Source organism: Maylandia zebra, linkage group LG17, assembly GCF_041146795.1.
Source record: "Maylandia zebra isolate NMK-2024a linkage group LG17, Mzebra_GT3a, whole genome shotgun sequence".
Taxonomy (NCBI): domain Eukaryota; kingdom Metazoa; phylum Chordata; class Actinopteri; order Cichliformes; family Cichlidae; genus Maylandia; species Maylandia zebra.
This window is the reverse complement of record NC_135183.1, coordinates 2,421,610-2,709,967: the sequence shown is the minus strand read 5'-3', so window position 1 is coordinate 2,709,967 and position 288,358 is coordinate 2,421,610. Positions and strand designations below refer to the sequence as shown.

The 288,358-nt window shown below is 41.8% G+C and overlaps 8 protein-coding genes across 28 annotated transcripts; 6 read left to right on the top strand and 2 right to left on the bottom strand.

The window, feature by feature from the left end:
* The first annotated feature begins 15,813 nt into the window (after window positions 1-15,813).
* LOC112430080 (fish-egg lectin) lies at window positions 15,814-18,418 on the top strand. Its single transcript, XM_024805683.2, has 5 exons — window positions 15,814-15,974; window positions 16,109-16,345; window positions 16,430-16,647; window positions 16,732-16,856; window positions 18,058-18,418. The coding sequence occupies exons 1-5, from the start codon at window positions 15,920-15,922 to the stop codon at window positions 18,197-18,199; spliced, it is 777 nt and encodes a 258-aa protein (XP_024661451.1). The 5' UTR covers window positions 15,814-15,919; the 3' UTR covers window positions 18,200-18,418.
* Window positions 18,419-48,081: 29,663 nt separating this feature from the next.
* On the top strand, window positions 48,082-57,786 carry e2f7 (E2F transcription factor 7). Of its 2 annotated transcripts, none has more exons than XM_012915989.3 (13): window positions 48,082-48,372; window positions 48,836-48,934; window positions 49,391-49,699; window positions 49,890-50,049; window positions 50,219-50,458; window positions 51,066-51,221; window positions 51,321-51,464; window positions 51,604-51,774; window positions 52,156-52,240; window positions 53,905-54,229; window positions 54,722-54,881; window positions 55,155-55,522; window positions 56,088-57,786. In XM_012915989.3, the coding sequence occupies exons 2-13, from the start codon at window positions 48,836-48,838 to the stop codon at window positions 56,241-56,243; spliced, it is 2,373 nt and encodes a 790-aa protein (XP_012771443.2). In that variant the 5' UTR covers window positions 48,082-48,372; the 3' UTR covers window positions 56,244-57,786. The 2 variants fall into 2 exon arrangements, with proteins under 2 accessions (XP_012771443.2, XP_012771444.2); XM_012915990.3 differs by having other exon boundaries at window positions 48,082-48,437.
* Window positions 57,787-63,648: 5,862 nt separating this feature from the next.
* csrp2 (cysteine and glycine-rich protein 2) lies at window positions 63,649-74,975 on the top strand. The gene is made up of 6 exons (XM_004575076.5): window positions 63,649-63,806; window positions 65,302-65,420; window positions 67,354-67,522; window positions 69,563-69,692; window positions 71,343-71,436; window positions 74,785-74,975. Exons 2-6 carry the CDS (start codon window positions 65,309-65,311, stop codon window positions 74,859-74,861), a joined length of 582 nt encoding a protein of 193 aa, XP_004575133.3. The 5' UTR covers window positions 63,649-63,806; window positions 65,302-65,308; the 3' UTR covers window positions 74,862-74,975.
* Window positions 74,976-74,979: 4 nt separating this feature from the next.
* On the bottom strand, window positions 74,980-108,760 carry zdhhc17 (zDHHC palmitoyltransferase 17). The gene is made up of 17 exons (XM_004575075.3): window positions 108,668-108,760; window positions 96,768-96,871; window positions 96,097-96,219; window positions 94,778-94,855; window positions 93,649-93,793; window positions 93,288-93,352; window positions 92,247-92,409; window positions 91,966-92,091; window positions 90,716-90,858; window positions 89,691-89,791; window positions 81,790-81,914; window positions 81,138-81,200; window positions 80,947-81,040; window positions 79,193-79,276; window positions 78,934-79,091; window positions 78,696-78,790; window positions 74,980-77,863 (listed from the first exon to the last, which is right to left on the bottom strand). Exons 1-17 carry the CDS (start codon window positions 108,728-108,730, stop codon window positions 77,725-77,727), a joined length of 1,869 nt encoding a protein of 622 aa, XP_004575132.1. The 5' UTR covers window positions 108,731-108,760; the 3' UTR covers window positions 74,980-77,724.
* Window positions 108,761-111,383: 2,623 nt separating this feature from the next.
* osbpl8 (oxysterol binding protein-like 8) lies at window positions 111,384-206,263 on the top strand. Of its 17 annotated transcripts, none has more exons than XM_076876123.1 (24): window positions 111,384-111,749; window positions 143,412-143,509; window positions 167,181-167,214; window positions 168,395-168,577; window positions 189,021-189,094; window positions 190,318-190,398; window positions 191,896-191,997; window positions 192,204-192,407; window positions 193,815-193,899; window positions 195,116-195,281; window positions 195,382-195,607; window positions 196,174-196,358; window positions 196,566-196,647; window positions 196,740-196,838; window positions 196,975-197,071; window positions 197,186-197,284; window positions 197,782-197,879; window positions 198,545-198,634; window positions 198,979-199,115; window positions 199,401-199,586; window positions 200,160-200,313; window positions 201,670-201,772; window positions 202,143-202,248; window positions 202,335-206,263. In XM_076876123.1, exons 2-24 carry the CDS (start codon window positions 143,465-143,467, stop codon window positions 202,462-202,464), a joined length of 2,766 nt encoding a protein of 921 aa, XP_076732238.1. In that variant the 5' UTR covers window positions 111,384-111,749; window positions 143,412-143,464; the 3' UTR covers window positions 202,465-206,263. The 17 variants fall into 17 exon arrangements, with proteins under 17 accessions (XP_076732238.1, XP_076732236.1, XP_076732244.1 ...); XM_076876121.1 differs by having other exon boundaries at window positions 167,178-167,214; XM_076876122.1 differs by lacking the exon at window positions 111,384-111,749 and adding an exon at window positions 135,000-135,102 and having other exon boundaries at window positions 167,178-167,214.
* Window positions 206,264-209,048: 2,785 nt separating this feature from the next.
* LOC101483086 (E3 ubiquitin-protein ligase TRIM39-like) lies at window positions 209,049-231,789 on the bottom strand. 3 transcript variants are annotated; one of them, XM_076875805.1, is made up of 4 exons: window positions 231,564-231,789; window positions 214,863-215,218; window positions 211,157-211,329; window positions 209,049-210,869 (listed from the first exon to the last, which is right to left on the bottom strand). In XM_076875805.1, exon 4 carries the CDS (start codon window positions 210,858-210,860, stop codon window positions 209,229-209,231), a length of 1,632 nt encoding a protein of 543 aa, XP_076731920.1. In that variant the 5' UTR covers window positions 210,861-210,869; window positions 211,157-211,329; window positions 214,863-215,218; window positions 231,564-231,789; the 3' UTR covers window positions 209,049-209,228. The 3 variants fall into 3 exon arrangements, with proteins under 3 accessions (XP_076731920.1, XP_024661519.2, XP_076731919.1); XM_024805751.2 differs by having other exon boundaries at window positions 211,229-211,329; XM_076875804.1 differs by having other exon boundaries at window positions 211,229-211,318.
* Window positions 231,790-253,976: 22,187 nt separating this feature from the next.
* On the top strand, window positions 253,977-277,405 carry nap1l1 (nucleosome assembly protein 1-like 1). Of its 2 annotated transcripts, XM_004575062.4 has the most exons (16): window positions 253,977-254,129; window positions 258,100-258,138; window positions 259,182-259,270; window positions 262,008-262,110; window positions 264,292-264,433; window positions 266,735-266,815; window positions 267,183-267,311; window positions 267,466-267,537; window positions 267,613-267,752; window positions 268,228-268,373; window positions 268,475-268,494; window positions 268,981-269,103; window positions 269,231-269,263; window positions 269,350-269,400; window positions 272,868-272,904; window positions 275,575-277,405. In XM_004575062.4, the coding sequence occupies exons 2-15, from the start codon at window positions 258,122-258,124 to the stop codon at window positions 272,871-272,873; spliced, it is 1,152 nt and encodes a 383-aa protein (XP_004575119.1). In that variant the 5' UTR covers window positions 253,977-254,129; window positions 258,100-258,121; the 3' UTR covers window positions 272,874-272,904; window positions 275,575-277,405. The 2 variants fall into 2 exon arrangements, with proteins under 2 accessions (XP_004575119.1, XP_004575118.1); XM_004575061.4 differs by lacking the exon at window positions 272,868-272,904.
* A 950-nt stretch (window positions 277,406-278,355) lies between these two features.
* On the top strand, window positions 278,356-282,743 carry phlda1 (pleckstrin homology-like domain, family A, member 1). The gene is made up of 2 exons (XM_004575059.3): window positions 278,356-279,235; window positions 280,376-282,743. Exon 1 carries the CDS (start codon window positions 278,744-278,746, stop codon window positions 279,194-279,196), a length of 453 nt encoding a protein of 150 aa, XP_004575116.1. The 5' UTR covers window positions 278,356-278,743; the 3' UTR covers window positions 279,197-279,235; window positions 280,376-282,743.
* Window positions 282,744-288,358: the final 5,615 nt, after the last annotated feature.

The window sequence follows — 288,358 nt, the reverse complement described above, 5'->3', positions numbered from 1 at the left end:
GAGACTGCTGCATCCCTCTGCAAGATATCTCACTATTTTTGACTTTTCTGAGCCTGTCAAGTCCTTCTTTTGACCCATATATATATATATACACGTGTGTGTGTGTGTGTGTGTGTGTGTGTGTGTGTGTGTGTGTGTGTGTGTGTGTGTGTGTGTGTGTGTGGTGTGTGTGTGTGTGTGTGTGTGTGTGTGTGTGTGTGTAGGACTGAAACTGAAGGAAATGAAGAAGTGAAAATGTTGTGAAAGCTAACAAAGCCCAAGAAATATCTGACTCAGGACATTGAGCAATGTGTTTGTGCCAGTTCTGCTTTTGTGCAGAGTATATTTTGTCCTTTTTTCTTCAGCGTTTTCATAAATTGATGTTCTGTAAGGATTTTGCTATGAATGCTAACAGCTATCTCGCTTGGAACGATGGCTGAACAAGGTTACTATCATATTTTGGTTTTGGTTATATGCCGAAGCTCCAAATGGAGCTACTTCCAGGTTGACGGACCTGCCTCCGGGGGAGCGCGGCTCCATCAAAATAAACTCAAACATAAATGATCAGGTCGCCCAGCAGGGCTGGTCAGACCATAACAATAACTAAGGGAGGATTCAGGGTCACCTGGTCCAGCCCTAACTATATGCTTTAGCAAAAAGGAAAGTTTTAAGCCTAATCTTGAAAGTAGAGATAGTGTCTGTCTCCTGAATCCAAACTGGAAGCTGGTTCCACAGAAGAGGGGCCTGAAAACTGAAGGCTCTGCCTCCCATTCTACTTTTAAATACTCTAGGAACAACAAGTAGGCCTGCAGAGCGAGAGCGAAGTGCTCTAATAGGGTGATATGGTACTACAAGGTCATTAAGATAAGATGGGGCCTGATTATTTAAAACCTTGTATGTGAGGAGCAGGATTTTGAATTCAATTCTGGATTTAACAGGGAGCCAATGAAGGGAAGCCAAAACAGGAGAAATCTGCTCTCTCTTTCTAGTCCCTGTCAGGACTCTTGCTGCAGCATTTTGGATTAGCTGAAGGCTTTTCAGCGAGTTGTTTGGACATCCTGATAATAATGGATTACAGTCGTCCAGCCTGGAAGTAATAAATGCATGAACTAGTTTTTCAGCGTCACTCTGAGACAGGATATTTCTAACTTTAGAGATGTTACGCAAATGGAAGAAAGCAGTCTTATATATTTGTTTAAATATAACTTCGGCTCTTTGCAAGCATGCTAACACTAAGCTAGCAAAGAACCCAGTGTGGCACTAAAGCTGAGTAAATGCTGACTCCAGCCAACTCAGCTAGACTCTAAACATCAACAGGTAATAAACTGATGAGCAGTCACACTTAGGGTTGCCAACCATCCCTTAAAAAACGGAATCGTCCCGTATTTAGAAACAAAAGTACACGTCCCGTATTGAGCTAAGGGACGCACTTTGTCCCGTAATACAGTGAGAATCAAAAGTAGTCTATAAATGTTTATGGAATTAACACTTTGTTTGAAAACATAATTCCCAGCCCCTCTCCTGCTTTGTGACCAATGAGCTGACAGCACACTTATGACAATTCGAGTATGACAATTCAGATTACCACTCATCTCATTGGTCGAGGAAAGGTCGCTTACGGAGAAAATACCGGAAGACAACAGATGACCACAACAAGAAGCATGGCCAACAGGGAAACAAACGCCGACACTGCGGTGCAAGTCTTGGACGACAGTACACCTAAAGCTGGGCAGATACTGTGCGATTTTTTTCAGTCACGCGATTCAGCTCCTGCTCAAACTGCACGATTGACTCGCAGGGGTTAGAAGTTGCAGGTCACGATGCAGGGTCTCACACTATACCGCCCGATGCTCTGATGCGACCTGAGTGCGCACACTGTGCCTCCATAAAATGAAGGTTATAACAGAAAATCTGCTGGTCGTGAGGTGTTAATTGCTTCTCGTTACCCCACGTATACTACACGATGCACGATGAAGGCCACAATCGGGCCGATCACCAAATCGGTCGCACGCCAAAAATGGCACAGTGTAAACCCAGCATTAGAGCAGCAATGTTTGTTGCTCAGAGAAAGAAAAGAAAAAAAGGCTGCAAAAGTACAGGGAGGAATGGGAAAAGGAAAACACCTGGCTGGGAAAGTGCACGATAACACCTTTAAAGCGCACTGCACTGTGTGCCGGCGCACTTTTTCCATAGGCATGCTTCTAGTGGTGGGCACAAGAAGAACATGAGGGGCGTGAAAGCTCGGGGAACCCGAACACCTGCAAAGCCAGGCTTCTACCTTTCTACCTATAAAACCCGAGAGCAGCCAAATGGCTGGTAGGCTTTTAGCTAAGCTTTAGCTTCAGCCAAGTGGAAGCTAAATTGGCTAGTCATTCATATGTATATTAGGTTGTTACCTGGGAATTCTGGAGGGAGGGGAGTGGGGGTGTGTGATTGAGGGCGTGGGGGAGCTGCTAAAAGCTGTGCACTTCCTTTTGTGTTTCATCTTGATGCATTCTCAATCATCCAGGGAAATAAATCTCCAAAAGTCACCAACTTGGAGTGTTTCAGTTTGCCATCTTAGGGAGAAATCAACACACATGGGTGTATGTCCTTTGTTGCTGAGATTTATTGATAAAAACAGTACAAAAAACCAACCATTTGTACACATATTTACAAATAATAATAAAAAGTGAGTGAGTACATTTCAACATTTTCAGCAATCACTCACAATCCTGGCACTGCCATGGTATCTGTAGTCTGCATTTACCACATGTGTATCTGTTGCAGTGAATACATCGCACAGTGGCATGATTGTTCTTGCATTTGTGTGTTTGTGTCCCAAACTTGTCAGGTTTACTTGCAATATACTGCAGGAAACAGCACCGAGTCTTTGATGGGAAAAGCTGTTCATCAACGGTGATATGTAAACCAGGGTTGTAGCACGTGATGCAGTTGGTGACAAATGATCCCCACACACTGGAAATTGCAGCGAACTTTGCTCGATCATTGCGGGTGGACTTGTCATCAAAGCGTAGGTGTTTCATGATGTCTTGGAAGCGGTTTCGTGCCATAGTTCCAATTATCTGTGGGTTTCCCAGGTTTGCTGACCAGCAGTCATTTAGAGATGGAACCCTGTTAACCCCCCGCAAGATGACAATTGCAATAAATGCCATTAGTTCAGGGAGGTCCATGAACCAATGAACATGCTCCGTTTGCTGTGCATGTTGAACAGTCCATTCTTGAATGCTATGAAGCATGTCAAGAGTGATGAAACACAGGAAGCTCTGAAGGCGACTCGAGATACTTCTCCTGGCCTTAGCCGTTGGCTCTCCATCTGCAGCATACGCTTCTATTGGGGTGAAAGGGAGACAGGTTCCCACCTGTTCTTCACGCCACACTGTGCCAGGTTTCGCTGTCTCAGTCCCCAAACAAGCTCTCTTTTTAGGTGCAGAAGCAGTCTCCTCATCTGCAGTGTGAACAAATTCAAATTGTGAGCAATGGGAAGGTCAAACAAAATCACAAATGCATGCATAGATACTAATTATAATTCCAGTATCTCCTCCTCTGTATCAGAATAATGTCTGAAATATCTTACTTACTAACTACATCCACTTACTTGTTTGAAATGAAATAGGAAATAACATGAAATGAAACTAACCGGAAGACTGATCAGACAGCTCTGAGTCCGAATCCGGCTGAACTTCTAGGTCTTCTCCATCCGAGTCACAAGGGTCGACTTCCCTCAGGATCATTTCCAAGGCCTGCTGAGTGGTGAGTCTTCTCTGCATTTTCTTTCCTTGGAGAGGAGGTCCGTACACCACAGAATTCTTCAGGGCAATGAAGGATTAGGCTAAGTGCAGTGAGATTGTATCATATATATAGGGCTTGGCTTCCTGATCAATGGTCCACTACCAAAAGGAAGCCAAGCCCTGTCACCCTTTACAACAAAACAAAATGTTGAAATGTACTCACTCACTTTTTATTATTATTTGTAAATATGTGTACAAATGGTTGGTTTTTTGTACTGTTTTTATCAATAAATCTCAGCAACAAAGGACATACACCCATGTGTGTTGATTTCTCCCTAAGATGGCAAACTGAAACACTCCAAGTTGGTGACTTTTGGAGATTTATTTCCCTGGATGATTGAGAATGCATCAAGATGAAACACAAAAGGAAGTGCACAGCTTTTAGCAGCTCCCCCACGCCCTCAATCACACACCCCCACTCCCCTCCCTCCAGAATTCCCAGGTAACAACCTAATATACATATGAATGACTAGCCAATTTAGCTTCCACTTGGCTGAAGCTAAAGCTTAGCTAAAAGCCTACCAGCCATTTGGCAGCTCTCCGGGTTTTATAAGTAGAAAAGCCAAATGGCTGCTCTCTACACATGAAGAACATGAGGGGCGTGAAAGCTCGGGGAACCCTTAACCAATTTCTTGTCCACCAGGCCACGGCAGAAGCAGATATGGTATGTAAACACTGGTTTGTTTTTTAAACCCTCTGGTTAAGGTTAATATGGGCATGTGCGGTGAATATCAGGGCTATGTGGCCAGAAGTGTGATAATATAATTTATTTTGTGTAATAAACAACTGCAAGGATAGATGATTACAACAAATAGATGACTAATACATAAAAGTAATACATAGATTAATAATGATGATGAGTTATGATGCGTAATCATGGGAACAAGTGGGTTTACAAACAGGAGCAGCTGATTAGCATTAGAAAAGCTGAAATAATACCTCAGCTGAAGCCAATTGTACTAAATGCACTGTATGTGCACTGTTACAAGAATGTTTTTCGTTCTATTGCTTTCTATTAATTTATATAATTTTAAGTTAAGCAGGACAGAGTTCTTTTAAAGAAAGACTTACTTATATTCTCAAAAGTTAAGCATGACAGGCTTCTGTTTAAGAAAGAGACCTGTTTTACTGTGTTAATGTTGTCATTTTGAGCTAAAAATAAATGGCTAAATGATCATTTGTTTCCCATATGGTCATATCACAAAGAATATGCATCTGCTTAAATCAAATTCAAGTCAAATGGTTAAAAAATAATTTCACACACCAAAAAAAAGAGCGACAAAATTCACCACACTGGGAAGGGTGAACTGGGTTGCCCGGCCCTGGCCACGAGGTGTCCCTTATTTATTTTTCAGGGAGTTGGCAACCCTAGTCACACTGCAGCTTTCATTTCTACCTGTTCAGGTGTGGACAAAGTCATCAGCATCCTTGTAACTACAACAAAAACTGCATTGTAGAATCAGATGCCATGGTTAAACAGTGAGGTGCATGCCCTGCTCAGACACACAATGATGCATTCAAGGCAGGCGATCAGCGGGCACCAGTGTTCCCTGCTGATGGGCATCAAAAGGGCCAAGGGTAAATACAAACAGTGCATCAAGGGGAATTTCAAGACCAACAACTCCACGGACATGCGGCCGGGCATCACAGGCTACGAGAACATCCCTCATCATCAGACTACTCAAACAGCACCCTAACTGAAACCCTGAACCTATTTTCTGTCTACTTTGATCAACACGACAGAGAGGCGCACACCTATCCTGTTTCTCTAGAGAGGTGTCCACCTCATCCAGGTGCAGCAAAATCTGTCAACCTGACAAAAGCCAGACGGAATTACAGGAAGGCTATTAAAGACGTGCAGAATGAATTATTATTGCACAGTTGCTTTAACTCTTATCATCACTAAATGCTTTGAGACTTATCCTGTCTTACATTAAGGTTGCTATTCCTGTAGACCTCAGTCTGCAACAGTTTACATATAGGGCAAACAGGTCAACAGAGGATGCCATAATCCTTCAATCAGCCCTCACACACTTTGACAACAGTAACACCGATGTGAGGATTCTGTCTGTGGGCTTTGGCTTAACTTTTATTAAAGTACAACTACAAAAACTGGTTTAGAAGCTAATCAACCTGGTCCTCAACCCCCTCCTCAATTCCTCCTTCTACATGACTCCTCTGCTATTCACACCAGTAACAGCACTGTCAACTCTGCAGATGACACCATTATTGTAGGAACTACAAAGAGGAGGTCTGGCATCTGTGGCAGTATGGCAGCATCAGCCTGGACCTAAATATAACCAAAACCAAAATATGCTAGTAACCTTGTTCAGCCATCTTTCCAAGCGAGATAGCTGTTAACATTCATAGCAAAATCCTTACAGAACACCAATTTCTGAAAACACTGAAGAGAAAAAAAAGGACAAAATATACTCTGCACAAAAGCAGAACTGGCACAAACACATCGCTCAATGTCCTGAGTCAGATATTTCTTGGGCTTTGTTAGCTTTCACAACATTTTCACTTCTTCATTTCCTTCAGTTTCAGTCCTACACACACACACACACACACACACACACACACACACACACACACACACACACACACACACACATATATATATACATAGTGTAACCCCGGCTTACGAAGAACCCATTTAACGAAAAATTCAAGCTACGAAGGCACTTAACGGCAATATTTCTGCCCGTGGTACGGCAAAATGCCCGCGTAACGAAATCCGCTGGCTTAGTCCAGAATGCCCACAATGCCTTCCGAATCATGTGATAACCCCTTGGCTTTCATACTTGCGTTTCGCTGTTCCACGTGAAAGACGTATTGTTGTTGCAGTGCGCTATTTTGTTTGCTTTTTGTTTGCAATTAGCCTATCGTTCATTCATAATGGGGCCAAAAAAACTTTCTGCAAGTAATTCGAGTGAAAAGAAGAAGCATAAAGTGCTCTCGATGGAAACAAAAAGAGAAATTATTGATAAATATGAGCGAGGTCCTCCTCCACCACGAACTTCATCTTCAGCCAGCATCGCCTCACTCAAAAGGTGATGGAAAAAGGTGCTTCGACTTACAAAAATTTTGACTTGCGAAAGACCCTCTGGAACGAATTTATTTCGTAAGTCGGGGTTCCACTGTATACACACACACACACACACACAAACACCCAGCACGCCCCTGCAGGCGGTTTATCCTTCAAGCTCGGGTCCTCTACCAGAGGCCTGGGAGCTTGAGGGTCCTGCGCAGTATCTTAGCTGTTCCCAGGACTGCGCTCTTCTGGACAGAGATCTCCGATGTTGTTCCCGGGATCTGCTGGAGCCACTCGCCTAGCTTGGGAGTCACCGCACCTAGTGCTCCGATTACCACGGGGACCACCGTTGCCTTCACCCTCCACATCCTCTCGAGCTCTTCTCTGAGCCCTTGGTATTTCTCCAGCTTCTCATGTTCCTTCTTCCTGATATTGCTGTCATTCGGAACCGCTACATTGATCACTACGGCCGTCTTCTTCTGTTTGTCTACCACCACTATGTCCGGTTGGTTAGCCACCACCATTTTGTCCGTCTGTATCTGGAAGTCCCACAGGATCTTAGCTCGGTCATTCTCCACCACCCTTGGGGGCATGTCCCATTTTGACCTCGGGACTTCCAGGTTATACTCGGCACAGATGTTCCTGTACACTATGCCGGCCACTTGGTTATGGCGTTCCATGTATGCCTTGCCTGCTAGCATCTTGCACCCTGCTGTTATGTGCTGGATTGTCTCTGGGGCATCTTTACACAGCCTGCACCTGGGGTCTTGCCTGGTGTGATAGACCCCAGCCTCTATGGATCTTGTGCTCAGAGCTTGTTCTTGTGCTGCCATGATTAGTGCCTCTGTGCTGTCTTTCAGTCTAGCTTTGTCCAGCCACTGGTAGGATTTCTGGATATCAGCCACCTCCTCTATCTGCCGGTGGTACATACCGTGCAGGGGCCTGTCCTTCCATGATGGTTCCTCGTCTCCCTCCTCTTTCTTGGGTTTCTGCTGCCTGAGGTATTCACTGAGCACTCGGTCAGTTGGGGCCATCTTCCCAATGTATTCTTGGATGTTCGTTGTCTCATCCTGGACTGTGGTGCTGACACTCACCAGTCCCCGGCCCCCTTCCTTCCGCTTAGCGTACAGCCTCAGGGTGCTGGACTTGGGGTGAAACCCTCCATGCATGGTAAGGAGCTTTCTTGTCTTTATGTCAGTGGCTTCTATCTCCTCCTTTGGCCAGCCTATTACCCCAGCAGGGTACCTGATCACGGGCAGGGCGTACGTGTTGATGGCCCGGATCTTGTTCTTACCATTCAGCTGACTCCTCAGGACTTGCCTGACCCTCTGCAGGTACTTGGTGGTTGCAGCTTTTCTAGCGGCCTCTTCATGGTTCCCATTCGCCTGCGGGATCCCCAGGTACTTGTAACTGTCCTCTACGTCTGCAATGTTGCCTTCTGGTAGTTCAATCCCCTCAGTTCTGACTACCTTCCCTCTCTTTGTTACCATCCGACTACACTTCTCCAGGCCGAACGACATTCCAATGTCATTGCTGTATAGCCTGGTAGTGTGGATCAGTGAATCGATGTCTCGTTCACTCTTGGCATACAGCTTGATGTCATCCATGTACAGGAGGTGGCTGACAACTGCTCCGTTCCGTAGTCGGTATCCGTAGCCAGTCTTGTTAATGATCTCACTGAGGGGGTTCAGGCCTATGCAGAACAGCAGTGGGGACAGAGCATCTCCTTGGTAGATCCCGCACTTGCTGGTGACTTGTGCTATGGGCTTGGAGTTGGCCTCCAGTGTTGTACGCCACATATATATACATACATATACATATACACATATACATATACACATATATATACATATACACATACACATACACATACACATATATATACATATACACATACACATACACATATATATACATATACACATACACATACACATACACATATATACATATATATATATATATATATATATATATATATATATATATATATATATATATATATATATATATTAGGGGTGCAACGATATTCGTATCGATATTGAACCGTTCGATACAGTGCTTTCGGTTCGGTACGCATATGTATCGAACAATACAACATTTGTAATTTATTTTATCAACTTTCCTTCTGACGATGCTGTCTGTGTTGAGCGCTCAGTGAATCTGTGTTCGACTACTCCGCCTAGGCTGCACTGTCCAGCGCAGATCCACTGAGCGCTCAACACAGACAGCATAGTCAGGAGGAAGAGCGCAGGGCAAGCTAGCGAGACAGAAGTTAAGCTCTCCTTGCAAGATGGACCTCCCCCACCCTCATTCAGATCTGGCGTTTGGAATTATTTTGGTTTTCATGTGACGTATGACCCTGAAGGTAAGCGAGTCATGGACTAAAGTAAAACAGTATGTTGGATGTGCCATGCAATGCTTAATTACATTGGTGTGAACTAGTGTGTTAGCGCAGTTAGCTCATTAACGTGTTGGCCGTCTAGCCCCATGCACGGGGCGATCGGCGGTAGCTCGTTAACGGAGATTTGCCGTGTTGTGGCGTTAAGGTCATTTCAACAAGATTAACCTGAAAGCACTAGTGGGAACACAACGAATATGACTGCACATTTACGCCGACATCATCCTAGTGCAAAGACAAAAACAACAAGCATGCTACTAACTTTAGCCGAGTCATTTAGACAGCTGTTAGCACGTGATTCTCCTTATGCTGCTGAGAATATAGCCCAGAAGAAGCGGATAGTATAGCTTTTATTTTGGAAAGAGACATTTCTCTGTAATAAACTCTCTTTTCCAAAGATGAGTGATTCCTCAATCAGATACAGGGCTTGCAAAATCGCTAGCCCGACGTCCCGGAGCTAGCGATCTTTCCAGTCGGGCTACAAAAATCTCTCTGCCCTGCCCGTCGGGCTATTATAGGAAAAATATATGTCAATGCTTTTGCATTCTTTCAGAAATGTAGCTGGGTAATTATGTCATTGGCATCGGTGAGCCACTGTCAATATGTGACATATTGAAATCGCGTTTGAATTTGCGCTTGTTTTCTTGCTTTCACTTTGCAATGACAGCACTGATCTGTGAGTGATGATAATTTGTGCACCAATTCCTCTGACATCGTCTTATTAATCGTTAGCTTACTATGCAAACATGACAAGTGAAATCTCCCGCAGCAAGCTTAAACATGTGAGAGGTTGATCGCGCAGAGAATCGCTGAGCTTATGTGAGTGCGTGTGTAAAAGCAGCAGGATATATATTTTAGTTCTGCTGAGCCAAATAAGACAGGTCGGGGTGAAGAAGTGACAGCCAAAGAAAAGCTTACCACAAAACGGAGAAGTTATGACAAATCAGACTATAAGGCAAAAAGAAAGTGCAGCTTTATGGTTTCATGGACAAAAGAATTTCTGTGGCTGCAATATGACGAGCTAAATAACCAGGGGTGCACATAAGGGGTCCGCAGGTGCGCATTCACTGTCAAAATAAAAAACGCGCACAAGGGTTAGGGTTAAATTTAAAAACTGTACTTTTGAGTTAAAATATATATTTATAATTTTAATAAATGACAAATTAAAAAGGCATGAACATTTTTTTGTATCGAAAAAATATCGAACCGTGACACCAAAGTATCGAACCGAACCGAACCGTGAATTTTGTGTATCGTTGCACCCCTAATATATATATATATACATATACATACATATACATATACATATATACATACACATACAGTGGGGCAAAAAAGTATTTAGTCAGCCACCGATTGTGCAAGTTCCCCCACCTAAAATGATGACAGAGGTCAGTAATTTGCACCAGAGGTACACTTCAACTGTGAGAGACAGAATGTGAAAAAAAAAATCCATGAATCCACATGGTAGGATTTGTAAAGAATTTATTCGTAAATCAGGGTGGAAAATAAGTATTTGGTCACCTCAAACAAGGAAAATCTCTGGCTCTCACAGACCTGTAATGTCTTCTGTAAGAAGCTTTTCTGTCCCCCACTCGTTACCTGTATGAATGGCACCTGTTTGAACTCATCATCTGTATAAAAGACACCTGTCCACAGCCTCAAACAGTCAGACTCCAAACTCCGCCATGGCCAAGACCAAAGAGCTTTCGAAGGACACCAGGAAAAGTATTGTAGACCTGCACCAGACTGGGAAGAGTGAATCTACAATAGGCAAGCAGCTTGGTGTGAAAAAATCAACTGTGGGAGCAATCATCAGAAAATGGAAGACATACAAGTCCACTGATAATCTCCCTCGATCTGGGGCTCCACGCAAGATCTCATCCCGTGGGGTCAAAATGATCATGAGAACGGTGAGCAAAGATCCCAGAACCACACGGGGGGACCTGGTGAATGACCTGCAGAGAGCTGGGACCAAAGTAACAAAGGTCACCATCAGTAACACACTACAACGGCAGGGAATCAAATCCCGCAGTGCCAGACGTGTTCCGCTGCTGAAGCCAGTGCATGTCCAGGCCCGTCTGAAGTTTGCCAGAGAGCACATGGATGATACAGCAGAGGATTGGGAGAATGTCATGTGGTCAGATGAAACCAAAGTAGAACTTTTTGGTATAAACTCAACTCGTCGTGTTTGGAGGAAGAAGAATACTGAGTTGCATCCCAAGAACACCATACCTACTGTGAAGCATGGGGGTGGAAACATCATGCTATGGGGCTGTTTTTCTGCCAAGGGGACAGGACGACTGATCCGTGTTAAGGACAGAATGAATGGGGCCATGTATCGAGAGATTTTGAGCCAAAACCTCCTTCCATCAGTGAGAACTTTGAAGATGAAACGAGGCTGGGTCTTCCAACATGACAATGATCCAAAACACACCGCCCGGGCAACAAAGGAGTGGCTCCGTAAGAAGCATTTGAAAGTCCTGGAGTGGCCTAGCCAGTCTCCAGACCTCAACCCCATAGAAAATCTGTGGCGGGAGTTGAAAGTCCGTGTTGCTCGGCGACAGCCCCAAAACATCACTGCTCTCGAGAAGATCTGCATGGAGGAATGGGCCAAAATACCAGCTACTGTGTGTGCAAACCTGGTAAAGACCTATAGTAAACGTTTGACCTCTGTTATTGCCAACAAAGGTTATGTTACAAAGTATTGAGTTGTATTTTTGTTATTGACCAAATACTTATTTTCCACCCTGATTTACGAATAAATTCTTTACAAATCCTACCATGTGGATTCATGGATTTTTTTTTCACATTCTGTCTCTCACAGTTGAAGTGTACCTCTGGTGCAAATTACTGACCTCTGTCATCATTTTAGGTGGGGGAACTTGCACAATCGGTGGCTGACTAAATACTTTTTTGCCCCACTGTGTGTGTGTGTGTGTGTGTGTGTGTGTGTGTGTGTGTGTGTGTATATATATATATATATATATATATATATATATATATATATATATATATTAGGGGTGCAACGATATTCGTATCGATATTGAACCGTTCGATACAGTGCTTTCGGTTCGGTACGCATATGTATCGAACAATACAATTTTTTTCAATTTTTTTTTTTTTTCAATTTTTTTTTTTTTTTTTTTTTTTTTTTGTGTCCCGTTTGGATCTATAGCCATCAGAATTGTTGTCTTGAGGCCAAGAAAGATGCCAAGAGGATTTATTTTAAGTGGATCATCATATTGGTCCATTTGATTGACCTTTATTATAATTATGAATTTATTTTATTTTCAGTTGCAAACGGGACAGACATGACTGTGGGATAGGACAGGGGGAAAGAATGAAAGAAAGAGGGGGAGAGAAAGAAAGAAAACCAAAGGGGAGAAAAAAAAAGAACAATACAAAATTTGTAATTTATTTTATCAACTTTCCTTCTGACGATGCTGTCTGTGTTGAGCGCTCAGTGAATCTGCATTTGACTACTCCGCCTAGGCTCGAGAGTGCAGCCTAGGCGGAGTAGTCGAACGCAGATTCACTGAGCACTTAACACAGACAGCATGGTAAGAAGGAAGAGCGCAGGGCAAGCTAGCGAGACAGAAGTGGACCTCCCCACCCTCATTCAGATCTGGCGTTTGGAATTATTTTGGTTTTCATGTGACGTATGACCCTGAAGGTAAGCGAGTCATGGACTAAAGTAAAACAGTATGTTGGATGTGCCATGCAATGCTCAATTACATGGGTGGGAGCTAGTGTGTTAGCGCAGTTAGCTCGTTAACGTGTTGGCCGTCTAGCCCCTCTGTATAGGGTAGCTCGTTAACGGAGATTTGCCGTGTTGTGGCGTTAAGGTTATTTCAACGAGATTAACCTGAAAGCACTAGTGGGAACACAACGAATATGACTGCACATTTACACTGACATCATCCTAGTGCAAAGACAAAAACAAGCATGCATGCTACAAACTTTAGCCGAGTCATTTAGACAGCTGTTAGCACAGGATTCTCCTTATGGAGACCTGATATGTTTAATATGCTGCTGAGAATATAGCCCAGAAGAAGCTATAGTATAGCTTTTATTTTGGAAAGAGACATTTCTCTGTAATAAACTCTCTTTTCCAAAGATGAGTGATTCCTCAATCAGATACAGGGCTCGCAATATCGCTAGCCCGACGTCCCGGGGCTATCTCTCCCCTGCCTGTCGGGCTATTGTAGGAAGGAAAAATATATGTCAATGCTTTTGCATTCTTTCAGAAATGTAGCTGGGTAATTATGTCATTGGGTGAGCCACTGTCAATATGTGACATATTGAAATCGTGTTTGAATTTGCGCTTGTTTTTTTGCTTTCACTTTGCAATCGCGCGAACTGTGTATAGAGAGCGACAGCACTGATCTGTGAGTGATGATAATTTGTGCACCAATTCCTCTGGCATCGTCTTATTAATTGTTAGCTTACTATGCAAACATGACAAGTGAAATCTCCCGCAGCTTAAACATGTGAGAGGTTGATCGCGCAGAGAATCGCTGAGCTTATGTGAGTGCGGCAGGATATATATTTCACTACGATGACCTGGATGATTGAGAACCTTCACAGACAGATATATATTTTAGTTCTGCTGAGCCAAATAAGACAGGTCAGGGTGAAGAAGTGACAGCCAAAGAAAAGCTTACCACAAAACGGAGAAGTTATGACAAATCAGACTATAAGGCAAAAAGAAAGTGCAGCTTTATGGTTTCATAGACAAAAGAATTTCTGTGGCTGCGATATGACGAGCTAAAAAACAACGCGCACAAGGGTTAGGGTTAAATTTAAAAACTGTACTTTTGTGTTAAAATATATATTTATAATTTTAATAAATGACAAATTAAAAAGGCATGAACATTATTTTTTTGTATCGAAAAAATACCGAACCGAACCGTGAATTTTGTGTATCGTTGCACCCCTAATATATATATATATATATATATATATATATATATATATATATATATATATATATACACACACATACATATATCTTCCTGGTGGGACATGCACGGAACACCTCACCAGGAGGCGCCCATCCTTGTCAGATGCCTGAACCACCTCAACTGGCTCCTTTCGATGTGGAGGAGCAGCAGCTCTACTCTGAGCCCCTCCCGGATGGCTGAACTTCTCACCCTATTTCTAAGTGAGAGTCCAGCCACCCTTCAGAGGAAACTCATTTCCTGTGCTTGTATCTGCGATCTCATTCTTTCGGTCTCTACCCACAGCTTAGGTGACCATAGGTGAGGGTAGGGATGTAGATCAACCGGCTAATTGAGAGTCTCACTTTTATACTCAGCTCCCTCTTCACCATGATGGATCGGTACAGGGTCCACATGACTGCAACCACAGCATGAATCTGTCTGTCGTTCTCCGGTCACTCATGAACAAGACCCCGAGATACTTAAACTCCTCCACTTGGGGCAGGAACTCGTCCCTGACCCAGAGTGGGCATTTTTTCCCCTTGATTATATCTTCAATAAAGTCTTTGATTCATTTCCTTTTATTCTTTACTTCTGTTTCATCTTTTGATTACAACACAAAGCAAAATGATCGTGATATGAGCTATTGTTCTAAACAGTTATTCATGGCTTTCATACTGATATTCTAGAAATCCAAATTTTTTCCACATCTGTGGCTTTCTCTTTTGGGATGTGCTATTCATTCGTGACAGCACTTTTGAACTATTTTTAAAAGTGTTTTGTAACCAGTGTTTTTCAGTCAGTCTTTGATGGTATACCTAGATTTTTAACTCATTACTCTGGATAACCCTCATCCTCAGTGAGCAGGGGCAAACTTCAGCCTTAGGGAGGAGGTCTCCGTCCACAAACTAGTATTGAAGATTATCATTATATTTACAAATAAAAATTAAAGTTAATAACATACATAATATACCAAAGCCTCTAAAAAGACAAACTAATGCATTTGTACAGCTTTTTAAAAGAAACTGTTTCCATCCTCTTTGAATTTTCTTTAGAGCAGCAGTTCATTTGGCAGAAGGAGACAAAACAGATATTGTTCTTTTTATTTTCTACAGAAGACAAACAAATTACACAGACTTCTTACATAATCAAAGACATTTACAGAATCAGCCATGATTTGGTTTGGATTTACAGAGTCTGGAATTGAGTCATAATCACAGCCTCAGCTATTGTTGTACTATTAACAACTTTACCTGCAGTAGTATGGTGGAACTCAGGATCTAAAGTAAGACCCCATGAAAGGAACAGAGATTAGAGTATATATTTCAAGAGAGCTGCACAAACAGGGTTTTCAATATATAAACAACCAAAAGATGATTATGAATCATGAGTAGCTTGGACCTAATACTAATTAATAAGATGGAATAACTTCAAAGTAAAGTTAAGTTGCCACTAGTAACTTTCCCCAACTAATAGAAATATGTCCCAGGAAGGTTTGTATGTTTTATGGAAATCATTTTATCTTGGAAGAATCCTCAGTCGTTGCTTTGTGGTTGTACTTGAAAAAAATCCCTGTTTCACAACTTCCTCCTTTGCCTAAATTGTGTAAAAAAAAAGAAAGAAAAAAAAAAGAAAGAAAATCTGTTTCATGTTTCACAATAATTGGTAAATTATAAAATGCACACTCACGCAAACGGTGCAGTGCAGTAGCTCAGCAAACATCCAGTAACACACCCAGAAGAGTCCTGCAGCAGACAGACTCAGAAACAAGATGAAAGCTATCGCAGCCTTGCTGCTAATGCTAAACTACCTGTCAGTCAGTCATGGTAAGTCCAGTTTTTCAAAATAAAACTACACTATCATTTACTATATTTGTTTAAACCAACCAAGAAGCAAATTATTTTTATCCTTAAAATAAATAAAGGTTCCATTCATATGACTGATGGTTTTCTCTTCACAGGCTGCACTTGCACGGAGGGTCCACAACAGTTTCCTGCTGTACAGATTGATGCTGGGCAGGGGAACGTTGTGATGACAGACAGCAACAATTATGCATACTTTCTGATTGGATCACAGTGGTACAAAATGGGCTCACTCACCCTGAAGCATGTCTCAGTGGGACCTGCAGGAATCTGGGGTGTTGACCTCGATGACAGGGTCTACAAATACGTAGCTGGCAGCTTTGTTTATGCGACTGGTGAGCTTTATCACAGACTTAAGACAGTAGAGTGTGCGCGGTAGCAGCTGTTTGAATGAATGATCTGTACCTCTGTGTCTTCAGGTGAGAGTTTACAGCAGGTGGATGCTGGAGGTGATGGTCAGGTGGTGGGAGTTACCTCCACCTCCACCATCCACTGTCTGAAAAGCACCATTGCCTCAGCCTACAGGGAACAGAGCACCCTGAACTGGACAACCCTGCCTGGGCTTTTAATGTATTTCAGTTGCAGCTCAAAATATGGATGCTGGGGAGTGAACTCAGGTCAAAACATCTACTTCACAGTAAATTATTTTTTTATTTTAATGATCATTTGTGTTGTTATTTGTATGATCAAGACATCTCACCATATTTGCTTTTCGTGACAGAAAGTAACACCGAGCACCTGTGGCATCAGTGGCTGGATACAAGTGGATGGTCTTGCAGTAATGGTTGAAATTGGGACTGATGGAAGCGTCTTTGTTGTAAATAGAGGAGGAGAAGTCTTCCAAAGGTAAACACTTAATCTAGTCTGAAAGCATTTTAACTAGCCCTGGCAGTATTTCTGTTCTTTCTTCTTTCTTTTTGCTTTGACTCTTTCAGTCTCTGTTTGAATCAGGTTATTGTGTTTTTGACTCCTCTGTTGTTATCCATGCAATGGATCAACCACTATTTTGCTCTTCAACCTTAGAATGACCTCTCCACAAATGAATAACAAATTGCTCACAAAGGCAATTTGTGCTTAAATCTTTCTAGAAGCGACTTTCATTGTAATGATCACTGAGCCATACAATGTTCATGTGTAGAATCACCAGTCAAATGCTACAAAAGAAAACTAGTAATGTTTACTTATAATCATCATAGTTTCTGTAACTCAGAAACTCAGTAACTAAGAATTTTCAGATTTCAGTTGTGGATTCTTTGAATGATCTGTCTCTCCTCTATAATACATTTAGGTGTTCACTTAAAAGAAATCATAGAAATCTCATTTTTCACATCTGTTAAACATATTTACCTCTTCCTGTCACGCCTGCTAAGGCAGACGGCGTGGAGAGAAGAGAATGCGGACCCAAATGCGGACAAATGAGGTGGATGTTAACAGAAAGAAAGCCTTTATTTAGGGCTGCAACAAATATTACAAAACAAATGGCAGAAAGGAATCTAACAAAACCTAAACTGGGAAAAGGTGAACATGAAACATTGAACTAGAAAACATGAAACCTGAAAATGTGGAGTGAAGAAGAGCAGAGGAAATGCAGACGACCCGACAAAGAACAAAGGAAAACACACAATAAGTACAGAAGAGAGACACAGCTTAACCTAATCTGACACACGAGACAGGAAGGAAGCAAAACAGAAAACTCTAACACAGGACATGAGACTACCAAAGTAAAACAGGAAATACACGAACATAGAAACCTAGATAACTAGATGTAACACAGAACATTAACAAAATCTAAAGTCTAGAAATCACCAACAATACTAAGGAATAACCAAAGGAGCTAGAAATGCAACAGACTAGACCACGAGAAACCCCCAAATCACAGAACATGAAGTAATCAAAAACATTATATTTGGGTCACCAGACCGAGCAACCATGAGACTTACAACTCTTAACTCAGGATAGATAATATGGCGAGGAGCTGAGGCCAAAACCTCAATTGCACAAATAAAACAGATCCAATGATTTAAGTATCAATGTCTTCTCTCTACAGACAAGGCATCGACAGCAGCACTCCACAAGGCACGAGCTGGACCAAAATACCAATGCCCTCTCGCATCAGCCATGTGAGCTATGATCGTGGCAATCTGTGGGTCGTGACTGACTATGGGATCATCCTGAAATGTTTATACTAGTGGTTGTAGTCTTTCCTCTTCTGTCGCATAAAACAATGTAAAAACTGATCAGCATTATGTCAACAATGAAAAATTCACGTGGGAAAATAATTGATTGTTTTATTGTGATTACATCTTAAGTGATTCAGCAACAACATGCATAACTACTAGAATGCTGTCAGATATTTACTTCTGTATCATTCACCTGCCATCCTTTCATAAACTCTTGATTCGCTGAGACTGTTTGGATTCAGTTTTTTATTTTTGCAAGTTTTATTCAGCACAGCTACTGGCTTTCCTGTCACTGTTTTGGCTCTTTGCTTTGTGATCATTGCACATAGTAGACAAGCTTACATGAGATTATGATGGTGTTATATATTCATCAGTTTAACAGGGTCCAGACCTCTGGTGTTCTTTTATTATAAATCCCACTATGGGAGATGCACAATGCAACAACACCTCCTCCTGTACAGCAGAGTAGCTGCACCCATTTTCCACCTCAGTTCAAACAGAAGTGCTTCACATTGACCCGTAAATGTCATAATTATGTCAAAGTCAAGAATTTGTTACTTTTGATGCTGAATTTATAGATGAACTAATGGTAATAGATGGTAGGCTAGTTTGAACCACAAGTCATTTACAGTTTGTTCATGTTCAAGCTTAACACTGAGGTTAATTATGGAGTTCCACAGGGTTCAGTGCTAGGACCAATTCTGTTTACATTATACATGCTTCCCTTAGGCAGCATCATTAGAAGACATAGCATACATTTTCACTGCTATGCTGATGACACCCAGCTCTATCTGTCCATGAAGCCAGATAACACACACCATTTAGTTAAACTGCAGGAATGTCTTAAAGACATAAAGACCTGGATGGATGCTAACTTTCTGCTCTTTAATTCAGATAAAACTGAGGTTATTTTACTCGGCCCTGAAAATCTTAGAAATATGGTATCTAAGCAGATTCTTACTCTGGATGGCATTACCTTGGCCTCCAGTAACGCTGTGAGGAACCTTGGAGTCATTTTTGACCAGGACATGTCCTTCAATGCACATATTAAACAAATATGTAAGACCACTTTCTTCCATTTGAGCAACATCTCTAAAGTTAGAAATATCCCGTCTCAGAGTGATGCTGAAAAACTAGTTCGTGCATTTATTACTTCCAGGCTGGACTACTGTAATTCATTATTATCAGGAAGTCCTAAAAACTCACTGAAAAGCCTTCAGCTAATCCAAAATGCTGCAGCAAGAGTCCTGACAGGGACTAGAAAGAGAGAGCATATTTCTCCTGTTTTGGCTTCCTGTTAAATCCAGAATTCAAAATCCTGCTCCTCACATACAAGGTCTTAAATAATCAGGCCCCATCTTATCTTAATGACCTTGTAGTACCATATCACCCTATTAGAGGACTTCGCTCTCACACTGCAGGCTTACTTCAGATTCAAGAGCTTTATTGTCAGTACAGTAGTATACACAGTATGCAGTGTACCGAAATGCTGTTTCACCCTAAGCCCCCCATGGTGCATTTATAAATATATAAAGGATATATCTTCAAGAGATGTATAACTAGGAATTACAAATAAATAACATGCTATGTTTCGGTAAAAATGAGCTGTATTGTGCAGTACAGTCATGTGTTAGCAGGGTGAACAGCAGTGGACCAAGCACACAGCCCTGCGGCGATCCTGTGCTCAGTCTGACGACTTTGGAGGTTTTATTTCCTATGAAGACAGACTATGGCCTGTCAGTTAGGAAGTCCAAGATCCAAATGCAGTGGGAGGTGTTTATTCCTTGTGAGTCCAACTTCTTTACCAGCTCCTGGGGAATGACTGTGTTGAATGCTGAGCTGAAGTCAATAAACAGCATTCTGACATAAGTGTCCTTTTGTCGAGATGGGAGAGAGAAAGGTGAAGAGCAGATGAGATGGCATCATCTGTGGAGCGGTTTTGGTGATGAGCAAACTGTAGCGGGTCCAGATTCAGTGGAAGCTGAGTTTTCATGTGCCTCAATACCAGCCTCTCAAAGCACTTAATGATGATGGGCGTAAGTGCCACCGGCCGGTAGTCATTGAGGCAGGACACAGTGGACTTCTTTGGCACTGGGATGATTTGTGGTTTTGAGGCATGCAGGTACCACAGCTGGGCTCAGTGATGTGTTTAGGATGTTCGTGAGGATGCCTGCGAGCTGGTCAGCACACTCCCGAAGCACCTGGCCAGGTATGTTGTCAGGTCCTGCAGCCCTTCGCAGGTTTACTCTGAAGTGTCATCCTGACATCTGCTGTGGACAGACAAAGTACTTGGTCATTGGGTGAGGGGGGCATCTTCCTTTCTGGCTCTTTGTTCTGTCTCAAAACGTGCAAAGAAGTCATTTAGTTGGTCTGGCAGAGAGGGATCACTGCTGCATGCTGGAGGTGTTGGCTTGTAGCCCGTGATTGTTTGGATGCCGTGCCACATGCGCCGAGTGTCCTTTGTACTTGTGAAATGTGTGTTGATCTTATGTGCATACTGCCGCTTTGAGTCTTTGATGGCCCATGATAGATCTGCTCTGGCTGTAGTGTAAGCTTCTCTATTTTTGGCCTTACAGGCAGAGTCTCTGACTTTCATCAGGTTGCGTAGCTTTGCAGAGAACCAGGGTTTATGGTTTGCATAGGTGATGACGGTCTTGGAGGCAGTGACATCCTCAATGCATTTGCTGATGTAGCTGGTCACTGAAGTTGTGTACTCCTCCAGGTCCACGGTGTCTGAGTATGTAGCAGCTTCTCTAAATATATCCCAGTCTGAGCATTCAAAGCAGTCTTGCAAAACAGGTATGGCCCCCTCTGGCCATGTTCTCACCTCTCTGAAGGCTGGTCTGATCCGTTTGTTGATGGGTCTCTAGACTGGAGTGAGAAGTATGGAGATGTGGTCTGATTGTCCGATGTGGGGGAGGGGTGAAGCCTGGTATGCATGCTGGATGTTTGTTAGTGGTGCAACGGATCAAAAATCTCACGGTTCGGATCGGATCACGGTTTTAAGTCAAGGATCGGATAAATTTTCGGATCAGCAAAAATAGAAAAAAAAAAAAGACAAAAATTCGACTCGCCATTTACTTATTTAAGTATTTTTTGCCTATTAAAAACATTCAACTGAAGACTCATTCCACACACTTATATAAAAACAAATTAAGGTGCAATATGGACATTGTGGACCATGCTGGGCAGCCTCTGCATCCTCTGCACACGGCTATAAACAACCAGAGGAGTCTGTTCAGTGACAGGTTGCTTCTCCTAAAGTCAAGGACCAGCAGACTTAAAAAGTCCTTTGTCCCACACACCATTAAACTGTTTAACTCCTCGCTGGAGGGGAGAGGGAGGGGAAACGGGAACAAAGGAGGGGGGAACAAGTAAGCTGTAGTGCCTTTTCACTGTGCAATCGTTTTTGTTAATATCCAATGGTGTAATAGACTCACTTGAAATGTGCCGTTCCCTTGTATTCTTATTCCTATTTATTCTATTTATCCCTTTTGTATACTCTGTATTTATATATGTGCATATGTGGTATATTTCTGCTCACATTCTGCAACTTCTGTCGGTGCTGTGCTACTGGAAACTGAATTTCCCGGAGGAACCCACCTGAGGGATAAATAAAGTTTCATCTGATCTAATGTAATCAGTGCAGGGCTTTGTATCTACCACTCCGCAACGAGCGGTCACGGTCACGTGGCTTTCCGTTGCCCTGGAGCTCCACCCATTTGTAGTCAGAGCAACAGAAGATGCCCGGGACAGTTTAGCCATAACTTTAAACTTTTCCTGCTCATACATGCTCGGAATGATCTTGTCACACTGAAGTGGACGCGCAACAAGATATCATAGCATGGCTCAAACACGTTCATCACAGTTTAAACCCCTTGTTTTGCACAACGGAATACGGCCTCCCGTCTGCAGCTAAACACCCCAATATGTTAGTAATAGCTTTAGCCCGGTCGGATTGGGCAACAAAGTGCTGCTTAAATGCCGCAAACTCCTCTGCTTCACCACTTGGACCGCTAGCGCTGACCATAACTATCGCTTGACAGACTGACCACCATACACATACTTTTTTTTTTTCCTTTTTCGAATCACGTGCGTACTGAACAGTGGAGTGGGATCGGTTCGGATTTTGGATCAACTGTGATCCGTTGCACCACTAATGTTTGTATAAACAAGGTCCAACATATTGTCTCCTCTTGTTGCAAAGTTAATGTTCTGGTGAAATTTGGGTACAACTGATTTAAGTGTGGTGTTGTTAAAATCCCCAGCGAAAATGAAGAAGCCATCAGGGTGGGCTGTTTGCAGATCACTGATAATCCTCTAGAGTTCATTGAGTGTTCCACTAGCTTTAGCATTTGTGCTAGCACTAGGTGGGATGTAAACAGCAACGATGATCATCACAGTAAACTCTCTTGGGATGTAAAACGGCCTGCATCTGATTGCCAAGACCTCCACAAGTTCTGAACAGTGCACAGATACAGTCGCTGCATTCTTTTAAGAGTGTCAGCCTTGAATGGGAAATTACTTGCCGAAGTGACTCACTGTACTCAGGAGATCCAATTGCTACTCTCCGGCAACCATGTTGAGAAGATCAGTCTGTTTTTATTCAAAGCCCCTGAAACACCTCTGGTATTAGGTTATCCGTGACTACAGCAGCACAACCCCCAAATAGACTGGTCTCACAGCTGCTTGACAGGATGGAGTGTTAAATGCCACGAGCAATGTTTAAAGTCGGCATTACCTAACATCACAGATAATATCCCAGCAGAGGTTTCCACGACCCCTGACCTCTCTAAAGTTCCCAGCGATTATCACGACCTTGCTCCAGTGTTTTGTAAGGACCGAGCACTGTCGCTCCCACCCCACCGCCCCTATGACTGCTGTATTGATCTTCTTCCTGGAGCGTCCCTACCTACCAGCCGTTTGTACAGTATTTCTAAGCCTGAAGGCGAGGCCATGGAGCGTTACATCACAGATTCCCTCGCATCAGGTATTGTTCGGCCCTCCACGTCTCCCCTCGGGGTGGGATTCTTCTTTGTTGAGAAGAAAGATAAGACCCTGCGCCCCTGCATTGACTTTCGGGGGTTAAATAACATAACTGTCAAGAACAAGTACCCTCTCCCACTGCTGGCGTCCGCGTTTGAGCTCCTGCAGGGTGCCGTTATTTTTTTCTAAACTCGACCTCCGCAACGCCTACATCTGGTCGGCATTCGGGAGGGGGATGAGTGGAAGACTGCGTTTAACACTCACCTGGGGCATTTTGAGTATCTCGTCATGCCATTTGGCCTCACCAAAGCTGCAGTCTATCTGGGTCAGATATGAACCAAGTTTAGCTGGAGTTTATTTTCGTTGTGCTGACTTTTTACAGTCAGTTACAATAACTCGTACTGCGTACTAGCTAGCATGACAGAGTTTCTATAAAGCTGGGTGGTTGCTATGATGTTACTGATAGTGAACTTTATTTTATTCATAAGGTTAGTTACTAGAGTTGCCAACCGTCCCGTACAAACGGAATCGTCTCGTATTCAGAGAAATTATTACACGTTTCGTGTTGAGCTGAGAAGGGACGCAGTTTGTCTGGGATGGAAAAAGACACAAAGCTGGAGTTATTCTGTCGTTACGCTGCACAGCTGCCTCTTCTTCTCTCATTCTCTCCCTCCCTCTCCTGTTGCTACTTCAATCATGAAACTAATCAATGATCAGCTGATCAGCTTTTCTCTCGTTTTTGTTTATAGCCCACTTTGCACCAGAAAGAGGAAACCGCCAGATGTCGCGCTAAACTGCAGCACGTCTAGGCTTGATCAGCTGTTGTTAGAATTTATTTAATATTAATTTCTAGTATCAGCTGAGGTTTGCTGGAGCCACAGCTGTAAAGCTGCTGGTCATGATGTCGGTTTGTATATCTGGTGAGAGGGAAACATGAAGATGAAACCAGGAGATGTCCTTACTGAATCATCAGAGCTGAACAGGTGATGGAGAAACAGGTTTACCTTTTAGGTGACATGGATGAGTTGAAGTTATGAACGGTTTCTGAGAGACAAATAACACCAGGATCCTTTTTTACATAGCTGACAGCTGGTAACTGTGCAGGGGTGGGTCTAGCAAAGTTTTGCCAGGGGGCCAAGGAGGGCATTAACAGGGAGAGGGGGGCACAAAGAAATACTTTCTTATTTTCATTTAAAATGTCTCGCTGTTATTAAATAATTATCTGAAGCTTACAACCAAAGTTTTTATCTGACGTAAAATGTATAGAAATCATACATATACCAACAAGACTGTACATAATTGTCACAGCAGCGTTTGTTTTCATTCAAAGGCTTTATGGCTTTAATACCTGGTGGGCCGGTCTCTAATTAAAACGATTTTGTGTCCCAGTCCAGCCCTGAGCACGACACGCAGTGAATTAATCTGAGAAGGTGCATCAAAAAAAATAAATGGCTGGGCCAGCGGTGCACATCGCAAATTAGCTCACATAGACACATTGTGTCGCTTCTTAATGACGGTATCTTAGCTAACAACCCCAACTACCAGATTCAACTTGTATTTGGCTAAAAATAACTTAGAGGGACGTTGTTAGCTTTCCACATTCCAACACTTCAAAAGCTTCAGGAGCTGTCCACTCAGCACAGCATCAGCACCATGGAAATACACGGATACATCCGTAGACTCGAGACACAATGCATTTTTGGGACTTTCAGGCGTTTGGACCAATGTTTTCTTTTCTGATCAAACCAGAAATCTTTAATGAGCAGCTGGATTTGTCTCGCATTAACTGGCTGAGTTAATGCCAGTTAATGCAACATCGAAGCAGCTGGAATCCACAGCTGTGCGTGTTCATGGAGCTGCATGTTCACCTGCTGGACATCACTACCTGACAAGTTTAACTGTCTTCAGAACATTGCAGAGGCCTTATTGACATTATTTAGAATAGATAGAAGAATAGAATAGAATAATCCTTTAATTGTCCCACAAGGGGAAATTTGGTTGTAACAGCAGCCAAAAAGACACATATACAAACAAACAGTACACAGGACACAGAACAGAAACATACAGAATTTCTTACATATTTACATTAAGGACAATGGTTACTATATACAGAGAGTATTGTACAGTTGTTAAATTAAATAAAAATAACTACAGATAAGAGGCAGAGCAGGTTGTAGTGCGAATCGGTTAATTAACTTATTGCAGTTACAGCGCTGATGTGAACATCTATGTTTGTTGGGAGCAGTTCTGGTAGTACAGTCTGACAGCTGCAGGGAGGAAGGACCTGCGGAAACGCTCCTTCATGCATCGAGGATGCATCAGTCTGTCACTGAAGGAGCTCTGCAGTTCAGCAGCATTTACATGCATGGGGTGGGAGACTGTCCATCAGAGATGTTATTTTGGCCAGAGTCCTTTTGTCTCCCACCACCTGCACCGGGTCCAGGGTGCATCCCAGAACAGAGCTGGCCTTCCTGATGACTTTGTCCAACCTCTTCCTCTCAGCTGCCGTTAAACCGCTGCTCCAACATACAACACTGTAAAAAATGACAGATGCCACCACAGAGTCATAGAAGGTCTTTAAAAGCGCTCCCTGGACTCCAAATGACCTGAGCTGCCTCAGCAGGTAGAGTCTGCTCTGACCCTTCCTGTAAAGAGCATCGGTGTTGTGGCCAGTTTATTATTCAGGTGAACTCCCAGTTACCTATGAGAGTCCACTATCTCAATGTCCACTCCCTGGATGTTCACTGGTGTCAGTGTGGTGGGTCTGCGTCTCCGGAAGTCCACCACCAACTCCTTGGTTTTCCCGGCGTTGATCAGCAGGTGGTTCTGCTGACACCAGTCCACAAAGTCCAGAGTCCACTGTCTGTACTCTGAGTCGTCCTCACCTGTGATGAGGCCGACTATGGCAGAGTCGTCAGAGAACTTCTGTAGGTGGCAGCGTGGGGAGTGGATGGAGAAGTCTGCAGTGTAGAGGGTGAAGAGGAACGGTGCCAGCACAGTTCCCTGTGGGGCCCCCGTACTGCAGACCAGCGTGTCAGAGACACAGCCCTGTGACCTCACATACTCTGGACGTTCTGTGAGGTAGTCCAGCATCCACTGGGACATGTGGTGGTCCACTCCCGATAACTCCAGCTTGTCTCTCAGAAGTCGTGGCTGGATGGTGTTGAAAGCACTGGAGAAATCAAAGAACATGATCCTCACAGTGCTTCCAGGCTTCTTCAGGTAAGTCAGAGCTCGGTGCAGGAGGTAGATGATGGCGTCCTCCACCCCGATGCCAGGCTGGTAAGCAAACTGCAGTGGATCCAATAAAGACCTCACCAGGGGGCGCAGATGGTTTAGAACCAACCTCTCGAGGGTCTTCATCAGGTGCAATGTCAGGGCTACCGGCCTGTAGCTGCTGAGGTCCTTGGGATGGGAGGTCTTTGGTACCGGTACCACACAGGAGGTCTTCCACAGCGGTGGTACTTTCCCCAGTGACGGGCTCAGGTTGATATCCTAGGATGCCACACAGTTCATCTGCGCAGCATCTCAGGAGCCTGGAGCTGACGCCATCTGGACCTGCAGCCTTCCACACCTTGATCTTGCGAAGCTTGTTCCTCACTTGAAGTGCTGAGATAGAAAGAGTGGATTTTGGGGGAGTGGTGTGTATGTTGGAGTACACAGAAGCCAGGGGTGGGTGTAATGACTGGGAGCTGGGAGGTGTGAAGCTGAGAGGTGTGAAGTCCTGAGATGAAGGACAGGCAGGCCCTGAAGATGAAGGAGATTGCAGCAGGGGGACGATGCTGTGGGAGGGGTGGGTGGTTGATCAAACCTATTAAAATATTTATTTAGGTCATTCACCCACCCCAAGTCTCCTGCAGCCTGGGGGGTCGGTTTTTGTCCTGAGATTGTCTTCAGGCTGTTCCAAACCCCTCTGATGTTGTCCTGTTGCAGCTGCTCTTCCATCTTCCTCCTGTAGTTTTCCTTTCCTTGCCTTATCTTCTATTTCAGCTTCTTCTGAACAACTCTCCGCTCCTGTTTGTCTCCAGATCTAAAGACTCTCTTCTTCTCCTTGAGGAGAGCCTTAATTTCAGGATTTATCCATGGCTTGTTGTTAGAAAAACACCGTACCTTTTTGATGGGTATGGTGTTGTCCACACAGAAGTTCATGTAATCCGTAATGCAGTCTGTGATGCTGTTGAGGTCATCCTCCAGGGGGCTGCAGAGGTTGTCCCACACAGTAGAACGGAAACAGTCCCTCAGGGCCTCTTCAGTCTCTGCCGACCATTTCCTTACTGTGCGTTTCACTACTGGTTCTCTGTGTACAAGAGGTTTATACACAGGCTGGAGATGAACCAGATTGTGACCTGAGCCCCCCAGGGGAGGAAGAGGTGATGAGCTGTATGCCTCCTTGGTGTTGGCATACAATAAGTCCAATGTTTTATTGTCTCTGGTGTGGCAGGTAACATACTGGGTGAAGGTGGGGAAAGTGGAGGACAGGGAGATGTGATTAAAGTCCCCAGAGATCAGGAAAAGGGCCTGAGGGTGCTGTGTTTGGAGTCTGCTGGTTACAGTGTGCAGGAACTCACATGCTGCTGCAGCGTATTTGTCTCTACATATCTGTGTGAGCAGATTTTCTCTCACATGAGTCCTCAGGTAGCCGTCTGAATGCTGGACACTCGCAGACCTGTGTCTCTGAGTGGGAGACCAGAGATCACATTAACATGTGTCTCTGTATTAACAAACATGCCATATTGGCTTAGTTTATTTTTCTTATCATTGTTGTGAGGAGACCATAAATAGCATTTGTATTTTCTGTTGTACAGTTCATTTGCTGTTATGGATTAAAAAGTGTCTTTTTTTGTTTCCAAATAGCTGATAACTATTCGCTGATAGCTGCCAACATCTGCAAACAAATATAATTCTATAAAGTGGTTCTATATATTGTGTAACTGTTAATATAGAGCGTTATTAAATTTATTGCTAATGCAATCATATGGCACACTGACTTCTGAGGAAATTTTAAATGACACTCGCCATCAGAAAGGTTGCCGACCCCTGGTCTATAAGAACATGGCAAAATAACTGATTTTGCCAAATTAAGTTGTAAATTATTTCTACAGATTTAATATTATGTGATAAATGACCCGCATAATGACAGATTAGTTTATGTGTATTTTTAGAGTCTGCAAAATAACAGATCAATTTCCTAATCTGTGTATTATTTGCAGCAAAACAGGGCCAAACATGAAAAGAGTTGCATTTTTGCTATCACTAGCCAAACACAGATCCAGTGACAATGTAATGTAATGCACGGTTTGCACAGTTTCCTTCTTAAGTGTTTGTGTGGACAGCTAAAAGAAAATATTTTCCTTCATCGCCCTTAGAGCAAACTGAAAATGAAAAGGATCTGTGAACATGTGGTGCTTAAACTGAAACCCTGCTCCAGAGTTACTGGTGACACTAACGTGAAACTAGACTGTAATTTTATTGATTTTGGCAGTAAAACACACGGCTCACAATCTTACCTTTGGTACACATGACCAGACGTACTCACTGCAAAGACACTCCCATCTGTTACAACTTCAACCATTTTTGCACGGATCCCAGACACATGAGTCCAGCTACTGGCGTAACAGCTGGTTGGCGAGAGACTCTGGCATTAAAACGGTGAAATGTCACAATTCGTGAAAAAGATACACAATCATGAATTCAGTCACAGAGACTGCAAAATATCATTAAAGTTCAATAAAAACAAAATTAAAAACGGGAAACATTTAGTTTACAGGGGGAAAAAAATGCTGATATGCTTTTGCACTTTTTAAATGATCAAGCTGGTCAGATTTGCCTGTAAAATAAGTACAAAGAAGCATCAAATGTTTGTGTTCGCATATGAAATAAATAATTAAATGTCTTAAAACTGCAACTGAAAAAAATTCCACCACACTAAACATTCTAAAAAAATCTCTGCATCTTTGCTGAACTACTGTACCAGGATGCATATGCCTATGTGCATGTCAAAGTATGTGAACCATGAGACCGAACTGGTTTTTCCGGCAGTTCTGAATAGCTAGAAGAGGAGGAAGTTGTTTTTTGTTCCCAGCAGATATAGAAGCTCTGTATTTTTTCCAAGCAGTGAGAGAATATTTAGTAACAGGGAAGTCTGTGATTGTATTTATAAGAAACAGTAATACATGCTTGTAACACACTCGAGTAGTTAGGTATCATACCTCACAGGCTCAAATGTCTGTTGTTCAACATTAATTAATTAAAACTATACTTTTTTAAGATAATAAATTCATTTTATGAAATTTTTTCTTTAAAATATAACTAAAATGTACCAGATTGGTTCACATATACGACCTATAGCACACATACAGACATACTGTACAACTACATGACAATATAAACCAAGAGAAAATTCAGACTTTTCATAACTCTTGATTTTGTTGAATTTGAAAAAGAAAAATAGGGAGAAATTGTCATACAAACGTTCTGGATTCTAGAGATGCTTTCAAATCGCATATTTTATTTAAAGGACTGTAATAAAGAAATGCAGATGCAGTGTTAAGTAATGGCTTTTTTACAGTGAAATTCATCTGTGAAATAGTTCAAACAGAATGGCACTAGATGTGAAGTCCCTGCAAGGGCTGTGTTCACTTTTGGTCAACATTCACAGGGCAACAACCCTGTGAACAGTGAAACTAACAAGCTGCTGCTTCTTTCTTTTTTTTGTGGAATTTGTGAAAACGTGCATGTGATCTTCCCCAGTATTTAAACTCCAATATCCATATCCCTCATCACAGCATCACAATGAAATCCAACAACCAAACGAGGATAAAGAAACGAGCAGAAGAGAATCCAGGCAGTGTGATCATTTATTTTACCAAGACACCTCCGCTCCCATCAAAGTCACCCTTATTCAAACATCATAACTCTGACACAGACTGACAAACTGCTTTTAGTGACTGACAAGTTTTGTTTTGTTTTTTAAATGAACTGAACTGTGGTGCCGCCAGCATGCCAGCATGCTCCCTGTAGGACTAGAACTTGTCCTACAAGTCTGACGACTTTCCCTAAATGTAGCTCGAGCTGAAGGGTTTGTATTTTCATACACGGAGGAGGGGGATCCAGCAGCACTGCAGGATCATAAGTACAAGTAGAACTTCAGGGGAGCAATCAAAAAAAAAAAAAAAAAAAAAAAAAGTATTTGGGGGGTTTTGTAGACATTTGAAATATAGTTTGTGTAGTAATATTCCCCTTCACAAAGAGATTTTGAAGAAAATATGTGCTTCATCTGCTTCCTTCAATTCAATTTATTTATATAGCACCAAATCACAACAAAGGTCGCCTCAAGGCGCTCCTTCCTTCCTGTGTGTGAGAGAGAAAACTGAACTAAAAAGTCTGATTAGTCTTAATATCTTTCTTTCACGGTCATTGAGCACAGCACTGCTTTTTCTCAGGAAAGACTAGCTTCAGCTTCCTCACAATTTAAATGTTTTTGATACCTGCAGATCACTGTGACACTTTGTGGAGTTTTCACCCTTTGTCTTGTGTAGTATCTACTTTAGTGCTGCCTGATCTAAGGTTTGTAAGCACATATTATCTTATTTGCTGCTTTAGATCATCATCATACTGCATTGGCCAGTTACACTCAAGCTCTAACACCTGACTTTCTACTCAGGGCAGCCTCACAGCTGCCACCTCTCTGCCCTCTTTGATGAGGCTCATCAAGAGATGTTTTAGCAAAGCTTTTAGATTTCCCCTTAGGGGCTCGTGCAGGGCATCTACCCAATCCAAAAGGTCAGTGGTTTACACGCTTTGAAGTATCCTCAGGAAAAATACTGAACTTCTCCTCCTGCTGTTTAGATGTCCTGCCAACAAGTTTTTTCAAAAAGGTCTCAAAGACTAGAGTCAGACCTGTTACAGATCGTCAACTTTTCTTTATCAGAATCAGAATCAGAATCAGAATACTTTATTGATCCCTGGGGGAAATTATTTTTTGTTACAGTGCTCCATTTTAAACCAACATTAAGACAAGACAGACAATATGCTAACTAAGAATAGTACAATATATACATATATATACATACATACATACATAAGTCACTTATAAATAAATAGTTGGAAAAGAAACATGTGTAGCTGTAGCAGTAACCAGTGTGTTAAGTGGATGCGTTGTACAGGGAGATGGCCACAGGCAGGAATGATTTCCTGTGTCGTTCAGTGGTGCTTTTCGGTAATCTCAGTCTCTCACTGAACGAGCTCCTGTGACTGACCAACATGTCATGGAGTGGGTGGGAGGTGTTATCCAACATTGTCTTTATCTTGGACAGCATCCGCCTCTCCGACACCACCTTGAGGGAGTCCAGCTCCATCCCCACAACATTGCTGGCCTTACGGATCAGTTTATTAAGTCTGTTGGCATCTGCGACCCTCAGCCTGCTCCCCCAGCATGCAACAGCATAGAGGATCGCACTGGCCACCACAGACTCATAGAAATCCTCAGCATTTTCTGGCAGATGTTGAAGGACCTCAGTCGCCTCAAAAAATAGAGACGACTCTGGCCCTTCCTGTAAAGTGCTGTGGTGTTTTTAGCCCAGTCCAGTTTATTGTCAATGTGTACTCCAAGGTATTTATAGTCCTCCACAATGTCAACACTGACCCCCTGGATTGAAACAGGGGTCAAGTGTTTCCTGGTCTTCCTGAAGTCCACGATCAGTTCCTTGGTCTTTGCCACGTTGAGCTGCAGATGATTCTGCTCACACCACGTGACAAAGGAGTCGACCACAGCCCGGTACTCTGTCTCATCATCCCTGCTGATGCATCCAACCACCGCAGAGTCATCAGAAAACTTCTGAAGATGGCAGGTCTCTGTGCAGTGGCTGAAGTCTGTGGTGTAGAGGGTGAAGAGGAAGGGGGAGAGGACAGTCCCCTGTGGTGCCCCTGTGTTGCTGATCACCTTGTCAGACACACACTGTGGGAGACGTACATATTGTGGTCTTCCTGTCAGGTAATCAACAATCCAGGACACCAGAGAAGCATCCACCTGCATCGCTGCTAACTTATCACCCAGGAGGGTCGGCCTGATGGTGTTGAAAGCACTGGAAAAGTCAAAAAACATGACCCTCACAGTGCTCGCCGGCTGGTCCAGATGGGTGTAGACACGATTGAGCAGGTAGATGATGGCGTCCTCTGTTCCGAGACGAGGCTGATAAGCGAACTGAAGGGGATCCAGATGTGGTCTTACTATGGGTCGCAGCTGGTCCAGGATGAGCCTTTCCAGGGTCTTCATGATGTGGGAGGTCAGTGCCACGGGCCTATAATCCTGGGGGCCACTGGGACGAGGCGTCTTTGGTACGGGGACGAGGCATGATGTCTTCCACATCACCGGGACCCTCTGCAGACTCAGACTCAGCATAAACAGTTTATGAAAGACTCCACACAGCTGGGGGGCACAGGTCTTGAGGACAAGGGGACTCACTCCGTCTGGTCCAGCAGACTTGCCTGAGTGAAGTCTCCTCATTTGCATCTCAACCTGGTATTGAGTGAAGGTGATGGGTGGGGGAGGGGTGTCAGGAATCTCACAGGAGGCAACATGTGAAGAGAGAGGCTGGCACAGTGGTGTGGCTCTGGATTCCAGGCTGACTGCAGGTGAGGTTGTGGGGGTGGGAGCAGACACTGTGGTGTCGAATCTATTGAAAAACAGATTCAACTCATTGGCTCTATTCTCACCTCCCTCAGCTCCCCTGCTGTTGGTTGGCCTGAATCCAGTGATGGTCTTCATGCCCCTCCACACCTCTCTCATGCTGTTCTGCTGGAGTTTCCACTCCAGCTTCCTCCTGTAATTGTCCTTAGCCTCTCTGATCTTGTCCTTTAGTAACACCTGGACCTTCCTCACCTCCTCTTTGTTGCCCCCTCTGAAAGCCCTCTTCTTGTTGTTGAGGAGGGCTTTGATGTCCTTAGTCACCCACGGCTTGTTATTTGGGTAACAATGAACAGTCTGAGCTGGAACAATGGAGTCGGTGCAGAAAGTTATGTAGTCTGTGATACACTCAGTAAGCCCATTGATGTCCTCGGCGTGAGGCTCACAGAGTGTTTCCCAGTCGGTCACCTCGAAACAGCCCTGTAGTTCCGCTATTGCCTCCTCTGACCACCTCCTAACAGTCCTGGTGGTCACAGGTTCCCTCCTCACAATTGGCACATAGCGGGGGGTGAGGTGAATCAGGTTATGATCTGACCTACCAGGCGTGTTTCCAGAACCACTAAAAACTGCTGTAATCAAACCTATACTGAAAAAGGACAATCTTGACAAGACACAAATGAACAACTACAGGCCGATCTCAAATCTCCCATTTTTAAGTAAGATCATTGAAAAAGCAGTTTCTCAACAGCTCAATTACTTCTTAAAACAGAATAATTGCTACGATGCCTTCCAGTCAGGTTTTAGACAGAACCACAGCACTGAAACCGCTCTGACCAAAGTGTTTAATGACATATGTCTGAACACAGACAGTGGAAAAATGTCAGTCCTAGTTTTACTGGATCTCAGTGCAGCATTTGATACAGTTGACCACAACATATTACTCAAACGACTGGAGAACTGGGCAGGTCTTTCAGGAACTGTACTAAACTGGTTCAAAACATACTTAGAAAACAGGAAATACTTTGTATCAATAGGTAACTTCACATCTGAGCAGACAAGTATCACATGTGGAGTTCCCCAAGGTTCCATCTTGGGACCCCCTTTGTTTAACATCTACATGCTCCCACTGGCACAGATTATAAAGAACAACAAAATAAACTACCACAGCTATGCAGATGACACACAAATATATATCACAATGTCACCAGGAGACCGAGGCCCTGTACAGGCTCTTGGTAAATGCATTGAGGAAATTAATGACTGGCTGTGCCACAATTTTCTCCAGCTAAACAAAAACAAAACTGAGGTAATAGTCTTTGGCGCCAAAGAAAAACGATTACAGGTCACCAGAGAACTTCAATCTATACATCTAAAAACCACAAACCAGGCGAGAAATTTGGGTGTAGTGATGGATGCAGACCTAAACTTAGAAAAACACATTAAGACAATAACAAAATCAGCTTACTATCACCTCAAGAATATTTCAAGGATAAAAGATCTGATGTCTCAACAGGACCTGGAAAAACTAGTCCATGCATTCATCTTTAGTAGGCTTGATTACTGTAACAGCATCTTTACAGGTCTACCTAAAAAAATCAGTCAGACAACTACAGCTCATTCAGAACTCTGCTGTTCGAGTCCTCACTAAGACCAAAAAAGTGGACCACATCAGTCCAGCTCTGAGGTCTTTACACTGGCAGCCTGTCCGTCAGAGGATAGACTTTAAAGTTCTGATGCTGGTCTATAAAGCTCTGAATGGTTTAGGACCAAAATACATCAATGACCTCCTGACCCAGTATGAACCTTCCAGATCCCTCAGGTCATCTGGATCCGGTCTTTTATCAGTTCCCAGAGTCAGAACCAGACACGGAGAAGCTGCATTCAGCTTTTATGCTCCTTATATCTGGAACAAACTCCCAGAAAGCCTCAGATCAGCTGAAACACTCAGTTTATTTAAATCCAGGTTGAAGACTCACCTGTTCTCAGCTGCATTTGAATAAAGCACCAAATCCACACTTTTAAGCTTAAATTTCAAAACTTACATTTAACTGATTTTATATACCGTTTTGTTTGTTTGTTAATTAGTTAATTTGCTTGTTTTAATCAATTTTAAATCATGCTTTTTATTTGTTCTTGTTTCTAATGTCTCTGTAAAGCACTTTGAATCACCTTGTTGTTGAATTGTGCTATACAAATAAACTTGCCTTGAACCCCGATTGCATACATGTGAGCGCTGACGTGAATGTTAGACAGATTGGTTAGGTATAGAAAAAGGTGATTTTGTGTAAATGAGGCTTGTAGTAAAATAGAGCTTTGAGTGATCAGAGTGGAAAAGCATTAAGTACCAGTCCTCACTCTCTGAAGGACTGAGGTGAGGCCTGCAGTGTCTTGTTTTCTCCTTTTTCACCTGCTGATCAGACATGGGTGTGTGAGGTGCAGTTAATACCGGTGTCATTTATTAGGTTTTACCAAGTACATGGGCTAATATTTTAATCACACAGTTGGAATAAACTTTTTGCTTCAGTACAAAAACACTTGCTTGGTGAGATGATGCTTCATTCCATTGGAACATTCTTTTCTTTTTTTACTGGCAGTTGCGACTTGTGTTTATCTACACTGAAGGGAGTGGTGCCACAAAGAATGCCGTCCAGCCACACAGAGCAGTCTATGGGAAACCCTGAGAGGTAAAGCTAACTGACACGATCCAAAAGAGAATCGACCCAATTAGACCCCAAATCAGGTCTCATTTTCCTTTCAAAAAGGTCAAATAAATCGAGGTACAAATCTATTCTTTATCGGAAAGGAAATGAGACATATTTACAATTTATAAATGCTTGTACATAAAATACAATGTACATTTGCACAGTTTATAAATCTAAAAAGCCATTTTCTTTTCTTTGTGCTTGCAAACAGTTTTAATTATGAAGCTGCAGATTTTTATAAATCTGTCACTTAACCAACAATATACCACGTTTAGCCTTTCATGTATTTCATAAAATAGAAAAATGGAAATATGTGGAAAATAGTGTGATGCCAAGTGTCAGTCACTTGAAAAAGGTAATTAGTTACTAATTATGGAATACTTCTCCAAGAAAATAATCCCATTATTTTCCTGATTACTTATTTTCAAATTACTTTATTACTTAGTTACTTTTAAAAAACATGATACACAACCTGAATACATAAAAAGCAACAGACCTTTTCTTTTCATCTTTTAACTTTATGCACAATGCATCAAGCAAAAATTTAATTGCACGCAACAGTCTTTGACTTGAAGTTCGTTTAACTCATTTTCTGCATATTCCAGCATATAAAATATGATAATCTTTTGTGTTTACACTCACTTTCAAATATATGCACGTAAAACACTCCCGTGGCTGTCTGCTCGGTGCTTGCTCAGATTCAGAGTTTAACAGAAAGAAGTTTTCTTCCCACGCAGAGTGTACCAGTGGATGCTAATGTTTTTGTCACTTTTTACAGAATCAAACTCAAAGTAAAATAAGTACTTCTACGCTGCATGGTTGTACTCTTTCCTGCACTCCATATTAGCCATTGTTGATCAACACACGTCTGTTGTTGCCACGGATGTTGCACGCTCGCACGTCACTGTCATGAGACAGTCTCACAAACAAAATCACGCTTTAGTAACTCAGTGCTACGGGAAAGTAACAGTAGTCTAATTACTTTTGGAAAAGTAATCCCTTACTTTACCCACTTGAAAAAAGTAATCGGATTACCTGTTACTTCCCATCTCTGTATATAACGCTTAAAACATGCATTGCCCAGTTGCACCATTGCCTGATGTTCTCTACTGTAAGAACTCTCAGAACAAAAGAATCTTTTTCTTAAATGCAAAATCTCTGTGACACTTTGTAAACAGTCAAGCATCCCTGCAACATGACACTGCCACCTTCCTCTTCACTCATACCAAAAGCTTTGTGGGTGGATTATCATCTGATGCGTTTTGATAAATCTAATATTTTAGTTCATGTTAGGTTCAGTTTTATGATCTGATTCACATTTGTACAAGTTATAGATCATAAGCGCAGTGAGAAAAAAGGCACTGAAGTAGTCAGACTCGAACGTCAAGGAAGCAGACTACGCAGACATTTCAGATTTCCAGAGGTGAGCAATTTATTTACAGTGAACTTAATTTAATGTTTAACTTAACAAAACTTCGCCCCAAATCAACTCAATTAACAAAAAACAGACCATGGATCTGGTAGCTCAGCTCAGCTCAGCTCAGCTCAGCTCAGCTCAGCTCAGCTCAGCTCAGCTCAGCTCAGCTCAGCTCAGCTCACTCCTCCTCCTTCTTCTTCTTCTCCTACAATTTAACAACAGTTGGCAAACAACTTTGAGGTGTATTTACCACCACCTTCTAGAAAGGGGTGTGGGTCAGAACAGTTTTCTCTCCTGCATCTGGTAGAGACTGGCGTTAAATAGGGCCATCAATTCCCCTCCAATTGCCCAGCCAGTACCACTCACTCAACTGAGGGATCTAAAATTCTACACAGATTATCTAAAAACACAAAACCTCTACACACTTCTAATATGCACATTTACACAACTAAATGGCAGTATTAACAAAAGGAAAATCATTCAACAAATCCCTTTAAACCTTAACACAAACAAAAGGAAGCATCTCTATGGAAAAAGAAACCCCTCCACTTGGTTTGACCTGATGATGTCATGTGTGACATCATCAGGACTTTAAAATGAGGAAATGCCAGGTGGGCGTTTCCCCACACCTGATCCTCATGAAGACTGAAAAGACAAACAAAGTAAGTATGAACAAATGACTTAATCTGTAACATAATAAAATATAAAGAAACATGTAACTAAGTATTTAGCGTAATTTGCAGAATGTTTGATTTCAAATCACTTTTATTGTCACATCACATGTGCAGGTATATTGTTACAGCACATGTGAGTGAAATTCTTGTGTGCGAGCTTCACAAGCAACAGAGTTGTGCAAAATACAATAATGTAAACAAGCAAAATACAATAATGGCTACATCTGAAACTAATAAATATATGTACAATATATAATAGTATATGCATTTCTGGATGTGTGTGTGTGTGTGTGTGTGTGTGTGTGTGTGTGTGTGTACACATATTTTACAAATTAAATAGAGTAAACAATAAATAAAATATATAAAAATATACAGAGTTGAGACATGTGCAAAACAGTGGCATTACTGTACAGTATGGAGTGCATAATGTTAAAGTTCTAGTAGTGAAGGTGAGGTGTCTATGAAGTGTTCAGCAGTCTGATGGCCTGGTGGAAGAAGTTGTCTCTCAGTCTGCTGGTACGGGACCGGATGCTGCAGAACCTCCTTCCTGATGGAAGCAGTCTGAACAGTTTATGGCTGGGGTGACTGGAGTCCTTGATGATCCTCCCCGCTTTCCTCAGGCACCGCTTCCTGTAGATGTCTTGGGAGGGAAGCTCACCTCCAATTATCCGTTCAGAGCACCACACTACTCGCTGGAGAGCTTTGCAGTTGTAGGCGGTGCTGTTGCCATACCAGGTGGTGATGCATCCAGTGAGGATGCTCTCAATGGCACAGTGATAGAAGGTCCTGAGGATGCGGGGGCTCATGCCGAATCTTTTCAGTCTCCTGAGAAAGAAGAGGCGCTGCTGCGCCTTCTTCACTGTTTTGTTTGTGTGTACTGACCACGTAAGATCCTCAGCCAGATGTACGCCAAGGAACCAGAAGCTGCTCACTCTCTCCACAGCAGCGCCGTTGATGGTGATGGGGGTGTGTACTTCTCTGCACCTCCGGAAGTCCACTATCAACTCCTTTGTCCTTGCGACGTTGAGGGTGAGATGGTTGTCTTGACACCAGTGGGTCAGGGCGCTGACCTCCTCCCTGTAAGCCGTCTCATCACCATTGGTGATAAGACCCACCACTGTAGTGTCGTCCGCAAACTTCACAATGATGTTGGATTTGCCGGCAACAAAACGCTTACACAAACAAACCCGGGATAGTGAGTGAAGCAATGTTACTTGACAAATAGCAAATCATAGCAAATACAGTGTGTGAATGTGAGTGAATGAATAGTGGCATTGTAAAGTAGTGATGGGCAGATGAAGCTTCATGAAGCACTGAAGCTTTTCATCCAATTGGCTCACTCCAGCACAAAGCGTCTTGAAGCTTCATTCGCTCTAGCAGGACACCTGGACGTAAAAATATTAGTTGGCATGAATTTGAAGAGCGTGGCCTTTTGCACACAGCCTGTAAATGTCAACAACAAAAGGAGTGTGTAAAACATGTATATTGTAGTGATGGCAGTATACTGTGTATATTTATACTGGCAGTATGAAAAATGATTATTTGGAAATGCTTGAAATGGAAATGATCATTTACTGTGAGGTGAGGTGTGGTTGGGGTGTGGACAGTGGTTGTGCTTTTTGTAACGTTGAGGTATGGACAGCTACACACTGAGGCCTCAGTCCTGCCTGTTCACATTTTATTCTGTAAAAACTAAATTTTCACTGCTTTTATGACCTTTTTACTGGGGAGAGCATAGCTAGGATTTAATGATTTAACAAATCTTTTAAATCCTTTGTCCTCCACAATGCTAAATGGCTGGGAGTCCTCAATCACCATGCTAACCAGGTCTTCATCTATTTGAGATTGTTCTCCTGAGGAAAGACAATAAAGACAAAGCACAAATATAAATATCACACACAGTGTAGCCCAGCATTAGCTGGCTCCATTCTCTCCTGACTTTCTCTCCTCACTCTCATAAATCTCCAAACTGTCTCCAAACTCTCACTAACCGCAACTCTCCATCAAACACGTACATCTTTGAATGAAGTCTGAGGGGTTTATATCTAGCTGTCATATCTCGCGGCAAAGTTCGAACCACTTCATGAACCAGTCGGGTACAGCCGGGCAGCGAGGCTTCGGACGTCATCATTTTCAGCTGCTCCCATAAATGAAGCAAGCCTCGATACGCCCCCTCAATTACTCGACACAAGCTTCGAAGCCTCGATACAGAACGTAATATCACTATTGTAATGGCCTGTATTTATATAGCGCTTTACTAGTCCCTAAGGACCCCAAAGCGCTTTACATATCCAGTCATCCACCCATTCACACACATATTCACACACTGGTGATGGCAGCTACATTGTAGCCACCGCCACCCTGGGGCGCACTGACAGAGGCGAGGCTGCCGGACACTGGCGCCACCGGGCCCTCTGATCACCACCAGTAGGCAACGGGTGAAGTGTCTTGCCCAAGGACACAACGACCGAGACTGTCCAAGCCGGGGCTCGAACCGGCAACCTTCCGATTATAGGCGAACTCCCAACTCTTGAGCCACGATCGCCCTATTGTAAAGCGCTTTGGGTGCCTTGAAAAGCGCTATATAAATCTAATCCATTATTATTATAGAAACAGAATAATGTGTACAGTGTGCAAAAAAAGGTAAACACATATGGGACAAATGGAGAGCATTGCAACTGCTCCACTTTGTCACAGGCACAGAAACTGCAACAACATCAGACGCTATTAGTTCCTCTTTCAAATGCGTCCACAGTGTTGACCTCTCAGGTTTATTTATTTTTTTTACCTCTTTACCACAGCATAAAGGCCATGCTTGTCATAGGTAGGTTTTGGGACATCAACAGCACCTTTTCATCTTGCAAACGTATTACAGAAATGTTAAAGCATGTAATATTTCATAAGATTATACTTGAATTGAATAATTTGCCTGGTGTGAATCGGCTACATTCCACAGGAACACTCATTAAAGTCTTTTATGACCTTTGGTTATGACTTGTGTTTCCGTGTATACAAGGAAGAGGTTTACGTGTGAATTACAAAGAGAAAGAATTCTGTTCAGACGGTGACATGAGAGACAAAAGCCAAGGAGCGGCACCAGGTTGAGAAAAAAAGAAAGGAGGAGCAGAGAAAAATGAGAAGTAACAAATGAAAGAGAAAACAGAGGAATGAGGAGAGAGAGCGACTGAGATGGCGGACAGAGACTCCTGTTGTGTAGTCCCCTCTCTCGGTTACTGTAATGGCCAAACCCACGGCCACAGTCTAAAGTCGGTAACTCCTGTGTATTTTTCATTTGAACACAATAACACACTTGAGTTTGGTGGCCAGGGCTTAAAGCTGTTAAATACAAAGAGGGATAATTGAACGCACCACCACTTCCTGCTGAATGGGGAGAATGTCTATTTTCTTTAATTAAAAAAAGCTTTTGTAATTAAATTAAATATTGGAGTTTAGGGTTTAGTGGTTTTTGATTTTCTTCTTCGGTGTTTAGTTTATTTAAAAAACTAGACTGTACTGCATCATTTTTGTGGTTTATGATTGTGTTTTGTAGTTAGCCCTCGTGTGTCGTAGTGGTCTGATCAGCCATTATAAAACCCTTTTGTGTAATTAGGTCAGTTATGTTTGTTGGGGCAGTCATTTGGTTGCTAAGTTCACAGTTCTTTGCCTGAGTCCAGTTTTGTTTCTTTGACCTCTTTTATGAGCTCAACATTTATTACTTTTGTAAATATAATTTTTAGGTTAAATAGAGTAGAATAGAATAATAGAATTAAATAAATAGAAATGGAATAGAATTAAATAAATGGAAACCCTATTTTTCTCATTCCTGAGATGACTCCTGCTTTTTTCAACTCGGTCCATCACAGTTACCCAACCCTTCTCCCCTCACCTCCCACCCCCACTTCTCCTGCCAACATACAAAGTGTGTGAATGAAGCACAGAAGGAGAAAGTAACTTGGACTCCAACCCTCATCTACCTTTCTACCTTACCCACTCCTCCTTTAATCTGCACCGGCCCCTTAACTACCATCGCTAAGCTCTTATGCTCTTTTTATGCCAGCTGTTGCCATGGAAGTTGCCACATCAGATCTCTGGCTCCACCTATACTTGGCATCCTCTTCTGTCACACAAACCCATAGTTTCCATTGGCACCATGCTGACCAATGGCACTTTTGGGAATTAATCAAAAATAAGGCAGTACTTCCTATTTTAACAACTATTGACAAAAACCTCCATATGTTGTTAATGCTGCAAAATTCATATATTTTAGATAGTAAAAGAAGTTACTGTATATGTGAAAGAATTTGACTGAGCTGTCTAGATGAGTAGAGCAAGACTTAGGTGGCTCTTCAGAAGAACAAAATAACAAGAAATACCAACAATTGCCGTCTCCTTTTTCAGCTACAGAATGGTCCAGTTGCTCCACAGTTGCTTTAGAGCATAGATATCAAACTCTGGCCCACGGGCCAAATTTGGCCCGCAGCCTAATTACATTTGGCCCGCAAAGCCATACCAAATTACTATCAGAGCTGGCCTACTGGTATTATACAGCTAATATATATATATATATATTGTTTAGTATTAAGCTTTGCTTGTTCCATATTCAGTTTTTCAGCTAAACGTGTTTGAGTCCATAAGAAAAGATTCATTCTTATATCTGGAGGAATAAATATATTTCAATAAATATTAACGTTAGCCTGCGACTTTGTTCCAGTTTTGAATTTTGGCCCACTGTGTATTTGAGTTTGACACCCCTGCTTTAGAGTTTGAAAGTTTTTGAAAATAATGAGTGATTTTAATTTTAAAAAAAAATATCAAAAGTGATGTTAAAAAATATTTTTATTTTAAACTCAGCATCTTTTGAATTAATTTTTGGTTTGGCCAAAACAAAACACATAAACGAAGTAGTCTTATTTCATTTAGACACAAACTTTCTCCAGGTTGTAACTGCTGGCAGTGGCAGTAAACCCCCAGGACCACCCCCAGATACCCACACACACACATATGCACATAAGCACCCAGTGCTTTAAAAGCCTGACAGCATATGGTAGGAGTACAAATTACTTTAAATTACTCAGATAATATAAATAATGTAAAACATAGGCAGTGAAGACAGATCACTTTTCAGCACCTGCTAACATTTGGAATTCAGTGGTGACCCTGCTGAGGCAATGTGTTGAGAAATCGAGCCCTCGTGCGACGATCTGTTTCACTGCAGAGTTGTGCTGAATCCACTGAGCTCAGCCCCCTGCAGACGTCCGACGTTCTCCATTACCCATACATCACACACACATATGAACCCTAACGAGCATCTGGCCAGTCGACACTACATCAAACTGCAGCAGATTGTTTTCCTCTAATGCTGCTTTTGTCCTGCTTGCCAGGTAGAATCGGATCACGTCCCTCTGCAGATGTGAGCATCAAACACTACCATTTACACTAAAGGCGCTCATGATAGAGAATACCTCTCTCAGATGTGGTTTATTTTCTATCCACGCCATTCATCTATTATTATTCATGTTGTGTAATGTATCATCTGTCTGTAAATCGGCCTCTGGCCTCCTCGTGTTTTAGTTTTTACAGACAGTTGAAATGGAACTAATGCAATAAAGACTGTAACATCTGTGGCCTCTGATGACTTTCCATTATTTTTGTATAACTGCATGTCTACTCTAAGATTTTGGGATGCAACAGTCATCCCAATGCCCCGACTGGTTAATTCAAATGTCCAGTGTGTCTGGAGATATCTGTTTAATTTTTCTTTCAGATGCATAAAATTTCCATAGAATTTGTTATGCGTAGTTATTTATGGGTCCTTGTTAAGACAATACAACAATGTCAATGTCAAGTCTTGGATTACTCCTTTATGCTGTGCCCGACTCTGCTCCGATCAGCTGGTTGTTGTATTTGTAGTCCAAACAGGTGCATTGCCAACAGGGAAGCTGCAGAGTGCCCTCTGGTGGACAAACTACTTTAAACTCTCAAACTTGAACTTTAAACAAAAGGGGGGGATGTCAGCCGTTTTACCTATAATATAGAAACAATGATATCCTAATATTCATGAAAAGGGAAACTAAAACCCCTGACCTCAAATCCAAATTTCCCAGTTCCGTTTTGGAGAAATTCAGCATGGTAAACTGCACTGTGAGCCTTATCATAGAGATCGGCGAAGGCAAATGGAGAGAGAAACGCTGGGCCGCTACAGACCCAACAAACTCAACTGACGACAGCCTAATACGGACAAATCACAGCCTGCTCAGCTGAAAACACAAACACAGAAGGATCCAACTCCTTAAACACACATTTTCTCAGTATATTGTAACAATAGCACTGAAATGTTGAAACGAAGAAAGTGCAAAGTTTCTTTGTTCTAAATTTGATGCTATCAAGTGTTTCAAAAAAAAGTTAGTGTTGCCATGACGATTTGTAAGGATAAATTAAGTGTACTACTACATTTTATGTTCTTTGAGTTTATTCCTAATTCCATATTCTTATTTAACACTTTGGGGATTTTTGTTGGCATCTTAGAAAAATGTAAGCAGTGAATGAAATATACGTTGTTTTTTTTTTTTAAATGTTTAAAAATGCGGTTTCCATTTCCTAAGACATCGGGAATTTCAACATTTGCATGTACTGCATGGAGTAAAGCACTTCTTAATTTGTTTGCATTGCTCTTGAATTCAGCTAACCAAATACTGATGAATGCCAGATTTGTGTGTGTAAGGAACAATTTGTGAGAATTCGACAGAAAGGTTTGAGAAACATCACGTTCTGGCTAAAGACCAATTTTTCCTTCCCACTGTCGCCAAAGTGCTCATAGGGGGTCATGTGATTGTTGGGTTTTTCTCTGTATGTATTGTGAGGCGACTGTTGCTGAGATTTGGTGCTGTATAAATTGAATTGAATTGAATTGAAATAAAATGTGCTCTTTGTTGGGGTCCATGGGTGAAATGTTCTTCATTAATGTAAAGAATACATCTTAGCAGTATCTCATTGCCATTTCAGGCAATGATGATTAATGATTTATCTAGTCAGTCATCAGTTAATGAGAGTGTCAGAAAATAATGTGTTACATGGGTGTTGTGGTTCATTTTAGTTTGCAGGCTGCTTTTAAAAAGCTCGCTGCCAACACAACACACAACAATGTTAGAGTTATGACAGTACAATTAGAAAAAGACTGGTTTGTATATAGCACGTTTTTCTATGCCTAAGTGCTTTCTATCTAACATTAACACCCTGTTAGATTGCAACACACTGGAGAGCAACTTGGGTTTGCTCAAGATTAATTTGGTATACATACTGGAGCAACCAACGATCAAATCACCAACTTTCAATTAAATTTTATTTATATAGCACAAATCACAACAACTGTTACCTCCACGCACCTTATATTGTGAGGTATAGACACTACCATAATACAGAGAAAATAGAGAAAACCCCAATCATCTGATGGGCAAGCACTGGTGAGAGTGGGAAGAGAAAACTCCCTTATAAAAAGAAGAAACCTCTGGGAGAACCAGGCTCAGGGAGGGGCGGCCATCTGCCACAACCAGCTGGGGTTGAGGTGAGAAAGACAGGAAAGAGACATGCTGTGGAAGACAGCCAGAGATTAATAATAACTAATGAATGAATGCAGAGTGGTGTATAAAAACAGTGTGTGAAAAAAGGTGAGTGAAGAAGAAACACTCGTCATGCATCATGGGAACAGCAGCTTAGACCTATAGTAGCATAACTAAGGGAGGATTCAGGCTTGTTTTACAGCCACAGGAACAGGACACTGTGAAGTCATTACATCAATCGCAAACTGCTCTTTATTAAAAAGTATTCTAGAGTCAAATGTGAAGCCAAAGCTTGGCTGAAACTGGGTCATGCTGCGGGACAATGACTCCAAGCATAGCAGCAAACCTAAAACAGAATGTCAGAAAAAGAAAAGAATTAAGGGGAAGCAATAATCCAGTCAAAGTCTAAGAGAGCTGAACACAAACGGACACCTACAAACCTCGTTGAAGAGACCGATAGAGTCATACAGAAAACAGTTACTTCAGGTTATTGCTGCTAAATGTGTACGAGCTATTAAATAACAAGATGTACTTAGTTTATCACAGGACTGCAGAATGCTGTGAAAACATTTTTTTCACATGACTGTATGTTGTTCCTGTCATGTCAGGTTGTGATTCCCTCCATTATTAGTAACATTCTCCAAAATTATTTCTTGTGTGTTTACTGGTGATGCTTTTTTAGGATTATGTCTGAAACCTTTCCTAAATGCCAGTGTCAGATGTCTTTACTGAGATCAGTGTGAACTGTAACAAGTTTTCCAGGGGAGTAGTTTAATAAAAGGTCAGAGCAGCAAAGCTGGGACAAGAAAACAAGTCTGTCAGAGTGACAACAAGTCAGAGGAAGGTAATAAAGGGCAGAAACAGATAGAAGTGGAGGGAGTCCGACAGAACGGATTTTACCTTTGAGCTTTAAAGGAAATCTCCACCACTAGCCTGTTGTTTACTCTCAGTCTAATGGTTACTGTGTTCCCATAGTAAATGTATATGCTGTCCTGAGTGGGGCTGTTTCGTTTACTGAATTTAAACAATTCTCTGACTATATTGCATTAACAACCACCACAGAACATGCCTGAACTTGCTGACCTCAAATCAAGCCAAACACCAGCAGAACAAAAGGCTTGAATGCAACTGGATCAGTTAGAAACACTGGTTGCTTTTTTTACTGTTGGCCTTCAATTCATTGCTACAGTCAAAATGAGGGAATAGGTTTATCAGAGTAGCACCAGGATAAATAAAGGTAATCATCGTTGTGTCATTTTGCAAAGAAAATGATTAACAGAGTGTGCAGTAGTCATTTTGTCACAAGTAACTATCCATCCGTCCATTATCTGAAGTTTACCCAGGTCCCTGTGATAGGAGTTAGCAGTCTAAGCAGAAACACCCAGACCTCCCTCTCCCCAGCCACTTCATCCAGCTTTTTAGGGGGAACACCAGTGTGTTAACAAGCCAACCCAAGAGATATAATCTCTGCCCTAGAGCCTCTCGGGGGAGGAAAAGCGAGTTTTTATGCATGAATGACGTGAATTTGAATGACAGCAAGATTTTCTTCTTTGTTTTTTGGTGACAGCATGCTGTCTGTGAGTGACAGTGAAAGTAGTAACTAACAACTATTTGAGAAACCACAGAATGCCTGAGATCGATATGTTACATTCATTTGAATTGTTACCTGGTTTATGTTTTCCCTTAAAAAGCGAGAAAACAAATTGTAAATTGATGCATAAAAAGCACAAATTCTTGCACTGCACTAGAAATCCAGCAAAATTATTGGACACTGACATTTTTGTCCCCAGATGTACCATGTAGTTTAGTAATTAAATTATTTGTTTTATCTCTTCATCTCTTCAAACTTGAGAAAAGCAGTCTGCTACAGTCATTATTTGCAAGCCACTGTCATTGACCTTTTCTGTGATAGACATAACTCAAATTTAGCAACCCTACAGTCTTGAAATACAGGCACGTTTCCTGCGCTTTGACATAAACACCTTTGAGGTTACACGTTTTCTGCTGTAGCTCACATCTGACTGGGAGCTGGCGGCATGCTGTGTGTATTGGGGGCTATTATGCAAGCATTTGGGGTTCGTGACTGAGAGCTCGTCCTCTGCCAGTTTGCATACCAGTTTGCATACAGGGCGGGATCCCGGCTGCTAGAAAGTGAGCCCACTTTCCCACCGCCGCTTTTCCCGCTATGGCCCAGGTACTGTTAGCGCCACTCGCGCTCCTCCCCCTTCCGCCGCCTCCCATCTGTCTGTTTCAGCAGCTGATCAGCTAATTACAGCCGTCCACAGAGACTAGCGCCGGAGTGATTAAGCTGAACATATTAAAAGCGCCTTTGTAGGCGCAAAAAAAGTTCTACTTGCCGCTGCTAGGACCGTGGGAGAAGACGCAGACAAGCCAAACTTCTCAGCTGAGAAACGAAGATCGTCTATAGAAGTAACTCCTTGACCTCTCAAGTGTCGGCTACTCACAGTATGCCTAAAAGGAACAGGCTCTGAAATAAATGTCAGTTTTTATTTTAAATAAATTTTAGGTATTACCAAATACTTACTAAAGAAATCGCAAACCATGAGCACAGGGTACCCACGAATTTCCACACTGTAGTGAGAAGGCTGGGCTTTTTATTGTTATTATTATTATTGTTGTTGTTCTTTTGTACTTTCCCCATCAAATTTACTCGCTGTCTAGACTTCGAGTCGTGTAAATTCTTTTAATTAAAAACCTAACAAAAACTTTTAGAATACATCAAACACCTTCAAATTTAATCAGCCAGAACTTCAGGTTCCATGTAGGAAAATAAAATCACTAGAGTGAGACATCTTCTTATGACCATCTTCGTGAACATAAACGCGCCGGTTGCCCCGCCAACACAGATCTGGAGGCGTGGACGTCCGGTCCCTCATTGGTATTATCTGAGGCGCGCACCCGAGTACAATAGCACTGAGTGGCTGGAGCCGTATGACGGAGTCAGTCAGCTGACCGCTGATTGGCTGAGTGACCCAGCTGTAGGAGAGCGCCAGAAAACAAGCTTGAGCGGGTGATGTTGGATTCTCCAAGGAGTAGTATAGCTGAACAGGAGTCTGAAGAAAGGATTTGAGAAGGACTGCCTGCTTCTTTCTGAAGAGGGAAATAAACTGCTATGTCGGTCTGAAGGAGCGGCGCCCTGACAAGTGTGTAAAACGGGGACGCAGAGCCACACTTGACGATTTCATTCATTCAACAGCGAAGGTAAAGAGTGGTGATTTCCCTCCGGAGGGTTTCTGCAACACAGCTATAACAGTGTCCCTGGCTAGGTAACTAATTAATGCTAAGTCTTACTGACTTATAACATCCATCAGAAACGCATTTACCTCTATTCACAGGCTCAGCAACGGCTAAAGCTGTGGACCATTTGCATAAAATAATTTACGGCCGCAACTCGTGTTGCAACTTAGAAATAACATTCTACTAACGTTGTATATTAATACCTGTAGCTGTAAACTAATTACTGTCAGCTAAAAAGTTAATGCGGCACTTCAGCTGTAAAGTTACAGGGTTGAGGAAGAGCAGCGCAGTTAGCTTTATGAAGGCTAGTTAGCCGATGCTCTTTGCGCCAAATTCAGCTGACCACGGATCTGGGTTTACTTTTAAGTGTAACTTTACAATTCCCATTCTCAATATTTGTCTTTACTTTGGAACGCATTTTTCCCAGATGGAGGTTCAATGCCTCGCACTGAAAGACCTCTCAAGTCCAAGGAAGAGTTCAACGGTGGTGCCGGAGGAGGAGGATGGGGCTCGCGGGGAACAAAAGGTAGGCTAAGGTGGCACCCTGCTTTAAATCAGGTGAGGCAGGTTTTATAAGATTCATCTGAAAGAAAGCTTTGAAATCAGCGCAATCAGAGCGCTGTGTTCAGTCACGTGAGAGCTTATTGCTTTTGGCTTTCAGCAGCAAGGGCTGTGGGCTACAGTGCTAAATAAGATCTTGAGGGTTGTACAAATCAGTGTGAGTTGCTTGATTCCTCCAGATTCAGGAGCAGGCCTCCGGTCTCAGATTCAGCATATGGATGGCTTATTCGGATCTTTGGAGATGTGTGTTTATATAGTGGATGAGTTGGTATGAATAAATTCAACCAGGATTACATGTTTTTCTTTCATCATTCTTTGCTATAAAATGACCCCTTTGCAATTCATTCTGTATGAGAGGATATTTGAGCCTTTATTAAGGCAAACCTGCACTAATTCGATCACATAACTGTCTCCATCACAGGAGAACATGTGTGCAGAGAAGAGAAAATCAACACCGCTAAAATCTGCAGAGTCCACCCTTCCTACTTTGCTGATCAACAGAAAAGGTGCTCCCTCTGAGCTCGCCCACATTACCCCCATCAAACACACGTCTCTGACCGAACCCTGGACACCAACGGCTAACCTGAAGATGCTGATCAGCGCGGCGAGCCCAGACATCCGGGACAGAGAGATGAAAAAGGTGCTGTTTAGACCAATAGAGAATGATAAAGACCAGCCAGCGAGCCCAGATAATGTGGTGGAGGATCCAGAGGTGGAAGATTCTTGTCAGGTGTGGTGTTTTGTTTGTTTGTTTTAAAAGGACATTTTAACACAGATTGGATTTATTGTGTTGTAGTTTAAATTAATATTCTCCGAAAAATATATTTTATTGAAGTCCTGTTTAAAGACTAGTCATTTAAGCTGTGGATTGTTGGATTGGTTGACTAATCCAAAAGACAACGGCATTGATCTCTGTCCAGTTTGAAGCCGCTGATGAAGAGGACGATGCAGAGAAAAAGCCGAGCAGAAAGCAGAAAAGTCTGGGTCTGCTTTGCCAGAAGTTCCTTGCCCTTTATCCTGATTACCCACCGCTTCACAGCCCCATCTGGATCTCGCTGGATGAAGTGGCAGCCAATCTGGGTAAGAACCAGTAATTTGAGAGCAGTTGGACACAGGAGAAGGAGATGACTACAATTTGTCTCACTGTAAACTCTTCATGGGGCCAGGAAAACACTGCTATTGAATTTGGGAATGACTGCTGCTCAAATCGTGCACATGTTTTAGAGAAATGTTGCTGTAATCCTGTCAGGGGTGGAACGGCGGCGGATCTACGACATCGTGAATGTGTTGGAGTCCCTGACGATTGTGGGGCGGATAGCCAAAAACAGCTACACCTGGTACGGTCGTCAGCGGCTGGAAGCCACCCTGGAGGAGCTGCAGTGTGAGGGCCGACAGCAGGGCTACCACCTCCAGATGGAGCAGGCCAACGAGGCCAGGGAGACCGGACCGGGCCGAGAGGATGACGGGGGGGAAGGAGATGCTGGAAGCGGTAATAAACTGAAAAATAAGACTGGAGATGAAGAGTTTTGAGTGTTTAAAATGAACACTATAAGGAGAGTGTGCCTTTTCTTCCATATTGGCTCCAAATAAAGATTAGACGTTAACCGTAGTCTTCATTAGACTAAGTATCACTTCAGTTGCCTGCATGTAACAGTTTAGGTGTAGGCTTATTTTCACGGGCAAATGCTTAACACTAAAGCTGAATAAGGCCTTAAACCCACAGGAATGGATTCAAGCCTGGTTACCGTAGCGACGCTGCCTCTGTCTGCTCACAGCTTGTCATTAAGAGGTTGTACGTTTGCAGACTTATAATGTGGCTGGATTCTAATAAAGATCTAGTTTGTAAAAGTTGTACTGAGGTTTCAGGTTTGATTTCACGTCTCTGAAATGTTTTCATTCAGACTGAGGATGTACAGAAGAAACAAGTTTATGTTGACAAGTACTTTGAATTTCTGTTTGGAGTTTTGGTGCCTGTTATTAATGAATAAAATGTAATTAAACATACGGTTCACTGGTTTTTAGTGGGCTGATTTTCACTGCTAATTAAGAAAGCAGTAGCTTTTTACACTGTCCGTTTCTTCTGCTTGTCTTTGCAGCCAGTAGCAACAGGAAAGACAAATCTCTGCGCATCATGAGCCAGAAGTTTGTCATGCTTTTCCTGGTGTCCAAAACTCAGACTGTTACCCTGGATGCAGCAGCAAAGGTCCTCATCGAGGAGAGTCAGGACTCATCAAGTCACAGCAAGTACAAAAGTAAGAAATCCAGAAGTGCTGCAACGTGTATAGTGACGTGTATAGATTCCAGGAAACAGTATTTCACCAAACTAAACACTGTGTCTGTGTGATCTCCAGCTAAGGTGCGGCGTCTGTATGATATTGCCAACGTGCTGACCAGCCTCAGCCTCATAAAGAAGGTTCATGTCAGAGAGGAGAGGGGCAGAAAGCCGGCCTTCAAGTGGCTCGGCCCGGTTGAATTCAGCAGCTCTGTGAATGCTGGTGAGAGTTAAAGATGACTTCAGTGAACTCTGCTAGAGTAACTTGAAAATATAAGACAGTCCAGACCTTTGTCAATCTAAGAACTGCGTTTGTCATCATTGCTCTTACCCTAAATCAGTCGTCATCCATCTACCTGTAGGAAACACTTTGAATGTAGCAGCCATCGCTTCATCTGAGTCTGCACAGCCAGGACAGGAGCTCAGAAAAGCAAAAATGGCACGTCATGCCTCCTTCAGCATCACGCCAACATCTGTTGCAGTCCAGCGGCAGGTCAGCTCCGCACCCAGCAGCCCGAGACGTGAAGTAACCGGTAAGAGATTTTATTTTTGGGGGAGTTGTTTGTTTCCAATCGGGTGGCGGGAGACGGCCAAGCGTCCCCGAGCCTTTTTTTAAATCTGCAAGTCGTGCGCTTTGACTCTGCGGAACAGCATAGAGCAGTGGTTCTTAACCTGGGTTCGATCGAACCCTAGGGGTTCGGTGAGTCGGTCTCAGGGGTTCGGCAGAGCCTTCGCCATGACATGCATGGCTCATTTTGTGCACCAGTAAAAAAATCACATTTTATTTTTCACTAAAGAGGGGTTCAGTGAATGCGCATATGAAGCTGGTGGGGTTCGGTACCTCCAACAAGGTTAAGAACCACTGGCATAGAGCTTTTTCAATATCCTGTCTGTTTGTTGTCTCTATGCTGCAGCCCTGCAAAACCAGCCTGTGGATTATTCCAGAAGGACTACAAGCAACAGTGCAGCGTGTCAGCTGCAGTTTGGAAGTAATGCTGAGTGAGTAAACGCTAACACACAGATACTTGGGTCATCTCAAAGATCAGCTTTCTCCATCTGAAGTGTTACTATTAAACCAAAAGTTTTTTGTTTGAGTTTTATACATGACACATTCAAAGTCATCTCTGTTGTCAGGTTAAAAGATGCTGCCCTCTCCCTTACAGAGTCTATTTTGCAACCTTCTCTTATTCGTTATGTTTTACATTCAGTGCCAGTGTTTGATTTGGCTGATGTGTTTCGCTCAAGGCTACATGTAACAGGAGCTGACTCTGTGGACATTAATAGTTTTTGTCTCCTATGAGTGTATAAGTTGGCGGCATACATGGAGTACACAGTAGTTCATGTTGTTTCCTATTATTAACTAAACTACTCGTGGCCAAACCACAGCTGCCTCAAGGCTGTGGCTGTTAAGTGTTTTGTGGGGGAGTAAGATAATAAGACATGGAAGTGTGTGTTGAAAAGGAATATTTTAAAAATGAAGTTAGGCAAAAGTGCACCGGGGGCAGTGGTAGCCCACAGGATGAGAGCTAGAAGTTTATGCCTGTGGCCAGTTTCAAGTCTGCGTTTCAGCTGAGATATTGTAGGGGCACACAGACCCAGCTCTAACACAGTAACCTTTTGATCAGGTCAGGAATTTTTTTACCTGCATTTCAAACCATGGAAAGCAGGATTCAGGACCATAAAGCTTGTGCTTAAAAAACTGCACAGTTTGTACAGTTTGCTGAAACCTGCTTATTTGTCATTTACTCGCTCATTGCCACTGGAGGCTTTGTTATGGCCAGGACCCTGTAATGTTATGCTATTTAACAAAAAAAAGTGTTCTGATGCGAGAGCAAAGTTTTAAGAAAAAAACTTTATTTCATCTTGTTATGTCTGCATCCTGCACACTTTACCCTTTAACTTCAAATATCTAGTCATGTGCGTAAAGCTCATGCTCCATTACAAATATGCCTTCACCTTCAATTTAAGTTACTTTTATTTATATAGCGTCAAATCAGAACAGTTGCCTCAAGGCGCTTAATATCGGTAAAGACCTCACAATAATGGAGAGAAACCCCAATAGTCAGACAACCCACTTTGAGCAAGCTCATGGTGACAGTGGGAAGGAAAAACTCCCTTTTAACAAGAAGAAACCAGCAGAACCAGCGAGGGGCAGCCAACCGCTGTGAGCACTTGAGGGTGATGGCAGGAAGATGGGACCAAAACAAAACACATTGATCATAACCAACACATCTTCCCATGGGCTTCCCATAATACACATCAGTGCATCATGGGAAGTCCACAGCAGCCTAGGCCTATTGCAGGGTCACTAAGGGAGGATTCGGGGTCACCTGATCCAGCTTAACTATATGCTTTATCTAAAAGGAAAGTTTTAAGCCTAAGCACATGTAAGCCTGCTATCTGAGATAGATAGGGGGCTACTGACGTGTGCAAGAGACTGATTTGTGACTTAACTTTCTGTGGTTCCTCTGTATCAGGAACAATTTGGTCAAAATGTTTAGAAGCTAAGGCTTGAGAAGCAGTGTTCCACTTTAGTCGAACACTGCAGTATCTAATGCTTGTAGTCATAAACAAATGTTTCTCAATCAGATTCTTGGCAAAAACTCAGTCTACAAGTAGCAGGAGAAATATAGCTTACTTTTCTTCCCCCCCCCCCTTTTCAGCAACCGACCCGGCACACCACCGCAGACTCGGCTCATGCACAACAGCAGTACTGCCCTTTCCCCGTCCTCCACCCTTCTGGCACCACTCCCCCACCCGGAGCACCTGTTTGTTGCTTCCCCGTCTTCCCATTGCTTGGCCTACTTGCCCAGCCTGTCCCAACCCTCCGTGGTCATGCTGTACAGACCGCCAGAAACGCCAAACCAGATGCTTGAAGGTCACACCTCACCCAGGTTGGAGGCAACGAAGAGGAAGAAGGAAGAAAGAGAGGAGGAGGAGATGGTACTTAAAAAGAAGGGAAATTCTGCGTTAGAGAAATGTGAAAAGGTGAGATGGTATTCTGTGGCGATGTGGATTTTAATTTCTGCTGCTAATTGCTATTCTTGTTCCAGTTAAAAACTAACTCCAAGCTAATTATTCGGTTCGGTGCCGTAATTCTGACAGTCAGAAAATCCTGTTAGTAATTCACCACGGCAGACAGTTAAACTGAAAATGGAAAATGTGCCATGCTCACTGATCAGGATAAGTCTTGTGTGGTGTAATTAAAGACTTCTCATCTCAGTAGAGTATAAGATAATTGATCATTTGAAAACCTGGTGCAGTTAATCAGGATACATAAAATCAAAGTAACTGGATGGTTCGGTGTCACATGCTAGGTTGGTCTTTTTAAAAGGTTGCCTGAGAAAATAAACCGTAAGCCAGGAACATGACTTGACTTTGTTACTAGAAGGGGAGACGTGTTATAGTCTGAGTTTTAAGGACTGTAACAAATGCAGATCATAAGGCTGTAACATCAGATGTCATTCCTGCTCTTTCCAGACTCGAGCTGAAGCTTGCAGGGAAACAGCAGAGTGCTCGCAAGCTGGTGCAGCAGCAGCAGGCCTCTGCAGAGAGCAGGTGATCGGCGAGAGTGGGGGTGGCAACACCAGCAGTGAGCACGCTCAGCCGTCGCACTACCTTTATGTCCCCAACAATGCAGGTAATGCACTGTTTTAGCAGCACGCAGAGCAAGATGTTAACTATGATTTGTTGTGATAGTAGAGGGACACTATGATTTGCACCCTTTCACTCTTTTACTGAGAATATTCCCTGCAGCAGGTCCTTTCAGTGCTGGAAATCCAGAGCGCTTTATTCCCAGGATTTGGGAACTGAATTTTATTTATCTTTGCTTTGTAAAAAAAAAAAAAAAGAAGAAGAAGAAGAAAAAGAAATCCTTCAAACCTTTTAATCGGTCTCCTGTCCTCTTTTCTAGGATTAAATGGCCTCAACTTCCTGCTCTCAGCTGGACAACCAGCGGCCAGTCTAGCACTTCCTCCCAGCAGTGTTCCCACCTTGGCACTGCCCTATGTCCTGGTACCATCTGCTGCCCTCTCCCATTACCCCCTGGTGGCCGGCAGTCTACAGCAGCAAGGCTCTGATGCTCACACAAAACTGAGCTTTGGTCTGCCTGCCATGATGTCACCTGCCCACTTCATGGTGGGGGGGGCGCCGTATAGTGTGGTGCCGGTTCCACCGCCGTCCACTCCAGAACAGAGCGGGCTTTACAGGTCGTCAGCTGGCACGCCACATTCTCCCTCGAGACCACGACAGACCATCAGCATCAACACGCCAGAACCACTGGTAAGAACTGACTGTACTGCTGTAACCCTGCTCTCTCTCACACACAGCTGTCTGCCCTAAAATACATCAATGTAATTAGCCTTCATAATGAAACATGACCTTTCTCGTATCAGGCACTGGAAAATGTCACAACACAGCTTGACACGAGAGCAAGTGCAGCATCTGTTTTGTGGAAGGTTTACCCTCATTTACTCATCTGGACACTTTGTGTCACAGCAGTTAAGACTGATTAATCTCCAGCTTGTTAAATGGGAATGAACTTTACTGCCTGCAAAGACCAGTGTAGTGATGCTGGTTTAGCTCTGATAGAGTTACTGGGCAGCAAATTCACGCGACGTTATAAACAATAGGACAAGTTAATGACCACGTTGTAATGATGCATTAATCCCACTCTCACTTTCAGTGTGTAGAGTCACGTCTACCCACCCATTTTCTTAGATAATATTCAGTCTACTGACTTCCACTGACCTTTCAGCAAGTGAGCTTGCATCTACTGCTGGCAGTGGCTGCTGTTTATGCGTTGGGTTGTCTAAATGTTCCCTAAATGCATTCTGTCTCTTTACAGACTCCACATACGCCCAAGGAAACCCCAGCATCTTCTTCAAAGGCTTTCTTTCAGACCCCGGGCACTCTGGGAAGTGTAGTCAGTGCTGCGCCAGCTGTCCGAAAAAGGGGATCAGCACAGAGGAGACTCGACATTGGCCACCATCCAACCAGCTGAAGAGACGGGAGCTTGTGTTGAACGCGCCGTCTTAAAAATTGAGGGCGGTGAACCGAAAATGAAACAAAGAATATGGTTTTAAACCTTTGGTGCTATGTTTCTAAAGATAAATTAAGAACTTTCCAAGAGTATCGAATGTTTTCTTGTAAATCCTGGAGAGTCTCATATTTTGCTAATTGACTGAGTTTTATGAAAGGGGTGTCACACTGTGAAATCAGACACTCAAAACTATCGAGACGTCCTCAAGGTTAGGTTTAAGAGTAAGGCAGTATTACCAATGCAACAGTGCCCTCCTGTGATGGGAGCCGGTCACAGCTGCATTTTATGTTTCCTCCTAGAATGATCAAGCTACCTATTTACAAGGGCTGTAACGATTATCCAAAAGCACATTTCATTTTATGCTTTTCATACATACATACATACATAATATTATTTTAAAGGGGACAAATAACCAGAAACAGTCTTTTAATGTTACAGCTTTCACCACACTGCCACACTTCAGGCATTAACTTCTCTGCATGGGTATCACAGCACAGGAAAACGGGCATGCAACACGGCATCGCCGATGATTCGATCACTGTTTCGAGTTTTGCTTTGTAATCGTTACACCCTTGCTAATTCTTCACCCTCTGTTGTAGCCCAGTTGCTATTTATATCTTAGTGAAAATATGTCGATTACAGGGTCTGTAATGAAACATTAAGTTTTTAGCACTAAGTATTTGAAGAATGTACCCGTAATTTTGTAGTAATCGGCCCATTCAGATTTAGATACACGAAAACAGGTGTAAAAGGACACGTGTGAGCTGCTGAACGCCGGTTTACAATGACGGTGGTTGGACAATCCTTCCATTCTAGACATTAAGAAAATGATCACTAAAGCCTTAAACGTTTACAGCCAGACAAGTATCTGAAGGAACAGTTGTTATATTTCTCGATGCTTACGGGTGGTTTCGTGTTCTCGTCAGGAAGACGTACCCGGCTGGTGCTATGTGCATTCTTATGTGTAACCACTGTTACTGAGTGCTGAAAGACAATGTGGCAATTCTCTCAGGTACTTGAATACTAGTGACTGTGCTACAGTTGGATTGGGAAAAGTATCAGAGTACTGTAAAGTGTTTTTCCTCCTTTGTTTATACAGGGAAACTAGTGCCTTAGTTAACGGGGCATGTTGCTAAGAGAACATCGTTGTTGCCTCAAAACAGATTTTCTCAGGTTGTCAGTGAACGAGGCCCAGACAACCCAATAGTAGGAGTTATTCAGGAGAGCTTAGCTATGTCACGCCAAAGGCTGTACAGATAATCCACTCTAACCAGTGGGTGTGTCGTTTATGTCAATATTTTTAATGACTTATCCATAGTGTCATTTACAGTGTTTGTCTTTGTCCTGATTTTAAAAATAATGGTTATTGCACGGTTCTTTTAGGAGCTGCAACAGCTGGAAACTCATTGCTGTTCTTTCATTGTAACTCTGCACACACGATGTAGTTCAGAGCCAAACATTTCTGTGTGACTTGAAACAAAATAAATGATTCAGACCAGCTTTACAGTCTTTGTCTGTATTTCTAACAGCTCCATTTTATCGTGAGGATGTCAAAGAAGAAAAAAAATGATTTAAACGCTTTGTTTTTCTAATCTACAATCAAAAGGGGCAGGAAATAAACTAACACAAGAATCCCAATGTTAATACAATTACAGATGGCTTCAGTTTACCAATTTGGGAATGTGCAGATGCCACTAATAATTCAAATTCATAGTGGCCCAGCAGATGGAAACAAGCGATGCTAGTGTAGACAGATGACGCTTCATCTGTAACACAACTCCTGTTGGTGCAAACTGTACTGATTTGTGTATTAAACAGTCACATATGATCCATGTGATAATCAGTATGATAAAGCCAAATATATGTAATGGTTCACATGTCTAGCAGAGGCAGTGCAGACTTAACATTCAGGCTGCACATGTAGGAAAAAAAAAACCTGGCGTTTCGATTCTTATCTGCGATGAATTGGAGTTTCAATGCTGGACAACACATTTAACACATCAAGTGTGATCTCAGGGTCAGATCGGGCTGAGTGCGTAGCAATTAGAAAACATACCATCTGTGGATACAAACATGTAGCTATCAAAGCCTTTTTATATCAGCAGTAAAAGTGAGCCGAGTGAGCGCTCGATGGATCTCTTTGGCCCCTGTGAGGCATTTATGACACTAAAACTCAGCAGATGGAACAATTAACTTTAAATAGACAGACAGTTTAGCCAAGTGTCTGCTTTGACCAAAAACACCGGAAACAGAGGGAAAAGCAAGAAATTGGCATTTAAATATGCATTACTGTTAGTACCACCCGACCATTACCACTACAAAAAAGAGAAATTATTACTTCCACTCGAAGAGGTAATATTGTTACACTCACATGACTCTTTATTCAGTACACCTGCTCAACTGCTCATTAACACAAATATCCAGCAGCTAATCACACAGCAGCAACTTATTGCATTTATCTACAACCTCAATGTAGGATCAGGATGGGGCAGAAAGATCTGGAAGACTCTGAATGTAGCATGGTTATTGGAGTATTTCAGAAACTGCTGAGCTACTGGGATTGTCCCACACAACCATCCCAAGGGTTTATTACATAGAATGGTCTGGAAAAGGGGAAATATCTAATGAGTGGTGGTCGTCAAGATAAAAAATGCCTTGTTGATACCAGAAATCAGGAGAATAGCCAGATTACTTCAACCTGATCAGAAGGCAACAGTCAGTCGGTGAGAGGAACATCTCTGAAAGCACAAATGTCAAAGCTTGCAGCAGAGTGGGTGCCATTTCTGTCAGCTAAGAACAGGAAATCTGAGGCTTCAGTTCTCACAGGCTGACCACAATTAGATGATGCAAGACTGAAATGACATTTCCTGCTCTGATGAGTCTTAATGAGTCCAGACTGCTTTGAAGTTGTAGCATGACACTAGTAACTAAAATAACTACTTGCTAAGTCATGGGATGCAGAAGAGCATCTATGAATGAACAACAGGTCAAACCTTGCAGCAGATGGGCTGCAGCAGCAGAAGACCACACCAGGTGCCCCGCATAAGAACTGAATATCGAGGCTACAATCACACCCACTGTTAAATATCCCAATTCTTTGATCTTTGGGCTGAAGGAAGAACAACACTCGGTGTATAAATGCTCAATCAACAACCTCTTTAATCAATACAATTCTCTTTATTCCATACAACACTCAGCATTACCAACGTCCGGACGGGAGATGTGAACGGGAGGGTGTCCGGCAAAATCTCGAAGTGTCTGACCGTTTCTCACATTCTTATAGCTTCAGCCCCCTCAGAACTAAGCATTCACATTCTTTCTCTCTCAGTGAGCCTAGGTTACGGCCTTGGCTTCTTGTGCAGTATGTTTTGTTCTTTCTACAATCAGAAAAGCACGGCCATGATTCTCTGCAAACAGTATTCTCTTTATAAATCAGCAGTATGAAGTACCATAGAACAGTGTGATTCATTCACAGTAAATCAGCAGTTTAATGTAATACAAATCAGCCTAAGCAATCTAATAATTTCACCTTCTAACTCAGGAGTATAATGCAACCTAAAACTACATAATGATTTCATAAGCTTAAATCAGAGGTATAATGTAACATAAGACAGTGTAATAATCTCACAACACTCACACGGGCCGGACATTAGAAGATTGGAATCTGCCTGGTCTGATGACTCGGATGGTGGGGGTCAGAATTTGGGGTAAACAACATGAAAGCATGGAGCTATCCTGCCTTTTGTCAACGGTTCAAGTTGCTGGTGGTGGGATGGTTAGGGGGATTTTTCTTTTACACTTTAAGCCCCTTGGTACTAAATGAGCATTACTTAAAGACCAAAACCTACCTGAGTACTCTTGCTGACCATCTCCCTACAGTACAGTGTACCCATCTTCTGATGGCTGATCATCTGAGATCTTCTCAGATCATCTGAGAACTTCTCGCAGGATCCCCCACAGAACATAGTCAAAAAAATACACGTAGACTAGTTGGGTAATCTCCCACACCCCTCCTATTCTTACTTTTGTTCTTCTTGTGAGCTTAGAAGCCTCTGAGGTGAGGTACCCCCACAGCACTGCACCCAGTAACTCCAAGAAGGCTGGGCACCCTGAACTGTCATTTGGCACATACGTATAAACAACATCAGGACTCAATCCACAATGTGAAGGTACAAGGAAGCAACGTTCTTGTCTACTGGGAAAAAAACAACATACAGGCAGCAAGATGATACAAGCATACCCGCTCTGCCCACCGCCAGGGCCTCCTTAAGTGCTACCTGACACACATTGCAGCCAACCACTTCACCACCTCCTGCGGGTGGTGGACCCAAACAAAGGCAGGCCCATGTTGCCAGGTTGGGGCACTCAAGCTCGCTCCCCAGGCTGGCTTCAGGGTGGGGCCCAGGCAGGGGACACTGGACCCTTGATTTTTTCTTTTTCAAAGAGGTCGTCTGAATTGCTCTTTGTCTGGATGCTATCAGGGGGCAAAATCTAATAAGAACGTACCCCCTGGATCCCATCTTAATGCCAGGTTCCATTCACAGTACATGAGCACATTAAATATTAAAAGATGAAAGCGCCAAACAGTTGAATGCTTCTTGAACATTTTTAACAGGAAATTGCTACACAGTAACATCAGCATTGGTTTTTATTGATTTGTATTTATGGATTTAACTCTTGCATTTTTCTTAAAATCAGAAACATATAGTTTTATTCCTGAACCTGTTTTATTCTGTCTCTGGAAGTATAGCCACCAAAAAAGTGTAGTAATACATTACTATAGTATTGACTTTAAAGTACTTGTCCAGCTTAAGCTTAATGGCCAGTTATTTGTTTTTTCCACTCCACTCCAGAGAGGGTTAGGGGGTTAGGGTTAGGCAAGTTTCTCTGCTTCTTCTCTGAATGCTCAACATTTAACGCTGTGAAAAACACATTTCATTTCCGTTTATGAGGGCATGGCTTTTCTCCTCTCAAATACTTGTGACCATATTAGCAGCAGCTCTACCTGCCTAAATCTGTTCTTTATTATTGCGCCTTAGTTTCTGCTTTTAGAAATTCTTTCTGAACACGAGGCTTATTAAACCCAGGTGTGCTGCCACATTCCTAAAACTGTCACAAAACAACAGAGAGCTCTTTATTGAATTCATTTTTTAAACTAACGTTGCTACTTTTTGTAGTTTTACATCAGGTGTTTACATCATTCATACTCCATGTACACTTTCCTCCAGCTCACTAAGTTTGTTGTTGTTGTTTTTTAACAATATAGTCTATAATATCAATGCATTTCTTTCTTTTGTGTATATTCTGGGTCTTGATTTTTCTCCTATCACTATATGCAATCATGGAAAATTGTCCCAGAAGCCTCGGGGAGCACATCCTGTTAGTTCCTTTGGTTACTCATAGTTCCAGCCTTCCTCTTTCTAACTAATTTTATTTTTACCCAGAATGTTTCTTATAGTGGAGCAAGGTACCCTGACCTTATAGCTAAAGCTTGAGATTCCTGAATACTTTCTGAAAATTCATTTAGTTATTACAGCATGCCCCGAGTAGTTCTGTCCAGCTTTCAGAAATGCCTTTTTAATGAGATACAACAGTTTTTCCCATTTACTTTAAATTTTAATGGAGGGATTTTTTTATTTGTAGCAAGTTTGTGGTGGGCTAATGGTAAGGTATAGCTGGAAGCAATCAAGCTGGAATTTATCTCGTCGGTTTGTAAGCTTTTCTGCATTTACCTTATCTGCAGGCTCTACCAGAATGTTCTCTTTACTGTAGTAGTGATGTTTCATTAACGACACAGGGAAATGTCACAGAATAGCGATTAGCTAACATTCATGTCAAACTCCTCACTTTGCTCAGTGCTCAGCTGTTTGTTAGCCAGTTGTAACCAAGTTTCACAAAAACTACTCGGTGCCTAAAGGGCAACATCAGCAGTAAAATGTATTTTTGTGTTGAAACTGTAGCTTTGACTATACCTTTTTATTTTCACACAATCGACAGTATAACTTGGAACATAAATGAAATGTGAAAATAGCAACTTTATAATTATAACTGATTTCTGTTTTCAGGTGTCCCAGTACGCACTTCATTTATAACACGCCATAAAAAATTCCAGTTCCCCCTCCTTGCTTTGTTTCAGATGCTGGTTGTGAGCACAGTCCCGCTTACCTGCAGTTCAAATCTTCAGTTTGCATGAGGCAGCCAATCACAAGGATGCTATAAGGGAATGGGAAGGCAGATAAGACTGCATCAAGATAAATGAGGATTATTTTGAACTGAGTCATGCAAAGCCACTGTATAAGGATGAAAAAAATACAGAACAGGAAACGATAACAGGTCCTCTTTGAAGAGCATAACTCAAGTCCACTCATTTCAAGAGCGATTCTTTCTGTGATTTGACTTTTTAATTAATTACTGTTGTGTGTCTTATTGAACTGTGCTGAAGTCAATCTTTCACTTAGAATACGGCTTTGTATCAGTTTTAGCTTTCATATATAGTTTGGTATCTATTTATAAGAATCGTCGGTCCTTTATGTTTGAGGTTTATGATGTAGTCATCGAAGAGTGTTGTACTGGCGAGTGCCGCATCACTGCCATTGTCTCCAGAGCTGTAGTGTCTGATATAACGGATTTCTTTCTTTATCTTGCCTGAGTGATACAAAACAAAAACAACAACAACAATTTTCTGGTAGTGGTTTTTACATTCTGTGTCCAGCAGGGTGCAAGATTACAGCAAATTTTACAGCAGTGGTGATTTAAGCCCTGACAAATTTTCTGGGATACTGCAAATGATTTCCCTGTAAATGGATGCATGCGCAAATGCAGAGATATAATATTGTCTATTGTACTAAAGTCTATTGTCTCTGTCTCCTTTCCTGTAATCCTAACAGGAAGACCAGCTTCCTTTTTCCTGCACAAATCCATGAGTTTTAAGACAGACTGCACTCAGGCACACAGCTGGTGGTTCTGCATGCTCTCTGTAGTAATATATTCAACCACATGATCCAGTATAAATGGATAAGACAATAATTCTATATTTGAAATCCGAGCCACTGGTACGTGACATGACATAAAATAAAACAATAAGTCTTTTGGGGTTTTGTTATAGGAATAATCCACCATCATTATACAATCCTACTGCCACCATAATTATCCCACACAAAAGACAAATTAAACACTTTTCACAACCTCTTCCAACTTGGTTACTCGAAGGGAAACTATTATCAGCTGGCTTGTCACTGAACCCACGTTTTGTTTGTTTGTTTGTTTTAATCAGTCTACCTTCAGTGTCAACATAAATCTTTACTCTTCCGACCGCACGGGAAAGCAGCAGTGCTGAGTTCACGCCCCTGGGTGAAACCCCTCCTCTCTCTGTAAATGTGCGGAGCAGAGCGCTGTGTGGAAGTACGGCGTGTGTGTGCTGGAGGTACCACGGAGGTTTCTGGATATACCATTCAGACTCTGAGGTCGAGCTCAACCAGTTTTGGATATTGGCTGTTTTTTCTTCTTTTTAAAAAATATTTTAAGGTAATTTTTTGTTTAACCGGTTTGGGTTCGCGGTGTGAATTACTCACTGTTCCAGTGACAAGATAAGATAAAAAGATTACTTTTGAATTACAGAAATTATTGAATTAATCTTGTTGGTCTTTGGTGCAAAATGTTTGTAGACTAGTTATCGGGCAACTTTTGCGCAGACTGTTTTGTGCGTTTCACTGATAACTTAGATATACTTAAGAAACGAGGTTCAATGCCAGAAACAGCAGTGAGCTAACGTTAATACAAAACTCTTTGCTCGGTGTTCAGCTGTTCATTAGCCAGTTGTAATCAAGTATCGCACAAACTGGTCAAACTGTGCCTTAAGGGCAAAGCCAGCAGACAAATGCATCTTTGTGATTTTAACTTTAACTTTAACTGCAGCTTTTTTGTAAGGGTGACAATATTATTAATAATATAAATTCACTGTAAAAATGAAAACAAAAACGTTACAGCTCGTGGCTGACAGAATGAGAATTTAACTCCTGTCTTTTTTCAATATGTTCATATTCCAGAATAATATAAAATAAGGTCATTACCATTCACTGATATGTTATGGAGTCGCCTTATTGTTTCAGTTGTCCCAATGCAGTCTGTAGTCTATGCGAGAAATGGCAGGAAAAAACACTTAATTTCTTATTTTATAATAAGTTTCAGATTTCCTCTCTTGAAAAGGGTTCAGTGAATCTTTCTTGAGGAGCTCCATGCAGCTTCATTAGTCTTGCTTCACTGGAAGATTTCGTGTCCAGCCATGATCTCAAAGCTCAGACTCTTTCTCAGATAGACTGGAATACACTTCCACAGCCAGTACCAGCAGACTTGTTGGCCTGTGCACTTCCACACCGACTTTCTCATCAGCTGCTGAAGTATAGCATTAGTGGGCTTTGATCCCTTCTCATGCTGGGGGCCTGTGCTGCAGTCTCTAATCCAACAGGGAGGAGACCTGTGACAGAAAAGATTAATAGTCTCGAGTGTAATGAACAATCACAGCCATTTTCAAGTTTAATTTCCAAACTATGATATCATAGCAGGTTTGTTTTGTGCTGACATGTGAGGGGAAACTTAAAATGTTGCATTTGTATTTAGTGGGATTTAATCTGTAATTACAGGCAAATGGACAAACGTTAGGGAGACGCATGGTGTGACAAGACACTGTTTATTTCTCACTTCTTCTGTGCAGTTAATGTTTGCATCCTTCAGCCACAGCTCATCAGGAAACAAAAGCTCTGAGGCATGGCGCCCGCAAGCATTCCTCTGGGTATTAGTCTGCCCTTTTGTCAAGGCTGACTTTGTTTATGCAGTTGGGATAGACGTTGTGGCCTGTAGCTGTAATTTTCAGTCGAATCATTGCTATTGTGATATAAATCCTGCAGTGCTTTAATATGACAGAAAACACAGCTGTCCTTTTTTTTACTCACTCGTGTTTGGAAGTTCAGAGGAGGAACAGACGAGATGTTTAACCTTTCTCATCATCTCTGTGTCTTGTCAGAAACACCATGCCAAACTGGGGCGGAGGCAACAAGTGTGCAGCATGCCACGGGACGGTTTACCACGCGGAGGAAGTGCAGTGTGATGGCAAGAGCTTCCATAAATGCTGTTTTCTCTGCAGTAAGTACATCAAATGCATCAAAATGCAAATATAACTTTATCTGGAATAAGACTGAGCAACGTTCCTGTCATCAGCGTAGACCCCGCCGAAGCAGGACGGCGCTTGAACTCTGTTTCGCCTCCTCGGGTCACCTAAGAAAGCTTGCTCTGACATTTCGCTCACTAATCCTCACCCCAAACCAGCCTCAAAATGTCAGTGAAAATGTTCCAGTGAAGACCTCGCGAAGACATCAGGATATTTCTCCATAGAGCTGCTGTCAAGAAAAGAGCAAAACAGTGTGAGCCACAAAAGGCGGGTTTCTTCTTTTTGAGCAGCTCTATTACAAAGACAGCTTTGTCTGACCCAGGAGGTGATGAGCAAGGGCACTTTTTTGTCCAAATTCTCTGTTTTCCGACATTCACTGATTTTTAAGAAAGATAGCTTTATGCTGACAGAGAAGTCACACAGCCTCATATGACTCTGTGTACACTATCTGTGTCTTTGTCTCACCTATTTATTCACAGTCAGTGCCTGTGGCAACACATGGGGAATACTAGTGTACATGTAGTTGAAGCAAAGAGGAAGTACTGTCAAAAAACCTAAAAGTGCATCACAAACTGAGGAGGGCAAGTCAGGATTTAGGTGCCATTCAATGGGACATGCAAGTCTTGTTTTGACAGTGTTGGCTGGGAGACGTGCAGACGTGAATGGAGACATTTTTCCTGCCGGTTGTGTGAAATCTGAAACCAGATTCAGACAGTCTCGTAGCGAAGGCCATTGTGTAAAGAATTCAGCTAATCCCAGCAGCCAGCGTGGGCACAAGCGTGCAGCCTAAAGCACCCGTGGAGCCTTTGTTTTTACAGACGCTGCTTTCTCTGCTAAGACAAACCTGCCAAGATGCTGTCAATTTTTCCAACACCTTTGGTATACAGCCAGACTCAAGCTGGAATTGATTTTCTTTAACCTCTTACTTTATGTTATTTAAATACCTGCAGTTGCAATCAAAATGGTGTTAAAGTCATAAGAGAAAACACTGGAATTTGAAGAATCTGTTCTTGTTTTGTTGATTATTGTAGATGTGAACTTTAAATGCCAGAGGTCTTTGAACCTCTCATTCTTAGCAGCTGGTTCACATTCTTGAACTGGCTCTTCAGACCTTTGTGGCTATCAGATATTTTACTTTCCCCCCTTGGACACCTACTAGGAGTAACCCTTGTTTCTGTCATATCGTTCATCTGGACGTAGCGTTTTCAGTGGGAGAGATATTCTAATGTTCGTCAAGCCGCGTCTTTATTGATGTATACTGAGGTGTCAAAACTGGTCATTAAAGTTACACGGGAGGATAAAACAGAAACTACAAACAATCTTCTTTTCATTCCCACAGTTGTTGTTGACAGAAAGTGGACTGCTTTCAGCTGACACTGTAAATTACCCTTCCAGGTACATTATGTCAATTTAGCCATTCAGAACAAAGTTAGTTACGAGGGGAGCTGGAGGGCCATGTTTCGGACACTGGGTGGAGTACTCAAAAAATGAATTTGAGCCCTGCATGGCTAATTTAGGAAATCCCAAAGAATACAGAGTTAGAAGTTAGCATAATAGGTGACCACAGACACACAACTCACCTGCACTTTGTGTGCTGCTTGTGAGAGGGACGCAGTTTTTAGAACACTGACTTTAAGGGAAGAATGACTGTAAAGGGAAAGAAACAAGGAGGAGGAACTGAGGGGCCGCACTAAAAGCCAGTAAAAGATTGAATATGGATGGATCTGTGCTACTCTAAAGGAGTCTAATAATAAATATTAGAATTTCATCTAGTACTTAAAATCTTTATAGTATTTCAGACATGTCATGTGCTACATTTAGGCAGTAAATACATGTAAATGTAACCAAGTGAAAAGAATTTAGAAGACCTTTCCTCTCACTTAACTGCTGCTGTGTGTGTGTCCACAGTGGTCTGCAGGAAGGGTTTGGACAGCACCACTCTGGCCAGTCATGACCAGGAGATCTACTGCAAATCGTGCTATGGAAAAAAATACGGTCCTAAAGGCTATGGCTATGGACAGGGAGCAGGAACACTCAACATGGATCGGGGAGAACGGCTGGGAATCAAGCCTGAAGAGTAAGCTGGACTTCAATGAATGTTTCATTCATAGAGTGCCAAATCACAGCAACAGTCACCTCAAGGTGCTTTATATTGTAAGGTAGACCCTACAATAATGCATACAGAGAAAAACCCAACAATCAAATGACCCCATGAGCAAGCACTTTGGCGACAGTCAGGGAAACACTCCCTTTACATAATGATTAAAGCGTAACTCTGACTAACTGTGATCACAATGGTTATTGCAGTTAACATGTGCACATGGTATTTCATGACATCACTACTGTATGCAGTGATGTAACTTTGCTGTATACTGGCTCTCGTCTGAGTTCTGGTGATGTTTATTGTTTCTGTGGGAGTTTAAAAAGTGTTAACTTTGTGTAAATTCCCAACAGTGTTGCCAGTAACTATGAAACTATAATATCTTAACAAAGCATCATTCATCAGTTATAATTGCACAGATGTAATGCTGCGGTGTGGTTGTCGAGGCCACTGTGTAGTGTTGCATTATTTGTAATGATCTTTATAAGCTGTGGCTGCTGACTGTCACAGTGCCATTGTCAGCACGTACTTATGGAACTGAGGTTGAAGCTGATCCCAAATACACAAACTACTTCACACAAAAACCAGAAATAGAGGTTATTATGTAGCTATGTAGGTGAGCGCTGTCCTGTAAAATGAATCTTTGCCTGATTTGAAAATATCACCAGATGCAATTTAAATGCGTACAAATGGCAATAACAAGACAATCTGTATGTTTGCATACAGATCAGCTTGCCCGAGTAGTGTCGTTCAGAGTAAAGATTTCATAACCATGAACAAGCCTCTGCGCTTCACAGTCCCGGCCCTTTTCTGCAAGAACCACAGCGCTTTGAGAGAGGAAAGAAACCTTACAGGAATACTGGCAAAACTCCACTTCTTTATCAAATCCAGCTTGGCTAAGTCAATTCCCAGATGTAGATCCACAAGATTCCTACACAGTATGGAAGGAGTAGTATAGAATTTGGATCTGGATAAAGAGACAAAAAAAGAGTATGGAAACATCTTTTTGTTTTTACACTAATGCGAATATTGTCTTTAAAAATGAGAATTTCTGGAAATAGATTCTATAACCAGTGTTTACCTCCAATAATAATCATTTGATTCAACAGGTTTTGGTGCAGAGCTGGGTTGCTTTAAAACTGTGAGACTGGGACCTGTCTTTGAAGAGGATACAGGCTTCTCACTGTCGACCATTAGCTACAGTAAAATGCCATGCACTAACCTTTTTGGGTTATAATGTTAGTACAGTTTGCATGTACAGTAACTCACAACACAGTACATTGTAACAGTGGGTTTAAATCCATTCCTTTACATGAGAAACATGTTTGTCCTTTGAGGTCTGATAAGATCTGATTCATCTGCCATGAAGTCTGCAGATATGAATCTTGGAAATGGTGTCATTTTAAAAGGGACCCAGAGTACAAGATGAGGCAAGTCTGAAATTCAAAGTAAAGATCTAAGAGTGAAAAACATCATCTAACCGAACAGGATCGTTGCTTTCCATCAAGCTTCCAGCCTGCAGCCCGGGAATGGGTTGGGGATATTTTCTGGACGCTCCTAAGGCAAAATTGCATCCGAGGTTTTGTTACACTGCATAATTATTACCCTGCCTCAGACGTCAGGTGATTCGATTATGAAAGAGTTATTATGCAACCAGAAGGATCTCGCTCACCCTGCTGTATCCTCCATCACAAAGACCTTCATTCAGGGGCCACTGAGGCTGGCAGTCACCCTTCGATAAGCATTGCTCCGGGCCCCATGGTGCCCTGCTCATTTTCCCACCATTGGCAGAGAACAGACAGCAGAGCAGTCAGGTTGTTTTCTGGATCTTAATGTTTTGGATCCTACTTTGTTCAATACTAGCACCACAAATAGTCTGATATGTTGATTTTAGGACTCTTTGAATTTACAGGCCAATGTCAGTCTGACTGAAATGAGAGTTGAACATGTGAACAATAAATTAACTTTTCCTCTGAAATAATTTGCCGTATATTTATTTGCCCTTTCCCACCCAAGGACCCAGACTCACAGACCCACGACCAACCCCAACCCATCCAAATTTGCTCAGAAGTTTGGCGGTTCGGAGAAATGCGCCCGGTGTGGAGACTCGGTTTACGCAGCCGAGAAGATCATGGGGGCAGGCAAGGTGAGAGTTTTACCTGAAGTGTGTTTAAAGATCACACCACAGACCTTCAGTCTCTCTGCTTTTCAGGCTTTAGTGAAACTGGCACACAGTGTCCACTTTGTAGGGCTTCACCAAAATCACACAAATGCTTCATGTCAAGGACACGTTTGTCGTTCTCAGTAGTGACGAGAACTAAAGTTTTGTGTGGTTTGATGGATCGTGACCCCCATGAGCTGGCACATCACTGAATGCTGATCGATCCAGTCTTGGACATAAAAACACAACAGCAGGGACGTGTTACTTTGCGTCATTTATAGTTGGTTGCTCAAGGTTCACAATACTGAAGTCACAAGCAATCCAGTGAATCAAAAGCTTCGGCTTCAGCTGACATTGGATATGCCTAATATGGTCGTGTCAGGCACTAAACTCTGGTTTGTGATAGGCAGCCAATCAGAGAGTGCTTACGGCAGATCTGCAACAAGGATTACTGTGGCTCATGCAAAGCTACAGTCGAAGTGTCTGAGATGACAACAAACAGAGTTGAAATCAGCATATTAGCTGCCCTTTAAACGAGAAAGATGCATCTCTGAATATGAATCCAATATGAACTTTGAATTGAGGCATCTGCTCAAGACATTGTCCAAGTCAGCTATTTAACTTTCACTAGTTCAGCCAAGTTTCAAAAATTATTACCCTTGGCACAAAATGTTATGAATTTATTATTACGTTAATGTGGACTTGCTTCAAGAACACACAACTGCACCTTTGTGCTGTTTTTGTTCTGTTTGCACTGTAGACACCTTTAAATCAGTTTGATCGATGGCAATCTGCAGTGTGATTTAATGTTATTCAGAAAACACTTTTCTAGTGTGCAGACTCCACTCAGCGCTACACAACTCTCATCAAACACAGCTTTAGCATGAACAGTCCCAGCACAAATGAGGTCCTTGAACTCCACTGGATCACAGTCTGCAAACCACAGGGGTGAGACTGGTTTGACTGGATTGAACACACATGGTCTTGCCTGTGCTGAACCACACGCTGGAGGTTTGCTGCGGTTTCTCCTAATGAGAGAACGCGAATGCTGTTTTTCTGATTGAAGCCGTTCCACAGAGTCTGGATGGGAGCTTCCGGACAGCTGGTGTTAATCGGACTAAGCCTGCTATTGTCAGTGCTCTGATTTACGTCTAGGGACGTATCGGCAGGATGTTTTCAGAAATCAATAACTCTCAGAGCAGTTGCTCATATGAAAAGCTGTCCATGGAGGACAAACGATTTGTGTGCTGGATTTCTGTTGCCTCTCAAAGTGGGAGGAGTGGATCATTTCCTGTCAGTGATCACTTGTGGCTTCATGCATGAGCTGAGTAACAGCTGGTGACGTTATCAGAGCTGTTAATGTGTTTCCTAATGGAAGGAGAGGCTCTTCTCATTGGCTAAGACATGACCTGTAATTTTCTGTGTAATGAAAACGCCCCAGGCCGTGGGAAAGCCAAGTTGCTTTAATTGGATTTAATAAAAGCACTGATGATACATGATCCAAGAAGCCTGTGCAGGTATCAGCTGTTATAGAATTGACCTGACATTGTACGAGCCTTGCAGTTTAATCTAGCTGTGGCATAAAAGCATAATAGCTGATCAAATGAGATGAAATCTTCCTGCTTTTCGTTGCAGCCATGGCATAAGAACTGTTTCCGCTGTGCAAAATGTGGCAAGAGCCTGGAGTCGACCACCCAGACTGAGAAAGATGGAGAAATCTACTGCAAAGGTGAGACAAATCTAAATAATTTGCAATGCTTCATTCCAGCATTACAACAGAGTGCTTCAGACACAATTTAGATTTCCTGAAAAGGTTTCCAGAAACGTCTCCGCTACCATAATAACTCCACCCAGGAATTAAGAGAGATTACTTACAGCTTCTACAAAGCAATCCCAGCACCAGCGCATTTTCCCACTGGATAGATCGACACTCCATTAATCAGTCAATGAATAATATTCAATTCAATTTTAACTGAGTTCAGTTTTAATTCAGTAATTCAGTTCAGTTGCCCAGACCTTACAATGATACAGAGAAAGCCCCACCAATCAGACGACCCTCTATGAACAAGCGCTTGGCAACAGTGGGAAGGAAAAACTCCCTTTTAACAGGAAGAAACCTCTCACAGGATCAGGGAGGGGCGGGGCCATCTGCCACGACCAGTTGGGGTGAGAGAAGGAAATGTGTGGCATACCACACTTCATGGCTCGAAAGTCAGATTGAAAATGTATGTTGGAGAACACTGCTGTTCAAACCTGTTTGTGTGAGGGAACCGGTCAGATTAAAGTTTGCTTAAAAGGACCTCCTCGTAATCCAAAAGGAGGAGAACTAAAACTGTTTTTATTTTCCACACAGCTGCACCAAGGCTCCGTGTTAAGTAAATAACACAGAGTAAAGTTGAGTAAAGTCCAGGAATAACAATAAAAATATGGAGCTGGAAATGATTGTGGTAGATTTGCTTTAATGCAGAAACTGGAGTCAGGTTTGTTTGGACTCCCCATGTCCTCAAATATCTAACCAGGAAGACTGACAAGTGGTATTGGAGTGCAATGACATTTGGTACAGGGTTTCAGAGCCTCTTTGGGGTAAATGTGTGTGTTCCTTTAACTTTCTGCTGCCATCAGCATTATTGAAACAGTACAGCTTGTGACCAAATACCTGCAAAGCAAATAACATTCCATCTGTCTCTGATGTACATTTGGTTAAACGCTTTTTAGCATGCTAGTATGTTAGCATGTTCATTGGCAGCATGCTAATGCCATTGCATTTACATACATCAGTCTCAGGACTGAGCCAGGGGAACATTTAAAGCTGCTCACTTTTAAGATTGTGCTGTGTGTCCTGTTAGTCTTGTGACTTGCACAAGGGATGATGCCTTCGCATAAAAGAGACAGAACGGTTGACTTGTTACTCACAAACACAAAGTCAGCTAATTAGATCAGTAACGGCATTATGCAAATTATTCTCTGCTCCTGTGCCAGTGAATGTGACCATATCAGCAAAAAGTCAAATGGGATGGACTTTCTGAAGTGAAACATGCTGTAGCTGGTGTTGTGTCGCATGTTTTCTGTGGGTTTGGCTCTGTCATATTAACAGAGCCTCACCAATTTGACCTCCACAACAAGCTCTCTCCTCTCAGCACAATGGGATGCTTTGCTTGAACAGAAGAGTGATACACGCTGGCAGAAACAGTCGTAAACACAACTGTCAGCAGATCTTGTTTGCTGTACGTCACAAGGAAACCGTGCACTGATGGGCAGGAATGTTGCAACTCGGCTCTAAAGACAAACACCCTCAGCTCTGCTGCCGCTATCAATCAATCTGACAGCTCGCTGTCCTCTAACAGACATGTCCGCTCTCTGTTTCAGCAACATCTGGATGTTGTTACGGTGCCCCGCCTGAGTGTTTCAAAGACAGATGTGGACAGCAGATCCGATGTTTGTAGACAGAGCTCAAGGAAACGCTGCGGTTTATTGAATGAAATCTAGGAATGCTACACAGAGAATGGAAATTCTGCAGGTCTTTGTTTTACCACAATCCAAAGAGCGGGGGTATTGAACCTTAACACGTGCATGTTAAATAAACAGCTAAAGCTGGGAAAGCAGGCGCTGCTGCTACTGAAAGGACTGGAAACACGTACACACAGGAGGTTTCTGTTGCAGTGATTAGATCTGCTCAGTCACTGGGTCATAGAGGTCAAAACTGTAAGTGCAAGCGACAGGAAAACAAACTGCTTTCACAGCAGACATCTTGACACAGTTGTGTTAATGGTTAAATCCACCTACGGAGGTCCTGTTGGTTCATGATATTGGTTGGTTAATGGACCAAACGAATGATGAAGAAAGGCGATTTTAAGTGAGTTTGAACGTTGCATTGTTGTTGGTGCCAGACAGGCTGGTCTGAGCATTTCAGAAACTGCTGATCTGCTTGGATTTTCCCCACACAGCCATCTCTAGAGTTCATCAGAGAAGGGTCCAAAAAGAAGAGAATAGCCCGACTGCTTTAAGCTGATAGGAAGGCAACAGCAACTCAAATAACAACTCATTACAGCCAAGGTATGCAGAAGCATCATGTACCACTCCTGTCAGCTGACAACAGGAGTCTGAGGCTACAGTTTCGTCGTGATGCGTGCTCAATCATCCAGGTAAGTAAATCTCCAACAGTTGATTCTGTTCATCTGGACGTAGCGTTTTCAGTGGGAGACACGTTTCATGAGAATTTGCATAATCATGATGAAGGAACTGACCTCCCAGCTGTTTGTTCCTTCAGTGGGCTGGTTTCAGTCATTATGCAAATGTACTGTTTATAAGATTGGAAACCTGCAGTCAGCTGAGATGAGTGATGAAACGTTTCTCCCACAAAACGCTACGTCCTGATGAACAGACACAACTTTTGGAGATGAGGCTACAGTTGTCATGAGCTCACCAAAATTGAGCAACGGAAGCGTGGAAAAACATTCCCTGGTCTGATAATCTTGATTTCTGCACAGTAGGCTCTGCGCTTGGCATAAGCACCATGAAAACATGGATCCAGCCTGCTTTTTATCCCCGCTTCATGCTGGTCATAGTGGGGTAATAGTTTGGATTTTCTTGGCACATTAGTATCAAATGAGCTTTGTTCACCGCGACCCTGCCTATGTGAATACAGTGGATGGCTGCTTCCAGCAGGATGACACACCATCTCCAAATAGTTTCTTGAATATGAATAATTTCATTGCATGTAACAGCCTTGACAGTCACTAGATCTCAACCCAGTAGAGCACCTCTGAGATGTAGTGCAATGGGAGATTCACAACCTGGATGTGCAACCAAGCAAACTGTGATGCTGTGAAACAATATGGATCAACGTTCGGAGGAAAGTTTCCAGCACTTTGTTGAACCTGTGCCACCAAGAATCAAGTTGTGCAAGGAAAAGCAGCTCCAACCTAACATGACACAGTGTTGTTAGCTTGTGTTGTGTGTCATTTCAGGTTTACACAACAATAAATAATTTACTGGTAGCAGTGATTTAAGAAGCTTTCAAATAGAATGACAATTAGAAGTAGAGAGGTTTGTTGATGTTTCTTCTTTCCCTCCACAGCATGTTATGCCAAGAACTTTGGCCCCAAAGGGTTCGGTTATGGCCAAGGAGCCGGTGCTCTGGTTCACGCTCAGTGATGGCTCGGTGGGACCACAGTCACTCTGCCCAACATGAACACATTTCATCCTCTATGCTTTGATGCTTAAAAGGTGCTGTTGATACAAATAAAATAAAAAACATGAACAAACCAACGGGTCACATTTGACTGTATTTTATTATTAAAGCCATTAAAACTGAACCATGCCCATATGTTTACATCTGAAGCGGAGTAACAGTGATGTCTGGAGGTGGGCAGAGAGGCACTGGATATGATTATGTGCTTTCTTTTTTTCTGCTTTTACTATCCCACATGGTGAAGGTGAGAGAGGCGGGGGAGGGGGGAGACAGAAGAGACTTTTTAGGCTGCTGGAAGAACTAGTGAGGACTGAGATGGCTTTGAATTCATGTCCTGTGTGAGCCTGAAGTGGTGAACCGCCCTAAAGAAAAACAAAAAACAAAACTAGCCTGCATATATCTATGTTCACTTAAAAGGCATTATTAGAACACAAGAGGCTAGTTACTGATATGAAATGTACAGCTGGGTCAGGGCCTTCTGACCATTAAAGCACACAAAACAAAGCTGCTGTGTGTCATGTTCTTAGGGCAGCAGTGACATCAGTGGTTAGTAAAGATGGAGGCTTGAAACATGTAATGATGACATAACCGTCCCCTTCTGATGATGCAAACACTAGGCTCAAAAGTTTCGGAGGCCTTTTATATAATATAACCTCCCTCTATCCTTAAAACTATTGCATGATCACATTTCAGCTTTTAAAAAACAGAACCAAAATAAAACAAAAATGGCATCTGCCTTAGTTCTCTAGTGTCTTTGCTTTACAATTTGTACATCCAGTGGTAATAACAAACCCAGCGGTATATAAGGTAGAAATAAAACAAACAAAAAATGGAACATTCAAATATATTACACGCTTGCACAGGGAGGGTCCCACTGGAAAGCTGGCGACCTGAAGGACAACTTTCACTAAATACACTGGATTTGAGAGAAAGAAACCTAAAAAAGGACAAATGAACAAAATGCAGAAAAGTACTTGCAAATACTTAACATTCACTATATACAGATACAGGGCTCGCTTGGCTGCCACCATGAAGAAGACGACGACGACAGGGGCGGCGACAGCCCGGCTGTCCCAAGCATCATACATGCAGTGGAGCTTCGTAAGAGTTAAAACGCCTATAGACAGCAGTGACGGACATCACTAAAAGCTACAGTCATACACTTGGAGTATAGTCACTCGAGTTTCTCCTTTTTCGGCTTGTTTGGAAGAAATCCCCCAAACGCGAGAAAAGAAAAAAAAGGTCCAGGAGCACTGTTGGGCTAACACTGATGAAAAGAAAAAGCAGAGGGAGATGATGTTTATGTACAGATGCACATTCTTGACATCTCAGGTCATCCTCCTGCTGCTGTGGAGCAGGCTGCGTGTGCGGGGGTCCGGACAGAAAGCGATGTGAGGCGGCCCGTCCTTTTCCTTCTGTGTAAACAATGGAAGCGTCGGCGTGAAGCTCTGCTTCTGTTCAGTAATGGCCAAAATTAAAAAAAAATTCAAACTTGAAAAAAAAAAATATCAGTGCAATAATGTAGGCAGACAAATGACACGACAAACAAATAAGACTGTACAGCTTCTGAAGAAAAACACGGAATGAAACCCTTGTAAACTCATCTGTCCTCCCGCTGCCTTCTCTTAAACTCTGCAGGTAATAAATACACTTGCTGTAGCCGCCTACAGGGGTTTGCAGGCAAGCTTCTCTGCCCTCCATCTTCTACAGCTACACGTACGCACGCCTTTTTTAACTCATAAAACCTACTCAGCTAAGTTGATCTGAAATGTAAAGATGATGTTGCTAGAACATAGTTACTTTCTCTATAAATAGCTTGAAAATAAATATACCTCACATAGTATCACATTGTCTGTAGGATCGTTTCTGTCACGTTTCTAGAGCGGTCGCCGCTGAAGGAGTCGTTCTCCGTGCGCTCCCAATCCTGCGTTCTTACTGCACAGCAACTACTCTGGGGTTAAACCCCTCCTATTCGCACTAAGCCTGTGTCTCGAGAGGAAAGCAGCTTTAACTCGAGCAGGTGAGAAGTGGGACTTCTGCAGCGGCTCCCTCTAACCAAACTCTCTCCTATGACAAGTTCAGCACTGGTTGGCAAATCATCAGCTGCGCTGGAAACTCATCACGGTGCAGAATAAAAACAAAAAACAAGACCTTAAAAGACATTCCCTTATTTCTATCATACTTTAAAACGATTTCTTGCTTTTTTTCATATACACGTATATATTTAAAAAAACAACAACTTTCTTTTATCTTTCACCACAGTTAGTTGTGACAGGAACGGCAGAGCGCCCGGACCAATCAGAAACAGACATGTACGGGGCACACGGACAGGGACACCATAAATAAGATATCGAGTGGGGGACAGGGAAAGAACAGCGTCGCCTCTTCGTGGCTCTACTTTTTCTGCAGTGTCGAGTCTCCGGATAGAAGAGCTTTTAAGTTTTGTAATTCCTCTCTCCTCAGCATTTGTGCCTGGCAGCAACGCACCGTCCAAAGAGCTCAGGAGAAGAGAGGAAGAGAGTTGGTCAGCGGCAAAGGTAGAGTAATAGTAGTAGTAATAGTAGTAAAGGTGGTGGTGGTGAAGGCCAGGGGGAGGGGGTGGGTGTGGTGTTGCCCCGTAACAGCATGCTAGTCCTGGCTGATTCTTTTTGTTGTTGTTTGATCGGTGAGGGAGAGATGGTCCAAAAAGCAGGTGCTCACAAGAACGCCATCACTCAGATATGCTCGCCAGAGGAGGGGTGGAGAGGGAGAGTGAGGGTCGTCCATTTAGCCATCCACGCTCTGCTCACACTCCCCTTCCCTCTTCATCCTCTTACTCCTCCTCCTCTACACCAGCTGGTAGCCCGAGCCAGACGTCTGGTCGTATTCTATTGTGTACTGTGTGGTCCAGTCCACCGTGACGGGCCGGATCAGGCCGCAGCAGCGGATTTCAAAGAAATCTATGAGGTTTCTGATGCAGCCGTGACTACAGAGAGACATGAGAGGGGAATTAATGCTGCAAGCTTAAGCATTCTATACATACACATATAGCAGCCTGTTATCTGCCCTCTATTTATTCATTAATTTATTCAAACGTCTTTGCACTCTGCACCATTGCACGTATAAAAATGCTATACTGCTGTGTTAAGTACACTGAGACAAAAACAGAGCTTAATTCTTTCTCTGTGTACAAATACAGGCCAAAGAAATCTATACATCAGAAATTCAACCCTCCGAATTTAATACAATGATACATCTGAGTGAAATTACCTGCACTATCTAGTACTAATATCTAGTGTTCGACTATATGCCAGTACTGTTTAGAAATGTTTTTCCCCCTAAACTTAATCAGTTCAGTAAAGGTCCTGAATCTATTTAGCCTTATTTCAAATTGATGCATTTTCCTGTTATGGTACCAACTAACAACCAAAAATCTTTCACTTTTTTGAGGAAATTCAAAGCCGAGAAACTGACCTGAACAGCTGCTAATATTCCATTTTAGAAAGAAATCACTAAATAGAAAAAACCTGCTTCTGTTTTCTTGTTTTTCACTTTTTGACTTAAAAATTTTTGTGTTTCTCACCCTCAATAGTTTCTTTGGAAATAATATTTAAAATGATGCTTACACTGAAGTGAGTTTAAAAAAGACAACACCGCTGGGAGAAGTTGGTGTCGTTAAACTTTTAAGAATGTAAGAAAACCACAAACTCCCTTTTCCCCTCACTGTGCAGAAGCATCCTCTGCTCCAAAGCTGGATGAGACAATGGTTTAACCTCAGCTGCAGCTTCAGTGAGCTGGTGAGAATGAAGGTCGCTTACTTAAAGGGGCTCTCGATGGAGGTGGCTGTGACTTTAAAGTGCTTGTATCTCCGAGCGTTCATCCTCTCGTTGGTGGTGATTCCGAGAGCGGCGATCTACAAGATGTCAGAGCAAAGAGGTGAGCCGCAATGTAGCACGTAACTCGCTACTGAGAGTCAAAGCGATTACAGCTGTTCTCACTTATATCACAACAACACCTCTCTGCTTTTTCCGATGTAAACTTGGCGTAAACTCGTACCTGATAGAGCTGACACATGATGAGCACGGCCACCCACATGAAGTGGAAGACACTGTTGAGGAACATCCAGAACATCCAAGGGGAGCAGGAGGCGATCTGTGTCAGATAGAGCCAGAAACCATCCTTGGCGTAACTGGTGGCGCAGTGGATCCTCCAGTCTGATTGGGGGAGGAGCGAGGGAGAATCAAAGGCGTTAGCAGAGAAACAGGAGCGGCGTGAGAAATGAGCAACATTTTTAAAAGCGGTATGTTCTGCTTACAGGAGATACAGCCGTACATCATCCAGCAGATCATGCAGAGCAGGAAGAAGAGGTAACCCATGAAGTAGCGGTGATTCCCACTTCCTGTACACAAGAAGCAAGTGTCCTAATGTCACAGCGATACACGTCCAGTTCTCAGTTTAACTGTTTGAACAGAACTGAAGGTTAGACAACAGAGAAATGCAGAAGTAATTCCCATCATTCATTAATGCAGTGCTTCAAGTTAAGAACATGATTACTTGATTTGAGCTTCTCCCTTAAAACTCTGCCCTGTCACTCGAATAATCGCTGCTCATGCACACGTGGCTCTGTTCTTCCCCAAACCTGCACCTTTACTTTCACCCGCACTTCCTGTGCTCCAGGTTAAGCTCTCTTTCTTCTCCGAGCATCAAGTTCCTGGTTGGACTCGTGCTGTGCTGGACAATAAAGAGCATTCTGATCCACTTGACTCTCTCTGAAATGAAGATGGACTGTATCTCTGTAGATAACAGTCTTGACATCAACTCTAACCCAGACTTTTGCCAAATACTGGACTCTGACTCTCTACAGAGATCAAGGAAACTTTGGCATGTGCTACACAAAAAATATCAGCTGTTCATCCTTTTCTCTTGAAGTTCAGCTACATTTTTACTGAAGGTTTTGCACACATATCTGCAGGTTTTAACAAGTTAAATGTTGTTAAAATACTTCTTAACAACTTTAAAATGTGGATGGATGGACCAGCAGAGACACGGTGCATCATCTGATTGCTTTTATACATTTTCAACCTACATGTATACCATCCTGAGTGTCTGTGCATGAAATGTCCATGAGAATCACATATTTGAGTAGGACAGGCTTTAAAATAACCTTAAATAACTATTCCAGTGTTCAGAGAGATGGGGCCAAAAGCAGAGCTTGACATTACTGGTTACATTTGTTTAATCAAAAAATTGAATTCTTTCACTTCAGGATTTAAGGACCCAGTTTTATTGTGCAGGAAAACATTCATTTACTTGGGGGTATGCAGGCATGTTGTATGATTTGTTACGCTACAGTTGCGCAGCAGTTTCTGGGTAAAAATACAATATTTTAATATTAGTAATATTCAGTTCAGTGTATATAATTGTATTGACTGGGTTTATGAGCTCTGTGGTGCCAGCAGGCTGAGAGGACTGTCAGGAGGAGGGACCTGCTGTTTGTTCAGACTGTTTCCTCACTTTCAAAGCTTCATTCTGACCGCATGCTTTCAAAGTGTTACAAGCCCTCTGCCACGCCTTCCTTCCCCTATTATCTACACACTGCTTTCACACCACAATCCTCAGCACACATACTTCCCATTAGCACTTCATTTTAAGGCTGGTTTGCTTTGTGCTCCTCTTCATTTCCTGCACCCTGTCATTAAACCATTCGTCATTGTTGCCTCGACTCTTTGTTTTTACAGGTTCTTTACTTTCTATGACAAATTATTACCTGCTTGTTTATTTGTCTTAGTGGCTGTGCATTAACTCTAACCTTAAGGCGATCTACACTACGGCCCTGCTAGTGTTCCCCGACGTGGCAGTAAAAACCTATATACACTAATTTGCCTCTCTGTTGTGCGGCAGCAGAGTAAATTGAAAGCAGAGCCTTCAGTCAGAACAGCTTCGCTGTAGCTTTTATAAAACACAATGAAAAAAGACAGCTGTGAATGTGGGGAGGAAAAACATGAGCTCTTTGGAAGTGCGTGTGCTGTTGTGATCCTCGTAAATCTGCAGTGCTGGTTCTTAACGTACCCACACAGTTCCCCACCCAGGGACAGTGGTGGTCAAACTTGGCAATGCAGCGGTTGCACACGGCGCAGTGTTTGGACCGAATGGGCTTCCGTATCTGCGGGGAAAAACAAATGATACGTCTTTAGCGTTATCTGTTTTGCTGGAAGTTACAGCTGCTTGGGGGCAAAAACAAACAAACAAAAGAGTTTTACCAAACAGGTGCTGCAGAATATGCTCAGATCCAGGCTGCCTGTCTCTGCAAGCTCCACAATTGTCTGGGGAGGTAAAAAAAAAAAAAAGAGAAAGAGAGAGAGAATGAAAACCCTAGAAATTCATCTTTGGCATTGCAACACAAGACCAAGCTGAGGCTGAAAGCTCACACTGGAAGCTTGGCTGACTCACAGTGAATTGGGACAAAGGCTTGTATGAATTGAAGATCTCAATTCAATTTCAATGCCTTTCTTTTTACGGCCCAGTTCCTGCGTTAGCTAATGTTGTTCCTCTTGTGTTTTATCAGCTTGCTTTAACAACAAATCTCAAAGTAAATAAATCCAAAATTCGACATCAAAGGACAGCAAGAGTTGGACGGGGATCCTCCACAGGGAACAGAGGGCTCCGTAGCCTTTGTTCTGAGGTGACTGCCCAGCCGCTGCACTGTGCTAACAATGCAGGGTAAATTTAGCTCTCATCAATCACAGGATGGGGATGTGGGGCCCGATAACAAGAAGAGCCTCTGTTGTCTCCTATTAGTGTGTGATAATGAGAGGAAGAGAGACATTAGCCCTCATGCCAGCATACACCAACACGTCAAAACAAGAACAGCCTCTCTGTGAAATACACCCCCGAAAAATTAACAGGTTTTACCTTTTTCTTCTGCTCCTCGGATGCTTTGATGATTCCTGGATCAGACTTCCAGGATTTACCAAAGTTGTAGAACAGAGCCAGGGTGTTAATGAGGAAGGGCACGTGGACGGTGGCAAAGGGGAGATGTGCATGAGGTCAAGGAAGAAGACAGGATTCCATTTGTTACTTTAACGGTGAGCTCCTCGGTTTAAACCAGTGTAACAGCCCCGGTGGCCGATGCAAGGCGATAAGAAACAGCATCGTGCTTCAGCCACGTCTAGACACATTTATCTTGTTGGAGATGTAACACTTTATCAGCAAACTGTTTGAAACCCATTCTAAGCTGGGAATGTTTCACATTCCTGAGTTATAAGAGAAGCAGCGTGGAATTTACTTTCCCTGGAAACTACTGCATTATTGTGCAAGAGAATAGAAACACCCGGCCCGATCTGTTGCTTCAGGAAGTGTTACTACACTGACGGCAGCTTGAGTTAGACTTTCTCTCGTCACAGCAGCTTGACTACGAGGTGAACTGTGACGCAGGGAGCAGCTCTGTCTCATCTCCACCCACCCAAGCTAAAGAGGGAGCGTCAGCCTGTCAAAGCAGCTCGTAGCAGCTTCTGATTTAAACAGTTAATGTATTTCACAGAGAATCAGAGTTATTACATAACTGAGTTAACACATCCATCTAAGAGCATGTAAGGCCAGTTCATCATAACAGAGATGCTCTATTCCTCGGCGAATACGCAAATCAGCAGCCTGTTTCACGGTCCTGTGTTTACCCGTAGACAGTGTGCGCTGTGCCAGCTTTTGGCTGCAGTCTAAGTCAGCTTTGCAGGTGTGCATGACTCAGCTGAATCCCAGAGAAAACAGCAGAGTCACACTGTGAAGTCCAAACTGCCAAATACTCACCTCTGTGTCTGAGAAAAACCTGGAGTGACATGCAGATGTGAAAAAGTACCAGAAAATTCAGACCAACACTAAAGCATGAAGCAGAAAGTGATTCAACAAACTACAGCCACGTGATTTTCAGTCTATAGATATAAACACTCTTTCATAGCAGCTGGTTTAATTGGTGTAACTGGCCTCACACTAGTGACTGTGATGCCCATCAACAGCACATTAACTGTGCTCAACATCACGGTGATCCTTCTAAAAGGTGGCAAATGTGTTGCATTTATGTGCTGAGATCATATTCGGGAAATTGAAACATCTGAACTGATTCTAACTCAAGTGTACTATAATCCAAACGTACAGGGATCCTAGATTTGGTATTTAGCTGATTTCCACAATAAAGTATCAGTCTGTTAAGGCATCCAGAAAGAAGAGATTCTATAACCAATAACATAGTTTTGCTAACTATTTGTTCAACATCTTAGTTTACAGTAACTGCTGACTAGAAAGAAAGCTTCTTTTGGCTGTTCCTTTATTCACAGGGGGTCACCACAGAGGGTGGACCACCGTGTTTGATTTGGCAGATGCCCTTCCTGCCATAACCTCCAAGAGATCTGTCACCACCCGGGACCAAACACAGGATCGTTTGGTTGTTGGGTTAAGGTGTATACTACTATATGATGGCGCCACTAATATCTGGTAAAATTAGTTAACTTCATGACCACAGCTGCACTGAGGCTGATGGGAACACTTGGAGTTGTGCAGGTATGTAGCCATCTACCAAGATCTGAACCTGAAAATGAGCAGAGAGGAGCCTGAACGCCTGAAGGATATTTAATATGTATCAAGGATTTCATGTGAGCCTCACACTGATGCCCGGAAAAGTCAAAGCATCAGCAAAGTCGCCAGGATACATCACAGAACTATTGCACTTTCAAAAGTGCCTACATTCTTTCTAGAGGCCAGCAGGGGGCGACTCTTCTGGCTGTAAAAACATACCTAAGTGCAGAGAATGACCTTATGACCTTAATAAAGATTTTCCTAAATAGTTTATGGTCCAAATCATTTTCTGTTTACACTAAAGCAATAAAGTAGCGGTGAATTTTCAGCTGACATGCTGTGGGTGAAAATTCACCGCTGTGCGAGCATTGCTCAGTTTCTCAGTCAGAACTACCCCCTGGCTTGGTCAGAATCCCCTATTTCAAAATCTCAAACTTGACTGAAAAACAATAATTTAATTTGCAATTGATCCAAAAGTTGGTACATGAAATATGGACCGAACAGAGAACAGCAGTTCTAGCCACAAGCTAGGCCTTTTAACCAGAAGAGAGAGCTTGGCCTTTTTACTGGCCTTCAAAGAAAGCACATGTTTATTGTAACCATCTAAGCTGTATCATCTTCTGACTCAAATAGTGGCTACAGTTGCACAACCTGATCCTTTTTTTAAAAAATTAAGTGTTGGACACAGAGGATGCACACAAACATTTCATGCTTAACTCTGGAATCTTCTGTCAAAAAATGCTGCATGTAAAAAAGAGACGTGACAGGTTACACCAAACCTCCTAACTGACAACACTGAAGCGGCAATAAGGGTTCAGGATAACAGAGATCAGCAGCAAATCACTATTGTAAGCAGCTATGAAGAAGCACTATGACCACTGTGGTTTTTGTTGGTGAGAAAAACCCTCCAGCACCTTCATGACTGCACTGACTAAGTGATAGAGGCCTATACATCCCTTAGAGCGCATTGATCTTCATAAGTGTCTCTGTAAAGACCTGGGTGCTGATACTGCGCCCGCTCAGATGACCCGCTAAGTTAAACACTCTCTGAACCACATAATTGGTCTACTAACTCAATGACTAGTGGAGATGCTGAAGAGGGGCCGGTGATCAATGCCAATCCTCAGACAAATGGGTCTCAATGCTTCCTTGGGGAGTGATGGTCAGCATGTCCCCACAGCAGCCATTTTTCTTTAGAAGGCCTCGGCGGTGGAAAGGCAGCTGACACAGAGTCATACATGTCACTAATGACAGCATGCAGAGGATGTATAATTAAGCAAGTGCAGGATAAATGGTGCATAGTCATACTGATTATAAACAAAAATCTGCATGAAGTCTCTATACTCTCCTTCCATTTCAATGCCATATTTGAACCATTTTCAGACATTCACCTGCTTGAAACCCACTTAGGAGAAACGTCTTCCCTTCTTTTCCTTCTTAGTACTGAGGGAAATATGATCCAAGTCTGGAAAAGACTTAAACGTGCTCTTACAGAGCTCCACCCACGTCACTTGATCCCATTTCAACAGCAGGCCTGAGGACAATAATGGACTCACAACGGCAGAAAGTGGGTCAGAACTCTTAGTTTAAACCTGGGAGGAAGAAGAAAGGTGTGCAACGTGTCTGTCAAACTCTTTCTGTCCAATTCTGTGCATTAATATTTTGACTGCCTGCTTATTACAAGTCTGTGTGAATCTGTGGATTTCCCCACAGCATCAGGTGGGTGGGGGTGGTGGGACGTCAAAGTTCAAAACAAGTCCATCTGAGCTGCAGGCATGCATGAAGCTGGGGAGTCGTCCAACCTCCAGTGCAGGGCCTCAGTGCGCAATTTGTTTAACCGGGCCCTGCAGGGTCAGAGAGGGTAAGCCAATGCCTCCCCTGACAGCACAGTCTGGAGAATACAAAGAGGACATTCGAGTATGCCTTAAACAAAGTGCTAGATAGAGCTGGAACAACTTTCTGACAAGCATATGGGTGAGGGACGAGATGAGTCACCCATCGATGTTAAACTCATTTTTTGGAAAATCTGAATTGATCTCCGTCCACCACAGTTGCATAAATAACAGGAATAAGAGCTGGGTGAAGCAAGACATGCAGTCAGTGGAGTGAAGACATGATGAAAATATGACATTTTCACATTGATATACTGTATATCAGCTGCTATTTTCTGCCTCTAGTAACACAAAAATGTCACACTAAATGGACTTTATGGTTGATCTGGTTTATTTTGAAGCCTGCTTTCATTAAACTTTCTTCCTCAAATATGGAGATGAATGTCTACTTGTACCCCTTTTTGTGCATTAAAAAGACTGAACACAATGAAATTGTTAGAAAGTCCAGGAAAGAGTGGCTAAAACTGTGGCTGTTAGTCTCTTATAGCAGCAAGCGCTTATGGCAAGCTTTAGAGAAAACATTCGAGAGATGCTTTGAGTAGCTTTAAACACTTTTACACATGTGGGCAAACAATACATCCAGCTCATCCTTAATCTTAATTTTCTTTTAGCTAACAGCATCAGAGAAATGCTTACTTAAAACCTTTCTGTGTCTCCTGCTGTTGCTATGCAGGAGTGTAAACAGTGACATTACATTTATCATTAAGTTCTAGTTATAAATGATGGTAAATGGACTTGTTCTTATATAGCGCTCATCTACTCTGAGCACTCAAAGCGCTTCATACAACTTTATACAATTCCTTCACCCAATCACACCCATTCACACAAGCACTTTTTCTAAACTGTTAAGTGCTTACTGTCTAACATTCATACACAGAGCAACATGGGGTTAGTATCTTGCCCAAGGATATTTGGGATCGAACCACCAGCCTTCCGGTTAGTAGCTGATCTGCTCTACCACCTGAGCTACAGCCACCCAGTGTTGTCGAGAGCACACCACTTCATTTCCATAAATGAGATTAGAAACATTCTGAGTACTAATGTATAAAACAAGCAGTCGACTTGACAACTGGGTGACAGGCTGACCGGTTTCCAGCAGACATGCCACACTCTGCAGCGCTGCACAAGAAAAGCTGACCTGCCTACACACTCTGGGACATGAATCAGCATGCCCTTCAACTGAATAAGCAGAAGAGACCTCTCACTGCATGCAGATTTATGGTTAAATCTGAAATCTTTCAAAGGGCTTATTTTGGTAAATGATTCATGTGCAAACACAATGTATCACCAGCAAACCTTTGCTCTTTTTCAAGATGAATGCACACATGCTAAGCTGGCAGCTCAAGAGCTTGTCTGCTGCTCTAATAGAGCTGTCTCAGCAATATATGGTCAATGCAATCGAAGTGCACCAAACATGCGTGAGAAATCTGCCGAGGACACCAGCAGCATTTAAAAAAAATAACCAAAACGATCTTCAGAGCAGCGTTATCTTTTTCAACAAACTCAGGCCAAAGGTATCCTGCTCTCGCTTCCCATTAGGGGAGCAACGAGGCAGAAAATTAAATGCCGTCCACAAACGAGACCTCTGCTTTCATTTCCTGTAATTAGCAGCTTCGGAACAGAAAGCCAATTCTTTCACTGATTAAAAAAAAAAAAGCAGCAGTGCTGGGAGCAACAGGCACTCGCTCTGTTAGCCTTCACCTACCAGCTGCTACACTACACGCTCTCACAAATATTAACACAGCTGCAGAAAACTAAAGAGCTCCTTCATTTAGACACGCTCGAGCTTTATGGTTCCACTTGTTTCATGTATTTTCAATCAGCTCCTTCTGCTCTTTGCATAAACATCTCTCTCCTCTGACCGCACCTTTATTCCAACTTACTGCTCTGTAACCTGCTCACACAAGCAATTTTCCTGCTAATCTTTAGTTAGCGTCTGCCAAAAGTATAAGCTTTATTCTACAGGGTGGGCCATTTATATGGATACACCGTAATAACATGGGAATGGTTGGTGATATTAAAGTCCTGTTTGTGGCACATTAGTATATGTGAGGGGGCAAACTCCTCAAGATGGGTGGTGACCATGGTGGCCATTTAGAAGTCGGCCATCTTGGATACAACTTTTGTTTTTTCAATAGGAAGAGGGCCATGTGACACATCAAACTTATTGGTAATGTCACAAGAAAAACAATGGTGTGCTTGATTTCAACGTAACTTTATTCTTTCATGATTTATTTACAGGTTACTCTTTGTTCACAGCCATTGACATGTCGAAGAGGTTAACACGTGAGGAGCGGACCGAAATCGTGTTGATATCTGGTGAACGCAGTAACCGGGTCATTGCAGCAGATTTCAATGCAAGACACCCTACGAGACCACCCACCTCCCATGCTACAGTCAGCAAACTGCTTGCTAAGTTTCGTGAAACTGGTTCAGTGTTGGATTTGCCAAAATGTGGACGCAAGAAAACTGTCACTAATGAAGAAACATCAGATTTTGTTCAGTGATGAGGCAAACTTTTATGTGAATGGTGAAGTTAACAAACAAAACCACCGCTATTGGTCTGACACTAACCCACATTGGATGGATCCCTCCAAGACTGTTGGAACAACAAAAGTGATGGTTTGGTGTGGTATATGGGGAACAACGATAGTGGGTCCATTCTTCATCAATGGAAACCTCAAGGCCACTGGATGTTTGAAATTGCTACATGATGATGTGTTTCCCTCTTTCTGCACTGAAGCTGGCACGTTCCCTGAGTTTTTCCAGCAAGATGGTCCACCACCACATTATGGGTGCAGGTCCGAGCATTCCTAGATAAACAGTTTCCTGGAAAGTGGATTGGTCGTCGTGGGCCAGTTGAATGGCCCCAAGGTCTCCAGATCTGACCCACTTAGACTTTTATCTTTGGGGTCAGCTGAAGGCAATTGTCTATGGTGTGAAGATACGAGATGTGCAGCACCTGAAACTACGGATACTGGATGCCTGTGCTGGCATTTCTCCTGCAGTGTTGCTATCAGTGTGTGAAGAGTGGGAGAAGAGGGTTGCATTGACAATCCAACACAATGGGCAGCACATTGAACACATTTTATAAGTGGTAAGAAACTTGTAAATAACTCATGAAAGAATAAAGTTACGTTGAAAGCAAGCACACCATTGTTTTTCTTCTGACATTACCATTAAGTTTGATGTGTCACATGGTCCTCTTCCTATTGAAAAACAAAAGTTGTATCCAAGATGGCCGACTTCTAAATGGCCACCATGGTCACCGCCCATCTTGAGGAGTTTGCCCCCTCACATATACTAATGTGCCACAAACAGGACTTTAATATCACCAACCATTCCCATTTTATTACGGTGTATCCATACAAATGGCCCACCCTGTACAAGATTCTCCACACCCAGCAATCACATTTACAAAACATGTACTCGTATTTATGACTGATTCATGAAAGGGTCTTTGTAGCATGACTTATCCGTAAATCAAGATTAAAGATACTGCTTTAACATATAAGTGAACTAACCCCAAAAATGTGGACAATAATTTTTACAGTTAAATGATGTGTCACACACACAAGTCCAAGAAAAATATGACAGCGGTGGGCTGAAAAGAGCTTCACAAGAAGCTAACTGATCGCCTTTTTTAACAAATAGATCAGCAGTTGATGCTGAGGAATTCGTCAAGCTGAATCCTCAGAGACAATTTTTTAAATCTTTTAGTGCTTGTTCAAAGCAGCAGCCACAGTGCTGATAATAAAGCAGAGTCAAACACTGAATCCCCACATTGCAAGTCTCTCTCTCTGCAAAAGACTCTTAAATCAGCTAAAGTCCAAAACTACACACGAGTATTCAACATAACCGTTCATGGAAAGTTTTCTGTTTGAGACCATCTCCAAATAATATCACAGCTTTCTGCTCCGAAAACAGTTTTTACACTTTTTTTGCACGGATATTGTGAGTGATACTAAATTTTCCTCAGAGAGAGTAAAGACTGATGTCCTCGCACAGCGGCTCATCACAGAAAGTGTTTCTAGAAGTGTTTTTAACTCCAGACCATGAAAGCATCGACATTATTTTATTACATTTCTGTTTTTTGGCTTTAGACAGCTGTTTGAATCACTCCCATTTACTCCTCTTTTGTCACTGTCAACAATGTCACAGTGATGACCTATCAGGTTTCCAGTTTTACTGAGCTTTGTTTTTACCCTTCTTACAAAAATTGCTAATTTCATCTTCCTGAATATGTTCTCAGTGAGCATGACCTGTAAAGGCAGGCTGTCTTGGTGCTCTAATTTCAGTTCCTTTGATATTTTGTGCATTGGGTAGTGTGGAGTCCACGAAAAACCAAAAGGATATCATTCCAGAACCAATAAAACCAGGTGGTGTACATCCAAAACTTGGTCGCCAGGTAGATTCCCAGAGGGAGAGCGCTGTGCATGGAGTGGTCAAAAAAAGCCCTACAGAGAGAGAAGAGAAGCTGTTTAGCAGTAGGCGGCACTACCTCACTACACTTTCCATGAATGCTATTTGTGCAAACTTTTAACACATCAGCGTGATGCATTCACTGTTGCTAGACTGAATGACACATTTAACCCTGCTCTTTTGACCACATATGGACTCAAGGAAGTATGACGCTTCATCTCTCTGTGCTGCAGTCAAACAGCTGCAAAAATACACGAAGCCATTAGCTGATGACAAACTGCAGCTTGACTCAACAGCATTTACTCACACAACTATTTGTTAAACCAAGTAAGAATTCCAAGATTGTCAGTAAATATGAAGCTGACACCATGGATGATGAATGTTATTGTAGCCAGAGAGCTAACTGCAAGGCACAGTGAATCCTACCAACAGGCCCAGATGGTGGTGGTAATGGGGATCAAACAATGAGTAACATAGTGTCTGTGTGTACGGAGAAGGGGCCGAGCGTTTGAAAAAGGATGAGACAGAGATGAATCTGTGTCAAGTTGTGATTCTGTTCTGTTCATGTGCAGTGTGACGACACTTGGGTGTGCGCGATGGTCACACTAAACTCTACAGACAGATTTTTCCTCATCCTAGTGCAACACACATTTCTATCTGATTATTAAAAATGACACATCCTTGTCAGGTGTTTGACTGAGTGCGAATCTTTTGGCAGCTAACAATGTTTCCTGTGGTGTGAAAAACTAAAAGCACAACAGAAACATTTATGAGCAAAAAAAAAACCAGTTAGACTTTTTCTCTTAAATCCACCTCATGTGAACTCCAGTTCAACTGCTACACTTGAGATCTAATCAACCAACATTTAAATGCACAAAATTACCTAATGATAACAAATGTGCTAAATATGATGTAATAATCTCTTTAGTAATCTCTGTACTGTTGTGATTGAGACATACTTGGAGAGGAACTGCACTGCAACCCAGACACCGGCGTACATGACGCCCTTTATCAGCCAGGAGTCGATGTCCAGGTCAGCGATGAAACCAACTAACCAGATGACCACGAAGGGCGTTCCCAGCATCACCTTCTGCCTGAACTCCTGGAGGAGCAGAGACACGTGGACAGGACAATGAGGGGGAGGGAGAAATGGTAAGTTTGACTTTTCTGACAGATGCCATGATTTCAAAGTGTATTTTTCAATTAACTGTCTGTTTATACCACTCAAAGCTGTAAGTCCTTTGACCCTCTCCTTGATAGTTGATGTTGACAAAAATGCACAAGACCTTTTGATCCTGGGTTGCGTAATGAATCCATATTGATAGCCTGACCAGATTTTTTTAATCTCCATTGATATTTTCCATAACTTTAAAGCTTTTTAGACCAGAAGGTAAAAAAAAAAAAGGTTTCCATGGCAAATATCTCAATTTCAAGCAGCAATTTAATCAATTTAGCTGCATTCCACAACTAAACCTACAACTAAAGCTCACTACAGCACACAGCCTGAAACTAAAGGCTGCACTAATGTGGACACCCCAAAATGGGATGGTGAGTTTATCTTCTACTTCTCAAATCTATAAACATATTCAGTTTGTTTGTGTTCTAGATTTCTGTCTAATTTACCTTAATTAGCTAAGAGTATCCAGGGAGACAGACAGAAAGATGGAAACAGAAAAATGAAAGCAGAGTTCAAACAGAATTTTAAGCACTGTTAATAACTACTGTTCTAAAAAATCTCTTGAGAGAAAGGGGAAAAAAGTCTGTATCTTCTATGAGAGTGGGAATTATTAACCACAGACATAGGTCACTCTGGCTTTAACGCCCACTTAACACATCCCACATTCAAGCATTCAGGCTCAGTCAAGCTCAGACTTTGATCAGAAAAAGGTTCTTTATCACGATGGAAGTGAATGACCATGATGACGCATCATAACAGATCTGACTCTCTGGCAACTGCAGACATGCTGTGGCAGTGCAGAAAGAGGCTAAGCCTGAGCAGGCTGGTCTGAGCATGTCTGTTGGAAATGAAAAGATGAAAGAGCTTTAATGGCAAAGTTTAGACAGCTGGACCTGATTTTATTCTTCAAATGCGACTTGGACTGCTACATAATGATAATCGTTTTTTGTGTAGCATTGATGTTGTGCCTTTCACTTATTTACAAAGCCTCTGCGCTTGGTTTCTGGCTAGCGTAACCATGTCTGTTTCTACCTTGTCCATCTTCAGTCTCTTCAGGTAGGACGGGCTGTCGTAGCCTTTGGCCTGCCGTGCTTCCTGTAAGTGATTGATCATCCAAACGTTCTTCCTTTGCTTGGCAAGATCCAGTGGTGTTTCGCCCTGAAAAATAATAAAAAGAACAGCTGCTGCATACATTTAAAAGACATATTTTAGCTGTGTGCGCACTGAAAGAAGATCCAGAAGAGGCTGCCATTCTGGCTAACAGCCTGGCATGCTTACAGGGAGACGCTGGTTCACAGAGAACCGTGGCTTACCTTGATGTTCTGTGCATCGACGTTAGCGTTGGCGTCCAGCAGCAGGCTGATGACGGTGGTGTTGCCGGCCAGCACGGCCCAGTGCAGTGCCGTGTTCTTGTGATATTTGTCACCCAGGTTGACAGACACGTTGAAGGTGAGTAGCAGCCTGGTGGGATCCACACTGTCACACAGAGGAGGAGATCCAGGCAAGATGAGTCAAACTAAAGTAAAGGGCATCTTACAAACAGGCTCTTCATAAAAAATGGTTTTATTTACACACTTCCTAATCGTGAAAGCTTCGCGCTGTTACATTGCGACCATTTCCTTCTATATGAACCACGAAGTTAAAATGCAAAATCCCAGAAAAACAGCTGATTAGGGAATATTCATATGAAGCTGAGTAGCAACATGAAGAACCTGCCTGTGTGTGACCAGTGTGTATATAATTATTAAATACTATAACTAACTCTAAGTTCTACTATAGAATTAACATATCTTGTCAGTGGTAAATTACAGCGGTAAGGGAAAGTATGCAATCCCAATGGAATTTCCTGTTTTTTTCCTCAATTGATTGGTTGTAAAACGGGACCTGATCTTAATATAAGCCACAAGTACACAAGAAAACACAGAAACAATTAGAATCTTCTGTGGTTTTACTGAACTTTATTGCATTGCTGGTGGAAAGTCTTGGATTTAATAACTCTGCAGACCTCCTTCAGCAGCAATAACAGCACACTAGCATCTCTGGGAGCGAATTCTAAGGAAGTCTGATGTCAACAGCTCTCCGAGATGACTCTCTTCCTAATGGGGCCCTCTCCAAAAGACACATTTTCTCAGTCTGGATTCATTCTGTGGTGGATTTAGTTTGATGTTTAGGGCCATTGTCCTGCTACAGAGCTTCCCTGACATCATCTTGTAAAAGACCTCAATAAATTTGGGAATACAAACCAGTGAAGTGTTGCCAGTTAAAATAAACTGTTTGGACATAATTGTGGATTAAATAACGATGGGACAAATTTAAAGATGCAAAGTAAAAACAGACATTTAAAACAAACACACCTGTGTGTCCTGTAAGCCGCCCACATTAGTGGAGTCATGCCATTCTGATCCATCATGTCCACATCCTGTTACAGAGGGAAGACAAATGACCACATCTGAAGAAGCTGAAAAAGCCATGGAGAGGCAAAAGAGAGGCAATAAGGCTCCCCCTGATGGAGAGAACTGGCATTATTAAAATACAGACTACTCTCAGAGTGGCTTTAAAACAAACAAACAAACAAACAACCAGAAAGCAAACCAGCGGAGGGATATATGTTACTGTATCTCACACTGGCAGCAACAAGACTTTTAAACATATGCCAGAAAAATCCACATAAGCACATTCGCTCTTGTGAAAATACTGAGCTGCAGCGTTCTCTACCTGTCCTTTGGCAATGAGGTAGGCCACGATGGAAGTGTGGCCGAACTGGGCGGCCAAATGGACGCAGCTGCAGCCCTCGCCATCGATCAAAGACGGGTCAGCACCATATTTCATGAGCTGCACCACCATAGATAGATGGCCTTGTCTAGAAAAGATAAACACACAATAAAGGGATCATTTAAAAGACGCACAAACTGATCTTGAAGTTTTACTCCACAGCTAGAGAAAGTAACAAATAAAAACAGCTGTTAGCATGCACAAGATAAAACGATGTGTCTTTTAGAGGCCCCGGCTTCCTTACTTGCTTTGAATGGTGACCAAGGTAAACATCTACAGTCTCAAATGGCCCTCACATGATTGATGAAGCCTTGAGGCTGACTGCCTGGCTCTTCTTATCATTTTATTTCTATGGTGGCTGCATGCTTTTACTGCATACAGTATATTGGATCTTAAAACTGGCTTTTTATGACCAACACTGTCTACGATATAAACGTCCCAGAAAGGGCAATAAAGATTTGAGAAACTACAGGTGAAAAAGACAGAAATTCACAGCTTCAGTTTAACTTTATTGCCTGAGAGAGTTAAAGTGTGTATCGGTTTCCCTGCACAAAAGCGTGACTGTTATTTGCTTATTATTCTGAGGTCATCCAGATTGAGGAGGCTGGGGGCTTTTTAAGGTTACTGGGCGCTGGAGAGGAGGCTATGGGGGTGGTTTGGGGGTCAAAGCAGAGGGTGACACACGACTCCTTGGTGTCAGTGTATCAGTGACGGTGCAGATGCCTGTCGTTAAATGTATCAATAATTCATGAGGAGACAGCTTCAGCCCCCTGTCTACATGCGAAAAGGAGGTGTGGATGTCATGTGAGCTCTTCCCTGTTATTAGTGGTCATTACAAAGGAAATCGATATTTAACTGTCAAACACTAAGGTTTAAAAAGAAAAAAGAATAAACAATAGATTTGGCTCAAGTTTGTTCGAGTGAAGCTCTAGCATTGTTGAACGTAACACAGAGAAGCTAAAATGTGTCTGTCAGATTTAGTCACTTTCTAATTAAAACATAATGACGAAACATAAAAACACTGATCTGTGGACGATTTCAGGCCACTGAGTAGCATATATCAGCGTGTCACCTGGTAGCCCAGTGCAGAGGTGTGGAGTTGAGGTCTCCTCCCAGTTGGTCAACTATAGCGCCCTTTGATATGTAGTACCTGCACACACAAACACAATCACCAGGTGAAGCATTACACTTTGTATACCTGTGATATGGACCTCCTATTAATAGGTGTGGCTGTATAAGAAATATAAATCCCCTCTTCAGTCTTTTATGGTTGCTCAACACAGTTCTTTCACTATTTTTATTTACAACCTGGCACTCGAAATGCTCGACCAACTTGGCAAGATTTGGCATCTTGACAATTTCTCCATTATTAAGAATCAAGTTGAAACATGTTTTTGTGAGGTTTTAAACTGAACGTAAACTTTTAAATTGTGTCACTTAAACGAAAAGATTGAAAAAGAAACAATTTTCATAAGAAACAAGCTAATTTATAAGGCTGTTCAACCACATTTTAAAGCTTCAAAAAATAAAATCAGATTTTAATATCAGATTTATATTCATTTAGGAAAAGGTCATTCTTTAAATATTTAAGTCTATAAGCTACATAGCCTGCTAGATATGCAGGTATTTCACATTGTTGTAAGCAGAAATGCTGCATTTAATCTGATTACACTGTAAGTTTGTCAGTGTAGTATAATCAAAAAGATTTTTCTTAGTTGAAAGTTTGGTTACTGGTGTAACCTGGGTTCTCTGAAAACCAGGTGAGCCAAGTTTGAAAGAGACCTGCTGTTCACAACCACAAACACAGCCACCGAGTCAAGAGCAGTTACATTAAACCCAACATCTGTGCCTCATCTGTCCATGGAAGTGCACCAGTACAATTCCCTGTCATTTTAATGCCAGTTTACCTAAAAAGGAAGACTCATAAAGCAGCTGACAAATAAGCGTAGAAGTATATTACAGAGGTCAATGGCAATGTGATGGGATATACTGTGAAAGGCTGCCTCCATACCTGAAACTAATTATAGTTGTAGTTTATAATCCTGTAAATGGCACCGCAGGTAATGAATATCCACATATTTTACTGCATCAACATAAACTATTAAAAAGGAAGTGGAAGTCAATAAAATGAAAAGCAAGATGAAAACGTAAATGAACGAATGGAGATCAACACAAATAGAAACAATGCCATTGTTTGACTCACTGGGTGCGAAGTATTACAGTTTTACAAAAATATTGAAATGTGTAAGACTAACTTGGTTTTGGTTTCTTCAATTCAGTTCTTTATATGAAACCAGAAGATGTCTTGTACATTTTGTTGAGTTGACCAAAGAGCTACACTGTAATCTCTGACTACCTGACAACCTCAACACATGATCTGAATTAACTCACTTGACCAAGTCTATCCTGTTGTTGATGGCGGCCCAGTGAAGGAGCGTTACGTTTTCTTTGTCTGGCTGCCGAACATCGAAACCTGCCTCCACCAACTCCCTGCAGCGCTCGAAGATGCCGTACCTAAGGCAGAGGGGGGAGGATTAAAGTATGTACAAATGCCAGATATACAAATGCACAAACATAAACAAACACAGCGTGAAATACATAAAACTAAGAGATGCTGAGAAAATCTGCACACAAAACTGGAAAATAAAAAAAAGCAAACACCCAAACAAGACACCCACACTGTGGCATAAAATGGCAAGTGAATAATCTCAACCTCAAATCAAAATAACATAAATCTAGTATCCAGTGTTACAGCCACTCAGAGCTATATATATCTTTTTTTCCATCAGGAACATATTTTCAAGCTTCGTCTCTTCCCAACAATAAGTCATCTCATGTCCTGACCTTGCAAATGACTTTCTTTACATACAGTGAATCAGAAAACCACAGATGAAAACATGGTGGGCTTCAGATTTAAAACCTGCGGTATGTTGACAACACAAAAACACAGAAACAAACACGCAAAGATGCGGGCTCCTATTAGACCAGCTGGTAACTAGACAACAATGTCACCTTCATAAGTCACACTGGTGTGATAACAGTAACACACACAATCCACTTACTGTGTGGCTTTGACAATGTCCCAGGTGCTGTAGTCATCCACGTGGTTTTTACGGCTGACATTCTCACTGTAGCCGTGATTGTAATGACTCTGGGGTTTGATTTCCTACAAGTAAACAGGGAGGACAAAAGACAGTTAAGTTCCTGCCTATGTTTGAGGTGACATCACAGGATTTTTGTACTAAAATTGTAAATTTCCAATTAATAAAAAAAAGCAAGTCCAGGGAACAGAGCTCACATCACGATACTGACAATTTTATAGCAAAAAGCTGAAGAGTTTAGAATCTCTGGGAGTAAAACAATGCTATTAAGCAAGGCTGCAGAATAACATGTGACTCTTCTTATCATGCTAAAAAGGAGCTAAAGACCGTAAGCACCGTCAATACAGTAGCAATAAAAGAATCTGACAAAAATCAATGACTACAGACAGATCGTCTTGAACTTGTTTGCTCAAACTGGTAAATGGACTGATTCTTACATAGTGCTTTTCTAATCTCCGGAGTACTCAAAGCGCTCATACCACCCATCACCTACTCACACAAGCACTGTCTTCTATGCTTTTAAGTTTTACTAACTACCATTCAGACATATTCATACTTCGATGGATGCACTGGACAGCAACTTGAGGTTAATACTTTGCCCAAGGATATTTGGCATGCAGACTAGGGGGAGCCAGGGATCGAACCACCAACCCTCCGAACAGTAGACGACCTGCTCTCCAGAGCCACAGCCACCCGTTTCTCAATCTCGTGGGGCTGAGCGCCATTTGTCCCTCTAAGAAGTTGGACTTGGACAGCATGGAGTCGAGTAACTAGGTAGCATGATGGTATTTGTAAAGGCGAAAAAGACTTGTAAATATCAGAAATCAGAGGGCAGAGCAGGCCAGACTTCTTTGAGCCAATAGGACGGCAACAGTAACTCAAAAAAAACCACTTGTTAAACCAAGGAATGGAGAAGTGCATCTCTGAATGAACAACAGGATGAACCTTGAAGCAGATGAAGACACATCAGGTGCTACTCCTAAGATCAGTAAACTGAGACTACATTCGGAGAACAACATTTGGAGAGCAGGAGCAGAATTAGCTGTAAAGAGTGTGAAAGCATGGATCCATTTTGCCTCATGTTATTGTTTGTGCACAGACTTGTTTGACGAAAGTTGACAACAAACTGTGTCAAATTCAAAACTGTCAAAAGATGAGAGGACACAGGCCATCAAGTGTACTGCAACCCTGACAATATTATCTAGAATTACTACCAGACTTGCCTTTTTTGGAAATGAAATGACATCACTTCACTGTATTTTCTTTGGACATTTGTTTGAAATGTGGTCATAACGACCAAAAAGGTGATCTGCCAGTCACACCAAACTTCTGTTCATGTTTGAGTCCAAGTAAGTCCAGATATTGCCACCAACAACGTAAAGGCAAAAAAAGAAGAAGAAAATATCCCCACTGGGTTGGAATACTGGGAAAACGTTCAAGATACCACACCACACATAAACAGTTGTTTACTGATTCTTAGATGCAGTTTTGGTTTGGCTTGGTTCAAGCTGCAAAAACATAAACAGATGGTCATTATCCGACAACAGCAGGGTCAACAAGGGCACAAGTGACAAAATACATATTAGAACAAAACTTGCAGTGGAGTAAAAACTTGGACGGGGAATTAGATGACTATAACCAAATGCTATGAAGTAAGCATGTAAGATCAGCGAGGACAACAACTGTTCTGTAGACATTTGCAACAGAACTACATGATAAAGACGTCAGTCAAGATTCATTTCATAAATTTGTTTCAACAAGAGATGAAAACAGATGACTTAAGGAGAAAATGTGTCTGCATGGGCCTTCATTTGAACACATTTTCTAAACTTACTTGCACCCTTCAGCACTGACACTGAGGAGCTGCAGCAATGTCACTGATTGCATGCACCGTGACCAATGCAGCAAGCATATCTGGCCCATAAAGGCCAAAAAGGCTTTGAAAAGACCACTGTGACAGAAACAAGTTTAGGACGCAGTGCACTGCAGGGGACAGGCTCCTGGAAATGCAGACACACAGTGTAGTGCTCCAGAACACTTCAGCTTTTATATAAATAGCTAATCACAGTATTCAATTATAAAAAGAGAATAAAAGCAGCAGGAGACCAGCTTGTTGTGTCCTGCAGCTGCTGAGGATCTCTTCTGTCACATGGATGTGGTGACTGTGCTACTCACATTCAATTAGCCTCCATGGTAACGCCTCAGAAACCACAATTAGCCTCGATCACCCGGAAATGAGAGCTGCATCTGGTAAACACAGAGGCTTCCACTCTGCCTTTAGCCAGTGAGACTCGTAACTTTGAGAGTGGGCACTGAGCCCAATGTTAAACTGGGGTAAGCTGCTTCTTCTTCATTGCTTTTAAGACCTTTTAAAATGAAAAAGGACATAAACACAAGGCAGAGAGAGAAACAAATTATGTATGAAATTTAGAGTCTAAACTGCGATCATGTCTCAGGAAGAGATACCAACCTTACAGTATTCCAGCAACATTACCACCTTAAAATCCCATGGTTTGACTTTTACACAGCCTTTCATGTCTTTTTGGCTGTGCTGCTGCTGCCACGCACTTAAGATTGAGAAATAATGAGGCATCCTCTGGGGAGGTGGCTGAGGATACGACAGACCTGTGTAGAGCTGCTAGGTAGCTTGAGGTGAGATCTCAGTGGCCACAGGGACTACAAGCTCATGATTATGTTCAGTGTTTAGCTTTAACTTCCCTACAGAGTCACAGGGATCTATCTGTGGAACCCGTGTGTCTCCCACCTTCGGGAAAAGGAGAAAAGTGCACAGGAAAAAGCAATACAGACAGGTTTGTTTAACAAGAATATAAGAACTTCACTAGTTTATAACAATTTAAAAAAGAATACACAGCTCAGTGAGATGCTTCTTTTCCCATAGAGCCATCTGTACAAACAGTAGCATGCTGAGCTACAAGACAAAAATCACAATTTACTTTATTTTGATTAGCCCACAGAGTTAGATGCATCAGAGCTGAGTAAATCTGCCAGTGACAGCTGTGACTGCAGCCTGCCAGCGGTCGCCCTAAACACTACTGAGCAGCGACGTATAATTAATACAAAAAATATGTACAAAGTGTCCACACGTGATCGTCTTTTGAACAGCATTCTCTGAATCTTTTTGTTGAACTGCATGAGCAATAAACATATTTTCCTGTGTTAGCACTCAGTGCTATCTATTTATTTATATCTTCCAGACATTTATGAAACATATGGTGGGATAGTCTTATAAAACCAATCAACCAGAGCACTTGGTTGAGTGATCACTGTGTCCATCCTTTAAAGCCCAAAGAGCTCAGATGACTGTTTGACAAAGTAGAGTTGATGGTAATGGCATTTTTATGAAGCGCACTACAACACATGACCTCAACATGGCATCTTCACATCTGTTTAATAAAATAAGAAGCACTTGTGTTTAGGGTTGCCACGATTAGTCGACTAGACACGATTACGTCGACTATCAAAATCGTCGTCGACGAATTTAATAGTCGACGCGTCGTTTGAAGCTTTGAGATCCCAAAAGACGCAGGAATAAGTAGTAGGGTTTAAGAGTGTAATAACGGACTGAAACAGAAGATGGCAGCACTGCATGTACAAGGATGCCAGCTGCCGTTAAACCCCGAAGAAGAAGAAACTGTGTCCCAGAATTCATAGCGCAGCCCTGCTCAGTTTCCAACAATGGCGGCAGCTAGTTAGTTGTAATATTACTCTTATTATTCTTTCTGGGTCACAAAATAAACATTTAACATATTTTCAGGCAAGAATGTAGCTGTGTAAACCTCAAATATCTGCTCAGTTTATCAAGACACCGCATATTTTCAAAAGCGCTCCGACGTTTTCGGAGACGTCTGTTACCCACTAGCTCGATAGCTAGCCGGGGTTCAAGGCTCACTAGAGCCGGTGAGAACACCAGACTCCCGGCAAATCGTTTTCAAACCCACCGCCGTCTTTCGCTACTCAGGTTAAACATGATACATAAGTCACTTAGAGCAGCGGTCTCCAACCTTTTTTGCACCACGGACCGGTTTATGCCCGACAATATTTTCACGGACCGGCCTTTAAGGTGTCGCGGATAAATACAACAAAATAAAACTAGTACCGGTACCGAAAAAAAGAAGATTTATTCATAACACACGTGAAAAGACCAGAGTTAACGATAAAAACGATAACAAAATGACGCTGAATACCGATAAAGACCCTGAAAACCATACATTTCACACCTGAGCCTCAACTCTCGCGGCCCGGTACCAAACGACTCACGGACCGGTACCGGTCCGAGGCCCAGGGGTTGGGGACCACTGACTTAGATAACTTAAAAATGTTATTGTTTGGCTTTTTTTGAGATGCTCGAGAATTTACTCCGGTGTCCTGTTATATTTTAGATGGCAAGAGTTTATTAAACTTCACCGAAACAATCTGCAAATGTCATTAAAATTCAATAAACTATCATCTTGTCTTTATTTTTAGTTAGCACAGACCTTAAACACTTAAAGCTGTAAGCTAATGATAGTTATATAAGAGCAGATGCTGCTGGTGCAATAAGCTGTACGTTTTACAGCTTATTGTAAAACGTACAGCTTATTGCTGGATGATGATCTGATTAGTCGACTAATCGCAAAAATAATCGGTGACTAGTCGACTATCAAAATAATCGTTTGTGGCAGCCCTACTTGTGTTTTTTGATGGTATTAAAAACTTTACCATCAAAATTTCTAAATACCCTGGTATACCATAGTAGTATCCAAGCCTACTTATGGCTTTCAGAAAATAAAGCATAAATGCAACCATCCAACCTCTTTGCTTTTTATCTAGTTCATGGTAGCAGGGGCGCCTGGAGTCTAGCCCAGCTGTCACAGGGTGAGAGGTGGGGTACACACTGGATAGGTCAACAGTCCATCACAGGGCTAACACAAAGAGGCAGATCATCATTCTCACTCACATTTGTAATCAGCAATTAACCAAACACATGTGCCTCTGGACTGTGGCAGGAAACTAGGACGAGTAAATGTAAACTCCAAACACTCGGAACCTTCTTCTTCTAGCCCTGTTACAGTAAATGGTATTATTTACTTTGTCTGGCTTAACATACAGCAATATGGCATTGTCTGCTTTTCGAACCAGGCCTCAAAAACCAGTATTAGCAATATTAACATCAGCCATACGTATCAAGTGCAAAAAACGTAGCACTAAAAACAAATACAACTAAGTCTAGGGTTTCGGAAAGGAAATCATGTTGCTTTCTTTAGATTGAGGCAGTTCTCTATGGTTCCTAAATCTCAGGCACTGCAAATCATCAGAGAGACCACCATTCAAACAGTGATGAGGGAAGGAAAAACAAGCTACAACCTATAACTTTGTTTTACATGGTAAATCAGGTTGAGGGAGAGGATAGAAGACGAGGGTGGAGCAGAGATATGAAGGTGACTACTTGCTGCTTTTTTCTTTCTATTTTAGGAGCATCAAAGCTGCCAAAATTCATTTGTACTTTCACTGCCAAGGTTTAGTCATTTGACAAATCCACATAACCCCATGTGTTCCTCAGTTTAGTCCAACTGCCAAGGGGAGGAAATAAAAAAGTGGGAGTAAAGAGCTGCTGAAAATGATTTAAATATGATCATGACTGCACTGAACTTTTTTTTTTCTGTTTGGCTGACAAACAGAAGCCGGATACTAAATGTGAAACTCAAAGCCTGAATATTCAGTTGTGTGCAATTCTGTTAAGGAATCTGCTTTCCTGTTAGCGGAGGGAAGCGGGAAGAGCGGGCTCATCTATAGACTCACAGACACCAGATGTTACATCACTTTCTCCAGCACCATCTCTTTCTTTGTGAGTAACCTTTGACCCCTCGCATGTCTCTGTGGCCACCCCCACCATCTCTGTCTCTCCTGGCATCAGAAAAAAAAAAGCCGAGGATGACATTTGTGACTCTAGTGATAATTGCAGCCTGTGCCTCTTTAAGCTTCCTCATTGTGTACCTGCTGACTTGTGATGAATACAACAGTTAGGTAGGAGGAAGGCGGGATAACATTACCAGTTAAACAGCATCTACTTCACTAATGCCATTGATTTAAGGTTGAAACCTTATCCTTTGAGGGCGGACACTTGGCTTCTGTTAGTGGAGCTGGTTGGTAGGACATATGGCAACAGTTCTACAGGGGGTGGTGGTGATCATGTGCCTTGGACAGTATCACTATTAAAAATAAGCAGGTATTATGACAGTAGAATCAACAAAATCAGTTGACATAACTGTAGTAATACTTCAATAAAGGGAATCAAATCAAAGTATGAGGCCAGCAATTTGATTTTAATCTGAAGTGCATTAGGCAAAAATTGTATCGCATCTGCAACGCCTAGTTTGCCAAGACCGGAGTTCTGTCTGGCTATAGCCATAGATCACAATTGGGTTTCGTCTGCAATTAGAGCTATTTCAAGGAGTTAATTTAATATTCAAGACACAGTTTGAATGCATGGATCAGGAAGCGGGGCAGAGGAGAAACACCATTTTTATGAGAGAAATAATAAGAAGGCTCCAAGCATTTTCCAAGTTACCACTGCAAGTAGCTGAGCATGTCATCAACCTTTATGAGTGCTTTATGGACAAAACAACACTAATTTGAATTTCCAAATAAGATAACCCTTTATTGTTTACATTCCTCAAGAGAGGAAATTTCCAAGTGGCAGGCTGAGCTGGTTCAAAGCAAAATAAAAGCAAAATAGAGGACTTTCTAAGTATACAACTAAACTTGATGCTTGATTTCAGGTGTCTCACACATTTAGACTTGCTCGGCTCTTCATGATCTACAGAATGACTCAGATTGTGCTAAAGAGAGGAGCAAATTCAAGCCAAGCCTACTTATGTATACAGGAAAAACACAGTTTATGATGAGTTACTACTGGTGACATGTAGATGTGAAGCCAAAGGTCATTTTGTGACAGCTCCTGAGCAATGATGCAGCAGGAAACAACACAGAATTCATGGCACACAGAATTGAGAAAGACCACGTTTAGACAAAGAGAGACCCAGCTGTGTTCTTGCCTTAATTATTGAATGGAAAACTTTATCAGCTTTAATATATAAAAGTAATGAGCACATTTTTACCTATCACAATCTCTTCTATTGGTTGGTTTGAACTTTAGCTGGCCTTCTCTTCCTGCATATAATAAAAGTGCTAGCTTACTTGCAGTGAGCACAGAATGATTATTCACTAAGTTAGTCTGAAAGTGGCAACTCCACACAAACACGCAGGAAGGACTGTGTTAGGGGAGAAAATAAGACGAGGGTTCTCCTCATTTCATTTCCATTAATGAGGAGAGTCTTTAATTTTTTAAATCTTATCTTTACCAAGTATAATCTGCAATAATAGTAACAGCAAGCTCATTATGGCATTGTACAGCTCACTGTTACACCATCACAGAGAGGAAGCATTCAATCTATCACACAAGAAAGGAAAAGAGGAGAAAAGCAGTACTCTGTTTATGTATTTAAATGGAGGAACCAGTGGGTGTGGATGCACATAATCCTGACAACACAGAAAGACCACCTGCTTTGTGTGAGAAAACCACTTGCCCTTCACCTTTTCAAGGGATGTTTTTGTCTATTATCACTTAAATGTCTATAAATGCAGTCTCCAGACTGCAAATTATGAGTTGGAGGCTCATACTTGAGTCAGTTTAGTGAGTTTTAAAATAAACTCTCCAGTCCATACAGCTTTCATACACAATGAATGCATCTGATAGGGTCTGACAGAACAGTGAAAGAACACTGAGATATTAAACATCCAGATGAGTTTCAGTACTGTCAAATATACTTATGCTTTGCTTTGCTTCCAATTAAATTCAAAATAATCTTTATTTATCTTATACTGGTCCTTTGTGCCACCACTCAAACCAAGCCAATTTAATTTCTCTTCCCCACCTGTGTGCCTGAGAGCGGTATATTAAAGATATCTGGACTTGATGGCAACATACAGATCCAGCGTTAACAAGCTGTCTGAAATGCAACATTTAGAGCACGGAAAGCATCCATGATTGGCCACTGTGACATCACCTATCAGTTCTGGGCTCAGCATTAATGTTGTTGGTTTTTTTTAAGCCAAAAGTAACCATACTTGGACAAAAAGATGGAATGTTGACTTATGAGGAAATGCTAGCTTGCTTAGCAAGCTGTATCCATAAAGTGTAATGCACGGCTAATTACTGTTAATTATCAGACAAGTAAAACATGAGAATTTCACACACAGAAACACAGGGGTGAAGTCCAGCTCAGTGACTCACCCAAATTCAAGCAGAGATAAAGCCTAGCAGAAAGTGATAGAGCTACCTGTGTCTGGGCAGCTGTCAGTCCAAACAGCTCAAAGAGGGGAACTATCCTTAAGGCAAAAGCATTTTTGCAACAAGCAGTAAACATGCTTTTTACTGCTCTAAAGTTGGGTATTTTAAATGACTTCCTTTTGGAGACAGTAGAAGAACTTAAACACTTAAAGCTGTAAGCTAATGATAGTTATATAAGAGCAGATGCTGCTGGTGCAATAAGCTGTACGTTTTACGTTCAGTGGACGATGATCTGATTAGTCGACTAATCGCAAAAATAATCGGTGACTAGTCGACTATCAAAATAATCGTTTGTGGCAGCCCTAGTAGATTTTGAGCAGTTTTTAGGGTTGTTGTCTTGGTGAAATATCCAACCCCGGCACAATTTCAACTTCGTCACTGATTCTTGAACATTGTTTTCAAGAATCTGCTGGTATTGACTGGAATCCATGTGACCATCAACTTTAACAAGATTCCCAGTACCTGCACTGGACACAGAGCCCCACAGCATGATGGACTGCCACCAAATTTTACTGTGGGTAGCAAGTGTTTCTCTTGGAATGCTGTGTTATGTTTCCACAATGCACACCGCCTCTTCTTATGTCCAAATAACTCAATTTTAGTTTCATCAGTCCACACAGCACCTTATTCCAAAATGAAAGTGGCTAGTCCAAATGTGCTCTAGCATACTTCAAACGACTGTGTTTGTGGCATGTGCGCAGTAAAGGCTTCTTCTGCATTACTCTCCCACACAGCATCTCCTTGTGCAAATTGCGCTGAATAGTTGAACTTTTTTTTCAGGTCATTTGAGAGTTGTTTTGAGACTCCCATGTTGCCACTCTTCAGAGAAGATTCAAAGAGGAGGAAAACTTGCAATTGGTTACCTTAAATACTCTTTGACTGATCATGATTGGATTCACCTGTGTATGTAGGTCAAGGGTCAATGAGTTTACTAAACAAATGTTGTGTTCCAATAATTAGTGCTAAAAGCATTCAAATCAATAAAATGGCAGGGGTGCCCAAATTTTTGCACCTGCCTAATTTTGTTTAAGTAACAATTGCACACTTTCTGTAAATCCTACAAACTTCATTTCACTTCTCAAATATCATTGTGTTTGTCTGCTATATGATATATTTAACTGAAATTGCTGATCCAAACAACCAATGATTTCTGAAGAAAAATCATGGAAATTATCAGGGGTGCCCAAACTTTTGCATACTACTGTATGATAGGGCCCTTATAGGTCAATCTCTACTATTGAAACAGGCAGGACAGCTGAGAAAGACAGCAACCGCAGCTGCTGGGGACAATGTGATGGGACTAGTACACCAGAAAACTGTCTCTGCCCCAGTTTGGGATTATGTTCCAATGATAAAGATGAACTAGACCACTGTTGAACTCTTCAAGCTCCAAAAGCAGTTTATTAACCACATGGTTTTATTAAACTGCAAGTCTGCCATCATTCCTGCTCTTACTACTGAAAGTGGTATTATAGTTCACTGCTGGGTGTACGGCAAAATAGTCTTTAATATTGTAAAGAACCTAGGATCAGTCAAAAGACAGCAGAACACTGACTCCTTCATGCAAACCCATTCAAAAGTGGCCACTTGCCTGTTCATGCAATATTACTATTTGAGCTCTAACTGGCCCAATATCTGAAGAAGATTGGTAAATTCAGAGCTTGAATTTTACTATTTGGATCACCAGCCCAAGTACATCAACTCATCCTGCCAGCATCTTGGAGACATTTAAGATATGAAGTCTTTTCACTGCCAGCTTTAACAGTTACTGAGCATGGTTGAGGGTAAACAAGCCTGCTTGACCTGCTGGCCAGCAAAAAAAGGAAAAAAGAACTGTTGAGAGTGAAAAGCAAGCCATCCGTCACTGAAGCATTACCAGACTGCATTACATTCAAACAAAACTCTCCCTGATGATTAGATTACCTGCCAAGCACAGATGGCAACTAATGACAGGCTGTGTTCAATAGCTAACCTAACAAAATATACCACTACCCTGAGGTATGAAATGTTAAATTGTTATATAGCACTCCTTAAACGTGACTTTCTACAATGCTAAATAATGGTAAGCTGGTCACCTTGGCCTTGAATAGATTTGCAACTTAAAGATCTAGGTAAATGGACAAACTTTCTACAAATATGCTGCATTCAGGCTAGCTAATTAGTTAACACTTTAATACTTCTTCAGTTAGACAAGTATGTCACAAATTATCCTCTATTATTAACAAAAATAATAATAATTAGTTCATCTTGATATATTACAAAAATACATAGGCGGATGAAGTATTCAGATTCTTTAAGTAAAAGGACAAATTTAATAGTTCTGTGCTTGTAAATGTAAGCATTAACCAAAAAAACAGCTTACAAAGAGCAACAATTACTCAATGCAGACTATATATATCTTTTTAATAATTTTAAGTGTTTTTAATTGCTTTCTGCATTAGCTGACTGTTCAGTTCAAAAACTGACATTCGACTACAACTTTTGAACATGACAGCTGGAACCAGCAAATGTTTGGAACCAGCTGTTTGACTAGTCAAATAATTGTTTTGGCTCTGGATACAATAGCTCCTAAAAACTAATCAATGCACAACTTATGTGACACAATAAACACTGACCAACAGGGCAACACCAGTGTTTGCCTCACATATTAGGACATCTCTAGTTAATAAAACAACAACAAGTCTTAATATGTTCTGTGTAAAGAAAACTCGTCCATTAGAAAAGCTGTCAGATAAATGTAGTGAAGTGAAACGTGCCATTTCCCTCTGAATTGTTGTGGAATATTAACAGAAAGGAAACACTGGAACACCTCACATCTCTACTGAGGTACAGTATTTACGGTAATATAGGGAGTTACAACCAGCCCAGTAATAACTTACCATGTCTAATGATATTAGGTGACAGAAAGCATTGTGACCCGGGTGGTCCGCTCCTACACAAACACCATTACTGACAACTGTTACCTCTGTGTTAGCTAACTGGTTGTATGCACAGAGTGCAGTTTTTAAATCTCCATTTTTAGCTGTTCACACTTTATTAATATTAATATTATTATTATAACAACCGACAGTACACAACAGCTTCATACCCACCTATACTACATATACATCACAGCAGCTAGCGTGAGTCCTGTCAGTTTAGCTACAAAGCTAACGTCGTACAAGATTAATCAGTAACCTTACTTCTTCCCACATGAACTGAAACGGAGACTACAGGCTTGTTTACTCGCTGTACGATCACTTCCAGGGAAAACACAACCTGGCTTGTTACCAATGACACGAACATCTGCCCAGCGTTAAAGGCTATGCAGCAGCGAGAGGGGGCTAGCGCTAGCACCTTTAGCATCGTTAGCTGGCTGCCACCCCCCCACCGGTGGTTTTGCAGGGGGCATCGGGTTTTCCAAAAAAAGAAAGAAAGGGGAAAACACAGAGCCACCGGCACGCAGGGCGAGGTGACGCCTTTACTTTGCGTTCATGTGTTCGTCCGAAGGCGTGAACCCAAGTGACCATACCTCAGGATGGAGAATAGGGACGCAGCCAGCTTCTTTCTCATATTCCTCCATAGCGTCGGCCATCTTGGTGGTGATGCTCGCTGAGCATTGTGGGAAACAGGAGGCAGTGCAGGGGGGAACAGTCGAGGAGGAGGGGAGGAAGAGAAGAGAGGATCTGTCAGAAACACTGGTGATGTACAGGTCACAGCACATAATAGAAAGGATGTCTAAAGTTGTACAGCAAAAATATATTTACTGTGATTTATTATGTTTCCTATAAAATTATTCGGGGGTTTTTGTGTTAGTACCCCGTTCTGGGGGTGGGAAGTGTAAGGATGATGGTTTGTTTTCCATCCATCCATCCTCTCATCTTTTTCAGGGTTGCTGGAAAAACCAGCAGCAGTACCTGCAGCAGAGTAGCACGTGATTGACTGCCACATTGATTTTGTATGTTTTAGTTACTATTTTTTCTGAGATAGGTTTACAATGTAAAATATATATTTGTATAGTAGGATAAAAATTTATTAAATTGGATTTTTTTTTGTGGGCTACTAAAATTATACAAGCAGCCAGTAAAATGTCTAATGTACTGGTCTGGTGGCCCAACAGGGGGAAGGATGTTAAACAGTGGTGACACTGCAGTCCTTTTACTTTTATGTGGTTTCTTTTTACATAACAGTAACATTTGAACTTACTGTTAACTGTTGTCATCTGTACCCATCAACTGGCACAGGTCTTTGTGATCCCCAGGTTTCTGTAATGCTTGCAAATGACGGAGACATTTCCGTAGCATGTGGGACATCTGGTTGCCCTTCATTCTGATCAGCAGTGCTCCACTCATCATGTTCCTCCATGCACTGGAGCAGTGCATGGAGGAACATGATGAGCACTCCCAGAGTGACCTCTACAAAATGACCTCCAGCAAGTCACTGGTGTGAATGTCTCTGAACAAACCATCAGGAACAGACTTCGTGAGGGTGGCCTGAGGCCCAGTGACCTTTAGTGGGCTGTGTGCTCACCAGGCAGTCAGACTGGTGTTTGCTATAGGATACTGGCAGTCCAACGCTGGCGCCCAGTGCGCTCTGTTTTCAAAGTGTCACATTCATTTTTTTGAGCAGTGTATATTGAAGTGAAAGTTAGCTTTTCAAATTTGAAAACAGGTTTTAGGATATACAGTCTTTATTTTTGGCATTTGTAATTACACACTAGTGTAAATAAGCCATCCTCCGGAAAGGTGAGTTCAAATACAAGGAACTCCCTGGGGGTTTCCTTCTAGGGCAAAATCTGATTTTGCAGACTCAGCTAATTAAATAGAAAACTCTTTCTAGTTCCACTTATTTGATTTGCAGTTTGATTAATTCAGTTTTTGCCATTACAATATTACCAACAATGTAACATCTTATTAGTTTTGAATCAGATCTAAAATCTGAGCAACTGTATGAGTTAAGTATATATATCCACCCAGCTGGTATACTCACAGTATCTCATGAGCATTGTAGTTTTCAGCATTTTTATAACATAACAGTCGTATAAAGAGAGAGAGATAGTTATTTATTAATTTCATTTTTTTAATGAATCCTTTGCTTATCCTGGTAAAAATGTCACCGAGATTAAAAATCTAATTTCCAAGAGAGATCTGGCATCATGCCAGCAAAGGTGATTTATTAAGAATACATAATTCTTAATAAATCGAGATAAAAAAATTTCCGGGTTGTAAATGGTCCAGTACTATTTGGTTTAGGGGAAAATCCATGATGACAAAACTGATTGATGGTCGAATTTTTATGTGAAACCATCGATGACACTACCGTTATACCGCTTTGCGCCTGTAGATGTTACCTGTCACGTGCACCTTTACCGAACCCAAAACTCCAACCACCACTAGATGTCACCGCACACCCAGGCATGGATACTTGCGGCTCCTCAATTGCAGCAGCTGCAATAATCATTGTAGTTATTACTGGGGGCAGAAAAATGATCAGCTACATTAAAAATAAGGTCGACCAAAAACACACAGGGGTGCTCATGGTAGTTGTGACTCACGAAAACCCGGCAGAGGTAAAGTTTGAATTGATCACAATTAATTAATGTGCACGTCTCCTTAACAAATTTAATCTCAGCAAAAAAGCATGACTATATAATAATAACCTGATGAGTTATATATACGAATTCCAATAAGTAGTGTTACCAGAGGCACCTGTAACTGTCAGCTGTTTGAAAGTGCACCAAAGCGATTACACGTTTGACACGTTTGCAAGGGGAAATCAGACGTTACCCGAGCAGAGGGGAATTTTCGAGCTGACGGGTCAAGTTATCCAGTAACAACCCGTACACGGGATATTAGCTGTTGGCTCTTCAAAATAAAGTCCCAAAGAGAGCCAGGGCAAACGTAAAACGATCAACTCTTGATGAAAATAAATTATAACTGTTTTATAAAAAAATTATATTTTATTCACATATAAAACATTATAGGAGAAGGTGATTTAGAAAGAAAAACTGGACAAATACGATAAAGACAAGACATAAACTTTTATTTGCCATGTGAAAGTTAAAAAAATTGAAGCAAAGCCCACACTGAAGTAGATTTCATGAATTAAATCAAACAGATAGGAGACCCCAAACTGTCTTATTTGGATAATTTTGACTGAAATACGTAATACATAAATACATAACGCGGACGTCTTAAAAATTTTAAATACCTTTTAGTTTGAAATCAGCGTCCGGAAGTCGTGCATTTTCCGGTTACATTACTTCATTTACCACAAAAACAGTCCTGATAGAATCGTGCAGGCACGCTGGTGGCTAACAAATAGACCGCGGACTGCTGGTAAATAAATATTAGAAAGTGTGTTAGCATTGTCAAAGTTGATTTTAAACATTTCAGACATTAAAACTGGACCTACGTGAAGCCAGCGGGCTGAGGAAACCGCGAGTCATCACTCGCTGACGCTGCCCAAAGACGAGTACCACCCGTAAACATTAACACATCTAAAGCTAACTGTTAGCAGACCGACACACGCCCCGGAGGACTGCTTTTAAATATTTACAGACAGCCTTTTCCTTTCGTGGCACAGCATAACAGGAGACCTCCGGTGGAGCCAAGGTAAGCTCAAACAAGCAAAGAAAAACACCGAAATGAAAGCTAACCCCACTGCCTGCTGTTGATTACAGGCGGCTAGCATAATTGCTAATTGTGTTTGTGGTTGACTGACAGCCGTGACTACAGACGGTTTGTGCGTATTATTGTGTAATAAATCAGGATTAGAGGTAGGGACCGTAGCAGCTCCCGCATCTTCATGCGCTGCACTTGTGCCCCCGGCATCTGTCCCAAATAAAACTCCACATTTAGCCTGTTGGTGTTAGTTAATTCAACGCGAATGCACCCCAGGGCAACGCGCTGAGTGATGAGGCTGGCTAAATTTGGATTTCCTGCCGCCCGCTGTATCCGGGTGATGTATGGGAGAAGCTGTGGATTATAAACCACACCAGCCTTTGCCACTTCAGCGGGTCTAGTGCTGATAATGTTGTTGCTTTTCTAACCCCCACCCCACCCCACCCATGCTGCCTTTCAGTCATATCTCGCTGCAGTGTTGGATGTCTGCAGCTCTGTTTCCACTTTCACTTGACAGGAGACAAGCACTGAAACAGGAGAATCACAGGGTAGCAGCAGCTCTTGCTAACTGTGTCAGACAAGCAATGCATCCGGTGGATCCTGGCGTGGTGTCTGATATCTGATATTACCATGTCATGGTGTCCACCTGCGATTTAACAGTGTTTTCTATGCCATACTCCTTTTTTTCTTGCTACTCAAAATATGCAGTGAGATGGTGAAATTATGTTGGGAACTAAATCTTGGGACCAGACTTGGCATCTGGCACTCATAAATTTATATTTGCAATATTTCCATATTTCCGTCCTGTGCCAGTGTGCATGTAAATAAGGGCAATCCCACACTTTCCATGGCAAACCTTTATTGAGGTGTGCAGTCCAAGGTCACGGGAGTAACCAGCTCATTTGCCAGTCAAAAGGAGTTTCCACTCAGACCTTTTTTGAAGCACTGCTTGTTCCCTGCACACATATGGCTTTCAGTTTGAATGCTAGTTCTACTTTGAGAGCGCAGGCATGATATTAATGCTGACATGCAGAGGAAAAAATAGAGAACTCATTTCACTTTTGTTTGTTTGTACGGTGATATAAGCGTCAGCAGTGCCTGGAAAAAAGGAAGCCGAGATGATTTCCCACAGGTGTATTTCCGTGTGTGAAAAAATAAGTGGTTGTTTCTTCCTCAATAAGTCAGACATGTCAAAAATGAAGCCTAGAAGCCAGAATCGGCCAGGCAAGGATTCCAGCCCAGTGGACAGCCTTAGAAATTGTGAACAAGTACATAGATTTGTAACCATATATTCTTTTAGAAGTTTTACAGCTTTTCCTATTGATAAAGACCATCTCGCCCCAACACACACACACACACACACACACACACACACACACACCACTCCATTACCATTCACACTACACCAAAGTAATTAAGTAATAGGTAAACATGACAAAAAGTTCCTGTTTTTCCATTATGATATAGATTATTTTTTTACAGGACATTATTGATATTATGGGACAGTTTGGGCATTGAACTACCAAAAGTGACTGTAATTTTACACATTTATCACATAGGTTCAGTGGTCTGGTGAACTTAAGAGCCAAGTGTAGGGCTGTATGTACCACGGTGTAAAATGACTTTGACATCCCTGCAATAAGTCGACCTCACAGTTTGTTTTTTAACTTAAAAAGTGTATCTGTCAGTTATCGCAGCCTTCATTTATTTTTGATTTGACTAATTTATTACATTTCAGTGTATATTTGTGGTCTCAAGTCAGAGCATGTAGTTTTTTGTCTGGTGTGATTCTGACCCATGTTGTTCTGGGGTGGAGACCAGGAAGCAGGTTCAGCAAACTCTGTGAGTCTAATAATAAATGCCGGGTTGATTTTTCTTGTTCTGGGAAGACTGATCAGAGTTATTTCAATCAGCTCTTGAGTTTGCTCACCTTGAGTTAAGTGTGTACGTAAAGTAGCGAAAGCAAGCGATCTTCAGTGGAATCTGCTACCACGACTCACCATGGCAACGGGCAGATAAAGAACAGAATCTCCTTTTTTTTTTTTTTTTAATCCAGCGGAGCGAGTAAATGAACACATGCCCGACCATGATACTTATCTCAAAAATTTGGGGGGGGGAGTTATTTTATTAGCTTTGTCCACACTGTCATCATCTGTGAGAGTATAAAAATTTGTTATAAAGCATCTAATTTGGGGTCATTATTTACTCAACCTGAATTTTCATTAGATTAGGCTTGAATCTTGATTTGACATTTAATTTTCAAAGCTCCAGATCTGCCCCCAAGCAAGTTTTTTTTTATTAAATAAAAAGTGTTTTTTTTCCCAGTAATTTAACTTTGTAAAAAAAAAAAAATTTCGCTGGATAAAAATGAGTAATGACATTTACAGAAAAAACTTTGCTTTAATGTTCCTGACATTAACCATGTGTAATTGCTAATATTAGACTTCACTGACTAATATTAGTCAATATGGCTGTTTTAAAGCCACAGTAGAGATGTTTTACTGAGTTACTGTTAATACTAAGAGTTGAGCAATTGTAACTGTTTAACATCTAACTTAAAAAAAAATAGAGGGCAGCTTTCCAAATCTAATGAAGGTAAAGTTTCATCCATAAAGGGAAAAAGTGTTATAGCTAAGCTTACATAAATTGAAATATTTCAGTGTAGTTTGGAAGGGTTAGGCATTAAATGGTGTTTTAAAAATGGGGAACATAACCTGTTCCTGACAGTTTTAGTTTTGATTCTCTCACTGCAGACTCGGTGCTGTTTAAGGGTTTGGAAGTAAAGATAAAATCTAAACTCACAATTTTAACATAAGCTTAGTTTAGGGTAGATGTTCTGTAGAGAATATACTGGTCAGTAGTGATTTCACGTCTGTTAATCTCTAATCTGGAACCTAAACATCTACGGCATAAGTTACCATGGCGATGTAATTTTAAATTTAATAGCTTTTTTTTTTTTTTTTTTTGGATACATGCGGGCTGTAGTTAAACATTCACCTTGTGTTACTGCAGCTGGTTAATTATTTTGAGCTCTGCAATGAGAGAGGCTTTTTTGCATATTATTTACCAAGGTGGTTATCTGGTTGTATGTTTATGCTCCACACTAGGGCTGCCACAAACGATTATTTTGATAGTCGATTAGTCACCCATTATTTTTGCGATTAGTCGACTAATCAGATCATCCATTGGACGTACAGCTTATTGCACCAGCAGCATCTGCTCTTATATAACTATCATTAGCTTACAGCTTTAAGTGTTTAAGGTCTGTGCTAACTAAAAATAAAGACAAGATGATAGTTTATTAATTTTTAATGAAATTTGCAGATTGTTTCGGTGAAGTTTAATAAACTCCTTGCTTTCAAAAATATAACAGGACACCGGAGTATATTCTCCAGCGTCTCACACTTCTGATAATCAGCTGTCTGCTTGAAGTTTATTTAGCTGTGCAAAAACTATAACTTTAATCTCAGCCAAACCGATTTACTCAGGAACAAATAAAATACTAAAGAAAGCCAAACAATAACATTTTTAAGTTATCTAAGTGACTTATATATGTTTAACCTGACTAGCAAAAGACGGCAGTGGGTTTGAAAACGATTTGCCGGGAGTCCGGTGTTCTCACGGCTCTAGTTAGCCTAGCCCCCGCCTAGCTAACGAGCTAGTGGGTAACAGACGTCTCCGAAAACGTCGGAGCGCTTTTGAAAATATGTGGTGTCTTGATAAACTGAGCAGATATTTGAGGTTTACACAGCTACATTCCTGCCTGAAAATATGTTAAACGTTTATTTTGTGACCCAGAAAGAATAATAAGAGTAAAGTTAAAACTAACTAGCTGCCGCCATTGTTGACAACTGCGCTGGGCTGCGCTATGAATTCTGGGACACAGCTTCTTCTTCTTCGGGGTTTAACGGCAGCTGGCATCCTTGTACATGCAGTGCTGCCATCTTCTGTTTCAGTCCGTTATTACACTCTTAAATCCTACTACGCATTCCTGCGTCCTTTGTGATCTTACAAAGCTTCAAACGATGCGTCGACTATTAAATTAGTCGTCGACGATTTTAATAGTCGACATAATCGTGACTAGTCGACTAATCGTGGCAGCCCTACTCCACACAATTCAAATACATAGGTAAATTAGCTATGCTTAAAATTCTAAGCAAATCAGCCTTTATTTGTGGGACAGGGCGCCTGTACAGCTGTTCTCTGTGGAGCTGTGAAGTGTAGGCTCATAATTTTGTCACCTATTGTTATTTCATTTCTACAGTCTCCATAGGAAACGGAGGAAACTGTCAGTGGTTCTGCTGTATATTTGACTTGATGCTGACATTGTCATTGTCACCCACAGAATAGTAGTACCAATAGCCAGCTGCCAACTCTATGGATGCACTAAAATTATTATTTTTTTCAGACGTTTCATCTGCTACAAACATTCTGTAGTTGTTATTAGTGTTTGCTGTTGAAGCACTTCTCTGAAAAGCATATTGCTTTCCAGTTAAATAATGACACTCATAGCATGTTTGCTTCCCACCCGTCATATCTCCTAAATTATACTGCTGTGCAGTGCTAACATTTTCTAGACAAATGCCCTGTGACAGACTGGTGACCTGTCCAGGGTGTACCCTGCCTCTCATGCTATGATAGCAGGGATAGACATCAAGCCCCTGACCCTGAAGCGGATAAGGAAGGAAATCAGTGAACACATGAATGAGTGAAATGTACAGCTTGAAACTTTGAAATTGAAATAGTTAAAAATTGCTGCTATGTGTGTTTGTAACGTAGACCGAGAACAGGTGGTGCTTATCTCAGCTGATACCGGATATAAGCCTAGAGCCTGGGGAAATAAAGTATGCTTTTATAGGCTCTAATCATATTTACTGTCTTTAAAGGGAATCACAGCAACAACATCACCGACAGCCTCCCCTGCTCACAGGCACAGACTCACCTGAAAACAAGTAGGGATGCACTCATCTGACTTTCAGTCCTGATACAGATACCTTGGCTTTGGGTGTTGGCCGGTACCAAAGACTCATTGGATACTAGTATTGAATTAATAAACGTGGTTCCACACTGTGCGGAAGAGACTGTGCAGTTTTTCTAGCTCAGAAAGCTCCTTTGGGAATGAATACACAAGTAACCACAATATGTATATGAAATCTAGATTTCCTTATTTCTGACCATTTGATAGACAAAAGTGTCTGTTATGTGTGAGCAAAGAAACCCAAATAAACAAAAGTCAAAATAATTCAGCTAATAGTGATATTACTTTGTCCCAGGCTTACTTTTCTTTAGATTTCATTTCAGTGCTTTGTTTCTCCTCTCTTCCTGTGCTCGTTGTTTCACCGTGTGAGCATGCAGAGTGCGGCAGACAGAAGATGCAAATCAAAATAACAAAAACATTTAAATGCAATAAGAGTTTTCCAACAGTTTTGCAAACTAGCCAGCAAAATTAAAAAAGTGAGAATGTGGTCATGAAAAGCACCACCCATGGCAATTTTTTCATCATCGGCCTATTTGACTGGTGTTTGTAATTAAATAGCTGTAATGTTACAAACTACTGACCTGATCAGTTTCATAAAAGAATTGAATAAGGTCACTGTGGCTATCAAAGGATGAATGTCTAATATAAATATGTGATTGTTGCATCACTATTTGAACAGTGTTAGGAGCTCTAACTAATGATGCTTTGATTCTCAAGTTATTGAAATGCCAGGATAAGTGCATCAGAGCGGAGTAATCTCCCCAGCTGGGATGTCCGGGCAACTGGATGCGGTTTGGCTGATTCGATGCATTGGCTCTGACAAATACCAGATGTGCTCAGAGTGAGATAGTGGGCCCTCATTTTTTTGTCGTGGATTTATCCATCAGCGGTACAAAAATAAGATTACATTCTGGCATACTTCTCCCTAGGGTGTAGCTCAGCAGCCTTTATTGCCATCTGTAAGAAGGTTATCTGAGGCTCACCAATAAAAAAAAAAAAACATGAACAAACAGCTGTTTTAATTCCAGTGAAACCACATAACTGTGTGGACCTTTCATTGTTGCCTGACTGCCATTGGGCTCAGACATCAAACAGAAGTGAACAAACGCACCTTCAATTTGTTTAATTTGTGCTGTCTCTGGTAGGGCTGTTCGATATAACGATATATATCGGATGACGATATAAAAACATCTATCGTTTCATTTTACGCTATCGTTTGTTTCGTGGTGTCGCAAAATAAACTGTTTACAGCAATATTTTTTCATCGTTTTGATGGTCACTGTAGTGGCTATATTAATTTCTTAAAGTTCTCTCTTTCTCTTATATTTAATATAACCACACTACGGACGGACAAGGGCCTGTTTTTGTGCGTTGTCGTTAGCAACAACGACGGTAACACCATCGCCTGTCCGCTTGTTTTCCACATAAACCTTTCACAATAAAGCTCAAGATCCTGTTGAGACTTTTCAAAATAAACTGAATCACGTGAAAGAGTATGCAGTGTTTATGGATGAGAAGCAAAAAAGAGCCGTCAGGTGCTAAAAAATAAACCTTAGACTCAAACGTTAGAACAGGCTTTTCACCGCAGCACGCCGTGTAATAAATACTCACAAAGAAAACGGCGCCGTTACAACTTATGTCTAAAAATGTATCGTTTCATGCATCGGCTAAAACACTCGACTCAGCTACACGACGTCCAGCTGGAAACACTTGTTACATTTTTGTGATTTATATCGTTATCAGGACGATAGAATTCTTATATCGGGATATGGGATTTTGGTCATATCGCACAGCCCTAGTCTCTGGTGATGAAAGGATTCAGATCTGTGTGGTTTCTTGTATCAGCCTTGCTTCAAGTCCAATGCCAAGCCAGATTTGTCATTTGACCAAAAGAGAGCGGGACTGTGGAGATCTTTTTAAGTGTCCCAGCCAATTAAATTCAGTGTCCACCCTCACTGGGGCTTTGAGCAGAGCTTTGGAAGTAGGGAGACCTCATAAATGTCCACCTGATTGTGTTGCTGGGGAGATCGTGGCTCAAGAGTTGGGAGTTCGCCTTGTAATCGGAAGGTTGCCGGTTCGAGTCCCGGGTTGGACAGTCTCAGTTGTTGTGTCCTTGGGCAAGACACTTCACCCGTTGCCTACTGGTGGGGGTCAGAGTGCCCGGTGGCGCCAGTGTCCGGCAGCCTCGCCTCTGTCAGTGGCTGTGGCTATAATGTCGCTTGTGTGAATGTGTGTGTGTGTGTGTGTGAATGGGTGGATGACTGGTTGTGTAAAGCGCTTTGGGGTCCTTAGGGACTAGTTAAGCGCTATACAAATACAGGCCATTTACCATAAAGATTTGCTTCTTGTTTTGTTAGACACGTGATGGGTGAAGCCTTGTGCATAGTTTAAATTGAGTTAGTTTTTTCTTGCAAAACATGAGAAACATCATTAAAAAGGGTACAGTTGGAACTTCCACGTAGGGGTGGGTGATATAAACGATATACGATAGAAATTATATAAATTTGGCCAACGATAGAGATTTTGACTGTATCGCTCTTTCGCGATAGCGCATGTTGATGATGTCATCAAGCTGCGCCTGTTTTGGTTGAAAGCATCGCAGCGGCTAAAACAATTATCATCTGCAAATTATGGCAGGCGACAGTCATAGCAAGGAGATGAAGCACTGTTGAAATATGGGGAAAGCCGAAAACTGCATTTCCTCCACTTCCATAACGTTGATTCATTAATGTTGAATTCTCTCGCAGCTGTTCTGTTCCCATGTTGTTGCAGTATATTAATAACTAACCTCGTATTGTGGATGAATGATCTCAGTTGTTCTCCTGACTGACGTTTGGCCCGTGTACAGCATCCTGCTATGCGACTGCATTTGTCCCTGACCACCAGAATCCCTCACGTTAACTTTTATCGAGTAGAAAAAAAGTTGGCGTTCATCCTCCAGCTTCACTGTGCTAATGTTATGCTAACATAGCTGTGTCGCTAGCAATCACGTAGCACATCATTATATACCAGGTAGCCCAACTTCAGTAACCCTGCAAACGCCACTGCTGTTTAGTTTTCTGTCTTCATTTATGTTGGAAGTGGTAGCAGAGCTGTACGTTTGAATTAGTTTCAAAAATCTCTGTCAGAACATGGTATGAAATGTTTAGGTGGAAACTAGCGAGCTAACTTCCTGCTAACTTCTAACTCCGTTAAATTTAATAAATTCTGTTTTCATGGATGCATGGATGTAAAACTTAATTGTTACACCCGATAAAGCAGCAACGCTGATGATTTTATTAAAGATGAAAGAATTTGGACCGTTTTTAACTCTCAGTATTCGTTTGACTTTGGGACCTGAAGTTGACGGAGTTTTGGACCCAGATTACTCCGCGAAGCTCCTCACTACGGCAGCCGTAATGCTCTGACAATCCATCAAGCTGTGCGGCTTACCAAAGTTGTACTAAAACATTTTTTAACAGATTTCCGCAGAAATCGGTTCGAGGTCAGTAAGCACAATCAGAATTCATACATAAGTCACACTGTCGATTTTGAGAAAATTAAAGGATTTTTAGTGTGGAAAATATGTTATACAGAAGAAAAGAATATATCATGATATATATCGTTACCGCACGTGCTTCAAATTATATCGCGATATGAATTTTTTAAGCCATATCGCCCAGCCCTACTTCCACGTGTTCGACAATAAAGCGTCATTTCAAAATTGTTAGTTAAATTATTATTAAAGTGAGTGAGACTGTGATCACCGTGGAACCTTGATGTCCTTCAGAACTGTCACTACCAGCTTCTTGGCATCTACAAGTTAGTGCTTCAAATCTTCCTCCAAAAAACATGCCCTGTCTGAGCTCATAGGTTGACTCATGAATGGCATAAAGCTCGTCTTAGCACAGGGAGTGGAGCTGTAGGTGTGTGTAACCAGTGACCACACCTGACATTATACAGACAATGTTTTAGCTGTGTTTAAAAAAAAAACGTTCAGGATAAAACAGTTGACAGGAGGCACATGTGATTACCTGTGAATCCTGTTTTTAACATTCAGCTTGAATGACAGCGATCCTCTGGTAAAGCTGTAAGAAGGGATCTGTGTTATATGTCAGTAACGTGTTATATAATTGACCTCTGCTACTGCTATGGGTGTATTGTTCTTATACTCTTTGGGCAAAATGTTTGGAACATTTTTCACGTGTAGTGGCTAACAAAGAGAAAAATGATTTTATCAGATCTTGCATCCATTGGGCGTACAGCTTATTGCACCAGCAGCATCTGCTCTTATATAACTATCATTAGCTTACAGCTTTAAGTGTTTAAGGTATGTGCTAACTAAAAATAAAGACAAGATGATAGTTTATTAAATTTAAATGACATTTGCAAATTGTTTCGGTGAAGTTTAATAAACTCCTTGCTATTGTTGGGAAATCAGTTTTACCCCGGTTCTTTTTATTCCTCGAACATCCAGAGATGGCACCGGACTCAGTAGTCATTTTCACAAAATCTTTATTCATCTTCATTTAAGCATGCACTTCTAGAAGGGAAGACGAGGCCGGTGTCCCTCTCTAAATCTTCACCCCTTTGTTAGTTACAGCCAGCTTTATAGAGGTGACCCCATCATAAACCCCCCCACGGTGTGCTGCAAACTATGTCTATGTGCACGAGCACATGAATGCCTACATGTGCTCGTTCCCTTGTGTCTATGTGAGTGCTCGTGTGTGACTGTGTACGCATACCTGTGTGTATGTGTGAGTGCACATGAGTGAGTGTGCGTGTGGATGTGTGTGTTTTGATCGGTGTAGGTAACTCCCTAGAGGTCATAAAACCCCTCTCCCTTCCAGACCAGTTATCCAGTTACAAATGTTGAGACCCCCACCCTAAAACATCCTCTGGGGAATTTCCACTCAGTGGGGGAGAGGCCTCCTACACTCTACTCCTAAGTTCACGACACAGTGAGGCCTTTATTACTTTAAGGGCAGTATCAATGTCTCTACAATAGTTCTACATTCTATGATAACACATTTCTAAACTCTAAAATAAGCTAAACATTCTACACTAAAATATAACAGGACACTGGAGTACATTCTCGAGCATCTCACACTTCTGATAATCTGCTTGATGTTTATTCAGCTGTGTAAAAACTATAACTTTAATCTCAGCCAAACCGATTTACTCAGGAACAAATAAAATACTAAAAAAAAAGCCAAACAATAACATTTTTAAGTTATCTAAGTGACTTATATATGTTTAACCTGAGTAGCGAAAGACGGCGATGGTTTGCCGGGAGTCCGGTGTTCTCACGGCTCTAGTTAGCCTAGCCCCCGGCTCGCTATCGAGCTAGTGGGTAACAGACGTCTCCGAAAACGTCGGAGCGCTTTTGAAAATATGCGGTGTCTTGATAAACGGAGCAGATATTTGAGGTTTACACAGCTACATTCTCGCATGAAAAAATGTTAAATGTTTATTTTGTGACCCAGAAAGAATAATAAGAGTAATATTCAAACTAACTAGCTGCCGCCATTGTTGAAAACTGAGCAGGGCTGCGCTATGAATTCTGGGACACAGCTTCTTCTTCGGGGTTTAATGGCAACTGGTATCCTTGTGCACTGCAGTGCTGCCATCTTCTGTTTCAGTCCGTTATTACACTCTTAAATCCTACTACTTATTCCTGCGTCTTTTGGGGTCTTACAAAGCTTCAAACGACGCGTCGACTATTAAATTTTTGATAGTTGAAGTAATCGTGACTAGTCGACTAATTGTGGCAGCCCTAGTTCCCAGTGTTCTTCATGTTTTACTTACAACCCCACCGGGAAGCTAAATTCCATGTTGTTTCTTCATATTTTCTGGTGTTTCTTCTTTTCCATTCTTCTATTTTAAAATGTGATGCAGCTATGATGTGTTTTTAAAATACCAAGGCAAAAAAGAAGGCCAAAATTGCCTTGTTCTTATTAGCAAAAACAAAAGTCATGATTTTTCATCAAGGATCTGTTAGATGGATGCATATGAGCAGTCCTTGATGACGTTGAATTTTTCTGTCCTCAACTGAAAGCATGACATTTCATCTGTAGCATACACAGACATCCACACCTCTGAAGTCTCCAGCGTCTCACAGCTCAGTTGCAAGGCTCTTCATCCAACTTAGCAGACACTAGTGTTAGACTGCTGGGATTTACCAGAATAGGAAAATTATAGCAAGAATTATGAAAAAAGATGCATATAGCTATATGTTCTTATTGCCTTTACCACAATTTTTCATGATATAAAAAAAGAAAGAGAAACTGGTGCCGACCGAAGAGGTTCTGGTCTTTCAACAATTGAAAATCACCAGGACTGTGATTTCTTTATTTACTTATTGTAAGTAGGGTTTAATGTATTCAAGTTGGAAATGTTTTTCCCCTGTCGAATGTGTGAAAATATTATTGGCTTTTGTTATGTTATTGTTAACAGAGTCTTTGTCTTAATTATATGCAGATCAATCATGCATATGTAATCAGCCCAAAAGCTTATTTTGAACCAGGAAAACCCTGCAATTGGTACACACTGATATTACAAATAGTACTTAAAAATATAGTGATTCATAATCAGTGTTCATTTTTACAGCAGTCACAGTCTTTTGACCAAAACGTCAGTTACTTTTAGTCATCATTTAGGCAGCTAAGCTTTCAGTTTTAGCTGAGAAAATATCATAAGATTATAACAGACTAATGATTCAGTTGAGTAAAATATAACGTGTACATTTTTTTCCGCATTTCTACCGATGAGAGTTACTCCACATGGTTTACAAAGTGTTTTATTTTCCTTGACATTAAACATGAAATATGTCCATACATCTTCTCTTCTCTTTCTTCCAAGTGTTGACACTGTGTCTCGTTTTCATGAGAAACAGAGAGCATGGAAGTTGGCGGTTCTGTTTCCAGGGTCAGATCAAACCTGTGTGACTGAGCTCACCCCACAAGGAGATTCCTTCTCATTGAATCTCCAAAGGTTGATTCTGTTCATCTGGACGTAGCGTTTTGTGGGAGAAACGTTTCGTCACTCATCCAAGTGACTTCTTCAGTCTCAGCTGACTGCAGATTTCCCCAATCTTATAAACAGTACATTTGCATAATGACTGAAACCAGCCCACTGAAGGGACAATGGGCTGGGAGGTCAGTTCTGAATCATAATTATTCCTCCCAGCCCATTGTCCCTTCAGTGGGCTGGTTTCACAATTTACAACCCAGTCATGATCTATTGGTGCACACAGTTATAGTCTGCTCAGTTGAATCTCTCTTACTGAGCTGAAGGAGTTACAGGTGTTGTGCATGCTCTGCTTTCCGGTGTCCTGCTTCACACATTCCGAACTCTTGAGTCCTGCAGACAGCTGCAGCTCTTTGAGGGATGCACAATGCATCGCTTTTGATGTTGCTGTTTGATACAGCAGGACGGGAAGGCATTGTTTTGCTGAGCTCATGTTCACAGAGAGTGTACAATGTTCACCAAATATCAAATTTTATATTACACCAGAATCCTGGAACCCATTATTGTAGTCAACAAAATCTTACCTATTTTAAGCTTTTGCCAAACATTTATATCAATCACTGAGTCCTCTGCATCTCCTTCGTGCTGTTGGCAGAAGCACTTCGGAAATCTCCACAAGTCCGGCTGCAGTAATCCGTCCGGGCTAAGCCGTGACCTGAGAGAAAAAGGTTGTGGCTGTGACGTAAACTCACATACAAATACATCACATGGATTTTCCACTTGGAGTGTCACATCTATAAGCTTTTTCTTACTAATGTTTCGCGGCACCAGTGATCACAGCTATTCATGATAGGCCAGTGAGGAAGAAAGGAGCTAAACTTAGCTGATACTGTCATCCAGAGCAACTTATTAAGAGGTCATTCATCTGCACTGGATCCCCAGTGTGTCATAATCATCATAATGTAGCTGTAATAAAGATGCACTGACTTCCCTGAAATGCAGTGATGACAAAAGAAAAAAACAGGCCTTAACAAAGAAACTTAATAAAGTCAGTATTTTTACATGTCAAGTTTGTTATTTATTGTCAATATTTTGTTGTGCAGCTTGTCTGTCTTCTCAACAGTCCTTTAACTGCTGCTTTGTGGGGGCATCGTCCACCTTTGTTCCAGATTAGGCAGCCTTTACTGAGTCTCTTTTCAAGGCTTTGGGGGGACGATTGTAGTTATTTCTTCAACAATGAATAGAATAGAATAGAATAGAATTCAACTTTATTGTCATTGCACATGCACAGGTACAGGGCAACGAAATGCAGTTTGCATCCATCCAGAAGTGCTTTAGTGATATAGGTATATTACAATATATATTAGCAATAGTATAGATATGTAAGTATATTACAGAAATGGGTCTATTATGGTATGTTATAATGTACACGGTATGAAGTATGTTGTGAATATTCTATAACTAAGTATGTACAGGCTGTAGTGAGTACAAGCTATGAACAGGATATAAATATGAAAAACTATACAGAATATGAAATAAATAACTTTACAGAAATCTGAGATATACAGCTATACAGAAATGGGAACTATGCAAGTTGTAAACAGTTGTAGGATTAAAGATTATTGAATGTACAGAATGATTATTTACACAGAGCTATACAGTAGTGCAGTTAAGATAAGTGAGGGTGTAGATAGTTTCTACAGAGGCTATATAAAGTGCTAGTGGTTGTGAGTGGTGGTTCACTCCATGTTATTATTGTGTGTTTGAGGGTACAGTTGTCCATTGTGTGTGTGTGTATGTGCAGTCCATGAGTTTAACGTGGGTCAGATGTCAGGAGGCAGAGTTCAGGAGTCTGACAGCTGTGGGGAAGAAGCTGTTCCGGTACCTGGTGGTCTCCTGTAGCGCCTCCCAGAGGGCAGGAGGGTGAAGAGTCCATGTGATGGGTGACTGGGGTCTTTGATGATTTTCCCAGCCCTTTTCAGACACCGCTTCCTGTAGATGTCTTTTATGGCAGGAAGTGGTGCTCCGGCGATGCGCTGGGCAGTTTTCACGACCCTCTGCAACGCCTTCCGGTCCGAGGCAGAGCAGTTCCCGTACCAGACTGTTATACAGTTGGTCAGGATGCTCTCGATGGTGCAACGATAGAAGTTCACCAGGATGTCTGAGGACAGGTGGTTCTTCCTCAGAGTCCTCAAGAAGAAGAGGCGCTGGTGAGCCTTCTTGACCAGCTTGGAGCAGTTGGTCGTCCAGGTGAGATCCTCGGAGATGTGGACTCCCAGGAACTTGAAGCTGCTCACACGCTCCACAGCCGTCCCCTTAATGTGGATGGGTGGATGTGGGTCAGCATTCCTCCTGTAGTCCACGATGAGCTCCTTGGTCTTCTCGGTGTTAAGCAGCAGGTTGTTTGTGTCGCACCACTCAGCCAGACGATCCACCTCCTCCCTGTAGGCGGCCTCATCGTTGTCACTGATGAGGCCAATCACCGTGGTGTCATCTGCAAACTTAATGATGGTGTTGGAACCATCAGCAGGTCTGCAGTCGTGGGTGAAGAGGGAGTAGAGGAAAGGGCTCATCACACAGCCTTGTGGTACACCGGTGTTCATTGTGATGGTAGATGAGCAGTGGTTATCCAGCCGGACATGTTGGGGGCGGTTGGTCAGGAAGTCCAGTAACCATTTGCAGATGAGGGAACTGATGCCCAGGTCTGTCAGTTTCCTGATGAGTTGTGAGGGGTGGATTGTATTGAATGCTGAACTGAAGTCTATAAACAGCATTCTGGCGTAGGTGTGAGAGGACAGAGTGCAGTGCGATGGAGACTGCATCCTCTGTGCTCCTGTTCTGGCGGTATGCGAATTGGTGGGGGTCCAGGGTGGGGGGGAGACAGGATTTGAAGTGTGCTAGGACCAGCTGCTCTAAGCACTTAGTGATGATGGGGGTGAGTGCTACTGGGCGGTAGTCATTGAGGCAAGATGGGTTGGAGTTTTTGGGTATCGGGACGATGGAGGTGGATTTGAAGCAGGCCGGTACCACAGCGTGGGCCAAGGACAGATTGAATATGTCTGTGAGCACTCCTGCAAGCTCCCCAGAACACGCTCTGAGAACACGCCCGGGGATGCCATCAGGACCTGCAGCCTTGTGGACATTGATCCTGCTCAGCACCGCTCCTACATCGGTGGGGGAGAGAGTCAGAGGTTGGTGGTCTGGCGTCATGTCTGCTTTGGTTGTGGGGTTCCCTCGCTCAAAACGAGCATAAAAGTTGTTGAGCTCGTTGAGGAAGGAGACATCAGAGGATGCGGGGGAGGGTTTGGTGGTCCTGTAGTCTGTAATGGTCTGGAGTCCTTGCCACATTCGTCGGGGGTTGGAGTTGGAGAAGTGTTCTTCTACCTTCTTTTTGTAATGGTGTTTGGCTTTTTTGATGCCCTTCTTTAGATTAGCCCTGGCTGTGCTGTAGGCGTGTGCATCTCCTGACCTAAAGGCAGTGTTGCGGGCCTTCAGGAGGAGACGAACATCCCGGTTCATCCAAGGCTTCTGGTTGGGGTACATGGTGATCCGTTTCTGGGTGGTGACACTGTCTGTGGTTTCGGAGATGTAATCCAGTACAGATGAGGCGTACTGGTCCAGGTCTGTGTGGGTGAACATATTCCAGTCTGTGTTTTTAAATCTGTCCTGGAGCACTGCCTCTGTCCCCTCTGGCCACACTTTAATTGTCCTCACAGCAGGTTTCACACGTTGGATGAGTGGTGAATACCTAGGTGTAAGGAACAGGGAGAGATGGTCCGATTGTCCAATGTGGGGGAGGGGTGTGGCTTTGTAGGCTCCAGCCAGGTTGGAATACACATGGTCTAAAGTCTTGTCTCCTCTGGTGTGGCAGGAGACATGTTGGTGGAATCTGGGGAGGAGTGACTTTAAGTTGATGTGGTTGAAGTCGCCAGCAACAATAACAATGAGAAGTTGAACTGAGGTATGGTTGGATGGTTAAGCCTTTGACTGTGCTCTGTTCTTGATTAGACTTTGGTTACAGTGTTCTAGCTGAGCTTAAAGGGAGGAAAACCGACTCTGCTTTATACATTTTTTGTTCTTTCTTAAAATGCCTGCATTCTTATTAACACCCTTCAAAGGCTTTCTATTACAGTGGTGTAATCTTCTTACATGGCTATGACTTTTGCACCATCCACCAAGGTCAGATGTATTCAGATAGCCTCTCATTGCAAAGCTTATTTAGCAAAGATTTAGGGAAGTGTTGAGGGAGAACTTGACTGTAGTGGTCTTCTAATTAATGCAGTCAGGTCACCCTTGACAATGAGACCTACTTTTAATGGATGCCACGAGTAATAGATTATCAGGTTATAGACTGCAAGTATAAAATCTGAAGTGTTTCCTACAGGTTTAGATTCAATCTGTGGAAAAGGTGTGGGGGGGGGGGGGGTGTGCGACTGCATGCATGCATCCTGGGCCGGGTCGCGGGGGCAGGAGCCCAAGCAGAGAAGCCCAATCCTCCATCTCCCCAGCCGCCTCCTCTAGCTTGTCCGGGGGAACACCAAGCCGTTTCCAGGCCAGCCGAGAGATATAATCTCTCCAGCGCGTCCTGGGTCTGCCCCGGGGTCTCCTCCTGGTGGGACACGCCTGGAAAACCTCACCCAGGAGGCGCCCAGGGGGCATCCTTGTCAGATGCCCAAACCACCTCAACTGGCTCCTTTCAATGTGGAGGAGCAGCGGCTCTACTCTGAGCCCCTCCTGAATGGCTGAACTTCTCGCCCTATCTCTAAGGGAGAGGCCAGCCACCCTTCGGAGGAAGCCCATTTCCGCCGCTTGTATTCGTGCTATATAAATAAAATTGAATTGAATTCGCGATCTCATTCTTTCAGTCACTACCCACTGTGCGTGGCCATAGGTTAGGGTAGGGGTGTAGATCGACTGGTAAATTTAGAGCTTCGCTTTTACACTCAGCTCTCTCTTCACCACAACAGACCGGTGCAGCGTCTGCATCACTGCGGCCGCTGCACCAATCTGTCTGTCGATCCCCCGCTCTCTTCTCCCATCACTCGTGAACAAGACCCTAAGATTCTTAAACTCCTCCACTTGGGGCATGAACTTGTCCCTGACCTGGAGTGGGCACTCCACCCTTTTCCGGCTGAGGACCATGGCCTCAGATTTGGAGGTGCTGATTCTCATTCCCACCGCTTCACACTCAGCTGCGAACCGTTCCAAGCAAACTCCCATGCACCCTCAAGTATCCTCGAGAGGATAAAGAGCTGATCCAGTGCTCCACGACCAGGACAAAAACCGCATTGTTTCTCCTGCATCTGAGGTTTCTTAAAGATGGGGAGCACCACCCTGGTCTGCCAGTCCAGGGGTACTGCCCCTGATCTCCACGCAACATTGTAGAGACGTGTTAACCAAGACAGCCTTACAACATCCAGAGCCTTCAGGATCTCGGGGCGGACCTCATCAACCCCAGGGGCTCTGCCACCAAGGAGTTGTTTAACTGCCTCAGTGACTTCGCCCACAGAGATTGGCGGGTCATCCCCTTCGTCCCCAGACTCTGCTTCTGCCACAGAAGACGTGCCAGTGGGATTAAGGTCCTCGAAGTATTCCTTCGACCGCCCGCCAATTTTCTCAGTCAAAGTCGGCAGCACTCCAGGTAGAGCACCGCTTTCCCCTCCTGAGTCGCCTCAAACTGTGGTTTGCACAGAAGTCCAATAACAAAACACCACTCGGGTTCAGATCTGGGAGGCTGTTCCTCCCAATCACGCCTTTCCAGGTCTCGCTGTCATTGCCCACGTGAGCACTGAAGTCTCCCAATAGGACAACAGAGTCCTCAGGAGGAGCACCCTCCAGTGCCCCCACCCAGAGACTCAAAGAAGGCTGGGTACGCTGAACTGCCGCTTGGCGCATAAGCGCAGACAACGGTCAAGACCCGTTCCTTGACCCAAAGGCGAAGGGAACAAACCGTCTCGTCCACTGGGAGAAACCCCAACATACCGTAGCCCGCCGCCTTTCACCAGGGGCAACTCCAGACTGTTGCTCCTCTGCCGATACTTTTAAGAATCAAGTTTCTGAACTCTGACCCTCTAAAGAGGGGTTCATAGTAGGGCTGCAACGATTAGTCGACTAGTCACGATTACGTCGACTATCAAAATCGTCAACGACTGGTTTAATAGTTGACGCGTCGTTTGAAGCTTTCTAAGATCCCAAAAAACGCAGGAATAAGTAGCAGGATGTAAGAGTGTAATAACGGACTGAAACAGAAGATGGCAGCACTGCATGTACAAGGATGCCAGCTGCCGATAAACCCCGAAGAAGAAGAAGTAGCTCTGTCCCAGAATTCATAGGCAGCCCAGCTCAGTTTCCAACAATGGGGGCAGCTAGTTAGTTTTAATATTACTCCTGTTATCTTTCTGGGTCACAAAATAAACATTTAACATATTTTCAGGCAGGAATGTAGCTGTGTAAACCTCAAATATCTGCTCAGTTTATCAAGTCGTTTTCAAACCCACCGCCGTCTTTCACTACTCAGATTAAACATGATATATAAGTCACTTAGATAACTTAAAAATGTTATTGTTTGGCTTTTTTTAGTATTTTATTTGTTCGGTTTGGCTGAGATTAAAGTTATAGTTTTTACACAGCTGAATAAACGTCAAGCAGACAGCTGATTATCAGAAGTGTGAGATGCTCCAGAATTTACTCCGGTGTCCTGTTATATTTTAGATAGCAAGGAGTTTATTAAACTTCACCAAAACAATCTGAAAATTTCATTAAAATTTAATAAACTATCATCTTGTCTTTATTTTTAGTTAGCACCTTAAACACTAATAGGCTGTAAGCTAATGATAGTTATATAAGAGCAGATGCTGCTGGTGCAATAAGCTGTACGCTGTACGTCCAATGGATGATGATCTGATTAGTCGACTAATCGCAAAAATAATCTGACTAGTCGACTATCAAAATAATCGTTTGTGGCAGCCCTAGTTCATAGTTGTGTTTGTGTTTGTTTACACATGGTAGATTTTTGGTGTGAATTAAACACAAAGGGTGCAGATTGCTGAATGATTGAAAGTGGACAGGAAAGAAAGCAATGGAAGCGGTTCAAGAATGGGAAGAAGTAAACATCAAAGATTAAAAAAAAAAAAAAAAAGCAGCATGAGAAACATACACAGTGGCTGTATTGGACAGAGTATGAGTTTTTACTGACACTCAGGTCCGTATGTTATAGCTTTGGTTGGAATAGCTCACTAAATGTAGTCCCACATATTTTGACACTTCACCCTGGTGAGCGTAACAGTTACAACATGTGAAAGACATTCTGCAAAACAGTGTGCAGCACGAGTGCACAACCATGCTATTCCCTTTAGACTGGTTAACTCAGCAGATCTCACAGCCGACCTCTGGAGTAGACCAAGAACTGTAGCTGGAGTTTGATTTGGTTTGGCTGTGAAATAAAAAAAGACTCACTGATATCGAGGGCCCTTGCAACAGCGACCCGCCCACTGTGTCAATAGGGAAACACAAGACTGGAAAGGCTGGGTAAATGTGATTGGTAATAGCTAAGCTGTCAAGGTAGTGTTCATTTTCCTTTGTTCAGTCTCCCTCCCCTCACCCCCAGTCAGTCGCAGAAGATGGCTGCCACCCCCTGAACCTCTGATGGAGGTCTTTTTCCTGTTAAAGGGTGTTTTTCTTTCCCACTATCGCCAAGTGGTTGGTCATATAGGGTTGTTTCAATATTGGGCTTTTCTCTTTTGTTATTATAGGGTCCTTATAATATAAAGCGCATTGAAGGGACTGTTGTAATTTGGCACCATATTAAAAAAATGAATTAAAACGAGTCACTGAATGGAGTTGAGTGACCATTATCTGGACCCAGTGAAAGTGTCTGTGTAGGAAAAGACGTGATTGTCATATGCTTTTATGTTTTTAATTTTTACATCCTTTCAGAATGAGAGTTAATTGTGTGTTAAGATTTTAATACATCAGGAAATTGTTCAGGTTAATTTCATTTTGAACTTTTGTGGAATATTTAGTTGTGAATCTGATAAAAGTATTTGTGCGTCAAATCAGGTCCTGAAGATTCCCTCGAATTTCTGTTACTGTTGCTCCACACAGTTGTGTAATTCAGCTCATTAATTCCTCCTATTTAAGGAGGTTTTAATTTTTTTTCTTAATTTATTTTTTGTAATAACTGAGGAAAATTCTGGCCCTTTAGTGGTATTTGATAAAGTTTCCAGAGAATTTGTGTAATCTTATAGAAGCCAGACTGTTTACCCCTTCAGGGAAACAACACTCAGACAAGCATAAGAACAATACAGGTCATGAAGTTGCTCCGACTTAATTATGTAAATTCACTGAAAAATGTGTCACAGGGCTACAGAGGTCAACAATGCTGAATGGCTCTGTTTGCTAAAAATAGCTGGTGCCCTCAGGATGCTCTCAGGTGCTATGGATAAAATAATCAAATTTCCTCTTACAGTTTACCATTTGATCAGCGTGTCTGTTGACATTTCATCTACAGGGCTGAGGTATGGTTTGTGTGTGCTCACTTTTTGCACATGTAGAATCGTCATGACCTCAGCTCTGACCTGACTGTTCTTCCCTCAGGAAGCACACAGCTGGGTGCTTTTGTGAGCAGCTTGTTCCCCCCACAGCTGGACCAGTACACACAAACACTCACTAATATAGGAACACACACATCCTGCATGCTGTGCATACTCTTTTAGTACCCAGAGCACTGAGACGTTAATCTTAAAATATCCAAACCAACTGTGTTATTTCTCTGTGTCCACGAGATTCCCACAGAATTCTTCCAAAATTAGCAAACACCAGGGCAGAGCTTTTGGGGTTCAGACATATGGAAGGCTGGTGTATAAACACAACATAAGGGCAAGACTGGGAAGATTTATTTTAATGCGATGAGACACAAGATTGTATTACCTGTGAGGGGCTTCTGGGTGAAAGCTGAATCCACTTAGCCAGGAAATTAGAAGAACAATTGTGAAGTCATTATAGCCAGCTCTGGTGATCCGTGTGGGTCTTTTGTAGTGTAGTTTTGCTCTGGAAATACCCAGTCAAATATGAATGAGTGTTTATTGTTAACCATAATGCTCTTTTTTTTTTATTTCCAAAGGGTGTTATCAATTGCTAAAGACAAAAATGCATCTAGCACATGAGTACAACTAAAGAACATGAACACCAATGTTGTTTCTCCATTCGACAAATGGCATGTTCAAAAATGACCTGACACCCAAAGTATCAACGTGAAGATGAGACTGGTGTCAAAATGCAGGTAAAAAGTAGCCACATATAACACAGGGGGACAGGAGAAACCTGAACGTTTACCCAAAGTGTAGTTTTCTTTTAAAGTTTAAAATATTGAAATATCTGGTAACAAAAGAAAGATGTTAGATGTTGAATTAATGCATTTTTCCTATTATTGTTGTCACACATACACTCTACCAAAGCTGAACAATATCAGCTCAAAATAAATGCAACTGTGAATCTTTTCGTCTAAAGATCAAGCTCAACTTGAACAACTAATGGTGAATATTACTGACATCTTTCATCACTATGACACTCACCTATTTCAGTGTTGTGGTAAAATGAAAGGATATTAGAATGAAATTCTGGCTTGTGTACACCAGTCACTTGATATTACTAAGTTAATCACCCCTGTCAACATGTCCTTCACGGTGGCTGTTGGTAACATTAGATTACACAGTGGAGTTGTTGACTTACCTCAACACTGCTTACCCAAAGTGAAAGGCTTGGTAATAGGAGTATCACTTTACCGGAGGTTTGAGCTTCTCTTGTCACTCACACATGGGGCAGCAGATGTTGATGTGGATAACGAAAAATATTTTCAACCACTATGATTTGTTAACTGCTGGGTTTCTTTTTATTCGTAAGTATAGAACTATGAAACCTATAAAATGATTTCTTGGCATCTTCCCCAAGAGGAACATTTTTTAAAATGCTTCTGTCCGGGTCCTTTTCCTTTGCTGTTTGTAGGTGACTTTCTTTTTTCAGAATTTGCTATTTTCAATAACACAGCTGTAATAACACCAATACAAGTTATTATAAATAATGTCACTCGTGGCTTCAGGAACAGGGAGAAATTACTGAACAATTTGAAGCTGCATCTTCTTCTAATTCTAGCATTTGTTGCTTTAGATAATTTCCTTAGTGATGAATACAATATTCTGATTCTGTTGACTTTTTCACTTGGCAGCTTTACTGTAGGGGTACATGGTGCTATCTAATGTGTGTAGCAAGGTTTTTCATATGAAGAGCATATATAATAATAATGATAATGAGGGCTGTGCGATATGACCAAAATCTCATCTCCTGATATATCGTCCCAATAAATCACAAAAATGTAACATTTTCTGTAAATTCTGTGAATCTCGGGCAGCTCGACTTGATGAAGTGTTTCCAGCTGGACGTCGTGTAGCTGGAGTCGAGTGTTTCAACCGATCCATAAAACGATGCATTTTTAGACATAAGTTGTAACGGACGCCGTTTTCTTTGTGAGTATTTATTACACAGCGTGCTGCGGGGAGAAGCCTGTTCTAACGTTTGAGTCTAAGGTTTATTTTTTAGCACCTGACTGCTCTTTTTTGCTTCTCATCCATAAACACTGCATACTCTTTCACGTGATTCAGTTTATTTTGAAAAGTCTCAACAGGATCTTGAGCTTTATTGTGAAAGGTTTATGTGGAAATTAAACAAGCGGACAGGCGATGGTGTTACCGTCGTTGTTGCTAACGACAACGCATAAAAACAGGCGCTTGTCTGTCCGCTTAATATAGTGTGGTTATATTAAATATAAGAGAAAGAGAGAACTTTAAGAAATTAATATAGCCACTACAGTGACCATCAAAACCATGATTGCCGTAAACAGTTTATTTTATGACACCACGAAACAAATGATAGCGTAAAATGATACGATAGATGTTTTTATATCGTTATATCGAACGGCCCTAATAATAATAATAATAATAATAATAATAAACGTAGAAGCCACCTGCTGGATAGTGAATGTTCATGAGTCAGACTGGGTGTACCTGTGATTTTGTGTATTTGCTTTTCAGTTGATTCAGATGCACTTCTTACACAGGTATTTTTAATACTTTGGTATTAAGTATTGTGACCCTTGAGTATATTTAAGTCACATGCAGCAGTCGTAGCTTCCGTAGAGCGGACTCTTCTTCTCTGTCATTGCACTCGCACGCACAGAGGAAGCTCTCACTGCTGCTCTGCTGCTGACACCGGCAGCCCTGCAGCACTAGCCTACATTTCAGAGCAAGACGGAGAGAAATATGGTGATGTCACCTCCATGTCTCTCTCTCTCTGCCTCTCTCTCTCCGTCTCTGAGAAGCTGTGTTGTGAATGCGATGGTGCTTTCTGCTGCGCGAGCCGCATGAGGTAGGTCCTCCATTCAGCTCCGCTGTTGTCGTGTAGCACACGTGCATGCTGCATCGGTGTGGTTCCCTGTGTGCTTGTTCAGAATTCAGATTCAGAACAAGCACACCGATTGTCCGTTTCAGTTTACCTGCATGTCACGAGGATAAATGTATTCTGTTATGTTCCTGCGTGTATTAACCTCATCTCGTTATCTCTGTATATGTAGAATGGCTCTGTTAAAATCAGATTCTGATGTACTGAGGTCACATCTCACTACAGCTTGATGACGTGGTCTGATACCAGCTAGTTTCTCAGAATTTGTCCAGTTTCAGAATAGAGGTAGCTGATGATTTTCCACGTTTAGATGAAGCTGCTGATAGCAGCGATCGTGCAGAAACAATGATTAGGATCTTCAGGTTGCACTTTTTTTTTCTTCTTTAAAGGTTATTCTAGGGTCACAAGGTTATCACTCATCTCTGTAGCCTCTGCACTTCCCCAGTGATGTCTGTTCCCTAGTGATCCTTCCATATATACTGTAGAATGATTGCAACCTTAAGCTGAATGTGCCGGCATCTCTGCCTCATATCATCTCTCCTGTTTCTGTTATGCAAGAGGTATCGCACACAAACAGACACACATTATTTGACTGAAGCTGCATGCGTCATACACATTTTTTGTGCAGCTCAGTAGTGGATTCGTGGCTCTGTTCTCTCTGTGATTTTTCTCCCTGTCTCTGTAGCAGGGATGGTTTATTCTGCCTATTATGAGCCAGACTGAGGCAGCCGCAGTGTTTCTCCCATAATCACACTTAACGCTGTGAGGTCACCACAGTCTCCTTGACACTCTAGGAGCATTCTTTAGCATTCCCATCCACATGCTGCTGTTACAGAGCAGATAAATCTATACTACTGATGCTGAGTCTCCTTGTTGTATCCAGAAGCCTTTTATTCATGCAAGGACACACACTTGATGATGGTGCTTCACGTTTTTCTCCCACGAGTAATTGCGATGATTATAGAAAGAAAAAAAGTCTGGAGTGAAGTTACAGCTCTGGATGCTCTGAATACTAGCTGTGATGGAGTGGCTGGTATTTTCACCTCATGAGTCTGTGTGTGTGAGGCACTTTGGCATAAATCGGATTATGTCTGTTCATCTATTGAAAGATTCAGGTTGGCTTTAAAGATATTTATTTTAACAATCTAGAGAGCATCCTCTCTTTGCACATTTGTCTGTCCTAACATGCAACCCACTGCACCCATGGTATCACAGACTACTATCTTAACATAAAGGTAAAGCAAATGCAAATTAACTTAATGGACCTTATAACTCAGTAGTGCTGCTACTGCAAACTCAGAACTTGTCCTTTTGAGGGACAAACGCAGACTGTGTCAGACAAATGGGTATTAAAGTTGACATCGGTGACACAAACTGTTTAACAGAAACTGAAAGTGCATACCGAGACTCTTTAAAGACAAGTAGTTACTCGACACGCATCATATTATTTTGAGCTGTCTGAGGGGAGGGTGATCTAAAATCTGAAATAAACTGAAGAATATTTTTAGCCAGGTCTTCCTAGTGAGTCAACCTGAGGTGTAAACACCATTTTCCTGTCTTTTTCTTCGTTGTTAGATCAGCTTGCGCATCCTTTAGAGTCGAACCTTTAAAAGAGTTTAAGCTACTCAAATGTGGACACAGAGGTGCTATTTAAAGGCTTCTTATATTTATAAGATTGGTTTTGTTTATGGATAAGATTTAATCTGTGCTACAGGAAAGGCTGACAGATATTTATTGGTGCAAAGTTACTATTAGTTTCATAGCCCAATACAGATGCTGCTTTTTATCTTTCATTCTCTGTATTTTCACAGGTACACTGTCAGAATTTTAAGTATTTCTGTTCTCACTAAGGGGAAGAACAATGACAGAGTGAAGTGCTGGATTCTCATTTGCCTGTGCCTACATGTTTAATGTTAGTCACTCTTTGGCCTACATGATTTTATTCTCTTTCAGTCTGACACAGACTTGGGCTATTTTAGCTTTAAAAAGCTGATGTGTGCAGAGTTCAACATGTCTGTACTGAATGATTTCTCAGTAGTGTGGAGTCCTTCTACTACTGTGAAGCAGCAATTAGTGTGTAATATTGTAATAAAGGGTGCATTCAAATTTATATAGTATAATATAATAATATAGGTTCACTGAGATTAAGACACTGGATCCAATAACAGTTGAGCAGCTGGATGACTTTTATTAGCAATTGCTGGTTGTTTGGATGCCTTAGCCAAATGATGTACATGGCACCTGTGGAGTCGGTGCAGGTGCCAGTAGTTTATTTAGATGAATCGGTGATTTCGGTGCATACACAGGATTCGTACAGGAAACATCTAAACAATAAGAAATTGTACTTTACTCAAAGCTGGTAGCCTGCTAGAGGTTTCATTTCTTATCAACCTATGATACTAAGACTCGCGCTATTGCAGTCTAACCGATATAGGGTTTTTAATCCCGATACCGATATTTGGTGGTTTAACAGTATATTTGCAGATATCTTTTTTCCCTTCCATATTCAAGAAATGTAAACTCCCCTGACATTTATTGTGCGCCATTCTTTACTTACTTATTTAGTCTTTGCCCAACTCTGTTGTTGTGTTTGTAGAGTTTCGAGCATAGGTCTCGTCTACAGGAGACCTACAGACCAAACTGTGTATCAACACTGTTTTTGCTGTCAGTAATGTAGTTTTCCGATTTTCATTTACTGGTTGATAAATTCCAATACCGACAGACTGGTTTAATATTGGTGGATTGTGCGGGTAAATTGGACTCTCCTAAATCGTTGCCCCCCCCCCACCCTCTCCATTTCACAATTATACCATTTTGTTGGCAATAACAGTATTGTAGTAAAAGATTTTAATTATTTACCCCTATTCGTAATGTTAGACTAATTTGTATTTTATTGTTGTATTTCTGCTAAATTAGGCTTTATTGTAAAGCTGAAATATGTTTTGCAGCTCGATATCGATTTGTTTGCTCAGTTATTGCTCAAAAATGTCTTTCTTAAAAATAAAGGTTGACAGCCTCCCCAGTCTGGTCCAGAAATACTATAACTGGTTTAATTATTCAGATTTATTATTGTGCAATATGAGTTAACAGCTGAGTCTACGATGTTACACAGGCCTCATCACTTTCTGGGATGGCAGATGACAATATTTGCCATCCCAGAAATGACATCTGCCATTTTTCTTATTTTCCTCCTCCTTTTTTCATGGATTAGTATTTTTCCTTTTTATATGTATTTTATATTCTGAATAATTAAATCTTTGAGCATTTAAATAATAAGGTTTTGATAAAGCATTACTATCATGAACAAACGGTGAATCCAATTTTTTTTTTTAAATAATGGAGCGATTAAACCCATCATCAAAAAACTGAATATACCATACCATACCATACCACCTTTATTTATAAAGCACTTTAACATAAAACCAGAGTTCACAAAGTGCTGTACATGCTAAAAGCATAAGTAAAGAAAATTAAAATATGAAAACTTTTTGTTCTGTGGTTTGCTGTTTGAATTCTGAAATATCAGCACCCAACTTATGACATAGTCACATGGTTTCTCTCAGCTAGCATGGTAGACTTGTATGAGTCACTTAACCATTGGCATTCATTTTCCAAGTATTCAGCAGTGACAGCAGTGTAAATGTGCCTCCCCAGATGTCAGAGAGCTGTCTCACCTTTGGACAGTGGACAGCAACATCAATACAACCAGCTTAGCTTTGGGACATTGGGATTGGAAATTTACACCAAAGGTCACACGGTGCAATGTTTAGAAATTAAAGAAGCAAAAGAAGCGGTAGTGAAAAATATGACTTGTTTGGAAGAACTGCTAGACGAAAGCCTCTGCTCTCTAAAACGAAGATGGCAGCACTGCTTAGGTTTGCAAGGTTGAATCTGGACAACCAGACGAGATGAGTAGAGATGTTTTGCCACCACAGCAAAAACTGAACACAGCACATCAGCACAAATGTCTGATGCCAACTGCCTAGCATGTTGACCACGGGTAATGATTGGGATTTGTTTTGCAGCCACAGGACCAGGGCACCTTGCAGTTATTGAGTTTACCATGAACTCTAGTATTCTAGAGTCAAATGAGACTATCATGCAAACACAGCAGCATATCTACAAGATAAGAACTAGGAAAGAAACGATTCAAGAACAGGACTGCATAGTCTTTTGAAAATGTTCTTTTTCCCATGACTGTACCGTCATATCAACTGTATGAGGGACACATCCAACTATGAAGGACATCAGTGGTATTTCATCCTAGTGATTTTCTTTAAGAACCTCATCATATTGGAAGTACCTTGTAAAACCAACAGTTAGCCTCTGTAGTGTTTGAAAATATGCAACACTATCATTTTTGGGGGGTCTGTGGGGAAAAAAAGCCCAACCCTGCTTGTATTTCTGGCTTTGTTTTGGGGCCCGCTGCCAAGCCACAATTTTAGGATTCCCTCTGTGTTTGCCCTCTATCTTTGGCAATGATGCATAGCTCCTTGCTCACAGACTGCTGTGGTCCAACTGAAACAAGTGCCAGCAAACGATATGACGAAGTCCAGAAAATAGAAGCAGAAGATTAAGTTCCTGTCATTGGCGTGCCTTCTGTTTTATTAATTGACTCTAATAAATCTGCAATTTGACATGCTGTTAACTGAAGATAATAATAATTATCAGGCAGTAAGTAATACTGTTAACAAGTATTGTTAGCAGAAAGAATACTAATGCAAAGTTGAAATTGGATGGGGATTCTTTATAGTGCCAGCTTTTACATAGCCATGAGTAGCCATGCACTGAGTGCCACAGTGCAAAGTCTCCCGTTGTCCACTTTCACCAGGTTACTCTAGGTACAGGGACTTGCTCATATTTAACAATATGGCTTCCTTATTCCAGCAAACTCACCATATAAAAAAACAAAACAAAAAGTAGTTAGTATAATGATGTATTACGTGGCCCAACATGAACAAATCTAGGGCAAATAAAAAGCTATTGTTTATTTAATAATCCCAAGATGGGCTAGGCGTATGTTGAATTGAGAATGTATCAACTGAAAATGTAAGTCAGTGTCAAAATGCCAACTGTATTTGACATTTTATGTACCCCAGAGGGAAATTCTGTCACCATTCCTGTTACTGCTTCAGACTATGTAATAGCAGTAAGTGTTAGCAATCATCACAATAGAGAAAAAACCCTCCTACACACTGCTATAGAACATTCTGATATTTCTAATAATTCTTCCTACCTCAGCTGCTGCTCCCAGCTGAGTCATGTGCTGATTTCTAAAGCTGACTTTGACAACGAGTGGAAAGCATCTGTCTCAGCTTGATGGGTCCTTGAGAATTGAGGCCACATGAAGTGTGTGTGCTGGCTGGAACTGAGGCTGTCGAAGCATTGGAGCGTCTCATTGGTTGAACGACTGGTGGTGGGATTTAATGACCGTGTTGTACTCTGGCTGTTTTCTTGTCCTCGGTCTGATATTGGGTACTATTTGCGTTTCCTTGACTCCTTCCTTCCTGGTACTTTTTTCATCTCTCCTCTTGGCACCTTCATAAGGAAACGTGGTTTAAAATTGGCAGCCGCTCACTTGACTTTGCCAAAATGTTAGTAGGAAAAAGCACTTTTTTTAGTCTGTGATTATTTATCTAAAACTGCTGGCTTATGTGGGGAAGTGGTTAATTGGGTCAAATAAAATTGTATTCTATGCTTATGATATTACCTGTAATGAAGCAGTGCACCACCTTTTGAAAGCCTTTGGGATTTCCTGAACATTTCCTACACACAATTCTGTTTCTCACTAATCTGGCTCACTAACATTGGGCTTGAAACTGTCCTTTTATGTCCTCAGAAGGCATTTGTTCCACACTTTTGAGCTTTGATTGTTCTTGATGAATGGTCTGATTACTGTTCTCAGGCAGGGACACATCAAATTGTAATCTTTAACCTTTATATATCCAGTTAAGAATGTGATCAGACAGTTTTCTCAATAAATAAATAAAGCACTCACAGACTGTATAACTGGTTGTAACTATGGATGATGTCACCCACTGGCTATTGGAACAATATAAAACCCAGAATTGTAAGAGATGGTTGGTGCTGTCTGTCCTGGGACATTCTGAATAGCGGGTGTGTGCGATGACGTTTCATGTGCTGCTGCTAAAAATCTGCAGTACATCCTGTACAAAATGGATTTGACTGCAGATGTCCACATATGGAGATTTAATTAAAAATTCTGTCATATGTCATTTTGGGGGGAAATTTTATGAATAAAATATATTTGAGTCTTTTCCCCCTATATTTTGATGACCTCTTCCCTATATACTGATACCTCAGTATATATCAATAAAATGTGGTTTGATAATCATTAAAATAGTTTTGGCATCTTTCCATAGGTTGCTGCATAGGCAGAGACCACCCTCACTAACCTCTGATACAAACTCAGTCATTTTGTTCTGTATTCTGGTCTGAAATATGCCAAAAAGTAAACAGATAATGAAGCAAACTTTGTGAAAACTCTATCAGTTCTTATTAACGAAGGAATTATTTCTAAAATGACCATCAGCCTATAAAGAGGGCTATGCTTCAGAAAAACGTGTGTCCCACTGGCCATAGTGTGTTCAGGTGTTCTTTCAGGTGGGGCCAACAGATTCATAACATTAACATATCAACATAAAACGGCAATCGGTGTAAGTGACTGATATTTTAAAAAAAAGAAAAAAAAATCATCTCCCCAAAAGCGTGGTGTAATTAACCAGATGGTCTCGCTTGTTCAGGAACTGATGTTCAGGATTTAACGAACAGTAGCATCACAGCTGAATACAATGGAGCAAGACTTTATTATTATTGTTTTTAAATATTTTGCATGGATACAGTGACAAAGTGGAAAGCAAACCGATATCAAGGTTTTCCATTTAGGGATGAATTGCAGATAAGAGTTAGTTAGACAAGTCCATATTAATTACATTTGTTTTATTAATGTCATTAAAAATGTCAGTGTTGCATCTAGTCATGTGATCTACTACAACAATTTCTGAAAAATATTTCACTGCTACAGCAGTTGTTGACCTCATCAATCGCATATTTATTTTGGGTGGATAAGTATAGATACTTATTGTTGATACTTTTTACCTCTAAATGAGTTAAATGCTAAAAAAAATATTAAAAAAAATAAAACCACCCACACAAACACTTTAACCCACTCCCACCACTTTAAATATCAGGATTGGGTGTCATAGAAATCAATGATAACAATGTTGTCATGATACTACTATTCTGCAATGTGCAATACAAAGCAAGTCAATCATGCACGATGCAGTACACTAATTGTGGAATGAACAAGAATAAATAACCCTACAAATAAACAACAGAATCATACATTATTCACACAGTTTGATATCAGTTTTTTTTACGTAAATAATGTCTGTGCAAGTTAGCTAACTTCTATTCACATCCTCATTAATTTCATAAGAAGGGTTGATGTAGAGACGTGGTCTAGAAATTTAGAAACACTCATACGTTCCAGCAAATCTATTCAAATCATGTGCCACTGTTATTTGTAACATTTCACAATATTTTGCCAAATCAATATTTTGCCCCACTCCTTGACAAATATATAAGCAGTAGCAAGTTTCTGTAAATCCAAAGAGTACATTACAACACTTACTCTACTGATGTACCCTTGAGTAAATCCCCATCTGGTCCAGTGGAGCAGCTAAGTGGTAACCAGCACAACCTTCCCCTGGATAGATTAAGATTAAAAACAATGCCACGCTCCAACACTTCTATAGGGAAAACAAGCTCAAGGCAGACAGAAAAAGACGTATTGAAAGGATGAATTTTTCAGGGCTCTCTGGGGAAGGGAACTGAAAGAAAAGCTAATCCTCCATCCTCCCCCACATGCGTTGGAAACGGGCTGTTTATTGAAGGCCTGGAGATATAGCACCCTTGTTTGGGTGGAAAGGGCAATGGTGGATGGTGAGGAGGTTTCTGATTCATTAGAATACAATGGCAAAAATAAGAGAGAGCCTTTGTTCTGCTTCTATATGGCCATCACAACCAGGTTTTTCTCACTTGTAAAAAAATGAGTAGGCATAATGCGGAAAATAAGTCCAATCTTGAAACTAGACTTCCCACATAAGGTGAAAGGACACTTTGAGAAACATGCAAATGAAGGAAAGAAATAACTGCTTTCAAAATAGTCCGTTTTTTTTTTAAACTCCCAAATGAATTTTAGTCACATGTCCACATTAGTCCTCCTGTCTCTGATCTCATCTTCTTCTTCACAGATATGCAGTCTTCAGAGCAGCACTGACAGGCCTAACTCTGGTTTGACACAACCATGGAGTCCTCCTCTGAGTCCCAGCAGGAACCTGAGAAAACTTTGGTAAGTCATAATGCATAAGTGGGTACTTTTCTGGGTAGGCATGTGTTTTTAACATTTTAAGCGAAATTTCTAATGTGATTTATTATCCAAAAATATAAATAAGGACAATAAAGTATGTAAAAGTGCTATATTTTCAGACATTGTGGCAAGCAACTGACACACCCAAGATTACAAATCTGGCAAGTGACCTTAACTTTAAGCTTCACTGTTTTCTTGGCCTATGTGACAGAAAGTACAATTTACACTTAGCGTAAGGTGCTAATATTACCAGCCTGCCACAGACTTTTCAGGCTCAACAAAACTGACACTTGATTAAAGGTCACACAGATATGAGTCATTAAAATGTCCTCAACAAACAGAAATCATGATTTCAGCTACTGAAAAGGAAAAGGGTACGGTCATCTGCAGTTCTTGTTCTTTGTTGTGTGCTGCAATGTAAAGCTGTTGCAACTTCCTGTTGGGCGTTCCTTGTTGAAAGTAGCAAAGTAAAAATCCAGCTTTAAAGTTGAGAAGAAAAGATGTTTATGTCTATAGTTTCATTTGTTCTACTCCTAACAGAGCACACAGCGGGTCTACATTCAGAAATGTAGTTAATAAAATAAAAAGCTGGAAAGCAGTGGCAGCGTGTAACATATAAACTTCAAGTTAGATGTTCTTTGGAGGAGAGATTTTAGGACATTAGAAAAGTACTACGAGCCACACATCATCAGGTTCATCTAAACATTAGATGTTAAAGTATAAATGCATCCAGGGAGACGTTAAGTTTAAGTTCTTTGTAAAATGTGTGTGGTTCAAAGCACATGAAAGCCAGCACTGTGTTTGCTTGTCAAGTGCCAAAGGATTTAAGCTGTTTGGTTGGCAAACAGCTGTTTTTTTTAGATATTTTTCCCCCAAAGATGTTGCGCACTAAGCAGTAATTCTATTATATTTTATATGTTACACAGTAATTGTGTTATTTATGGTGAGCTGCATGAAATTGAATCCAGTTCCAATAGTTTCTGAAATGTTTAAGATGAGGCAAGTTCTTTTGTACTGTGGGAAGCTGTGACAGCCACACTCTGTTATTGCAGTGTGAAACTCAATTCATATACAATCGTGTCAAAGGGGAACCCCAGTCCATTTGTTCTTGATGATTGGACTCAAATATGGCAAGGGTGACAAGGCATGGAGTGCTGACACGCTTTCATTATAAAAAAAACAGAGCCTACAGGTGGTGTGCTGGGTGCAGATGTTGAAGATCAAACGTGCTCTCATCTGAGGATACAGTCATGAAGCGCTCAGAACACATCATCGTCCACGATATGTTGTGTGTATATTAATGCATGTGTGCCTTGAAACATTATCATGCTATTTGCTGGGCCTTTTAAAACTGCAGCTTTAGTTAACGGACAGATGTTAGATCATCACAGTCCGGTAATCTAGTAACTTCCTAGTAACTATTTTGAAAGCAGGGTGAAATCCAGTCACAGCCTGAAGAAATATATGCATATACATTTGTGTCATATGCATAAACATATTTTTGTTTGGTGTATTAGGATAAGATCATTGTTGATAGAGACAGTAAAAATCAATGAAAATTGTATCTCCATAATAGTGTCAGGTAGCTAGCGTCCCCCCCCCCGCTCTCATAAAACACCCCTTCTATCTTCTGTTCTCATTCTGCCCTTTCATTTCACCTTAGTCATAATCCTGAGCAGCCATTTTTGCAGCCAGTAGGAGGGCAATTATGATTGCAGATAACTGGGGTGACAAGAGTGGAGGCTATCTCTCCCACAGGCCTCCACATACAGTGAAACACAATGCCACTGAATGGGAGCGGAGCTAAAAGCCCTGCCTTACTTCTCTGATTCTTGCAAAGAGTGGGAGTGAGCTCTGATAACCTTCAGTCGCTGTTAGTAGCCCAAGCTAATTTCTCACAGCCTGTTTTAGGGACTGCATAATAAAACTGCTGATGCATAAATTAGTTTGAAAGCCATGTTTTAATATTGACTTTGAACTGCTGTTCTTTAAAAAGTGAATTTAATTTAATGAATCTGTACTACTCTGGGATTTAGGCATAAACTTGCTTTGTTGAGCTTCTGGGGCTGCGTGTTATCACTTCATCACACATTATAAGTGACTACAGTGCCAGAATGGTGTGAGACTTAAACTGTGGGATGTACTTTGCTGCAGGCTCATCCCGCTGTTGCCTGAAAAGGGTGCCTCCCAACCCCAGATGAAAGGCTCTGGGAAGCATGCCGGGTGTCTGCCGCTTCTCCCTTAACTCTGACATCCTCACAGTCAGGAGACACTTCAGGAATGTTTATGGCAGCCCACCCCCTCCTGTTTCAAACATCCACCGTCATCCAGTCTGCTGTCATTTACATTGTACATACTGAAATGAAAGCACTGGTGACCTGCTGGTCATAATAGGCAGCAGTGAAAAGGCACAACAACCATTATGCAGTTGAACAATGGGTTTGAGGTAGCTCAGAGGTAGAAGAAGAGAGTCTGTGGCTCAGAGATCATCAGCTAAGGTATTTGAAATGAATGAGAAAAAGCTCATTTATTTCATGGCCTTTTGCATGGCACCACTCCCCAATCCTCCCCCACAACTGAGCCTCTTAGTTGCCAATGAGAATGCACAATTTAGAAGTTTAGGCCAACTCCAACATGAATGTTTAAAGAAAAAACCATCTCACCATTTTGTACGGTAATAAGCAAAGATGTTTGAATTATGAACAATTAAATTTTGGAGACTCTCTTTAACTGACACTGGGTAAGGGGCAGTGTACCCCCTGGACTCATCTTTTCAGTCACCATCAGTGGTTTACACGGGGAGAGAGTAACATTAACCCTTTACAGCGCAGTTACAAAAGTGTCTGCTCCTCTTCTCTACATAAATAGTAAATTGCCTGTATCAACGTGAATATGTATGGATATAACTGCGGTCAAAATTGCTTCCACCCTGTTTCTTACTTTGATAATAAAAATCTGCAGATGCTGTAAGCCCTTAGTGAACTCTTCTCATGCATGTCAGGAAGCCCTGCACAGTCGCTGAACCACTTTGATCTACTTTTGAGGGAGCAGGGTGTTCAGGGGAGAACTTGGTTAACATAGCACTAGCGCTGTCACATATACTGTGTGGCACATTATGTTGCACCAGCAAGTATGCGTCTCTTATCATGAACAGATAGTAACTGACTGCAATTAGTGAACATTAGTGTACCGATACTAGCTGCACAATGGAAACACTTTCCAGCTGTTTCTATATGTATGTATACGTTCAGATTTCCAGTTCTAGGTTATCCTGAAGCTTTTGACTGATTAAATTTCCTACCAGTCGAAAAAAAAACAAGCCTTTTGGTAAGTTAAGGGAATGAGCACCTATGTAAACAGCACCTTCAGTTGTTTAAACTTTCAGCTGTGAAAGTTGCCCACCACAGCCCTGACTTCAAATGCAAGTTCAAAGTCAGATTATGCTTCGTTCAGAACACTGTTCAGACTAATAGTCAGGAATATTTATTTTGCCCCAGGTATCGGCAAAATAAACAGAGCGGCTCTGATGAAAAGATTTCAACTAGCAGAGCTTATAGAGACTCTTTGTACCGAAATCCAAAATGCCACATAATGTCACAGGAGGAAGAAGCAACAGGAGGCTTCAAGGAACCAGAGGTGAAAATTGGCTTCAGGCTCCTCTTGGGGAGTGAGGAACTGAGGCCGCCTTACTTTGTAAGCATCACTGTGTAGATGAGGGTGGTGTTGACAGAGCAGAGGTGACAGCGTGGGCTGATTAAACACATTGTCACCACTAAAACAAACTGGTTAAAGTAAACAGGAAAAGCAAGCTCATCTTTCACAGCGTTGACCTCAGAAACTGAAACTGAAAGCTAGAAAAAAACAGTAACTTTGAAAAGATGATGTGGCAGCTGTAGCTGATTTCTAAACTGATAAAGCTTCCCTTCCTCTTTGCTGGTGTGCACACTGACAAACAGGTGAACACCACTGTTGGAGTATCGACTTCCTCAACTTGATTGTCTGCTCATGAGCTGTAGTTATGATGCTAGAAGAGTGGCAGCTGTCCTCGGAGTCCTGTGTAGTGTCACATATGATACATGGCACTTTTACAGATCGTTGTTGTTATGACCACTGAAGTGCAAATTATAGCCTTTGTTTTCAACAGACAAAGAACAAGTGAAGTGGAAAAACAATCAGAGGAACTGAAGGTTACTTATAAATAAGTGGTCTGCTACTGGTATAGCAGCCTTCTACTCAATTCTGAGCACTCAAAGTGCATATATATTTATATATATACATAAGCACTTTTATCTAACATTCACACACACTCACACTCCAATGGATGCATCAGGGCAAATCGTATAAGGGCCGTTGATCGATCTGCCGACCTTCCCATTGGTAGACGACCCATGCAAAGAAAAAATATCTCCCTATTGAGTATTCTAGATGCTGAATCAATGCTTGGGCTTAAAATTTGTTAGCAGTAGATTCACAGAGTTCATTAGAGTTAAATGAATACATTATTTTTGGGTCTGTGTTTCCACAAGCCCCGCTAATGCTAGTGACTTATTCATCATGAAGAAAACAAGACAGTCGATCGATCGATTACTTGCGCAAGGGAGGCCTCGTCTGTGTCCACCACGAAAATGACCCCGACGGCGGCCTTCTCTCACTGCCTTTTATTGAGAGACAGTTCACACAAAACACATCACAGCAAAGCAACGGCCGCATGGTTCTAAGACGAGGCATTGTATGTATATGTGTGAACTTCTGTACGAATGTGTGTGTGTGTGTGTGTGTGTGTGTGTGTTATGTGAGAATGTGTGTGTGCTTGTGTGTGTGTGTAAGAATGTGTGTGTGTTACCTCCTGCTGACCAAAGGGTCATAAAAGCAGGAGCAACATCACAAGAAGCAGATCTTCCAGATAGGATGCATCTGCAATAAAACATTACAGCCCCCCCCACCCAGAACCTCGAGAATCTGGGGGGAAGGACAGTGGAATTCCTTTCATCAGAGTTGGCAAGCATAAAATGACAACATTTAACAATTCACTCTAACAATTATACCCTTTTTTTCAGTTTCTCGTGTGTCATATCGGTGTTTGAAGACATTTTTTTCGCATAGTTTTATGTGAAGCATTAACCAGTCTGTTTTTATACTGAGTTGAGTATTTTTCACTATGTCAGGCCTTCTTACGCAGTTTGCTGACAAACAGAGCTTTTCAGCAGAGTTTAGCAGTAAGTAGTAAGTTGTACTGAGGGCTGTTATTTCCTATATAGTCATTTCCTGAGTTCTTTAGCGAGTGGTTTGTGTCTGTGTTTGTCTAAGATCTGAATTTTGATAACACCGCTGAACATATACCACAGACTGCATGTAGTTTTGGAGCTACTATTACTCCTTAATCCTGTTCAAACGTTTTCTATTTTTGATGCAAACTGTCAGGTAAGAAGTAGCTTTGTTAGCATGAAGTAATGTAGTGTTCTGACAGGTTACAGAAAATCCCCCCCCCCCCCCCCCCCCAAAAAAAAACAACAACAAAAAAACAAAAAACAAAAAACAAAAACAAGTAATAATTACAGGCTTGCTTGCATTTCATGTTAAGGAGTAGACTGAAACAGTAAAGCTAACTTCACAGTTTCACTGTGGGAAAAACCCAAACATTTAATATTTGAATTGTCACTACTATTTACAATAAAGGCTCCATAAAGAAGTTTCGCTAAGAGAAACATTGAAATGTTTGATTTCTACAAGTGCCACATATAGAGTCATCACCAATGGGAAACCTGATTTACATTCAAACCGATAACAATCGTGTCTTTACCCATAAAACTAATGTGTGTGAGTTTTTAAAAAAAGTTTTTAAAATTGTCATTAGAAAGCTCTGCTTCTTTTAAAAACGATCTCTGAACATTTCTTAAGAAAAAAAAAAGAGTAAAAAAACCCTGTAAAACCAGATTTCTTAAATGATATTAATGGGTTAACAGTGCAGCTCGTGTCTCTAGTATAAAGAGTGCTTTGTTTCTTCTTTGAGAAAACGCTGTCTGCAGATGAACTTTTTGGTCTAATTTTAATGGCCAGTGCAGCAAATGAGTTTTACGTGTCTGAGTGTGTTCGATAGAGCTGGTTGACTTTGTTCATGCTCTTTGCGTAAGACTCTGGTTGCTTCCACTATTTGAACTGCAAAGTGAGAGAAACAGGCGTTTTTTGTGAAGCTGAAAATAACTTTGAACCCTGACTTATGAATCACAGTCATCTCTCCCAGCAGGCTACATGCTGACTGCCTCCTTAAGACTACCAACATATACAATCAGCTACCTCTGTTATGACAGAGCTTTTTTTTAAATTTTTTTTTATTCATGTGCACCACTTTTCTTTGAAAGGTTATTTCCAGATTTCGGAGCAGATGTATTCTTACTCTAATTTAGTCTTTTTCAGTTCCTCACATCTTTGGGTTAATAAGTTGCACGTCTCTCTCTCCTGGAAGACATTCACAGTGTGGCATCTGGTCTTTCACATAGAATGTGCCCTAAATAGTGCTGTATCAAATGTGAAGAAAAAGTTCAGTCCTTGGTTGCTTTTCAGTTCCACGTAGGTGACCGATCACCGTATTGGGCTGGTGTTAATTCAGAAATGCTTAGACACAGACTCACTTATCTTCCCTCAGAGAGGTATGTGGAGGAATGGGGAGAATTTCAACCACCGATCCAACCAGTCTTTGAGAGTTGGGTCCTGACAGGCTGGTAGTTATTGATACTATCTTAACACTAGTAAGCAACGCTGTCTTTTATTCTAAAAGCACAAGAATGATGCTCTGCACACTGTGTTAACATGTGTATGTAGCATCCATGCATTAAGTTTGTAGAGGTACAGAGAGTACAGAAAAAGGAAGAAGCCATCTTTTTTCTTTAATTGTACAGCGACCTCCATCGATTTGCGGTTCAGTATTCGTGAATTCACCTATTCCTGGATTTTTCTGTGGAACATAACTCGGATAATTCGCCTATTTGCTGATTTTTTTTTTTTTTTTTTTTTTAAATTTTCATAGAGCTAAAATGTTTGATAATTATTTTCATTAGGATGATCGTTTAAGATATATTTGGTGTTTGAACTGTTAAAATAGAAAGTTATAAACGTTTTTAGAGGGGGGAGTGGACTGTACTGATGACTGTAAAGTAGTAGTACCTGGGGTTGTAACACAAGTACTCTGAAGTCCTGTTAACTTAATTTGTAAATAATTAATAATAAATTCAAGATAATCAAAAGTAATTCAATTTTATGTTATTTTTAATATATTTAAGTAAACAGAAATTAGGTTTATTCAGCATATTATACAGTATGTATTATATTATATGTAACAGATACATTGTGCCTGTGAGCACTGTGACTTGCCAAAGAGAAGAGGGTGGGGAAAAACTGTTGGCACATCTAAGTTTCCACCCACATTAAGTTTGTTTTTTCCCATGTTATATTGTCCTGTCACCAGTAAGGTTTACATGCTAGCTAGCAACAGATTAGATGAGAACCACAACAGGCTCTGTTCAGCAGCTACTGCTGACTGTACTTGCCCCCCCCCCCCCCATCGCTCAACCTTTGAAACCTTCTTCTAGGCTACTTGCAAAGATGTCGAAGTATTTATAAAGTAAACGCTGCAGACCTCATGAGACACTGGACAAGTCTAAATGCGTTGGCTGAGTCTTGTTTTGCAGATTATTTGCGCTTACTGAAGATGCCACAGCAATCAGACTGAAACTGGAGTGTGCGCGTGCGTGCGTGCGTGCGTGCGTGCGTGCGCGTGTGCGTCCTCCTTTGGGGTTATTTTCCACGATGGCTTCGGAAATCGGCACTTTGGTTTATTGGTACAGAAGAGCCGTGTGGTTACAGTAGCCACGCTCGAGGGGATGCATGCCTTTCTGCAATAACTGCTTCAGCGCACTACGTTTTAATTGTGGCTGCCAGTTCAGTCCTTTATAAACAGAAGACAGCCTACTTCCTTGTTTTTGCAGTTGTGCGGGTGCTTTGCTGCTTTGCGTGTCAGTCAGATGATGTTGGGCTGAAAAACATGTTTGCGTTGTTGTAAAACGGAGAGTAAAAACATTGTTTCATGTTTTTTTGTGAAGATGGAAGGTGAGATATCAAGAGAGACAGTCATGAGTGCTTTTGAGGATAGATAAAAGCACTCATGACACAGTAAATAAATGCCTGCGATGTAATGCTTGAGTGGGACAATAAGAATTTTACTGAAGGCTGTGAGTGATGAGAAGAGGAAGAAAAGGACTGGCCAAGAGAGGAAACGGCGTTCATCATAGAGAGGCTTAAATTCTCTTGCATGCTTGTTCTCGGTGCTGCCTTGTCTCCTCCCTTTAGTGTTTGGTTTGTGTGTGTGTGTGTGTGGGAGACAGAGACGGGCTGTGCTCAGTGGCTTGTTGTACCAGGTTTAGTCCGATCAAGACGTGGTAGCAGCGACAAGCTCACATCCCTCTGCTGACTGACACATGGTACGCATTTCCTTTGTTTCTGTAAGTGAACCTTAACACTGCATGTGTGTCTGCTGGGTTGGTTGCAGTTACAGTTGATCACAGTGTCGCTTTAGAAGAGCTTTGATCTAGAAGATGCTTTGTTTCTTTGAACTACTGCTGCAGTAAGAGTAAGTAATTTGAAGCTCTACATGTAACTGTTTGTGATAAGGTTTCACACAAAAACACAGAGCCTGCCTTGTTGTTTCCACTCTGTTTGTTTACTTAGTGTGTTGTCACTGAATGAAGGCCAACTCTCACTGCGTGCTTTGCTCAAGGGCTGTGGGTACAGCCAACTCAGATTGTATTGCTTCTGTTGGAGCTGTAATGAAGAGTTAGATGGCTCAGTATGTGTCTTCACAGATTTCTTCTCAAGTGTAAGAATAAGGAAGGCTGCTGCAGCTGAAGCATGGATCCACTCAAGCCTAATGATGGGAGGGGGGCTGACTCTAGTTGCTTGCAAGCAAGCCACAGGCAGGAATACAACTACATTATAACAGCATAATAGCTCCTTAATGCAACCCTCTCAAGTCCAATTAAAACCCTAATGAGGCCTACAATGAGATCACAATGAAGCATTTTTTTCTTTAAGTCAGATCAATTAACAGCAGAAACGGCAGACCAGATTCTTAATTGTCTGACCATGTGTGTGTCTCATTTAAAGGCAAATTACCCAATTATGTATTGGTGCACTAGAGTTATGTAACAGCAGTGTTTTCCAGGAATGATTGTGTTTCTGTTTAATTATATTCCCCTCCTGCAAAAGAAACCCTGCGGGAGTCTTGGAGCTATCCAAGGGCTGCAGGCAGCTAGGACTGGAGTGAGTGTAATCAGATTGACAGTACTGGCCAAGCCCTGAGCTTGTTCATTCTGAACAGCTGCTGGCGTCTGGAGCCAGATCTTAGAATAAAGAAACAGGATAAAGAATGAATTGTGAACGCGCATTTAGCGAGTATTACACAGAGGTCTTAAGTGACTTTCCAATTCCAAAATCACTCAAATTCTAGCGTTATCAGATAAATACACTGATCAAAAAAATTAAAGAAACTCTTGGAAAACGCTGATTTTTTCCCCCCCATTCTCAATGGGACAGTGTAATGTTTGAGGAACTAAAGGATGCCACATCGTTTGATGGGAATGAAAATTCAGTGGGCCACAACAACAAATAGTACTCACTAGTTTGTATGGCTCCCACGTGCTTGTATGCATGCCTGACAAAATTTGGGGATGCTCCTAATGAGTCGATGGATGGTGTCTGGTGGGATCTCCTTCCAGATCTGGACCAGGGCTGAACTCCTGAACAGTCTGAGGTAGGGCTGTGCGATTTGACCAAAATCTCATATCCCGATATAAGACATCTATCGTCCGATAACGATATAAATCACAACAATGTTACATTTTCTGTAAAATCTGTGAATCTCAGGCAGCTCGACTTGCGTGAAGTGTTTCCAGCTGGACGTCGTGTACCTGGAGTCGAGTGTTTTAGCCGATGCATGAAACGATACATTTTTAGACATAAGTTGTAACGGCGCCGTTTTCTTTGTGAGTATTTATTACACGGCGTGCTGCGGGGAAAAGCCTGTTCTAACGTTTGAGTCTAAGGTTTATTTTTTTAGCACCTGGCGGCTCTTTTTTACTTCTCATCCGTAAATAATCTGCTCTTTCACATGATTCAGTTTATTTTGAAAAGTCTCAACAGGATCTTGAGCTTTATTGTGAAAGGTTTATGTGGAACATAAACAAGCGGACACGCGATGGTTTTACCGTCGTTGTTGCTAACGACAACGCATAAAAACAGGCGCTTGTCCATCTGTAGTGTGGTTATATTAAATATAAGAGAAAGAGAGAACTTTAACTAATTAATATAGCCACTACAGTGTCCATCAGAACCATGAAAAAATATCGCCGTAAACAGTTTATTTTGCGACACCACGAAACAAACGATAGCGTAAAATGAAACGATAGATGTTTTTATATCGTCATCCGATATATATCGTTATATCGAACAGCCCTAGTCTGAGGTGCAGCCTTGCAGCATCAGATGGACTGAAACATAACGTCCCGGTGTTCTGTTGGATTTAGGTCAGGCATTAATGGGGGCCAGTCAGTAGTATCAATTCCATCATTCTCCAGGAACTGCCAGGAACTCTAGCCACATGAGGTCAGGCATTGTCCAGGAGTAACTCAGAACACACTGCCCAGTGTATTGTGTGACAGTGCGTTCAAGATTTCATCCCGATAGCTGCAGTCAGGGTGCTGTCCCTCCATGGATATGCTGCTAATTCTAGTATTATATGGCTAATGCCAGTTGGGCTCCATGGTGCCTGATACAGTAACATAAATATTGATATTTACATTGTTCACATTGTAAGGCGCTTTACCAAACTGTATTTACATTTTTGTCCTGGGGCGTTTTCATTTTACAAAGAAGCAGGTAGTGTTAGTGGTTGCTAGTAGAAATGTGCTGGACGTTTGTTGTGACGAAGGGGAACTGGGTCAATTTCAGAAATGCAGTTTACCTAAGTCAACTTTCAACAGGCCTATGAAGTTATGTCCGCCTCACCCTCCTTCAGGTTTGTGATGTGCTGTTTTTTTTAATAACTTCAATAATTTACCCTGTGTCTGGAACAACTGATTTTTAAGATGCTGAGGTAGTGAAGAACTAGGTGTTCCATGACAGGACTTAACTAATCAATTGGTGCTGGTTATGTCGGTCTATCATAAGAACTCCCTTTCACCTCCCTGCTGCTCTGGGCTTGATAAAACTGAGATTCCATTCTGTGTGAAATCCACCCAGTCACCCCCACTTTCCCAGTTTTAAAGACTTGCGTGATGAAATGCTACAATTTCATGAAATGCTGTTGATCACCTGTATCAGGTTTCACATTTCTCCCCCATCTCCCAACATGATTGTATAAACTCCTTTATATTGTAAAACCGATATTTTTTTTAATCTACTTACTTCTGCGACACCTACAAGGGGTTGTTATCAGACTTAGAGTTAGGAATGGAGAGACAGGATGATGAACAGAAACGCACTGGGATTCTTCCTGTTTGCTCCAGTGTTTCTGCTTAGAATTATCTCTGTATGGATTTCCTGTCTGACCCTGCATTGCTTCCAATTTCCATGTCACACACTACTTCAGTTTATCTCGAGTAGAAGTTAAAGCTTACATTTAATTGCAATTGAGCATCTTCCAAGGCATGCTATTTTGTGTGGAAATCGAATTTTGACCCTAAAAAAATGTTGAAAATCCAGTGGTGTGCTGAATATATTCAGCAGTCTACACTGTAAACTCTGCTTTATCATAAACAACATTTAGAGTGAAGCAGCACTTAAAGCTATGTTGATCAGCCAGTTGTTGTTTTCTGCCCATTTGGAAATTACTGTCTATCAAGTAATATTTAAAGCCATTGCCTGCTAAGTATCAATTTAAGTGTTTTAAATGGAATATTGAGAAAATACTAAAAATGGCAAACATTTAAGAGACTCGTTCTGCAACACTGTCACTACTTAAACTACGTAAAGCTGTCAGGTTTGCACTGATCCAAGCATTTGTTTGGCGTACAATTGTTATTTTACATCACTGAGTTCATATAATATGAGGCAGTAACTGTAGCTTGTAAGTGGATGGAAAGATTTTGAGGCGAGGGGAAGACTGAGTCAAAAGTCAGACTCATTCTGAATCATAACACAGTCACATCTTAAGACACGGACTTAATGATGTTTTTAGAATCAGAATAACTCAAGTCTCAAAATTGAACTTCCTGCAGTGGTTCTCTCTATATTCATGGAGCCATTGCAAAGAGGAACTGCTAGTAGCTAATTTGAATACTTTCAGTAGCATCAATAGAAAATCAAAACGTGAGTTCCAGTGTTCCTCACTGTATCTACAGTGGGGCAAAAAAGTATTTAGTCAGCCACCGATTGTGCAAGTTCCCCCACCTAAAATGATGACAGAGGTCAGTAATTTGCACCAGAGGTACACTTCAACTGTGAGAGACAGAATGTGAAAAAAAAATCCATGAATCCACATGGTAGGATTTGTAAAGAATTTATTCGTAAATCAGGGTGGAAAATAAGTATTTGGTCAATAACAAAAATACAACTCAATACTTTGTAACATAACCTTTGTTGGCAATAACAGAGGTCAAACGTTTACTATAGGTCTTTACCAGGTTTGCACACACAGTAGCTGGTATTTTGGTCCATTCCTCCATGCAGATCTTCTCGAGAGCAGTGATGTTTTGGGGCTGTCACCGAGCAACACGGACTTTCAACTCCCGCCACAGATTTTCTATGGGGTTGAGGTCTGGAGACTGGCTAGGCCACTCCAGGACTTTCAAATGCTTCTTACGGAGCCACTCCTTTGTTGCCCGGGCGGTGTGTTTTGGATCATTGTCATGTTGGAAGACCCAGCCTCATTTCATCTTCAAAGTTCTCACTGATGGAAGGAGGTTTTGGCTCAAAATCTCACGATACATGGCCCCATTCATTCTGTCCTTAACACGGATCAGTCGTCCTGTCCCCTTGGCAGAAAAACAGCCCCATAGCATGATGTTTCCACCCCCATGCTTCACAGTAGGTATGGTGTTCTTGGGATGCAACTCAGTATTCTTCTTCCTCCAAACACGACGAGTTGAGTTTATACCAAAAAGTTCTACTTTGGTTTCATCTGACCACATGACATTCTCCCAATCCTCTGCTGTATCATCCATGTGCTCTCTGGCAAACTTCAGACGGGCCTGGACATGCACTGGCTTCAGCAGCGGAACACGTCTGGCACTGCGGGATTTGATTCCCTGCCGTTGTAGTGTGTTACTGATGGTGACCTTTGTTACTTTGGTCCCAGCTCTCTGCAGGTCATTCACCAGGTCCCCCCGTGTGGTTCTGGGATCTTTGCTCACCGTTCTCATGATCATTTTGACCCCACGGGATGAGATCTTGCGTGGAGCCCCAGATTGAGGGAGATCATCAGTGGTCTTGTATGTCTTCCATTTTCTGATGATTGCTCCCACAGTTGATTTTTTCACACCAAGCTGCTTGCCTATTGTAGATTCACTCTTCCCAGTCTGGTGCAGGTCTACAATACTTTTCCTGGTGTCCTTCGAAAGCTCTTTGGTCTTGGCCATGGCGGAGTTTGGAGTCTGACTGTTTGAGGCTGTGGACAGGTGTCTTTTATACAGATGATGAGTTCAAACAGGTGCCATTCATACAGGTAACGAGTAGGGGACAGAAAAGCTTCTTACAGAAGACGTTACAGGTCTGTGAGAGACCAAATACTTATTTTCCACCCTAATTTACGAATAAATTCTTTACAAATCCTACCATGTGAATTCATGGATTTTTTTTTTCACATTCTGTCTCTCACAGTTGAAGTGTACCTCTGGTGCAAATTACTGACCTCTGTCATCATTTTAAGTAGGGGAACTTGCACAATCGGTAGCTGACTAAATACTTTTTTGCCCCACTGTATAGCAGTATTGTGCTTAATATTTACATTCCTCAAAGTGCCAAATGCAAAGAACTTTTATCCCCAGTTTTGTTTTTTGGGTCTCTTTTACACACCGTCTGCTGTAGTCCACAGTTTCAGACTTTAACAACAGCCATTCTAAGCAGCTTCTGTTACATCTGTCTGAAAGCTTGGCTCCACTACATGATTAGCATCAGGCAAGGCATTACAGGAGCATGTATTTCATTCTGAGCTATATCAGAATTTCCAGGGCACAGAGATGTACTTAAAGACGGCATAATGACACGGCTTGGTTTCAACAGGGTAATTAACAGGAGCAGCCTCACTGTCAGGCAGCCCTGTGGGTCTCCACACCTGCTCCCTATCACAGGGTTGAAAAGCTACCGACTTAAACAGGTTTCAAACTGCATTGGTACTGTATCCCAGCACGCAGTGTTCATCATTTTGTCCACACCTTTCTTTCTAGTATGTAAGCCTAACACCTACAGCTCTCCCAAAACATTAAACAGAAGGATTATACACCTGTGTTTGAGCATGTGGAAATCAAGTGCAGTAAACAAAAACGGACTAGTTTTAGCAGCGATGTTCCAATTACATCATTGACCAGGAAGGAAATTCTGCACGGTCATCATTCACTCTGCCCGATTGCTTTTGGTTATTCTGTGGAATTGACACAGATGAAACAATAAAACATTTGCCATTCACTTTTTAACAGACTTGCATGATGGTTGCTCCCTCTTTACTGAAATAAATACCTTGGCTCACCCTGTAAATTCAGGTTATGGGCTTGGCTCTTGCCTTACTTTGGCAGTATCTTGGCCAGTGCATACAGATCTCTGTGAGCCCATACCATTAGACGTTTCATTTGTGATGCCTGCTGTAGTTCCACTCCAGTTGTAAATAAGCCACCCTTTGGTCAGCACCCATGAGCACCATCCCATACTGCAGCTCTCTACCTCTGAAGTCGGCCTTTAGCCAGGGACTTTCTGACGGATGTGCCAGACTTTGAAGATACTCTGACAGGACTGCGTGCTGGCCTGCAGTGGTTTCACACTAAGACTGCTGCAGAAGGGATATTTGAGTTTCATTAGATTGCAGCTTAGAATATTTTACATGATTAAACAGTGTATTGCACAAATGAGATGTGAAGTACTCTGTTATGATGTAACATTTTATTGTACTGCTCCTCTTTATGCAGATATTTCTTCCATCAATCACTTGAGGCAGCCCAGAAACCTCTTTATTGTAAACGAGGAGCAAACTAAGTGTAAGCAGATCTAATGAACGCACTTTCTAACTTTGTAACTATCCAGTGAAATTGGCTTTGCATTCTGAAAAAAAAGTCACTTTTGAAATCATTTTATGAGACAAAACAAACCTGTTATTAGAATAAGTGCTTCTGTGTTGCTTTGATGTTTAATGTAACAGGACTCTTTCTACCGTCCATCAGGACGTCTACTAGAAAACCCCTGAACCTGTTAGGTTGTTCCCTTCAGGGAGTTTTACTTTAGAGCAGTTAATTAATTCATTAAAAAAATATAATTTGCTAATCAACAAATTGGTCATTTGTTAAGCAAAATACAGTTGGAGTGTTTTTCTACTTTCCCAGAACCTGAAGTCTAAATGGCTCCAGTGCTGTTCCTGCTGTCCTCTGTGTTTGAACGTCAGGAGGTTTCAGTTAGTGCTTATCACGTCAGGAATTAGGTTTTAATTGAATTTACATTCTTTCATACAGCAGTCTATGATGGATAGGACTTGGCACGAACCAGCTTGTATGAGGTTAATCTTTTAAAAATGCATATCTTAATGTCATTATGTAAAAACTGGTTTGCATGCTGTCTGTGTGGAGAGCAGAAATTTTGAAACCACTGCCTATTGTCTGGTGATGACTTAGCATTTTATTGGTAAAGTTTATCTATGATGACTGGCACATTGCAACAAAATTTGAACTGTTCGCTCTGCTGATATACTGCATCCATCCATCTTTACTTATAAAGCACATTAAAACAACCACAGGTGACACAAAGTGCTGTTACATTGGAATAAAAATCGAATCATTTTAAGACTTGGTTCTTACTGGCTAAAGAAACTAACCAGTGAACTAAGAACCACTGGGTTCCCAGACTGTTTAGTTTTGTTCAGTTGCAGAGTCTACAAATAAGAAATGTGATAACCATACAGTGGTTTTCCTGATAATAAATGATGAGTTTTATTTGCAGTTTATTGGCTGAGGGAGGGTTTTTATAGACAGCACAGTTCTGGGAAAAGAGGGTGAGGTGTTTTTTATGAGGAACTCTTCAGTTAGTAAACTATTTGAATTGCTGAAAGCACATTAGCACATGCATTTCGAAACTCCTTTGCTGATATACACTATGGGTAGTATAAGTGTGAACGCGACCATTAGTTTGATACACAGCTGGCAAAGCTTCTAATCTAACAGTAGTGATTAAGCCAGAGTCACAACAGCTGCTGTTCCATATTAGCTGTGATGGCTAATATGAAAGGTTTTTCTTCACTTCATGTCTTAAGCATGCAGTGGTTTTCCTGAAAATTAAATAATGAGTTTTGTTTGCAGCTCTTCAGGTTTGGCGTGCTTAGTAATTATTTAGTAATCAGTTGTTTTGATGTCTTTCAGCTTGTTGTTTTGCTTTTACAGCCCACAGGTTTACTGTTTGGGTTTGAGGATATGAGGCAGCTGGTGAGTGGAGAGCAGTGGACAGCAAAAAGGAGCTAGAAGGACAGTCTCTGCTCGGTCCTGCTATCGGGGTTAGAGAAATCCTATCTGTGTGGGAGTGTGTGCGTGTGTGCACTGCAATAGCATGCACAATGCTGTTGGAAAAAACAAAAGCATAACATTCAAATGGAGAAACTCTCAGTTTCGATTGCTAAGCTCGTTCTTAATTGAATAAAATGTGTATGTATGTTAATGGTGCAATTGAATTTATGAAACGCTCAGAGATGTTTTAGTTTTAGTAATCTCCAGTACTTTTAAAATCGTAACAATATTATTCCTGCTGACACAATTATAAATCAGTGCTGTGCTGTTTAATTCTAAGCCTCTGTCTGATAACATATTAGCTGAATCAAGAGGAATAGAATTCTGGATTGTGTTATTGAGCTAAACCAGCATATTTGTATAAAGAGGAATTGTTAAGTATAGTATGAACGGGACAAGTTTATGTAAATACCCTGCCATGGCCTCATATCACAACTATATCACAACACAGTGGAACATAAGAGATTTTAGAGCCACACGTTACACTTGCAATATAAATATATATTACATAAATGCAATATAAAGGCTACACATCGACAGACATGAGTTGTGCATGTGACATTTCAAAATATCAGCTTTTATACAAAATAAACAAAGTTTCATACAGTAACAGTGGCTATGTGGAGCTTTAAAAATAGCTGCCAGTGATGACTCAGCCATCCAGCAGCAGTCTAGCACCTGGAAACCTGCAGCTCTGTCTCTGTCGCTCCCTATTGAGATTTTTAGCCTCTGTAATTGTGTCTTTCTTCAGTGACAAACACCTTTGTGGCGTCTAACATACAGGCTGTGGATTTTTTTCATTATATAGATTATATAGAAGAGTTTTAGGCTGTATTTTGATTCTAGTAACTAAAGGTGCCTTTCAGATATAGGGGAAAAAACTGTTGGTATTTTTTTCTCCTTGCTGCTAAAAAGAAACTGGGTCAGAACTTGCTGCGAGTCATGTTTTAACATTATGTAATATGCCATGGCATTTTATCCTGAATTAGCACTCCATCCTTTCACAGGCAGAGACGGGGTTTGGGGCCATGTTTCCTGTCTAGGTTTGGAAGGTTTGGTGCGTTCTGATTGGGTGGAATCTGTTTAGGTAGTTACATCATCACCTTTTATAGCTGTATGAATATGGATGAGCATTTGTTTCCCAGCGTTGTGTAGATAAGCCTGAGTGTTCTTAATGCACTGCCTCCGTTTATGTAGGAGTTGGGTTTGTTCTGAATAAATGTGGAAATGGACAAAATTAGGGTTGTCTCTAAGTTTGTGCCTCTTCCCCAGACGCAAGGCCTTAAATGTTGGATATTTGGCTATACAGACTTTAACCACATACTGTTACTGTTATCTGAAAGTTGATTTAATTTATTAAAGACTAATAATCTCAAAATCGTTTCTTGCTAAGTGTAAAAAGCCCAGATGCTTTGCTCTGTGTCTGTGGTTAAAATGTATTTCAGTTTTCTCTCACAGCATCTGCTGCAGTGTCCTTGTTTGTCATGTCATCGGCACAGCAAGCTGCTGGCTTTGAAATGAAAACGAGATGAAAAGAGTCAGACAGTAAAATGTCACCTTGCTTTTCACCCCCTCTAAAAGGGAGCTGGACACCTTGAACGTTGCCCCCGTCTTTGTTTCCTTCATTAATTCAAACAAGGTTGTCTGGTGTCATCCAGTTATGTCGGCGGCTGAGGTTGAAGTACAGGCTTGACTTGCACATCTATTGTGTTTGAGCCTGCAGGTCTGAACAGACCACAGTGGGATCAAACTAGGTGAGCTGTCACAGGGAGTTTACCTTTTTATTTGCATCTGCCTTAATCAAACACAGTAAGCTGTTGCAGCAATAGCTGCCAATGTTTTCTTTATTTTCAGACTGTGAGAACTCTTCAGATTCTTACAGTATTACATGTGCGTCTGCGATCGTGCACACAAAATTGTGATTGCTCAACTCATCTGAGATCTGTTTTGATTAACCTGTCAGTGGAAACTGAAACACTACCTGCATGAAAATATTATGATGATGATTTTTCTCTTGCAATATAAGGCTGATGGGTTCGAAACTTTTATTCTCTCTAATGATGGGAAATATCACTGACAGTAAAATGTACACATATCTATGTCCATGCTTTTAAGATCCATCTACTTTAGTGAAGGATTTTAGACATCTTATGATGCACATGTTAATGCATACATTAATACACCAGCACAGGCTCATTGCAGATCTTGTTGTCAGTGGATATGCAGTACGTTCCTCCTCAGGCCTGTGAGTAGAGTCACTGCAGTGGAGGTGCAGCAGACATTGCTTGGTTTGCTCATCAGAGAGCTCTTACTGGAGCTCCTGTAAATAGCTGGATAGTATGCATTGTTTTATTATATATTTTTTTACATTAATGTAAGTTTATGTTGAGGAAATATTGCTGGCTATATATGATATGGTATGATATATATCCGGCATACAAATGTAGATATCTGTATGAGCTTCAAAAATCCAATGTGCATTAGAGCAGAGGTCCCCAACCCCCGGGCCACGGATCGGTACAGGTCCGTGAGTCGTTTGGTACCGGACCGCGAGAGTTGAGGCTTGGGTGTGAAATTTAGGGTTTTTATCGTTTTTTTAGCGTTATTTTTTTAATCGTTAACTCCATTTCCCTGGGTCTTTTCCCGTGTGTTATGAATAAATCTTCTTTTTTTGATACCGGTATTGGTTTTATTTTCTTGTATTAATCTGCAACTCCTTAAAGGCCGGTCTGTGAAAATATTGTCGGACACACGGTCCGTGGTGCAAAAAAAAGGTTGGGGGTCGCTGCATTAGAGCACAGTACGTGTACGAGACTGGGAATGGAATTTAGTATCAAAAGTTTCCAAACCAAACATGGTTGTCAGCTGCTAGCTTTCCCAAAGTCTAATACAAGTTGTGCGTGTGTGTGTGTGTGTGTGTGTGTGTTTCAGCAACTACAGTCACTCATAGCTTCACTGAAGGTGATTTTTAGGTTGCTAATATACACTGTAGAAAAAAAAAAAGCTGCTTTGTGGTGTTAAAGAAATGAACAGCAGGGGCACTAGAGGAGCAACAACGAGATTACTCCCAAAGCACTAACGGTTTCACAGGTGGAGGACATTTTTCCCTCCTCATCAGTTTTGCATTTGGATCATATCAGTGTTACTACTGGCAGCATGAGGTGATACCTGGACTCCAGCACAGGTAGTCCAACTCCTCCAGGCACATCAGAATGTGCCATGGCTGGAGGATTTGTTGCTTCTCACCGTAGTCTCAAGATTACTCACATTACTCAGTCCAAATCAGTATTCAGCACGTCGCCATTGAGATCTGATGTGGTTTTAACGTGTCCCTTTAGTTTTGGGATGTTTTTTGAGCAGTGTAATAGTGTAATATTAATTATGATGATTGTGAGAATATTATTTTACAGAGGATTATCTGTAAAATAATTGCAGTGCACTGCAAAATACAGACAAATGCTAAAAATCCTGCTGGCTTTAAAACTGCAAGTTTTCAGAATGGGCTCATGTGTGGTGAAATCCCCTCCATCCTTTATCTCTCTGAACTTGAGTCAGTGCTCCTCCATCTCTACCTCACTTTGTTTTCCATGTAGAAACCCCAAAAAGATGAACGTGTTAGATTATTCATGACACTAAAAGTTCAGCTGTGAGGATGTGGGTTGTACACTGTTGATTCTCATTCTCCACACAAATGTTTGTGCTGGGAAAACAGCAGACTGTACAAATCTCACAGACAACTTGACAACAGACATTATTTTTGAGGATTTATAGAATATTAAAACCTGGTCACAAAAAGTTTGAGTTTGAATGATTCATGCTTTAGGTCAGCTTAGTGCATGCAAACCTCCCACCACCCTTTTTTTGATGATCAATTTATAGTGACAAAAGCTTTTCAAATGCTAATGTGCTCTTGCCACTTGCTGTGGTCCAGCAAGTGCGCTTTTATTCAACTGTATTGTTAAAACTCTTTCTCGGGCTGCCTGTCGCAGTTTCTGTTTTCTATTAGTATCACTTGGAGATTGTTGCTGGCCCTTCACTTTGTGTCTCTGTCAGCCTCTTCACCACCACCCACACTCTCATCTGCATAATTAATCAGCACTAATCACCAGGTGAGGTTGTTATAAACAGCATTCACCCCGGGTTCACAAAGACTGTCAGTCACGGAAGCTGCTGACAGTTGCTGTGAGTTTATTGAACAGACAGTTTGAGGAAAAGTGGTTTATTTTGGGATCAGACTGTGTGCTGTATTTAGAGAAAACTACCAGCCTTCCAGGAACAAATTCCTCTGACCTCTTTGCCCCAATGACTGAGGGTCATCTGTTTGCAACTTGGTGGGAGTGGCCTCAGTGTAATGGTAAGACAGCACACTGAGCCAAGATTAAATTAGGAAAGCACTCTGTTGGTGCCTCTTCACAAAGCCTCGTTAATAGATCTCTGGCGTTCAGTGACAGTTTGCTAATCCCTTATTGTTGTGAGCAGCTCTCAGTATCGTCTGCCCTCTCAGCCAGTAGGTCTCTGGGTTCTAACCAATCAGAACTTTGTGATTTGATTTCATCTGTAGGATTATCTGAGCAATAACCAATCAGTGGCCCTGTTTTCCCCGTCTTCCTTCTCACTGAGCTGCCTATGGTTGTTTTGTCTGACTAGAGATTATATAGGATCCTGCTTCACTCCGGCGGTGACCATGACACCAGATCTATTCACTGCAGCTGCCTGGACTAATATGATGGGTTTCTGTAAACCTGAGCCAGACGGTATCTTGGAGGTAGTGAAATTAAGAATCTTCTGCAGTCGTGTTGATATTTGCTGTGTCAGAGTTATGACTGAACAGAAACAGCGCCCTTACTGTTGCAGAGCTGTTACTTTTAAGATAAAGAGAGGCCATGGTGAGCAAACCTAATCAGAGCCTGTTTGTTGCTTTTGGTCAGCTGTTAAATGCTTCCACTCTCCGCTGTGCACAGGTGGAGGGAGTCATGTGGGTGAGTGTCTGTTGTTTGTGGTCAGAGCTGCTTACCAATTACACTGTAATGTTTATTGCTCTGCGGATAGGACTTAATAAGAAATATAAACCAATGGTTGAAATATTTAAGTTGATTGTAATGATTAACTTCCTGTTTATGAGACATTACATTAATAACTACCTGCAAAGTAAATGGTGTACTGTACTGAAAATATAAAACACTTGAGTAACAAAGTGGTTGTGCTGTTACATGGATATTTATTGTACCCAGAGGATGCATCCACAAATCATTAATATTTTTCTCCTGTGCTATTCTGAGGCTGATGCTGCAGGGATGACATGTCATGCAACCAGTGAATAATCCCGAAAGTTTCATTTGGCCAAAGTTCTTTTAAAAGTGATTCTTGTCACTTGGCAGGAACCTTTGAAACTACTCCAGCACTTATTTAGACGTTCCTGCTTAATTAAATAATTTGTGGCTTTTAATGATTTCTTTGAAGAATTGGGTGCACAAGTTTGAATTAATTTTGGAGTTTGGAGTTTGTCCCTTAAAAGACATCGAAGAACCTTCAGCACCACTTATTAAAGTTGTATGGTGCTAAATCAATCATTCAACCCTGGAAAAAGAGCAGCTCAAAGCTCAAATTACCATAACATGCTCATGATAAGTGTATGTAAACATCTGATCACAGCTCTATACTTCTACTATGCATGCGCAATGTTTGCTAACATAGCTTCTTTGGCTGTTGTTTGGCTCTTTGGGGAGCTTAGACATGACAGTTGTCTTCTTTGCCCCATCTCCTATAGATTTCTGCTCAGGAGTCAGGTCTCCTCCTTATATGATGTGTGGTTTAGTCATATAGCTAGCCAGCTAGCATATCCTAGCAATGACAGAAGCTGCTAACTATAATCTGTAAGAATAAGCTGGTGCATAATATTTCTAAGAGCAGGTTAGCATGAGGACATTATCACATTGCACAAAGCAGCGTTGGGTTTATTAAAATCATGTTTTTTTTTAATTTTACATTTGATTTTTAAGTTTTCAAAATGAATGTGCACTCACTCGGTTTGCTGAAGATTTCTAAACTCATCTTGTAAAACCAGTTTCATTCATCATTAATCAAAATCAGTTCCCACTGTCACGTTGCCTTGAGGTATATAGTCAATATCAGATGTGACACTAACTGAAACCCAGATGATCAATAAAACTGTGTCTTTTGAGTTTGACTAATTGGTAGACACGACCTCTGGGAAATGTTAAAGAGCTACAACCGTTCAGTGACATTTTAAATGCAAAGCAGTTGTTAGTTGCAGTGTGGGATCAACCACTGAGATGGCCCTTAATTATTATTTTGGGATTCTCCGGCAGCAGCTGTTGTAATTAATGGGCCGCTGATTGGTAGTCATTGGGAATGTGACCATTTATTCTCCATCATGTTTGTGTGTGCGCTGTAACTTTATCCATTGCTGTGTATCACCAAGTCTCCCTCCCACTGCCTCCATCACCCAACAGATTTATGTTAAGTTGTCTTCCATCCACATTTTGGTTAAACTAATGTGTTTTTTTTCTGTCTCTTGTCTCCTCTGTTTTTTGGTGTGTGTGTGTGTGTGTGTGTGTGTGTGTGTGTGTGTGTGTGTGTGTGTGTGTGTGTGTGTGTGTTTGTCTGTTGTCGTCCTGTGCGGCTGCGGCTTCACCTGCTGCTGTTGCTGCTGATGCTGCTGCTGATGCTGATGCTGCCCACTATACACCAACCCCACTGCCCGCAAACCCACCACTGCCAACATCTGGTGAACAACACATGGCGGACACCCCTTCGTCCCCTTTAATCTCTATCCAAAATCCTCTGACACATTTTCCAATCCCTTTCATTTTCTGTCTTTCCCTCTGTTTTTATCTGCTATCACTGTCTTGCCCTTCCCCCTCATCTCCACCCTTTCGCCCTGCTAGCAGCACGCAGAGTTGAGAGAGCAGCATGCCACCTCCGGTAAGCCAGTGACCTTTCAGACGAAGGGCTAAGGCCAGTGTACCCAGTCAGCAAACTGGCCAGGACTGATATTTAGGCTGAAATTGATTAGAAAAGAATGCATGTGCTCTTGCTTTTCCCAAGTATTGAGCATTTAAAGTCAGTTTTAGTGGTTAGTTAATTATGTATTTTGGGAAAGTGTGTCACTGTCCACTTCATATATGGCTTCACAACAAAATGTATCTGCATTTGGAAAAGCAAACAAAGTCCATTCTTTTGAACAGAGTGCAAAGATGAACTTTTTCTATGTAGTATATAAACTGATATTAAGAACGCTCACCCTTAACTTCAGATGTTAAAGCAAAACGATGTGATTGTGTTGCTCTTTCCTTTGTCTAATATGTAAATTCCACTTTCAAATATAGCACAGAGCCATATGGACTGTTTCACATATTGTGCTTTTCTACTCTTCTTGAGAACTCGAAGAGCTTTATACAAAATGTCCCATAAAGCACTTTTGTCTACACCCAGGTGCTTTCTGTGTAACATTCCCACACCTTCCTACTCTGATGAATGAATTGTGGAGCCATTAGGTGTTTAATATCTTGCCCAAGACTGGCAACTGAAACCATTTTAACTAAAACAATAACTTCTGCTGTTGCAAGATGGTGTGTGTAAAGATAAACGAGTAAACACATTATTTAAATAGAGATGGGATAACAAGAGACATTTAGCTGCTGACCCCAGTAAGACCAGAGCAGTTGTTGTTTTTTCTTGTTACAAATATTTTTAGAACCATAAATGGTAGAAGTGTTTTCATACTTATGCATGAGTCCTGTTTTGTTTTTTTAATGCAATGGGATTGGTCACACTTCATCCGAGATGGGCTCCCATTGCTAAGCAATAACTTGCCTGCCTGCTTCATTAGGGCTCAGTAAACAAGGTGGAGTAATAGGGGAGAGGCTCACATCTTCAGGTTATCAGCTCTCATGAAAACCGTCATGATGATAATGTTGAAAACAAATATTATGTAAGTTATCAAAATAGGTTATGAAACAGAAGGCTGCAGCTATCAGATGCTCCACAAGAGGGTTGTGTGTGGATGTGCTCTGATTTCAAGAAAGGTGGCAACATGTCAGATTTTTCTTCTGATGTCTTCCCTTTTCATCTCTCACCTCTTCTTCCTTCTCCTTTTATGTAGCTGCCATAGTGTGCGGTGATGACACCGTCCTTCTGACACAGACCCCGAGCAGGATGAGCCAGCGCCAGGTGAAGGAGCGGGACAAGGAGAGGGAGAAGGAGAAGGAAGTAGGCCTCCAAACACCCAACAGGGAGCAGCTTGCCAGCCCCTCTACCCTCAGCCCAGGAGTCAGCTACAGCCACGGTAAGATCTGCTTTCCAAAACACTGGTTTGTTATTATTGTCATTAGTTTGCACTTTGTTCTTGTTCGAGAGCTGAGTGCACAGTGAGCGAGAGAGAGAGGGTTATGGCACGCAGCTGAAATGAAATCATGTCCATCATGGTTATTATAGATCAGCGCGTTCGGTCATGATTTAGCGTGTCTCCATTACTGTACGTTATGTCATAGTAGTAACGCATTCTCCCAAAAAGTGCTTTATGACGTGCTCTCAGATCACATTCACACTAAAAAATTAGTCAGGATATTTTAGTTGGTTCAAATGTTGTAAAAGTGCAGAAACGTGTACTTTTCAAACCCTAACCCCTTCATGCTGCTCACTGTTTATGCAAACGTTTGACCTCCTCCTTATTTTTTGGCTGCTATGGTAATGACAGGATAAAGTAAATTACTAACACCACCCCCACTCCACACCCCCTCACATCACTACATGTCCTCAATCATAATAAAAGCAACCTGTGCTGCCTATTTGAACAAGTCATGATTTTTTTTCCCATTCAGCCTCTCAGAGTCATCATGCAGCACTTTCCTGATTATTGCTGTTGTACTTAATGCTAGTGCAGTAAATATCTGTATAATACTGAATTTAAACTCTGAGCAGATTGTTGATGCATTGCTACATGTACTTTCTAAGCAGATGTGTTATGCCAAGAAATTTGATAACGACTGGCAGACAGTTAATCCTGCACAAACATGTTCTGCTTTGTGCTTCTAAATGTTTTTTTTTTTATATAAATTTGTTTTTCAGCCATCACAGGAATCCACAGTAACTTTACATCAGTTTCTAAAATCAGTGCTTCCTCCAGTCTTTGTGGGATTTCTGTAGTGAAATTCTGTCTTAGACCTCCTGTAGCCTGTAGCATAAAATACATGGCTCTTGAAGTACCACCCTTATGACCGACATTAAAGTACAGTAGTATAGGCCTATTTAACACTACACACAGTTTACATGAGGCACTCTTATTAATTTTAACTGTCATAAACAGGATGTGACGAGTGATAATAATAACAACTGTTCTGCATTAAAACATTCACAGCAGGTGGGATATCCAATCTTTAACTGATTACATATGAAAAAAACTACTCTGCATTTAATAAGGCTTTTGTGTTTTTAACATGTTTTAATGTTTTGTATCTTCTCTGAGTTCATTTTAAAGCTTACGATGTAACTACAGCCCAGCCCAGTCATGTAGCACATCATTATATACCAGCTAGCCCAACTTCAGTAACCCTGCAAAAGTCACTGCTGTTTAGTTTTCTGTCTTCATTTATGTTGGAAGTGATAACAGAGCTGTACGTTTTAATTTTTCAGAAATCCCTCAGTCAGAACATGGTATATTATTTAATCTTAAAAACATTTTTGGAGACTCCCGCGGTCTCCAAGGGGGAGAACAGCCATCATAACAAATGCTGAACTGCACGCTCACCTGGAAAAAAGAAGCAAGCGAACTTACAAACTCGAAACTAACTAAAGACTGACTCAAACAGAAGATTCTTTACCCTCAATAATCACATTAAGCAACAGTTCTGAGAGAAATACAACTGAAATATATGAATTCAAAGGTGTGCATTATATAAACTGAAACTATACCAATCAAGTCATTTTCATTTAAATAGATTACGTCAAATGTTACATCCACTGCCAAGTTAAAAACAGCAGTTATCTTAGTGTGCCTGTAAGCACTGCGTCACTGTACCACCCTAATAAGTACATTTTAAAGTCTGGTGTATGTGTTCAAGTATATTATCATTTTCCTACATGTGTTTTTACTGCAGGAAAGAACCAATAAGAGAAGTTTAATTCCAAAAATAAGAGATCCATCACAGGAAAGATGGTAACTCCTACTGACTAACCAGTATATTGAGCAGGTTTTTAGTCATATCTGTTTATAGCAGACCTTTTCATTTGTGTGTCTTTGGTTTAAGTTATTCAGATTTGTTTGGAAGTACATGTTTATAATTGGAAAAATCAGCTCTCTGTTTCCTTTAAATGAAAAGTTATACTAATCAGACGCATTCCTCTCTCTCCAGTATTTTTAGAAATCGTGTCTATAAGGGATAAAATATGCTCTTCAGTACAACCAGGACTTTTGTGCTCCTGACATGACATATTGCCTGTGATAATATTAGCAAAGTAGCAAACATTGTGTCGTGGTTTTGACTGTGCGGTGGCGCTCGTGATTGCCGTCTGATGCGCCTGTTTAACAGATGGAGCAAAGAATTTCTTTGAAAATCAACCAGCAAGTCAAAGAGAGGAGGTTTGTTTCTGGGCAGCATCACATGGCATGAAATGATAAGATGTCTTTCATGTGATTCCTCAAATTTGACCATTTTCTTCACTAACCAGCTCTGTGTAATGAGGCTGAATGCAGAACTGAGCTCCTCTGCAGCAGTTGCTCTGATAAAGCACACGACTATTAATTGTTTGTTAGATATCCAGAATGGCTGTCCCAGACGGGAGCGTTAAAATATCACCGGCTCAATCGCTACACAACATGCTTGAAAAACACCATATACTTCATATACTGTACACTATAGGTCCAAACACACACACACACACACACACACACACACACACACACACACACACACACACACACACACACACACACTCTCTGACCATTACAATCATTGTAGTTGCTGTTGAGTTCTAAATAGAGCTGCATACTGTACACGCTGAGCCTCTTAACTCTTATAATCCTGTTTCCTTTGTCTTCTTTTATTCTGTTGCGTGTTATGTTGACACTTTAAGACATTGAAGCAATGGCCATTTGTAGCCTCAGGATAGCTATCAGGGTTTTGCTTAGTCTCTCTCTTTTTTCTCTCCAGCCAACTGCAGACCTTTTTAGGAGATCCCAACTTCAAACCTGCTCATCCTGTTCCACTCGAGATTTGAGCTTCCTTTCTGGAAACCATCTCATTCAGGACTGTTGATGGGCTCAGGGATGGAAGTTCCCATGCAGCAGAATAGGAACAAATCAAAGAGGGGGTTCTATAGCTTTGAGGAAATTGGTCTTACATCATTGCTCATGCCTTATTCTTGTATTACAGCGCCCTCTTGTGGACACCTTACTGTGATTAGAAAATTACTAGAGTGTTGTTAGATTTCCTTGTTCTCAGTGTGTGTTCTTAGTATCAGAAAATTTAGTTTGATTCCTCTTAAGATCACAGAGAGCATGAAGGACAAAGAAGCGGAGGCTGATAGTTTTGATTTTGAGACTGTAAACTGTGACAGATCCTTTGTTTTTATTGCTGTGAGTGAAAAATGTTCCAATGTGGGATTTTTATTTTTAAATGAAAAATATTTTCTGGCAAATCTTGCTTATAGTATACAAGAAAAACTGAATCTCTGTGTCAGTGTTTCCTACATTATTCTAGGGTGGAACTCACTTTCTTACCACAAGAGAGAGCAAGCGGTACAGAGAATCTAATGACTGTGTTGTTATTGCAGAAACGCTCTCTGTGTCAGGCTTATCAGCCTAGGTGTATGCAGTGATCGCTGAAGAGTGTGATCTGTGTGTTGCTGTGTGGATATAGGCTCAACACATCAGCAGCCTTTTGGGATCGGTCCATTAAAATCTTTGTCAGACGTTCAATGAGATACATGTTTTGTGTTTATGGTATAGCTGAAATGTATTAGTATACATACTGGAGTAAGAAGTGCTTAGTCAGCCCTTGGCTAATATTTCTCATTTCCTGGTGTAAGCATACAGAATAAAAGCAGTCAACTTACTTCACATTCTAGTCCTCACTGCTTCAGAGAAACAAGAGTCTGTAAGAATATATACCCAATATGACCCTCAAGTCCCTGCAGTCCAGAATGGGTATCCATGGCAACCGATTTGACTTCAACGTCTAGCCGATGGTCTTGTGTCAAAGTGATGACAGTGTTTGCTTTGACGTGTTTTCTCTTGACCAGTGTTAACATAGATTCTGCCTGATGTCCTTGGGTTAAAATAGGCAGTTTCTTAATATTGGAGTTCACGAATGAATCCACCCCATACACGAGGGCACGACTGCTGCTGTGGTACAGATCTTTCTGGAAGAATATTCTGCAGGAGTTGTGAGAACATTCACATCTAAGGTGTGAAGATGGAATGTGATTTTGAATTGCTGTGTTGGTGTGTCGCTGCTGCAGAGCAGGATTTCTGGAGGATAACAACTTGTGTTGAAACATAATCACATTTGATTGTACCCCAGCTGCGATGTGCTGACTAACCCTCGTGATACATTTGCATACATAGTAATCGTTTTAAAAGGCTAGAGCTTAAAGCTCCATGTTTACATGTTCATGATGGATGAAATCCCTCTTATCCTCCTCATAGCAGATTCTGACCTCATTAGCAACCATTTGATTGTTTTTATAAAGAAATGTGCACAAAAGCACCTCCTTGCATACTCCTGGAAGTTTCAGCGTTTCAGTGTGGCTTCTAGTTTTTAGTTGAAGTCCCCTCTGTTGTCGAAAGCTTATGTGCTTGATCTCCTGATGTGATGCACCACTTTCAGATCTCTGGTATGGAGCTTGAGGCTTGATTTTCATCACTGGTGAAGATCCTGAAAACAATTGGGTCAGTTTGACACTGAAGTTGATTTCCTTACTAAAACTGTAGATATACAGCACTGAAAGCAGTCCATGCATATCCACATTATCTGAAAGCAGAGAATGTCTAGATTAAATTGGTCCTCATACGTTGCTTAGATGCTACAACCTAGTCAATAATCTTCTTCTACATCTTCTTTGCTGTCTTCTGCTCCTCCTCCTCATTGCTTTTGTCAACCTTTCATCATTGAAGTTAATTAAGTGTATTATATTGTAATTGATCACGCAGTTCTGCATTTCTGTCCTGCCTGGGACAGATGCTGGACACACTGGAGGGATTATATCTGGGAACATAATGGTGTCCCCATGGAGGTGTTGGAGCGGGTGGCTGGGGAGATCAGTGCTTAAACTGCTATCCCCACATTTAGTTGTAGATGCATGAATTGATCCAAATATATGCGTGAGCATGTAGTGTATTTACATTTCTACACAAAGGGAATCCAATTTGACTGCAAAATTGACTTTTTGGAAATCTAATTACTGCTAGAACGGTTGGAGGTAACCAGATTACTGCAGCATCTGCAGAAAAAGTGACTAGATGTTTGATTTACCACCTAGAGTATGTATTTCCTATCACTGATTGGATAGTTTCAGCTCACTTTGAAAGTGGGATTTTCCCATAAACTATCATGTGTGCTCTCTAAATATGAATTCTAAAATTTTGAATTTTCAAAGGATGATTTTTGACTTTATAGATTGTAATGTACTGTAATAATCTTTCAAGTCAGTTCAGTTCAATTTTATTTACACAGCACCAAATCACAACAACAGTCGCCTTAAGACACTTTATATTGTGATGTAGACCCTACAACACTACAAATAGAGAAAAACCCAACAATCATATGACCCCCTATGAGCAAGCACTTTGGCGACAGTGGGAAGGAAAAACTCCCTTTTAACAGGAAGAAACCTCCAGCAGAACCAGGCTCAGGGAGGGGCGGGGCCATCTGCTGTGATTGGTTGGGGTGAGAGAAGGAACACAGGATAAAGACATGCTGTGGAAGAGAGACAGAGGTTAATAACAAGTGTGATTCAGTGCAGAGGTCTCTTAACACATAGTGAGTGAGAAAGGTGACTGAAGAAGAAACACTCAATGCATCATGGGAATCCCTCAGCAGCCTACACCTATTGCAGCATAACTAAGGGAGGATTCAGGGTCACCTCAACAATCTTGTTGATCGAAGAAAGATGGACAAAAAATCCAACTATACCTGCAAGTTTTAATTTTGTGTTTAGTTCAGATTGCTTTCATGACTCTGTGTGCTGTTTGGATTATTTAGTTTAATTAGTGAGAGACAGAGCATAAAAACAGGCGCACAAACTCGGTGTGTTCCCTAAAGAAATAAACTCATCACTAAAGGAAACTTCACACAGCCACTTTCACTTGCTCCTCTTGCCAGACTGCTACTGGGAAAGTTTGAAAGAGATGCATGTGTGAATCATACGAGGGGGCGGATAATGAAGAGGATAAGATGGTGAGAGAATTTGATAAAGATTTGATAAAGAAATGAAGAGGAATTGTAGAAGAAGGAAAAAAGAGGAAAGGCAGGAAGTTAAGCTACAGTGCCAGAGCAGGTGGAGTCGGTGCGGATTTAAGCTCAGCCACAGGGATTATGGCGTCAGACAGGGTTAACAGCCACTGCCAATCCAGTGTCCCTTCTTCCGCCTACGCTCTCATCCAATGAGTGCCTGACCCTGAAAGGCAAGAGCACTGAGCGAGTTTGACCAAGGTTTGTCTGTAGAGAGCTGGAGGACACGAAGACATGATGGAGAATATGTCTGCTTGCAGCCTGAGCTCTGCTCGGACGGCTGAAGGCTTGTCTGGACTGACATGACTTGGGTGTAAAGCATGATTTGGGATCTTAAACTGCCGGCAGTACTTAACGTTGGAACATTTTCTTTTAAGACTTAACCTTAAGGAGTCCAAGGTATAGTATTAAGTAGTACAAGCTGTCACAGCAGTTGAAGTAGTGCTTGGTGGAATTGGAGACAGTGAAGGCAGAAGAGTAACGTAGTTTGAAGCCGCTCACCTGACTTCCAGCGCTAGCCTGTTTAGTGATTTGTGCTGTCTTGTGTGCTTTTGTGCTTATATACTCCATGTAAGGTTGCTCTCACGAGGACAGAAGGGAGCTCACACCAACATAAAACCACTTTTACTCATCAGAGTATGAATGTGGACTGAAACAAGAGATATGCATGTTGTTTGATTTACTGTAGGAAGGAGGAGTACAGCAGAAGAATGATTTAAAAAGCCTCCGTGCTCCACAGCTAATCTCAGGCTTACAGGGTCTAAGACTATAGACGTTTTACTGCGTGTGACTCTTGAAGGTGTTTGAGTCTTACTATTCTATCAATAGGTTTTTGTTCACTTTTGTGATTGACTACAAAACATGATAATAACTTCTGACTTTTATTTTTTCAATAACTCAACAAACAGCTGTATTTATTGCAAACATAGTGAAGAATAACAGGAGAGTTAATGAACTTTGCTTTGTTTTGAACCGTGACACCATGTAAAGCATCAACAGTGGTCAGATCAACTTAATGTAATAGCAACTTTGCTCTGGACAAATAAGACTAAGAGTCTTAGTGGCTCTTTGAGGCCGTATTTAGCCATAGGAACATCTCGAGCTGACATGCCAACAGTGGTGTGCTATTGCTATCATCACAATGCAGAATATTCACCATCTTCAGCTGAAGTTCATGTGCAGCTAATAGAAACAGTATTGATCAAATGTAAAGTTGTGCCTCAATGATGGCCTATCATAACGTGCCAAGTAATCATCAAAAACATCCCAGAGCGTGACAAGAATATCTTTTCTGTTTTTTTTTAAGTAAATGTCACATACATGGTTGTATTGGTTGCACTGGATCCTTATCTCCAAATTTAAAGCAGCATTCAGTGGCTTTCAAGACGGTTTATGTTCAGTTCTCCTGATGACGAAACAGAACAAGGACATCATACCGATTTTACGTTGTGGGCCACGTACAGTGTCATGAACACTTTGATCTTCATTCAATTCAGTGTCACTTGTATAGCACTAACTCAAAAGCAGCTGTCACCTCAGTGCAAAAGTGTGAGTAGGCCTTACCAGTGAAACTCCTCTTTGTCAGTGTAAAGAAGTTTAGAAGACAAAACGCCAAAACACAAACTTAACAATGTGGTGTATGCTGTACAGTGCAGTGAGGAATGCTCAGACCTCTACATTGGAGAGACCAAACAGCCACTTCACAAGCGCATGGCTCAACACAGAAGAGCCACCTCCACAGGACAAGACTCAGCAGTCCATCTGCATCTTAAGGATAAAGGTCACTCTTTCGAGGATGCCAATGTTCACATTTTGGACAGAGAGGACAGATGGTTTGAAAGAGGAGTGAAAGAAGCATCTATGTCCACTGTGAGCAACCATCTTTGAACAGAGGCGGTGGTTTACGACACCAACTGTCTGCCATGTATAATCCAGTTTTGAGATCCCTCCCCAGACGCCTTAACGCCCACTCACATCCTGGGCCATCTGACCTCAGGAATTCACATGATAAGGTGGGGCCAGGTTTCACAATGAACACACCCGAAACTCTGGCTGATTGGGACCCACACCCAGTTTCACACCTTGGCTCAGGCGATTAGAGGATCATCAGGGGGTCCTTTTGTCCCTCTGTGGGGGGCCACTCCCACTAGGTTTATATCTGGGACTCTCCACCATTTGACCTTAGAACTGAAGAAGCTTCTCGGATGAGAGGTGAAACGTCTTCAAGCAACTTAAAGAAGTCTTTGCAAGCTCCTTTGACTACGATGACCTGGATGACTGAGAACCTTCACAGACATAAAGAAGTTTAAATACACATTTAATCCGTTAGATATTTAAGGAAACAGAAGTGTAGTGTCAGGCTTAAATTATAAGAAACAAATGTGTAAAATTACTGAAAAGCTTCTGTTAGCTAATAGCCCAGGCTGTCATGTGATTATAAAACAGAAACATCTTGTTAATTAAAGGTGGGGCTTTTGTTCTTTTCTTTTGAATGTATGAAGAGTCCGCCCTGGGTAGCCTGGATATAGTTGGGAAAATGACCCAGATGATGACTAAATTTAGAAAAAGACTATCATGTGACTCAGAATGCCTTTGGAGTAACCAAAATAGGCATTTCCTCCTCTGCAAGCAGGTTAATGAGGTCTAGGATGTGAATTATACACGCAGACCATCTAATTAGCTGTATTAATTAAAGCACGGTTGAGGCAGGCAGCGCTCACATTTATCAGCTGTAAATTGATTAGCTACGTTGGGGACAGATGTTTTGGAAGGGATTACACTCACAAGTACTTCACAAGTTATCTCGGCTGAAATGTCCATGGACAGCTGGCAGGCAAGGCTTTGCGAGATGCCAGCAGATTTCTAGATTCCTTGCAAAGGTCTAGAATGAAAGAATGAATAGGACGGGTGAGATTAAAGGTGGCAGAAGACTGCAAGGAACAAGAGCTGATAATGTTCTTCAGTGTTGGGTTTCAAATCTAAGACTCAGGCCAAATGTGTTCCTTCGCTCTTACATAAATAAACGAGTTATCAGTGACTGTGTTTATATGAACCATACTGATGACACTTATCTTTCATTGGCCTTCAGCTTTGAACCTAAAAAGTTTATCCTTTAAAAAATCCTGAACACATTCACTGCGTGTATAAGAGAACTAAATCTAAAATAATCCACATGTATCAGCTTCTGTCGGATTTCAGACGAGACCAGAGGTCAGCTAGATTCATGGTGCAGAGGTACCATTTATAGAAAGTGCTCAGTGTGTCACAGATGTGTGCCAACAAAGCACTTCACAGTCAGTGTCACCTACAGGCACAGACAATGCACCTGGTTTTAGCTCTATTTACTGTACCTGTGTCCAGGAGAAGCACATGTTTCAATGCGGCATTCAGTGGCCGCGCTGCAGCCCGGAGCCTTCTGTGCCTTTGAACACTAAAGCTTAACCCGGCAGTGCTGACAGGCTTTCTTATTTCCCTGTGCAATGTGGGAATAAAAGGGTGGTCTGAGCAGTGGTGTGACAACAAACTTCCTTCTGTCCTCAGAGCATCTGGTGTGTGTGTGTGTGTGTGTGTGTGTGTGTGTGTGTGTGTGTGTGTGTGTGTGTGTGTGTGTGTGTGTGTGTGTGTGCATATTTGCAATCTGATGACTCGTTATAGCATAGCAGGTATGGTTTACAAGCTGTAGTTATTTGTGTTGTCAGACAGAATAGGGAATGAAAAAGGGACATTTCACTGCAAATTAATTTGGCCATTTAAAGCAGCAGCAGCCAGCGAGGAAGCTTTTCTGACTCAGTCATACTAAACAAATCCGGACAACACGGTGTACATCGACTGTACAGACATGCTCTTATTAACCCTGCCTGCTTACTGCTGTGAATGCTTCGAGTAATTTGAAGTCATTAGCTCGATGCTGGACTGAATTATCACCGTTCCCATCTTCAGTCTAACACTGCCTCTTCTCTGATGGCTATGGAGAAGGGAATTGAATATTCTTTTACTAATCTTTGAAGACCAGCATAGCGGAGCATTCAAAGAATGGTTCAGCATGTGTCTCCATCAAAACAACCAAGAACTGAGTGATTAAAACATCACTGTTGTACCCTGAGTGACTTAGTAATCGTTAGCCCCCCCCATGGATCGGGGGGGGGGGAACACAGCTAGGTCAGCTGAATATGAGTCCTATGTTTATACCCTAATTTTCTAAATTACTGTTAAATGTTTTAATGCAGCTTTGACCTTCTCAGAATTTGGCAAACATAAACACTCAACAGTTTAAATATTTTCCCAACCCTGCCTCAGTGCTGGCAGAGTAGATGAATCAAACTATTATCTGGCAATCCCACCTTTTCATTCGCAGTGGCTGTCATGCTGGCTAACAGCAGTGATGCCACAGCTGCTTCCACAGCAAGACTTTCTACTTTGCTGTGTTAGCCAGGAGTATTGGTAAGAGGTTGAGCTTATCATCTGGCATCTGTGCCTTATAAAAGTCTATTATTTGCCATGTTAACTACATTTATTTTTAATCCCTTTAATTTGTTTCTGTGTCTTCCTTAGTTGTTGTGAGGGCATGAAGGGATCCTTATCCTCATATTTCTTCCTGTAATTTACCATCATCTGCCGATGTCAAAGGATTGAACGACGACACTAAATTCAGCTGGAGAAATATTTTGACAATAATAAGTATGGTAGACGTCAGAGACATGCCACCCCAGTGACTAATCCAGAGTAAGGTTGAAAAGCGGTGAAGTGTCCCTTTGAATCTGAAATAATGACTAAGAGACGCAGCAAGAGATTGAGCTGAAGTGAAAGATGAGATGCGGAACATAAGGGCTGTTTTCAAGCTAAGATGCGGCTCCCCTACCCATCCCGAGGAGAGGGAGTGGGAGGGGCTCAGCTTATTCGTTATTAAGTACTTACAGGCTGCTGCTTTCATACACACTCACAGGGCACAGATTGAGTGAGAGAGAGGGAGGCAGAGAGAGAGAGGGAGGAAGAAAGCAGTCGGCTGAAGGAAGCGTAAAGGAAAGCAGCGACTGCACCGGTCCAATGCCTGCTATCTGAACCGCTCTGTGTTTCTGTTTGTGTGTGTATGTGTTGCTGGTTGGGATATTCGCTTGCACACTAGCTGTGTGGGGAAGATCGGATTGTATCCCGATACCCTTCGACCTTCCACCTTTAAGTTTTCCTTACCCACCCCTCACTCCTCCCCTCCCGTCGGGGGAGCTCCTGCCGGCCCCATGATGAAGGAAGAAGGCCTGCTTAGTCGTCGCCGTTTCTCCACGTGCGGCGGGACGGCATCGCTTCGACCTCCACACCCGGACGGACGCAAACTCATCCGCAATGCCTCGTTCGGGGGCTATAACGAGCTGTCACCCATCTCGCTGCCAGGTGGGTGCACAATGGCGTGGAACGTCTTGCAAAGCTCAACGCTGGGAAGTGATGCAGGCTTATTAGTAGGTTTGCAGATGATTGACTTCTGACCTCTGCTACTTTTTGGCCTTGTGTCCTAAATACAGTAGTTGTACTGTTGGTATTGGTTTCCTGTGGTCCTGAGAGTTTCGAGAATCACCTTAAATTCTGTGCAATGGGATGTATTCATGAAAGGAACCGATTCTGTCGACTGCATCATAGAAGGATTTGTTTGTAGGTGTTTCGAAGGGATACGTGTGAAGGCAGAGACAAGCTTTTGGATGGGGTAAAACACCAGAATTCTTAAAATGGGTACATTATTTGATGCTTTTAGGTTTTCCTCAAAGGCATTTATAGTGTCGACTGCTTTTATTCTCACACCCAGACAATCACTGCATAAGTGTGTCAGTTGACTCAGTGAAAAAGTCATTTTTAACATTCAGCAAATACATGAATTGAAACATATGAAGACTCAAATCATTCTGCTTCATGTTCAAAGCAGGGGATTACAAAGTTGAAAGATAAGTCATTATCAAACACCATGCCACTCACTTTGATTGGTTGTAACTTAAACTTGCCTCAGCTCTGAGGCACATTGAATCAACTAGCAACGAGAGCAGAGGACACTGTTGCTGTCAACAACAGAGCTGTCAAAAGATTAGAGGCAACGCAACAGGCATTGTTTCTCTTTGAAGAGTGCAGCACTGGGCTTTATCCTACGTATGCATTTCTTTTTTGCTTGGTCATTGTTGAGAGATGATGCTTGTCTTAGAGGACTTTTCCTGCTCTCCCCTCTTTCAGAGCCACACACACAACCATTTACAGAGTCAGGAGATAGCCTTCCCTTCAACTGGTTTAGCTTTACGCGGGTTCCTGTGATACCTCTATTAGAGTGCAGTGATAATCCTTATTTTTGAAAGTACACTTAATCCCAGAGAACATTTAGGATTAAATCAGTTTTGTGTTCACTTCCTTTTGTTTATCCTGCTGAAAATGATGTAAACCTGGAGGCAGACAGCTGGCAGGCGCAAGAGCTTTCAGAGAGTGAACGTCCTCTGTTCCACTTTCACAAGTAACCGTTTTAACCTTTATGAATCCAGGAAAGGCTGACTGTGCACTAGAGCAGGGCGATATGACCAAAAATATTTATCACTATATACATTTGAAAATTTGCGATGACGATATAACTGATGATATAATTGACGCTAGACAAAATACTTTACAACTCCACAACTTTATTAGTGCAAAAAACCCCATCAATGTATTTTCACTGAAACAAGCAGCTGTTTTTTATGTGCATTAAAGTTATATAAAAATGTAACAGTGCAAATGCAAATTCCTCGCTGACAGTTTAACCAAAAGGCATTTCCAGTGGAAACTGGCCGACATATCCTCAGCATAACCTTGTATAATATCCACAAAACTTAAAAAGAGGTTCTACACACACAATACGGTAACATTATGTTGAAGCACAGTACGTATCACTCCGCGAGGCTCCGCCTATGATAGCCGTAATGCTCCAACAATCCATCAAGCGGTGCGGCTTCGTAGCTTAGCAAAGTCGTACTGAAACATTTGACAGATTTTCGAGCGCCGTGTACATAAAATCATTTCGAGGTCAGTAAACACAACCAGAGTTCATACATAAGGCACACGGGATTATAAGGGGCTCTGTCGACTTTCAGAAAAATCAAAGGATTGATTTGAAGTGTGCTGTATTTTCCAAACAACACGGTAATAACGACGGCCCGCTAGCATGCGCTACCAAAAATAGTGCTTTGTTGTGTATCTGATGGACGAAAGCTAAACCAGTTCCACACCACTGAAGCTGCAGCATTTTTACAAACCAGTTCTGGTTCATCCGTTTCATTCAACGATCCGCTTTCGCTCTTCTCAGTCGCCGCCATGTGCGTATGTAAACATAGGCACTGCACATATTCTATCGCGATATTTCATTTTCCTATCGTTGCCCAAAATTACACCGGTATTACCGTGAACGGTACGATATAGCCCGGCCCTACTGTGCACAAACTCTTTTCAGCATCATACTGTGATTCAGACTTTCACAACGACCTCAGTCCTCTACTGTTTTCTTAGTGTGCAGCTCTCCCAGTTCAGCACTTTGAGCCATGTCAGTACCATGGTCACAGTGGTGGTCTTGCTCTCCTCGGGTGGCTCTGCGTCTGCTTCTTTCCCCTTTAAAACAGCAGCTTCTGCAGCTACGTGTATATTTGGAGCTACGAGACATCGTCTGAGTCATACTCTGTTTCTCACAGTCAGCTCCCAGCCTTAGCTCCATTCATCTTTATTTTAGACATTCTGCTGCAGGAGACATGTGGTGCAGACGGGTAGACTCATTCATTTTCTGTGTTTTTGACAATCTCTTAATATATCTACATGTTTTTTTTGTTTTGTTTTTTACACCCACATTCCTCCAGTTGCCAGTTGACATGACCCTCTGAGACACTTTTCCTTGTTGTGTGTTATTCCTTGTACACTGAAATACATGCTTGCCAGCTGACTTGGTGTTTTTAGTCTTTTCACTTCCTTTTGAGGTTGGGGCTCTGTATTTTCATTACTAGGAGCAGCCGTACCACTTCAATGACAAACACTTTGTTTAACAAAACCGATAAGGGCGAAATTACTAATGAATATTCTTTCTTTGTTTCAATCTGTCAAATAGAAGATTTTTCTTCTCTGCTTTGTCTTTACACTTGTGTTTGTGAGACACAACAGGTGCTAAAACAAATAGTTAGCTGCTGTCCCAAAACTCTGAAGGCAATCAGTGCTGATGAAGGCAGAGTCACCAAGCAGCAGTTATAAGTGGAGGTGTCCACAGTGCCTGAGGCGAGGACGAAGATCCGGAGAATACTTGTAATTTTGTGTCCTCTTCCACTAATTGAAACAAAATGAAAGAGGCAGACTGGGAGGAACCCAGCATGCATGGCAAGCATAAAAACACTCTGGAAGTTTCCTAGAAGCAGAAAAGAACACGACCTTAAAAAGGGGCGATAGATTCATTGAAACTGAAGGTAAACTCTCTGAATAGTGACTAAGAGAAAACCTTCAACTTTTCTTATCTTCCTTAATGTATCTCTATTTGTAAACGATGGCTAGTGGGTGGAACAGGAAATCTTGGGTCAGATATCCACTGGTTGTTTTGGAAGCCTCGAAAAAAACCCCAAAAATAAATAAAATAAAAAAGTAAAAATAAAACTAGAAGTCGTGACACCATCCTGAGTTCCACATTTGGATCTGCCTAAACCTTCCTCCCACTTTATCAGCTGACGAGCCAAAATGTCATTACCTGCGGTCTGGGGAACAGTACCAGCATCTGCCAGTGTACATAAGCTCAGGTGAAATATAAATAGACCAAGACAAAAAACAGCAGCTGTGGTAATACAACCAGCCTAATGCCCTCTCTGTCATCCATACACATCCTGTTTGAAATACCAACCTTTTTTAAAAGATAATATGCTGTTGTCTCCTCACATCAGGATAAAAGTACAGCACTGTGGATCAGAGGTTTATGTGCCTGCTTTTGCAGTGGTAAGCTAAGGCTGCATAATAAGCAGGTTTGAAGGCCACCAACCAGGCCTGGAGATTTAAAAGAAACCTGGGCTCAGCTGCACCTAATGCTCTAACCTTGTATTGAAACGTTGTATTGTTCATCAGCCCATCACTAAGTGAGAGAGCACGCCCTTAGTTCCTCGGTAGTCAGAGATTGAGTGCAGCGGAAATTGATTTAGAGGTTGAAACTTGGCTTTGGCAAAACTAATAAGAGAGTGGAAAAAGCTGGATGCCTGCGGTCCATAATTAGATAGTCCCTGCTCATCTTCAGGTCAGCATGACCTAGCACATTGTATGGTGGATAGGATACTCTTTTTAGATTATCAAGAGGAAGTGGCACATTACAGTGTCTATGCATAGTTATGCCGATTTGTTTTAGTTTAAACGGGAGTTCCTTTCGAAACATGAAGGGATTAGTTCAGTTGTCACGGGAAAGATGACCTGGCCTAAGAAAACATTTGAACAATGTCATCTGTGGTCCAGTAACTGTGGGAATAAAACAGTTTCTGTCAACATCAAACACAACCTGAATGAATGCACGCATCGAGTGATTCAAATCCACGCTAGCTGGTTCTGCATATCATCCTCACCTCTCCTCGCAAAGCAATTGCAGCTACATGCAGCAAAAACGTCTTTGTGGAGGAACAGAGAGCATTTGAAATTAAATTTGTAGTGGTTAACACATTTGCCTTACATGTCTAAGATCAGGAAAGAAATCAAGAGGTCACAACCTTAGTGTGCTCCTAGTCCCAGTCCCAAGCTCGGACAAATGGGAGTGTTGCGTCAGGAAGTAAAATCTGTGCCAAATCAAAGTTGTGCATCCATCTGCTGTGGTGACCCCTTGGGAAATAAGGGAGCAGCTGAAAGCACCTTGCCAGTTACGTGAATTCATGCACTGCTTTGAGCTACTCTACAGATTTGTCCACGCATACTAAATTACACTAAAACAGTATCCATGACTTTTTCCAGCTGGTGTTTCTTTCCCTTTCAGTGAACCAGACGTCTTTCAATTTTTATGATGTGTCACCAGTACCATAGAGATGCTGTTGCTATGGCAGGTTTCCCACAGTAGCAAACACTCAGGCAGTTTGCTTCCCTGAAATTGAAAAATCACTCTGCTCACAGGCTCTCCCCCCCCCCCCCCTCGATTTGTTGTTCTTAGCTCACCTGTTGCCATGGCTGCGTTCATATTTCCTACCAGAATAATAGAGCAGCATCATAGAAAGCTGCGCGTAAGCCGATTTTGACGAAACCTAGAGACTGCATTGATTAACTCCCTGGATCAATCTGGTTTTATGAGCTTTAAATGAACTTGATTTAATGAATGTGACGTTGTAGGAATCCAAGTGCTTGCAATAAAAACATCTTCTGGTGGGAGAAGCAGCTTCAGGGTTGCATTAAACAGAGGTGTAGCTCCAAGTTGAGGTGCTGAATACCAACACTGCAGATGATTCTTAGAAGTGAAGGGACCTTTCAGGGCCAGACCTGTATCTCTATGGATGTAAGTTGAAAATGAGTGGTTTGCTTATGTCAAATTCCTAGTGACTTTTTATAGGTTGGAGGATATCAAAGAATGCTGACGTAACGCCTCATTTAAGCAGCAAACTACAAAACCAGGGAGGTTAAAGTACTGTGTTTTTGTCGTGCTCACCCTTTACTAATGCGTCTGCTGTCTGACGTACACTGTGCTTCTAATGATGCAGTCTCATTTCATTCAGTGAGGGATTTTAGAAAAGTGTAAAGGCTTTGGATTTAGCAGGATGCAGCTCTTTCTGTCTCTTTGCTGTTTAATTCCCTTTTCTCTCACTCGCTCTGTCTCTTTATCTCTTCAGTCTATGATGTTTGATGCACACTGAGATCTTTGGAGCTCCTTTCAGTCTGCAGTGGTGTGTTAGTCTCCAACACTCTCAGCCAGACACACAAACACACAGTCACTGATTTCCAGCCACATACATAACAGGGATTCCCATGTTATTGTCTTTGCATCTCACTTCTGTAATCAATTCTACATGTTTCTCATTTGTAGTCGTTTTGTTTATGAGCTCTTTTGAAGCAATCTGCTTGAAAAAGTTTTGACTATCATGAGGTTTTTCTTCTTGCAGTGTCTTATATTAAAATAAAGCTCATCTGAGTTTATTTTAAAAAGGCTAAAACCTTTCCCCCAAGGGTGAATTTCTATTTCTGAGATTGTCTAGATTAAAAGCAGAGGACATGTCACAGACAACGCTCCGTGCCTTCATGATATGACATTAATGAAGAAACACACAAACACTGGAAGGTGTTGATTTTACATGAGCTCATTAGCAGATGGGCAGTCTCTCAGGTCTCTGCCTGGAAGAGGAACTCTAACCTTAGTCATTAGACAGTGACTGTCAGCAGTGTCACTGTCACATTTGTGACATGGTAACAAGCATGTCAACTGTTTTCCGGCTGATCTTTGCTTTTTTAACTCAAAGTGTCAAGTTTCAAAAATGAAAGTCTGATTTTCAGGTAAAAATGGAGTAAACTTCACACATTTCCCTCTAATATTTAATTTGTCTTTAGTCACAATCGTTAAATAAGCTGCCGTAATACAATGAAATCATCCTCTCTGCTTTCTGTTTGCTGCTGCTCCATGGTGACGCAGTTGTGTGAGTGGAGAAGTGGCACATTAAGGTGTCTTAAATTGAAATTAGGCACTTCATCCCAGTGGCCCACGGTGATTCTGTTCATCAGTGATTGCAAATTGAGTGACTAACATCCTCATTCAAACTTCACTGTTTGAATCCCTTTTATCATTCTTTCATCATCTTCCACTTTCCTCTCAGCCGCATCTTCTGCTGGTACTGCACCGATCGAAACAAATAAGCTAAAAGATTTATGTTTGTAGTTTAGTTTTCAGTTCATGTCCGCAGGCTGAGAGAGAAGGCAAGTACAACCTGTCATGTTTGCAGGTTCTCAGTCTGGATGTCTAATGCAGGAGAAAACTGGAGATCAAGTTGAATGGATATGATTTATGCAGGGAAATTTTGCTTGTGATTGCTGATTCTGAATTAATCTTACACAAGCAGCATGCTTGTTGACCTGTGGATGTACCCTTTTCCGTACCCTGAATGTATTGTTTGAGAAAAAGCCTTCCAAGCCATACATTTCTAAGTAGACCCCCCTTCCCCACCCCCAAGACACAAAGGCACTCCTGCACGTTCCATCTCAAGGTACATGCTGGTTTGGAGTTTGCCTGCTGCTGCTGTCATGAGTATTCTATGTCCACGTAAAAGCACCAGCAGCATGGAAGCAGCTGCTAAAAAGCTTTACTGGAAATGGAAGACACAGAGCAAATAAAGCTGGCTGATAAAAAGTAGGTTTGACAAAAACCTTATGAGGCATGCAGTAAGAATACAGTCCTGTTTCGCTGCAGCAAGACACACGCCCACTTTTTTTTTTATTAAAGGGAATGGATGCTCAAATAGAATCTGACTTCTGTTCACATGATGAATGTCTCACTTAGAAATGAAGCTCTGCAGTTGTTCCTTCTCACAGCTGAATACTGATGACCTGAAGATAGGAAAGCATAAAATATTTACAGGCTCACTGTCACCTTGAGACCTCGTGTGCCACACACTGCAGTGATCTTAGTGGGGAATCTGTTGATGAGGTTTGGCTTATTGTTTAGAAGCTGGCTCAGTAATTAGGATTAGAAATGCTAAAGCAGAGCTGAAATAAAAAACAGAAAATTTCCTTCTGCGTAGGTTTAAGACACACTAGCTCTGTAGTGAACTCACATTCCTTTCAACAACTTACTACTTTTTCTGTGTCCACTTTTCAAAGCTACACTGTCTGAGACTGAAACGGGGAACCTCCTTTTAGCTCCTTTCAGCAACTAATTTATTGCAGATTTGAGCTCAGTTCAGATTAAGCTCTTGTCACCGGTGCTAGCTTGTTGCCATCCAGCTTCTCTGGCTTTCCTCCAGTGGCTTCAAAGGACAGTGTGCTCCTGTGACATTATGTAATGGGATTCCAGTTAGGAAGGCAGACATTTGGACTTGAAATCGTCACCATGTCACAAAACTGGAAAAGAGAGCAAAAAGAGCTGCAACTCATAATTATTAGCTAAGACAAGTTTGTTGGTTAGTTAGGATTTCTAAAACAAGCAGTGTAACAAATACTTTAAACGTCTGTTTTTGAATAAGAAGCACATTCTGGATAGAGGATAAAGATTAATGCCTCTTATTGTGATACGTCATTAACACACTCGATATCAGTACTTTGTCTGAACATACAGGCTCTAAATTGATTCGTCCAGCGATTAGTTGAACCAAACTTATTTCTATCAGTGTATTTAGAGATTTGTGTTACTCACAGTGTTTTACGACAGCTTGTTTAGCTTATTTTCACTGTTAGCGTTTTGTCTGCTGTCATGTTGTTTCTTTGGAGCCAGTAGTGACCATACTGGGATGAGAGGGCTGAGTGCCAGGTTATAATCATCCGTAAACTGTAGACATGCAGTGTGAGACACAAACAACTGTTAATTTGTACTAAGTAGAGTCCAACACATTTATCAGCGGGCTGATATTATAGACTTATTATTTGCTGGTAAATGAAGAGGATGGGAGAATCAGCCTTCCATGTTATCAATGTTGACGTTGCATAGTTTGTCCACCAGAGTGCAGCTTGTCCTGTTGTCGTGACATCTTTTGAATGCCATAATCCACCAGCTGATGGATAACTACACATAAACAGATTTCCAAAATTTTGGAATTTTAGGCAAATCGCGGTCAGTACTGTCAAACTCTAATATTATACACATAAAACACTAAAACTGCACTCAGCAGAACTGAAGCACAGACTTATTGAACACACTGTTAGAATATTAACCACTAAGAAAGTGATATTATTTGTTAGATAGCTGCACCAACAATGCTCCGAAAGAACCAGCACAACATACATGACAGATTTGGAAAATGCCATACAGAGTGAAGCCAACTGGAACTGGACGTATTGTTGATGACTGACTGCAAGTCTGTGACAGAATTTCTGTATCACAACATCATCATGGCTATAATTCTGACTTTGTCATTTTGATATCATGTGTATGAAAGTGATTTGATAGGCATTGGTAGTATTTACTATTAGATTGGTTCTTTTTTGGGAATCAGAAGCCCCTTATAAGATTTGGAGAAGTCTTCAGTATTCATTCATATGACAGCAATCAAGCATACCTGCCCACGGTTCGTGCACCTGGATAGTGTTTTAAAATAACAGGAATAGAGAATAAGGAGGTGCTGCTGGAACCAGATGAACTTAGGACTTTCTTTATGGTTACAGGTTTTGAGAGAGGGAAGGAGGACCTCTTGCCACTGCCTTTGAAAGAGGACTCTCATTCCATATCTAAGAGCAAGGTAAGAAAACTCACTCCACTGAGCTGATGCACCGTAAAGGCTAAGAAGGAATGATGGGTTGCTTCAGTGTGTAATGAGACCAGAGAATAAGGGAATTACTGCACATCTCCTTTCCTTTTCCGAGTCTAGCCTAAGGCGTGAGAGAGCCTACATTGAGATGAATCATACATCGCATACGCTGCTAAACATCAAACATTTATCAACTAAAATTCGGACTCGACCCGTCTTTCAAGCGAGCTCAGCGTGGAGGCTCGTCTAGTTTATCTGTCGAGGTCCTCATCAAATATGTCAGTGCAAACGTGGGTGTCTCGAGACTTCCTCTGAGTCACTGCACAGACACTATGAAATTGTTTTCATGAAGTATGAAGAGATGATGATCCATGCATGATGGTTAATTTAGAGATTAAAAGAATCTCTCACAGAGGCTTGCCAGGAGGAAAACAAGAGTTAAAATAATGTGTGTGTGTATTAAAAACATCCAGATGACATCTTAGATGACTAGTTCAGATGCAGAATCAAGCCCAAGCTGTGGTTTACAGCAGTCCTCACAGGAGTCGTACTCTCAGCAAAAAAAATCTGAACGTTTGTGAAAAGTACAAAAGATTTGGAAGGAGGGTTTTAGCTTTGTTGCTTACTATCACGTAACCTCCATCCTGTCACCTACACTGCTTGTGTGTGTGTTTACAGCTTTAAATAGCTCACACACACACACCTATGTGGCCACTATAGGTCGCTCCGGCTGGCATGTGACGGGATCTGGCAGAGACACACCAGCAATTTTAAGCTTTGTCCTAGTAGCAGAGCTAAGTTGGGTTCTACCATGGAAACGCATGAGCTTGGTCGGAAAAAGATCTGCTAACCTCAAATAATGTCCCCGTGTTTTAGTAGACTGTGTTGGTTGTGTGATTTCAGGTAACCAATTTGTCATTAAGAGGCAAAACTTTGCTGACATTTACGTTTGCACTTTACAGACTACATTAGGCATTTACCGATTTTTCTTTTAGTTGCCTGGAACAGAAATTCCCAGATTACCAGCATTAGTATTACTAAGGGTCTTTAAGGTGACCCCTTTGAAGTCTCCAACCTTTCAAGGGTGTGTTAACCGTTAGAATGAACAAACATGTGGCTTAAGAACAGATTTTTCTCATTTGAGTATAAAAATGAAGAATAAAGATCTTGATGTGACATCTCCAAGATCTGCCTTTTCTCTCCTGTGTTCTCAGTCTGAAACAAAGCTGTACAATGGTTCAGACAAGGATGTGTCGGCGTCTGGGGGGAAGCTCACCAAAAAGGAGTCCCTCAAGGTAAGTGAGCTCAAAGCGGCTTAAGTCTTGCGTATCCAGACGCTTAATTCTAAGGGCAGGCATAACGAGTCTTAATGAGGCTCTTTCATGGAGAGTGTTACGTATAGCTCAATCACTGATGCTTGTCAACATGACAACGCAGTTTGTATTCAAACTGCGTGCCATTAGAGGTCATGTTTTTCGTTAAAAGCTCATACTTTTCTTCATGTAACAAATGTTAGAGTGAGTAGGACACAGTGTAGTCAAACATGTTGAAAAAAACTCAGAGGTGATGATTTTGTCCTTCAAACTTTACTTTAGTCCACCTGCCGCAGGCACAGTCTTGCAGACCTCCGAATATAAATGCGTTTCAGCTCCCACAGCTTGCATTAATTTGATGTGCGCTTTTTCCACACTTTAACCTCCTAAGACCCGAACTCTTCCACGGCATGCATTTTTAATTTCTCTTTGATATTTGGGCTGATTGGGACCTGATGAATGTAAAAATAAAGATTTACCAGATTTTTTATTTAGTTATTTTTTTTACCTAATTTTTGTTTCTAACAATAATGAGAGCCACATATTCGTTTGAAATTTCAATAGAACAGTAGCAGCATAATGTCCTCGTGAGTGGATATCAGGCCCTTGTAGAGCAAAATTGAGTATTTTGGTCTAAATAACCCAAAAATGTGATGTCCACATATGTGGACGCCAGGTCCTAGGAGGTTACAGCTGTACTCACAACAGGCCAATACGGTTGAGATCAGCTGACTGTTCTGGCACACAGAATATCAGTTATCCACAGGATTATAGCACAACACTGGAAAATGGAGTGGATGCAACTCAAACTCTACCTTTAAAGACCTGTAGTAGCTTTCATTTCTGGAAACGGATTACTTCCCTGTAAGCTGAGCTGTAGACATTAGTCAGACGGATTGCTTCTTTAATCATAAAAACATTGCTTTTGCAAAAGTGCTTTAGGAATTATTGCTTGGAACTGAATTTTGTGAGAACATATTGCAAAGTATGTGTGCTTGGTCTTTTTTTCTTTACTCAGTAGTGTACTGCAGCACTAATTTAATTGGAAAAATACAGTCTAATTAGAATCAGTCTTTTAAGATGATGCTTTAGATCCTAATAATTGATTTCTTTCCGACGAATATTTCTAATCAATTTCATTTTTGGGGGGTTTGTTTGTTTTAATCAAAATCCAGTCGGTACAAATGTTTTCTTTCGGGAAGTTGTGTATGTTGGGCCACACTCTACCTGATGATGTATAGAAAACACAGATTTTTAAACCTGTGGTGCACTGGTGTCATGCACATGTGCAGGCTTAAAGGGAGCCATTAAATGTAAAAGAGTGTACTCGACAGTCGAACAGCACCCTGGTGTTAATGTGACAGGGACACAGAGGAGTGTGATTTCACTCATAGTTTTTGTTGCCAAATGGAATTCAGTGGGAAGCCATGTCCACATAATGATGTCTTTGCATTGTCCCGCCCTCTGCGTTCCCTGTAGGTGCAGAAGAAGAACTACAGGGAAGAAAAGAAGAGGGCAACCAAGGAGCTGCTCAGCACCATCACTGATCCTTCTGTCATCGTCATGGCCGACTGGCTAAAGGTGGCGCATCCCACATTCAGTGTCTGCCTTGTGCTCTATATATTTGCATTGACAACTTGCCCTTAGGCCGGCATAAAATATAACATTACTTTTGCATTAGGAAAAATAGTGTTCCCAGCTGTAACAGTAAGACAAAGAATAAAAGAATCCCTTCAGGTTTTGGTAGCGTTTTTGAGTACCTGACTTTTTCCTGCAACTGTCTGCAGATCCGTGGCACTCTGAAAAGCTGGACCAAGCTGTGGTGTGTGCTGAAGCCGGGCGTCCTGCTCATCTACAAAACTCACAAAAACGGGCAGTGGGTGGGAACGGTGCTGCTCAATGCCTGCGAGCTCATCGAGAGGCCCTCCAAGAAAGACGGCTTCTGCTTCAAACTCTTTCACCCCCTGGAGCAGTCCATCTGGGCTGTCAAGGTCAGAGTGGACCTTTAAAAAGCATTAAGTCAGTTATGTAAATGATCCTAATGTAGCATCTTTTTAATTAAATTATGATTTTCAGACAGCTTTTTAGAAAACTAACAAATAACTAAGAGAGCAACATAATAAACGCAACACCATCACAATAATCTAGCTAAGTGTAAATAATAGTAAACACTAAATATTGAATGTTATTGTGCAGCAGGCAAGACTGACAGCGCATGTTCACTGTTAAACACATTGTAACAATTAGTTTAAAGTATGCAGCAAGTGCACAGTTAACAAAAACGCTACAAAACAGTTATTTGCTCAAAAATGGCTCCGTTTGGAATCATCTCTTAGACTGCATTCTACTTCATATGGAGGTCTACAGGGATTCGTGTACTCAATGAAAAAATCACCATGAAAACAGTTGACATATAGCATTTGATTATGACATGATTTTTCTCAATATATATTTTTACATAGAAGCCTGCATGTGTTTGTTTGCTAGTCATCAATTGCTGGTATTTTCAGGCATCTAGCGAGTTCATAAGCTACTTTCTATCATGTCAAACAGCAGGCGTATGATCATTTTACCTTAGAAAGTGGTACCACAGCAGTGCCACTACAGCACACTTGTGTTTTTAAACCAGTGTCTGCTGGTTTTGGCTTAATTTTCTTAGAAATTGTTTCGCATTGTTTATAACAGTGTAATCATGAATGCAAAGCCAGACTGGTTCATTATGCAGAGTTTTGCTTGCTGTCCATCGATGAGCAAAGCAGAATAAACTCTTACACATAATTAGGACTGAAAGGGCCCTTCAGTTAAAAACACTCATTTGTCCCCTGCAGTTACAATAGCGAAGCAGATGTGGATGTTAACTGTATAATGAAAGCCATGTCTTTGTTTCATTTAGGACACACACAGAGAAAATTATACCTCCAGCCAGCCTATTTCAGTTTTGGCAGTTCTCATTTTCCATTGTCCCCGTTTTCAGCTCGCCCTGCTTTCGGTCCACTCCAGTAATTTAGTATTCATCGCTGACCTTGCATTTCAAGCCTCATTTTTCGTTTGTTTGTATTATAAAAAAACAAAACCTTGAATCAAAATTACCAGTTTGTTTTGCATTACAGCGTTCCTGCTCTCCACTATTGAAATAAGCACTTCACCGGCTCTGTTTCTGTGCCCTCTATGCTCTCACATTTGCATAATTACATATCTGTAATGCTGGATTGTTTCTGTTTGCGCATGAAATGATGTAAAACGAAAAGAGAAAATATAAAAAACTTGAGATAAAATAAAGAAATCACAATGAAAGACTTTTTAAAAGAAGAAGTAAAACACAGATCAAGAAACTGAGTAACTAGGTGAATGTTTTTAACGTGCATTCCCGTCCTTTCTTTGTGTCTTATTGTTATCAGGGTCCTAAAGGAGAAGCAGTCGGCTCCATCACGCAGCCGTTACCCAGCAGCCACCTCATTTTCCGTGCTGCCTCTGAGTCTGATGGTAGGAGACAGGCTGTCATTTAAAGCCATTTCTCTGACTTTTGTCAGCAGCCGCTTACACTGACTGATTGAGATAAACTATCAATTTGCATAATATTGGCATTAACAAAGCTGTATTAGTATCAGATGAATAGCAGATGATCTGACAGTGAGTGGCCTTCATTGGAAGAGGCACTGATCATCTTTGTTTTATAAACCATCTGCTATGTTTTGTCTCCGGCACGCTGATAAAGGAGACCTGTTCTGCTCATTTCCAGCCTCATATTTCTTTTTGTCTTAACTACAGTAGATGTGTATGACTCACAGTGCAAATGAATCATTATTTATCTTATATTGGGTCAAGGTGCCTCTGTCTGAAACAAGCATCTGTAGCTGTTTGCCTTCGAGTCCTGTGATCTTTCGTCATTGTTTTGTTCTTAAAAGGTGGGAAAGGCTTATGTGCTGGTAGACAGAATTTTATTCCTTTTACTCTTTTCAGCTTACAGTGATTTCTTGTACATACACTCACTTTGTTATTTAAAAAGTTTAACATAAAACAACATTTAAATGTGTGTACATGTGACAGAAAGGAAAAGCATAATGGGCCCACTTTAAACAGGAACTGGGCAATCGTGGCCTAACAACGTTAGCGTTTCTGGCCACAATCTAATCAAAGGTACATTAACCTTTATTATCTGAATCAGGCTGTTAGAATAATTTGTAATGTAGTTTCCAGGTAGTGATAAAGAAGCAATAAGAAATATGGTTAAATGCTCTGTTTGCTTTAATGCCAACATAGGAGACTTTAACTGCGGGTTGAATGTTGAATAAGGTGGGATGTGGAAAGGCTTGAATGGCTGTTTGTTATGAGGGCGGATGTGTGTATATGTGAATCTCAGTTTATGTCTGTGTAAATGTGAGAAAATGAAACAAAAGGAGACTTTGTGATAAATCGAAGGCTGTTCGGAGACACAGCAAGCGTGTCCTCTGTGTCTCTGTCCGTGGTGCTGAAACATCCATTCCAGCCTCTCCATCATCCACTCGGTCCCTCTCCATGGTGCTGAAATAACTCCTGTTTTAGGAAGACTTCCAAAGTGAAAAAGCTTTTTAACTCACCCAGAGTTGATTCTGATGTGTGGTGAGGGGCTGTTGTGATTCACCATGAATAGATTTCATGAAAACAATAATTCACAAAATGGTTTCTGCGTCTTGTTTATCAGCTTAATTCCTGTTTCCAGGCCGATGCTGGATGGATGCCTTGGAGCTGGCCCTGAAGTGCTCCAGCCTGCTGAAGAGGACCATGATCCGTGAGGGGAAGGATGACATGAGCACTGTAGGCACTGGTGGGGAACACTCCATTAATTTCTACAGCCTCCTCAGAGCCCACAACATACACGGTTTCCAGTGAGTAGGAAATGTCATTTACATTAGATTGTAGAGCTCAGCTATTACTGATTTTATGGATTTAAAAATTCTTTCTATGATATTCCCCTGCTTCTTACAGGTTCAATGACAGCGACCATTTGAAAGACCCGGACCTGTACTCAGACAAGTCAGATCGGGAAGGAGAGCAGGACCACGAGGAGTCAGATCCAGAGGGGCTGGAGAAAAGTGAGGAGAGTGACAGCGACACATCAGAGCGTCAGGACGACTCGTACATTGACCTGGACCCAAATGAGCATCTGCGTGAAACCCCATACCTGGAACAGTCCCAGGAAGAGTTAGGAGAGGTATGGAACAGGGGGTGGGGGTGGGAGGCTGCAATTTTGCTCTCCTTTGAACGTCAACAAGAAAAAGCATTGCAGATGAGATGTGATTGTACCACTAGGATACAATCTCCTAGGATTTGTAGCAGCAATTTTCATCTTTAAAACTTCATCTGAAGGCTTGTTTTTAATAAAGTTTCTCACATAATGAGGAGAAATTAGCATGTTCCTCTGCAGGGCTATTCAGCCTGTAACATGGACGAGCTTTGATCGCAGTGTGCGTGGGTGTCTGCGAGGGATGTGAGGATAAGTGTGAGAGTGAAAACACAGATTTCCGTCCTGATGAAATCTAAACGAGACAACTCAATAATTAAACACTGACTGAAGCAAAATGTTTACACTCGAGCTAATGAAAGCACCATTTGCACAAAAAGCCATGTGAACTTTGAAGCTTGTGGACATGCATAAAATTTGAAAGTAGCGTTAACAAAAGTAAAAAAAAAAGTGACAAGTGTCAATCTGTCATATATGTTACAACAGGACACGTGCAATTACTTAACCTGTCTGCTGTTTTCTGACTGTGTCCTCAGGCTGGTGAAGCTGCTCAGACAGAAACCGTATCAGAGGAGAACAAGTCTCTGATCTGGACCCTGCTGAAGCAGGTTCGACCTGGCATGGACCTGTCCAAGGTTGTGTTACCCACTTTTATCCTGGAGCCAAGATCCTTTCTGGACAAACTCTCTGATTACTACTTCCATGCAGACTTCCTGTCAGAGTAAGACATTCCATTTACCTTGACCTTTGTGAAACAGGCTTATCAATTGGGAGTAATTTGATGTGAATCAATGGTAATCGGACTTCAGCCTGCAGATAGTGGCATTAGACTGTAAACAAGTTGGCCTGGCTTTGACTTTCAAAAGAGAGAAAAAAGAGTGTTTGTGTAATGGAGGAGCATCAGTTCAAGCTTTTGCTTCATTCTCAGGGCTGCAATTGAAGAGAATGCCTATAACCGGATGAAGAAGGTGGTAAAGTGGTACATCTCTGGATTTTACAAAAAGCCAAAGGTCAGCATAGCTTTTCTGCGTCAGCTGTTGGTCACATGTTTTGTATGTACATGACCCTAAAATCATGTTTTATGGTGCTTTTGAATTCACAGGGGTTGAAGAAGCCCTACAATCCCATTATTGGAGAGACGTTCCGCTGCATGTGGCTCCATCAGAAGACCAATAGCAAGACCTTCTACATGGCAGAACAGGTAACAACAATACTGCTACCGAGAGCTGCCTGATAGGTTCATCTGTTACACTGAATTTGGCTATATGAGGAGTACATATCAGATAATGTTGACAGGGTAAATCGATGACTGACAGTTTACATTATTTATTTTATAGGTATCTCATCACCCTCCAGTATCGGCCTTCTATGTCAGTAACAGGAAGGACGGATTCTGCCTCAGTGGAAGCATCCTCGCCAAGTCCAAGTTCTATGGTACAAACATGCACAGCACACTCACTGTTTAGTGCTGCTCTAATATTACTTTGACATTTTAGCTCTTTGGTCTATTATCTACTTTTGACTATCAGTACTGTTTCATTGTTTTAGGAAACTCGCTGTCGGCTATACTGGACGGGGAGGCTCGCCTCACTTTTCTCAACCGAGGGGAGGACTATGTGATGAACATGCCCTATGCTCACTGTAAAGGTTCGAATGAATCTTTTTCCTTTCACATGTCACTCATGCTGTGTGAACAGTGCTGTAACATCACTGTTCTGTTGGACATCCAAAGCACAGGGGTGGCTGTAGCTCAGGAGGTAGAGCAGGTCACCTGCTGATCGGAAGGTTGGAGGTTCGATCCCAGGCTCCTCCAGCATGCCAAGTATCCTTGGGCAAGATACTAACTCCAAGTTGCTCTCCGATGCATCCATCGGAGTATGAATGTGTGTGAGTGTAGTTAGAAAGCGCTCAGTATAGAGGTAGTGCTTGTGAGAATGGGTGTGACTGGGTGAATGTGGCGTGTTGTATAGAGCGCTTTGAGTACTCCGGGAGAGTAGAAAGGCGCTATATAAGAATCAGTCCATTTACCACATTAGCTTGCAAAAACCTGCCAAATTAACTTTGCTTTGTAGGTGCTGATCTATTTTAGATATGTTTGAGTTTACCTGTAACCTGTGCGTTCTTTTATAAAAACAATCTGCTAGGTATCCTATATGGAACCATGACTCTGGAGCTGGGTGGTCATGTCACCATTGCTTGTGAGAAAACAGGCTACAGTGCACAGCTGGAGTTCAAACTGAAGGTATGGCTTTGTTCTGTAGTTTAAAAAACTTAAAAAATACTTAACTAAAGTACTTATTTAATAGTAGTAAATAGTGTGTAAGGGGAGGCCTTTAGGCTTGTGAAGTCCTAGATTTTGTAGTAGCTGTTTAAGACTTTGAAAAAAAACTCAGACTCACATGATTTTTCTGAATATCTCCTCCACCCTTCCTGAAAAAACATCCCACCCCCTCCAACCACGCCTCGCTCCATCATCATTTACCAACTAGCGACAGGTACTTTTATGATAAAGCAAACAGGGTAGCGAATTTGTAAAGATAGTAAAAGTTTAAGAAATCCATTTATTTAGTAATTGCTGCCCCTCAGTTTTATATCCCTAAAGTAGGCAAACAGAACCTTGGGTTGTGTGTACCTTCTGGTACCTTAAACATGTAAGCGATTGCCATTGGCAGTTTCTACAATGTTGTTTTCTTTTAATTGGTCTTCAATGAAAAGCGGTCGTATTAGTAAATTCTCTGAGTAATAGTAAGTCACAGGATCTTTTTCTCATACAGTAACTGCAGCAAGTAAACTGCTTTATATCCTTTCCTATTTCTTCTCCTCTCTCCTCTCCCATCCCTTCCTCTCTGCCTCCTCTTCCTTCTCATTCCTCCATTTCCCGCCCTGTTGTTTCCGTTTTTCCTGCAGCCTTTCCTGGGCAGCAGTGACTGTGTTAATCAAATCTCTGGAAAGATCAAGCTGGGAAAGGAGGTGTTAGCTACACTAGAAGGACACTGGGTAAGACGTGTGTCTGTGTTCCTGTAATCACTGCCTGTTTCATAAAAAACACAGATACAACATGTATCTGTATATATTTTGTATTGTGTCTTTAAAATCATTATTGGATTGATGTGTTGACATTTTGCTAATATTAATTCCTTATACAGAAATGAAATATATAACCAGTAATACAAGTTGCTGTGTTTTCTTCTGGTTTAAGAAAAGCTGGCAGATTTTATCAAACTAGACACGACTTTATACCCACAGAAAAAATTAACTTCTTAGTAAAACCTTCCCTTTGTTAGTTGGGTAATGTTTCAAAACTACCATGTTAAAAGCTATTTTTGTACTTTCCCCCTCAGGATAGTGAGATCTTCATTAATGATAAGAAGACTGGGATAGTGGACACTTTCTGGAACCCCACGACGGAGCTGAGGCAGAGCCGACTGACTCGTTGCACCGTCCCACTAGAGGAGCAGGGAGAGTCTGAGTCAGAAAGGTGAGCTTTGATTCGACTATTATCAGAGTATTGACTGTCAAATGTAATAGATTATCTGAAATGCACTTACTACATTGTGCAAAGGTTTGATGCTTCTGCAAACCACTTTGCAACCCCTTTTGCCGGAGTATTGCTGCTGCTTCTGGATCAGAGCTACATAGCCAAATCCATGTTACTGCACATGGAACTGTAGCTTTGTTTCAGCTGTAGTGGTCCTGATTGAAACAAAGAGTCTTATCTTTTAGTCTTTCATTAATGCTTTGTTTTTCCTTCTCAATCCGGCAGACTGTGGCAACACGTGACACGAGCCATCAACAACAAGGACCAGACCGAAGCCACCAATGAGAAGTTCATACTGGAGGAAGCTCAGAGGAAGTCGGCGCGTGAGCGGAAAGCCAAATGTGAGGAGTGGAGTCCTGCCCTGTTCGAGCAGGACCCCATCACCGGAGAGTGGCATTACAAATATGCCGAGTGAGTGACTCCTCTGTTGCTCGTAAGCGGGTGTGGTTTGAAATCACATTAAATTCAACTGTGTGTTTAATGGAGATAAGAAAGCGCTGAGGTATGAGCTTCATGCATGTCTCTGCTGGGAGATACCGACAAAGCAGAGCTGGTGAAACTGTAGTAAAAATGACAAAAAACAGTTAAGCTTGTGTTCTGATGTGTTCACCTTCTGCTGGCGTCATTGGAGACAGAATTTGCATGCACTGGACGTCACTTCCGGAAGTCTTTTACAAGCGTATTTGCAGTCAGCTGGTTTTAAATAGATTTCCCTCTAAAGGCACATTTTATTTTTTGCCTCAGTCTCAGAATTTTTTAGTGTGGCAGGCTGCCATCTAGTGGTGATCCCCTATATGCATAGATGATGTCCAGTTTACAGTTATTTACTGTTATAATGAGAATGTTTTTGTGTGTAAGATACAGTATGCTAGATGAGAAAGAGAAAAACTGTGAGCGGTATTTATATCAGAAAAGTTATATTTGTCCCTCTTCTTTTTCATCCTTACTGTGTTTCTTCGTCTCTATCATCCTTTTCTTCCTCAGCACAAGGCCTTGGGATCCACTCAATGACCTGATCCAGTTCGAGAAAGATGGCTGTATCCAGACCAAGGTCCGACACCGCACCCCTATGGTACGTTCTGGCAGTCTTATTAGTCTGAGTAACCAGGGGCCGCGGAGGGACAATTGCAAATGCCAGGTAGGTTGTCCAAATCGAAAACCGCTGTGAAGCAATGCATCTCACCGTCTCAGCCATCTTCCATCCATGCATCTCAAAGCACCCTGCGCACCACCTTCATTGTGACTTCTCTGTGTTGTCTTCGCGGTGCTGCCACCACCATCGTCGCTTCTGCTCCACTTTATTGTGATGTTTTTTTTCTTAGTGCCACCACCTTTATTTTTACCTTTCTTGCTGTTCGCTCTCAATGCGACGGAAGGTCTTGTCAGACTGCATGCTGTAGTAACTGGATGACAAGGCATTCTTCCTTTGTTCACTCTGAAGAGACGAGCATTGTTCAGCATGAAGGAGTGCACGAGCAGTATTTGGAAACATTGTTTGGCTGCAGGCTCTTCCACACGTTGTGAAATTTCAGAATAGTATTAAAAAGTTCAACAGAAAGCAGCAAAATTCTTCCACATGAACAAAACATCACTGCTGGAGCTCAGACTGGAACTTTTACTGTTATTTAGCTCTTTGTTTTGTTTCAGTAGGTGGCTACTTCTCCTGATAGCTACGTTGTGCACAACCTATCAGCACCAAATAACACTCAAAAAGTTAGAATCTCATTTAACTTAACGTAATAATTCGTGGCTAATTATTTATTTTAGGATGTGGAGGAGACCAAAACAGAGATAAAAGGAGAAAAAACTTTTTTAGTTTTCTAAAATTTGCAAAACGTGAAAGTGGTCATTTCCTACATTACACCCAAAAGCAAGAACCATTTCACCCTCATCAGTCTAATCCTGATCGTCATGCCTTCCTCACCCAACTCCATTCTGTTTTTGTGCAGTGTTTGTTGGACTCTTAAATTCGCTAGTTAGTCGTAAGAAGAGGCTAAAGGTTTCTGTGGACCAGTCAGTCTGGCCTCTTTGCATCCACATGTGTTCAGAGTAACCACCTGCCAGGATCTGAAGTTTGTCCCTGGTGGATAAATCAGTCACCATCAGTGCTTTCAGGCTTTTGCTTAACTGTTGCCAAATGTTGTCCAACAGGGCTGACGCTGTCCCCCGGTTGGAGTCAGTCACGCTTCTGTTAGGCAAACTTTGACATGCTTTTCTATGGCCCAGATCTTTACCTGGCAGAGTTAAACATCTGTGGAAGAAATGATTTGAATAAACAAGCTCAAGGCAGGTTTGTTCATTTGGGATGCTGAGTATGTGTTTTTTGTTGACCAGTTGAAATTAGCCTAACAGCATGCCTCGCACAACCGCCGTTTGCATCAACACTAAATAGCATGTTTGCCTGTGTGTTTATTTTGGATTTGTCAGTCCAAGATGCTGAAATTTGCCTTCTTTTCTGACACGCTTGTGTATTTATCCACACATGTGCCGACAGGTAACGGTGCCAAAGAGGAAACACAAGAGTGACAAGCCCAAGAGTCCAGAGAGCGGCTGCTCCTCACCTGAACCCGACCACCAGGACTCATCCGGCAGCGAACGTGAGCCACACACACTAAAACTCACATCTCAATACGCACATACGCAGGCTGAACAGTCAATATAGTCAGTCAACAATGTTCATTGACAAAATTTATACCTACAGCTGTGAATTTATTCATCTAAATGTCTGTTGTTGCTCTTGTTAGATGAGGAATTTGTGATACAGGTAATAAAGGGTCTTGATGACAACAGCTTTGCATATGTAGATGTTGCTACTGATGAGAAATTAGACTTTGTGACACACCCATGAATCATATGACTCATGTGTACAAATGCTTAGAAGCAGTCTGACTTAAATACATACATCTGCATTATGTAAGTGCCCATGCGTCTATGGTTTTAAACTTGTTTTGCTCTACTTTATCGCAGGACACAAAAGCAAGCATAACAATCGGCTGAGGAAAAAAGGAGCAGACCTCAGCGAACTTCAAAGTGCCATTGAATCCATAAAGCAGACGCAGGAGGACATTAACAGGTGGGAAGTATAAGTCACACTGTGAGGCGACTGTGGTAATATGCTGGACCTTTTAGCACTCACACGTAGCATCTGTGTGTTTGCAGGACCATCACCGTGCTGCGGAGTCGTGCCGCGAGTCGGGTGGAGGGCAGCTCCTTCCTCCAGCAGCGTGACTACATCATCATCATTTTTCTCATCTTCCTTCAGGTCCTGATCAACTACATCTTCAAGTAGCAGCCATACCCCCAGAGACAGTGATGTCCTCACACAAACACACCCTCTGAGCTTCATGGGGGCGGACTCAGACTTTGACCTCTCACAGTTAGTGACTTCAACAGTCCTCTCCAACTCTCTTCTCCTCTGTCTTTATTAGACTCACTTACATGTATCCAGAAAAGCAGACTCTTCAACACAAAGAGAGACTTTTTAAAAACATATTTATTTGGAACCAGTCTTTTGGAAAATCTGGAGAGATCCTCAGATTTCAAAGTGGAGAGGAGCAGCGGTAAGGAGAAGTCAAAGGCGAGAGTTTGGTGTGAATAAATGTTGACTGCCACCTGGAGGCGTGTTGATTTGCCTTGATGTAAGCGGCAGAGACAGCAGCCATTTTTAACCTGTTGTTTGTTTGTTTTTCTGATGGAGTGAAATCACTCTGTCGGTTCACATTTCACCTCAAACAGGTAATCGTTTACCACACAATCAAGGACCACAACTCAGATCGTAACAGAGGACAAATAGATCTCTGATTTTAATGTTTTTGTTTTTATTCTTTTGCGTCTTCACTTCGCGTATCCTTTGTGAGTTGATGTCTGCTCAGAGCAGAAAACTAGCGATGAGGGAGACGGGGCTGGGGGACGCAGTCCAGTCTGTGGGACTTTTTTTATTGTAACGGCTGGAGATTCCACACGCGGAAGTGGCAACCGCGACAGAAAACTCACAAGGGACATTATAGTAAGGAATTAAAGCTATAATTTCTGCTGTATAATAAAACTCCACATTTTGCATACAAAGTCAGTGTTTAAAAGAAAAGTCAGACATTTGACACAATGTCATTGTATACTGTAGGTAGCATGTACAGACAGGAGCAAGGTTAGGACACTAGCCCTATGTATTTTGTATTTTGTTTTAAGGCACAAATGCACTGGAAATGTCAGATGTTTGTATGATTTATACACTTTTTATCTGTGGACATGAAAATGCTTTTACACTTCTTTCTCATCAACAGGAGGAAAAAAAGATGCATTTCTTTTGGCCGTTTCAGTGATCACTGCCCTAGATTTCAGGTAAAAGCAGGTGACATGTTTTTATCTGAGAGCTCACTGTAAGAAGCTGGATTTAGCAACTCTAATGAGTCAGCCAGGCTGAATGATGTAGTCGCTCCTCTCAATGGAAGAGCGCAGGAATTAACTTGACTTTCTTTGCCGAGATAAGCGATGGGATTGGCCAGCAGCTGCTTGGTAAAAAGAGCTAGCGTGGGTAATGGTCTGACCAGAAAAGCTCACTAGTCAACATGTTTTATCTTATTGCTTTTGCACAAAAACCAAAGTGTATAAGAGTCCATAAAACCAGCAGGGGACCTGAGCGGTTCCCTTCTGTGGCTCAGAATTGGTAATAATCCACCAGCCTTCAAAGAGCTGGTCAGCTCTTTAGAGCCCCCTTTGGTGGTATTTGATCTTCTTATCTAACATACAGCAAAAAACTGAGCGGGTATATTTCCCAAACTGAGCTGGGACTACTCCTTCAGAGAAAATATTAAAATTGCATACATGAGCTGGCCTAATGGTCTCTATATGTGAATACAGCCTCCAGATCAGGCTACAGTTGAGCAAAGTTGCCACTTCGTGCAGCGCCTTCATGACGAGTCCAGTTGAGAACATCAGTCACCTCGTTCCAGTGCTTTTGAGCCCCAAATACTAACCAGGACAACTACAGTAGACTCTTTAGTAAGTTACTAGTAAGAGGAGGATGTAGACTCCTAAACCGTCTTCATAGTAAACCATTCCAAACGTACGCAAGTACCAGCCAAGCTCAGTGTGTAGCGTAGGAGTCGATCCTTTTCACTGTGTAAATATCTGACGGCATTTCAACACCGAGGTTTGCAATACAGACACTCGCTCTGTGCACAAACCATTGCTTTTAACCTTGTGTGTCAGTCTCTCCACTGCTCTGTAGATACACAGGCATGTAGGTCGATACAAAAAAGAAGTTAATATTGGGATGCACAATTAGAACTCCCATTTAAAAAAAGAGAGAGAGAAAAGGATCCCAGGGACCTCGATGTTACAGAGGTGTAGAAGTTACATTGCGGTTCTAGTCTGTTGCCTTTGTCTTTGGACGTGCGGATGCTGAAATTAGTCTCAGAGATGGTTCGAATGACCCCCGCACTCATCCAGCTTTACAGTTTAAAAAGTTACAGCCCTGTGAGGACTGCGTTTAGCATTACCGCACATAAAAACAACTCCCAGCAATCTGCTAGCAGTAGCAGTGGTGTAGTCATATGTGATTGATTCGAGGATGAAGAACCCTGCTACCTGACCTTCTGACAAACAGCGTATCAGGTGCTAGTAAGTAAGACCAGTCTAGGCCATTCAGAAAGATCCAGACCGCTTTGTGGACCATAGCTGAACATTTTGTAAATCTCTTCGCCTGTCATGATGTTAGCCTTGTTGAAGTTTACATATTTGATTGCCTCCGCCGTCAGCAGACTGTTAAGCGATTTAAACTTTGTAACTCCCACACAGGTATGAAGAAGGAATGGTAGCATTGGCAAGAGCCAGCTACCCCCCCCGAGTTACCCGGCTGGCCCGTGTGCGTATCTGTGTTTTTGTGCATCGTCATTGCCTCAATCGCTCATCTTAAATCGAGAATCTAGATGTTAGAGTTTGGAGAAATAAGTATATACCAGTGCCTTTTAGAGTGGGACTGTGGAGGGGGGATTAAGTGTAGGCAGTGGAGGTAAAAGAGGATAAGCAGTGGGGTTTTTTGGGGGGGGAAGGGGCACAGATATAGCCAGAGTATTAAAGGGGACCTATTCTGGTATTTTATAGTTACATTTAGTAATTATTAATGGAATTATTTCATAATTCCTACTTAACTCTGTCCCTCACTTCCTGCTGTGTGTGTGAAACTGCTGGTTTTAGCTCTTGGGACTTTCCCTGAACATCCATTTAATTCTGATTGGCTACGCCTGTCTTCTACAGACTAACATTGTGTTTGTAAGCCCCACCTCCTCCTCAAGAAAACTTGGGAGTGTTCAGAGCAGTCTCAAGTCTGAGCTGTGGACTCACACTTACGTAAACATTGGTCGTGTTTAAATGAGCGTCTGTTATTGGGAGGAGGTGTAATAGGTCCCCTTTAAGGTGATGTAATAATGAAGGGAGCGGTGCAGTTGGGGTGAAATGAGACTCTGTTGTTTGAGTGGATGTGCCATACTTAGCCTTAGAAATGAGCTCCACAGGTCGCCACCCCACCTGGCTTCTCCTGCCTCCCCTCCTGAAGCGTTGCCATAGAAACGCACCCTTTCAGTTTCCGGATGCCGATTCCTGCCACAGGAGAGAGAGGGAGCGAGGGAGCGAGAGCCCTCCTCTTCACTGTCGTCCTCGTCTCTCTCGCTCTGTAACGCACCAAATTCAGAGGGAAATAAACATCTGTGCTGTCAGTTGTTGTCGCCGTGTCTGTAAATTAATACATTTTATTTATTCCTCTTTTATATTTGGATTCATGTTTACCTTTTTTTCTTGCTCATAGCTTTAGGTCACTGTTCTTCTTCCTTGTTCTATGATGTTTTTGTTTTTTTTGATTGATTTTAAATTCACACACAGTTGGTTTTGTTTTACTCTTCGTTACATCAGCGTACACATGGTCAGCTCCCACTGTTCCTCACCCCGAATACTCACGCACTTTGGGTTGTTTTGTTTTTTTTTCATATCCGAGTACCTGAATATATTTACTGTGTCTCCATGGCAACTATAACTTCTTGGAAGTTTATGTTCACATGTAACATAACACAAAATAAAGACAAATGGACAAGTGACGTAAGGTGTTTGTATTTGCTGCAAAGACACATTATTATCATAACCAAATGTTGTGACGTTTACGTGTTTATACTGAATTTAATGAGATCATCACATGTTGTGTGTGTTTTGGTTACTGCATAGAAGTTCACGATGGGAATAATGTGTCATGTAGAACGCTCCGAAGTGAAGGTGTGGTCAAAGACGTCCAAATGCAGGCCGATGCTGAGCGGCTAGCTTAGAGAAAATAATCGAAATAACATCAGCAAAGCAAAAAAAACCCAAAGAGGACTGGTTTACATGTATTTTTATATGGTCATGATGGACTGAGTGACTCCAGTCTGGACAAGCCCGATAAAGTCTGTCATTTCAGCTGTCATGCTCCTTTCATCCACACACCCGAGGACAACAATGTCCAAATATTACGAATAAATATTTGTGAATGCAGCCCTCATTCATTCTGTTTATTCCCATTTTTAAATCATCCCCTGGTTATTTGATTTGTCTGCACAGGTTTATATTTCAGCTGATAATAATATAAATAATAATAATAATAATAATAATAATGGATTGGATTTATATAGCGCTTTTCAAGGCACCCAAAGCGCTTTACAATGCCACTATAAAACTACCATGAGTGATTTGAAAGCATTTAGTTCAGTGTAAGTCAGCTGGACTTCCATTAGAGGGCAGTGTAAAGCCTTCCAGCATAACTCCAACCCCTAAGCCAACCACCCCACCTACCCAACAGTAGTTTTAAGGTATGAACTGACACCGGGCTGTTTCATTTCATCACAAAGAACATAAGCCACGGCTATAACAAATGAATCACGATGATTACACTATTGCACCTGTATGCCACTACATGTGTCACAGGGCACATAAACATATAACAGTCATTTCATTGCAGTGTTTTGGGTTTTTACTGTAGTGGTTTACACGTTCGCCTAACAAGCGAAAGGTCCTCGGTTCATTTCTGAGAGATGAAGCGCATCATTGGGGTTTGCGTCAGCTGCCAAACCAAAACGCAGATCTGCTTCCTGTGATGACAGCTTGTGAATAACGCAGCAGCTTTATATTAAGCCTTTTTGCAAGTTTCTGTAATGGTGTGTGAGATTGCTACTTATTTTAGTTCATTAAAAAGATGCCTCATCTTTGAAAGTGACTTCCAAGTTGCACGCTTCCATTGAGTAGTCATCCGTTCTATCATTTCCTCTTCCAAGGACGTTGGTGAGGGTTGACAGAGAAGGGCTGTCCTTCCTGTCCCTCTCAGATAACTGCAAAACATCTGATATCAATCCCCAACCTGTACCTGTGCTGCTCTGCTCTGTTCTTTTGCATCATCACTGATCAGTCGATGAAGGGAAGGAGGGAGGTCAGAGTGAAGCAGGGAGTCACTAAGAAACCGGGACTAAAAGGAGTTCAGATTTTAAAAAGGAATGAAGATTTAAATCTCCTCACAAAGGTGAGAGGTAAACTGCCAAGATGTATCCTCTGGACAGAGGAAAGAAGGCAAGGAGACATGGTGGGGCAATGGGGAAGAACAGAAAAGCATTCAAAGAAAGAGGTTGCCAAAGAATATGAAGGATAAGCAAAGAGATGGGAAAGGATAGAGGGGAGTACTGGAAGGCTAGGTGTTCTGCAAAGAGAGGAGGCAAAGAAAAGCGAGTTATATGTGAGGCTGGACCATAAGGGAGGAGAACGGGACTTGTATTGATAGAGATCAGGCTGGAAAGGATGTCCAGCAGGTTAGGATGATCAAGGATGGAGATAGAAATGCACTAACGAGTGGAGAGTGTGTGCTGGGAAGGTGGGAGGAGTACTTTGAGAGGCTGGTAAAAGATGAAAATGAGAGGACAGATGGAGGATGGTGAATCAGGAAGTGCAGGAAATTAGAAGGAGGAAGTGAGAACAGCTATATAGAGGATCTAGAGAAAAGGGCATTTGGTCCACATAATATACCTGTGGAGGTATGAAGATGTATTTTGTTGTCAGTTCTAACATTTAACATGCTTCTCCACTTGTATCTTTGTCCCTGTATGATGGACTTTAAATTATAAGGAAATGGCTTTAAAACCTTCCCAGACTGATAGACTAAGTTGCAAATAACTTTTCCTTCCAAGCATCGCGTTAGAGACCTAAGTGAGAAAATGCTGGGAGGCAATGTCAAATGTAAATAAAAGAAGAATGCACTGATTTTATAAAACATTTGTTTTCAAAGTACAACATAGAAATCATATCAAAAGCTTAAACTGAGACATTCTCACATTTTATGAAACATATTTTATGATTTGGGTAAAAAATGTAGGATGTCTTAACTGGGTCAGAGTTAATTTAAAAATGGACTGAGGCAAAGTGAAAAATCGTTATGTGCTCAGAGTAATTCAAATGTAAAATTGCTCTTGGAAAACATGGATACTACAGCCTCCAGGCTAAAGAGACCTCCCGGCTTATGAGTGCTAACTTAAAACTGCCTTAGTGAGCATAATAAACTGGCGAGGAAAGGCAGGTTGCACAGGTTTAAATCGCTCTCCCGCTGATTGCTTGCAGATTGGATTGCAGGTGAGGCAGGGGAGGTCCCATCCAAAAGGGGAGGACCCGCAGCCACAGATGGAAAACCTCCAGACACTCCAACGGACCATGACACTTTTCTTTTCTCGTGTCTTCAATTGTCTGATCTACAAGTTGATTTTTCTTTTCCCCATTTTGAGTTGAAATACTGCATACTGACAAGGATAAGCAAACTGTAAATTTGAATAATTTATTGAACAAAAATATATGAAAACAAATAAGTTAGTACAGAACTTAAGAGTTCAGCTTCAGCTTTAAAACAAACACAGAACACAGAATTTAAAGTTGCCCACTCCACTGAAGCAAACACAACATTCCCACCACCACACCAAGTCATTTCATTCACACAGACTTCTTTTGCCATACGAACATATTTTGACCAGTAGTTTGTCTAAAAAGAAATAAATACTGCGTCTAATGTTTTGGAAGAACAGAAGAGATAATCAGAGGGGTGGAGTTTGCACCACCTTCATCAAAACAAGGACTGAATAATGGGTAGAGTTTCTCAGTGAAGTTACAGCCAGTAAAGGAGTAGATGAGAGCTGCTGCTCCTACATCATAAAAAGACACCAGACCCTCTTCATAGTCCACAAACACGCCCACTTTCTGTGGTTCTGCTTGCAGACTGAGACAGATTGAGGGGCCAACAACAGCTTTGTACTGATTTCCATTTCTCAGCCGAATGGTCCAGTAGCCATTTTTGGGACACAGTGGCTTTTTCTCTTTCCTGTTTATTGACTCGTTGGCCACTCCTAAATCCCACTGAGTTTTTTCATTGACCTGAACTTCATAGTAAAATCTTCCTGAGGAAAACCCCTGCTTTCCCAGAACATTTGCATAATAAATGCATCTCTTGGGGGTCTCGGGGAAATTCTGCCTTTTGTTACAACTAGATACTTGTTTCCCATCATCGGACAGGACGAGGTTAGGATGTGCTGTGTCGGGATCCAGAGTCACATCCACTGCGTACTGCTGAACCCTCTTCAGCTCCACATCATCGTGCAGCTTCTTCATCTCTTTACTGAGTGTCTGCTCCAGCTGAGCAACAGCTTTCTTCACAGTCCCCTCGTATGACGAGTGAACTGTGACCTCGGTCCAGTCTTTGGTGGGTGGAACAGGGTTCAGGGATGGTAAACTCTGGAGAAACTGGAGGTGGTCTCCAGTGTGTGAGAGCTGCTCCAGCTCAGAGATGTTCATCCTCAGCTCAGACACTTCTTTCTCCAGCTCTTTGATGAAGCCTTGAGCCTGGCTCTCTGTTGTTTTCTGCATCCCTTCGATCACACCATCGAGCTGATTCCGACTTTCTTCTATACACTTGATCAGACTGTCAAATATTTGCTCACTTACTGTTTTCTCTCTCTCTGCAGCTTCCTTGCTGCATGTTAACAATTCTCTGAAGTTGTTTATTTTCTTTTGTCTTTCTCTGATCATCTGATGAATTTTACCCTCTCTTGCTTCCACTTCGGCCTTCTTTTGCTCATATTCTGTTTTCAAAGGAATGGTGAGATGTCCCTTGTGATTGGACTGCTTGCAAAATTCACACACTGGCATCCGGTCAGTCTTGCAGAAGAGCTCTAAAGGTCTGTTATGCTCCTTACACATTCTGTCTTCAAGGTTCTTTACAGGATCAATCAGCTGATGCCTTTTCAGGCCTGTGACTCTGCGATGAGGCTCCAGGTGAGTCCTACAGTAGGAAGTCAGACACTGCAGGCAGGACTTCACAGCCTTCATCTTGGTTTCACTGCACACCTCACATGAAACTTCTCCTGATTCGGCTTGCTGTTCCTCTGCTCTGCCATTTTTCTTTACGGTGGACTGTTTGAACATATCCACCATCTCAGATAAGATGGTGTTGACGCACAGCTCTGGTCTGCTGTGGAAAACCTTAACACACAGTGGACACTGACAGCAGAGACTAATATTCCAGTTTTCTGTGATGCAGGTCTTGCAGAAGTTGTGTCCACACGGGATGGTGACTGGATCAGTGAAGACCTCCAGACAGATGGAGCACAGAAACTGATCTTCAGACAGATAGCTGGTTGCCATGGTGTCACGCTGAGAGCAAAAGTGAAAGTGTGACTGGCAGCAGTAAATTTAAAACGTTTTAAAGTATGCACCAACATTTTGTTGAATAATTTTCAAAGAATTCTATGAGTTTATTTCTTTGAATTAAGAATGAAATCAGAATCAGAATCAGAATACTTTATTGATCCCTGGGGGAAATTATTTAAAAGCAAAACTATTCAGGAGACAGATTCACATCTTGTAATATGCTGAATATGTGTGAATGCTGGCTGTTTAAACAGCTCTTTGGATTAAAAAAAATCTCTACTTGCGCGTACTTGTCGAAGATTTAGTCGTGTCAGCGACACTTTACTGGAAGTTTTTCAGAGAGTTGTAAGGATCAGCCTCACCTTGGGTTCAGATGAGTCTTGTGTTTACTTTCATTTTTCCTTCAGTCATGTTCTCATGTTTCCTTCTTTCCAGTGAAGCTCCGCCTCTCACTGCAGGTAAACTGTCATCATTTTAAAGACATAGTGCTCTTTGACACAATGTGAATAATATTATTTCAGATGAATTACATAACAGCCCTGCTGCCAGCACCAGGAGTTTCTCACTCCTAGCTGTAGATTTTGAGTTGTCTTCTTACCCAAAAGACAAGAATATAGAGAACGAGACAATAAACGAAGCAACCAAACAATCAAATGTTTTGGGTCAAAATCAGGCAATGAAACAAAAAAAAAAAAACCCTGGTTGAGATCAGTTCTACAATATATATTATATATGAACCTATATTAAGCTGAAGATGGATTCTGTACTGTTTCCCTAATCTTTAGCTCTTTCATTCATTCATGGCTTTGGCATTTCAGTGTCACAGCTCCCCTCCTCCTGCCTTCAGTCTTCACTGCAATGCTCAGCTGTCCAGCCCAATCTCCCTGTTAACATATGCAAAACAGACGCACCCTTTTAAAATCAGAGGCTTGTGTCCAAGCTTTACTAGCACCATGCTAACTTCCTGTTGTGGAACAAAGCTACAGGCTTCTTGATATAATGATACAATACGACTCAAGATTAGACCACAACCAGTATCTTCACTTTTTCCATAATAAGGCTCTCCTCTTGGCGTATTTGATCAAGTTATATTGAATACTATCAAAGTAATTATTTCTGGCATCTTGATCTGTCCTTCAAGAGATCGACACATTAGCCAGCTATGTATTGTTATTGGCAGAGATAATTAGAGGAGTTATGTTTTTTACATGCAACAAAAGAGCCAGTGTCAGCCTGTTTTACCTTCTGACCCCGGTCAGTGGATTGAGTCTTCTAGCTGCATGCCATAGTATCCTTGGGCAAGATACTAAACCCAGAGTCGGAGTGTGAATCTGTGCACAAATGTTAGACAAGGGGCTGAGGGGTAGAAACAAGCACCTGCATAAATGTGTGTGTGTGTGTTTGGTTGTATGAGGCTAGTGGGGAAAAGCACTTTGCATGCTCTGTTAGAGCAAAAAGGCATTATATAAGTAACAGTCCATTTACAATTTACCTTAAAAATTTACCTTCTGCACACTGTGTTTATATATTCTAGGAAGTACCTCCAGAACACTCTTCTCTTCTCTTCTCTTCTCTTCTCTTCTCTTCAGGATCTACTGAATTTTAACGGTTTTCTCCTCAAATTCTTAAGTTTCTTCTTTACCTCATCTTTCAAAGCAAAGATGGGATGTGCTTCTTACTTTTCTTCTTGTGCTTTCTTGGGTGGCTGTAGCTCAGGTGTTAGAGCAGGTCATCTACTGATCGGAAGGTTGGTGGTTCGATTCCCGGCTTCCCCTAGTCTGCATGCCAAATATCCTTGGGCAAGATACTAACCCGAAATTGAATGTGTATGAATGTGTGTGAATGTCAGTTGTGCTTGTGTGAATGGGTGAATGCACAAGTTGTGTAAAGCGCTTTGAGTGCTCAGAAGAGTGGAAAAGCTCTATATAAGAACTAGTCCATTTACCATTTTCAAAGTTCTCAACAGGACCCAAAATAATAATAATAATGGATTGAATTTATATAGCGCTTTTCAAGGCACCCAAAGCGCTTTACAACACCACTATTCATTCACTCTCACATTCACACACTGGTGGAGGCAGCTACAGTTGTAGCCACAGCTGCCCTGGGGCAGACTGACAGAGGCGAGGCTGCCATATCGCGCCATCGGCCCCTCTGACCAACACCAGTAGGCAAGTAGGGTAAAGTGTCTTGCCCAAGGACACAACGACCAGGACGGAGAGCCCAGGGATCGAACCGGCGACCTTCCGGTTACAGATGCGATTCCCAACCCCCTGAGCCACGGTCGCCCAAAAGCCCATGTCTGAGAGCAGATAGACAGTTATAACTAACTCACACCAGACACTGATGATCCAGTGCTTTGTGAGGCAGACCTTGCTTTTGTTTTTTAAATGCATAAATCCTTTATGTGTCTGGATAATATCAATATCCATCCATCCATCCATCCATTCGCTTCCGCTTATCCTTTTCATGTATCAAAATACATTTACGAGTCTAGCAATTGAAATAAAAAAGAGAATAAGCATTGTAGTGGTCTTTGGATCCTACCAACTATATTTTTTATATGGGAAAACAAGGAAAGCCCTCCTTCACCACTAACTAAAGTTCTGCTGCTCATGTTTATGTTGTGTTAAGTTTGATATACTGTATATTTTTAAGGAGAGTTCTTTGTTCTAGGATTGAACAAACTGACAATCACATATGTACAAACAAGCTGCTGACCTTCTTCAAATGGATTTTACTTTTACCAGTACACTGACATCTGGACTACAGAGTAGTCCTAGAGTAAGGAACCACCACTGCTTTCAGTCTCTATTAGCACAGCCTTTCTGTTTTCTTCCCAACCAGGGGACATTTTTAATGCTCATTCAAGCTAGTGAGAATTTCTTTTCAGCATCTTTGGAAAGAGCTGTTTATTTGCCAGTAGGAGTTCCTGTTCATGCAAAACCAAACAAACAAAAAGTATCTTTGGGTATTATGCTTCTGAGCTAATTATTTCTTTGCTTAGTGGTTACTGTCTTATGCAAAATACTTAACAAGGGATTCATGGACTAGGTTTAATGAAAGCATCTGAGTAAAGCTGCCACCCATGCAGTGCTGTTGAATGCTAAGATTGAAGATGGGGTACTGACATTAAAAGCTGATCCATTATCAGCTGATGGGTATCCCTTCACCCCCCTCCTCTACTCTCCTTTCCACTCTGTCCAATCACAATCTCTTCCCTCTTCATCCAAAAATTAAATTCGTCTCATCTTGATGCTGAATGGGTGGGATGTCACTGTTGCTAGGATACATCATTCTGGCAACTGGGTGCTTTCCTTGGAGGCTCAGAGGAATAAGAGAGGAGGGAATAAGAAAGGGCAGATAATGATTGCAGGCGGAAAAGAAGCAAGGAGGACAGCAGTAAAAATAATTGTTTAAAGGAGATGAGGGGTAAAAGCAACAAAGAGAAAGTAAGGAAGATCGTGGGAAAGAACAAATGACCTAACAGAAGGAGTAATCGGAAAGGAAGGAGGGCATAAAGAGTCTTAAAAAGCACGTGCATTATGATGCTTTGGCATCACCTGTTTGAGAGTGAGAGGTAAGAGGTGGAGCAGGACAAAAGGACAAAAAAGAGAAGGAGGGAAAAAAAGGAGTGATTAAATAGTAAAGTGATATCAGAAGCAGGGAAAAGAACAAAGTGGAAAGAGGGGGATGTGATAAATAATAATGGAAACAACTTGTGTTTGTTTTATCATTATGCAATCTGCCTTTGTGTAGTCATCATCCTTGTCCTTTGCACAGAATCCTCCCCTTTGGCATTTTCCTGGCAACTGGCTGTCAGACTGATGCTGCTGAGAGTGACTCAACAGTAATATTTTGCATTGCTAAGTGCTGTGAAACAGGTCAGGTACAAATGCTGGCTAGCTGGATTGAGATTAGAATACCACTAAAATAGGTACAGCGGGGAAAAGAATCAATTGATCCTGTAATGAATGTGTAAATTTTCTTACTTACAAAGAAATCCATCCATCCATCTTCTTCAGCTTTTCCGGGGCCGGGTCGCGGGGGCAGCAGCCTAAGAGAACAGAAGCCCAGACCTCCCTCTCCCCAGCCACTTCCTCCAGTTTGGGGAACACTAAGTAATTTCCAGAACAGCCGAGAGATATAATCTCTCCATGTGTCCTGGGTCTGCCCTTGGGCCTCCTCCCAGTGGGACATGCCCAGAACACCTCACCCAGGAGGCATCCTTGTGAGATGCCCGACTCATCCCCTCTGCAATTCGCTTCCTTATCGTGGTGAAAGGGTTTTCTTGTCCCAGGAATTCCATTGGTTACGTTGTCTCGTGTAGGGTTTCCCATGGCAAACTGGTCCTGAGTGAGGGAACAGACAAAGAGCGATTCAGAATACCCCAATGAGTAGAACACCAAAGGAGCAGTTCACCCCGCCCAGGATAGGGTTACTGGGGTCCTACTGGGGTCCAACAATCTTGAAAAAACACATTGCATAAAAGTCAGATATTGATTTGCATCTCATTAAGTATGAGAACCCAGTATTTTAACCTAGAAAGAACAGTGGTGTGTCTAGAAAATTTTTGTTGGGGGGGCCAGGTAGGGGCACAGATTTGGAGAAGGGTGGCAGATGTAATTGGCAGATAATGTTAAAAAAAAAAATCTACCAACCGTTAACCATAATTCAATAATCCTATAAACCTGATAACCAAATGCGCTTTTTGTCATGGTCCTGGGCCATGTGGGCCCAGTATTCTTAGTTCCTTGTATTTTTGTATTTCGTTCCTTATTTAGGCCATGTTTTCTGAGTTGCCCTGTTGTGTTGTTCCCTAAGTGTTTTCCCTTCATGGCTTTTACCCCCTGTGTGCCCCTCTGTGTATCTGTGAGCCCTCGTCTCTCCTTATGTTTTATTCCATGTTTCCCCAGCCCGTTATGTCTGTGTTTTCCCCGTGCTCTCTCTCCTCCTGTCTGAACCTCTGTGCCTGTACATGTCATGTTCAGTTCACCCCGCCCTGTCTCGTTATGATTATCAGTGTCACCTGTGTTCCCCGTGTGTGGCCACTTTCCTCGTTTACCCTCTGTGTATTTCTGTCTGAGTCTCCCTCTGTTCGGCGTCGCGTTCTCCCTCATGTTGTGTGTAATTCTCCCCGTGGTTCGGTTCCTTGTACAGCTCATGCTTTAGTTTTCCCAGTTTTAGGTTATTGTGTATTACTTCTCGTGGCCAACAATAAAGCTGTGTTTTTTGAGTTTATCCCCGTGTCTGTGAGTCTGCATCTTGGGTCCTTCTCCTGCCTGCCACACAGCAAACCATGACAGAAGAACGCGACCCCGAACTGGACCCAGCAGCTCACAACCCCTCCGCGGACCTCCAGGACGACTTGGTCTACACGGTGGAATACCACTGTGAGGAATGGGCGACGCTACCTCGAGGCGAATACCGGGAGACTGTAGCCGTCCGTCTTCAGCGGATGGTGTCCGGGCTCCCGTGGCTATTCGGCGCGCTGCGCCCCCACATCCGGGACTTTCTTGTGTCCGCCGTGGGCACCCGTCCGGGGCAGCTGTCCCAGAAAGAACCAGAAACGGTCAGGATCGGGACCATGGGGCTCACCACCGTTACGCCGCCTGTTCGCTTCTCATCGGCTTCTACATCTCCGCCACCGCCTGTCTACACTACGTGGCGCACGGAGATGCCAGAGGCCAGCGACTTCGGTGAAGAGGAGCGGCAGCAGGTGTTACGGGCGTATCGGGAGGATGAGCTCCGTTGGAAGCCCTGGCTTATCACCGAGGAGGAGCTCTTGTCAGCTGTCCCACCACAGACCGACCACCCCCCCTCGCCGCCGCGATCGGGCTACTCGTCTCCTGCTTCCTGCCTGGCACGGATGTGGTCTGAGGGCGAGGAGCCGGTCGCCACGGAAGGCCAGGCTGAGCCCACGGCCGCCCCTAAGAGGAAACGGCGTTCCCGCCGCTGTCGCGCACCGCCACGGCCCGTTCTGCCCTCCACTGAGCAACACGAGGTGGCTGTGGGGGGCGCGGATTCCGACCTCGAGGAGCGGCAGCGCGCCGTATGCGCGCAACCGGAGGAAGAGCTACGAGAGGAGCCATGGCTCGCTCCCCCCTACGATGAGGTTTTCCGCGGGACACGGCTAGCCCTTGGGGGCCCCCGGAGTTGCCTGGGACTTCCGCCTGCCACTCCGCTAACTACCGCCTCCTCAGCCGCTGCGACGCCTCAGGAGCCTCCATCTCCCACGTCTACGGGGCCCACGGCCAAAAGAAAACGGCGTTCGCGTCGCCACCGCATCGCCTGACGCTCGGAGGTGAGTGAAACTGTCCAGTCGCTCCAAGTTACCTCTGAGCAGAAGGCATGTGAGGAGGCTACGGACTTAGCCGGTGAGGTGGCTAGCAATGAGCCGTTCACCGAGCCGCAGGCCAGAGACAGTTCCGCTCCCGCTTCACTCAACCCGGCAGGGACCACAGACTCGATTCACAGACTGACAAGGTTTCCCACCGCCTTTGGTTTTAATAGCAGTAGGGAGGTGTTTCCTTTGGTGTCTCTTTCCGTGTCTGCAGTTCCAACTAAATCTGAGTTGCCTGTGGTTTCTCTCTTCCCTCCTGAGCCGGCCCTGCTCCTCCATCAGTCACTGAATGAAGGCAACGAAAGCATAGCTAGTGCTCCGGTGTGCCCAGCTACACTTGCTTTTCACGAACCAGAGACTGTGAACACTGGTCATGAACCCCTAGCATGTTACTAAGATGCACACATAACAGCAGATCATGGTGACCAGGACACTGTAATGTCACAACACGTCTCCTGTCTCCCCATAGATAACAAACCAGGTGGTTCTGAACTGTTTTGCTCCAGCACCATAACCACCACTCAGGAGATGGAAGCTGGGGTCAGGATTTATGTGACACCATTTTCTCCTGCCTCTATGAACTCGTCACTAGATAGGGTTTTGGCCCCGAACAATGTCATAACCACCCTCTCTCAGCCTGAAGCGTCACCTGCTTCAGTTAATGGTTCACGTACCGTTTCACCTGTATCTGTCTCTCCACTCAATAGGGTTAACACTCTGCAGCCACAGATCACTGCGGGTACGGGTTCCAACAAACACGTCCATCCAACACACCACAGTCATGCTACCACGGTGCCAATGGTTAGGTCCATATCTGTGTATTTACTGTTTTTCCAGGAGTCAGCTCCTGATGATCTAAGCTTTGTTTTTGTGGATCGAGTGGCGGTCCTTGTTTTCCGTATGGTCAAACCAGCTCCTCTGAGCCGCACACTACCACCGGTTGAGTCCAACCAGCTTATGTTGACCTCTCCTAGGACTACACAGACTGGGCTAGTAACCTCTGAGCCACTTCGGACTAATGTAGACTCTGGGAACCTAATGATTGCTGGCTCAGAACTGGTGGTCCCTACCACTGTCCACTTCATGGTTTCTTGTGTTAAGCTGTTAAGCCCTATGGACTGTTTTTTACCTGCTCTCTCTCTCTCTGGGTTTGTGCCTCAGCAGCCTGTGTTTCCTCAGCTCCTAGTCCAGCCAGGGGCCTTCATAACTGTTTGTCCTGCGTCTGCTATTGGACTCCCAGGTGTGCCTATCTGGCACCCTGCGGCGACGCCACCGCTTCGCGTCACGTCAGCTGGAGGGCCCGAGGAGCCCACCCAGCCACCTTCTGCTTCTGCTCCTCCTGGTCCAGCTCCAGCCTGTGCTTCGTCAGCTGCAGCTCCAGCCTGTGCTTCGTCAGCTGCAGCTCCAGCCTGTGCTTCGTCAGCTGCAGCTCCAGCCTCCGAGTCTTCGTCTGCTGCAGCTCCAGCCTCCGAGTCTTCGTCTGCTGCAGCTCCAGCCTCCGAGTCCTCGTCTGGCGCAGCCTCCGAGTCCTCGTCTGGCGCAGCCTCCGAGTCCTCGTCCTCGTCTGGCCCAGCCTCCGAGCCTTCGTCCTCGTCTGGTCCAGCCTCAGCCTGTGCTTCGCCTGGTCCAGCTTCATCCGAGTCGTTATCCTCGCCGGGTCCGGCCCCAGCCTCTGCAGCGACGCCTGGTCCGGCCCCCGCATCGCCACCGTCTGGTCCTGCCTCATCTGGTCCTGTGCCCACCAGGCCATGGCCAGCACGCCTGAGACTGGAGAGCCGCCGCTGCCTTCCGCGCGGTCGGCCCCATGAACTGCTCCGTCGTCTCCTTCGCCGCCGCCGCTGCCTTCCACGCGGTCGGCCCCCTGAACTGCTCCGTTGTCTCCTTCGCCGCCGCCGCTGCCTTCCGCGCGGCCGGCCTCCGGACCAGCTCTGTCACCTGTGCCACCCGCCTGGTCGGCCCCCCGACCGTGTGACCCGTGAACTCTTATGCCTGTGGGCTCTGGGTCGGCCCCCTGAACTTTATTTGGACTATGGTCATGTGCTCCTGTGTTTTCTGTTGTTTGTTTTGTTTCCCGTTCTGGTCCCTCCGTCCTGGTCCCCCGCCTCCCGCCCTGGGTGGGTTGTTTTCTGTTTTTGTTTTGTTTCTCGGGTTTGGGCTGTCGGGAGCCAGCCCTTTAGGGGGGGTGATGTCATGGTCCTGGGCCATGTGGGCCCAGTATTCTTAGTTCCTTGTATTTTTGTATTTCGTTCCTTATTTAGGCCATGTTTTCTGAGTTGCCCTGTTGTGTTGTTCCCTAAGTGTTTTCCCTTCATGGCTTTTACCCCCTGTGTGCCCCTCTGTGTATCTGTGAGCCCTCGTCTCTCCTTATGTTTTATTCCATGTTTCCCCAGCCCGTTATGTCTGTGTTTTCCCCGTGCTCTCTCTCCTCCTGTCTGAACCTCTGTGCCTGTACATGTCATGTTCAGTTCACCCCGCCCTGTCTCGTTATGATTATCAGTGTCACCTGTGTTCCCCGTGTGTGGCCACTTTCCTCGTTTACCCTCTGTGTATTTCTGTCTGAGTCTCCCTCTGTTCGGCGTCGCGTTCTCCCTCATGTTGTGTGTAATTCTCCCCGTGGTTCGGTTCCTTGTACAGCTCATGCTTTAGTTTTCCCAGTTTTAGGTTATTGTGTATTACTTCTCGTGGCCAACAATAAAGCTGTGTTTTTTGAGTTTATCCCCGTGTCTGTGAGTCTGCATCTTGGGTCCTTCTCCTGCCTGCCACACAGCAAACCATGACATTTTAACTCTTATTAGAATGAGATTTTAACCACTACGGTGCAAAGTTTTTAGATACTGCGTTGATAAAGTACAAGAGATACAATCAGTGCTTTGTCAGTGTTTACTATTATGTTAACTTTATCTGCCTATTTAAAAAAGAAGATAATCTTCTCACAAACTGGTGTTTGATTTTGAAACAGGAAAAAAGTGGGGAAACAAATGAAAAGACTAACATTTGAATGAAACCTGAAAGAAAAGTAAATACTTTCTATGCTGCCTTATGGTAAACTTTGGTAATATTGATGTATAAAGAACAACACTGGCTGATGATGAAATCCAGTCAGCTGGCATGGTGACACTGCCAGTATTAACCTGCAGGGCTGGACTGGGACAGAAAATCTGGCATTTTGACTACAGACTGGCCCACCAGGTATTAAAGCCATAAAGCCTTTGAATGAAAACAGATGCTGTGGTGACAGTGATGTACAGTCTTTTTGGTATATGTATGATTTCTATACATTTTACATCAGATAAAAACTTTGTTTGCAAGATTCAGATAATTATTGAATAAAAGCGAGATATTTTAAATGATAATAAGAAAGTATTTCTTTGTGCCCCCCTCTCCCTGTTAAAGCCCTACCTGGCCCCCTGGCAACACTTTGCTAGACCCACCCCTGCACAGTTACCAGCTGTCAGCTACTTAGAAAAGGATCCTGGTGTTATTTGTCTCTCAGAAACAGCTCATAACTTCAACTCATCCATGTCACCTAAAAGGTAAACCTGTTTCTCCATCACCTGTTCAGCTCTGATGGTTCAGTAAGGACATCTCCTGGTTTCATCTTCATGTTTCCCTCTCACCACATATCCAAACCATATCATGACCAGCAGCTTTACAGCTGTGGCTCCAGCAAACATCAGCTGATACTAGAAATTAATATTAAATAAATTCTAACAACAGCTGATCAAGCTTAAACGTGCTGCTGTTGTTTAGCGCGACATCCGCTGGTTTCCTCTTTCTGGCGCAAAGTGAGCGATAAACAAACAAGAGAGAAAAGCCGATCAGCTGATCACTGATCAGTTTCATGATTGAAGTAGCAACAGGAGAGGGAGGGGGGAGAATGAGAGAAGAAGCAGCTGAAGCGTAACGACAGAATAAATCCAGCTTTGTGTCTTTTTCATTGTAGCTGAAGTCCTATTTTCTCTGAATGAGGGACCATTCCATTTTTAAGGAGCCGTTGGCAACTCTACTAACTAACCTTATGAATAAAGTTCACTATCAGTAACGTCATAGCACCACCCAGCTGTATAGAAACTCCGTCATGCTAGCTAGTAGCAGTACGAGTTGTTGTAACTGACTGTAAAAAGTCAGCATAATGAAAATAAACTCCACCTAAACTTGGTTTATATCTGACCCAGATAGACTGCAGGTCATAACTTCTTACCTGAAGTTCAGTTCACCTGACACTCGGACTGGTGGCCGCCTCGGGTCTCTCCTCCTGCCTCCCCTTCCCTCATCCACCTGCTGGCCTCTGTGGAAGCTCCGTGATGCCACCACCAAACAACTGAGTTATTTTTACACATCAACCTGCATCTGGCCAATCCACCACCTCTCATTGTTCATGCCGTTACAAAAAAAAAAAGTCATCAGCCCACCGGTATGCCCGATGGTCAGTCCAGCTATGTTAACCTGCAACCAAATCTGCAGCTCCATACAGCAATGTTACGACTTAGATTATATCTTATAACTCAACTAAGGAGGTATGACGGTTTGTCACCTAACTTTGCCCATCAGAGTATACTTGTAGCTCATATTCATATAGCCAGGATGGTTTGGCACTTAATTTTACCCGTCAGAGTATGTGTCTAGCTGTTATTAACAAAGGTAGGATGATTTGCCACTGAATTTTAGCTGTTAAAGTATGCTTGTAGCTCATATTCACAAAGGTAGGATGGTTCGCCACTTAAATGTAGCTATTAAAGTATGCTTCTAGCTCAGATTAACAAAAGTAGGACGATTTGCCAATAAATTTTAGCCGTTTAAGTTTGCTTGTAGGTGACATTCACAAAGGTAGGTTGGTTTGGCAGTTAATTTTACCCGTCAGAGTATTTTTCTAGCTAATATTCACAAAGGTAGGATGGTTTGCCACTGAATTTCGTGTTGTGCGCATGCGCAGAAACCACAGGTAGGATGGTTTGCCAGGTAGGATGGATTCCCAGAACACCGTCTTTCATGCTTGGCTCTCCTACCTTTGCTAAGGTGATGCTCATAGTGCAGAAGCCGATGCTGCATTCACTTACACTCGGATATCTGAGCATCGCTGTGAAAACATGATCGTACATTTGATATTTGATTGAATTTTATTGTTTTAGCTTCGGGGTGGCACCTGGGTTGGCCAGTCTGGTTGGACACGCCACTGAGAAAGAACTACTGATTACAATCAACCCGTCAATCAATTACAGACATTCCTGATCTCAGCCCATTATGTATTTAAATCAAACCTGTCAACAGAATCTATTTCTCCCACTGTAGACTCTCCACACCACAGGACAAGACCAACGAGCTGTCCATGGACAACAGGGACAAGACTGCAGACCTGCACAAGGCTAGAATGGGCTACATGACCAAGCAAGATTATTGGTGAGAAGGTCACAACTGCTGGTACAATTATTTAGAAATCATGCTCTTGGTATGGAGCAACATGCAAGATCTTCTCTCGTGAGGTGAGAAAGATCATGAGAACTACATAGGAGGAAATGGTTAATGATCTGATGGCAGATGGAACCACATTGGTAACACATTTCACCGCATTGGACTGCACGGTCCTCATGCTCAAAAAGACCCATCTACAAGCCCATCTTAAGTTTGACAGTAAGCATTTAATGATTCAGGGAAGGCGTTGATCTGTTCTGGTCAAATGAAACTAAATTTGAGGTCTTTGATGTCAGCAACTCCTCCTGTTTGGAGGAAGAAAAATGCTGAGAATGACACAGTACAACACAGTCAAGCACGGAGGTAGAAACTCTCTAAACGCCTGTTCAGCAAATAGTATCAGTGCAAATTAGAAATGAAAAGAAGCTTAGTAGCTAGCTGATAAGCGACTGGAGTGTTGTGGAATCAAGAGCAAGACGTCTTTGCCCCAATACTGTATTTCAAAAATCTATATAATATAATAGTAAGAGCAGAAGCCTAATAGAAGCACAATTCAAAAATAATACTGGAACCAACAGAAACTCAAAGCTCATGAGTTAACTAAGAATTCAAAATACAAGAACACCACAAATAATAGTATTAAAAAGTTGTAGTTGTAGTCTTTATGCAGCTTTCTCATGTCATTCTGGAACAAGATGTGCTCTGTATCACAGCACACAGGCAGTTAGTGTAAACGGCTAAAATAAAAGCGGTGAGCGGTGGGAGACATCAAGCATGGCCGCCAGAGGGTGTTTTCCATCACCCGAGCCCCCTCTGCCCACTTTGGCAGCTGTACTAGTCAGTAGGCTTAAATGGGTTAACAGACATAAAATGAGGTAATCTGCAGTGTTTGCAGTGCAGCGGGGTTGGTGAGGTTGCGATGGGTGCTGGCTCAGCGTTGTGTTTATCCCCCTGTGCTGTCGACAGAGCATAAAAGAACTGCTGCAGCGAGCCGCTCTCATTCACGGCCGGATTAGTGGAGCGTTTAGTCGTCTTTTTATTATGATTTTTTCCTTCTTTCTTTTTTTTCTTTACCCTGCGTGCCTTGACAGCACACAGATGAATACATGAGTGACCTAGGCAACTAGAGGCAGTGCTGTCCATAACACCACCTCTGTATGCTCCATCCCAGCTTTCACATCTCCTCCTGTAACATCTGGGGCAAAGATAAGAAAATGTGACATTCCAAATATATATACATATATATATATAAAAAATATATATATATGTATATTTGAAAGTCATTTTTGTAGAACTTTTTTGTAGATTAATATTATATATACATTTTTCATTGACAAATATTATGAAAGCTGAGTTCAGGTCCTGCTTCTGTCCCTCTCTCTCTCATTTGAATGCAGGCTTCGGATGATGATTTCCCCCCTCTTGTCCAGGTTGGCAGAGCTGCAGCTATTTTTAGAAAGAGGAATTGCTTTGGGGAACCCCTGTAAGTACAGCTGCCTTCCTCTCTGTCTCCCCTCTCCCTCCCTGAACACAAAGTATACTCTCGAGCAAAACCCTTCCTGGGATTTCTTACTTTATGCAGCATAAAAAACATACTAAGCTCACACCACCTAATAAAAAGGTTTGTTAAACCTGCAAAATGCAATGTATTCTTTGACATCTGGCAACACTGTACAATGTTTGGCGAAACATATGCATCACCTGAGGACCGTCTGCTCCAAAGCACAGACGAGGTTTATCCTGCTGAAAGGGACGTGTTGGACTGACAGTAGCTGAGAAAGCTGTCGGGCTAATAAGTTACTCAGACGTTTCTGCTTGGCACAGGGCTGCTGATGAACACACACCAGCTGCTGTGAAGCTGCAAAACATTACGCTGCTCACAAAAAAGTTTGTCTGCAAAATAGCAGATGATGGAAATAGTACACACAGTAAATACACTGGTGAGAAATGGCAAAGAACGATATAGATATTACGCAGATTCATATGTAAGATTATATTTAAACTTTTTTAATTGCTTAAAATCTTATTTTATAATGCGAAACACTGTGACTGTTCTATTTGAAATGTGCTATATAAATAAATTACTTACCTACATTACAGTATTTGATTATCATTCATTCATTACACTTCAATGTAACATTATTTAATTTATTATAATGACACAATGAACTGAGAGCACACATGCAGGAGAGACGACGGCAACAACGACATCAATGACAAGACAATGAACTGATGAAACCGAGGAACTTAAATACACAGAATGATTGGTGTTTAGAGACCAGTGAGTGAACAGCTGAACTTGACATGAAATGACACATGGAAGCAACTGGAACAGCAAAACAGGAAATGTGAATGAGTGAGAAATAAACTGAACATGACTAAACTGAAAACACTGGGTCAGCGACACAGGAACCCTGGTCAATGTACTTCTTTAAAAAGCTGAAGTAAATTTATAACCCATCACCAACTCCATGGTCTTGGGCATTAGTGCGTAAAAATGAATTTAATTCTGTGCTAATCCATCAAGTTATAGGTCTCTAAACGTTCAGCATTGACCTGTTGGTTGTGATGGTTAAGAAGTGAAGGGATGCCCAAGTTATTAGAATTTAATCAGGCCTAGATCAATGCTGCTAGCACTGCCAAACGGCCATCTATTTGGAAACTGACATTTTACTTCCATTTCGGCAGGGAATCCATAATTATTGTGTCGTGAACTACATCTGTCATTCCTGTGCTGAAACAGAAACATCACCGAAGACAAAATCTTTGCATACATCGTCATCCTCTCTGTTTCATTAATAGACTCCTGGCTCCTTTCTCAGGTTTCCATCATTTAGCTTTGCATAAGAACAAAAGCTGACCTAATGTTGGCGTAAAGGCAGAGATCATCAACGCTGCACAGTTTGCTCAGATTGGGTTTCACTGCTCCAGCATTTTAGCAGAGGCCTTGGACGGTGTGTTACACCTGATCTGCATGTCCACAACCGGGATGGGATTTTGCCTGGCTGGTGAATTTTAACCTCTGAGGATGCTGGAGAATGCATAAAGACACAGATGCTCAATTGCTTTTTCACACAGCGCCGGGCAGATTTGGATAGTTTGAAAACATCATTTACTCGTGTCGCGTTTGTCTAATATTAAACATGTGACTGTGATGAGTGAAAAGAAAGATTACTTTGCTACTGTTTGCAAACACATTTGGAATGAAGCTCATTGGAGTAAAAAAAGTGTCAGAAATCAAATCATTAGAGATCACGATATCCTGAATTTCGTTTCCCCCCCCAAAAACACTGGCTCCGACAATTCCCATAATGCAACATAATGTCACACAACACTAAAATCAAATGCTTTGTCATCGTCTGCAACATTCCTTTTGACAACTAGAATATGTGTAATTTCCTGTGATAAAAAGTATTCCATGGTATGTAAGCTGGAGGTTCTTGCCTTATACAAATATGAGTCTGACTCTCTCACAGGGGAAATCTTAGCCCAAGTAAACACTTTCTTTTCTCCCTCTTTATCTCGTCTTTCTCCTGGCTGGCAGTCAGTGGCTGCATTAATGGAGCATGCTGCTATAAATAGACCAATCGCTTTCACGTCGCTGGTGATTTCGTCTGTGTTTGAGTTGTTGACATATTTTGTGTGGGTTTGCACATTGTTTCTGCCCCAGCCTGTGAGAAAAGTGGAATCTGCTCAGATTTGTATCTCCCATATCATTTCTTAATGCAGACCTGTCGAGAACTACTTAATGACAGAAAGGTCAGCTTGCTCTTTTTCACCAATATTCTGATTCCCATTCAGCTTCAAGTATTTTTCCACTGTACTTTTGGACTTTCTTTTCTCTGCAGAGTGCTGTTCTCTCATATGACCAAGGATATAAAGATCACTACACGCTTGCGCCCGTTAAATCCCTGCTGTGCCCTTTCAAACCTCTCACCTCGTGCCCACTCTGCACTTGCTAATGAACTGCCTGAACTGTCAGAGTTGTCTCTGTTCCTCTCCTCTACTCATGCGCGCTGAAATCTTCTCCCAGTTAGCTGATGTTCATGGCTGCTGCCTGACTCCTAACAGCTCTATCTGCATGCGCTGTCAGTGAGACTGATGGCTGACACAACAGAGAGGGATCGGGAGGAGGGGAGGTGGTGGTACTGTTTGGAAGTGTGTGTGTCTGTGTGTGTATGGGGTGGCAATCAAAGGAGGCCAGGCGATGACTCAGAGATTTTGAAGCGCAGCCTTCTCTGGTTGCCAGCCTGCCTGTCTGTGTGGCTGACAATATGCTGACTCCTCGCCACCTTATCGGATACCCTGGTTGGTCTCGGCTCGGTTTGGTTACGCTCTGTCCCGACCCAGACAGTCCTTTCTTGCATGCTCACATTTTGGACCAATTTAGGGGCCAACTGTGTTGCTATAAATACAGGAATATATGATGTATGTTATCGTTTGCATATGCTCATATAAAGTTTAGGCTGACCCTAAAAGGAAATTTCTAAGCTACATCTGTCACTGCTGTCCAGACATTACACAGCATGTTATCATTAAGTATCGGTGCATCTATCTGTGTGTTTAGTTTGGTGTCAAACATTGTTAGGCTAGCAATATTTAAGTTCCTTTTGTAAAAAACAATGTGATTACATTTCTTGCAGTAAGTTAGATGAAAAGATTGCTCTCCCATCTAAGCACAAAGAGATGGATCTTTAAGGTAATTATCTTAGCTTATCTTAGCATAATAAACGGAGCTAGCTAGGAACAGCTAGCTTGGCTTTTCCATAGATCAACAGTACACCTGCTAGCACCTTTAAACTCACTATTTCAAACACTGAGTCTTCTGTGTATAACTCACACACTAACACTAACACTAAAAATGACTGTTTGTCATCAGCTAAGAAATGCTGTGGGGACAAAATCACATACTGGCATTTTGTACAATGTAAATGTTCACTAATGTGGTAATAAGGCCAGGCTACTCCATTATGCTTTTTATGCTAACATACCCCGTCTTTCTACTTTTTTTCTAGAGTGGTATTGATCTTTTTAAGGAATTCTCAGCGGGGTGGTGAAAATATCAAAGTGTTCTTTCATGACCTATCTTTTAAACACTCAGTCCTGGGAAGTTTGAAAGAACTGCAGGTGGTCAACTTTAGAGGTCTGAACTTTTTATTCTCTTCATTATGTACCATTGAAAATAATCCATATTATATAAACTTAAACTGGACCAGCACAGTGGTGCAGGGGTTAGCACTGTGACCTTGGCATGTGAAGCTTCTGGGTTCTAACCTCCTCTTTGCCTGTGGCCATTCTGCGAGAGTTTCCTTTGGATGCTCCAGCTTCCTTACAAACGTCTTGATGCACGCTCAATCATCCAGGTAAGTAAACGCTCAAAAGTTGATTCTGTTCATCTGGATGTAGCGTTTTCAGAGAATTTGCATATTAATGATCAAGGAACTGACCTCCCAGTACACTGTTCCTTCAGCAGTGCTAGTTTCAATCATTATGCAAATGTACTTTTTATAAGATTGGGGAAACCTGCAGTTAACTGAGACTTCCATTTGCTTGGATGAAATTGGTTCCAAAAAAGTATACAGTGGTGCACAGAAAACTTCCTTGTGATTCCTTTGGTCACCAGCAGAATGCATGCAAGACAATGAATTGTCTGCAGATACTCACTAATTAATCCCCAATTGGTACTGAAACTGTGAAAAGTGTGGCATAAACCAGAAACAGGGAACCTTCAAAATAAAGCTTGTACCTTTTGAAATGTTTTGGTTGTAATGGTAAGGCACAAGCTTTACTTTGAAGGCGAACTTGCTCGATTTCTGTTTTTGTCACACTTTTACAAATTTCACTACAGCTTGGAGAGTGTGCCAACAAGTTAGCGTCTCCCATGCAAACTGTGGGTGAGTTTTGCCTGAGGAATTAATTGCTGACTTAAGCCAACTTTCATCTAATACGAAAGTTGGCTTAAGTCACTCCTCGGAAACAGAAGATTTAAACAACAGGTGGGTTGGGTTTCTGTGCTCACAGCCAGAGCTGTGTGCCTTGCATGAAATGCTAAACTTAGCTTTTTATTTAATAATTACATGGATAATCTTTTCAAGTACTTACTTTTCAAGTAATTGTTTCAAGTATTTCTTGTTCTTTGGAATTAATTTACTTCCAACACAACACAATAAAGTTAAAGTTTTAACTTAAAGGTTTTGTCTGACCCACTACACTGGCAAAACATCTTGTTTTAGCAGAAATGTCAGTAGAAATGCAGTGTAGTACTCCTCATAGTATTTAATATCCTCATAGTAGCTACAAAGTAATTGACGCCTTCATATACAACATGTGTTTTCCTTTCATTTGAGTCTATTTAACGGAAACATGAACTATGATCGGTTATGTAATCCAGATTCCACTACAATGTCTGTGTATGGAGTATCTATGTTTTTATATTTAGGTTCTGCTTTGGCTGGCTTCAGAATGAAAAATATCACATATCATACACACAGAGCATATTTTCTGTGCACAGTGTTATTTCCCAGGTGCCATGGTTACTAACAGAGTTATGTTTACATAACCACCTTTCTTTTTCTCACCAAGCTGACAACCTGTGAAAGAAGAAGATGGTGTGAGCTTTTCAGTCTACTCTCCTGTCTAAGATATTCAACAGCGAGGTGCCACCTGTCAGGCTGTGAAATCATTATTACTTCATGTTTGATACAAGGAGAGAAAAGACTGCTAAAGACGTGGACTTGTTGCAAGAATGGTGTTTTTTTGTGCCTGTTAACGACAGGCACAATGCAGGTGGTAGAATTCCATGAAACTACTGTACAGGTGTCCATGAGGGAGGTGCTGACAGCAAGGAGCCAGACAGTGCTACACCAGGAATGTCCCAGGTGTAAGACACAAGTGTTCAGTTAACTTTTCTTTGATTAAAATTTGGATTACATTAGAAGTGGGTTCAACAAATGCAATTTTTGCACTCTGACCACAAGGTCCTTTTCCACAAATGATGAAAACACCTGAGACAGTGACCTGTAAGGTGTAGTGGTGAGATTAAGACACAAAAGAGAGAATGCAAATTTAAAGTGACACTCTGAGTGACTCTGCTGTCTGAACCAGAATATAGCGAATTTAGCAAACATACTTTTCTATCCATCCATCCCTCCTTTTGTTCCACTCCTCCAGATAGGCTCAAGCCCATCCCAGCTTCCATAGGGTGAGAGGTGGGGTACACCCGGGACAGGTTACCAGTCTGTCGCAGGTCTACAGAGAGACAGACAACCACTCGCACCCACATTCACACTTATGCACAACTCAAAATTACCAGTTAAACTAACCCCACTGTATTTTCTGTACTTTGCACCACTTCCCTCAGAGCACAGGCTCGCAGGATCATCCAGCCAATCCAGTTCTGATTTCAAGAAGGCCAAAACCAAGTGAGTCTGCATAGATTCCCATGTTTAAAGTCTAGGTTTGTGATTACATCTCGTGATGAAAAAGCTGATAGGATCTGTGCAGATTAATCACAGCATGCACTTGAAAGGTTGTGAATCTCTTTTGGTCTTTTTGTGTTTCCTGGTGGTCATTTCCCAACACACCATGTTCAGGCTTTTCCTGGCTCAAAATGGGTCTTTGGTGGTTGACTATGCACATATGCACTATGCACAGTTATGGCATCTGTTACCTTGATTAACAAGAACCTATACATTTTTCCACCATTTTAAACAGTTTTCTTTGCAGAATTCTCAGTTGAATGAGTGTATGTTTGTTACTTGCATTAAAAAGATATAGAGATCTGCCATTGTAGGTGGAACACTGTAAGCTCAATGGCAGGATGACTCAGTCAGAGTGGAGGAAATCCATGTGGGAGGAAAGGTTGGGAGAGGACACTCCTGAGAGCTTGTGGACCAGGGAAGCTTTTCATTACCAAAGCTCCAGACGCTTCTACAGTCCTGCAGCAAACAGCAGCATGTTTCAGCAGTATCAGTGTTAGAATTTAAGAATCTGAATATTATTTTTGATTAATTTTAGCCTTTTTTAGGCAGTGGAGGGCAGAGAGTTTCAGAAGGTGGGTGTCGATACAATAGAGAGAAGTTCCAGACCCCTAAACTATCCGTGTGTCTTGTTTGGGTGGTACGCTATGCAGTATGTGGTGACTGATGATGGGCACTTATCTCACAGGTTGAGGGAAAGATAACAGCAACTCTAAAAGAAGGGAAAAAAGAAGTGTTGGTTTGGAATAGCAGGAACTATTTTTAACGTGGTGGGTGTTGTGGAAACAGATACAAATCCATCGTTAGCAGCTGAATATGTAGGTGCTTGGCTTAAAGGCTGCAAAAATAAATTTAACAACTTCGCATTACTGAAATATCAGCACCACATATTACTGCTGTGTATAGTACATATACAGGGAAGAAGAATCATTTTATCCCAAAAGATTTCTTTTAAAGGACACTATAATACACTTTCATCCATCTGCTGCTGTTTATCTGGGTCTAGTTTGCGGGAGCAGCAGTCTAAGCAGAAACGCAGGCCACCTCATCAGTCTCTTCTGGGGGAACACTTAAGCATTTCCAAGCTAGTTGTTACAACCCGGCTCAAAAGCTGCAACACAAATAAGGAGACGAATACCAGCGTATCTGTGAGAAGAGGTTTTATCTTAAAATGCATAGCAGGTTGGCTAAAATGGCTGGTCCCACCAAGGCAAAGACCAGCGAGCCTTCTTGAAAGCCTGCTTCAGGTATGCTTTTATCCACACCTGACTAGGTGTGATCAATTAGCACCATCTGAACACACTGAGGAGATTAAGGGCTGCAGAGGGGCGTAACACTAGTCAAGAGATATAATCTTTCCAGTGTGGCTTGGGTCTGGCCTGGACTTTCTCCTGGTAGGACATCCCTGAAACACCTCACCCTAGGAGGTCCCAGAAGGCATCCAAGTAAGATGCCTGAACTACCTACCTTGGATGTGGAGGAATGACTCTGAGTTCCTTATAAATGACGCAGCTTCTCTCGCTATCTCCAAGCCAGGTGCTAATTCTTATCCCAAACACTTCTCACGCAGCTGGACATTGTGGCTAGATGAACCCAACAGAACCACACTATCCTCAAAAAAGCAGACACAGGATCCTGGTCTTTCTCAGGTCAAAAATGTAGTCCACAAGAATTCTGTACTTTAGGCCAGTCTGAATCGGTCATTGTGGACATGTAAGCACAACAGCCTCCACCACTCACTGCCATTTCGTACAATATTTACACCACAGTGATGGCTAAAAGTGAAAAACAAACCATGGGCATCACGTGTCAGTGAGAGCACATGTTGCAAGCTGCTTTGTTGAACGTTGAATATATCAGAGAACATCATTAGCCTTTGTTTGTAGCAGTAATAACAGTGATAAATGTGCTCTCAGGTGTTATCTCTGAAACGATAAGTGATGTTTTTCATAAAAGAAAAGGCCTTGGTGGGCAGCTGTGCCATCTGTGTGAAAACAGTGACTCATTTTTCCCTGTTTGACACTGACCTCACTCACTTCCTGCATTACACAGCTTTATACTTTGCCTTGAAGTTTATTCTTTTTTGTGTTGATTCAAAAATTGCACCTATACTTATGCATTTTTCAGATCCTTTTTCAGGAGCCTTTTTGTGTACTTTACTTAGCCTGATGGCGCACACAACGGCCTGCATGTTTGCAGTGTTCAGCAGCAGCTCTGGATGTAGCGTGAGAATACTCTCTCCCAACCAACCACAACCCACATGCCACTGACAATGACATCGCTCTGCCCGAACCAGCCGATGAAGCGCTTTTCATTGAACATGAGGATTAGAATCCAGTGGTCCCTCGCTTCCTCAGAGGCCCATCCAACTCACACAACACACATAACATCACATAAGATCAGTGGAAAAGCCGTAGACGGATACAGTGTTGCTGTGTATTTTATTTGGCTTAACGTTTCTAAAGAGGGTAAAATTGACTTCCAAGTCAGAATGTTTGGATATATTTCTGTTCCTTCTATTGTGACAGAATTGTGTGTAGTATTAGGTACAGCTAAATGCTTGCTAACAAGTTAACATCCCAGTATTAATGTAGTAGTAGTGCAGTAGTAGCATGCAGAGATTGGATTTTCTGCTGCAGAAGAAGAAAAACAAATCTTCCTCCACTGATTAACAAGACAAACTGGACCAGATGAAAACAAAACTTGTCCTGATTTTGTGCTGCACTGCATGGATATCTTCATTTTTTCCGCTCCTTCTGGGCTCAAGAATTGTAGTTAGAATATTTACAATTCGCTAACAATATATCATCAAATATATAAAGCAAGATATATGGAATTATGTAGCAAAAACAAATTCATAAATAACTCTAAGTCTTATATTTTAGATTCCACAAGGTAGCGACTCTTTGCTTTGTTGATAGTGCTGCAAACCTTCGGCCTTCTCTCAATGAGCTTCATGTTGTAGTCACCTGTCAGGGTTCATTTGTGGCATTTCTTGTCTTCTTAATGGAGTTGGGACCATCAGTTGTGTTGTGCAGAAGTCAGGTTGGTAAACAGCTGACAGTCCTATTTGACAACTGTTAGAATTCATATGATGACCTAGAACCAGTCAGCTAAGTCAAGACAAACGACAGTCCATCATTACTTTAAGAACTGAAGGTCAGTCAGTCGGAAAATTGCTACAACTTTGAACGTGTCCTCATGTGAAGTTGCAAAAACCATCAAACTGGCTCACACGAGGACCGCTCCAGGAAAGGACGACCAAGAGTCGACCTTTCCTGCTGAGGATAAATTCATCCAAGTCACCAGCCTCAGAAATGGCAGGTTCTATCTGTCAAACTCTTTTTTCACTTTCCCCTCATTCCTTGAACAAGACCTCAATATACTTTAACTTTTCCGCTTTGGATAGCAATTAGTTCCCGAACTGGAAGGGGCGCTCCATCTTTCCATATCTGCACCTCAGATTAGAGTCCAGATAAATGCCACACACAGTTCCAGTAGCAGACACATCTCTACACCAACTGTTCAGAGGAGACGAATGTGGTCTTCATGGTCAAATAGCTGCTAAATACTAAGGAAAAGCAACAAGCAGAAGAGATTTGTTTAGATTGGTGGAAATCTGTGCTTTGGTCTGATGAGTCCAAATTTGAGATCTTTGGTTCCACCTGAGGTGTCTTTGTGTGATACAGATATCAATATAAAAATGTTTTGCGTGATTTCACACTTTTTTGCTTACTACATACTTTCATATCTGCTCATAGTTTTGAAGAATTGCAGTGAGAATCTGCAATGTAAATAATCATGAAAATAAAGAAAAGCCATTAAATGAGAATGTGTGTCCAAACTTTTGACTGGTAGTGTATGCATAAAATTAGGCTTCTGGTAGTGCACACGCTTGAAGGATAACGAGCGTCCACAGGGCGAGTGGGAAATTTACACACACACACACACACATATATATCTATGTATATACACTACTACTACTACTACTATTGTTCAGCTTGCTGCTTTGGGAGCTGCCATCGTTTTTTGGGGTTATTTTTCATGCTTGTTTGTTTTTTATAACCAAATGTGACTATATTTGGATAAGATGGTATCAAGTAGCGCTAGTTCTGGGTAGCTGACGTGTGACTAAAAGCAGCAGCTACACTTAATTTTACATACAGTTTGTAAGAAGGGGAAAATAGATTTTTTAGGTTTTGTATCAGATTGCATATTTTGTTTTGTTTTTTTTGTTGTTCTTTTACTGTAAAGATTATTTTAACATCTTGGCTGTGGGGACAAACTTTAGCATAAATTTTATATTTTTTGTGTCAGTTTTGTTTTAATTGTTGAGGAACTACAGTTTCACTGACGTTTTCTTCATCCTGAGGTTATTGCTTGTTAAAAAGCAATCCAAATGTAATGATCTAATCTTGGTATGAGTTTTGCTTATATTTTTATCAACACTATAATTACACGATCCATTAATCAGCCACAGCCAGGTTAAAAAAAGCCCAGCTGTTCTTCATTGTTGTTATTGTGTAAGAGGCTATGAATGGATTCATGTGCCTGTGAGGCGGCTTATAGATGAGCCTTGGCACTTCACTGTTCACGGCTAATGGATTCACAAGTGGCTCTAAATAGGCCATGGCACACGAGCAGTCCAATGGCAGCAGCCAGGCCATGAATAATGCATGGAGGTAGATTCAAAAATGACTTCCGGCTTCAAGGTTTTTACTGAAACACTGCTTTTGAAGAAGTAAAGAGGCAGAACTTTTAATGTTTATATAAGAGTTAAAAAATATTTAGATTTTTGTCCAAAGTATTTTCATGTTCTTGTTAAAAATGCCAGATACATTTTGCCATCATCAAATGATTCTTCGCTTTACTGTCTTCTTTTATTATTTACACTGATATATGAGGGCTTTTAGCAAGTATCAGTCACCACACCCTCCATTGCTTTTCAAATCAATCATGTTTTCTTCTTACTGGTTTGTCTGTCTTCACACTGCAGCTGAAAATAACCGAGCTGAAATGGCTTAAACCCTTCTCAAGTACATAATATGCATATGCGCGCGCACACACACACGCGCACACACACTTCAATCATAGCTTGACATTTTAAAATAGCAACATCCATAAGGTCATTTTAATATTCTCAGTCATCCTTGTCGGCTTCACAGATTAATGTCAGTGGAGCAGGGCTTACAGGAGTGACGCCGGCCTCTTATTCCGCTGGCCAGCGATGATGGTGGCAACTTATTGTAGTGACAGTGGTGAATGGGATTACAGAGGAGCTTCATGGCACAAACCAGAGCTCTGGAAGAGAGGCTTTTTCATTTCACTGAAGAGCTATTTTTAAGTGTTGTCAAACCTGCCTGCAAAGAGCGCAGTCCTTTGATGATTATGAAAGCTGTGTTTTTGTAGAGATGACAGTGAAAAAAAAGGGATTTTTTCTGTTGCCATTAGTCAATTTTTCTTTCTTATAAACTCAGAAACATTGGATTGGAAACATTGGACATAATGGCATCTAGTGTCTGATAAAGTCATGCCAGTATGCACAAAAGAGCAGTGAGATCAAACTGGTACAGTGTTAGCAGATAATATCAGCCAACATTTGCTTATTATCGTTAGGCAGGAACAAAGCAACATCAGCATTTCTTGCACTTGTGTCCGGTACAATCATCAAATGTACTACAGCTCTGACCTATACTGTGAAGTTTATTACCTGTTGCCAACAACAGATTCTAATTAAATGCTAATTTCTTTATTATTCATTCAGTAATTGTTAACTTTCTGCATATATTTCAGTGCTGGAGATGTAGTATACAGAAGGTAAGGCTTCTAGGTAGATCAATATTTTATTTCCTTTTAACCCCTGAAAGAATTTAGGTCTTTAGCTGCTAAATGTTAGACTATGTTCATCAGTTAGTCATTATCTTTACTGCTATTTCGGTGTCTCAGTGGGGTTATAAGACGCTTTTGGGGAGAAAAGTGGTAAAAGGACCAGTTCTTATGTAACGCTTTTCTACTCTGAGCATTCGAAGTGCTTTATACAACAACAATAATGTATGAATAACACCGTTGGTGCAAAAACGTTAGTTGCCTGTCAAACTGTGTTACCCTCAGCATTTGTTATAGATTCAGCTAAACAAAAACCACAAAACAACAACCAAAAGATGTGTTTTGTGACACAATTTGTTTCTGTGTTAAGCTGTCATCCTTGTAGTGCATGTAGATATAACACTGGTTTATCATTTTAGTTAAGTGGATTTTTTTTAATGCTTCAATGATTCATATGTCAGTGTTAAGCACTTTAGTAAACAAGCACACAAACAAACACTTTTTCACTGAAAATGAGTGAAAAAGAAGCCAATAAAAGCCTGGAGAACTATTGCTCAACACCACTGTAAACATGAAACACAAGAAAGTCAGTTTCCTTGGAAGCAGTAGTATACACAAGAAATATAGATCATAGACTGAATTTGTCACGGTGGGGTACACCGGTGTGTTTGTGATACAGACCCAAAAGCAGACACTAGAAAGATGAACTGAAGTTTAAAGCAAAGGCAAGACTAAAACCTGAACTGGGATAAACTAAACTCAACATGAACACATTGACATGACCGTGATGTCAATCTGAACGGGCACCTATGAAAACTGTGATTCGAAATATGAACAAGGACTTGATGTCATGATCAGGCTGTGTGGCAGGCAGGAAATAGGACCCAAACGCAAACTCACGGGAAAACAGGACTGAACTCAAAATACAGCTTTATTGCTGACAAAAGATGACAGCGATACAAAATAACATGAAACTAAACTGGGATGTACTAAGGAACTGACTTACGAGGAAACACACGGAGGGGCACACAGTCATGAGGGAGAACGCGACACCGAACTGAGGGAGACGCAGACATAAATACACAGAGGGTTAACGAGGGAAGTGGGAACACACGGGGAACACAGGTGACACTTATAATCATAACAAGACACGGCAGGAGTAAATGCAACACTGACGGGAGACTGTCAAAGTAAAACAGGAAGTACACAGGTTCAGACAGGAGGAGAGAGCACGGGGAGAACACAGACATAACGGGCTGGGGAAAACATGGAATAAAACACAAGGAGAGACGAGGGCTCACATATACACAGAGGGGCACACAGGGGGTAAGAGTCACAAGGGGAAAACACACAAGGAACAACGTAACAGAGAAACCCAGGAAGCATGGCCTAAATAAGGAACAATACACAAATACATGAAAACTAAGAATACTGGGCCACCATGGCCCAGGACCATGACACTTGAACAAACGCATGAAAACAATCCTGAAACCTACTGTGACCTGAGATAAGCAGACAGACCAACACTGAACAGAGGAAGACAGAGGACTTAAATACACCGAAGGGTAATAAGGGAAGTGGAAACACCTGGGAAAACACAGCTGACACAAATAATCATGACGTCACAGGGAAAAGTAAAACTAAGCACAAAGAACATAGAAACAAGACTTTCAAAATAAAACAGGAAACATGAAGAGACATGAACTGGGACACGCAAGCTTGACACAAGAGACAGAGGGACACAGGAGAGCGGCACAAGGGGAACCTATATAGATGAGGAAGCATAGAAAAAACAAACCAGTCTAAAACTCAGCCAAGACAAACTAATAATAGGAATAAGAATACTAGCACATGATTTTAACATAATATTAACACAAGAGATCAACAATACAAAATAACACAAAACACTGGGTCACAGATCCAGCCCCTGACAGAGTTCATTTTTATTTCAAACATATACGTTCACCAACATTTCATAATATCATTCCATGCAGTTGTTTGAAAAGGCAGAAGTGTTTAGCCCTACTTCCTGTTTACATCTTAATTATTTCCTCATCATCTAAATTTGAACAACAAAACTAAAACAATGGTTTCAACTTAGAACATAACATCACAAAAATATTTCCTCATATTCAAATAAAAATATGTTTGATTTACTGATTTGCAAAAGAAAATAAACATCACTTTGACTGCTGTGTTGCGTTAATTGCATTTTCTTCATTCTTATACTTATTTGAAATTTCTTTTTTGAGTTTTATTTTAAACTAGTTTATATCACTACTGACCTTTATTTCTTCTTCTAACTCGTTCCAGAATTTAACTCCCGCTATTGAAACAGACATCCTTTTCAATGTTGTTCTTACTCTTTGTAGTTTTAAATTCCACTTCACTCTTAAATTATACCACCCTTCTCACTCTAAGAACCATTTACTTATTTCGATTGGGAGCATCCCTTTCCTTGCCTTATATATTATTTGCACTGTTTTAAACTTCACCAGATCCTGGAATTTTGTAGCTTGCGTCTTAAGAAAGAGTGCATTTGTGTGAGCCCTATACCCCTCCTGATTTATTAGTCTAATAGCCCTTTTCTGCATTATGATTATAGTCTGAATATTACTTTTATATGTATTTCCCCAAACCTCTACACAATAACTCATGTATGGTAATAATAAAGCACAATATCACATGTACAATGTTTTCCTATCCAGGAATTGTTTTGCTTTCCCCAAGACAGCAATGCCCCGAGCTAACTTTCCCCTCACATGAGTGATGTGTGATTTCCAACAGGCCTCATGATCAGATAGATAGATAGATAGATAGATAGATAGATAGATAGATAGATAGATAGATAGATAGATAGATAGATAGATAGATAGATAGATAGATAGATAGATAGATAGATAGATAGATAGATAGATAGATAGATAGATAGATAGATAGATAGATACTTTTGGGAATTTGGTTTTAAGTGGACATTACATGATCATTACATGTGGCTTTTCTTATTTAGTTTCTGTACCTGTTAGGTTTGTTTGTGCTGCTGCAGAGAATCTGGTGATTATCGTGGTGCAGGCATGAGGCTGTGATGCAACATCAGAATAATGTCCTGAAGATCACAGCTGGAAGCTCTGCACAGACACAAACAGGCAGAGGATGTGACACAGTAGATGTAACCTCTCAGAACATTACCCCCTCTTCCTCGTCCCTGACCTGCACCATGCTGTCAGCCTCCCGTGCCTTATTCACTGATTGTTACCCAACAGGGGTTTATGCCATGTGCTACAAGCTAGTTAAGTATTTATCAAGCTTCTTGTGTAAGCTCCGGATGGCATGCACCTGCCAGTTGCTTCTCTCTCTTCTATATCTCCTGCCAAGCTCGATCTATTTTTCTTCTTATTTGCTGACTATGTGTGTGTTTACAGGATACCCAGATGTCACCACCAGATCTTCCAATTCAGCTGCGGTGTGTGCCGCCGCATGTGTTGAACTCAAGATGTGATATTTCATGATAATGCTTGATTCTGATGCAGCATCATAACTTTAACCTGCCATCCTCTGAGGGATGTGCCACGTTCCTCATAATGTGAGCTTAAGCCCAGCTGTAAATCACCACGGGACAAGTAGAAGCCGAGACAGAAAATCTAACAAGTAGTGATTGAGCTCCTCTGCTGCCACAAGTCAAGGTGGTTTTTATAGCGCTGGTTTGTGATGAAAATCTCGGCTGGCAGATCAAACTGAAATTCCCATTGTGCTCTGTGGTGGTAGATGGGGAGAGCAGGCCAGGATCCAGTCTGTCAAGAGATCAGTGGATTATACCCATCACAAGTCCTGTCAGCAGAGCCATTTGGAGAAGGGGCAGAGCAGTGAGTGAGAAGGTAAAACTCATCCCCAGGGTTCGGCTTTGTCTTATTGATGCAGTATGAGCAAGGTGAGGACTAAGGTTGTCCTATAGGAGCATTTGTAGAGGAATTAAAACTGTCTTGTAAAGATGTGGGCAGCCTGGTTGACCAAAGAAGAGAAAAAAAACAGAACTAAGTTGTTAATGGGCTAGTTTAAGGCTCTACTCAGTGTTTTCACTCACTTTATAACTCTCATACCTCTGTGCATCAATCAGAATTAGGTAATCATGAACGACTGTGTGTCCGTACCTGCAAAATAAGACTATTGGAGAATGATGTGGCTATAATTCATCTAGCACATTACTGTGCAAGTTTTGAGTCATGCCACATTTATTTGCAAAAACACTGTACTTCTCTGTATAGCACTTCCAGAACCAACCTGAGGAGGGCATTAAACAGGCAAAGGAAGCCTACAGGAGGAGGACAGGGGGGTTCTTCACTGATAACAACCCCCACCAAGTGTGGAGTGGCATCCAAGCATTCACCAACTGCAAAGGCCAAAGCCATGCATCCTCCAAAGCAGCCTCAAACTCACTGAGAAGCTAAACACCTTCTTTACTTGGTTTAAGACCACCCCTCCACCTTGATTCAAGTATTTAAAAGGGCACCTTAATCAAGGGATGGACCAATGTTCTGTCTACTATCTTTAGGAACATTGTTACTAGCAGCCTGCCAATAAATAAATAAATAAATAGAATTTCTAATGTTTCCCATTTCTTTCATTGTATCTATAAAATATGCCAACGATACCACAGTCTGACAGCCACTAAATAGTATTTATTTGAAAACCTAATGTATGTCAACACGGTCTTCAGTGTGAAGAACAGATAGCTGTAATAAAACATCTATAGCAGAAGAACAATATCTGAGAGAAATAGGAAAAAAACAGCAAAGACCTGACACAGGACCTAAGAGATGATTCTGGCCCTTCCACTCATCCATCTGCTTTTTGCTAAAGCCACATCAGTGATGGTCTCAGTGGTCAAGTAGCTGTCAAGAAGCAATTGTTAAGAAAGGCAACTGGACTAAAAATCAGTGGTAACAGAAAGTGATCAATCCAAATGTAACTTTTTGGTTTAAATTATCATCAATATGTACAGAGGAGGTCTGAAGAGAGGTACAACAGTTAGAGTCTACAGCTGTGTGTAAAGCATGGTAGAGGCTCTATCATGGTTTGGGGCTGCCTTTCTAAATAGAGTTGGGAACACAGAGTACAGTCAGATTTTGATCCACTGTGGAATACCATCTGGAAAGTGTCTGTTTGTCCATGGCTTGACAATGATTCCAAACACACTGGCAATGGAGTAAACACATACTTGGATAATGGAACATCGGTCATGGATTGGCCACCCCAGAGACCGGGGCTCAACATTACTGAAACAGGATTGGATCATCTTGTGAGGTAACAGAACCAAAGCCAACATCCAAAGAAGAGTTTTGTAAAGTCAAGACAGAATTACACGTTACTTGCTTAAGAGAGTTCAGGCTGTGTTGAAGAATAAAGGTGGTCAAACCAAATGTTGACTTTGGGGTTGTGCCATGAAGGGTAAGTGCAGCCAGATGAAACATGCAGACCTACCTGTTTGTGATTAGGGGAGCCGAGAAAAGTAACTGCTAAATGAAGTTTCTGCTTGATAATCTGTGTTTGCATGTATGTTTGAACATGTTTCAATAAATAGGTCCACCTACAGGGAGTGCAGAATTATTAGGCAAGTTGTATTTTTGAGGAATAATGTTATTATTGAACAACAACCATGTTCTCAATGAACCCAAAAAACTCATTAATATCAAAGCTGAATGTTTTTGGAAGTAGTTTTTAGTTTGTTTTTAGTTTTAGCTATTTTAGGGGGATATCTGTGTGTGCAGGTGACTATTACTGTGCATAATTATTAGGCAACTTAACAAAAAACAAATATATACCCATTTCAATGATTTATTTTTACCAGTGAAACCAATATAACATCTCCACATTCACAAATATACATTTCTGACATTCAAAAACAAAACAAAAACAAATCAGCGACCAATATAGCCACCTTTCTTTGCAAGGACACTCAAAAGCCTGCCATCCATGGATTCTGTCAGTGTTTTGATCTGTTCACCATCAACATTGCGTGCAGCAGCAACCACAGCCTCCCAGACACTGTTCAGAGAGGTGTACTGTTTTCCCTCCTTGTAAATCTCACATTTGATGATGGACCACAGGTTCTCAATGGGGTTCAGATCAGGTGAACAAGGAGGCCATGTCATTAGTTTTTCTTCTTTTATACCCTTTCTTGCAGCCACGCTGTGGAGTACTTGGACGCGTGTGATGGAGCATTGTCCTGCATGAAAATCATGTTTTTCTTGAAGGATGCAGACTTCTTCCTGTACCACTGCTTGAAGAAGGTGTCTTCCAGAAACTGGCAGTAGGACTGGGAGTTGAGCTTGACTCCATCCTCAACCTGAAAAGGCCCCACAAGCTCATCTTTGATGATACCAGCCCAAACCAGTACTCCACCTCCACCTTGCTGGCGTCTGAGTGGGACTGGAGCTCTCTGCCCTTTACCAATCCAGCCACGGGCCCATCCATCTGGCCCATCAAGACTCACTCTCATTTCATCAGTCCATAAAACCTTAGAAAAACCAGTCTTGAGATATTTCTTGGCCCAGTCTTGATGTTTCAGCTTGTGTGTCTTGTTCAGTGGTGGTCGTCTTTCAGCCTTTCTTACCTTGGCCATGTCTCTGAGTATTGCACACCTTGTGCTTTTGGGCACTCCAGTGATGTTGCAGCTCTGAAATATGGCCAAACTGGTGGCAAGTGGCATCTTGGCAGCTGCACGCTTGACTTTTCTCAGTTCATGGGCAGTTATTTTGCGCCTTGGTTTTTCCACACGCTTCTTGCGACCCTGTTGACTATTTTGAATGAAACACTTGATTGTTCGATGATCACGCTTCAGAAGCTTTGCAATTTTGAGACTGCTGCATCCCTCTGCAAGATATCTCACTATTTTTGACTTTTCTGAGCCTGTCAAGTCCTTCTTTTGACCCATTTTGCCAAAGGAAAGGACGTTGCCTAATAATTATGCACACCTGATATAGCGTGTTGATGTCATTAGACCACACCCCTTCTCATTACAGAGACGCACATCACCTAATATGCTTAATTGGTAGTAGGCTTTCGAGCCTATACAGCTTGGAGTAAGACAACATGCATGAAGAGGATGATGTGGACAAAATACTCATTTGCCTAATAATTCTGCACTCCCTGTATTTCCCATTTCCTAGCAAAATATCAAAAAATGAGGGATGGGTCCAGTTTTGCACAGTACTGTAGGCACAAAAGCAACCTGGTTACTGATGAAGGAAAGATCAAAGTTTGGTTAATTGGAGTTTAAATTGACCATAGATATAAACGTGTGACTGGTTGCCTGCTTGTCACAGACTCCTGACCTGTTGAGGGTTTACCCTGCCTTTCGCCTCATGATAGCTGGCATATGTTCCACCTGTTCAATTTATAACCCTAAATAAATGGAAGAAAATGAAGGATCAGTCAAGGTTTGGGTTAAGATACTGAACACGTGTTGTCATATTTACCACGATGTGGTTAAGGTTACAGGCTTTCATGATTAAATGGGAGACCAAACACCTTCTCTGTTGAAGTTCAATGTTTTGTTGACCCATTCATCCACCCCCACCCCAACATAGTGAGTGAGTTTGTCACTCACTTTATCACTAGTCCTAATAGCTCTAGAACTTAGTGAAGTCCTGAGATGAACTATCTCTGACTTTGGTGACCTCTTGGCTTATTATAACACTACCAAATTATGTCGTTTTTAGGTTTTAGACTGTGATACCACCCTGCTATTGTTGAGATTTTGGATTTGGGGGAGATGTGCTCGTTGCCTTTTAGGTGAGCCTCTGCACCCTGTGGTCACACTCTGATCTGTGTGTAAGTTTCTTTGTTGGTTTTTTAGTTCAGGCACAATTCCATTGTTAAACTTGTAAGGTTGAGTCTTAATCTCCATTAATGAACCAAATAAAGTTAATTACTAAGAATAAAATGAAGTTAATTTATTGTCTATGAAGCTTTTAAAAGTTCAACTTTGGCCATATCTACATATTTCAATATGTAGTTTTCAAGGCAAACCTTAATATAATAAAAAATCTGCATGTCCTACAATTCAACCTTTCCTGCCCTTAGTGGGTGGAATTCTTGTGGTGGATGCTTGTCACTCATCTTAATGAGATAAGTGTTCAGTCAGCTTGGCTGTGCCTTGTGGTTTTTGGTATCCATCTGAATAAGTTTGCAGATACTTTGTCCAGATATTATATAGAAAATCTATTTCATTTTTCCAAGAGTCCATTTGTTTTTTTAGTTTTTTTTAGCATCCATTAATGAACTATAGGGCTGCTGATATAGGCTGATAACATAGCACCATCTTCATTACCTCCTGCTTGTTCATTCAGCAAATAACAGGTTTTCACCAGGCCAGTAATATCTATTATTGCTGTGGGAAAGAGAGGACGTTGAAAGCTGGGGAAAAGGGAGCTTTTAATTGCCATTAATATTTAAATATGCCTCGTCGAAGGCCATCTCTCCTTACAGCATCCATGAAGACGTCGAGTGACATCTTTGCACTCGATGACAGTGGTGTCATCAGTTCCATCCTGCAGACCAAGAACCATTGAAACTGAGAATTACAACATCTAAAAATAAGTTCTGTTTACCAAGACTGACCTGTGCATAACCCTGTGTCAGGGTTTGTATCCTGAAACGTCCTGAAATTATAATTGTGAAAATGCACTAAAACATGTTGGACTTAGCTTACCTTGATGCCATGGTAACAATAATTAACATGCAGTTAAGGTTGTTTTCTGGGTACAAACCTAATTCAAATACCTCATTTTTGTTCACTACTTGCCAAGACGTCGATATACAGACAGAAACATGGCATACAAAGTCAATTTTTGGCTTATAGTTACAAACTGTGGAGAAATGTTGGAAATGCATACATTTTATATCAGTTTATTTGCCCACAGTTATTTGTAAAGTAGAGTTGTGTTTTAACCATTAGCTGCTGTTCATTTAGAGCGACCTAAATAAGTAATAAGAGGTCATTATTAGCAGCAATGCTGATAACAAGTCAGGTTAAGATAATATTGCTTCGATATTTAATGGATATAGCTGTTATTGTGTTATTTTACCCATTTACCTAACGTCAAGAGATCTTCTGAGCTTTATCATCTGTACACGTGTATGCTTCCACGGCATGTCTTTATCCTGTCTTCCTTCTCTCCCCCCAACCAATCACAGCAGATGGCCCCGCCCCTCCCTGAGCCTGGTTCTGCCGGAGGTTTCTTCCTGTTAAAAGGGAGTTTTTCCTTCCCACTGTCGCCAAAGTGCTTGCTCATAGGGGGTCATATGATTGTTGGGTTTTTCTCTGTATGTATTATTGTAGGGTCTACCTTACAATATAAAGGTCATTGAGCCAATTGTTGTTGTGATTTGGTGCTGTATAGATAAAATGTTATTTAATGGAATTGAACATTGGGTTAATAGAGCTAATAAGCAAGTGTTAGCATGCCAGTACACCAAGAGGCAACCTTCAGTACTAGATGGGTACTGCCGGGGCCCCCATGGTCTAAGGCATCATGACAAGTACAGACCATCATCTCAGCAGATTAATAAAATCAAACTTTTATTTTATTTGTTTGATTTTTATGAACAGCAGTTGTTGCCATCTCTCACTATATACAGTGATATAATGAACATAAAAATAATTAACATAATAAATTAATATACATGTCTGTGTCTTCATACATGATGGAAGTGAACAAGCGCTTCTGGCCTGGCAAAGCTTCCAGTGGGGAGGTTATCTATACAGACTCGATGAGGCATTTTTTCCCCAGGTAAGAAAAATAGAAGGCTGACTCTAAACAGACTGTGAGCAGATGGTGGATTACTGTGTCAAGAATTAGCACTGCTAAATATTACAAATGAGAGTCAACACACACACACTCTCGCAAATAGGCTACTGAGAAAGATGCTAGCTATTGATCAGCTGGGATTTGAGTCTTCCTTTATGATTACTGTGACAGCAGTGCTTATCATTGTGCAATAACACCAGTCTGTGCTTCCCACAGTAATCACTCTGGAGCCAAGTGTTATGTCTACTAGCTGAATGGAAAATTGCAGAGGTGGAATATTCACCCCCACACACTCTCAAGCAGAATGCTTTGCCTGGGTGCTCAAGACTCACAACTAAGGTCCCATTTGCATTTGATGGTCTCATTAAACAGCCCATTAGGAAGCCTTGCTATGCGGACAGGAGACTTTTCGTGGCAATTTGCAGTCTGATGGCCATGGGGTGTGTTCCTGCGCTGCTCTACCAGGTGACCTTGAGAAGTTGATGGCATTTCTCCTCCTGATGAAGCCTTCACAGTTAGCATTTGGGAACAATGTTTAGTCTGAGAGGTTAATATCAGGCTGCACTTTGGACACAATTACAAATTCTGCCTCTGATAATGATGTCATCTAATTAGCATTAATAAATATATTATAAAGCTGCACTACAGCCAGGCTATGACAGTGCTTTTGTACTATCTTCCTCTAGATTCGAGTAATAGCCCAAGTTCTATATTTTAAGTGTGCTTGTGGCAGAATTTGAGTCCCATTGTTAATCCATAATGTTTAGCATGATGCCAGCCACCCTTTGTAGCTATAACAGGTTCTAGTATTCTGGGAAAGCTTTCCACAAGGTTTAGGAGTGTGTTTGTGGGAATCTTTGACCATTCATCCAGAAGCCTATTAATGAGGTCAAGAAGGCATCCAGAAACTTTAAATAATGAAGTTATGAGGACAAAAAAAGCCTGGCTTACAGTCTCTGCTCTAATTCATCCCCAAAGTTATTCTGTATCGGATTTAGGACAAGGACTCTGTGCAGACCAGTCAAGTTCTTCCACATCACACCAAACTCTCTTATCCATGTCTTTAAGGACATTTGCTTTTTACACTGATGTGTATTAGGAACATATTGGAAGAGGAAGGGGCCAGCCCCACACTGTTCCCACAAATTTGGGAGTCCAAAAGAAGTCATGAATGGACTTGTTGCACAGGTGGCATCCTATAACACTGGAATTCACTGAGTTCCTGACAGCGACCCGTTCTTTCACAGATATTTGCTAAACAGTTTGCTTGATTTTTATACACCTGTGTCCATGAGAATGAGTGTAAGCACAGTTAAACGGTCTCTGTGCTGTTTGGGCAATCTAATGCAGAAGTTTTGTACTTGAACTAATCATTTAAAGTAACTACAGATCTCAGATAATTGCAATGAGTTAAAAATGTTTTAAATGAAATATGCTTGCACCAGACAGTTTATTAATTACTTGTGGCAGCAAATATTTAAACAGCCAATCAGCATGCATTTAGTGGACTTAAGGCTTACAGATTAATATCCACTGAGTGGTGGTTCTCTTTGTTGGTGGTGGAGGTGAAAGAGGAATGGTGAGACACATTTATGCTGACAGAAAGGCTACACTCATTACAGTCAATTGATGCCAATGAGCCTACCTGGATGTACAACACATTTAACCCTTAAGGAGGTAGGCAACAGCAGCAGGTGCCACTCCTGTCAGATATGAACAGGAAACTGAAGGTACAGTTGCTATAAAGTCAGCAACACCAGATAATGGAAGACTGGACAAATGTACCAGCCTGGTCTGATACATCTTAATTTGTGCTGTACGAATAGTTCAGTTAGTGGATGGAGTTCTAATCATGTGGTGGATGACCAGTTTTGCACCAAATACTAATCAATGCCTTTATGTTTTACCCAGCTTCTATTGGTTATTTTCATTAGGAAATCATCTTGTGTCATGCATGACTGACCTCCACAGCCACCAGAAAAATGTCATGGTGAGTAGTAGTGAAGGGAAAATGAACACAAAGCGAAGCCTGGAGTCAGGGTCACCTTGTTAGATGCCCTTTGCTCAGGGAGCAGACCATTTTGGTGTGGGTCACTGCTTTCAGCCAATAGCAATTAATTCATGGGAGGAAACGGTTCACATCACAGGCCAACTTGTCAAACTAACTATTCTTTCTCACATAATTAAAGAGAGCTTAATTTTTTCTTATAACCAACTATAGTCCAATACTTTTTTGTACAAAATTCTGTAGAGCAATGCATTAGCAATAGAATGAAAGACAAAAATACAGGGAGAAACTTCAAAAAGCATCACTGTGTCACTTCTAAGAGGCCATAGTAAATAAGCAGCATTTGAGCTGTAAACTGCCTATCTGGGCCAGCACATGTGACAAGACACATGCTGGGAAGCAAAGCAGCGTAGAAGAGTGAGTCAGGCCTATTAAGAGAGCAGTTCTTTAGAGTTTTCTAAGTGGACTAGGTTAAGAAACACACCATATTAATTAGGCAGGTCTCTGAAGTTGTGAGAAATGCCACAGCAGCAGTACTTCAGTCAGTTCTTCTCTTTTTTTAGATCCACTATCATATTGTTAATGACAATTCAACAGAGCTATCAAGTGTTATGTCTATGAAGAGTCCTGCTTTGTGTACACACACTGACAGTGAGCTGACTGTGTGAGGAGGGGAGTGCATACCAGTTAGTTACTGCAAATGCACTCAAGTTGAAAATTAAATTTCCACCAATTCCCCACAGTATTACTAACAGAGGAAGGACACCGTGTGACTGAGAGGAGGCACGCCTGCAAGCTTCGGCAGCTAATTATGCATCAAATGAAGAATAACGTGTTGACAGTGTGCAAAAATTGTGACGTTATTCCTCTCCAATAAGCAGTAATATAATTACTTCTAGCAAGAACAGCACTCTTATCTGGCTCAAGAGTTGAATAGCTTCAGCCCCTATAAAACACTCACAAGTTTCAGAGATGTATAGTATATCTGTAGTTATTAAGTAACTTTTAAAATGAATTGTTAAAAATAAATTACCCAGGTTTTAACTTGGGCCCTATCACACAGGCATAGATACCCGTCAGTGACGTTTATTGGCGGTTGCTAGGGTGAAATTGCTTGCAAAGCCTCCTTGCAGTTGTTGGTAGCCTCGGTCACCAGTCGTTAGGAGACCTGGGTCGCTGACCCAGAGTTTTGAGTTTTCTTTACTATTGTACTTTGATTCTGCCATTATTTATTGTTTCTAGTCTTTTGGTTTCTTTCTTAATGTTCTGGTTTCTGTCTGTGTTTCTTAGTTGCTCTGTCTCCCCTGTCTGCTGTGTCCCCTTGTCAAGTCCACGTCTCTGGGTTATGTTTCCTGTTTTACTTTGAAAGTCCGTGTCTCATGTTAATGTATCTGGTTTTGTTTCCCTTGTCGTTAGCCCTGATTTGCCACGGCATCTTTTTATGCTTGTCTGGTTAACTTAATGAAGTTTTCTCAGTGAATAAAATCAACTCAATAACTGTTAGTTTCACGAACTATGTTAGCATCTGTTTGTGTGCAATGCATCCCAAGGTTACAGTGTATATATAGTCCTTACTAAAATAACATTAGAAAAATTAAGCACATCCTCACTTTAAGAGGAAAAGTAGCAGCTGGTGTATTCAGGTGTGTCTAAATACAGGGCAATAATCTTTCCAGAAGTGGACATTCTTGCAAATCCAACCCAAGGTAAGATTGTGCAATGCTTAGAAAAACTGCAAAATACCTAAGAGCTACCTCTCAGATTCTGAGGGCCCCAGTTAAACTAGAAAAGGTCTGAACGAATATGGGTTGTTTGGAAAGACTGCTGGGAGAAACAGACAAAAATGCCAAACTTAAGGCTTCAACATTTCAAATAGTACAGTCAGGTTCATCTGCTGGTGCTTTTACTGGAAAAACATGCATTCAAATTCAGAAATGCCACAAATTAAAGTCTTAAGCTGGACCATCCCATGCATAAAGATGCTACTGTGCCCCATCTCTGGTCAAGGTACATGTTATACTTTGGAATAATACTTTTTTGGGGGCAGATCAACCACAGCTATCTTATGGTTCAATCAATCAATCAATCAATCAATCAATCAATCAATCAGCACATTTAAAAAGAACACAGGTTGGCCAAAGTGCTGTACATAGTAAAAAAGTAGATCAAACACACACAAAGAACAAAACAAAACTCAGTCACAATTAAAAGCTAGAGAGTAAAAATGTGGTTGCCTCTAACTCGTGTCTGATGCTGACTTGACTTGCTCAGGTGTGCAGTTCAGCCTGTTTGCCTGTTTTTACTTTTTCTAGAGGAATGATTCTCAACAGCATGTGGTGGGGTCAGTGGTCTATGGGTTTACTTTGTACTGTCTGGATCTGCATGGTGGCTCAAAATCTGATTGTATTTTTCTGCATTAATAATTCTGTCAATTTTAAAAGATCCCCTCAAAATCACTGACTGAAATGCAGACAGACCCTTCACCACATCTGTAGACACTCTCTGCTAAGACCTCTTGTTTATATATATTCTTTGCTGAGATTTTTCCCGATTCTTAATGCCATGACTCTCAGATGCTGTAGAATCTTAGGCCTGCCACTTCTTCTTTTGTCCTCTACTGCACACCCATGATGAGATATGTCAAGTTTTTATCAAGAAGCTCTTTGGGAATCATCTTGTTGGTGCTACAATGCTATTTTATGCCTGTCAAATTCTGTTATTTTTAGTCTTAAAAAAAAAGATTTAACTGAAGAAATGGGAACAAATTATGTGTTTTTGCATCAGGCTGCTAATGACATAAAAATAAAGTCTCGTTGGAAGCAGGATATGAAGAAATGATGGCTGGCTTTTTCACAATACTATATTCCTACTGACTGGGAAAAAATGCTAAAAAATGGTTTGGGTCTTATTGACTGGTGGATATGTCACCAGATAACAGTCAGTGGTGTGAAAAACGATGACAAGAACAGGGCAGTTTCTTTGCAGCAGGCAAAGCTCCCATTTGTTGGAGCAGATTTGCAGTCTGGAGTCCCATATCCACACTCCAGCTAAAAGAGCATGTGGTGATATATTCAAATGTTAGTGAATAATCATTCCTGTACAACATAAAATGGATGAATAAAAATATAATGAAATGTAATTATTGTTTATAGAAATGCTGCTAACAGTGCAATGGAATAAGACATCATGGGTAGCCAGCGGGTCAGCCCCTGTTGGTTGGTTGACTACAGTTTTTAATGATGACCATTTTTTTGACATCAAAGCTCACTCGCTCGGCTTTATTTACTTTTAAGGCAATAGTAGAATATTTCGTATATAAACATTATGTAGGAGTAGGAACTTAATATTGATTTGTAAATAACTGGACATGAATAACTGTCCCTAGGGTTAGGGTTAACCCTTACCCATAAAATGATACTACAGTATATTTCTAAGCAGCTCATTCTCTAGTCAAGGTTCTCTTTAAAGATATGACACATTTTGGGATCAACATGACAGGAAGCCAGAAATGTAAAAGTGAGGTCAGAGGTCAAAGGTGACATGATATTTGGATGTAAATCATGTCTAATGTTTTAAAAATAAAAGGCATTTCATGAAAGTTTGACTTTATTTGACCTTGAAGTAGAGGTAAGAGGTCCAAAGTAATGTGATATTTAAATTCCCACTATATTCCCTATATGCCTTATGCCTATATGTTGTAATTACAAACTATGGGAGTAAGAATTAAATAGCTTTACATCTAATTTGTATAGAATCATTTTGACCTTCGGATTAATCTGCTGACCTTGAAGGAGAGATAAGAAGTCAAACACTCATAGTTTCTAAGTTTAAGGCTTTTTGTCAATTTTTGACCAATGAATAGTTACGCTGCCCTTGAAGGCCTTGGTGGATGTAAAGCAAATTTTAATGGAGTTTTAACATCACCCCACTCTACAAAGTTTACCAGAATTAATTTAGAACTTTTTGAAATCCCACATTTGCAGACAGAATGAAACACATGCACACAAACACTACCAAAAACACAACCGCTCTGGCAGAAGTAATTGCTAACATTAATGGTGATTACATTCCATTCAGGGAGCAACTTTAAGGCCCCTGGTGTGAACTGTTTGTATAAAACTAGTAACTTAAGACACTGCACAAAACAGGAAAAAGAAAAGTCTTCAGCAGTAACTCAGAAACACAAGACAACAAACTGGGGGGAAAGCAGTCGGCAGGGCAGAAAAATAGAAGGACACACAAGAGGACAAAAACAGAGACACAGGGACAGACACAGAGACAGGAAGGAAAAGCACAGAAGATGCATAATGTAAGTGACTTTTCAAAAGATGAAGGAAGTCACTGAAAAGAGAGAAGAAACAGAAAACACAAGCAAAGCACAAAACTTGCAAGAAAAAAGTAACACTAGAAATAAAAATGAATTAATATAACAGAAATGGATATAGGTGTCCTTGGGGGGGAAAAGGCTTTTGGTAGGTTTTGACAATAAAAATACACGTGTTTCAAAGTGGGGTTTACCTGGCAGCTCTCACGTGGACCTATAATGTGAAAGCTGGAAAACAATTCCTCTCACTGTTTTTATCTGCTTTCTGTTCCTGTGCTTCTGGCTGGCATGACTCAGGGAAATATTCACTTTTGAGTTTTGTGCCATCAAAGACACATGTGGGAAGGCTTTGTCTTCTGGGAAAGTGTGGAATGAGAGAGATCCGACCTCTGGGCTGGTGCCAGGTATTGCTCAGAGGAGGGTAGAAGCCAAGCAGTGTGCCTGGTGTTAGTAACACTGAGTCCGGTGCTGCCTGATGGATGAATCACAGTGAAATCCTTCCAGTCTTTGCTTCTGGCTTCATTCCGGGTCACTAGGAAGAGGTTTTCTATCCGGCTGTCTCTGTTTTGAGATATGTCATCACTCAAATGTGTGTAGGCTATTTTTTTTAACCGGCGGCATACACTTTCCCTCAAAAACCACCTGATAAATTTTCGCTTATATGGTGGGACATTGATGGACAGAATCACCACTGGACCTAACCCCACTAACTGCATGCCTTTAGACTGTGGGAGGAACCAGAGCACCCAGAGGGAGAACTCACACAGACAAAGGGGAACATGCAAACTCCACACAGGAAGGCCCTGGCCAGATGGTGGATTTGAACCCAGCACCTACTTGCTGCCAGGCAAGAGTGCTAACCATTGCCTATCTCAGATTTTAAGTCCTCAATCTATAAAAAAAACTTTTTTGGGTGTGCTATTGTTCAGTGTAACAGCGGTGTACACACAGTTCATTTTTAAGCAAACCACCATAAAGTGTGAGTACGTTGTTGGGTCACCATGTAAGTAAAGTAAAAAGTAAGTAACATTTTATTTGCATAACACCTTTCAAGATAAAAACCACAAAGTGCTTCACAGAAAAGCTAAAACATAGCTAGAACAGCTGAAACACACATTAGCATTGAAGTCTGAGAGTTTTTATGACTAAAATAGATACCGCCAACAAAAGGTCCCAAAGTGTGGTTTGTTGTAGTCAAAGTGGCTGGGGATGCTGGTGAAGACATGGTGATTTTGATGCTAATAACAGGGGGAGCACGAATCTTGCTGGGGAAACTGAGAATGAAGATTATGGCAAAAGGACGAGCGTCACAACGTCCATGACGTCCGTGGCACCCAGACTCTGGAATAACCTCCCCGTTCATATTCGCACTGCCGAGTCTATCCAGTCTTTTAAATTACGTCTTAAAACTTATTTTTTTACTTTGGCTTTTGATTCTGTCTAGTTGGCTGTTTTAGCTTGTTGCGTTGTTACCTATTGTTTGTTGTCCTCTTCTATTGTTTGTTTTAACTGTCTCATGTTTTTATTGACAGTGAAGCACTATGGTCAACACTGTTGTTTTTAATATGTGCTATATAAATAAATTTTGATTTGATTTGATGATGAGTGTAATCAGTTCCCCAGGCAGTGATGATGAAGACGACTGCTTGCACGATGAAGGCAATGGAGCTGGTAGCTGCGATCATGACAATCGTGGTATAAGATAATGACTGGAAATGACATGGTGAAGAAGTTTAAGACGCTGATTAAGAGAGAGTTGTGACGATAATGAATGAATGAGGTGATGAAGAGCAGCAACCAGATGATTAGAAGACTATAAGGAGGACTGGAACGATGTTTCCTCATCCTCTGCTTTCCCCCCCTAGGGGCAACCTCACCGCCGCCCCTCCCATGCACAGCGTTGCCTCGGTGATTGCCGGTTTACGTGATGACGTCGGATGTATATGAGCGCAGGCGGCGGGATCTCTCTCCCTTTTACCGCCATCGGAGCGGAGTCTCTTTCTTCCCCGAGACCGCTTCACTGCGTAGCGCCGCTAACCAAACCAGCCTCCGGCTAGACAGCGAAGGTAAGAGACGGGAGTTGGGAATGGCTTCGGCGCTAACGCCCCAAACTTGGTCGTCGTCCCCGAAGTTGAATTTCAGTCCCACTGTATGAGCGAACGGTGGCAAGAGGGTGACAGCGCTGCTTTTGCTAATGCTAGTCAAGTCAGACAGTGGCAGCAGCCATTGAGACTGGCTCCACCATGATGTGTGTTAACGTTACACGCGATTTGGGGAAAAAAAAACCAATAAAACAGCGTTTATGTTCGTCCGCTTCCACCGGACTGTTTGACCAGTCATTGCATTCGCAGAGAGGACAAAACGCTGGCTAAGTCCGGCACTTGTCGGCGTTTTTCGACATTTGTTGACACGTGTCTCCTTTCTTGTAAATTTGGACTTGACCTTATTTTTATTTTTGTGGAGGATGGGTGGGTGGAGATGGAGGGGGACGGGGGACTGTTCACGAGACTGAGCTTTACTGATAACGGCACGCGGCGTTTGGTTGAATTGGATAGTCGGTTCTATTACATAAGGGGAAGCTGGTTAAAACGTGGTGCTGGAGCGTTGACACCACTTCCTAACTGGCCCATATTTTCTAGTTACAGCACCGTGTCTGTCGAAGCTGTTCCTCCCACTTGCTCTCCCCGAGTAGTGCGCATCGAGCTAGCAGCACGCAAGCTAGCTTTAACTAGCAGCGCACACACAAGAGCTCTTTGATACTAGACTGAGGCAGGCCGGCTAAAGTTGGTCTGTACACTAGCCGGAGTCCGGCTTGTTTTATGTGGGTAAAATGAGTAAACGTTTCAACAGGTTGGCTGCCAAATGAAGCCGAAATGTGGTTTCAGCAGGCAGGCATCCACCCGGGGCTTTTTGTTAGTCATGAATGGGTCGACATGACTTCAGCATGCAACACGTGGTCGCTGGGCAGGGATAGAAGAAATGGCTATCTTGAGTAAGGGTCTGTCTTTGGGCCAGTTTGATGGTTTTAGGAGAATGTAATCAATTAGCTGCTCCGTGTTGCAATTAGTCTTCTCTAGGGAAGACGTAGGTGGGTTTAAGTTGTCTTTTTTTTCTTTTTTAATGGCAATTACACACCATACAAAGTGGGAGCAGCTTAAATCTTTTTTGTTCAAATGAATCGCCACATATAGCTCTGGAAGCGCTGATGTTGTTATCACTTTTCACAATGAAAAAACAAGTTGAGGTATTTTAGGGACTTAAACAATGAGGCATGCTGTTGATATTGACGCAGGTTGGCCTCGGCAATTTGATAGAAAATGCTCCAGGCTGGTATTATCCTGTGCGTAATATACCCAAGTCTTTGTTTCGTGCATTATAAGTCAACTACCCCAACTAAAAACACTGTCATCTCATTCTGCACAGTGGAAGTTTTTTTTTTTTCTTTTTTTGTCCTAAGAGCTTTCTCCAGTACTTCTCAATAATTTGGAGAAATAGAGAGGTGGTAGGGATGGTGGGTGTCATCCTAGAGTAACAAAGCACATGTGCTTTTATTATTCCTAGACACTTTCAGATTTATTCATTTGTCAGTGTAAACTTAAAAAGTGAAAGCCTAAAAACGTTTCTTGCTATTCCAAAAGTGGCAGACTGCAGGTTTCATTTGAGAAATGGGATGTAATTAAAGTCACAAACCAGCCAACAAGGCAGGCTTCTCCCTAAATCAGTTATCCTCTGCAAGAGGGAAGAAACACATTGATCTGTCATGTGACTTTTCCAAACTAAAAGTGTCACATCAGCTCTGCAGCTGAATAATCTTGGCGTATCGGCTGAATATAGCCCACCTGAGATAAACAGTTATAATATGCTGCTTTGTTGAAATAATTTCCTTGCTCTGTTGAAAGACCTACATAGATTTTTGGTTTCGATTCTAATTTGTCAAAAGTTAAGTGTAATAGATTATAAGCTCCTGGGCTTTAGTTCTTGAAGCCCTGCAGCTGCTAGTGTTACAGGCTAACAAGGGACAGATTTGCCCCTGGGATGACAGTTGAATGTAGTTAATGAGTTGGGACAGCAGCAAGAACATGGCAGTCAGGAAAAGGATTATGGACCTTTTACCATCATCTGCACTCTGCTGAAATGCCGTCGTGTCATTCATGTGTTGCTAGGTCAGTGATGATTCATATAAAATGTGTCTTGTAACATTGTCATGATAAAGTAGTGGTAGTCAAAGTCCATTAGACTTTTAAAAAATTGAATAATTGTTTTTTTTTTCTTAATGGGGAAAAAAATACTTTGGCTCATGTGTTCCTCCATGGCACTCAGCTGCCTCTTCAGTGAGTCTCGGGTCCATCCTTTATGGGTTTTAGCAGCAATTGCATGCAAGTCTCATCCTAGAGCTGGTGGAGAACTGGTTCCTGTAGTGCTAAACCAAACTGTACCAGGCTACAGGAGTAGAAAAGGGACTGCTGTCAAGCAGCTAAACTCCCAGCTGGTGGAGTTGGAATATGTCTGTAGGGAGAGGCAACTGAATTGCATCAAGGACCCGCCACCCTAATCAGTCTCTCAGGGGAAGGTGGCCTTGGCTGAGTGGCAAGGGGGTGACTGACTAACAGCCAGGGTTGATCCCATGTAGACTGGGATGGGACTCTTAAAATAAGCATGTGATGGATTTAGACAAATCCTGAGTGTTTAATAAAAATTCTTTGGAAAAAGAAGTTAATTATTTATTTACTTAATTATTTGGGGATGGGCGTGTTATTAGAGATTAGTAAAGTTTATTTGAATATCGATCATAGCAGGTAATAGTAGCCACAGTGCTAAACAGACTGCTGTACTGATCGGCAAAGGACTAATGAGGGAAAGATGACATTCATATGCACTAAAGTCATTTTCAGTCTTTTGTTTTTAATCAGTGTGTGAATGCCTCATAAGGCTCTGCTTTGATCTTTCGTGAGATGCTGTCAGTGCTGTGTTGACTGTAGCCTAGGGTTCCTTTTATATGCATTTTTCATGCATTTCCTCTGGAGTGGAGGGTAGTGCTGTGTGTGCACTATTTTCAGGAGTAGCATTACTTATACAGCCAGTTTAGTTTCATTTGCATCAAAATGGTGAGGCTGCAGTTTTACATTTTTAAAATTATACAATAAAAACTATATCATTTTAGTTTTGTGGTAATAAGAAGGGAAAGGGACTTGATATGAAGTAACTCGAGTTTTTGTGGTTTATTATTAGCGTTCTCTAACAACATTGTGGGGCGCTTATTGCAGAAATTTTTCTATTTATTTTTTTTACTGTGGAGGTTCTCAGTAACATTCCAGTAGCTGTTTAACAACACAATGAAGGACTGTTAAATTTAAACCAGTATCTTTATATTAGCTTAGAAGTTGGTTGTAAACGGTGTTCAACAGAAATCTTAGTGTACTAATTAAAAACATGAATGCACATTAATATCCTCAATGCCCCCGCAGATACCTTTCCTTTCTGCAAGTTCTTAATATTAGTGGACATGCCAGGCTTTTTGTTTTTAAGTATATTACATAAAATTGTTCAGAGTGGTGGTATTCACCCTTTAACTGCTTACTAGAAAAAGATGTGTAAAGGTAGAGATGAGGCTCAACAGACGGATGAACTACTGATAAGAGCCGCATTTTGGTTGTGGTCATTACTCCTGAACTTTCCACTGTGAGAACAGAAGTTGCATAACATAAAGTGTGCTCTAGCTCAATCATGCGTAACCTCATGCATGTGTCTTCGGTGCCCTCTGGTACTTATACAAATTGCACTACACCTTTGTGCGTATGAAATTTCTATTGTCATTAAATGATTTACTCTGGCTCTTGCAGCCAGTTTTTAAACTGAAACTAGTCATTTTGAGCAGGTTGTGTTAATAAGTTGCAATCTCCTAACCTGGTTAGGATAGATGCAGCTTTGCCTTTAGGCTGAACAATTTTGCAAAAAGCCTGTGTAGTGCACCCCTCTGGTAACAATAACATGTAATCCAGGATTTCTAAGCTAACTGGTTCTGTTCTTTCTTTCTAGCATCACTTGAGACTCGGTTAATATGGCAGACATCGACAAGTAAGTACATTATGTGGTGTTGATAACTAAAATTAAACATTGGGCCTCTCTGTCAACTCGTTTTTTTTGTTTTTTTTTTTCTTTTCTAAGTTGAAGGTGACATTTTTTGTGCTTATAAGGTAAACCTTGAATATACCAAAAGCAGAACCATGGAGAGGTCCAGATTAGTTGCGGTAAAGCCTGACAAAGGGTTTGCTGCAGGTGGGACACCTGTCAAAGCATCCACACCCCAGCCTTTTATTCTAAAATTCCTGTGTCGTTGTTGCAAAAGAGGCAGTGATTTATAGTTGCACACTCATTATGATATGAAATGGGACTTTTTAACATGAAGCCTACAGTAGTTGGACTTGTTTTTGGAGCCAGCTTCATGTGGTCATTGGAGGAACTGCAGTTTCTGGTACTGAGTTTTCAGATTCAGAAAGTGCCCCTCAGGTTAAATCTAAGGGTGCAGTGCAGTAGGAGCTCCTCCACACACCTCTCCAACACCTAGGGTTACTTTTTTTCCCCCTTTAAATGAGTGTTTTACAGGCCACCTTTAAAACATGTATGGCTCTGTAACAATGGCCCAATCGGATGGAAGCTGTCTCTTTGACTCTTAAATTCTTCCACTCTTGGGCATTGATTTTTCACAATAGTCTGCAGCCTGATGGAAGGATGAGACGGGCTAGTGAAGCTGTGTTATGTTCGGTATTGTACTGTGATAGTGCTGCATCTTGAAGTTGGGCATCATGTTTCACTGCTTTGAGCAGCATCATGGGTAAAGGCAGACTCCAGTTTTGTTTACTAGTGAATTTTTCGAGCTGCACCGCATCACTGCTGGCCCTCACTCAGTATCAGGATGATCTTGGGCAAGGTGTGTCAGCATGGCAGTTGGCTCTTCATTGTTAGTCATGCTATTACTGCCACATGTGGCTGGCATAGTGGTCAGTGATCAGCCAAAAGATGGCAGGAGTGTTTGGCCAATCTTAAATGTTCCTTCATAAGTACTGCTTTGTTTTGGCTAACATTTCCACCCTCTGTCCTTCCCCTCTCTCCTTGAGCAGCAAAGATCAGGCTGAGATGGACCCAGCAGATATGGAGGATGTTGAGGAAGTGGAAGAGGAGGAGACGGGAGAAGATGAAAACAGCAAAGGTAAGGCAGTCTCAGTATACTTACAGTCTAGAGTTGAATTGCGCATATTCTGTGGTTTAGGTGAAATGTAGAAGTGGGGGAATGTGGGGTCACATGTGCCCCCCCTCAAAAAAAGCTATTTAGCCAGTGCCAAAGGAATATCAATAGCCAAGTGATAACATTGAGAAGATGGCAATTCAAACACTCAGTATCAGTGGGTGAACAAAGTGGCACATAAACTTGAATACAGCATAATAGACTTAACAGTTGAGAGCTGGGAGCACTGATCCGTTTTATTTTGGGATCTCGATGCTGTTTATGTATTCTTTGATCCTCAATGGTTCTGACGACTCCTCACATATTGGCCTACTCCCGGCTTATTGTGGCTAGATATAGATTGCTGCTTGGGCCTATCTTTTTATAGCTAGTTTGAGCAGTGTTTTAAAAGCCAGACTTGAAAGAAGACTGATTCTGGCTGCCTACGTCTGATCTGTCACAGCGGCCACACTTTAAGGAAGTCTGTACACAAGACCTAGAAGCTGGGGGAGGATTATAAATGCATGAGTAATACATGGTTGCAGCCTGCTGGCGTTAACATGCAGTGTAGACCCTCATTAAGAAATCTTTTGAGATTTCACACATGAGGGCTGTTGTGGAACACCTGTAACTTGGGAATCACAAGCTCTGAACATTTGAGATTTTTAACTGATGTTTGAGCTGAATGTAAATCTATTAATTACATGAAGCACCCCACGCCCTGCAGATACTCCTCTGCTTTATTGTAGGGTTTCAGTAATGCTGTAGCTTCAGTTGCACAGGTACTGTGGTGTAGTACAGTTTATCTGTAGTGTGTGGATGCACTATAGAGCAGTTCCTGTGGTTGGTAGATTTGGTAATGATTAAAAACAAGTTTTTATTGCTGGTTGTGTAGTAGCGGCACCTTGGTTGAAATTCAGTTACTACTACAGTTGTGCGATATGACCAAAATCTCATCTCCCGATATAAAACATCTGTCGTCCGATAACGATATAAATCACAAAAATGTAACATTTTCTGTAAATTCTGTGAATCTCGGGCAGCTCGACTTGCGTGAAGTGTTTCCAGCTGCGCGTAGCTGGAGTCGAGTGTTTTAGCCGATGCATGAAACGATACATTTTTAGACATGAGTTGTAACGACGCCGTTTTCTTTGAGTATTTATTACACGGCGTGCTGCGGGGAGAAGCCTGTTCTAACGTTTGAGTCTAAGGTTTATTTTTTAGCACCTGGCGGCTCTTTTTTACTTCTCATCCGTAAACATTCTGCATCTTTCACGTGATTCAGTTTATTTTGAAAAGTCTCAACAGGATCTTGAGCTTTATTGTGAAAGGTTTATGTGGAAAATAAACAAGCGGACACGCGATGGTGTTACCGTCGTTGTTGCATCGACGATGCATAAAAACAGGCGCTTGTCCATCTGTGTGGTTATATTAAATATAAGAGAAAGAGAGAACTTTAAGAAATGAATATAGCCACTACAGGGACATCAGAACCATGAAAAAACATTACCGTAAACAGTTTATTTTGCAACACCACGAAACAAACGATAGCGTAAAATGAAACGATAGATGTTTTTATATCGTCATCCGATATATATCGTTACATCGAGCAGCCCTACCTACAGTCGTTCCAGTAAGCTGAGCCGATAGACTTTGACTTGAGGTTTTGTTTTTTGTTTTTTTTGGTGTCAGTTTAACAACATGGGCAGTTATAGTTGCTCAACTTGCCCCTGCATTTACATAACTTGAGGAATGTGCTACAGCTGCTAGTTAACTTAATTCTGACAGTGCTGCAAATGGGTTTTAACATAATTCAAATCCCCCTCAGTGACCCGGTTTAAGTGTGTATAGCTTTAAAACCTCAAATGTAACAGTTGAAGACTACAGGGGGATCAGTTTGTAAAGGTGTAGTGATGCTTCTCTAAAACAATCTAATGTGGTGGTTTACACACAGCTCAGTGGTTCAGTTTCAGTCAGAGACACAAATCCACTTTCAGGTTTCTTCAGAAAGGTTATCCAGGGTTAAACTATACCAAATAAAAACATGTGGCGCTGCCTGCTGTGGTGACCCCTTGTCACAAGGGGAGCAACATTTGTTTTGTCACTTCATAACAGCCCCCTTCTTGTGTTTTTGGTCTACTACAGAATTCTACATTAAAGCATCTGCTTAAGGAGCTGATTTTGTCTAAATTCAGAGAAGCTTATTTATTTGACTCGGTGCAGCATCCCAGACAGCTCGCTGATTTTTGGCTTGTAACACAAGGAAAATGTCCAGGATGTGCCAGCAGAGAAAAGTGACTTCCAGTCTTTTTAATCTTCTCACCTGCCAGCAGCAATCTGACTGAGCTTTGATAGGTGTGAGCAATGTGTCGGACACTTGGGTTGTACCATCTGTCACCTGTCTGGCTGCACAAAGAGCACTCTTTGACTGCTGAGCATATATGTATATGCAACATTCATAATGCACATAACCAGACATCAACCTCTGTTTCCACACTTTAAAGCATACAACAAGCAAAGTACTTAAGAGCACTCCACCGAGCAATGATGGAATGGTTACAAAAACAATCGTGAAATTGTTATTGTGCAGCTCCTGATTTGGGTTTCAATTATAAATCAGTATATTTGAGTGTAGTTTTAAGTGAATCCCGCTCAACATCAGTTCTGAGATGATGCTCAAGTTCTGCTCATAGATTTCTTTTCACTGTATGTTTCTCTTCAGCTCGTCAGCTGACTGTCCAGATGATGCAGAATCCACAGATCCTGGCTGCGCTGCAGGAGAGGCTGGATGGTTTGAATGGCTCACCATCAGGGTACATGGAGAGGTGAGGGATGGCTCATTTGTCTTGCCTGAGCAGCACACAGGCAGCTCTGAATTGAGAATAATGTACAGACTTTGTTTTTGTTTTTATATTAAGGTTTTTATGCAAGAGTGGTATTCATTAAATTTTGTTCAGTAGATCCTGCTTTTTTTTTTTTAAAGTCTGGCTGTTGGCAACTGTTGCTGTGGGCTTTCCATCAGTTACAGCAATCACTTCCTTGCAAATAGACAATCAAAAACATCCACCTACAATCTACATGCTTCAGCATACTGATGAGTATCTGAAATGGTGACGACACCTTGTTGAGTAGAAATGCAAATGACTTTGAAGTTGAGGTCAACACCAACGGTGCAGTCAAAACCAGCGAGTCATGAGTTGATGAGCATCTACCGGTGTGACACTACATGGCTCAAGAAATACAACCGGGTTTCAGTGTGAAGCAGGTGGGCTTCTTACATTGAAGTGGGAAGCCTCAGCCCCTGGCGAGGTCAGCTATTATCGTCTCGGATGCGATGAAGGAAGAACGCATGTTGAGTTTCAAACATCACTTTGTAAGGACAGCTGGTTTTAAATTGGGTATGCTGAGGCACATAAAGGTGAGATGTATGGTAATAGGAAAACCCATTTAATGTCTTACAGACCACTTCCAGACTGTAGGCAGTGAAACATTAAACAGAAGTTCAAACAAGACAAAATTGTCTGTTCGTTTTAAAATGCAAAATCCAAAGTCTAGCTCTGCTTTCTCAGTGTAAGTGGCTGTGAGCACCTGGTGTCCTTCATAAAACAGCATACCAGAGAGCCTTTAAAATAAATGCATACAATGATGTTGTGGAAAAAGGACAGTGGGGCACCGCATTTCAGGGCATAGTACTGGCATCAGTTGTAAATAATGAGGGCTGCTTTAGTGGGCGAATAGCTGCACAAAGACTTTATTTTGTGTAGTCACTTGAGTTAACATGGATCAATTTGTTGCCTGAGTCCAGGAAATGTAATCGCAGCTGACGTGAGTCATAGTTAAAACGAAAACAATCCAAGTGGAGGAGATACTTTTAACAAAAACCACACTGAAGGATGCTTGCTGAAACGGCGACAGTTCAGTCAGTGGTTGGGGCTTCTGAGATGCTAGGTTGTGAGCGTCGCTGTGCATCTTGGCTACAGGGCTGAGCCACCCACTGCTCCTCTCTTCAGCAAAACCATCAGCAAGCAGCTCTTTAATCAACATGTCAAGTGTTTGGCAGTCACCACCAAACTCACCGGTTGCATCCCAGCACTTGGGACTCAAACACGCATTCCCCTGCCAGACTAGTGCAGGCATCTCTAATTTACCACACTGCAGAGAAACTTGACTGGGTGCAGTCTCTCTGCACTTCTGAGTCTGGTTAACTGATCATTCAACAGATTCTAAAGATGTAATTAGGATGTTAAAGTTGCAGGGTGTCCAAATGGGACCGCAGAGATGTGCACCTTCAAAAGCAGAAACATGGGGTCTGATGTGAAAGAACAAGCAGAAAGAGCAGATTTGCATTACAGGAGAATTTATTCCACCATCAGATAAATGCACTATATTGAAAGCTAGCTGAATGGAATCGGTAGCATCCTACAAAATAAGTCTGCGATGAGTTGGAAATGAGAAGCATGGATGTGATGAAATGGTTTCATATTCATTTCAGTTTGCGTTTTAAAAATATAAACTGTCTGTCATTAAAAGCAAACATGGAAGTGACCTTGTAAGACATGAGGAGGAACCCCTCTCTCATCTACAGCAAGACCCAGGCCACAAGTTCCCCAAGTGTCCACCAAGTAAATCTGCAAAAGAAACCGACGCTGGTGTTAAATGAAGCAAATCTGAATAAAAGCAGTTCTCAGCATAGTTTTTTTTACTGTTTTTAAAATGTTTTCTTGGAAGGCCATCCTGACTCACTATGGATCCTCTGGGGAGAGTATGTCTGCACTTTGTTGCCATTCTCTAAAGCTCTCTGCAGATTAACTTCTGAAGAGGGGGCCGCTCTTTGCCTCAATCACTTTTTCCCCCCTGTGACTTAAATTTTTTTTGTAAGGGCTAGAAAACGAATGACAATCAAGTATATATATATTTATACTTACATTTTTTTATTTGGAGTTTAAATATTACTTTTCAATAACCAGGATTGTCCTCATGTCTTCTGTTCATGTGTCCTCCCTCAGTTTACCAAAGGTCGTAAAGAGACGTGTCAATGCTCTCAAGAACCTGCAGGTCAAATGTGCCCACATTGAAGCGAAGTTCTACGAGGAAGTACATGAGCTGGAAAGAAAGTATGCTGCCCTCTACCAGCCCCTCTTCGACAAAGTATGTTTTTGGTCTTGTGTATACTTTGTAAAGAAGTCATGGTTTGTCACCACAAAGTAAAACTTACTGCGTATTATGTGTTCCAGTGTGATGCAGCCACTCTTTAGTCACTCACAGTAAGACCAGAAGCCTAATTTTGTATGGCTCTTTCCTTTACAGAGACTTAGGACATAAATGACAATTTAAAAACTCTTTTTAGAATGTATTTATTTATTTTTGTTTTTTTGAAGAACGGTTGAATCACAAATTCTGCTCTTCAGAAGAAACTCTCATAAGCCTACAGGTTGCATATACATTTACCTAAACATTGATTAAATACAAGAATCTGCTGAGCGCTTCCTGAGGGCCAAAGCGCTCGATTTGAACAAGACTTGCAGCTCTCACGTTGTAACTGGACATGAGTAGGTTTAGACCTGCATTGATACTGATGTGTTTGACGCTTTCTCCTTGAGCATCATTTGTCTCGAGTGCACACTTTCTTGAATCTGTGAAGCTACATCAGGATTTAGAAGCAGCTCAGGGAACTTGGTCTGCTGTTTGAGCACACTCCATGTGTGTCAGTGTATCTATAGTAACCATAGCTCTTTCATCATTCTTCCATCTGTGGTGGAGCCAAGAAAGCAGCTTTTCTCAGATATGCTGCAAACCTTTGATAATCTGGGACCAGAATTTTTCTGGGAAATGAAATGAGTTGTTTTCTCAACTATAAAAATAGTTCCTCTTAAATGTTAACTGATAGTCAAGTAAATGCTTTAAGCTGACTTGTGTTGAAAGGTTTGCTTTGTGTTGCATCAGAAGGTGATGAAAGAAGAGGTTGTAAAAAGCCCCTTTATGGATTTGGATCACACTGTTGTACTGCGTGTAACATAAGTGCACGATCTAGGGCTGCTCGATTATGGCAAAAATGATAATCACGATTATTTTCACTGAAATTGAGATCACGATTATTTGACGATATTTATTTAACCCTTTAAGACCTACTATAGAACCAAGTCCACCAGAGCTTATATTATTTTTTTTTTTTTTTTTTTTTACATGCTGTAGTGCCATTTGTGGGAGCATTTCAAGTTGCTATACATCAATACAACTGTTATAGCCCATATTTTAATAATATGTATGCATTAAGTCCATAGTAATTACATAAATTGCAAAAAAGTGCAATAAACTAAAAAAAATTGAAAATTGCTTTTGTTTTGTTTACATATATTTCTACTTGGAGAAATTTAAGAGGTTTATCCCTCAAAACTTTAAATACAATAAAGTTGCAAAAAATAGTTTCCCACCACGGGAAATTTACTTTGAGTGTCTTCATAGTTTTATTTTGGAGATACAGCAATTTTTATATACTGCAGGAAAAACAAAAAACAATCCTATGATGCAAATTTGCAAAGAAAACAGCATGTGCATCATTTCACTGTGGGAAGTGTTACGACCAGCTGATAGTAACGGCAAAGCCTGTTTCTGGAATATTATGTTTTTGTTCCTGCAAGAGCTTTTTATGCAGTTTTTGCAAAGCTATATGTGGAACGAAACTGTGACCGAGGACAAGCTGATGGCATCAGATGTAAGTACAACTCCTCCGGTTTCATATGCAAAACAAATTATTGCGCTAGCTTACACGGTTCAGGTTCTACAGGGATTTAAAAATAGTTACGCAAAACGGAGCGTGCTGCTCTGATCAGCTTTAAAGGGTTAACAATGACTTTAAAAAAAAAAAAACTTCAGTGGTGTTGCACACTATTTTATATTATTTTTTTAAACTCTCTTTTCAACCAACGGCAGTCACTCTCCAAATAACTTCTGCTTAGCTTTCTGAGCTTCCCTCGGGTCCTCTTAATCAGCGGTCTCCACCCTTTTTTGCGCCACGGACGGTTTATGCCCGACAATATTTTCACGGACCGGCCTTTAAGGTGTCGCGGATAAATGAGGGAGGGGCTAATAATCGGCTCAGTCATTTTTAATGATCGTTAAAAGCCCAGATCGTAATCGTGATTAAAATTCGATTAATTGGGCAGCCCTAGCACGATCCTTCACCTTTGCAGTGAGGACTGCTTTCAAGCTGCTGTTCTGGGTGTTTCTGATGTCACTAATGCAGTGTTAAAGGCACCTTTTCCTGTAAAGTAACACTGTTTGAAATGACTACTTTGCCATTTGAATCCAGAGATCACTTGTTCTCATACAACTCACAGAATGCAGGATTTGTTTATTTTGTAAGAACTGATTTGCTGTGGTATAACTTGCAGTATAAAATAAATGCATGTGTAAATATGTAATTCAGATGGTTCTCTCGTTTCCTCACAGAGAAGTGACATAGTGAAAGCAGCTTATGAGCCCACAGATGAGGAATGTGAATGGAAAGCGGATGAAGAGGAAGAGCTGACGGTACGTAAGCAGGGACAAATGACAAATACACCTGCATGCTTACTGTACAAATACTTGGCTTTCTGCATTTTTCTGCTTTCACATTTCATACGTGGACCAAATTGTCTTCCCAAAGTGACAGCACAGCATCCAACCATCACTGATTTCAGACAACTGCTTTTCAGAGTGGATTAAATCTGTACTATGGTGCTGCATGTGAAGCTAGGTTGTTTTTTTTTTTTGTTTTTTTGTTTTTTTTAACATCCCCTTTTGGTCATTACTGTTCAGTGCTGTGTGGTTGTATATGTGGACGGGGCATAAAATGTTTTGGTTTGTTTATTCACCAAACACACATACAAATACTTAAAAGAAAACCTCTTTTAACCAGGATGAGATGAAGGAGAAGGCCAAGTTGGAGGAAGAGAAGAAGGATGAGGAAAAAGAAGACCCCAAAGGCATTCCTGAATTCTGGTTAACGGTTTTCAAAAATGTGGATCTGCTCAGTGACATGCTGCAAGTATGTTTACGCACACAGAAAATGGGTCACAGACAGCGACTACTTCTCTAATTCAATAATCAGGGTTTGCTTCCACCTCCTGGCCAATAGCTGTATAGGCTGGCTCGTGTGGTTTTCTGTGTTTGCTTCTAAACCACTTCTTCCCTCCCCTCAGGAACATGATGAACCCATCCTTAAGCATTTACAAGACATTAAAGTAAAATTCTCAGATCCAGGACAGCCAATGGTAAGTGTGCTTCTCATACTTTAAATGGCTAAAACCAGTCTGACTGTTTGCTCATCAGCCTCTTGTGTTCACCAGAGCTTCACATTAGAGTTCCAGTTTGAGCCAAACGACTTCTTCACAAACACAGTGTTGACAAAAACCTACAAGATGAGGTCAGAGCCCGATGAGAACGACCCCTTCTCCTTCGATGGGCCAGAGATCATGAGCTGCACAGGGTGAGTGTCGGCGATTCTTTTTTTTCTTTTCAGGTTTTTGTTTTCTAAGCAACTTTTGATGCACATAATGAAATGCTGCCAAAGAGCTTATCATTTCTTCAGTTTTGCACCTCAGCTGTCACAGGCTGATGGAGTGGTGCTGTTGAGTGGGCAACGTGGCAGCTTGTGAACTGACATAGGACTTTGAAAGTCATACCATAGGTGCACCGACCAAATATCTGAGATGAGTCTGAACTCTGTGACCTCGAGGTCACAATTTATAAATCAAATGTATACCAAACTTGTATTAACTCGTATTAACTTGGAGGTTGTGGGTGAGCACTGGTGGCCACCAGTATTGCTCTCCAACCAGAGAGGCAGAGGATAATTGAAAGTCCTTACTGGATAATTCGTACATCCCAGATGTTTTTTAGATTTGACACTTCAAATGCTGCCTCCTGACCTTGTTTCCATTGCTCCTTGTTTTTGACAACAGCTGCACGATTGAATGGACAAAGGGCAAGAACGTCACATTGAAAACAATCAAAAAGAAACAAAAGCACAAGGGCCGTGGCACGGTCAGGACGGTCACCAAAACGGTCCCCAACGACTCCTTTTTCAACTTCTTCACCCCACCAGAGGGTAAGAGTGACATGGCAGAGAAGTTGACCGTTGCTATACAGAGTTTGCTCCAGTCTGAGTTTGTTTGCATTGTTTCATTTTGATCTGTGCTTTCTTTGCAGTCCCAGAAAATGGCGAGTTGGTAAGTTGGTGCTTTTACACACCATTTCACCTGGGATGTCTTTTGATATTAACTTGAACTTCTTTATATGAGACGCACACTTCCATTAACCTCAAACATCATGTAGTGACTTAAAAACATGATTTGGTGACCCAGATAAGTAACTACAGTCAAGGTTGCCAGAGGGGCTGGTCTGTGAATCTTAATATTGAGTAATACTAGAAGCAAAGCCACTACAGTTTGGCAACAAACTGTTTTCTCAACTTTTGATTTTGACAAAATTCAAATTTTATCACACACTAACTCCAGCTGCATCTTGGCACATCTTAAAGGCAAACCTTAGTGCCTGACAGGCCAGAGGATTTGTAATCAGTTTTGTACCCATTCTTCCCTCCAAGGAGGAAACGCACTTCAGATGCCATTTGTATAGAAATGCTGAATCAGGGGCAGCTCTGGTTGCTTTCTCACTTTGTTCAGGAAATGCATGAATAAACTGTCTGATTTCAGGATGAGGATTCGGAAGCCATTCTGGCTGCTGACTTTGAAATTGGCCACTTCATCCGCGAACGTATCGTACCCCGAGCGGTGCTGTATTTCACAGGAGAGGCCATAGAGGATGATGACGATGATGTGAGTGTGGGCATTTGATATCTTGGGTGGGGTTACAAAGTGATTGAGTTGTAAGAATTAATTCAACTTAAATAAGCATTTTAATTTGGCATGATCCTGGCTCTTAACAAATGTTTTTCTTTTACAGTATGATGAAGAGGGAGAGGAGGCAGATGATGAGGTAAAACCACCAAAAAACTACCACAGGCCACTAAAGCTTACATTTTGGAAGTTGTAGACTGAAGTTGCCCTGTGCTGTGTGTTCAGGAAGGTGAAGAGGAGGCTGACGAGGAGAACGACCCCGACTATGATCCCAAGGTGAGAGAACATGTCTGTAAAGATCTCTGGTGCTGTGAGAAAAGACCTTACTCAGCAGTTCTCAACTTTGATGGCTCAGGATTTTCTTACTTAAGGCGATGGATAGCTTCACGAGTCACTGCGTTCAGAATCTTTCTGCATAATTTTCTGTCACCTGAGGATCCTGAGCTGCAGGTGGAGAACAGCTGATTTCAACATACAGAATACATACTGTCAACAAATGCATCTCATTTTACACCAGCTTTAATTTGCTTCAGCTTCTGTTCTGTTGTGACCTTGGTTTGGTTCTCTGGTTAAGACAGAAAATGCATCCAGTTGATATTTTGTCTTTTCAGCGCTCCCATTTTCCGCTTGACTTTTACAAGTTGTTGAAATTTGAATGCTGCATGTTGTTGTTGTTAAAGCTAAAGTAACACAGATACAGTATGCCAGAAACAAAAGGACACAAGGAAAAAAAAAGTCCTTCAAGTTTGTACAGAATTTTAGCCAATAGGCTTTCTGCCACATTTGGACACGATTTTACCTCATTTTATGGTAACTGCCCAGAAACGTATCAAAATCTATCTGCCAGTAAGCAATTTATCTTCATTCATTTATCTTTACTTCATCACCTAATGAACAAATTCATCTGGAAACCACGTCAATCTTAGTCTAAACCAGGGGTCGGCAACCCTAGGCACGGCACGCAAAGGGTTTACTGATGGCACGACCATAGCTGGACTGGCCAGATTTTTGGTGGAGGCCAGCAGGTGGATGAGGGAAGGAGAGGCAGGAGGAGGAGAGACCCGAGGCGGCCGCCGGTCTGAGTGTCAGGTGAACTGAAATTATGACCTGCAGTCTATCTGGGTCAGATATAAACCAAGTTTAGGTGCAGTTTATTTTTGTTGTGCTGACTTTTTACAGTCAGTTACAATAACTCGTACTGCTAGCTAGCATGATGGAGTTTCTATACAGCTGGGTGGGTGCTATGATGTTACTGATAGTGAACTTTATTTTATTCATAAGGTTAGTTAGTAGAGTTGCCAACCGTCCCGTAAAAAGACAGAATCGTCCTGCATTCAGAGAAATTATTACGCGTTTCGTGTTGAGCTGAGAAGAGACGCAGTTTGTCCCGGACTTCAGCTACAATGAAAAAGACACAAAGCTGGATTTATTCTGTCGTTACGCTTCAGCTGCTTCTTCTCTCATTCTCTCTCATGAATGAGTTGAAGTTATGAGCTGTTTCTGAGAGCTAAATAACACCAGGATCCTTTTCTAAGTAGCTGACAGCTGGTAACTGTGCAGGGGCGGATCTAGGAAAGTTTTGCCAGGGGGCAGGTAGGGCATTAACAGGGAAAGGGGGGCACAAAGAAATACTTTCTTATTCTCATTTAAAATGTCTCGCTGTTATTAAATAATTATCTGAAGCTTACAACCAAAGTGTTTATCTGATGTAAAATGTATAGAAATCATACATATACCAACAAGACTGTACATCACTGTCACAGCAGCATTTGCTTTCATTCAAAGGCTTTATGGCTTTAATACCTGGTGGGCCGGTCTTTAGTCAAGCCTGGGCTGTGTTTTTGTCCCAGTCCAGCCCTGAGCACGACACGCAGTGAATTAATCTGAGAAGGTGCATCAAAAAATAAATGGCTGGGCCAGCGGGGCACATCGCAAATTAGCTCGCATAGACACATTAGTTGTGTCGCTTCTTAATGATGGTATCATAGCTAACAACCCCAACTACCAGATTCAACTTGTATTTGGCTAAAAATAACTTAGAGGGACGTTGTTAGCTTTCCACATTCCGACACTTCAAAAGCTTCAGGAGCTGTCCGCTCAGCACAGCATCAGCACCACGGAGATACACGGATACATCCGTAGATTCGAGACAGAATTCACTATGCATTTTTGGGACTTTCAGGCGTTTGGACCAATGTTTTCTTTTCTGAACAAACCAGAAATCTTTAATGAGCAGCTGGATTTACCTCAGCCAGTTAATGCAACATCGAAGCAGCTGGAATCCACAGCTGTGCGTGTTCATTGAGCTGCATGTTCACCTGCTGGACATCACTACCTGACAAGTTTAACTGTCTTCAGAACATTGCAGAGGCCTTATTGACATTATTTGGCTCTACATATCTGTGTGAGCAGATTTTCTCTCACATGAGTGTCCTCAGGTAGCTGTCCGCTGGACACCCGGAGACCTGTGTGTCTGAGTGGGAGACCAGAGATCACATTAACATGTCTCTGTATTAACAAACATGCCAAATTGGCCCAGTTTATTTTTCTTGTTGTTGTGAGGAGACCATAAATAGCGTTTGTATTTTCTGTTGTACAGTTCATTTGCTGTTATGGATAAAAAGTGTCTTTTTTTGTTTTTATTGTATAACTTCATAGAGTGTTATTAAATTTATTCTTAATGCAATCATATGGCACACTGACTTCTGAGGAATTTTTAAATGGCACTCGCCATCAGAAAGGTTGCCGACCCCTGGTCTAAACCTTAGACTGGATATAAAACATTAATTTAAGTCACAAATGACTGCAATATTAAAGTCATCAATCAAGTTAAAGTAGGTGCTTTTCTCCCCCCTCACCCAGAGCTGCCGAGGCTGCCTACGTCCCAGGATTCCAAATTTACTGTAACCTGAACACACCAGCTGTGTTTATTGTGACAGTCCAATTACTACTATGTATCTTTACTACATTATGGTTACTCAGCAGGTTACTCAATGAGCCAGACCACTTTGTAAAGTATTGTGACTGAGAGCCAGGGGTCCTTCATCACCTGTCAGCAAACATTCACTGCATTAGAAATAAACTTGAAAATGCATGGAATGTAAAGACAACATTATACAGTATTTATCAGTTTAACATTGCTTGAACCACCCGTCATGGTCAGCAGCTTTTAATGGGCCAGAAATTCTGTGCCCATCTTTAACCATTTGAATAGAAGTGGGCATGCACACATCAAATGAAGTGCAAATCTGATGAGATTTGGCCTAGTCCCCCCGAGACACAAAATAACAGGTTGTCTCCTGCGGGGCTCTTTGTTCACTGAGATTCTCTGCATCCTTCTTGATGAAGGTAATGCAGCTGGAAAAAACTGAGTAAACAAAAGCACTGGAAACGGCAGCAAGATGCATGAACGTCTGTGATCAATGGACTCAAAGTGTCCTTTTGTAGGTAGTCATATTTGTACGGTTGGGTTTTTGAGGGGTTACCTGCATGACCTTGCGTGTTGACTCATTTGGCCTGAGACTAGTAACTTTGAATTACACCAAACTGAAGAAGCTGAGTTTGACACCACAGCATGTAAACAAGCATGAGCTCTGCTGCTGCTTTGCTCAACTAAAACATCTGACATTCTGTATTCTGCGAGTTTGGCTTTTTCTTTTTTTTCCTCCTATTCATTGATGTGTCTTCATCACCTGTCACTTTGGCATATTTTGTCAGCTACTCTTTAAATTTTTCCTCACTAGGTTTAAGTGGTGACTGTAGAAAAATAACCCTATCCTGGTAGGTACAGCTCATTAATTGTCAGCTTTTCCACCATCACACCCCCACCACCCTCCACCCCCACACCTTTTGATTTTTGGTTATGGCTTTTCCATCTTTGTCTCTCTCCACCCTTCCTCGGCTGCTGTGTTAACACTATCCTGACTTACTAACTCACTGGTTTGGCTTTTTTATTTTTTCTTTCATGAAGTTTAACCCATATTAGAGCTCTGCATTTGCACCTGTATCATTTCTGTATGTTGAAGCGAGCCCAACCTTCTTTGTTTTGTCCCCACCATGTTGAACTCTTCCCATGCACAAACACAGGCTAGTTCATCAGGGTGATGATTTGTTTGGCAAAAATGTCCTTTTTGTTTATGTGTGAGTTCCCATTTAAATGTCATTGGTCTGTTCGTCCATGAACGTCCTTTGTTTTCCTTCATGACCTCTGTTCATCTACATGCCCCCAATACAGGGCTGCTGTGATGTCTTAATGTCTGGTTAAATGGCTCTCAAATGTCCCCAAAAGTGCTTTTAATTCTAAAGGGCCTGTTACGATCCATTAGAAACTGGAGTTCTGGTAGTATATGGAGAAAGAAGCTCAGATGCTGCAGCAGTGGTGTTGGTTACAGACAGGGCATTCGTTTTTTGAATGTGTACTTTGAGTCGCTCATTAAAAGCCACATGTGTTGAACGGTGGCAGCAACGACCTCACTCTGTAGTAATGTGTGTGGCATCAGGCCATGAAGAGCAGCCTTGAACAGCTGCAGCGTGCCATCATCACCTCTGCAAGTGTGTAATGTCCAAGGATGTCCCACCCTGAGTGTGCCGGGGGCTTAATGATCCTCTGTGTGGTTTTAAACCTTAAGTTGCCCCAGTGTTTCATTTATTTGGCAGCTAATTGATTTGATCTGAAGTCCTTGAGTTTATGTTTAAAGTGTCGACATTTGTTATTTTGAAAGGGCTAATGGAAAATGGGCTCCTATGGCAGATGTTTGGGTCTCTCCCAAGTTTGTACTGTGGATACAGAGTCCCATTATTCAACTTTGCTGGTTTAAAAAAAAAATATACCCCAGCCATTGTTAATTTAATTAACCAGCGGAGATTCTGAAGCTAAATTTTCAGTCACTGAATCTCTGGCAGTTAGCTGGTTGGATGTTGGTATATCAGCCTCTAATCAACAAGTTACACAGAAATGTCTGATTTCTTTTTTTGTTTTAGTGAACAATCATTATTATTTTGTCCTCCACAGGACTCATTATGAGATTATCTCACACAGTGATGGAGGCCTCGAAACTCCAGTATTTGTCTGCATTTGTTGAAGATTACTGAGCGAGTTTCTTTCCTCACCATAAGTCAAACTGAGGACAGCAGATTGTTCTGTTGACACACCCCATCAAGAAGATCCACCAGCTCGTCTTAAAATGAGATCTATCATGTCGTTAATGTTTCAGAGAGATCTGAAAGTTGTCATTTCCTAAGGCACCAAGATACATTTCGGCGTTCTCAAACGGCAACATTTAAGTCTCAGAAAAATGAGCAAACTGTTTATCTCATGAGGAATTACCTTTACCTGTCATTCCTGGTTGCTCAGAATGCATCAAGTAGACGAGTAGAAATGTGTTTACTGGATGAATGTGCTGATAAATGGAACAGAATAATCCTTTAATCCTTTGGCACAGCTGACAATAAGAGAATCAAAGTGTATTCTATGATGTTGGAAACCCTTCACACTGATTTCTGAAGTGCTTAGTAACATGCGAGTGCTGAAAGATGTCTGAGGGTGCTTTAAGAGTTGCATAAGATTGACATGCTCCTGGTAGATGCCAACTAATGTGCGTTAAAGCAGGAACCGTAATATTGCTGAAACTAGCATGTTAGGCTGGCATGTTGGGGATGCTGGCAGCTGATGGTTTTTGTGCAGTAGAGGCTGGTGGGTGGGGAAGTGGTCCTTACTCAGACATGAGCGCACAGCCCCCTGAAGTTTCCCAGTCACGACTGCAGTAAAGTAAAAATGACAGGAACCTCCTAGCTGTGTAAAAGAAACTTGCAATACCTACAGCTCGCTCAGGGCACTATAAAACTCCAAGCCATCCACATCGGGCTTTATTTTATCCATTTAAGCACTTTATCTCCCTCACACCTGTGGTCAGCTTAGCTTTCATCATGAGTGCTCTTACACTTACACTCCAGAAGAAAAACTTGAAATGGCCATCTAAGGTTTGTCACTATTTTGCCTCATGCTGATACAAAGACATATGGGGAAAGATTTATATGAAGCACTTAAAGGTCACAAGTTGCATATGATAATTAGAAAAAAATGTTAGCTTAGCAGAGCCAGCCTACTGCTAAGCTAACCTGCTGCTGGAGCTTCCCACGGGAGTGCACTCGATCCTCTGAAAGTCATGTCACTTTCAAATGGTCTCACCAGCACCCTAAAGAATCCCTGGCCTGATGTTTATTTGCATCAATACTGTTTAACAAAAAGTATTTTCATACTGCTGTCTGTCTAATGTGAATGTGTCAGTCATCACATCCTTGTCATTTCTGTTGCATTTAAAAATAGCTGAGGTGAGAAGTTTGAGTTTGTAGCTGCTTGAGTGGTGGAGTGGCGTGACTGCGTACGTGCCGTTTGAATGAGTCCATATGGAGCGACCTTCATCTTAACACCCACCATCCTGTTTCTTACAGAAGGATGCAGCCCCCCCAGCTGAGTGCAAGCAGCAGTGAAGCCTGACCCGGCTGCCTCGAGGATCAACTGCACTGTAACAGCTTCTCAAAAGAAGAAATATATAAATAAAAAAAATAAAAAAATAGTTACTTACCGCCTTATAATGTTTTGTATTTTTCTTGGTAGAGAACTTGGAGAAAAAAAGGTTTCAAGATTTTTGTTACAAAAACTCATGGTAATATACTGGGAGCAGTGTGGCTCGATATACATAGTATTTTACTAGACCTGTTTTCCCCTCTCTTCCTTCTCTGTACAATAGTTAGACTGCAGGAAGATAACCTCCCTCAAAAAGCATGAACTTGTTTCTTCACTGCTAAACTAGTTTGGGTTCTTGTGAAGTCTTTTGTTGTATTTGCTCTTAGACAACAGCTGTGGTTTAGACTGGCATTGCGGCGACACCAATCTATATATCCTCTCCTCCAAGCTAAATTCCAGGTTGTCCCAGTGATTTATTTTAGCTTTTGTTTTCTAAACTCTTAGCGGGGACTTGAGCACTTAAAAGAGAACTCACAAAGCACTGTAGCATTTCCAGACAGGATGGATGTGTTAGCTGCACCTGAGTGTCCAGTCCAGTTTATTCTGTGGGATCCACAGTTGCCACCCCCTCACCTGACTTTTCTTTTTCCCACTCCCCCACAATTTCTTTGGGAATTCCTGTGCCACCTGTGCTCCACTGCTTTCCGCTTAAACATTCCGGTAAACGGACTGGCTGGCCCCATTAGTGAACCTCTTAAAGAGTCTGCCATTCTTCCTCCGGACGGACTGTTAAAATGATATCAAAACTGACGTTTGCAGTGACTTCTTCGCTCCTGTGGCTCTCTACAGCCGACTCTCGAACATTCCTTATCTTAAGAAAACTCTGGAAGGTGGGGTGAGACAGTTTGTCAGGATGGCGTAGTAACCTCACGCTTCAGGCTCCTCGAAGGCTCGCAGTAGTGTGGCTGTCGTCTTTTTCTATAGCACTTTGTTACTTGTGTGGTGTACCAGTGGTGTCCTGTCCAATTATTCAATGTGAGCAGCCCTTTGACTCCTCCCACCCCATACCTGGGGGGATGTGAGAGGGGGTGCTGCTGTAGCCCCGCTCTGCAGAGTTCAAGTTGTGCTATTTGGTTTAAAGTGCATTACCGTTGTTGTCGAGGGAGGCACACTAGTCCCATTCAGGGAAGCTTTATAGGAACAGTGTTGGGCAGATGTAGCACGGTGGATGACAAGGGGAGGGGTGGAGTGTCAAGATTGGGCTCACCTCACTTTTTCCCTCTTCGGTTTGTTCACCCCCATCATGTAACCAATTCATGTCGCATGTGAACCTGAGCCCAGTAGCTGAGGTCACGGTTCATTTTTATCACTGTGAAAGAAATGGGGGAGTGTGATAAGGCCATTGTGTTGGCTCATGACCCACCACCCTGCCCACCCAAACCTGCTTCCTTTGTTACCCAGAATGCCTTGGAAAAGGTTGTCGGAGCAATACTTAAAGCCAGGAGAGGAACTGAAATGTAACAGCAGCCTTGCTCCCCCCAGTCCTTTAGCGTCCCCCACCCTTTCTCTCCCCTCGGTTGTGAGAACAGCCATCTGTTGGTTGTCATTGGGGCATCATCATGTCCACTGTGGAGATCCAGGGTACTTGGCATTTTGCAGGGAGTGTCCAGATCATGTTCATTGGAAATGGACTGACTGGATTTCTGTGGGGGCGTCCTTCTGAGCAGCTGTTGTCAAGGCAAAATGCTATGCTACAAAATACTAATGTACTCAATAACTGTACGTGTATGTTCATGAATAAATTGGTTAAACATGTATGTGATGGCTGACTTTTTCTCTCTCTCCTCCCCATCAAGTTTTTGTTTGTAGAATATTTCAATCTGTCACATCAACACAATGCTTTGCTTGTTATCACCCGGAAACTACAGCATGGTTATTAGGTTGCCATCAAAGTATATTTGCATGCCCTGACACTTATTTTTAAACTTGTAGTCGTGCATCATAAAATATCACAAATGGTCCTGACAAAGTGTTGTTTAAAATAAGCGTTCCAATTTAAACTGTCTTATGCACGTGAGTCGGCTTCATTTACTGCCTTGAATATACCTGTTCTTTGGGAAAGTGACTTGTATTTCCTTCATTTATCCTGTTAAAGTCTCATTGACATGAAAAAATGTCTTTTGTCAAAACAGATTTGGCCAAGAGTGTCAGAAATTCTGAATAACAAATATCACAGCAGTTTTATAAATGTCATTTAAGGGACCAAAAAAGAACTGGACTGGTTATAATGAAGCCATCATACTTGAAAAGCAGGTGATTTCTTTGTGTTATAAATAACCCACTCATTATGATTACCAACAAAACACACTGAATAAAAAAAAAAAAACACAAGCCCCAGAAATTACTTTTCAAACTACACTGGGAATGTGGCCTATGAAGTGCTTGTTCCAGCAGATGGCGCAGTTGTGCAACATTTGAAACCATGTCCCCCGGGGAGTGCGGTTTGTAATAGAAACTGAACATGAGCACACACAGAACCCCACACAAGAACCAAAAGGTCAATTGAATGGAGAGTGAAGGGCAGCAGTAGTGATGCAAATGAAAACTGAGTGCATGTAAAGCAGGCTGCAGGTGCTTACTGTCACTGTGATTCACTTGGAGGGCAGTGAATCTGAATGACTGACTACAATAATTTGCCTGCGTTTCAGTCTAGGCGGTGTTACAGTGTTTATGCATGAAGGCGAAATCTCAGCTCTGCGCAGTGCAACTTAAAGCACCTCTGATGCGTCTGCACATACTGGCAGACTTTCAATCTCTTCTTCCATACTAAACTGAAAATACTGACGTTATCAGTACTCTGCTTTGTGCTCATCCCAGGAGGCTGGATGTTACTCAGGGGGGCGGTGCACCTCTTCAGACCCCTCCCGCCCCCAACCCACTTCTCTCTCTCTCTCACACACACACATATACACACACAACACACAAACACCGCAAGCAGACAGGCAGGCTGGCAGCCTTCTCACTACAGCCAGCGCTTCTTGGAGCCGCAGTCACAAGCAGCATCCCATGCTTTTCACCTGCTTGGGAGTAAAACACGCGTCCAGTCCGTGAAGCAGCCACGAAGGGCAGGAGCACCGAGGCGTCCGGGTAAACATGCTGGAAAACGGGAGGAAAGTGTTCAAGGAGGGTCTGCTGGAGAAACGGAGCGACGGGCTGCTGCAGCTCTGGAAGAAGAAACACTGCGTCCTGACCGAGGACGGCGTGCTGCTGCTGCCGCCCAAGCAACACGACCACCAGCAGCATCACGGCGGCGGCGGGGACGCGGGCAAAGTCAAGGAGCTCCACTTCGCCAACATGAAGACGGTGGACTGCGTGGAGCGGAAGGGTAAATACGTGTACTTCACGGTGGTCATGACGGAGGGGAAGGAGATCGACTTCAGGTGCCCGCAAGACGAGGGCTGGAACGCGGAGATCACTCTGCAGATGGTCCAGTACAAGAACCGGCAGGCGATCCTGGCCGTCAAGTCCACCCGGCAGAAGCAGCAGCTGCTCGTGGTGCAGATGCCCGGACAAAAGACCGTGCGCAGCTCTCCGAACGTAGCGTGACCTGCGGCGAGTCCCGCAGACACTGGTGCACGATTTGCGGTAAGACAGCTACAGGAGAAAGCGGTGGAGGGGGCTCCCCCGGGTCCGCGGACCACCCGGGGGTACCCTTTAAATTAAAAAGCGTTTATCTTCTGGATGTTTGAACCAAGAGCAGGGACGCGTGTTTTACTGTCAGTGGTCCAACTAATCCCACGAAACCAGGATTTATTTTGGTGAAACAAAAAAAAAAGTTTAGGAGCCCCCCGCGCGCTTTAGGCCTCCTTGTACCCCCCCTCGTGGAGGTGAATTCGCTCGCAAGAAAAGAGACTTCGACGGCAGGTTTGACATTTTATAAAAGGGTTTCTCACCAAAACCTACCTTTCGCTCTGATAACCGTAAAATGAAATGATGCCCCTGACATAATCACTTACAGTTAAGTAATTCCGACAATTCACTTCATCCATACATAACCGAAAGACTCGTGTGCGATTTAAAATAGTAGTCCATCTGTCTAAATCTAAATTTAAGCTAACTTTAAACTGGTGTAAAGATTCATGCACTAAAGTTTAAGTAAAGCTGAAGTGAAACATCGCGTGCCAAATTACGCGTAGATATGCGCAGACTTTGCAGGCGTATTCGTGAAGGTGCGCGCGCACATGACGTGAAGCCCACAAATGCGTCTTAAAGTGTTCTGTAGGAGCAGCTGGACGGAGCACGTGCAGCTTTTGGTCCAGTCAAACACTCAAAGCCAGCCTGAACCAACACAGATGTTTGTTTTTCCCAATTCACGGTGAAAAATAATCCGCATCAATTACAAATATGGCACAAACCCTCTTACTGAAGAGTCATTAGAGTGCATTATCTTTAGTTTAAACCCAAACCGCTGTTAAAACACATTCACTGGTTTTGTAAGAGGAATAGATTTCAAAAGCGATCCTTCCCCCACAGTAAATGTCCATAGATCAGGATTTTGCTGTTCTGTGGTCTTAATTAAGTGCACTGCAGAGGAGGAGACTGAGGACATTATTTGGAGATTATAGCATTTGCTGATGCTAATACTGTTAGACTATGTGACAGCAGAAATATGACTTTTTGTATATTTTGCTATTTGTGTTTATTTCTTTCTTTTCCATGCAAAAGCATAATGATATAAATAATGCATACACGCGCAATAGCCTGACTAACTGATTGCATCTGCAGGTTAACTCAGCTGGTGGATGAATCTGAACCCGAGGTGCATCTCTCCCTGCCGCTTCCCCACCGAGCCTCCATTCTCCAGGAGAACCCCTCTTCCATGCGGTGGTTTCCACAGACCTGCGCCTCGCCCTTTTTCAGTACAGAGACTTGTTTCACAAAAGACTCATGGACAAAAAGCATGTGAGAAAAAAAGAGCTGTGTTCTACCATGCGATGGGTTTATCTCTTATTTATTAGAAGTGTATATATATATTTTCTATAAAAATGTTACATTGTTGATAAATGGAAGAGGAAGGAGTGGCTTTGCGGTTCATAGCCTACAAGGCCATTGGAAATAAGCTTGCATATGTATTAGGATGGATATCGTAGGTTAGCCAAACCAGTTCACTATTAGTAGAATGTGTCACTGTCCATTGTTTTATTTTTCAACTGAACCAAAGACTCATTTCAAAACAATTTTTTTTCGCTTGTGCAGTGTTATAACTCACAATACTGAAGATCTGTAGGGAGTCTATAAGCTGATATACCTGCTCAGTATATACAAACATTATTTTCCGCTCTTCATTTGTATAGCGGCTGGTGGATGAATCTGAACCCGAGGTGCATATGGGAGTGTTTTACGGTGTAAATCGATCGTAATTTTGTTTTTGTTTTTTTGCTGCATTCATAGATACAGAAGTTGTCTGATATCTTTGCTTTATGTGAGTCTTAAAACTAAAGAAGATGCTAGCTTATCACACTCAGCTGGTTTTCAGTGGTTACAGAGCAGAGCTTAGTAACAGCAGAAGATTATTAGTGCAAAGTAAAGTGGATGTGTGTGAGTTACAACACCAGTTTGCAGAATCTGAGCTGCAATCTGAGACAGGTTCAGTGGTTGTGCTAAATCTTTTCTGGCATGGCTGAAACAGAGAAGGAAAACTTAAAGAAACAGCAGACAGTCCCAACGTTCTCAGAGTTGTGTGGAATCAGAGATTGTAAAGCTTCTGTTTTTGAGTTTTACTGTCCTGTTAGGGGCCAAGCGAGTCTTTGCAGAGAGCTCATGTGGCTTTTAAGTTATATTAAGTTTCTTACCAACTTCTGAAATTTCAGGTTCATAGGAAATCCAAGTCCTTATTACTTGGCGTATTAAGTGACTACATAAGCATGATTGGGTTAACAGTATTACTATAGTGATTGTAGTATGTCTGTATGGACCCTACCTCCTCCTTCAGGGGCGGGCCGATCTGAACGAAACTTTGCACAGACACTCATACAGAGATTATTGACATTTATACATAAAAAAAGACCTATTTTAAATGCCAGCTCTTTTGATTTCCATATTCATAGTCTCCCCAAATGCAATGTTACCTTCTCCACTTGCAATTGGTTTCATGTGTCACGTTAAACCTACTTGGCCCGTGTAAAACTTAATGGTCATCAGAATTTGATTCTTTTAGAAACTTTGTAACTGAAAGAATCAACTAGTAAAAACTAGTAAAGCGCTATACAAATACAGACCATTTACCATTTTACCATTTGTTCAAATCACTGCTAAAGACGGAGAAATTGAAAAAAGTGCTGCAGGTCCAGATTTTGAGTTGTTCACTGTGATACTTACTATCAGTAAGTAATGTATCAACAAGCATTGTAGTTGTACAAATGTTTCTCTAATGTCCATGTTGCACAACAAAATATTGTGGCATTTAGACCTGATAGGTTTTGTTTTCCCAGTTAGCTGTATTTTGATAGGAGTTTGTGAATTTAAGCTAGCCAGCCATCCAAGTAAAGCATTCGCTGTGCTAACAGACATTTATCATGACCACTGAGATTCTTTCTGTCTCTGTAGCAGCTCTGCCTCTGAGAAATGTTTGTAAAACCACAACACTCGTTTGCAAAGTTTTAATAGGCATGACATACTTTTCATGTGAAAGCAAACAGACCGATAATACTTTGAAACAGTGTGGTACATTGCAACATTTACAGGGACATGCTGGGTAATGGGCTCAGAAATGTCCTTGATTGGTTTTCACGATGGAGGAATATCGTGCTGTCAGGAAACATTTTATCTCACTGTGGCTCATGTCGTTTCCTGTTAGCTGGCAGTTTCCCTCTGCTATCCCCACTTGCCAGCGTATCACCGGCAGACCAGCACATGTCTCCGTGTTGTTGTCATCTCCCACACAGGGTCACAGCTTTGCCCTTTATCTAATGCAACTGGTGTGATGCTTCTCTGACATTCCTTCCTGTTGCCATCATTACACACAGTTATAGCTGTGCCCTTTGTAGCCACTGTTCAATTTCTTATTTCAACGTGAGATCTATTTTCATACCTCGATACAAGATACATTCCATTAAAAAAAACAAAAAAGCAAGAAAAAACCAAACCAAACTCAGTCTGTTGTCTCCTGTGCTTTCTTCTCCTGTAGCGGCAGATGAATGTCAGCCCTGCAGGGACTTTTCCGTGACCTGTTTAACTAGCTGCTGCTCTGTCCGTCTCCAGCCTTTCAGTGCTTTACAACCCCTGAACCTCTCACCCCATGTTTCCTGCTCTAAAAGTAGAAACCACAGAGAGAATTGGGTTTCACTGGCAGTTGTCGTTGCTCAGATAAACTGAGCGTGTAATGTCAAAAGCGCACGTGGCTCCAGCTCCTCCTCTGTTCAAAGCAGAGTTAATTTCATTAAACATGGTGCATGTGACAGGCAGCACTTTCTCCAACACAGGAATGCTGGACTACTCTGTGTGAACCATGTCCTTCATTACCTGTTCTACTTAATGTTCTTATCAAACAGAGCAGAGGCTCTAAGGTGAAGGCTAAGTATGTTTTTATTTCCTTGATGATCAGTGCTACAAGCTGTGACAACAGCAGTACAGGCAGAATGGTTGCGTAATTATCAGTAAGTTTGTGACATTAGCCCACTGGTCATACCAGGACAAGTTTGGAACAGCAAAAATACTTAAGTTAAAAGGTTCTGTTGCTTCTGAGCCGAACTTGTACTTTCGTTGTTGTTTTTGGCAATTTACACATTATTCTGAACACCAACTTTGAACAAGAAGAGATAGAAAAGGGTAACAAACTCAGTGTTTGGCACTACTTATGGATACAGTTTTGAAAATACTCAGTTTGCTGAAGGAAAGAATAAAGTTTAACAAGTATCCAGAATGATCTTTCTAGTTAAAGAGATCGCATTGTTCATTTCCATCCAGTAACACGTTAATTCCAGAGTTTTACTGCTAACAATAAGTGCATCACAGTCAATGTTTTCTTCTTAACCTAACAAAAGTGGTTAGCTTCTGTGTTCATTTGTAGCTCTGTGTTCAGACTGTCCTACAAAGCAGAGAAAGGATCAACAAGGATACGATTACAGTTCTTGCTGTTGTTGGAGACCGTCCAACATGGCAGCCGGCCCCTCTGAACTAGCCGCGGCAGCTGCTCTTCAAACATTACTTAAGAAGCCTCTGTAGTTCCGTCTTGGCATGTAGGATGAGCGCTAACTCATTCCTCACCATCAGCAGCTCTCTTTGATCTGGAGTATGATGTGGGGGACTTGGTTTTCACGATGGAGGAATATCGTGCCACATATAGGTGCATGTGGCTGCGAGTGATTTAGGAAGAGCATCTAATCCAAACTTGTGGGGTCCCTTCGGGATACTCCGCTGCCATTGTTCCACCACCGGGCTACTCACAGGAAAGGACAATTAAAAAAAAAAAAAAAAAAGGTTTCTTCTGTATCCAGCCTATTTATCAAGATGCTCACTCAATATCTCCAAACAAGAAGCTGATTCAAAACAAGACTATTTTGGGCGACTGGATTCTGGCTTATCCTTTATATGTCAAGTCCAGAAGTTAAAAGTTGACTGTGATATAAATTGAATCAGTATATCAGTGTCACATTTTAATACCTTCACCAGAGTTCTCTGTATTCTGTATTTTCCTACAGGTATCCCGCACAGACAAATTTGGGAATAATGAATAATTTCAGTTGTGACAAAAGGGCACGAAACAGAACAAAATCACACACATTGTACTGAAACTTGAAGCTCATCTTTGGTGCTGATGGAAGTTAATTCCACAGTGAGCGATTTCATAAGACCCTTTTGGATGAATAATACAAGTTTTAAGGTGTTGCACAAGCAATGCAATAAACAATGCAGCATAACAATTTAAGACACTAAACTAGCTCGTTGAAAGTCTTTATATGTTAAAAAAAGAACAGCTAATAGGATTCAAAGGTAGAAACTAAGCCAGCAAGTCTAAGATATTCAGGTCTATTTCCCAGACTTGAAGTTCACAGACAAATATATATATGTTTAAAGGTTGGTTTCATGTCCGACCACCTGCACAGGTTAAGATGGATGAAGACAGTGCAGGATTTTGTATGTTACATTTGAATGGAGCCTGCTTGCTTCAGGTGATGCTGTGATGAAGTTCAGCTGGCAGACATGCCTAGAAGTCTTTATCCCCTTCCCTTCTATAGTATAAACATGTAAAAAGAGCATAAACTCATCACTTAGTGTGTCTGTGTGTCCTTATCTGTTGCATTTAGTTTGTGTTGGATTTTCTGCCTACAACGCTTCAAGTCTTAAAAGTACATTCTTTACGAGATCCCTTCCAAAGCTGAGTCTTATATATTGCATTTGGAGCAGGTACACTCTGGCCCGGGATCTTTAAGCAGACCATTTGTATGTATGCCACAATACTGGCACTCAAATGGTGCATAAAAATTGTCAGGCCTTGTTGATTTTATAGTAGTGAATTCATGTGTCCATAAATTGCAGAATATTCCGGGTAACCAGCAACCTTCCCTGGATCCACTATTATATGATTAGGCTAAATGACTTTGTGAGAACTGCAGTATATGAGTGCCTCGGGCAGTCGTTGATCCTCAGACTGCATATCACTCATGTACAGTAGCTTATACGCTTGTTGAGAAAGTCGATTTAATTTAACCTAAGCTATAGTTCAGGTTAGCTTAGTATAACTTAGTATTCTAAATTGGTGTGACCACTTAAGTTGTTACAAATTTGCTACATTGTCTGTGTTTTACTTTAGCAGACAGTCGGGCGTTGTCTGCTCCTGCCACCAACTCTGTAAGGAAACACAGTTCCAGGAGAGTAAAAGCTGTGGAGCTGTGTTTCTGACCACCAGATGAATTTACGTCTATTAGTAAACTTGTTTCCTCCATAATGTTCTTTAGCTGTATTTGCTATTATCTTACTGGAAGTGGTGGCACTGGTTCCTGTCCACAAAAAGAGTAAGTCACTTGTCACACACTCTTCCGATTCTTTTAGAGGGTTGCCAATCAATATATGCCAGTCAGTGGTTTTCTTTACTCCCATTGGTTGTGGCTTCAATCGCAGTTCCTAGCTGAAGGTAGTTTGACTCAGTACCTGTTTAGTTTGTGTCGCGAACGATTATGTAACCTGTTTTTGCTACAAGTCACTGAGGCTACATTCACACGTACACGGGTATTTTTGAAAACTGAGATTTTCCCTTTTCGTTTTAAAAAAAATATCCCATCCACACGTGCAGTTTTGAAAAAATATCTCCGTTTTTTACCATGTAAACGCTAAAAACAAAATGTTGGCCAATCAGACGTCCAGGAGCCTAGGAGGGAAAGAGTAAACAGGGTTTTGTACCCTCACAAAACCTTAAGTACTTCTGAAAAGTTGCCTAAGTGCCAGCTCACCTCCACCGCTGCCTCTTGTGCCCCGTCCAAAAATGAGGGGTCCTCGGTGATGAAAAAAGGATTATGAATAGGCTCACACCGGGGGACTCTTTTTTTCATTCTTCTTCTTTTTTTGTTTTAGTTTCTGGGTTTTCTTGCCCGCAATGGCCTAGGATGCTGTGCAGCTTGTTGGAGTTTCCGTGCCTGTGCTCATCCGCTCCTTGAGCCCACTCTTCCCAGGGGAAACGAGGGTGCACCCTGTCGCCTGCTGGGACTGCTCCCCGATTTTGGCTCAACTTCCTGAACAGATTAACAGGCCAGACTGGAACTGTCCATCTTGGGGTTACTATAATGTTCAGCTAAATGATATGCTGCAGCTATACAAAGATATGCAACATGGATACAATAATCTCATTTCATTTGCAAATTGAGGAGTGTGGATTTGCATGCAGTCATCATGTTTGTTAGACTTTGCACAGCAGGCGTCTGAAACACCTCTGACACCTTCATACTTTAATACATAGAGTATATTTTTCCCTTCGATTGTTAGTTTTTAAGGATTTTTTTTCTTTATGCTCAGCAGTTATGAAAAGGTGAGGTCAGCAGACCAGGCAACCTCTGATTATACATTTATGAGCCACACATCCTGCCACTGGACCAGCAAACCAGTTTTCTTCCTCATGTAGTAACTATGCCCCGCCTTCATATAACATTTTGATTTTGCTAATGTGCCTCTGTTATCTGACGCACACAGCATACTTTAACTCACTGTTTATACAGTGTGCAGAAATATGGCATGGTTTTTACAAGTGACAGCATTTCACGAGCAGTATTGTGCTTTTCTTCATAAGCAGTCTGAGAGTCAAATGCTCTACTGCTTTACGCTTGCTCTGAACATTTCCTGGTTTGTTTTGCTTTTATTCTGATATTTGTTTGCTTGATCATAGAAAAAGGTTTGGTCCACAAGTGTTGTTAACCACTGTCTAAAAGCCATAATCATCCTCAGCTGCCACTCTTATTGTGCTACATCAACGTCGTATCACGGCTCGTGTAGCAGCCGCTCAGATTGCTTCGTTATTCAAAGTGGCGAAGCGATAACAGGTACACAAAGAAAGGCCCATTATTCTGGGACATCTGGCGTCAGCCCGACTCCACGGGCTTTGTCAGACGGGGAAACAGCTCATCAGCGGAGAGAACGGAGTGCAGATTGTTCACACAGTAGCTGTTTTATTTTCTCCCTGCTGTGTGGGTGGAAGATAGATAGGTGTAAGACTGCTATACGGTGCTTTGTTCATGCTGCACGTTACAATCAGAGCCAACTTGTTTGAGCTTTTGTCTGTATTCCTGATGGACTGCACACCAGCGAGTGCTCCACTCAAGTTGCTGGTTTTTTTGTTGGTTTAATCTAAGTTTCATTATTCTGTAGTCGGAACGCAAAATAAATGCTGCCATATTTTAGACCTTCATTTGAACTATTGAGCATTTTTAAACCATTATGCTTCATGTGATTAGCTATTAGCCGGCTGTGCAGTGTGGTAAAGCCATATAAAGAATCCAGGAATACTGAACCATCTGTTTAGTAGTACATAAACTGTGTGTTTTATAATTTCTATGTAAATGACCCAAATGGAAAGAAAAAAATAATAATTATAATGAGCAAGGCAAGCTGGCTCTTTGAGAAAGTATTTCAGCTTGTCAGTTTGCCCATTTCATTCCATGTGTGTATGTGTGGGCACAGACTGGAGTTTCAGTTATGCAAACATGTCTCCAGGCAAAAGTGCCGTGGAATATAAAATCATCGCTGGGCTTCTCTGTGATTCATAGACACTGTGACGTGTTTGGGGTTTAGTTGGTTTTTATCAGATAGCTACAGCTTTGTATTCCTTATAGCCTCTTTGCTTGAGTTATATCACAGATTTTCCTGTTAGAGAATGTTAGGTTAAGATAAAAGAGAAATAAGCAGCAACCTTTGGGGCTGAGAAGTGAAGCCAACATTGAAGTGTTTGAAATAGCTGTTGCTCTAGTGGCTACTTGAGGTTGGCTCCAAAAGCAATCAATCCCCGTTAAAACGTCGCACGGTTACCTCCTGATCCAAAACAAACAAACAGTTTTTGCATCTATGCATTATTTTAACGTCCCATATACGGTACTAGCACTTCAGCTTTTGCAGTGTACTCTGTCCCTCATAATTACAGCAGTGAACAGCAACCTGGTCAACCTGTGCATCGTCAGAAAGCCATGGACAGAACACAGAGGCTTCACAAAGTTGCTAAACTGAAAAGAAGCATGCACCATGGCCAAGATATATTTCTTCAATGCCCAAACTTCAAAATGTGACTTA

Excerpts from the sequence above, each read along its gene's own strand:
- e2f7 (XM_012915989.3), top strand. The coding sequence starts at position 48,836 with ATGGAGGTTCAATGCCTCGCACTGAAAGACCTCTCAAGTCCAAGGAAG. Across the intron at positions 48,935-49,390 it reads GGGCTCGCGGGGAACAAAAG|GAGAACATGTGTGCAGAGAA; the intron begins GTAGGCTAAGGT and ends TCTCCATCACAG. Across the intron at positions 54,230-54,721 it reads CGTTAGAGAAATGTGAAAAG|ACTCGAGCTGAAGCTTGCAG; the intron begins GTGAGATGGTAT and ends TGCTCTTTCCAG.
- nap1l1 (XM_004575061.4), top strand. Across the intron at positions 267,312-267,465 it reads TGCTCAGTGACATGCTGCAA|GAACATGATGAACCCATCCT; the intron begins GTATGTTTACGC and ends CCCTCCCCTCAG. Across the intron at positions 267,753-268,227 it reads GAGATCATGAGCTGCACAGG|CTGCACGATTGAATGGACAA; the intron begins GTGAGTGTCGGC and ends TTTTGACAACAG.
- LOC101483086 (XM_076875805.1), bottom strand. The coding sequence starts at position 210,860 with ATGGCAACCAGCTATCTGTCTGAAGATCAGTTTCTGTGCTCCATCTGT.
- LOC112430080 (XM_024805683.2), top strand. The coding sequence starts at position 15,920 with ATGAAAGCTATCGCAGCCTTGCTGCTAATGCTAAACTACCTGTCAGTC. Across the intron at positions 16,346-16,429 it reads CAGCTTTGTTTATGCGACTG|GTGAGAGTTTACAGCAGGTG; the intron begins GTGAGCTTTATC and ends CTGTGTCTTCAG. Across the intron at positions 16,857-18,057 it reads GGAGGAGAAGTCTTCCAAAG|ACAAGGCATCGACAGCAGCA; the intron begins GTAAACACTTAA and ends TTCTCTCTACAG.
- csrp2 (XM_004575076.5), top strand. The coding sequence starts at position 65,309 with ATGCCAAACTGGGGCGGAGGCAACAAGTGTGCAGCATGCCACGGGACG. Across the intron at positions 67,523-69,562 it reads CTGGGAATCAAGCCTGAAGA|GACCCAGACTCACAGACCCA; the intron begins GTAAGCTGGACT and ends TTCCCACCCAAG. Across the intron at positions 69,693-71,342 it reads AGATCATGGGGGCAGGCAAG|CCATGGCATAAGAACTGTTT; the intron begins GTGAGAGTTTTA and ends TTTTCGTTGCAG.
- osbpl8 (XM_076876117.1), top strand. The coding sequence starts at position 165,153 with ATGGTGAGCAAACCTAATCAGAGCCTGTTTGTTGCTTTTGGTCAGCTG. Across the intron at positions 189,095-190,317 it reads ATTCCATATCTAAGAGCAAG|TCTGAAACAAAGCTGTACAA; the intron begins GTAAGAAAACTC and ends CTGTGTTCTCAG. Across the intron at positions 199,587-200,159 it reads TGGCATTACAAATATGCCGA|CACAAGGCCTTGGGATCCAC; the intron begins GTGAGTGACTCC and ends TTTCTTCCTCAG.
- phlda1 (XM_004575059.3), top strand. The coding sequence starts at position 278,744 with ATGCTGGAAAACGGGAGGAAAGTGTTCAAGGAGGGTCTGCTGGAGAAA.
- zdhhc17 (XM_004575075.3), bottom strand. The coding sequence starts at position 108,730 with ATGGCCGACGCTATGGAGGAATATGAGAAAGAAGCTGGCTGCGTCCCT. Across the intron at positions 93,794-94,777 it reads CCTCTGCACTGGGCTACCAG|ACAAGGCCATCTATCTATGG; the intron begins GTGACACGCTGA and ends TATCTTTTCTAG. Across the intron at positions 90,859-91,965 it reads AGAGACTGAAGATGGACAAG|GAGTTCAGGCAGAAGGTGAT; the intron begins GTAGAAACAGAC and ends CTGCTCCTCCAG.